This window comes from Meriones unguiculatus, chromosome 9 (assembly GCF_030254825.1).
Source record: "Meriones unguiculatus strain TT.TT164.6M chromosome 9, Bangor_MerUng_6.1, whole genome shotgun sequence".
Lineage (NCBI taxonomy): Eukaryota > Metazoa > Chordata > Mammalia > Rodentia > Muridae > Meriones > Meriones unguiculatus.
In genome coordinates this window covers 67,865,626-68,153,983 of record NC_083357.1, presented here as the reverse complement: position 1 = coordinate 68,153,983, position 288,358 = coordinate 67,865,626, and the positions used below count along the sequence as shown (strand labels likewise).

General features: G+C 41.9%; 1 long non-coding RNA gene across 1 annotated transcript; it reads right to left on the bottom strand.

Moving 5' to 3' along the window:
• Positions 1-63,166: 63,166 nt before the first annotated feature.
• On the bottom strand, positions 63,167-279,905 carry LOC132656631 (uncharacterized). Its single transcript, XR_009594348.1, has 3 exons — positions 279,709-279,905; positions 64,248-64,350; positions 63,167-63,382 (listed from the first exon to the last, which is right to left on the bottom strand). It is a non-coding gene; the product is annotated as an uncharacterized LOC132656631 (long non-coding RNA).
• Between the last annotated feature and the right edge of the window lie 8,453 nt (positions 279,906-288,358).

Sequence of the window (288,358 nt, the reverse complement as noted above, 5' to 3'; positions counted from 1 at the left end):
GGCACCTGCGTTCTTGCCTTTTCTATGTGCTCGTTTTGGAATTTGAATGCAGAGTTTATATGCACAGGCTGGGAAGCTGAATTTGCCTGGGCTCACCTTTAGGCTCCTCCCCTTTGCTAGGTGGCCTAGGCCCAGCCATCTTCTGGCGTCTGCTTATCTTCAGAAACATAAAAATAAAATAATATCAAATCTTAGGATTCAAAGAAGTGCTTTAATATGGCTCCTGACACAGAGCACATGCTAAATGGTTTGTAATTGTTGACAGGTTTTTGTCCATGTGTCCATAGGAATAGAGATAGGAATGAGGCAGAAGGAGAATTTCTGTGAGGCTAGCTTCCTTTCTAGAGGGTTTGATCTAGTGGCACACGAGAGAAGAGCAAATCAGATGTGGGATGGATTTCCCTCCGCAAATGAATCCACTGTCAAAAATAATGAAAAGGGGAACAAATTTACTTCCATGTCTAAGTCAGTGAGCTGCAAGTAGTTCAAGGCTAAGCTAGAGAAAGTGGAAGGATGTGAGTCAGGAAATGCAAGAGCCTGGGTTCTGGCACTAGACCTTTCACAGGGCTGGTGCCATCAATGTCACTGTGCTCTGTCCCTGTGTCTTGTCCCAGTGAATGATGCTCAGAGCAGTAACTGTATGGAGCAGCCATCAGCTATCACAGGTGTCTTCTGAAGTTCATCTCCACTGTCCAGCCAGAGGCTTCTCACAAACATATTGGGAGGGGGTCATGTGAGTACATGCATGTGATGTAGGGCATGTGTGTGCTTTTTTGCACGGCTGTGAGTCTGCCTGTGCAGCATAGACATGTGTGAAGACCAACAAGTGACATGAACTGCCTTCCTTGATCACTCTCTTATTTACTGTAACAGGGTCCCTCCCTGAACCCAGAGACAGTTGACCTACCCAGCTTGTCCTGGGATCTCCCATCTTGCCTCTAGTGTTTAAGTAGCTGCCGTGTCCACTCAGCTCTTGATATGGGCTCCAGAGGTCCAAATTCTAGTTCTTCTTCATGGTGGCTTGGCAAGTGCTTTATATACTGAACTGCTCCCCAGTGCCCATAGATAACATATAGATAGATAGATAGATAGATAGATAGATAGATAGATAGATAGATATAGATGTATGTATATATATATATTAAGTTCAGTACATATAACATATATTACAGTATATATATACATATATATATAATGTTTATCACAAAGAAACAGTAACAGTCATTGGCCAGCTGCACATAACTAGGTGTGCTATGACCTAAACAACTGAAGGTTCCTACCAGCATCATCATAAGCAGGTGAGTCATATACTACGCTATTTATTATAAGAGCTAGGTGAAAGGGATTTTCCCACCCAATGTCGTACCTGTGGTCCACAGCTGGCTGCTATCTCCTAAGGTAGCATGCCGTTGTCTTTTCGAAAGCCTCATCCAGCCTCATCTGCCTTTAACTTTTCAACTCTTTGATTCACATGGAACAATATTACCCAGGCTTGGTACATGCCACAGAGAAGTCTCAGATGTACCGTAGGGGTTCCCATATGCATGTAGCTGTGACAGTAACGCTTACGGGACAAGGACTCTGGGCATGTTCCAGGCACCTTTGCTGCATCCAGTTCTCACTTGAACTAAAGCAACTACATTCCCCTAGAATTATTCCTTCAAAGTTTCATCTCTTGCACACTGTCTTCAGGAACCAAAACTCTAGGGAAAAAATTCAGACCATTACAGTTCTGTCCAGCTATTTATTGAAGTAGTATTAAGTATAGTACTAAACCCCTTCAACTATAGTCGTTGAATTTTGTTTCATCTCTTAATTATGCCTCAGGTAAATGTGTCTGGAAGCTTTGTAAAAAGTGAGTGCTCATTTGATTTAATATCTACTGGGTACATTGGCCCTTTTTTCAGGATGGAAATTCCTTTTTCTGTAACAACATTTAAATTTTATTTTGACTAATAATGACATAGTTTCTCTAGCTTGCATGTAGTTACCACTGCCTGCTGTATCTCTTTCCATCCTGTTACTTTCAAGCTACTTATGTTTTAAACATGAAACATGCCTCTCGTGGGTACCATAAAGTTATATCTTGTTTTTAAAAATTCCAATATGCTGATTGTCTTAGTTACTGTTCTGTTGCTGCGAAGAGACACCACAACCAATGTATGAAAGGCACTGTATGAAAGGAAGCACTTAATTGGGGCCTGGTTTAAAGTTTCAGAGGTCTATTCCATGACAATCGTGGCAGGGAGAATGGTGACAGGCAGGCAGGCATAGCACTGGAGTAGCAGCTGAGAGTTTACATCATACGGGCAAAATAAAGTCAGAGAGTGAGCAGATCGGACCTGGTTTGAGTCTTTGAAATTTCAACTCCCACTCTCCATGACATGACTCCCCTCTACTAACAAGGTTACACCTGCTAATCCTTCCCAAACAGTTCACCATATGAGCCTGTGGGTTCCATTTTCCTTCAAAACACCAAGTTGATCTTTGCTTCTTTATTGGCTTAATGGCACGCCAAAATTTACACAGCGGCTATGCCTTTACTTTTTTATTTTTATTTTTACATTTTCTGTCTTGCCTTGTATTTCCTTTACATGAAAACATTTCTTTCTCTTTGACGTGCTTCTTTTGTCTTAAGCATTTTTCCTTACTTTTTCTATTACTTTGTATTTCTTTTCTTTAATCCTTCCTTTGAATCAACAACAATGGATTCATGAGCTATTTACTTGTTCCATGGATTGCAAAATGCATCTTTAACCATCACAACACTCTCGAAATTAAGTATGGTTAATACTAACTTAATTATAGGAAAATACAGCAATTAAACTACAGTTAATTCCATTGTTTCTTTCTTGCTTCTGCTGTTGTTCTTTTCATAGATATTGTATGTCTACATTAGAAACCTAACATGTAGCACTATAATTGTTGTTTATGAAACCTACCAACTGTTAGAAAAATTACCAGAAGAAGAAGCAGGGAAACGCGTTTACATGCTTTCATTTGCTTTCAGCCTCTTCATTATTTCTGAGGCTGTTTACTCAGTTTCTCCGTTGTTGACAGTGTTGTCACCGACAGTCTATGATCTCGCTACTATGAGGCCGTGACAGGAGGATCCTGGGGGCTTCCTAGCTAGGTGGTGTAGCCAACCAGTAAACTCTACTTCAATGAGAAAGCCTGTCTCAAAAAACAACGCAAACAACAGAAAAAGAAGACATCCAGCGTTAACCTCCGTCCTATACACACACACACACACACACACACACACACAGGGTAGGGGAGGGAGAGAGAGAAACACACATATACGCAGACTACCTCATGCTTCTACCTCCTGGCCTCTCTGGTTTCCATTTAGAACTCAGAAGCTGAACTTTCTACTGTTCCATTGTTTATGGTACGTCCCTTTCCTCTGTGTTCTTCCAAGATTTCTGTGGCAGTTGACTTTCAACTGTTTGACTCTAAGTTATTGGTAGGTTACAGTAGGCTAATGGATTTACTTATTTCCCGTTCATTGGATGTTTAGATACATGTTTTTTTGTTTTCTTTTTCCAAATTTGGGGCTGTGAAAAGTATTATTTCTTGAAATGGTGAGTTCTCTTATCACCGTCTTTTCTCCTTCTGCATTTTCTATTCCAAGAATTTCTCATTGACCTGTTTGAATCTGTCTCACAGGTGTGTTCAGCTCCTCTTAGTTTCCTTCTACTTTTTTTTCTATCTCCAATCTGGAGATTGGATGGTTTCTACTGACCTAGCCTCACCTCCCACTTATACTTCATTCTTTTACCTCAGATCTATTACTGAGCACAAGCAGTGTGATCTTCATCTCAGTTATACAGTTTAACTCCGTAATTCCATATGCTCTTTAAAAAATCCTTTTGTATTGAGACTTCTTATTTGCTTAATCATTCTCATTTTTTCCTCTTTTGTTTTCAGATATTTGTAAAAGTTATTTTGAAGTCTTTGTCACTTGAAAACTTCCATGAATCTACTAAGGTTTGCTTTGTATTGACAGGCTTGTTTTGTGTTCCTGAGTGTTGGTTCCACTTTCTGCTTAATGCTGGATATATTTTAGTCAATATATTGATGCAAATCCACCTGAGTGCTGATACTCCACTCTGAGCTACAAAAGCTTCTATGCCCTGTCACAGCATGTTTCCTTACTTGATTCAACTCTGCAAATGTTTGAAGATGATCAGTTCAGATGAAGGATGGAAGAGGAAGCTAAGAATGAGGAGGACATGGCAGAGATGGAGAAGAAAAATGTTGAAAAGATGGAGGAGGAGAAAGATAACAGAGATGGAGGGGGCAAAGGAGTATATGAATTACTTTTGGGGCTTCTGTTTCCCTTTGACAAAACTAATGTCAAAGGTAGTTGTAAGGATCACAGAAAATGGTTTAACTATTTAGTAACATTTTATAAACACAAAACTATTATACAAATAGGAGATACTATTTTCAATAACAACATTTTATTATGATTTTCTTCCTTTAGAAGCCAGATAATTAACTAACTCCAAATGTGATAGTCAGGGTTAAGAAAACAGAGACAGGGATCATGCGACCTACATCCTTGGTTAACCAAAAGATACAGAAAAGGAGAACAGCCTAAAATAAATGAGAAAGGGGAAACTTACAGAAAAGAGAAGAGGAAAGAACAGCCCTCAAGCTTCTTTCTTTATCTCTCCAGAACGGCATCCCAAAGGTCACGATTAGTGCTGTTAACCTTGCAGCAAAAGGTTTAAAGATCTTCAGAAAGACCTGCAATCAATTTACTCCAGCTCTGTAAATAAGACTCCCTAGGGAGACTAGAGTCATGTCGGTGGCAAAAGAGGAAAACCATTGACCTTCCTGCCAAGTAATGAGAGGTGGGGTCAGGTCCATCCAAAAAAGCCGAATTTACTCAGGGTCTCCACTCCCCTTCTGTGTGGCTCTGACTTCCTGCACCAATTCTGCCTTACTGGGGAATTTGTTTTTGCTTCATGCTAGCTGGATTCTGGTGGCTTCTGAGAGCAATAGTCTGACTAGAGATCCAAAAAATAAATACATAAAGAAAAAAATAAAAGGAAACAGAAATGGCAGTGCTTAGTTTGTTTGGATGTTGCCAAGAGGCAACAATGGCAAGGAAAGGCATCTCACATGAGTGAGGGCCACTGCTTTTAGCTTGCCATCTTGTCTCCAAAATGGCTTCTAGCAACCATTAACTCTTTTTAACTTTTGAAGAGCATATCCACATTCATTATCTCGGTGTTTGATCATGAGGAATATTCCCAGACACCCCCAGGTCCTCTCTTATAACTTCACTTTGAGTATTTGAGTTTTATCTTCATAATCTGAAATGAATAATAAAAATGTATTTCATACAATATAAGTACTTATAAATGAGTCTGTCAAATCAGTTTGATACCCAAGCTTAAATTTGAGCTAATAATCGCAAATCAGAAATATTGTGCTGGTTGTTTTGAACTAATGAGAAGAGAATAAATAATGCTTAGTTACCAAAGGCCAAATACTGTCACTCAAAACAACTGGCACTAAAGCATCCAGCAACATTGCGAAGGACAATTCTTGTAAAATCTTTTAAATCTGACTTCTGTTTATGTTTTATTGGCTTTGTGATTCTGTTTTTACTTGATTTATGAATATTACTTGTTTTCACATAATGATACAAGTGTGTCTAGTTTTAATATCTATAAATATATTAGTGATGACATTATAAGAATAGTTCATGTCAATAACATAGAGGAGAATAAGGAGGGAGAGATATATCTTAGAGGGAAAGGGGAAGGGATGGAGGAGGAAGGAAGGATGACAGTAATGAAGGAACAAAGGAATGAAAGAACAAAGGAAGGATGGATTACCCCAGTTGACTAAAACCACATCAGACAGGTTGAGTGACAAGTCCAAGGTGGCATAACAAAAATGAAATAATTAGTCAGAAAGTGGACCTCTAGGCCAAACCACACAGCTGTAATAAGCAGGCTTTTTTTCCAAACTAGGATGGAAAGAAGGATAGAATATAAGCATAAGAGAAACTGCAGAGGCGTCTTGCCCTGCACACACCAACGTACAATATTTTAACTGAGAGTATGTCAGCCTTAAGTTAAAAAGAAACAGAAACACTGCTCTAACCACCCCACCACGAAGCCTGGGCACACAGCACGTGGGAATTTTAATCACAGGTAGAGCTTTCGAGCCACAATTCTACCATAGCACAGATAGCACAGGTAGCATTTGTGGAGAACACTTTTTTAATTGGTTCCTCGTAATGCCTATTACATCTTTCTACTTCACTATAGCTTACTATCCAGCCCTCATGCATTCTCACCATCTTGTACAGAAGAAACACCTTCTGCAGATTAAATAATGTCACCTCTCCAATACACATGTCACAATCCCCAGAACCGGTAAATGTTACCTTCCACTGAGAAGGGAAATGTGCAAGTGTCAGAAAGTTAAGGATTATAAGTAGGGGGGTTATCCTTGATTATTCTGGTGTATTCTATGTAATAGTCCTTAGAAGAGGGTGACAGTAAGGGTCTAAGCTGGAGATAATACAGTGGAAGCAAAGACCCTAGCAATGTGGTTATTGGCTTTGAATATTAAAATAATCACTATTAAAAGCTTGGAAGTGACTAAGAAAGATCAAGGGCAAGGTTCCCTGGAGCCTTTACCTGCCTCACTTTATCTAACCAGAATCTTTTAAGGAGGAGTAGCCAGTTGCTAAAGATTTTACTACTGTTGAGCAGGGAAAACATATAGTGGGAACAAACATTGTACTGGGAAAGTTCAGGTGGAAGAAAAAAACATTGCAGCATTGGAAAGCATGAAAAGCTGACAAAGAGTAGAATTGCCTGGTTATTAATAAATTATATTAATGTCCTGAGAAGATATGAGACCAGGCAACTCATGGTTAAGTAAGCAAACTAACCAAAGAACCTTGCTATTGTAAATAAAAAAATGAGTGTTGGGCTATATAACGTTTATTATTAACCCTAAGATTATCATGGTGGTATTATTTAACCTATCACCAATAATAAGACACAGACACCTGTTAGATTTTATAATTGCCTTACTTACCTTGGGCCATGCAGGTATTTTACCTACACTGACTCAATAACCTCACCATCCATCTCCCAGATCCCATCCAATGCCATCTGCCTTAATCATCCTCACTTTCCATCCATAATCCCAAAATATTTCCTTGTATTCTTCATCTGGGTTGTTTCATGCCATTACTGGATTCTTCCCTCTTGGACCACAGGGTTCCTTCTCCACATTAACCCATTGTGCTCTCTTACTTCCTCCTCTCTTCCCATCTGTCTTCTGTGATTCTTCTACTCTATCCAAGCCCAAGAACCTTAGCCGTGCCTACCCCATTCTGCACTGCCCAGGTATAGGCCATTTAATCATCCAATCAGGTATGTCTTGGACAGGTTTACAAAACAAGGATAGGTATACCAGATCTTAAGGGCCAGTAACATGCATCAGACAAACCTCCAACAGTGGCCTTACATTTTCCATGGCTTGGAAACTTGCTGAGATGTAGCCTCTACCATGTAGTAGTATGTTTCATCATTTGAATACGCATATGGGGTGCATATGTGTCAATATCAAGGCTCTGGTGAGGAAAATTTGTGTTTTAGAAACATAAAATGGGAATATTTGAATAAACGACCTTTAGCATGTTAGTTCTGCCAGTTCTGCTTAGCCCTGAGAGCTTGTTGCGGACTCATGTTTCCCTAAAAAGAGCTACAATTTTTTCTATGATGATAAATATTATAAAAGATCAAGATGTTCTCCAAAAAGGCAGCAGGTGCTCCCCATAAGAGAAACCTTTACTTCTTTTCTTGGACACAAGGTTGATACCTAGAATTAATCTGGTTAATGAAGGAGGAAAATGACTAGTCTACAAGGATATTTAAGAATTCACAAATTTCTGTTAGAGGCAGGCAATCAGAAGTAGTACTGGATTATAAAAATGCTTGTTCAAGGGGCCCATAATATAAGGCTAGTTAAGGAACAAAGCACCTATTGAAGCTTCTTTATTGTAGAACATCCTAGGGAAACGGGGAAGCTTACTACTGGTCTGTGGAGTAAAAGAAACTCTTAGAAGCCTCCCATTCCGTTAAAGAAAGCCAACACTGGTGACATGGAAATGTGGAGTTATGCAAGAAAAAAAAAGATAGAAGGAATAAAGAAGTAAAGGAAAATGAACACATTAGAATAGAGCTGCTATGTAACCCCACAGCCAGAAGTTCCAGAAGATTGTAGCTTGTGGAAAGACCTGGGGGGGCAGGCAAGAAGGCTTGTCCTTGGAGGAATAGCAGAGTCAGTTTACAGAACAGGGTGTGAGAAAAGTGATAAGCCAAGGTGTGGCTTATCACCAATACTCTGTGCAACAGCAGAGAAGGATGAAGTAAGGGTGCTTACCCTATCAACTTGCTATCCCTTGTTCAGTACCACCAACTGTGCCCATATTCAGGTCTAATATACATTGGTTAGGAAGAAATGGCCATGAAGTGCTGTGGTATTTTAAACTATGCTGAATCCCTCAAAATTTCCCCAATTTGACTTGTGGCTTTATTAATGTGTCAGGATGTGGGTCTCCCCTTTCTCTGGGGACATTGGCCGCTGACCCTCAAGGACAAAGGAAGCAGAAGTATCATGCAGGATTTGGACAGAAGTTTTGTGCTCAAATGGGATGTAAAACCATATTCATTTATGGATTTTCTTCAAGACTATGTCACACCCTCTCCTAACAAGAGACATATCATGGACATTACTGCTAGCCAAGGTGTTCATTGGGCTATACTGATTAGACAGCATGAGCAAGAGCTCTTCTGGGCAACCACCATAATACATAAGTGTCCTAGAAGGTGATGGATAACTCTAACAAAGATTCTAGAATATGCCAGTCTGGAAATGATTTTCTGGTATCTAGCAATCATGGGTATGCCAGGAGACACCTGTAAAAGTAAAAGACAAACCACTGAAAGTTGAAAGGCAATAAAGGAAGGAATTCTACTGCCTGGTGCACTTGAGGGACACAGGAGGAAACATTGCACACACAGGAATATGTCCATCCCATATTCTGGGTAATGTACGTGTTTATCAGTTTTGAGTGGCAGGAGAAAGGAACTCTATGGCACTAACAGGTTACAGTGCAGTCCTTCTATTTGGCCCCTACAAGGAAGATGATGTGGTGCTGGAAATATCTATGCTTGTGAAAGACACAAGATGGAGTTTGGGAGAAGATTACCTATCTAATTTGATCTCAGTGCCCATAATGTTGCTTCTTGAAACTTCTTCTCCAGGAGCTCCACAAGATCAGCAGAGTCAACTAAAAAGAGCTCATGGGACCTTGCAGAGACAAAAGTACCGACCAAGGACCATGCATGCAGTGGACCTAAGCCCTCTACACAAATGTAGCCTATGGGCAGTTCAGTCTTGCCTTTGTTTCCCTAGTAAGTGGAGTAAGGGCTGACTCTGATATGGACTCTGTTGCCTGCTTTTTGATCACTTCCCCCTGACAGAGCTGCCTTGCCTGGCCACAGGAGAAGAGGAGGCATTTAGTCCTGATGTGACATGATGTGCTGGGCTGAGTGGGTAGGGGAGCTCCCCTTTCCGGAGGAACAGGGAAGGGAGATAGAGGAAAGAGGGAAGGAGGGTGGGACAAGAAGGAGAGGAGGGGGACTATGATCAGGATATAAAGGGAATAGATAGATAGATAGATAGATAGATAGATAGATAGATAGATAGATAGATAGATAAAGTTGTTTGTTTTCCAGTCTGGGGTGCTTGCTTGCCAAGGCATGTATGTGGGGTAGTGGAGCATAGACTTTTCTTTCTGAGCTATCTCACTGGCCTGTAATCTGAGTTCTTGATAAGGCCACTGAGTTGTAGAATTCACCAAATCTGGAGTCATGGTGCTCTGTGACACTCAAATGTAGGATTAAGAGTCCCTTCTTATATAACTGATCCCCTGCCCAAAGCTTGTCCTTTTTTTTTTTTTTTTCTTTTTCTGGAAATCAACACTTTCTCTGCTCTTTTGACCTTTCCAATGACTGCACTAAAAAATCCCTTCAGCTATCAGATTTGCATGTTGGTTTCTATGGCATAAAACTGGAACCTGAGAGGTTAATATCCAAAATATATAAACAATGGAGACCTTACCACAAGGACACTTGCTCAACTATGTTAATTGCAGCCTTAGTCATAATCATCAGAAATTGGAAACAACCTAGATGCCCCTCATCTGAAGAAGGAATAAAGAAAATGTGGTACCTTTATATAATGGAATACTAATCAGCTATTAAAAACAAGGAAATCATGAAATTTGCAGGCAAATGGATGGAAATAGAAAATATCATCCTGAGTGAGGTAACCCACACCCAGAAAGACACACTTGGTATGTACTCACTTATAAGTGGATATTAGCCATATAGTACATAATAATAATATAATCCACAGGCCCAAAGAAGCCAAGGAGAGCACAAGAGAAGATAATTGATTTTCACTCAGAATAGAAAATAAAATAGACATCTGAAGTAGATGGAGGGAGGGAGCTGAATGGAAGGTGGGATGGGGAGGATAACTGAGGTAGGAATCAGGACAGAGGATTAGGGGGTGAAGGGAAGAATAGAAATTGGTGGGGGGCATCCCCGGGACATTGGAGGCTCCTAGGAGTCTATGAGGATGACCATAACTGAGATTCCAAGCAACAGGTATTAAGGAACATAAAGTTAGCACCTCCTGTAGCCAGGTGGGATTCCCAGTGGAGGAAAGTTTGCAACAACGCACACATAAAACCTTCAACACCCACCCCACAGGAGAGGGCTGACCACTGTCACTAGTAATGGTACTCTGTTATGCTTGCAAACGGAAATCTAGCAAAACTGTCTTCTGAGAGGCTTTGTCCAGCAGCTGATAGAGAAAGATGCAGAGACCCAAGGCCAAGCAATGGGCTGAGCCCAGGGAGTGCTTTAGAAAACTGGCAGGAAGGATAGAGGGAGCCAGAGGGGTCAAGGACACCACAAAAAGACCTACAGAGTAATCTAACTGGAGACCATGGGGTGCACAGACACTGAAACACCAACCAAAGAGCTTGCATAGACTGAACCTAATCCCCCAACACATATGTAGCAATTGCGTAGTTTGGACTTCATGTGGGTCCCCTAACAATAAGAGTAGGAGCTGTCTCTGAATCTGTTACCTGCCACTGGGTCACTTTCCCCTAACTGTGCTGCCTTCTCTCTCCCTGGTGGGAGAGGATGTGCTTAGTCCTGCTGTGACTTGAGATACCAGGGTGGATTGGTAACACTTGGGGGGCTCTCCTTTTCTGGGAGGAAGGAGAAGGGGAAATGAGATAAGGGAGGTGTGGGGTGTGACTGGGAGGAGAAGAGGAAGAGGGCTGGTATCCGGATATAAAGTGATTAAATAAATAAATAAGTAAATGGAGGGGGGAGGAAGGAACCTGAATGAAGTCCCTCTTAGAGGCAAATGCATGAGAAGGAAGGGCTGCTGCATATGTGTCACTTAGACTAGAAACAAATGGTCACTTATGGATATGGAGGTACATTAATTGCCGAAATTGAACTAATGAAAGAGACATAATTAGCTTCTGAGAGCAGAAGAAACCAAGTTGATATCCTAATGAGGGCTGAATAGGCCTCTCATTAGCCACATGGCTGAGGACAGACATGGGGTGCTGGGCTCAGAGAAAACACGGAGGGGATGAACAAGCTGGAAGGCAGATGGGTTCAGGATGCCCTGAGTCCTGCATACTCCAAAGCACATTCTGTTGTAGGCATGGGAGAAGAGAGAAGTAGTCCAGTTATCTTAAGGAGACGGACATTTCCCCACTGCCCTTCCTCCAGTTCACAAGCCCACTTCTTTCTGTGATTTTTATCCTTTTCATGAAAGGGGCCATCAGTTTGTCTCTGGTATTCTTTGACTCTTCCATCCCTAGGTGTGTAGCATGGATGCACTAGCAGCCTGAGAAGGAGCTATGGTCATTTCCAGGCACCATCTAGGCTCACTGCATTGATCTCAGTGGGTCACAGGTTCCTGTGACTTACCACCTAAGAATCCATCAAAATATCATTAGCAAACTGTTGCAACCTCCCACTTAATTGGCACTTTTCCCAATCCCTTGGGAAAACGAAAATGCTTGACCCAAATTAATAAATCTCTAATTTTAACATCACAGGCATGATAGTTTCGGGATGTACGAATGCAGGCGTGAGAGAAGCAGTTGTTTCACACAGATAAAGCCCTTTTTTCATGCATGACAAGAGAAAAGAGCCTTTCTTCAGTTTGGAATGCCAAGTTTGGAATGCCGTCCACAGTTCTTCCAAACATCACTTCATTGGAATAGTTTGCCATCTCTTCCAGGTTAAGCCATGTGCTCAGGGCAAACACATCGATCCCAATCTGACTCCATCTCCAGAGAACAGCATAATTGCAGGGGCTCAGAGATGTCCAGCCAGCTCAGGGTGTCAGCAAACCCTTAATAATACTTACTTGTTCTCAGCATTCAGCTAGATGTCTAATACATGTTAACTTGACCCTTTCAATCAACCACTGACAGATAAATGAATCTCAGGAAAATTAAGCAACTTGTTTCAGGTCCTGCGGCTGATCTAGAATGAATCTACCTCAAGCCTACCCTTTGCATATTATTTAACTCTATGTCACCTCTAACTGCTAAGTCATGTTAACTTCATACACTTTACATACAGGATAAGCATGCTTCTGCTTCCTTCAAAAATGCTAAGCTGTACTACCTACAATACTACATACATGCTAAGGATCCTATCTTCCAGCATATTGCTTTCAGGTCACCATGCTACATGTGGTATCCTGGTTGGATTTTTCTCAACTTGACACAGCTAGAATTATCTGGGAAGAACCTCTGTTGAGAGAGTGCAGCCATCTAATAACCTATAAGCAACTCTGTTGGATATTTTTCTTTACTAATGATTGATGTGGGAGAGCTCAGCCTAAATTGAGGGCCATAGCGCCTCACCCCTGGGCAACTAGTCCTGAGTGCTATAAGGAAACAGACCAAGCAAGCCAGGGTCACCAGCCAGTAAATAGCGTTTATCCATGGCTTTCCAGTTCTTGCCTCCAGGTTTCTGCCTTGATTTCCTTCCTGGCTTCCTTCAGTGGTGGGCTGTGACATAGAACTGTAGGCCAAATAAACTCTCTCCTCTCCAACTTGCTTTTGGTCATTGTGTTTTATCACAGCAAAAGAAAGCAAAACTAGAACATATGGTAAGCATGGTACCTACATACTACTGTGTTGTCTTCATACATGCTGAGCCATATTAAGTTTATACTGCCACACTCCATACATAAAAGCCATGCTCCTACCAGTATGCTATCTTCATACATGCTTAATAAAAAACTTACTAGGGTGGAAAAAAGAATGTACTTCAGAGTTTTAACATAGTCATTGCTTTCTCCTTTCCACATTTTACTTTCTAATGAAAGGTTTCATACTTCAGACCTTTTCAGAAGATAAGGAATGAAAATCCAGGTATGCAAGTACTCTGGAGGAGACTTCACCATTTGCATGAGGGCTAAAGCTGTCCTACCTGTTTCCTTAGACTCATGCGTCTACATATGGCCACTTAAGTAAAACCAAAGAACATGTATACAAAGCAGGCTGGCACCAGGTTAGCAACAATAAATGTTAGTTATTCCTGTTACCAGAATGATAACAATGACAGAACCATGAGCCCTTCTAGTTCCAAAGAATTGTAGAGAGCATTCACGCTGTCATATAGGATTGTAGTAGCCTACTGGGATCCCTTAGTGTTCCTTCAGGCTGTCTGTGCTCATGATACAGTCACACCTGTGGGTGACCAGATGATGCTTGACATTTCAATAGCCAGGTGCTGACAACAGATGTAGATTATGGAAGTGACTTGCTGGTTTTCAATCTTTTGTGCTTACTGGCTTTCTTATACAAAGAATTTGTCTAAATTGCAAGGTAATATTAAAACACAATAAAATTAGTGTTTAAAGGTGAATGAAGAAATATAATTTATATTTTTGGTTGTGAGCCCAGCCTTTAACTGCTGCACCATCTCTCCAGCCCCCAAGAAGCAAAAAGACACACATGGTATAAACACACTTATAAGTGAATACTAGACCTATAAGATAGGATAAACATACTAAAATCTGTACATCTAAAGAAGATAAACAAGAAAGAGGACCCTGGGTAAGATGATCAATTCTCACTTAGAAAGACAAATGGGATGGACATTGGAATTAGGAGAAAACAAGTAACAGGACAGGAGCCTACCTCAGAGAGCCTCTGAAAGACTCTGCCTAGCAGTGTATCAAAGCAGATGCTGAGACTCATAACCAAACCTTCTGCAGAGTGCAGGGAATCATATGAAAGAAGGGGGAGGTAGTATGACCTGGAAAGGACAGGAGCTCCACAAGGATCAAATATATCAGGGCACAGCGGGCTTCTATGAGACTATTTCTCTAACCAAGGACCATGTATGGATATAACATAGAACCCCTGCTCGGATGTAGCCCATGGTAGCTCAGTATCCAACTGGGTTTCCCTAGTAAGGGGAACAAGGACTATTTCTGACATGAATTCAATGGCTGGCTCTTTGACCTACCCCCACCCCCAAGAGGGAGGAGCAGCCTTGCTAGGCCATAGAGGAGGACATTGCAGCAAGTCCTGAAGATACCTGATAAGCTACGGTCAGATAGAAGGGGAGGAGGACCTCCCCTATCAGTGGACTTGGAAAGGGGCAAGGAGGAGATGAGTGAGGGGGCTACAGCTGGGATACAAAGTAAATAACCTGTGATTAATACTAAAAAAATAAAAATTATAAAAAAGAAATATAATTTAATATTCATTTTCTCCAACTTCTCTTACTATCTCAGCATATTCACAACAGCTTTCATTTTATCACCAAATCTTAAATGAATTTACATAGTTTATTTTTTTTTAACAAATGGAGGACATGAACTGTAGACCCTAAAAATCTAAACATTTACTGAATTTAAGGATCTTACAAGATAGTGTGTGAAAGGCATGGGGAAGAAGGGGAATGAGAGAGGATAAGATCAGGATGAGATATGATGATATTACAATAATATATGTCTATATAACCTATTCTATATATAGTCATATATATGTATGTGTGTATATATATATATATATATATATATATATATTCATTCTTCTCCATGTTTTGCTTTCTGTGGTTTCAGTTACTCTCAGTGAACCAAAGCCTAAAAATATTCTGTGGAAAATTCCAGTATGAGCAATTTATAAATTTTAAATTGCATACTTTTCTAAATAGCATTGTAGAAATCTTACGTGTCCTCCTTTTAAATTTCTACACCATATTCATCCCTCCCTCAGTGAATTCATGTTTCATATCTTGTTATCATTGAGAAGTCATCTTGGTTACCAGCTCAACTGTCCTGGATTCAAGTGTTTGCATTCCAGTAACCTTTATTGTCTTAATAATGGCTTTAAAGCACAAGACTGCTGCACACCCCAATTTTGCTCAATGTGAGATGATGCCAGAGATGATCAGGCATTTTGACTTGTGGCTTCAGAGGGTTTACACCATGCTGGTGGGTTCCATTGCTTTAGAGCCTTTGGTAGGACAGTGCTTCATAGAGGGAGTGTATAGCAGAGGACTGATCATCTCATGGTGGCTAGGAAGTAAAAAGAGTGATAATTTTACTTCTTCCTTTCCAATTTGTATCCCCTTGACCTTCTTTGTCTCTCTTATTGCTGATGATATGATAGTATACGTGAGTGACCCCAAAAACTCTACCAGGGAACACCTACAGCTGATAAACACCTTCAGCAAAGTGGCCGGATACAAAATTAACTCACAAAAATCAGTAGCCGTCCTGTATACAAAGGACATTTGCTCAACCATGTTTATAGCAGCTTTATTTGTAATAACCAGAAGTTGGAAACAACCCAGATGCCCCTCAACTGAAGAATGGATGCAGAAATTGTGGTACACCTACACAATGGAATATTACTCAGCAATGAAAAATAAGGAAATCATGAAATTTGCAGGTAAATGGTGGGATCTGGAAAGGATCATCCTGAGTGAGTTGTCCCAGAAGCAAATAGACACACATAGTATATACTCATTCATATAGACATACAACATAGGACAAACCCACTAAAACCTGTGCATCTAAAGAAACTAAGCAAGAGAGAGGACCCTAACTAAAATGTCCAATCCCCATCCGGAAAGGCAAAGAGGATGGACATCAGAAGAAGAAGAAAACAGGAAACAACCTAGGAACCTACCACAGAGGGCCTCTGAAAGCCTCTGCCCTTCAGACTATCAAAGCAGATGCTGAGCCTGGTGGGCAACTGTTGGGCAGAGTGATAGAATTTTATGTAAGAAGTGGGAAATAGTAAGAGCTGGAGAGGACAGGGTCTCCACAAGGAGAGCAACAGAACAAGAAAATTTGAACACAGGGAACTTCCCAGAAACTCATACTCCAACCAAGGACTATTCATAGAGATAACCCAGAACCCCTGCACAGATGTAGCCCATGGCAGTGCAGTGTCCAAGTGGGTTCCATAGTAATGTGAAGAGGGACTGCCTCTGACATAATCTGATTGGCCTGCTCTTTGATCACCTCCCCCCGGGGGGGGGGGGGAGCAGCCTTACCAGGCCATAGTAGAGGATAATGCAGCCACTTTTGATGTGAACTGATAGACTAAGATCAGAAAGGAGAGGAGAACCTCCCCTATCAGTGGACTTGGGGAGTGGCATGCATGCAGAGGGAGGAGGGAGGGTGGGATTGGGAGGGGAGGAGGGAGGGGCTTATGGGGGGATGCAGAATGAATAAAGTGTAATTGATGAAAAATTTAAAAAAAAGAATTACATTAAAAAAAAAAGACAAAAGGGCTGAGAAAGAAATTAGGGAAACAACACCCTTCACAATAGCCACAAATGACATAAAGTACCTTGGTGTAACCCTAACCAAGCAAGTCAAAGACTTGTATGAAAAAAATTTCAAGTCTCTGAAGAAAGAATTAGAAGAAGATATCAGAAGATGGAAAGATCTCTTATGCTCATGGCTTGGCAGGATTAACATAGTAAAAATGGCCATCTTACCAAAAGCAATCTACAGATTCAATGCAATGCCCATCAAATTACCAACACAATACTTACAGACCTGGAAAGAAAAATTCTCAACTTCATATGGAATAACAAGAAACCCAGAATTGCTAAAACAATCCTCTATAATAAAAGATCTTCAGGAGGTATCTCCATCCCTGAACTTAAGCTGTTCTATAGAGCAACAGTTACAAAAACTGCATGGTACTGGCATAGAAACAGAATGGTGGATCAATGGAACTGAACAGAAGACCCAGAAATAAACCCACACACTTATAGACACCTGATCTTTGACAAAGACGCCAAAACTATACAATGGAAAAAAGACAGCATCTTCAACAAATGGTGCTGGTCTAACTGGATGTCTACATGTAGAAAAATAAAAATAAGTCCATACTTATCACCCTGCACAAAACTAAAGTCTAAGTGGATCAAAGACCTCAACATAAAAACAGACACATTAAATTGGTTAGAAGAAAAAGTGGGGGAAACCCTAGAACTCATTTGTACAGGAGACAACTTCCTGAACAGAACTCCAACAGCACAGGCTCTAAGAGCAACAATCAATAAATGGGTCCTCATGAAACTGAAAAGTTTCTGTAAAGCAAAGGACACCATCATCAAAACAAAATGACTGCCTACAGATTGGGAAAGAATCTTCACCAACCCTTTATCTGACAGAGGGCTAATATCCAGAATATATAAAGAACTAAAGAAGCTGAAAAGCAGCAAACCAAGTAATCCACTTAAAAAATGGGGAACAGAGCTAAACAGAGAACTCTCTGTAGAGGAATATCAAATGGCAGAGAAACACCTAAAGAAATCCTCAACGTCATTAGCCATTAGGGAAATGCAAATCAAAACAACCCTGAGATTTCACCTTACACCCATCAGAATGGCCAAGATCAAAAACTCAAGTGACAACACATGCTGGAGAGGCTGTGGAGAAAGGAGAACCCTCCTCCACTGCTGGTGGAAATGTTAACTTGTACAACCACTCTGGAAATCAATCTGGCCCTTTCTCAGACAACTAGGAATAGTGCTTCCTCAAGATCCAGCCATACCACTCGTAGGCATATATCCAAAAGAGGCTCAAGTACAAAATAAGGACATTTGCTCAACCATGTTTGTAGCAGCTTTATTTGTAATAACCAGAAGCTGGAAACAGCCCAGATGCCCCTCAACTGAAGAATGGATGCAGAAATTGTGGTACATCTACACAATGGAGTGTAAGGAAATCATGAAATTTGTAGGTAAATGGTGGGACCTGGAAAGGATCATTCTGAGTAAGATTTCCCAGAAGCAGAAAGATACACATGGTATATACTCACTCATATAGACATATAACATAAGATAAACCTACTAAAATCTGTACATCTAAAGAAACTAAATAAGAGAGAAGACCCTGAATAAAATGCTCAATCCGCATCCCGAAAGGCAAAGAGGATGGACATCAGAAGAAGAAGAAAACAGGAAACAACCTAGAAACTTGCCACTGAGGGCCTCTGAAAAGCTCTGCCCTGCAAACTATCAAAGCAGACGTTGAGACTTATGGCCAACTGTTGGGCAGAGTACATGGAATCTAATGTAAGAAGTGGGAAATAGTAAGATCTGGGTGTGACTGGGAATGGAGGAGGGAGGGCTTATGGGGGATACAAAGTGAATAAAGTGTAATTAATAAAATAAAATTTTTAAAAAAAGAGAGAGAGAAAAGAATGAGTTGGGGAGTTCAATACCTCCTTCAAGGGTGTATGCTCAGTAACCTCTGTTCTTCCAGTAGACTCCACCTTTCAGTAGCACCACCCAGGGAGATGACCAAGACTTTAACATAAAGAATGTTTCTTTTCTTTCCTTTTAATTTCTTTTCTTTTCTTCTTTAATAAAATGTCCTGACAACAACAATCTAGGAAGAAAATGTTTACCCTAGCTCATACTTCAAGGAGTAGTCTAACATAATTGGAAAGTCAAAGAGTAGCATCTTGAAGCAATTTGTCACAACATATCCACAGCCAGAAGGGGCAATGAAAAGAGGCCAGTCTCCATTTTGGGCAGCCCAGGATCATTTGCCCAGGGAATGGTCCATGACTCAGTTAAGATGGGCTTCCCCATAGAAAGTAACATAATAAAAGTCATCCTCCCACAGGCCCAGAGAACCATCTTCCAGGTCCCCGAACCAGTGTCAAATTGATGATCAGGATTAACCATTGCAAGTTGTAATTCAGGTTCAAGCCACAACAAGAAGTGGTTGAGACAAGACAGCAGGGAGTAAAACATGGAGAGATTGTTTAACTTTGGCACTGTGTGGCAATACTGCAGAGCATACAGGGAAAAAATGTTGATACAGTGTTCAATACCATCTGCTGTATCAGACATCCACTGGGTGTGCAGATAAGGCAGATTCTAAATGCTTTCTGCTTCACTCTAAGTTGTTTATTTATGATAACTCCTGCCATTAGCAAGTGACAGAAAGAACAATACAATGGCCACCATCCAAAACAAGTTGAAGAAGAGGTGACTACATCCCAGATCCTTTCCTGGCCATGCATATAGTAACAATAAAACCATGGCTGTGGTCCCAACCCATAAGTTCTTTTCAAGGTTCTAGATTCATCTTTATATCCAGCTAAACAAGGAATCACATGAGGGCTGTAAATTAGGAATCTGTTCTCATCCTCTCAGGAAAAGGGCTTGGATTTCATATAGAGATATGAATAAGGATGAAGTCCAGTCACTCAAGCTTTCCAGGACGTGTTCAGAAGGACATACAGCACTCCTTGTCCCATGCAGAAGAGTGGAACAAAATATTTGAGGACTCTCTACATACTAACTGAGCCCTCCTTGGCACTCCTTATGGTCTGTTCCAATTGTGCACAGCTGACACCACTGTTATTTTTAACCTCTTAAGAGTTTATTTTGAGCTAAGGTCTTACTATATAAACCAACCTATCCTTGAAGTGGTAATTCCCCTGTCTCATCTCCCATGAAAATATTTTAAGAAACTTATAGATTGGGTACTCAATAGACATGGAGCCAAGATTTCACAAGAAAAATTTCGTTTCAGGGAAATCTTACAGGACCTTCTAGATGCCAACGGGTCATGGTAAAAGGTTCATTCCAGAAGAAAAAAGCAGACTGAGGCAGTATTTTCCACATATCAAAAACTGCCAATTGGTTTTGCTCAGTTTTCTGACAGGATTTGTCCTCTGTCTGGCCCAGCAAAAGTTGACCTTCATTAAGGAGACAAACTTGTTGGCCCTTGTTGACATCTGCAGTCTTAAGTTCCCATCTTCCTCAATTAGTTGGCCCTGTTTAATTTCTCCCTCCATTTTGGCTCTCTCTCTAATTTCTGACTCCCTTTCTCTATTTCCTGGTCCATCTTCATCTTTTTTCTCTCTTTGAGCCTTCCCCCACTCTCACCTCACACAATCTAGATGATATTTCATGACTGATATTTTTTAATAAAAGAAGGAAATGAACAAGAGAGGAAAGTGATTCTCTAAGTAGATCTATCACTATTTGAAATGCACATAAACTGAAAAAATCTTTCCCAGCAAAAATATTTACCCCTAGCAATCAGCACCTTGCTTCGACCCCTAAAGTGATGAGGAGATAGGGAGAGGAATATATATGTATTTTTTTATTGCATCAAAACTTTATGACTATCCATATTTGCTATAAAACAGCACTGTACATGGTGAAGGAAACATTAAAAGTCATATTAGAAAGGATAAAATCCTCACTCATAATCTCACCTGTGACCTGCACATTCTCTTGTCAATCTAAAAAAGAAAGAAGGAAAGAAAGAAAGAAAGAAAGAAAGAAAGAAAGAAAGAAAGAAAGAAAGAAAAAGAAACTGTGTGTGATGTTTTGATTCCTTCTGAGGTTTCACTGGTATCCCCTGACTACACATAATTATAATCACTTGTAAATTTTTTTTCATGAGCAGCGTCTATTTTTCCAAGCAACATAAGATTGGCACATTTACTTGGTGACACCAATTCTAAGGTTGTTCTTTGAAATCAGAAGACAAGAAAAAAAAAAAAAAAGCAGCACCCTGTACTTGGATCCATCTCATCTGTACAGAACTTTTGGTGGCTCATGCTGGTTACTATTTAGGATAGAAAAATAAAGACTTAGGGAATTGTGCCTGAGTTAGCCCATTTTCTGTTGCTAGAAAATAACCCAAACCGAGCAACTTATAAATAAGAGTTTTGCTTCCCACCCCTCTCAAATTTTTGTAGACTGGGTGTCTAAAGTCAGGTCAATTGTTTGATCTTTGACTGCATGAAAAACTGGCAGATAGTATCATGGCAGGAGCCTGAGTGAGCATCATTACAGGAGCCTGCGTGGACATAAGGAGAGATCAGGAAAGGATGAAGGAAACTGGAAAACATAAAGAGGTCTTCATTTCTCTTTTAATCATAATCCATCTGAATGAGAAGTCACTTAATAAGACAAAATGTTTTTGGGGGGAGTAGGGAGTGCAGTGGCCTGACTACCTTCTACTGGGCCCACCACTCTAATAGTTCTACCACCCACAACACCATCATACTGGAGGAAAAGCCCCAACTCGAAACTCTTAGAGTGCATCTCCAAGCCACAAATCAGACCTATAGATGTGCACACTGGATGAGTCGATGGCTGATGAAATTGGAGTTCAGAGCCTGTGGGTGGAACTGGGCTTCGCATGGAAACAAAAAAATACCTCAACCCTGAGGCTGGCAAGGATTAAAGAGCCAGACTCTGACAGCTGTGGAGAGAAGAATTTCCTCTTCCCTGTCTGCTGCTGGTGAAACTGGGCCAGTCTCAACACTGTGACAACTTCAAAATGCTGCTCCTGGCCACAGAGATATAGAAAGTGTCTCTGGTGAGGAACCATCTGGAGAAGTCCCCAGATGCGCTAGATCTGATGCCCCAGACCTGTGCTGTAGTTATAAATTATTCCTCTTGTTGTCTTCCTCTCTACAACACCCCTCCAAACTCTCAGCATGGATTCTTACAGGTTGCAGCCTGGACTTGCTTATATGAATTAATGTCTTCTGGCTTCTGGAAGAAATGACCACAAACTCGGTTTAAAACAATATGAGCATATTCTCTTTGAATGCTGGAGGTCAAAAGGGCATGCTTAAAGTGGGGGAGAATTGTTCATCCATGAAACACTCACGGAAGAATACTTCCTCTCTTCACACATTCCAGCTTCCAATTTCTGGTTGGTTCTGGGTGTCTCTTGGAGAGGAGCTGATTTGCCTGTCTTCCTGAGCCCTTCTCCTCTGACCCTGTGATTTTTCTCTTCATCCTACTGTAAGAATACTTTTCACTGTTATTTAAGTTGATTGCATACCAAATTTCTTAAGCAAATTGTTCTGCAAAGATTTGTTCACAGTAAGATCACAAGATTTTTCTAAGGGGGACCATTGGGTCTGCTATCTTTTTGATTGGCATAATTAAGGAAGAAAATGTACTACTCTTAAGACAGAGTAAATAAATGAAGGGCAGTGTTTCCACTCCTGCAGCCAGAGTCATAGGAACAGTAACACCAATAAGGCACAGCTGTCTACCATGGGGGTCTCCAAGGGCACCAGGAATGACAGGAAAATCAGATGCTACACAAAGCCACAACAAAGACAGGCTCTCCATGTCTGAGGATGGTTATGATGGGCAGGGCAGTGGGGCAACCATTAAGAACACCAAAGATCTGTTGCTGATTCTGATCTGTTCTGAGTCACTAAACCTATAGGATAACTGTCCTTGCCCTAAGATAAAGCCAGCAGCAACTCTGGAGAAATGGGGCACATAGCTAGACCTGGCTGCAAAGACTAAATAGAAAAGGAATGATGGCATTTTGCCTCCCTTTTCCCACTGGCTTCTTGGGACAAAGCATGCCGACTGGGCTGTTCTACCTGGGAGGACTCAGCCACGAAGTGAGGGTAGCATAGAGAGGCTTTGTGTTGTGAGACCTCAAGAAAATAGCTGGCAGTAAGAGAAATGAGGCAGGCTCTTCTCCATACCCTGCTTTTCTACATACCCCCTAACTAAGTGTGCTTTAAAGGAAAAATCACTAGAAGAAAAAAGTCAATCATATAAAATTAATACAAACATCTTTAAAAACAAGCTCAAACAATTTTCTCATATAAAAATTAGTTTGTGCAAGCCAGAATAAATGTATATTATATATAATAACATATGTAAGCTATAATTATATATATATTATATATATTATTTTGAATTTACTGAACAATAAATCCAACAAGATGATAAAGTTAGTTCACATGAAAATTTTGGGAAGTGGGCTACATCCAGTCAATGGAAGAAAGATAGCTTGAGTTTGAGGGCTAAATCAGACACAAAATTGGCTGATATAATTAGAACTAATGAAAAATAAACTGAAGGTGTCCAAGACCACTTCCAGTAGGCAGAAATTATATTTATTGATTGTGTAGGAGTTAAGTCATAACTTACATAATGTAAACAGTAGGATCCCTAATTAAATAGAAGGACTACATTAACGTTCCTTCTCCCAAAATGTTAATGTCATCTTTGAGTGGAACCAGACTGTGTCCCATTAGAATGTGGAAAGAACTCACAATTGTCCTTTCTGAGAATTCCAGATTTTGTACACTTTTCCTTAAGAGAGAGGGATGATTTTAGCAATTTAAACAGTAATAAATTTTGCCAAAGGAAAAGTATAATTTGTTTGCTATAAAATAGATCAATGATGCTAAACAAAAAAAAAAAGAACCGAGTAACAGAAGGAGTTGAGCTAAACCAGGTTGAAGAAATCTGTAGAAATAAAAGTAAAAAGAAAACTTAATAATACATATTGCCATAAATTAACAGAAGTGGAGAATTAAGTGCTAAAAAACACTTTAAGAGAAATCTCCTTCAGGAAGAAGAAAACACATGTAGAAAGAAAAGCTTGTCCTACATAAAAGTTTCTATACAATTTGAACTTTTGAACATTCACTGATAGTCTTAGAACAATTCCCATGGATAAGGGTTGCTACTGTAGACAGACACATAAGAAGCATAAAAACTCACACTGAGTAAAAAACCTGTATCATCCAAAAAAGGAAGAAGTTGTCTTTCTCCATCTTATTTGATTAATTTTGTTTGAAAAATCTATTTTATTAGATATTAGTATGGCTACTCCAGCTTGCTTCTTGTGTCCATTTGCTGGAAAACCTTTTTCCAGCCCTTTACTATGAGGTAGTGTCTATCTTTGTTGCAGAGGTGTGTTTCTTGAATGCAGAAGAATTTTGGATCCTGTTTCTGTAACCAATCTGTGTCCTTTTACTGGAGAGTTGAGACCATTGATGTTAATAGATATTAATGACTAATGATTGCTTGTTCCTTTATTGTGGAGTCAGTGGTGATTGTGTGTTTGTCTTCTTTTCATTTTTTGATCTGATGATGTCTTTATCCTATGTTTTTTTTGGGGGGGGGTGTAGTTGATCTTGTTGGATTGGAATTTTCCTTCTAGTATCTTCTGTAGGGCTGGGTTGCTGTGTAGATACTGTTTAAATTAAATTACGTCATAGAATATTTTGTTTTCTCCATCTATGTTGATTGAAAGTTTTGCTCAATGTAGTAGTCTGGGTTGGCATCTGTGGTCTCTAACCTTCTGCATGATATCTGTCCAGGCCCAGGGAAGATGCTTAATCCATTCAGAAGGTCAAACAGGATAGACATTGGAAGTAGAAGAAGACAAGGAACAGGATAGGAGACTTCCAAAGAGGATCTCTGAAATACTCTACCAACCAGGGTATAGAAGGACATATAGCCTTCCATATAGAAGGACATAGCCAACTTTGGGCAAAGTGCCAGCATCCTTATGAAAGAAGAGCGAGATAGAAAGACCTGGAGGGGACAGGAACTCCACAAGAATAGCAGAGCCAAAATACCTGGGCTCAGGAGGCCTGCAGAGATTGATACTCCAACCAAGGACCATGTATAGAGAGGACCTAGGCCCCCTGTTCAAAGGAAGACCATTGACTGCTCAGTTTCTAAGTGGAATTCCCTAGTAAGGGGTACAGGGGCAGACTCTGACATGAACTCAGTGACCAGTTCCTTGATCACCTCCACCTGGGGGCATGCAGCCTTGCCAAGCCATATAGGAAGATGATGCAGCCAGCTTTAATGAGACCTGATAAGCTGAGGTCATGTAGAAGGGGAGAGGTCCTTTTCTATCAGGGAACTAGGGAAAGGGCATAGACAGAGAAGAGGGAGAGTGGGTGGGGCTATGAGGAGATGAGGGAGGGGGCTGCGACAGGGATTCAAACTGAATAAATTGAAATAAATAAATAAATAAATAAGGATTTGATTAATACAAGTTTTATAACAAAAACACCTGATTGTAAGAAGATAATGAAGTCATTTTAAAATATTCAGAAAAAGAAGCCAGAACTGAGAGTTACATGCACTCAAGTCTGAAAGTAGAACAATATCACAGATACACAAAGTCTCAAAGTTCCATAGAAAGGCTCATAAAAAATCTATGCAGAATAAGGTACTTGCGTGTAGAAAGCCAAGTCAATGACAAGTTACAAAAACTGTGGGTTGATCATCTTGCCCCGGGTCCTCCTTCTTGTTTAGCTTCTTTAGGTGTATAGATTTTAGTATGTTTATCCTATCTTATAATTCTAGCATCTCCTTATAAGTGATGTCTTTCTGCTTCTGGGATACCTCACTCAGGATGATCTTTGAAGGGGAACAGAGACTGTCTCTGACCTGAACTCAGTGGTTGGCTCTTTGATCTCCTCCCCACCCCTGAGGGAAGAGAAGCCTTGCTAGGCCACAGAGGAGGATATTGCAGCCAGTCGTGAAGATACCTGATAAGTTAGGGTCAGATGGAAAGGGAGGAGGACCTCCTCTATCAGTGGGCTTAGAGAGGGGCAGGGAGGAGATGAGGGAGGGTGGAATGGGGAGGGAATGACAGAGGGCGCTATAGCTGGGATACAAAGTAAATAAACTCTAATTAATATAAAAAATAAAAATGTAATTAAAAAATGTGTGGAATAAGGTGAGCAAAGTTTTCATAAACATAATAAAAGCTAAACAAATTAAATGTTATAGATAGGCACAAATATGGAAATTGTTAAGTTATCATTGGAATCATTATTTCACAAACATTAGCAGACTGGATATTTAAAATTCTGCCAGAATTCTAAGTAAAAAAAAAAAAAACACACAAAAAAAACTGATAATCAAAAGCATAATGAAAACATATCAGGTGATGTATAGCCAAAAAAAGATGATATAAGTATATTCATGTAACTTAGATTAGAATAATCAGAAAATGTGATTATGGAATAAGAACACCTCTTTATATTGATAAAAGTTTCAATTCACCAAAACTATTTGGTAAACTTTAAAACTACTAACCTAATAAAATAGCCTGAACATATTCAAAGGAAAAATTATAGAATGCCATTTTTTTAGTAAGTTACCATTGCAGTAGGACAGTAGTTCTCAACTTGCCAGTCCCAATTCTGAGAGTCTTTTATCAGATATCCTGTATATGAGATATCTACATCATTCTTTGTAACAGCAGCAAAAATACAATCATGAAGTAGCAATGAAATAATTTTATGGTTGAGGATCGCCATGATATGAGGAACTTCATTAAGTGTGACAGCACGAGAAGGTTAAGAAACACTGCAGTGGAAGATTCCAATACACTTCCTTTGTCAATAAGTATTAACAGGACCATGAGTTAATACAAACTTGAAAGTGTATTGTGGTTAGTTTGTAAGTTAAATTACTCACAATACTCTTTCTAGTTATAAGATCCAAAGTTTTTAGTTTGAATTATGAACGGCAAATTTTGTGCATTTGTGGTGTGTAAATTGATGTTTTGACTTATGCAAAGCTTATGAAATTTTTGAACTAAGTTCATTAACATACCCAGCACCTGATATGTCTATCTCAGCAATTTTGAAGTGTTCAAACAGACCATTACATATGTTTAAATAGATATCAAAATGTCACATAAAAAGGAGGAAACAACAAATTATTTTGATTATCATCCCTCTGTTGTTCTTACCCAACCTCTGGTAATCAGCATTCTCACTGTTCCATACAGTTAGATGACTTTATATTCCACATAAAGTAAGGATATACAATCACTGAGATTATGTGCCTGACTATATCACTTACTGTACTGTTTCCTACATTCTATGTCATAACAAATGATAAAGTTTTATTTCTCTATTATATGTGTGTGTGTGTGTGTGTAATTTAGTTATTCAGTTTATTTCCCAATCATAGCCCCCTTCCTCCTGTTTTCCCGGTCCCTCCTCTTCCTCTCTCCCCTTCCCCACATCCCTCTTCTTCTGCCCCTCAGACATGAGATTTTTAAAGAAAATAAAGTTTTTTTTTTAAGAATAAATAGTATTCCATGTGTACATAGAAGAATTTTGCTGTACCATTTTTTACTCAAACATTTAGATGATTTCATTATCTTTGTTACTGAGAATAGTATAACAATAAATGTACAGGTGTGAGTATCTCTTTGAGGGGCTGGGTTTAAGTCTTCGGAGCACCTCTAGATTCCACATTTATGTGAGTGCTCACACATGTGCTTGCATGTGCTTACACACACACACACACACACACACACACACACACACACACACACAAATTAATGTAATAAGAAACTTCTAAAAACTAGTTGTCCAGAGGCAGAACAATGAACAATGAAAATAGAACTTAACTCATGCCATAAGCTTCTTAGAAAATTGAAACTAGAACTGTGAGGATATAAAATTTCATTTTTACCTCTCTGAGTAACCCCTATGTAGTTTTCTAAGTGGCTGCAACACGGATTTCCACTGAAAAGGACTTACAAGGGCTCTTTTTTACTACATCTTCACCAGCATCTTCGTTTTGACTTCTTAGTCACTAGCAGGTAGAAGGCGACATCTGTTATGGTCTTAATTCTTCCTTCTTTAATTAGAAGTGGTATTGAGCTTTGTGTCATTTATTTGTTGGCGATTTGTTTATCTTCTTGTTTATTTTATCTTCTTGTTTATTTTCTATCTATAAAGTTGAACTTTTCACCTATGTTAGATTTTAAAGCTTTACCGTGTGTGTATGTATAAACATAATTTGAAAACACATATCCCAATTTGCTTTACTCTTTCCTTTGTTGGTGTATAGATGTACTTTATTTTGACACAATCCCATTGTCTGTTATTTATGGAGCTCTGGAAGCTGACTTTAAAAATTTATTTTCTTTCTGTTTTTTTTTTTCTAGAAGTTTATAGAGTGTTAGATTTCATATTTATAGTTAGTCTACTTTGTGTTGAGGTTTGAATAGGATATGAGATATGATCTAATTTTATTCTTCTGCCTATGAATAAACGTTTTTTTTATTTTTTCTTATTACATTTGTGTGTGTATGTCTGTGCATATACACATATGTGCACACACATGTGGAGGTCAGAGGGGTTACCTAAAGAGAATTGGTTCTCCCTTTCCACCATGTGGGTTCTGAAAATACAATTCAAGTTGCCAGTCATTGTTCAGGCCATTATGGTCATCTCACCAGCCTCTGGACATACAGTTTAGATAACACTAATTTTTGTCCTTTTCCCATTTTCTTGACTAGTTTCTCACAGTGTAATTCATCACACATGCATGAGCTCATTTCTGGACTCTGCATTCCAGTGACCAGCAAGTCTATTTTTCCGGCTGTGCTACGCTGGTTTAATTTATAGTATAGTCTGAAATCAGATAGTAGAATGTCTGCATCATTGCTCTAATTGCCTTAGCTTGGCATAGTTATTTTGTGGTTCCATGCAAACTTCAGGATTGTTGAAAATTATGAGAAATTTCATTGAAATTTTAATAGGAATTTCACTGAATCTATCAATTGCTTTGTGTGGTATGAATATTCTAATAAGAGTCTTCTAGATTTTGTGCATGGGTATTTTCCATTTATACACCTTCTTAGACATTTTCATTAACATTTTATAGTTTTCAGTATATGGGTGTCTAATACCTTTTGTTATATTTATTCCTAAGCATTGTGTATGGGTTTTCATGCCAACTGTAAATACTACTTTCAATTTCATTTTCAGAATATTAATTGTTAGCATAAAGTTGTGCCAACAAGTTTTATGTGCTTATTTTTTTCTGTTACTTTACTGTTATTTTTTTAGTTTGAACCTAATGTAAGCTATGGGTTTTTCATCTTAATGGACAAAAAAAAAAAAAAAAAAAAAAACTAAAATTACTAAATGAAGAGAAAAGGATGATGAAAATATAGGGGAACTCAACACAGAGCAAACAAAGATCAAAATCAAAAGATGACTTGTTCAAAATTAATTTATTCTTTTATTGAAAATAGATCTTTTCCTACATAATACATCCTTGTTATGGTTTCCACTCCCTTTATTCCTCCCAGTTCTTCCTCTCCTCCATTCTCATCCAAATCCACCTCCTTTCTGTCTCTCATTGGGAAACAGACAGACCTCTAATGAATAATAATGTAATATCATTAATATAATATAATAATACAAACTCTAGCACATTAGAATTGGACAAAACCAAACAACCAGAATGAAAAGGGCCCAAGAAACAAAGACCTACTTGTTTGCACACTCATGAATTCCACAATAACACTAAAGTGAAAATTTATGGACCCCATAATACACATACAAAGAATATGTAGGGTTAAAAAGAGAAAAGAAAACTAAAAGCAAAAATAAAAACAATATGCTGAAACCAAAAATTAAAAACAAAACAAAAACATTTAAAAGCTCTGACACTTTGATGTGTTCTTAACCAAGGACCATGTAAGGATATAACATAGAACCTCCACTCAGATGTAGCCTGTGGTAGCTCAGTAACCAATTGGTTTCCCAAAGTGAGGGGAACAGGGACTATTTCTAACAGGAACTCAATGACTGGCTCTTTGGTCTCCCCACCCCCGAAGGGAGGAGCAGTCCTGTTAGGCCACAGAGGAGGGCTTTGCAGCCATTCCTGAAGATACCTGATAAAACAGGATCAGGTGAATGGGGAGGAGGTCCCCCCATCAGTGGACTTGGAAAGGGGCAGGGTGGAGATGAGGGAGGGAGGGAGGGACTGGGAGGGAATGAGGGATCGGGACACGGCTGGGATACAGAGTTAATAAAATGTAACCGATAAAATAAATAAATAAATAAATAAATAAATAAATAAATAAATAAATGCTCTGACACAGCATTATAAAACCAACCAAGAACTTCCAAAAAAAAAAAAAAAAGAAAAAACATTGAGTTTGTTTTCTATTGACCATCTACTGATGGACACACAGCCTACATTTAAGAATAGTTTATTTTCTCAGGGAGGTTCTCTTAAAGGAAACTAAATTTTCATTTGTAAGTTTTATCAACTGGAGATTGTTTCTGGTTTAGGGATGAAATATGTGTCCACTTCTTATTTCAGCCCTGGGGCATCTATTGTAGATTCTTGCAGGTCCTTTGCCTGCTGCTTCAGTTTCTGTGATTTCATTTGTGCATCAGTCATGTCGATTTAGAAGGCCTTGATTTCCTACTGTCCTCCATTCACTCTTTTTCTTACACTTTCTGTCTCTTTTTCTGTTTTTTTTTTTTTTTTTGGAGCCCCAAGGGGATGGGTTTGATGGAGACATTTTGTATCTATCACTTTCTGCATAATATCAGTCTGTGGGTCTCTCTATTTGTTCCCATCTGCTGCAGGAGAAAGTTTCTTTGATGATGGCTGAGCCAGGCCCTTCTTGCTCAGAATGTCATTAGTTACAGCAGAATGTCACTAGGAGTCATTTTATTGCTATGTTTTTGTTTATAGAAGAGTAGAATTTGGTTTTATCCTACATTCATGGACTATGTTCTCAGGTTCTCAGGTTCCTGGTTACCCAAGCAGTGTCAGGTATGAGGTCCAACTTCTGGAGTGATCCTTAGCACAAGCTTTGTGCCACCATTGCCCCACCATATCCTGCAGACAGGACCTCATTTTATATCACAGGATTTGTGGCTGACTTGATGTTTATGTTTTTCTTTTGATAGCTCTCAGAATACCATCCTGTAACAAAGGTGCTAGAATATAGTGGCGAAAGGTATATATAGGACTTTTCATATTCAATGAGTTGTGTAGATGCTGGCTTCAGCAATGGGTCCTTGCTGTCAGTTTGTGGAGAAAAACCAATAGCCTTGGCAACAGCCTGGGTTCTTTGGGGATTCCTATGGGGCTGATTTGGCCAACAAACTCAATTAGATGTAACCCAGTCCTGGTACTTGCAGCTTCATTTGTTATTTGAGAAAGTTCTGAGCACTTAAAAGGATATAAGAAAGACACACGAAAAAAAAAAATTTTTTTGAGTAAAAAGAAGTCTACAGAAAGACTTCCGATAGAAAAAAAATCAAAGACTATACACTCATATTCATGGCTACATTACTAATATTAGCTAACAGAACACTACACTTGAACACTACACTTTAAAAGGACGGATAACTGGATGAGGAAATTGTGATAAATACAACCTAGTAGACTCCTGTTCACCTTAAAGAAAAAAAGAAACAATTTCTGACACACACTGCAGCATGAATTTTCCCTGGCCATACAGTAAAGAATGAAATAAGCAAATATTATCCAATTCCATTTGTATGTGTAGTTACAAGATTCAGAGTCATAGAAATAGTACAGTGATAGATGCTGATGGCTTAGAGAGGAGAGAGTTGGAAGTTGCTATTGAATACATATCATACTTCAGTTTATAAAAATCATAAAGAATGAAATGGGGATAAAAAAGAGTAATAAGGAAAGGGATATGACTGCAATATATTGTATACATACATCAAATCCTTCAAAAATAAAATACATTTAATTTCAAAATTCTGAGCAGTTTTTAAATTTTCCCAACTTTTATGTATTAGGTTTTTCTACTGTTATGCAAACACGTCCTAGAAATAGAAAAAGAATATATTTCACTGTTATTTTTTTTAATGAGGCCAGAATAGTTGTAACACTAAAACCACACATGGATGTTCTCAAGCCATTGCATTTTAAATACAGCTATAAATATGTAAATATTCTTTTAAATAGCAAAAAAAATTATAACTACTGAGAAACATATTCATAAAATAACACACCTGGAAAAACTGGCTTCATCCCAGGTTTGCAAAGATGAGTCAATCCTTTTAAAAATCAAAACATGTAAATCTCCCAATTAAGAAGTTAATAGAAGAAATCATTTTTTCAGTAAATATCAGGGGATATTTGATTAAACTCAACACTCATTCTTAATTAATTCTCATTAAGTTAATAATAAATAATAACTTCTTAATTTCATGAAAGTTATCTATATATTTTTAAATATCTGGAAATAAGACCCTGCATAATGTTTCTAATCATGGGGAAATCCCAATGAACACTTATATCCCATATCATACTACAAGGCCTAACTAGCAAAGTAAATTAAGACTCATAAGGATTTATAAATGACAAATCTATAAATAGACGAATTAGAAGAACTGATCAACAAACTGCACAGAGAAGAGAATTTAGCAGTGAAGCAAGTCATGAGAACAATCTGCAATGTGTCTGGAAACAGTAATATCTGACATCCTTTCAGAGAGATATCCACAAGACTATCAGATAATATTTGAGAATTAGCTTTATAAAATATATGCAGGACCACAAAGACAGATTTAATGCTTGACTTGATATGTTAAATAATGAAATAAATGGGGAGCTATAGACTATAATACAAAATAAAATATTCTGACAAAGTACTTTTCAACACGTCTCTAAGGAAACTAAAATATCAACAAATAAATATTGAGAGAATATATTTGTAATGTTCAGAGACAAACAATAATTATGTATAGAAAATAAAGAGATTTTTAAATCAATGGGAAAGGCACAAACAACCCATTAGAAAAATAGAAAAATGCACATATAGATATTTTACTGAATAAATATATGAATAAGAAGCACAAGAAGATGTCTTTAATTATAGGAATGAAAATGAAAGCTGAAGCAAGACATCATTTCATATTAACTGAGCAGTGAAACATGTAAAAATTTGACAAAATTGAGTATTGAAAATGACATAAATCTATAAGATCATATGGCTGCTGTGTGATGCAACAAATTAGTACAACTGCTTGAGTGATATTTCCTAAACTTAGCTATTTGTTTCTCTTACAACATAGCAATTCAACTCTTAGTTATATGCACAAAAATTTGAGCATGTAGAACCTGAAATACATATAAAGATATTTATTTTATAGTATCACTTTCATAATAGCATAGGAGTCAAGATGGCCCACTGTTTATGAGTGGGAGAATGGACTGAGTTTAGAATAGTCACATGACAGAATGTTATAAGCAGATTGAGTTTTTGTTAATTTGTAACATCTCGGACAGACAAATTCAATGCTAATTTGGAAATTGTGTGAGTCAGCTTTCCATTACTATGATAAAATACGTGAGATAAACAACTAAAGAGAGGAAGGTCTATTTTGGCCCATTCCCTCGTAGGCTTCAGTGTATTCAGTCATTCTTTGAAGCCTGTAGCAAGGCAAAAACATTAAGGTGGGTGAGCATGGTTGAGAAAAGCTGCTTGCCTTGTGGTGGCTAGTAAGCTATATATCTGCCTTTTTCAGTCATCATCAGAGAGGCTTCCTCTGGCAGCAAATGGAAACAGATACAGAGGCCCACAGCCAAACATGCCACATACAGAGAGCCTAAATGGGATGTCTCCATCAAATTCCTCCACTTAGACATCAGGGAATTCTTCAGAAAAGAAGACAGAAAAAAAAATAATAATAAGAGTCAGAGGGGATGGAGGACACCATGAGAATAAGGCCATCAAAGTATGGTACATATGAACTCACAGGGACTGAAGGAGCAAGCACAAGGCCTACATAGGTTTATAGCAGGTCCTCTACATATGTTATAGCTTTCAGCTTAGTATTTTTATAAGACTCTTGAGTATGAGAATGAGTGGATCTCTGATTCTTGTTCCTGCTCTTAAAACCCTTTTCCTTCTGTTGGGTTACCTTGTCCAGTCTTGATGTGATGGTTTTTGCTTCATTTTTTTTCATATTTTATCTTATTGTGTTTATTATCTCTTAGAAGTATGTTGTTTTCTAATAAACTGAAAGACCAAAAGGGAGTAGATTCAGAAAGGAAGGGAGATAGTGATGAACTGAAAGGAGTAGAGGGGAATAAACTATAATCAAGATATATTGTGTGGGAAAAGGATCTGTTTTCAATAAAAGGAAAAAGTGAAAAAAATAAATTTTCTTTAAAAAATGGGCAAACCCTCATTACATACAACTTCCAACCAGACCCTACTTTCTAAATATTTCACTACACCAAACTAAAGACATTTGATTATGACTCCATGAGTAAATTTTATAATGTCAATCAATTCTTAATATCACCACCAGTTAGGGACCAAGCCTGCAACACAACAGCCAGTAGGGATATATTCTTGATCCAAACTATGAGATTAAGCCTAGGAGGTACACACATTCTCGTGTTTGTTTTATAGAGTCTTACATAATTAATATAAAAGTAGGTTTTGGAGAACTACATAGAAAATAGCATTCAAAAGAAAGCAAGATCATACAAATTCATCACTTAAGATAAGGTTTATCTCAAGCAAGGAAAGCCAGAAATGTAAAGGAATGGGTAAACACCGGGATTATTTATCAGTAACTTAACTTTTATTTGACCTTTTTGGTTTTCTTTTTTGAGTGCTCATTATATTATTTGGTTAAAAAAAAAAAACGTGGTGAAAGTAAGCGATATGCTAATAGCTGGTTAGTCAGATACTATGTACATGAGGCTCACAGAAAATTCAAACACAGGGTGTGGTGGTTGAATTAAATGGTCTCTATGAGCCCCTAAGGGGAGTGGCATTATTAGGAGGTATGGCCTTGTTGGAGGAGGTGTGTCTTTGTTGAAGGAAGTGTGTTACTGTGAAAGAGGGCCTTGAGGCTTCAGAAGCTCACGTTAGCTCCCTTTCTGCTGCCTGCCCATCAAGATGAAGACCCCTCAGCTGCTTCTCCAGCACCATGTCTGCCTGCACTCCGCCATGTTTCCCACCATGATGATAACTGACTAAACCTCTGAAACTGTAAACGTTTTTCTTTATAAGAGTTGCAGGAGGCATGGTGTCTCTCTACAGCAATAAAAAAATCTAACTAAGACACAGCGATTTGTTTTATTTTATTAATTACACTTTATTCACTTTGTATCCCCCCATAAGCCCCTCCCCTCCTCTCCCAGTTCCACCCTCCTTCCCCCTTCTTCACGCATGCCCCTCCCCCAGTCCACTGATAGGGGAGGTCTTCCTCTCCTTCCTTCTGATCTTAGTCTATCAGATCACATCAGGAGTGGCTGCATTGTCATCTTCTGTGGCCTGGTAAGGATGCTCCCCCCTCAGGGGGAGGTGATCAAAGAGCAGGCCAATCAGATTATGTCAGAGGCAGTCCCTCTTCCCATTACTGTGGAACCCACTTGGACACTAAACTGCCATGTGCTACATCTGTGCAGGGGTTCTAGGTTATCTCCATGCCTGGTACATGGTTGGAGTTCAAGATGTAACCAATAGAGACAGTAGTTGGTGCGAAAGCCTATTTATTAAGACTAAGAGAAAAGTAGAAAATTAAATAGTGGAATGGAAATGTAAATAACTATCAAAGAAATAAATAGGAGCTGAGAAGAAATGTGACCAGCATTTTTTGAGTCACATGTACAGGATATCCACAAAGCCAATGAGCAATCCTCCATCGTTCATAATAAAGCTAAGCAGTAGGAACCCATTCTGTTCTATGGAGAGGAGTTATTGTTCTGTTGAACTCTCATTCTAGGGCAGCTTCCACAAGGAGCAATTGTTAAATATGTCTATAGGGAGCCAGTTGCGGGAGAACTATTAATTAGTCACAGTCATTATATGCAGAATAATTGGTTAACTCGATGGAGAAAACAGAGGTGTTGAAGTGATGTTCTCTTGATCTGGTAAGAAAAGCATACAAAGATTTCATTGTTCCCTGTGGACCAGAAAGAAGACTTTAGTAAGCTAAGAGTATCTCAAACTAAAGAGCTAAAATAGGATAGTTATTGATTTCAGAAAGACCAACAAGACTGTTTTTGAAGGATGGGGTGCCATCAGCCAAGATATGCTTACAAAGACTTTAGGTTCTTAAGCTCACTCATGTGATCCCAGAAAACAGTAAAAACTGAACAACCAAAACAAACTTGAGGTGAAGTTTTTTTGTTTTTTTTGTTTTTTCTGTAATCACTATCAGAATTACAGAGGGCATAGCTGTTATTTAGAATAATTACATAGTGGACTGGATAAAAATTTGATGTAAAGGTATCACATACTATGTTTTATTAAGAAGGACTAAACCATCTCAAACTTTTGCCTCACTAAAACTAAGAGAAGTGACTTTTAACCAAGCACTCCAAGAGTAGAACAATGCTCCTCTGCAAGTTTTTACTTGAAGATCAAATTTTAATAGTAGCTATTCTTAATTATTTTTGCATTCTACTGTGTTTATATGCAGATTTGTTTCAGTTGAGAACTACTCCAAGAGAGTCAGCTATTAAACAAGAGATAGACTGCTACAGTACACATAAGGTCTTAGAGTCCCTTATTAATTCATATAGAGTTTAAGAATTGTTGTAAATTATCATATATTGGCTGAAGTTTTGCCTGAGTTTTATTTTTTGCTAAAAATAAAAAATAAAAATTAAAAAAAAATGTGTATTTCTAGCCAGGCCTGATGACAAAGGCTGAAAGTCCTGGCATTTAGGAGGCTAAGAGAAGAAGGTTCAAATAAACCTGCCACCACATTAGCTGTACATTCTTAAGCATATAGCCAAAGAACTCTATGCTTTACTAGAGAGAAACATGCTCATTCATATTAATTGCTACTCTAGTCACAACATACAGGAGATGGAGACAGCCTAGATGCCCATCAATAGTTGAGTAGAAAATGAACATGTGGTAGGTATATTTACATGATGGGATCTTAGTCAGCTATTTTTGAAAATAGGAAAAGTACAGGTAAATTGATAGAGTTGGGAACAGTTACTCCAGGTGAGGTACCTCAGACACAGAATGACAATTGTTTCATGGTTTTCTCTCACTTGTGGCTCTTACCTTTGAATCTTCAGATATGTGTTCAATTTTGAATATCCACAGAGGTCAAGAAATGGCTAAAGGAGTCATGGGGATGGCAAGGGTTAAAAGGTAGTAAAGGAACTGAAGGTGGTAAATTGGGGAAGGAGGGAATGGCACAGTAAAGAAAGAAATATGGAGAGGGACAAATACCACTAAAGACCTCTCAAAATTTTATATACTGTAGAAAAGTCTATTACTATAGAAGATAGATGCATAAAAAGAGTTAAAATGAAGTTACCCTATAACAGGGCAGTAATGCCCCTACTAAGCACCAGATATTAACATAAAAATTCTCGTGCCGGGGAAAGGGTTACTTCTTTTGTTGTTGTTGGCTGGGAAGCCCTACTGACTCCCAAACAGTAGACTATTGTCAATGTGCTTTGTTGTTCTCCAGAGGTTGAAGTCAGAGCCTGTTGCAGAAGATAGCATATAGTTGAGTCATAGAAAATTGAGAAATCAAGCTATACCTATTGGCAGCTTCCATGGTGATATATCGGCTGATATACAGACTTCTGAAAAAATTCATAAATCTATCTGAAATATCTAGAGCTACAGTAATGAGTAGCCTGACAAGCCATGTCCAACTGACAAGCCTTACCTACTGGCACCATTGGGTGCCATGAACATCTTGGGAGGAACTAACCACTTTTTGGTCAGTACAATTCCACAAGATAAAATCCAAGCCTTAGACTATCATTAGGCACAGACTCTAGGGAAGAATCTATTACCATCATGCTGCTAAATAGTTATAGTATTAAACTGACTCCTAATGACTTATCATTATACTCATAGATTAATGCATCTCTCAACCCTCATCACAGGAGCCTCTGTTTTCAATAGATGGAAATTAATGACACAGAGACCCACAACTGGCCAAGAGGTAGATAATACAAGAATGCAGAATGCTCAGCTCTAGAGGGAACATATATACTGCAGTCCCTAATCAAGGCTCAGGAACAATCCAGGAATAGAAGGCAGAAAGCGTGAAAGAGCCAGCATTGGTAGATAATGACAGGAAAAATGTGCATTCTGGGAGCAACAGCAAAACTGTACATATGTTCTTGTAACAGCACTTGTAACACCATATATAAGACCTGACCAAGCCCAGGCCAGAAGAAATTCATGTATGGGGAGGTAAAATGGGCATGAAATCCCACCTTTGGCAATGGATCTCTTGACAACTGCTAAGTCCTGGGAGAGGGAGAGTCACTTTTCTCTAAGGAAGTTATCACTAGTAAGTCAATCACATTCTGGTTGAAGAGCACATATCCAAGATATTTGAACAGCACAATGTCTTAATGGGGAAAAAAATGACACAAAGTTGGGTGGTTGGTAAAAATGGTGGATCTAGGAAGAATTATGGGATGCACATAATCAAAATATATTGTACAAATAATTTATTAATTTGATTTTTATTAACTACAGTTTATTCATGCTGTATCCCAGCTGTAGCCCCCTCCCTCATCCCCTCCCAATCCTACTCTCCCTCCTTCTTCTCCTCTCATGCCCCTTCCCCAGTCCACTTAATATGACCTCCAACACACACACATACACTTGCACAAATACATATACACACTAGCTGTATGTGACAGCTCATCTTTGTAATTTTAGTCCTGGGGAGGTGGAGACTGGGACACACTTGCTGGCCAGCTGGACTAGCTCGTCAGCTAGTCTATCCTACTTAGCAAGCTCCAGTGACCCTGTCTCACAAAACAATGTATATGGTGTCTGCAGAAAGATCTGGAGGCAGGAACTGAAGGAAAAACGGTGAAGAAACTGGCCTGCTTATCTGGCGTTCTTATAGAATTTAAGACCATCTGCTTAGATGTGGTACCACCCAAAATGGGCTAGGCCCACTCACATTAAGAATTAATCAGGAAAATGTCTCACAGACATGTCCATAGGACAATCTGATGGAGGCAATTCCTCGGCTGAGATTCCCTCTTTCCAGGTGACTAGTCTGTGTCAGGTGATAGAAACTACCACATATATGTTCATATGCATATGCATCCCCCACCCTCCACACATCCTCATACACTCATATCTACATACATATGCACACATTCATATAAAAAACAGACTACATTTCCCCAGCTTCTTCTGTGGTTAGACGTATGCACTGAGCAACTTCTGCCCAGAGGAATAGTAATGTGTGAAGTTATGGTTCCACATCCAGTCTGACAAACACATTTTGGAGTGGTACCCATTCTCTGATGTCTCTTTGTTGCATGCTTTTTTTCATATCTGGACAACCTTGGAAGCCTGTGAAGACTAAAAGATGCTAATGGACTTAAGTCTATGAAAACTGCCTGGAAAACAACCCTAACCCTCTTCTCCAGGGTGAACTTTGCTTTCTATGATATAAAGGTAATTATACTGAGCCTGGCAGTCTATATATTAAAGGTTACGCATGTGTTAATTGTCCAGGGGTCCTAAATCCATTGTAAAGCATGGCAAGGTGTGAAATAATTCAAATAAATTAACAATTAACACCAAGAGTGGCGTGGAATGTACACCTCTGTCAGTTTAAGGCCACAGGCACCATACTGCCACCTCCTATCAATCTATGTCTTAAATGTACACACATGTACAGTTAGGGGGAAAGCAAAAAGGAAGAAAGAAAGGAAAGGAAGAAAGAAAGGAAAGGAGAGTGATGTAACTGGAGCTGGAAGATACTGATCAAATGAATTTTCGAAATCTGGTTTGGCTCTAAAGGGGCAAGAGTAAGGGGCTTTGGCCAGTTGAAGGACACAGCAGTTCACATTTGCTGTTTCATTCTTCCCATAACACCCTGACGATAGGTAGGTATTATTTACTCCATTTACAGCTGAGTATCTATGTTCCAGAAAGCAAGAGTGTATAGCTTGTAAGCAACAGAGTTAAGGTTCTCACCTGAGTTGCTCTGGTTCTAATGTTCTTGTCATTTTTGATGTAAGCATTTAAGCTCTGACCCTTTCAGAGTCTATGCTAAATTCGGGCCTAATCCTCTGCTTATAGGACAGTGTGCCTGTGACTAAATGGCCATTAGTGAAAGTTTTACGTACAACTAAAGCACTGAAAACATTTAAAATGACTCTTTGAAATGAAAGCTAGGCTCAGTCACAACCCAGTTTCGGGGGGGGGGGGGGGAGTTTAAATGGCCAAATGCTAGAGGAAAAGGCATTAATGGAAGGTACCTTTCTGCTGGGCTTGCAAAACCTAGGTTCATGAATTCAAGAGAAGATTGCAGAGGAGAAAAGAGGGTTGGAAACTGCGGCCTCAGGAGCTTCATGCATCTCAGAGGCCATGAGGTTGGCTTTTCCATTGTGCAATTAAGCTGTTCTAGCCAGACTCACTCCCAATTTCCAATTAATCTGAAGTAATGAATCCAACTGCCCAAAAGCATTTGCTAATTGAGATGCCTGCTGGCCACATCATCTCCCCCTCCCTTTTTTGACACCAAGCTCCCTCCAATGTGCCAAGTCAAATGTTCTAGTTTGCTCTCTATTTCTGAGATAAACACTATGACAAAAGCAACTTGGGAAGGAAAGAGTTTATATTCATCTTGTACATTATAGTCTGTCATTAAAAGTAGTCAGGGCAGGAACTCAAGGTAGGAACTGAAGCAGAGGCCATGGAGGAACCTGGCTTGTGGGCTTCTTCCTCAGGCTCATGATCAGCAACATTTTAACTCCCAGAACCACCTGCCCAGGAGTGGCACAGCCCAGAGTGGGCTGGACCCTACCATATCAATTATTAAACAATTAATCAATTATAATAAAATGCTTCCACAGCTTTGCACACAAGCTAATCCAATGGAGGCATCTTCTCAATTAAGTTTGCCTTTTCCCATATGACTCCAGCTTGAGTCAAGGTGACAAAAATCTAACCAACACAGTAAGATAGTAGAGGCTTCTGACCCCTGCAACCCTGCCTCTGTGCAAGGAAAAATGCCTAGTGTACACAAGAAGTAACTTTCTGGAACCAAAGTCACCAGAGGAAATTGCTACTCAGGTTTGAAAATTTACTGTAACTGAAAAATTCTTGACTGGCCCTGGTTTTATTATTTTACTGGCTGTTGGCAGCTGTTACATAGCAGTAATGACTTTAAAACTTGGAAGCTCTGGCTACAGAGCCTAGACTTTTGTTTTCAAATAGTTTGTCTTTGAGAAGTCATAAGCAACCCTCTTAGTTTGTTCATCTGTAAAATCAAACTATTAAAAATGACCCAGGAGTCATAGTGAAGATAAAATGGATACAATAGAAATGCATCATATTTTTTTTTTAATCAAGAGGGCATGATAAGTCTGGATACAAGGGCACGTATCCCCAAGGTAAGCACAAATTTGCCAATGGTTGGTTAAATACACAAAGTCTAAGAAGTGGAGGTTGAATGATTCAGGAGGAAAAAACTTATAGACCAGAAACAGAATGGAACTGAAGGGTCCGGAAGAAGTCCATGACTAAGAAGTAGAGATAACCATGAAAGGAAGCAAACATACAAGCTGCCAGTGGAGGTTTGGATGAGAATGTCTCCCATAGATTCACATATGTGAGCATTGGGTCCCTAGTTTCTGGTGCTGCTTGGGAAGGTTTGGCCTTAATAGAGAAAGTACATCACTGGGGGTGGGCTTTGAGAGTTCAAGGCCTTGCCCTACCTGAATTTTGTTCTCTCTACTCTGTGGTTAAGGTTTGAGAGGTGAGCTCTGCTGCTGTTGCCAGGCCTATTATCTCTGCTCTGGATTCTAACCCTTTGGAACCATAAGCCAAAATAAACTCATCTATAAGTTGCCCTAGCCATGGTGGTTTATCACAGCAACAGAAGAGTAACTAATACAGTTCCCATGAGAAATCAGATGAGAAAGAAAAATGAAAATAGAAACAGATCAGGAAAACAGAAATCCCAGGACTCATTGTTTATCTGTCTTTGGTTTCTCAGCCACCCACAAACCACAAAACACAGTGGCTATAGGTTCTGTCTATCTGGATGAACATCTCCAAAATTCATTGTATCCTTAACAATATTTCCTTTTCTTTGTTCTTGTAAAAAGTACCCCAGAAGAGCCACCACTCCTTACCATGCCAACCTTCAGTGCAAGGGGGTATGATAATCAATCCTTGGAAGGAGAAGCTGGCAGCATTAATCAGGTAGCCAACTCAAAAGACTAGTACTTCAGGGCCCCTGCCTTATCATAGTACTGTCCCCAAATATGAAAGTTGAAAAAGACATGCTGCTTTTCCAGAAAACAAAAGAGGACAGAACACAATGGAGGCAATGAGATCTAGTCACCAATCCTAACCCTCAGATTTCCTGCAGGCAGAGCCATGGACTGCCAAAGGTGAAAGTATGATAATATGTTTGACTTGAATTCTAAGCAGGATAGTGCTCCATACTGGGATATAGTTCAGGCCCAGTGAAGGCTGAATCCCTAAAGCTACCAATGGATGTGGCATAGCAGCATACACAGACAATGAAAGGACCATATTTTGCTGCCTTCATGGCTGTATGGCTGTGCCCTATTCTGGAAAGAGGGCTCTGCCTGGTGACAGCACATCCCAGGGATGCTCTACTTCCTACCAGGAAAGGATCTTCCACATAAGTTACCTTTCTCAAACCCACCGCCCTCGGGTTACTTGCATCTGTGTTTACAGAGTTTGAAATAAGAACTTAAGCCCCTTAAAATTCATCTGCACTAAGAAAGAGAGTTCAGATACTATAAAGCATAAGTAGTAGAGATGGAGATGTGGGGGGAGTTTTGCCTTTCCTGGTGGCCCCAGGGCTCAAGCCGACAGACAGATATCAAAGGATAGTGGCTGTTCACTCATTTATTTAATATGTATTGAGTGCCCCCTTCGTGATAATGTTTCTGTCATACTGCTGATATGAAAAGGAGGTAAATTCCTTTCTCTCTGAGACCCAAGAAAGAATATATTAAAGCAGGAATTATAAAAGACTGTGAGTGGCATGCTCTAGTGCATCAATGAGGAGAAACGAAGATATATCACTGTGGGCGAAACAAGAAAGTGATCCTAAAAATCACTTAATTCAAACCCCCACTTCACAAATGAGGAAAAGGAGCCCTCTAAAGGGTTTTTTAATGAGTTTAATTGAAGGCTGCTGATGTGAGTGGTTGAAGGTGTCTCCAGGAACAGGTGAGATCCCTTACTAAAATGTTTGGAATGGGGCCAAAAGTGGTTCTGATTTTGGAGTCTGAGGTATTAGAATATTTGCATAATGAGATATCTTGGGATTGGGGCTCAAGAAGAAACTGAAATTTTGTTTATGCCTCATATATTCCTTGTACGTGTGGGGCAGACTACTGCTTTACGCAATGTTTTCATTGTGCCCCCACCTTGGCTGTGACCTGTCAGTTGAAGTCAGGGATGGAATTTTCTACTCACAGGATCAAGAAGAGTCTCAAAATTTTTAAGATTTGGAAAACTCTGCATTTGATTTTCAGGCTCCGTACTCAGTCTCAGTGTTATGATCTGACTGCCAATCTCAGTCTTTGAGAACTCGAAAAGTTATAGAAGTGAACTGTGAAGACCACAAAGTAATAGTAGACTCAATAACCTTGGGGGTAACCTTTATTCTAGATGAACTCTCTAACCTTGAACAGTCTGCGTCTCTGAGATGGGCCCAGTTTCGATGTTTTAAAGCCATCCATACCTCATTCCCCATTCCTCAGGACTTGGTTTTACTCCATTCCTTTGACCATGCCCTCTCCTAGAACCAACGGGATAGATCTTCCATTAAACTCTTGCATCTTCACATGTGGCTGCCTGTTGCCTCTTGCCTACAGGTAGGCAGTGGTCCTCAATGGTCTTCAATGGTCCTTGATTGTCCTTCCCCAGAAATGACCATTACCAGCCAGGACATTTGCACCCGATTCATCTCTCTGAGTCTTGTTTGGCATGCCACAACCTCAATCACTTCTTTGATTTTTTGAAATATCTGACTCATTGTCCATCATTTTTCATCACCAATCAATCAATTTTAGAGGCAATTTTTGTCTGATTTCTCCCTTATTCAGTTCCTCCAGTTACAGAACTATCATTAACTCCAGCCCTTCCTCAGAATTCCAGCTGTAGGGTTGTATTGTCAGATATCCTTTGCTGTGGCAAAATACCTGAGAGAAATAAGACAGATGTTTTCAGTTTTGCTCATGATTTCAGAGACCTCAGACCCAAATCAATTAAACGTGTGGTGAGGCAGATGATGGCAGGCTTATGCCATCAGGATAGCATAGCATGTGGCAGAGGTGGGTGCTTACCTCATTGCAGCCAGAAAAGAGAGACAGAGGAAAGGACCAGGACTATGTAGAGCTTTCAAGGACATGACAAAGGAAAGGACCAGGACAATGTAAAGCTCTCAAGGACATGCTTCCAGTGACCTATTTTATCCTCATAGCCTCCACGCTCTGGTTTCCACTAGCTCCCAGTAATGCCATCAAATTATGAATTCTTCAATGAATTTACCTCTTGATCCAACTAAGTCCTAATGACCCAATCACTTCCCAAGTGACCCACCTAAAAAATCACACTGAGAACCAAGCCTTTATACGTGTGGTCTTTTTAGGGGAACATTTTATGCCTGAACCACAAGATTCATAACCACATGAGCCACTGGAACATGATAATGCTAGGGTCTTCTTTGCATTCTACCTTAGATCTCATATGTATAGTTTACGAGTGTGTCTTTGAATGGTGGGAAGGTACTGATATATGGGCGTAGTCACTATGTGTCACAGACAAGGGCCTCCTGAATGGCTTGAACAGTTCCAGCTACTATGAGGGTCTGAACATTGCACCTTCTCTGCCCGCCCAGCCTGCTCCTGTCTTCTAATTCTAAACCAAAGCTGGAATTTTCAAAACTGTCCTCATCTCAGTTGCTTGGAATTCACAGGGATGTAGTCAACACTCTAGGGAGATATAAATAAATAAATAAATAAATAAATAAATAAATAAATAAATGCCACTGCTCAGATTTAGCATTTCACCCAGGTCCCCACATGTCCCACACTCCTCTCCTCTTTGCCTTTTCCTCTCCTCCCTCTTCCACCCCACTACCTACAAAGAAAAATAATAACAAATAGGAAGGCTAATTCTAAGTTAGTCCAGTCCCAGCATGTATCCTGGCCTGCCTTTAGTCCTGTTATTTTCTCTCATGTCTGGCTTTGACAAGACTGATGACATTTACGTTTTCCAAAAGCTTCAATAAAAGGCACTTTAGCTGCAATCACCTCCATCTAATTTCCCCAGTCATTTTTTTTTCCTTAAATCACACAACAGAACTGAGGCCTGAGCTGTTCTGACAACTTGTCACTGAATAGGGATCAGCCCAAATGGGATGTCTTGAAAACCAAGGACAAAGAGGGGAGACGAGCAGACTAAGTGGTTTGAAAAATGAAGTGGGGTGCTAAAAAAGGAGAGGAGATTGGCAAGAGTCAGTGTGTTAAAGTTCTAGAACAGGTGTCTGAGGAAGGTCTGGAGCCAGAAATACCAGAAAACATGTTTCTTTCCCTGAAAAGGAAGCTAAAGGATGCTGGGTCTAGAAGGGCCGATTGTTCCATTGTACAAGGAATCTTCAAAGAGAGAAGGTATTTGGAGCACAAAAACAGCTTAGAAGACGGAGCCCAAGGGACCAAGATGGATACCATCCTTTTGTAACATGCTCTGGATAGCAAGGTAGCATCCTGGGGAAACCAAAGCCCAGATTTCCTGCTCATAGTTGCACAGTGACTCAACGTGGAGTAAACAAAGTAGATAAAACTTCCCACCCATTTTAAAAGCAGATTTATTTGTTGGTGTTTATACACACCCAAAATAAGTATAAGACATTCCTCAATCATTTTCACAGGGTAAAGCCATTCACAAAACCACCACTTGGGTCATGTAAAAGAACATATTACAAAATCTTACACAAAGTTACTGCAGCCACCAGTAGGCAGTTCGGTGACCAAGAGTATCAGCTTCATTTTAAAAACTGTGGGTTAGTTTTGTCCTTTTTTGAATTTACTATCGGTGGGTGTATGTGAATGTGCATGTGTGAGAGAGAGAGTGAGAAAGACAGAGACAAAGACAGAAACAGAAAGAAAAAGAACAAGCCATGTTGTTATAGATACTAATGGCATTCATTTGTTTCACTGTTTCATGACATTCATTCATGTTTTATATCACAAGTGTTTATTCTTCTTGTAGATATTTGGAGTTTCCAGGTTGGAGATCTTTTCTCCAGCTGAGTGTTTCTCAATCCTGTTGTTCTAGTTTGTTTCTCTGCTGCAGTGGTAAAACACTGACCAAAAGCTACTTGGGAAGAAAACAGATTTTTGTTGTCACCATTAGCTTTCAGATCACAGCCTATCAGCCACAAAACAGGACAAGAACCTAGAGGCAGAAACTGAAACAGAGGCCACGGTAGAACATTGCTTACCAGACCACTTTTTCAAAGGCTTGCTCAGCTAGATTTGTTATACTACCCAATAGCACCAACCGCAGGCAGCCATGCCCTAGTGGGCTTGGCCCACCCATATCAATCATTTATCAAGAAAATGACCCACAGACATATACAGAGGACAACCTGATGGAGGAAATTCTTCAATTAGGGTGCCCTCTTCCCTGGTGACTCTAGCTTATATAAAGTTGACCAAACTAACCAGCACACCTGGGGATCAAAGCCATGGCCTCCTGTATGCTATGCAAGCACTCAACCTCTGAGCTACACCCCAGCTTCAAGTTCAGAGCATGGGAAAACAATATGTCTACAAAGCAATCTTCCTCTCTCAGTGAACATAGATTCCTTTCTGTCTCAGTTCACATGCAGGAGTAAAATTGTGAATCCATGATTGCGGTTGAACAGCTGGCTTTGGTAGATAACAGCCAGCCACATCCCAAAGTAGTCACATGAATTCATTCTTCTCCATAACAGAGCAGGGGAGGTTCAGCTGCTGGACATTTTCAAGCACATCCAGTGCTTGAGTTCAGCCACTCTGGTGACTGAATATTGTTTGAATTCCTATTTCTCTAATTACTAAAGGTTTGTGCCCCTTTTCATACACTACTGACCATTTGGGTGTTTTGTCAAGGATTTGGCTTATTTTCTTTTTCTGTTGACTAGTAGGAATTCTTTAACTGTTCTGGAAGTAATTTCATTGATGTTTACATCCAGGCCAAGGATGCAATATGGTACGAACAGGACATCATGCCACCAACTTCGATTCTTCAGTCCTTCTTCTTTCCCATCTCGCAACTTTATTAGAGCCCTAGTGTCCCTCACCACCCTCCATGATCAGCCCCAGCTCTCCTTCCCAGCCTTACATATTTGCTTATTACTCTTAGCTCCAAACAGCTTTGATAGCTGGAGCCTAATATCCAGAGGGAAGCCAGCACCAGGGACAAGCAAACTTCTTCAGTCCTTGTGCTCTGGTCCTGGGCCTCTCTCTAACCCTAGTGCAAGGCCAATGCTTAGTCACATCTAGGAGCTCAAAAGCAGTTGAAGACCGATGCAGAGGTGAACTCTTCAGAATGCGTCAGAAAATACTGACAGCTCTGAGAACGAGAAGGTTATGGAGGACCAGATGCATCAGTGGGAGGACTCTTGTAGATCTCAGATGATAAACACTTAGAAGAAACTGATTTGGTAGGATATTTATTTCCAAGTTCAAAGGCTACTGGTCTAGATAAGATTTGGGCCAATATTTCACCTCATTGCTGCCTATAATGACTAGCCATTTGAGTTGCCAAAGATTGTCCTCGTTTTAAACTGTAAAGTTTTCCCTCAGAAGAACTTCTAAATGCTGAGGGACTGGTCACTCTACTGTCACCTCCTTAAGAGAAAACTGATTTTCTGACTGTCAGCTGCAAAACATTCCTTATGTCACTTGTCCCAACTGAGTTGGAAATGGGACGCAAGGTTTATACAGTTGCTTCCCTGTTTGCGTCTTTGGTTATGTGACTATCCTAGAATATTCTAGAAACTTAGAAGGAAAAAAAAACAACAAAAAACTCACGGTTCTGAAAGAGATAAGTACATAACCAGTTCTGTGTTAGTATTTCCAAGATAATTGTGACTACCAGGTACTGAGACCCACAACAGATCAGGCTTTTCATCAGGTGTTCTAACAATGCCTGCTAATATGTATGTCATCCCTGGTATAAGTACAGCTGTCACCATGTCACTTGCATATAAGGATACAGAGGCCCAGAGAGCTTGAGCACTTTGCTCAATATAATATAATGCACTTATTCAACAGAAGAGAAAGGCTCAACCTCTTTCCCCACCCCCACCCCCACCCCCACCTATTTCTAAAGGCTGTGGGTTTAACAACTGTGCTGAGCCAAATCCCATCTAATTAGTCTGTGCTATCGTGATTTGACAGGTAAATGATGCTCTCTCACCTACCCCTCTTATACCTGTCCTATGATAAGGTAATTTCATATGTATTAGCTCATCTGAAAACTAACTGACAGGATTGTCACAGAATCAGTCAGAGCCTTATTTTTTTTTAATTCTTCTAAACAAAGGGATTGTTATTAATAATGTCTAGGGGAAACCGGAACATATCCACAAAGACTGAATAAGTAGGCTTTGGCAGATCTGAGAAAATACCTCCTCTGAAATGACTTTTCTAAGTTTGCTGTTCCATGTGTCTAAAGATACCAGAATCTCAACTTGTAGAAGAAAAAAAAATGAGACTCAAAGGGAAAGCAAGAGGCCAGGTGCCCAACAGCTGAACTCCAGGACTCTGTTCTCATAAGCGTGAGGACTTCCTGGAAATGTAATGACTTGGACATTTAAACTGTGTTTACCAAGCTGTTCTCACACCTTCGGTGATATGAAAATTGAAACTAGACCTGTTTGGGTATAAAGAGTAGACTCTCCAGTGTTTTAAAGCCTAGGCAAACACTGATATATCTAGCCAGATAAAAGAAACAGCCAAAGCATGGTAATCATAGGACTGGGTAGACCACATGAAAAACCATGTAGAGGAGATGGAAGACGGCCTTGGATGGATGATGCCTGAACTGCAGAAGCTAGAGAGATTTGTAGATGTCAAAGGGGTTAGAAGAATACCTTCTCCCAGGGCCTCCTCTTGATCCCCTGATGGACAGTATAGACCTTTATGCAGGAAAGCTTCAGGGACTTCGAAGACCCAAAGCCCATCCCAGGACCTCTAGTCATTTTCAGATACTCATTTTTAAGAGAAGGAAACAAGATGCACAATGGTATGCAGATTTTCCCGAGATTAGTAAGACAGTCGTCTGTAGACCTGAGAAGGCTCTTCTGGATCCCTGTGTTGAGAACAGATATATTCCCGTAGAAGAAACTACACACTTCAAAGACTTAAGTCTGCATTTACTGTTCTCCTCAGGGATGCCTTATGCTTGTCCACCTTTTTACTATCTGTGAAGTAAGTTACACAGGTGTCACTGAACTGTCCACCACAAACATGAACAAGAGGTCCCTCTCTGAAGAATAGAAACTATCCAAGTTCCTAGATGGAGACATATAAGAGGTATAAACAAATGGTCCAAAATAATTTTTTTAAAGAATCCAGAAATAGGATGAAACTGCCTCTTCCAGAAAGACAAAGTACCCCCTCACTCTCAGTGATTACAAAGATGCATAGTGTGTGCCCTCTAACAGACTGTTAGGAAGGAAGAGGACTACTTTTCCTTTACCCAAAGGATATCCAAGAGCCCTTTTCACTAACTTCTTGAGGTCAAGGACAGTGATGAAAAACTCTCCCGCAATTCTCAAGGGCAGATGTGGAAGAAATTCCAGATGGTATCATCATGAGCTAAGTTCACAGACATGGCAAGACCCGGTGGGGGTGAGTACTAGAGGGAATTCTTCCATTTTCATACTGTGCCTGGCTTAGCAGGAGCTTCTAAAAGCCCTTCAACAGCTGGCTGAAGCCCAGAAGGTAATGAGCATGGATGGTGCCAAGTCTCAAGGTGATTCTTAATTTGATTAATACCAAGTATCTATTATAATTATTGAAACATTTTACTCTAATTTCACCCATCTTTGCCCCAACCTACTTGACTATCTGGCCCTCTGCTTCCCTCTTACTGTGTAAACTTACTGTGGAGTTTAATTCCTTCTCTCTCTCTCTCTCTCTCTCTCTCTCTCTCTCTCTCTCTCTCTCTCTCTCTCCAAGGAACTGCTCAATTAATTTACCTCCACAAACAAAATCCACTGTTGGGAGCTTTTGCTTTTCAAGACTGGAGGCTGATTCCCTGCTGTCTTAGAACCACTTTGCCGGCAGTGAATCAAGAGAAAGTCTTAAGAAGGAGAGCAGCTCACTCTGCCTGCTCCCTCATGGCCTGAGTGTACTTGCCTGCTTGCATGGCTACAGAGCAGTTGAAGGGATGTGAAGTTAAGGCAGAAAATCTAGAGGAGGGCTTGAGGGAGTTCTGTCCAAAGGAGCAGTGAGTTTGGGAATCAGAAGTTCCATAATTTGGTTCCAGTCCAGAATAAACAGTTCAACTCCTAGGAGCCCTCCATGTTTAAGTACACCCAGTTAACATAGGTACATGGCTGGCCTACTGGTTTTATGACAAGATTTTCCTATGAGCCTAAAAGGTCATAAAGAAACCAGCAATCTCTTGTCTCTGTGGCTTTCGTATTTCCACCTCTCCTTCACAAAATGTGACCCCAAAGAAACAAGTTCAAAGCTTAGTGTGCCCTCAATGAAGCAAAGACCTGGCTGTATATTTTATGGCTTCCTGCTGTGATGTTTTCAGGGAGGCAGCGGCCTGTGTGTCAGCCACTTTGCCAATCACTTCACCTCCATTGGTTCTGCAGGTCACCTATTGCCTGGATCAACCTCCCTGGAAGTATACTCACTCATCTCCAGATGAGAGAGTCTGTGGTTCTTTCTAATTATCCAGTAATCCAGAACCTGGGCCCCCAGCCCAAAATGCTCCTCACCTTCCCTCCCAAGCCACATTCAGTAAATTAACAGCACCCCTTTCCACCATTTCTACATAATGCTTAACAATCCCTTACATGAAACTCAGTTTTGTAAAAGTTAATATTCAGATCTCTTCTCAGCTTCCCCGTTTCCTCTGTATTATCCTACCATTAATGTGTTCCTTACGTTTCCATTAAAATTATATTGTCTTTTACTTAACAAGCCCTTACATAAAACTTAGCTTTGCATAAGTTAGTATCATCACTCCTTTGGAAATATGGACTCATTTTAATGCCAAGCCTACTTTATAGATAGGTAACTGAGGTAAAGAGCATTTGTGTGACTTGCCTCTTGTAGCCCAGCTAGCATGGCTGAGCCAGGAGTGTAACCCCGGCCAGTCTATTCCATGCTCCTCCACGACTTCACACAGCTAGGACTTTGCTTTTCGGTTCTTGTCTGAGCCTAGGATTGAGCTCTTCTCTCTGGCCTCCTCTCCAGTTGTTCGCCTATCCATGCCATCCTTGCTGCAAGAATGGTCTATGCCAAACTCCACTTCTACGTGACTCCTGTTAATTTTGCCTAGGTGTCATGGCTCTGAAGTAAACAAGGCAAAATAATCCAGCTCTATCTTGTCACAAATGATAACAGTTCTCCACAGATGGTGTACAAGGGCAGAAATTGTTATACCCGAGGCATTAATCAATACCTAGGGTTAGTGTGCAAGGCTTCCTGAAGGTCTCACTTTCCGTCCCATGTCAGGCGCTCTGTTCCTGCGGATCTGCCCACACTCAGCAGACCATACACTGGGCGTGCATATTTACGACGCCCTACATTCCAAATGTCGATCTCTCACTCAGCTCTCCAACCCCATCCCTGCTCTGAGCTGATGACAAAATCTGGCCAGCTCTCAGGTCCTCTCCAGACAGGGTAGCCACATCCTGATGGCTTCTTGCTTGGTACAGTTGCATTTAGAGTCTTCTCTTGCTCATGCTCCTTCAAGGGCCATGATCTCGAACAGAGCTTTGGCTGCCTTGCCCTCTCCCTCAGCCTAATTAAAAACACCCCATCTTGTAGCTTTTGCTGGGAAGAGCTACTGACTGTTTCTCTCCCAAATCTGCATCTCATTTCTTACCAGCACATTCTCCCTTTGGTTTTCTAGAGCCTATTAAAACAGCAGCGCCTGCCTTATTTACATGAAATGAGGGTACAGTAGATGCAGTTCCCTTCCTTTGGTGTCTTGAACAATTTACCCTCCCTCTTCCACATGCTACATGCTTCTTGTCTTTCTCCACTGCTCTTTTCCCTACGCTGGGATTCGTGTTTAAAATGTATGTTCTCAGCAGCCATCCTCTGTTACTCAGCTCTGGTGAGACTGGAGAAAAGGAGTTTCCTGTGCTTTTCACTTGGGGATTGGTCACATGACTAAGGGTGTGTAGCCCTCAACGCAGGAGAGGAAACAAATTCAAGTCAAGGGAACCAGATGCCTACTGTGGAGATGAAGGTGGACAGCCTAAAAATGGCTTTAGCTATAATGCATTGGATTTTGCATTTACCTCCAGAGTGCCCACATTAGACACTGACACTACTGGATTAATAAGTACTGTTGAATAAATGAGGAAAGGGGAGGAAGAGAAAAGGAAAAATGAATGACAATAACTTTTTTTTATTAATTACACTTTATTCATTTTGTATCTCCCCATAAGCCCTTCCCTCCTCCCCTCCCGATCCCATCCTCCCTCCCCTTTCTGCATGCATGCCACTCCCCAAGTCCACTGATAGGGGAGGTTCTCCTCTCCTTTCTGATCTTAGTCTATCAGTTCTCATCAAAAGTGGCTGCATTGTCCTCTACTGTGGCCTGGTAAGGCTGCTCCCCCCTCAAGGGGAGGTGATCAAAGAGCAGGCCAATCAGATTATGTCAAAGGCAGTCCCTCTTCCCATTACTATGTAACCCACTTGGACACTGAACTGCCATGGGCTACATTTGTGCAGGGGTTCTAGGTTATCTCCATGAATAGCCCTTGGTTGGAGTATGAGTCTCTGGGAAGTTCCTTGTGTTCAATAACCTTTATCGGTCGTTAAGAACACGTTTCTAATACCTGCTTAGATGCCCAAGGCATCAGTTAAGAGAAGTGTGCCCTGGCGTAGAGAGATACCTGTGTTTCCAGGTTATAAATCTCAGCAACTATATGTTTCAATCACGATCATTTGTAGACCTTTGATCTAGTACTCACTAATTTATTATTATTGTAGACTTTTATTAGTACTCACTAATCCAACCCTCAGGAGACTGAAAGACAGCACAGCTTTTTAACTTCAGACACTAATTACTCCACCTATACAAACCCAACACTAGGCCTTCCGGCATCAGAGGAGTCATGCTCAGAATGACAGTGCACTGTAATACCACATGGACCTTAGCCTTGGCTCAGCAGCATCATTTTGGGAGCAAGAAAGAACACCCCTGAAGCCAGATTCCCCAACTTCCTGGGCAATGCTTGAAGTGCCTTTAACACTATAAGACCCTTCTAATCCACTCCAGACCTCAGGGCCAAATGGCAAGCTTCTAACATGTAACAGATGCTGCCCCAATGACATGCTATGTGACAACACTGAGCCTATATTCTTTCTGGATCACTGATAAGAAAACCTAAGGAGTGAAACTGAAACAGTTAGTAACAGAAAAATATGAAGGCTCTGAGGCCAGACTCCCGGGGCTCTGATACTTCTATACCATGCCCCCCAATGCTAGGCCAAGTGAAGAAATTAGCTAATCTCTCTAGGGCTCTGTTTCCTCATCTGTTATATGGAAATAGTAGGAAACCCTAGTTGTGAGATTTCAACATATGTGAATAAGTATGTATGTTCTTGGCTCCCTGTAATATAATGCTGTATAAAGTTCATTCATTTGATTTTCGCTATCACAGAAAGGATGGACTTGTGCCCCAGAAGAAAAGGGAAATTGAGAGAATCACCTTGGACAAACAATAGCAAAAACATACCTATCCATATCAAAGACTTATTAAGGTACCTTACTAACTAGTTAGTGGGTAATAACAAAAGACTGGATGACTCTGTTTTTGTTTTTATTTTTATTTTTTCTTGAAAAACTGGAAGCCATGCTTTTTTTTTCTCTGACACCAGGAAGCTAGCTGCTATGAGGGGCACCTCTTCCTTCTTTGACCTACAGGCCATGTTCTGCTGCAGCTAACATACTGGCCCCCCTCATGTGTGCTCTTTCTGGGATTTTGCTTGGACATAGGGCAGCTTCTTAGGGATGACTACTCATAAGTAGAAATAAATAATTTTTATCAGGCTGGCTTCATAACTGGCACTTGGTCATCTCTACCCATAAACCTCCAGCAAAAGCTTTATGTGGGCATATTACCACAAAGCCACAATGTGGCATGATCTGGGGGGAGGGGCACATTGAATAGGGAATGGAAGATCTCAGAGCAGAAGGAGGCCACAGGGAAGGATGAAGGATTAAGACACAGACTGATAGTGGTACTTTTAGAGCTACCTGCCTCCTACTCCCCAATTTCCTCTGATTCTTTGCTCCATCAACCTCACATTCTCAGGCCTCCCTAGATCCCCAAGCATGTCTACAGACAGAGCTGATTCACAAGCCCCCAGGCACACAACGAGGTGCAGTCTTTTGAAATTTGTACACCTCTAAGGAACAGCACCACACTGTGGCCCTTGATAAAAGTACAGTCCCTAGGGTCCCTGCCTCCTGTGGGAAGAGATAACAGGGCTTGCAGTCTCCAGGGAACCTTTGCTGGATGTCCACATCAGGGGAGGCCAGGCATGAACAGGCAGACTATGTACCCTCATGCTTCCAGCTTAGACAGAAGTGGGAGAGAGCTTGCCACTCCAGAGCTGGGCATACCAAGCAGAAGCATTGACCCCCAAGTAAGGGCTCGGCCCCATTTTGAGGACAGTTAATAGCTTTGAAAATGCGCAGCTGGAATAAAAATTGTTACCAAAGTGGGTTCTTCAAATTTTAGATAAAAGCAATTGCTGTGAAAGCTTCAGTCAATCGAGTCGTACCGAATGTGGCCAGATGACTTAATGCAGCTATGATAGAGTCAGGCGCTGATGCCGGGAAAGGTCAGGGGACAGTTGGTGTCTGGAAGCCAACATCACCCTCTGTGTTTGCAGTCAGAAGACAAGGGGAGGGGGTCAGAGAGAAGATGTCCCCTCCTGCCTTGAGAGAGAGTCCATCTGCTGAAAAAAAAAAAAAAAGGTTGGCTAGCAAGCTCTGGACATGCCCCAACAGAGAGGTTATTTGCTCATTCTCCAGTGGCCATGCTGGCCTGCTCCAGGTGGACTGTGCCCTTTTGCACCTGCTTGAACTCTGGCATAGTACCTGTGTCACACTAACTTTCACTAAAGGGTGACCATTTTGCCTCAAGAAACAGACAGACAGGAAAGTCAACACTTCAACATGAGCTGGACAGTACTCTTATATAGACCCACTCCTGATGCCAAGGGAGTCTAGGAAGTCCGGAAGATGGTGACTGAGTACCCATACTGGCATGCAGAGCAGGAAGGAAAGACAATACACTCAAAGGAGGGAGCCTCTAAGACATTCTACACTTGTGCTTGAATATCCATTAGTGGAATGAAGGCTGTCAGTCACGGTGAAAAGGGTGAAGGAGCAGGCAATAGACACCCACAAAACTCAATTTCCATCACTGAAATAAAGTCAAATGAACGCAGTGCCAACAGGAAAAAAATAGGACTCAGGATGTGTCTGTCTCTCTCAACCTCTTGTTCCCAAGAAGGTAGGAACAAGAATATGTCTTTTTGCTTTCCCATGTAGTTTTCAGGTGTCTTATACCTTCTTAATGGGAAAAGCATTTCTGGGTTGTTGTGAATGACAGTCCAGAATGGGACTATCACCAAGTTCCAAGAGCTGTGTGACTCAGCAACAACTCTGCCCTGATCCTTGAACTGGAATAGATTTTGATAGACCAGTTTGTCCATTAGACTGTAAATGCCTTAATGATCTCCACCTCACAATAGCTTAGGCTATTGTCAGGAGTCAGATGTATAAAAGGGAGGGAAGAACTAATTAATGAAGGGGAAAAAATCAATTAGGTCAAATGCTCCAGGAGGTGAGAAAGCAGCCAATCACAACAGGAGTAGCAAATGTAAACTTCACCCAAAATGCCATTGGGTAAATAATGATGCTTTTGCTCACAAAGGTATAAAAATACTTCCTTACAAAATGTACCACAGGAAATCAACAAAGAGAAGCTTTATGGCAGTGGTTCTCAATCTTCTTAATGCTGTGGCCTTTTAATACAGTTCTGCATGTTGTGGTGGTCCCCAGCCATAATTTTGTTGTTGTTGTTGCTACTTCATCGTAATTTTGCTACTATTATAATTGTAATGTAAACATCTGTGCTTTCCGATGATCTTGGGCAACCCCTATGAAAGAGTTGTTTAACCCCCTAAGGATTGTGACCCTCAGGTTGAGAGGTTGAGAGTCACTGTCTTATGGGAAAGAGCCTTGCCAATGATACACTATGAAGAAAAAACTCATGTGTGTGTGTGATGCTTCCCTGGGGTGGAGAGACACAACGAAGCTAGTGAGTGGTTCTTTTATGTCAGAGATAAAGAGAAAGACTTTATAGGTACAGGGATTCCTGTCACCGGCATGATGTTTTTGCCTTTTTGCATATGAGGAAACTGAGACAAGGTGGAAGATGTAAATTAAACAAAGAAACACATGTCAGGAGGAGTTGGGTTATCAACGCAGCTGTCAGATGCTGGAGCCTGTGATGCTAGCAACACAGCTCTGCTGCTAAGGCTATGGATAGGTGAACACTCAAAGAAACAGTGTGGCCTGTCCCAGATGTTAGTTGTTTCCAAGACAGTGAATCTGGTTGGCATAGAGACAAAGCAAAGGCAGAGTACACGCAGGTGCCCCTCTTCCCTTTAGGGGATATGTCCCAAGACTCCTAGCAGGTGTCTACAAGCAGCACTTTCAAACCCCTACTTCTACATATACTATACTTTGTTGTACATATATACATATGATTAAGTTCAATTCATAAATTAAGCACAGCAAGAAACCATTATCAACAACCCATAGTAAAATACAGCAATAATAAAAATGCCACATAATGAAATTGCTCTTGTGGTTTAGGACCATTCTTTGTGTGTCTGAGGTAGGGGGAGGTGTGTATAAGTATAAGAAAACATGTAGAGGCTAGAGGTCAACCTTGAGTGTCATTCCTCTGGGGATGTCTACATATTTTCATTTGATGTTTTTAATATTTTAAATATTTTCAGACCTCAGATAACTGTAAGAAACTGAAAACATAGAAGGAGGATGAGGAGATAAAGGGAAGCCCGTAGAGATATAAGGGGACAAAAGTGGATGTTTAGATGGATCTTATGGAAGTAAGTGGTGAGGCCCCAACATCAAAGCCATCAGCTGTGTCCCATCAATGTAAATCCTCACTGTAAGTCCATGGGGACAGTTTACATATAAATCAAGCTCAGTAGAGTTCTAAGTGTCTGATGACCTCTATTACCGGAAGCTGGATCACATAAGCAGGTGCTCCAGCCTGGACCAAGGCAACCCTCATTCCTCACTTCTGTGATTTGAAGCTCTAGAAAGAGTAAGCCCTCCAGGGAAAGCAGCAAGAGCCAGGAGAATCTGCCTGCTGCCCAGACCTGCTCCACAGACATCAGGCACAGAGCAAGCTATGGGGGCCTCTGCTCGGGGCCAGCCCATGTAACCTTCTACTCAGCATCCTCACCAGTTGATTAGAGGCAGCTCCCATCATACCAGCCTGCTCCTGCATGCCACATTTTCTGAATCTAATTCTCACACATCTTTCAGGAAGTAACAGCACTCTGCTATGAGAATGTACAATTCAGGAATGGGAGCTTACCCTGGATACACATATCCCCTATCCCCTGGATCCTGTTCATTTGCAAATCATGTGACTATCACTTATGACAGTACCTGTGGCTCACACCCAGTAACATCACACAAGCTAAGCGTCATCTCACCATAACCTTTGTGTCTCCAAAGCCAACTGGAATGCCCCTTCAGAATTCAAGGTATTATTGTGGCACGTGGAGAAGTACTGTGCCACATTCAAGGTAATGCCACACTCTGATGCTGTGCTTCTTTTCTTTTTAATTTCTCCATCGCTTACTCATTCTTTCCTCTCTCACCTAACATTTTCCCTCTCCATTCTCTTTCTCTTTCTCCCTTCTTCTTGCTATATAAAACCCCATCTATGTTTAATGTATACAATTTGAAGATGAGTACACATTCATGATGCTATCATCTATGCCTTGAATGTTTTCTTCAACTCCAAAACCTTCTTCTTAGTGCCTTTGTTTATAATTAGTTTGTGTATGTTAAGAACACACAACAGAAACCTACCTTTTTTAAGTGTACAGTGCAGTATTGTTAACTGCAGGCACTGTGTTTTATGAACCACTAAAACTTTTTTAATTAAATTTTTATTTTTATATTAATTACAGTTTATTCACTTTGTATCATAGCTGCAGCCCCCTCCCATCTCCCCTCACTCCTTTATCTTTTCCTATGCCCCTCTCCAAGTCCACAGAGAGGGGAGTCCTCTTCCCCTTGCATCTGACCCTAGCTTATCAGGTCTCATTAGAACTGGCTGCATTGCCCTCCTCTGTGGCCTGGCAAGGCTGCTCCCCCATCTGGGGAAGGTGGTCAAAGAGCCAGCCACTGAGTTCATGTCAGAAACAGTCCCTGTTCCCCTTACTAGGAAACCCACTTAAATAAAAATTTTTCAGCCTTTGACTAATACTTCCTTGTTTCCTTATCTCTCAAAAGTAAAAACCACCCTTTCACTCCGCTTCTGTGAATTTTACTAATTTAGACATGTCTGGATTATAACAGTATAATATCCCCCTGGGTTCATCCCCATTATCTAAGTGCAGAATCTTCTTTTCAAGGCTGAGTAATATTTCAATATATACGTATATGTCACATGTTCTTTATAAATCCATCCCGTTATACACCTGGACTGTTTCTATATCTTGCCAACTGTAAGGAACGGTGCGCATGGTAGTGCAAACAGCTTGAGACAGATTTTATTTTGTTTCATTCTGCTCTATAGTGGGGTTTCTAGATTAAATGGTAATTCCATTCTTAATAGTTACAGAGATTCCACTTGTTTTTCAACATGGCTTTAGTTACTTACCCTCTTTTCAAGCCGCTGGTGTTCTGTGCTACTTATGATAACTTTCTGTTATATTAATTACATGCTATTTATATGTAAAAGGGTTTGTACCCATAAACAGTGCCCACAGGAAAGGACTTAGGATTCCTGTATGAGCTGCCAGACATAAGATCTGGGACCACTTTTTTTTTTTTTTTAAGTGAAGATAGGAAGAAATGTGAGATAAGGTTACTTCATAGCTTCGGCACAAACATGTTTGAAATAAGCTACGTGTGAGCTGTATCTTAGAGAGGAACACGTGCAATGTAGTTTTTGATCTTCATTTTGTAGATATACATGAGTACTACAAGGCCTGTTTTGATTGTATGATTGAAAACAAATGTTATCCAAATTTGTAGTCCTCTGTGCCTAACAGGTTTGTAAGTAACAGCTCTCTTTAGTGTGTGATACACACTGAGCACTATAAGCTAACGGCTTTGGAGACCCGGAATGTCCTCATGTTTATTATGACTTTGGGCTGCTAGTAGCCTCTGTTCCTCTGTGGTCTCAGGATCTCTCCTAGGCGGTCATGCCGATGGTAACGCTGCAACACATCACGGGTCCTCAGGAAGAAGCCTAACCCATTTCTTTTTGCAGACACTTTTTCCTAGATGCTTTACTTACCAATTAGTAAGTGTTTTGAATAAGAGTATCGCTTAAGCATTCTAGTTGGAAGGGCTGAAGAATTGGTGCAGAGGTTAACAGTACTGGCTAACCTTCCAGAAGACCTGAGTTTGATTCCCAGTACTCAAGTAATGGCTCACAACCATCCATTACTCTGGTCCCAGGTAAGATGATGCCCTCTTCTGGCCTCCTTGGGCACAGATGTGGTACACAGATGTACATGTAGACAAAACACCCATACACATAAAATAAAAATTTTAAAAAGAAAAAAAAATGATCTGGGAACCAAACTCAAGTCCTCCTCAAGAGCAGCGAGTGCCCTTGATCACTAAGCCATTTCTCCAACTTTAGGACATTCTTTTTAAAATGGTAATGGAATCTTCCCAAATATTCCTATCAAGATGAAAAGAAGTTAGTATGGAAAAAAATTATCTCCTTTTGTCCCTCTTTACCACTCAGAGATGATATTCCGCCTAGTGTCTACACTAAGCTGAGATTATGTGAGCTGCCAATGAGACAGCAGGTAGATATCAACTATGTTACTTAAGAGGCTGGGGGATAGGCCAATGGGCAACACTGACTGCTCACTGAATAACCACATGGAACTGAGTTCAAATCCCCAAGTATGTATGGTGTGGCTGTGCCTTCCTGTAAAAACAACATTTTCTGAAAGATAGGAACAGGAGGATTTCTGAGGCTTGCTGGAATCCAGCCTAGCTCTAGGGTCAGTGAAAACCCTGTCTCAAGGGAATAAGGTGGGAAATAATAGAGAAGGACCCCCAACCTCCTCCTCTGACCTCTGAATGCATGAACAGGGATACAATCCCCCACACACACACATGTGCACAGAGAATACATACACATACATCAAACAAATAGAATCTTACCAGCTAGGCTTCATGAAAAATCTTTATACATTTGGTAGATGAGATTAAAATAATTAATAGCATGACTTACTAAGATCAGGCAAATGTGTATTTGGCATGAACATCTTTGTTAATAAAGCCAAAAAGTAAGATAAACTCCACCTAGAAATAGATTTGTAGATTTATCTGTCACAAAAGGACATTCTAAGACATAAGAAATGTCATGAAGTGAATTTAATTATTTATAATTTTGATCCATTAATAAAGAATGTTAGGCACCATTTCATCTTTAAATTAATGTTGTTTATTTCTTTCACATGCATTTTAATCATTAACATGTATATTATTACATACCATATGTTAACACTTGTGAAAGAAACCAACAGTACTGGTTTAAATGAACTAATACCTAAAATGTTATATGAACATATAAAGATAATATTAATACATTATTTATAATATAAATAAGCTGATAAATAATGCAATATAGACTCATATTAACTGCTTTTCTTGTTGCTTTGACAAAATGCCTGCTAAGAAGAAAGAATTCTTAAGCAAAGAATAGTTTTATTGCTTATGGCACACTCCACCATGGCCTAGAAGACATGGTGACAGATTGTGTCATAGTCAGGAAAGACAGAGTGGTAAACGGTCATACTCAATTCTCCTTCTCCTGTTTTACGCAGTCTAAGAATCCCAGTCCATGGGATGGAGGCACCAGCATTCAGTTAAATCTCTCTGGAAACACCCTCACAGACCTACCCAGAGGTGTGTTTCCCATGTGACTCAAAATCCTTCCAAGCTGACAATCAAGATTAACTATCACAATCATTTACGTAGTTTATTATATAGATATATAGATATATAAAGAGAGAGAGAGACTGTTCTTTTACAATGACCCATATGCCTGTCTTCACTCATTTCCTAGTGGTTCCTTCCTCTAAGATCCTTCCAGATCAGCACACAGCAATGAATCTGCCCCACTTCATCCAAGAGGATCCAAAAGTTACTTTTGGTAGCAATGGAGTGGTTTGGAGAAAGAAGAACAAAACACCAGCCATCAGGAAAACAAACTAAATTCTTCTACTCCATCACTGAGTACAGTGGTAACATGTCAGATTCAAATACAGGGCACTCTAGAATCCTGGGCCATGAAACTCATGTATGTATAATTAGTATAAAGTAAATACAGTCTAAACTACCTGTTGCTGAAGAGATGGCACTACAGAGAAGATGATCCTGCCACCTCCAAGATGGATGCAAAAAAAAAAAAAAAAATACTGTCAGGAAGATGCATCTAGAATATCCTCAGAGGCAAGGGAGGTCAAAGACAGACATTTAAAGAGATTCTTGGGAGAAAAAGGGAAGCAAGAAGCCTGGCTAGAAAAACAAACTCCCCCCTGGGTCTTGTATGCCATCCTGGAGTTGCAATAAGGAAGAAGGCTCCATGGCAGTGAGGAGATGGATGTATTTCCAAGAATGAGGCTATCTGGGAACTCTGCTTCTAGAAGCAGGTAACACTTGCTACTGCTGCTGTGGTGTACGTTTTGCTCATTCAGCTTCTGAATACAGCAATGTGGTAAGATATCTTTTCAGTATTTCAAATATCCCCAGGAGTGCTTGGAAAGGGGGGCAAAGATGTGCCAAATGGCAGTACTCCCTAAAACTAATTACCTGGGAAATTATGTGGAGAAAATACATTGGGATACAGGTGTTCTGTGTAGTGAATAAGCCGGGACGAGCCCTGCATTTATGAGCCATAAATGAAAATTTCAGACATACAGTGTCTATTGGCCTTAAAGTTCCACACTCTGAGCCCCTGGTTAAAAGCCTCCTCAACACCCCAGTGCCAACAGCCATGGTTATTAGGCTACCAGCCACACTCAGTTTCATCCCAGCAGTGAGCATTTAGGTCTGAGCTGTGAGCTCCTCCCCCACTCAGCTAAGACCTAAGTGTTTCCCCTGAATGCTCCAGCCTTGCTTCTGACAACTCTCAGACAAACCTCCAGACTGTCCGCTCCCTCATGTGGATCTGTGGTGCCAAGTCTGTGGGTTGTGCTTCCCCCTTCCACGAAGACAACAGCAGGCAAACAATAAAAGAAATGAGTTACAATAAATGTGTTACAATAAATAAATAATAAGGGATGAGCCATCTGATGAGAAATATGAACATACCATTAAACTTTGTCCTCCTCCCCATATGACTCTCGGCTGCTTGTCAACTGTGCCTATCTCACTGGTGTCGCTAAGAAAGAAAGACCGCAGAAGACCCCAACTCCGCCATGATACACACATGCAAGCTGACATGCAAGCTCTTCATCATCTTTCCTGTCGTTGTTCTTGGTCTTTCTGTGCCCCACAGTCAGCAGAATGTCTCTATGTATAGAATTCTACTTTCTCTTGCCTGTGATTGTCTTAACTTTTTTTCTCAATTATATCTTCTGTTTCCTCTATGCCAACTTTTACCCTATGAGAGAGAGAGAGGAGAGCGAGTGTGGAAGTGCACACGCCTGCATGTGCTTTAGATAGTATATATGATATACTCTCCAGTGATCCCAGTAAGTCATCTTGTATTCAAGCCGAATCTGTGTCTTCAATTCAATGACAAAGGTGACAGTGGCCAACTTCTTAAATTGAATTATTTCAGACAATTAACCTTTAACTTCAAAATCCAAACTCTGGAATGCTTTAAACGGCACCTTTTTTTTTTTTTTTTTTTTTTGAGGCTAACAGGACACCATAATGGAAAATTCCACACCTAACCTCAAATAAGCAATCACATCCAAATGCAGGTGCACTAAACTATTACACTGAATTACTGCCAGACTGTGTATATGAAGCATATATGAAACATAAATGAACTTTTAATTTCATTTAATGAGGAGTCACCAATTTCCTATGCTCAAAAGCAACTTCATATTTCTGTACTTCTCTGTCCTTCTCAGGTTCAACATGACTGAATTAAAGCTTCCGAATCTTGCTCACGATGCCTGGAACACTCCTTCATGTCTGTCAATGACAACTCTTCCCTTTTATTACTCAGTCCTGAAGCTTTGGAATCAGTTTCAAGTTATTCTTCATTTCACACACCACAGCCACTCTGTCAGACCCTTCTGCCTCCAGAACATACCCAAAATCTGATCATTTCGCACAGTCACTACTGCTAAAGCCTCTCTCCAGGCCAACAGAATGTCTTCTAAATGCTTGCAGTAGCTTTCTGGCCGGTATCTCAGTTTCTCCACATCCCCACTAGCCTCTTCTAAGCACACCAGACAGAGCCAACTATCAAAATATGATGTCATCTAGGAATGACTCTTCCAGTAGCCACTCACCATACTTCACATCCGTTCAGGATTCTTGCAGGGTCTGCTGTAGGCTCAGTTTAGACATGTGGGATTTCTACCGCTTTCTCTTGGCACTGGATTCTGTAGTCCCCTGAAATTGTTGACATTTTAGAGCAAGTCAGAAATATTTTAATCTTAGGGCATGGGAACAATCTGTTGTTAACTATATCTCTGATTTCTTTCTCATGGTCATACAAGGATGCCCTTTGTCAATTGTCAATTCACATCTTGATTCCTATCTCCCCTGCTTTCCAGTTAACCCTGTGACAGGTACTGTGCAGCATTCCTCTTGCTTTTCTCTTTCTAATTCATCAATATGTAATAGACTACATAGTTGGCCCTCTACACCCACTGAGGATTCCATGTGTGGGTTCACCCAATCACAAATCAAAAAATTTTGGTAAGTGGGCTGGAGAAATGGCTCATTGGGAACAGTACTTGTACAAGCAAAAAGACCTGAGTTTGAATCCTAGTGTCTCCATTAAACATGGTGGGCATGGCCACACATGTGTATAAACCCCAGCACCATGTGGGTAGCAGAGACAAGATCCCTGTGGCTTGTTGGCTGCTGGCCTAGCTTCCAGTTCAATGAGATACCCTGTCACAAAAGAATAAGGTGAAAGGTAACCCAATAATCTGCTCTGGCCTCCACATGTGCATAGGTACAAACACTACACATACACACGCACCTCACAAGAAGCAAGAAAAGAACATTGCCTGGTAAATATTGTACTAAATATGAACAAACATTGTTGTTGTCATTATTCGTGTACAATGAAATGTAAAAACTCTGCACGGAACATTGGCAATGTATTAAGTACACAGTGATCTAGACGTGACTTAAAGTACATGGAAGGTTTAGGTGGGTTAGATACAAGCACCACACCATTGAATGTAAGGATTGGAAACCTGTGGGTTTCAGAATCTCCCGGTATTCTTGGAATTGACTGTGCAAACACAAGGTAACACTTGTATGTTATCTGTTTGGTTTTGCGTAATGTAAGTTTCTGGGATTAGAAAATAAACCCAGCAAAAGCAGAGTTTTGCCCTTTTATTAATCTATATTCCCACAATGCCTAGAACCTATGGTACAGTCAAATATATTTATGAAGCAAATCACTGAGAGAGCATGTAGTCTTCAAACATAGTCTGCAGTGTAAAACAGCAAAGTAATGGAGTCTTGAATAGAAATGCATCTTCTAAAGAAGGCTCAGTGTAGGGAAAAGAAAAAATGAAAAAATATGTTTCATATGTGCACCAAAAACATGAGAGGCCTTTGGCAGTTTGGGATAAGACAAGCAAAAACTGCAAGAAGAACCACAACAGCTGAGCTGCGTGCCACATTTGATTGAGTACTGTAGAAAATGAATCAGTGTTTTAACGACTAAGCTAGATAACAATCTTTAAATAGAAAAGGGGAAAAAAATCAGATGTTAGGGAAGGATGCGACCCAATTATTTTATGCATAAAAACAATAGAAAATCAGATTTCACATATTCTCTGTTTGTAAAGTATATTTGCATTCTCTTCCTGAAAAAAAATTACTTAAAACATTCTCCAGGCCACTGGATTCAATAATAGGAAAATGGTAAAGAGACAGGGAACTCAAAAGCCCTATGATAAGCACCAAGAGCAAATAGAAACAGATCTGAATAATTTGTGTGATACAGGGTTGCAAAAATGATGAAACAAGACAAACAGAATAAAGAAACAGAAGAAAAACACAAGGAGTAAGAAATGCTGTTCAAAGAAGTTAAAGGCTTTATGTTAACTTGGTTCTTAAATAATAATAAATATAAAATGTTTTCTAAAGCTTGAAGGTATCTCATACTCTTAATTAAAAACAAGATATTAACTCTAAAAATAGGAGGTTATCAAATTTGAAAGGTATAGATGATCAAAGTAAACTATAAAACATGTGTTTCACAAAAGTGTGATTAAAAGGGCTGTGGGGCACAAAGTTTAATAACATCCATTAAAAACAAAATTATTTATGTGCTATTCAAACCTCTAGTGTTTGTATTTGTCATTTAATTTACTTGATCAAAGACTGAAAATGGTTTATTGAAATATGCCACCATGGTTGTGGCCTTATGACACAAAAATCATGCCGGCAATTTTTCTGATGTGTATTGCAGATCATTTTTATGAAGTAATTTTTGTTGAAGAGGAAAGAGCACTTGACCCACCTCTCACTTCTCAAGAAAGGTGAGTAGTGATGAAGGTGAAGAATGGAGCTTCAACAGAAAGAGCAAAAAAGGCTTCACCGGAGACAATAAGGTATTAGATGTCAAGGAGGGAAGACTGAGAAGGTACAGACATCCAAGGCTAAGGGTGTGGAAAATGTAGGGGAAAGATCAGTACTGGTCGGAGGTCAAAGAAAGGTGTCTTCACGATGCTCAAAGATGGGCTGTACAACCAGAGCTGAGAACAAAAAATAAGTCTAGACCTGATTGGGATATGAGGCACACCTTGCCTAGTGGAAGGCCTGAAGAAAATGACAGTGATGGTAACAGCAAACAAGCCTCCCTAAAGCAAGAGAGAATTCCAAAATAGTTGTCTTCAGACTCCATCTAAGCCATTAATTCTGGATCACAACCCGAAGTGTGTTGCTCCTATAGTACAAATGCTCATCAGCCTCCACAGTTGTTAATCTATTCCCTATATTAATATATGCATATTAATATATGCATATATATAGTGTGTGTGTGTGTATCTTAATTAGTGTTAGACTGCTTTGATAAAACCTCATGAACAAAAGCAACTTGGAGAACAAAGGGCTTATTTCACTTGCACTTCCACAACATAGGCCATCAGATGGACAATCAAAGCAGCAACCTGAAAATAAGACATAATGCAAATGCCATAAAGAAGAAACACTGTTTACTGGCTTGTTCCTCATGGCTTGCTCAGTCTGCTTTCTTATTGGACCCAGAACCATCATCCCCGGAGCCTCCCACATCAATTATCAATCAAGAAAATGACCTATAGACAAGCCAACCCTGCATTTTCTTAAATAAGATTATTTCTTCCCAGATAACTGTAGCTCATGTAGAGTTGACATAAAAATTAGCTAGTAATGTGTGTGTAAACTATACATTGTACCATAGGCCACTGAATTTGTAGCTGGGTGATATTGATGCCTCCTTTTTTTCTCCATTAGTTTGCAAATACCCATCAATATTCTGAATGCTGGTCTAGTCGGTAGAAGTGAAAGCCTAGTTGGTCTGATTTCAACATGTTCCATGATGTAAGTAAGCTGAGTCGTCAGCCTTCCTATCAAGTTATGGGAAGTAACCAGTAGATTTGACAATAATAGGTTGTGATGCTTGTGTGGTAAAGGGAAGTGTCTTCTATGGAACAGAGCACAGATAAGAGAATAAAGGTTCTGTACCTGAGTCCCAATCAAGTGTTGAGGGTATGGGTCCCTGGTAGAGGGTATTTCTCTGAATCAGTATGTCACAAAAGGATGGAGGTGAGCTAAAAGGAAAGGCAGAAAGGGAGGCCTTAAGAGACTATATCATGTAAATGTAGAGATGAAACTTAAGTTTCAGCAGAGATGTCAGGGTGTCTGAGATGCCAGGACCATGAGATGTCCACCAAGGAAAGATGCAGGCACAGACTTGAGTAGACACAGAGAAAATGTGTCCTATTTTTATATACAGAACTGGAGCAGCTGAGTTACCCAAGTTCTTTAGAGTCCAGATGATTTCATCATGAGCCCCAGATACCAGATAGGTATTTTATGTTTTCCATGATAAATTTTTTCTTGCTTTGGTTCAATTCTTTCTTGATATGCTCTCTCTCCTTCTTATTAAAATGGTTATACTGTAATTTTTAAATTTGTTTTATAATGATGTGGGGGCTTACAATAAAGAAATTACTTGGACTCTCAGAATAGACTTAGATGTTGGCATTTTAAGCAATGTTGGAACTGTTGAAGACTACAGGAACTTTTTAACTTGGATTGAATGCATTTGGCACTAAGACAATCACGAGCTTAAGAGAAAAGAGAAGAAATTATATGTTCTCATGTCAAGTTGACCATGAGTAGGGTTGCGACAGTTTTTATCAATTATCAGGTTACCAGGACCCAGAATCACCTTGAAGACAAATCTCTATGCATATATGTGAGGATTTTTCCAGACGAGGTTAACTGAGATGATTATGTGTATGGCATCATTCTATGGGCTGGGATCCGTGACTACATTAAAAGAGAAAACCCTAGCTGAACAGAAGCATTTATCTCTCCCCATTTTCTGGCTATGGATATGATATGACTACCTGCCCCATAGTCCAACTATCATGCCTTTCCTGTCACAGTGGACTGTACACTAGAACTGTGACTGAAAACAAACCCTGTCTCCTTAAGTTGCTTTTGTTACGGCAATGAAGAAAAATAACTAATACAAGGTGGAGATGGATAAAAGTTCCATGAGTTTTTCTGCCCCATTATTGCAGCTCCCTGTGAATCTACAATCATCAAAAAATATAAAATCAAAAACTAGCAAACAAAGTCATGGAGGATCACTACAGGTTGAAAGAACCTAGAGAGCCAGAAGAGCAAAATGTACCTGGAGTCCCAAACAGTCTCTTCTTGTTATAAAGAACGTCACTGGAACTATTAGCAAAGCTGGGTAAAAACTAGATGATGTAGGTTGTTAGTACTGTGTGGCCATGTTTTCCCAGAAGGTAAAAAGTATTTTAAAATGAAAAGTTAACAGATCCATTTATCAGGGACTTATCAGTGCAGATGTAGACTAGAAGCAGAAACCATTTTCAACAATGAACCAAATTTTACATATATATTTGATCTTGAGGACATGGAGCCAGCCAGCACGACATAAACATAAAAGATTTCAACCCACTTGCATCCTAATCTGAGCTTGTCACACTCAGCCCACACGGTGAATACTGCTAGTCCCAGCTCCAGCTGGCCTCCAGGGTGGAGGAGGTACTAAAAGCAGCCACCACCATCCAGCTCTCAACTCTTCTGTTTTGGCGCAGAAAGCAACCACAGAAAATGCTTGAGCAAACAAGAGTGCCCACATTTGGCCTAGAGTGGCCACAACCTATACTTTGTCAATTTTGGATAAGGGCTGTGAATTAGTTGCGGTATATTGCCTCTATTGTGTGTCCAGACAGGGCTTCTACTCTAGGGAGGGGAACACTAACCCACTCACAAAACAATTGGCCCAAGATTTACCCTGCCTACAAGATGTGCAAGAATGAAGATAGAGCAGAGATGGAGGGTATGTCCAACCAAACCCTGCCCCAATCTGAGACCCACCCCATGGGGAGAAAGCCAACTCCTGCCACTACCAATGACACTCTGCTATGCTTACAGATGGGATCCTAGCATAGCTGTCCTCTGAAAGGCTCCACCCAGCAGCAGATCTGAACAGATGTTGAAACTCACAGTGAGACATTAGGAAGAACAAGGGGAACCATGTGGAAATGGGGTGAGGAGAGGATAGAAGGACAAGGACTCAGAAGGGACGAGAACTCCACACAATGACCAATAGAGTCAAATAGCCTGGGCCTAGGGAGGCTTATGGAGACTGAAGAGCCAACCAAGGACTGTGCATGGACTGTATGTAGGCTCATATGTAGTCAATGGGAACTTTAGTCTTCATGTAGGTTTCATAGTAAAGGGAGCAGGGGCTGTCTCTAACATGGACTCTGTTGCCTGCCCTCTCATCATGACCACCTGGTGGGGCTGCATTGCCTGGTCTCAGTGGAAGAGGATGCATTTTAGTCCTGGTGTGGCTTGATGTGTTGGATAGGTTGACGGAGGGGGCTCCCCTTTTCTGAGGAGTAGGGGTGTGGGTATAGGAGGAAGATGAAAGGAAAGTGAGATCAGGAGGAGAGGAGTAAGGTGGATATTATCCAGGATGTAAAGTGAATTTTTAAAAGAATTTAATGTATTCCGGTTGGTTATGGTTCACGCTTTTAATTCCAGCACTTGGGAGGCAGAGGCGGGTGGATCTCTGAGTTCAAAGTCAGCCTTATTTATGTAATGAGTTCTGTGACAGCCAGGGTGACACAGAGAAACCCTGGCTTGCAAAGTCCAAAGAAGGAGGAGGAGGAAAAATAGAAGGAGGAGGAGGAGAATTCAAAGTATGCACCTGTAGGGGACCTTTCAGATTTAAACAGTAAGAGAATGTTTCTTTATTGCCTAATTAGTGCACCTCCAAACCTTCAATGATCCAGGCAGCTCTTTTTCCTTCTCAGGTTCAGGAATCTCTTCTGGTGTTTTGATCATCAAACATGCCGTTCCTGGCTAATTTTATAACTTCTGCCTGAAGAAACGGGTATCGGTGCTGTTATTTATTCACCCTGCTATTTCTCTGACACGTGTTTGTATTTAAACAGTGGAGGGTTTCTTGCCTCTGCAGTTCCCTGGGATATACTGCTGTATTTAATGCTGTTGACATCATCCCATATGATGGCCACATTGTTTACATGATGCCCTGAACACCAGCTTCCAATAACTCTCAGAGCTGCTACAAAGTGCTTCGCTGAGGATGATCATAAATGCAAATCTTCCCCGAGTATACAGGAAAATGTAAATGTTAGCTCATTTTCTGGCCATGTTAGATTTACAGTTGGAATTTTGTAACATAAACGGAAACCTGCATCTTCAAACTATATCTCCTCTTGAACTTTGGAGTCATAATTACTGAGTTCCCGGTATGTGATCTGCTCTTTTGGAGTGTTTCCTGTATGCCTGCCTTCCTATGCTGCTACCTGGGTAGAAGGCAGGCAAGGGGCCATGGTCGCGGTGAGAGAAGACTTTTTCTTAACAGCAGGAATGCCTACCACTCATTAGACAAGCTTTAGAAGCAAACAGCAGATTGCAGTGTCAGCACATAACACAGTCAGAAAACATCACCAGAGAGGCCTCTGGAAGAGGGGAGTGCAGTTTCTAAGAGCTACCCCCACCCCCTTTAGCCTTTCTGACTCATGGAAGAGGGGAGGTGGCTTGTGACCTGAGTGTAAAAGACATCTGCCACAATGCCTAATGTCTAAAGATACTGTGGGTTGGAGGCAGTCCCACAGGCAAAATATATCTGGACTGTAGTTTCCATGTGGCTGGACCCCACAAGATGGAAATGAACCACAGGTAAATGAGAACCCTAGACTTACCTTTTGTCTGACATGCACAGGAAACATCTAAAGATTGAATGTCAGCACCATTTCTCCAGTGGCTCAATCTCAGCCTTAAAAACACTATGCTGTGGGGAGGGGAAGGCATCCACTAGGGTGTTCTCGCTAGTATAGGGAGCCCTGTAAGAATGAGAGTCCTAAATAGTCTCGGTACCATACCAACCTTATATATGAGAAAAAGTGTTATATCACCCAAAGAAGAGATAAAACTTTTGGGTCTAGCTGGGCCCTGACCCAGGCTCACAGCAGCCAGCTTAGAATGTATTACCAGCCCAGGCAGATAGGAAGGGAACAGCTTTCCCAGCTTTCATATCAGTCATTGCCACATCCCAAGGAATAATCACGAAATATAGGACAAATTGAATCATAATAGACAGACCAACACCATGAGTTGCAGGGAGTGAGGTTATTAATTCCTGCCTAGAAAAATGAGATTAGCTGAGTGACTGTAAACTGAGCCTTTAAGCAGAGATGACATGTGAACAGCTGGATATAGTCAGCAGAGGACCTGCATGTCGGCGGAAACTGGCAATGAGTTCCCTTTGAGGAAAGGAAGGGTGAATAGTGAGCCTACATGGTCATTTGGGGTCAGAAGTGCATAAGCCCATGAATACTAGAAAATTCTAGGAAGGGTTAAGCATTACATTAAAAAGGTGGTTGAGAAACACTGAAGGGAGAAATTAATTTGAGGGCAAAGAGTTCATCAGAGAATGGCAGAGGCAAAATGAGATGTCAGTTATGTGTCATTTAACAAAGAAAACACATTCTGAGAAATGCATCATTGGGTGATTTTGTCATGGTGCAAACATCACAAACTGTATTTGTCTACATTATGTAGCCAACTGCACGTCTAGGCTATGTGCTGTGTGTGTGTGTAAATATATGTGTGTGTTTGCATAAACATACTTGTGTAAGTTTATAAATGTGTGTATCTCCTTTTATTTTCTTCATCATGGCTGTATCTCTTTTGGACCCACATTGCTAACATCACAGGTGTGGCAGTGAGCCCTCGAGGTACTGAATAGGTCAAAGAGCAGAATGGATCATCACTGAGCACACAGGGAATAGGCAATAAAGAAAAACATTGCTTGCATTGATCTTTCTTTATGCCATAATGTTTGCCATCATAAAAAGTGGCATTGAAGCAAAAGAAAGAGAGAAAGAGTGAGGGGGGGGGGGAAGAAAGAAAGGAAAGAAAAGAAAAGAAAAGAAAAGAAAAGAAAAGAAAAGAAAAGAAAAGAAAAGAAAGAATAAATGGTGGCGATGGTACACATTTTTAATCTCTGTGAGTTCAAGGCCAAAGACCAGCATGGTTTACAGAGCAAGTTCTAGGACAGCCAGAGCTACACAGAGAAACCCTGTCTCAAAAACCCAACCAAACCAACCAAACAAACAAAAATAGACATTTGAGGACCAGCCAGTTCTTAGAGACAGCCAAGATCTTAGTCTCTACCAAGGGGTATGTCACATATATTGAATCTGCAACTCACAGACACACATCCTTATTTTTATTGTAATTGTGACAAGACACCTGGCAGAAGCAATTCAGAGGAAAGACTTATTTGGGCTGATGATTTTTAGAAATTTCAGACCATGGCAGGAGGAAAGCCATGCCAGAATGTCTTAGTTCAAGGCAGTGTCCCGAATCATGCCTGTGTTTGTGGTGACACTGGTACAAAATGAGTGTATCCACTGTCAGCTGTATATGAGAATGGCACACAGAAGTGCCTCCATCCATAAGACACAAGAAAGCTCACATTGTAGCATCCTAAAAAGCACAGAGCACAAACAGGAACCAGGAACTGACAAAAACTTTCAAAGGTCCATGTGACCTATGTCTAACAGCCAGACCCCATTTTCAACCCAGGAGTATACTCTACAAGACTCTCCCAGAGGACACCACCACTATCCCCGCAACAGCAGCATTTTTTTTTTATTATTTTTTTACACTTTATTCACTTTGTATCCCACCATAAACCCCTCCCTCCTCCCCTCCCGATCCCGATCCCACCCTCCCTCCCCCTTCTTCATGCATGCCCCTCCCCAAGTCCACTGATAGGGGAGGTCCTCCTCTCCTTCCATCTGATCTTTTAAGCACACATTTTTCCAAGGTAAGTCAGGTGGTTTTTCATTCCCGCAGCTTGCAGCTTTCACTGAAAAGGGCCTCTCCTTCAGCACACCTTTCCTGCCCAGTGCACACTGCAAGGCTCACAGCTCACCTTTAATAACACTAATCTCTTAAACGATTATAGCCGATCGACCTGCACTTACATGTTTCCTACCTTCAAACACACTCAATGCTTCCCGAACTCTCCATTTTCCACATTTTTTCTATTCCACAGTTTGCTTCTGATTCTCAGAAAAAAAAAAAAAAAAACTGGAAGAAAAAAAAAAGCAGCAGGCAATAACCAGACTACAATCCGAATGCTCTGTTGTCTCCAAAACAAGCTATCCCACCACTTTTGGATCTGGCCTCACTCAAACACTAGGACAGGAACAGATTCTTAGCCAGTTTATGTGGCATGAAAAGACTCTTGTTGTCCATTTCCCAGATGCCCTTCTTCATCCACATCAGAGACCCCATGACATCAGTCTGCACTGTTTCTGGTCTTCCACAATACCAAAAAAAACCATCAGTTAAGAAAACCAAAATATTCTGAGCAAAGGGGTCTTTCCTGAGACTGATACTCCAACCAAGTACCATGAATAGAGATAGCTTACACAGATGTAGCCCATGGCAGTTCAGTGTCCAAGTAGGTTCCATAGTAATGGGAACAGGGACTGTCTCTGACATGAACTGATTGGCCTGCTCTTTGATCACCTCAGCCTGATGGGAGAGCAGCCTTACCAGGCCACAGAGGAAGACAATGCAGCCACTCCTGATGAGATCTAATAGACTAGGATCAGAAGGAAGGAAAAGAAGAAATCCCCTATCAGTGGACTTGGGGATGGGCATGCGTGGATAAGGGGGAGAAAGGAAGGGATTGCAAGGGAAGGAGGGAGGGAACTACAGGCAGGATACAAAGTTAATAAAGTGTAACTAATAAAAATTTTAAAAAAAGAAAAATGAGACCCTTAGCATTCTAGAACTCCTTAAATCACACCTACAAACTCTTTCATATTATTCCAACACACCAGTTTCAATTATTTTTTTGTACTGTTACCTTTCTCATTGCTGTAATGTGTGCCTGCCAGAAAAACCTAAGGGCAGGTTTGTTTGTTTGTTTGTTTGGACTCATGGACTGAGAAAGTTATGTGCAGCATAGCAGGTACATAACAGGCCTCGGTCCGTGGTGGTGGAAATGTGTAAAAGATAGGTCATATGGGTAACAGCCCAGGAATCTGAGCTCATTGGTCCTCAGAACTAGACAAAACCTTTAAAGAATGACCCCTAATGATCTACTTCTACCAGCAAGGTCCTACCTCCTAGACCTAAATTAGCCCCACAACCTTGAGACCAAGTATTCAAAACATGAGCCTGTATGAAACATGTCAGGGTCACACCCAGCCAACATTCTTCCTTTGTATGTTATCCCTGGATCGCATTACTAGAGACCATCCCTTGAATCCAGCCAAGCCCAGGGGAAATATTCAGATTAGCTCATCCTAAACAGTGCTCTCTCTTGTCCTGCTTTTCCTGTGGAAATCCCAGGTAGAGCTCCAGTCTATACTTCCTTCTGATCCTCCCTGGGTCACCCAGCCAAAGGCTGATACAACCTCTATGGCCTTACCTGGCATGTAGTGACTCCTCTAGGACCTAGGAATATAATAGATGTGTTTCTCCTAAGGCTATTCTTCCTTCCTGAGGCCACATCAACACTACCATGCCATACCCAACATATGAATTCCCAGAGCAACAACTATTCTAATTCATTACTAAATAAGCACCTAGTCCAATGCTTAATGAGCCCTTCCCTGCAGTGTTTAGACTGGCTCAGTGGAAATATGGAGTATCCTATCATTAAACTAGAAAATTAGCAAGAATGAAGTTGAAGGTCGAGGCAGGATGGCTGATGGGTGGGATGCTGAGCTTGGGGGCTGCTGGCAGGTGATGTATCTCTTTTCAAAAGAGAAATGGAGAGGAAGAGTGGCCTTTGGTGACTCTGTACACGTGTTTTCTGAGTGTGGGACTCATTCTCCCCTTTCAAGCTGCTTCTCTTGAAGCAGGGGAGTCTCTTTAAGCCTCAGTTTCCTTGCAGGTGAAAATGCTCTGATGATAGCATCTAAATCAAAAAGAGCACAAGCATTAAGCACGTCATTCCGCACAGAACTCAGTATTAACAACGGGTAAGCACTCACTCAGTAGTGGGCTTCATGCTTCTTGCAGATGAAAATTGCTAACAGTAGCACCCACACTAGAGAGAGCTAATTGCAGCAGTCTGAAAAACACTCAGTGTGGTGCCCTGTGATTACACAATGTAATCTCTGCTTCAGTGTTGACAGAAGTAGACATTTCTTCACACAACACAGAGCTCTATGTGTGGATCCCAAACAGCAATATCCATATGTGAGTGAGAGAGTGAGTGAGTGAGTGAGTGAGTGAGTGAGTGAGTGAGGAAAAGCTCACTGTCTATGGCCCTTACATAGCCTTAGCTCCAGGCATTTCCATTTAAGTTGTAGAAGTACTGAATGCTTCCAGTCCATCCTAGACTTTATGGAAAGTTGTCCTTCCCCATCAAAGTGACTGCAGCCAAACCACTGTTCTGTACCCTCCCCGTCGGATTTGATTCCATAGATTGCTTGCCCTAAAAGGTTGAAATTACAGTGTTCATATTGCGATAAAATTCCTTGCCTTAGTGCTCCTGTTATTTGTTAAAATGCGTAATAGCCTTCTCTAAGAACCTGGCATTAGAGATATAGGGGGACGCACCGGAACCAGCTGCCAGCAGTAATTGCTGCATCTCTGGGCTAGGAGACAGCTGGGTGACTGAGAAGAGGGGCTAGGAGCAAGGGGTATGAATCTGCACATTGTGGTAAACCACCGACCCAAAGAATACAAAGAGGGCCCTGCCAGACCTTAGCGTCAGCGGTGACATGATACAGGTGGGCATTTGACCAGAATGACACTCAGGGATGTTGTCACCAGAGTGATCTATCTCCCATCTCCCTCAGAATGGTTCCAGCTGGTTTGGTGTGTCCGTAGCTAGCTGCCTATTTGTAAAGTGATCTGATGAACTCAACTCCCCTTCAAACTTCTTAACCCAGTAATGTCTCAATAAAAGGTGTGGCCTACTAATGATGAAATTTCAGCCTAGATGCTCAAGAGTTCAGGAGATTTTTGTCCTTACCAGGGGAAGTCCTCAGATAGGTTATCCAGCCCCAAGTGGTCAGCCCTAAATGTGTATATATATATATATATATATATATATATATATATATATATATATATATATATAATGTGTGTGTGACTTAATTCACTCAGCAGGAGGTGTGTGATTGTGAATTCCTGTGTATGACCCCCCCCAACTCTGCCTGTGTCTGTGTGTGCATGCGCACATTGAAAGAGAGTGGGTTGATACTGGAGGAGTTGGAAAAGGGAGAAATCAGGTGGGAATAATGTAAATACCGTACTCATGTGTGAAATTATCAAGAAAATAATTAAGTGGAAAAAGGGCATTCAGGAGAGATTTGGGAGCAGAGTAACCATCCTGAACAGCTCAGACACCACAAGCAGAGAGTGCTCAATAGCCCACCCCCTTTGAACATTCATCCAGTTCTGCTCCCAGAAAGACCTGTGTAGAAGGAAGCATCAAGTCTACTTGGAGGAGGAAGGGTGATTCTGCTTGTAGAGTTCATTTCGCAATTCTTCACTTTCAGCCCACAGAGCTGCTAGCATGTCATTGGGCTGAAGGAGACCTTTTCAGGTGAAGGATCCCAGACAAGCTCACTGCTCACCTGAGATCAAGCAGTGCACAGAGTGAACTCCATGGCTTGGTGATCCTCCCAAGTGTTTAAGAGTAGAGAACTCTCATCTCCCTACAACATGGGACTGCTAGAAAACGGGAAGACACCCGCAATGCTTTGCCTGCCCCATCTTCTCCTTGAAACTCATTTAGTAGAAAAACAAATAGTCAACACTTCCTTCACCCCACTTTCCCTGCTAACTGCCATGACTTAAGAACTAATAGCCAGGTTAGGGGGCTGCTCAAAAGAAAATAAAAAGAATTCCAAAAGAGCCCTGGGCATGAAGGCAGCTTTAAAAGATGGCATTCGTGGCTCACCTTTTTTAGTAACTGGGTGAGTCACCCTGGTCCACAGAAAGCAAAGAACCTAACGTTACATCCTGCTTTGAAGAAGAGCTGCCTCCGTTGAGTTCAAAGAGAATAAAAAAGTAGGTCAGTTGCCCAGGGTTTTTAAAAAAGAAAAAGGGGAAAACACACACACACACACACACACACAAACACACACACACCAAATGTCTCCAGTAAAGCCACCATTGTCTTAGGTCCTAACCAAATAAAATAAACAAGTAGGTCTTGAATTTATATCAAAGTAGAAGCCTGAGTGCCGAAGGAACATGCTATTTAAGCTCTTTGTGCTGTAGCTCCCTCCCTGTTTCCCTCTGGCTCAGAATGTGGGAACATTTTTGGCCTAAGAAACAGGAAGAGGGTGGATCATTTCCTGGTGTGCTGCTGTGAGCCTCCATCATCCCTCAGGGCCAGTCCTGGTACAGGGTTACTTAAAGAAACAACAGTTAATCTCCTCTCTCTTTTTTTTCCCTTTCATCCATACATGTATTTGTTAAATGTTCATATTCTGGCTTATGAGGCAGATCTTTCATGTCTACTACCGTGGGACTCAGAGGAAGCACATTCCTGTCAATCATGACCGTGTTCTCACTGAAACACCTCAGAATGTCCTTATTTTTTTTTTGGTTCATTTTTTAATTAATTTGAGAACAAGGTATTTTCCCACATTGACCAAGGGTCCAAGAATAATTTAAAAACTGGGGGTCTAAGTTGATCTTCCCCATGCTCAAATCCCCTCTGTATGATTCTATGTCTAGTCCTGAAGTCACCTAGCCAGTGGCTTCCATATCCAGCTATGTGTATCACCCTTCTGGCATCTTTCTTTCATCCGCTGTCTCCAGTAGAATGTCCCCAAGGATCATCTCTCACTACACTGTGAGCTCCTTAGATGGGAGTGATAAAATCTTTCTAATGTTTTGAATGAAACTGTCTTTCTCGAACTAAAGACCAAAACACAAAATGAAGGTGACAGCGTAGGGCACTCTAAAAAGGAGGGGATAAAAAACATGCTCTTCTACCTCCCCCCAAATTCTCCACATCCACCAGGGAGTAAGTTCATTGAGACTGTGGATGTATAACTATTCCTCAGCATTTTGCAACGGTGCCAAAACTATTCGACCACGAGAGTCTTGGGCCTCACTAGCCTGCTTCTGTGACTCCTTGAGCTCTTGCATCAGACCAGGTTCCATCAGAACCCAGCATGTTCCATGAAGAAGTCAGCAAAGGGTCTACAATGGGACAACAACCAGGGATAGTAGCACTGAAAACTAGTATTGATAGGAAGTCAGAATTGCTAAGAGGCATGAGAAAGCTTAGTGGATAAATTAGTTCCTCTCAACCAGATGGGTTCATGGAAAGCCAGCCCCTCAGAGAAACCGTGTTGGGGGAAAAAAAGGTGGAATAGCCTTAGTCCCATCCCCACAGCATGCAGTCAGATAAATAACTCTACCCAGAGGAGATCAGTCTCTAGGGCAGAGGCATATAGCAAGTATAGCAAGAGTTCCCTTCCTGTTGAAGACCCTGAGATGTGCACAAATGATGTGCCAAGTTATCCTTCCAGAGAAGTAGAGGCATTCCCCTCCACAAGTTCCTGTTTGTGCCATCACCTGGAGCTTCCAAACTCAATTATTTTGCCACCATGTCACCACTGCCCTAAGGAATAGAAATGAGGCTTATGGATAACAATGACAGTTCTCATCTGAAATGACTCAAATCAATGCTATTTTATTGAATACTATGTGACACACATTTACATGCAGATAAATAAAATATCTTTTTCTTTTTAATTTATTTTTATATTAATTACAGTTTATTCACTTTGTATCCCAGCTGCAGCCCCCTCCCTCATTCCCTTCTATTCCCACCCACCTACTCTCATCTCCTCCCACGCCCCTCTCCAAGTCCACTGATAGAGGAGTTACTCCTCTCCTTCCATCTGACCCAAGCCTATCAGGTCTCATCAGAACTGGCTGCATTGTCCTCCTCTGTGGCTTGGTAAGCTGCTCCCCTATCAGGCTGAGGTAATCAAAGAGCCAGCCACTGAGTTCATGTCAGAGATAATTCCTGTTCTGCTTACTAGGACCCACTTGGACACTGAGCTGCCAAAGGCTACATCTGTGCAGGGGTTCTAGGTTATCTCCATGCATGGTCCTTGGTTGGAGTATCAAGCTTAGAAAAGACCCATGGGCCCAGATATTTTGATTCTGTGCTCTCCTTGTGGAGCTTCTGCCCCCTTCAGGAGCTCCCCCTTCTTTCATAAGATTCCATGCATTCTGTCCAAAGTTTGGCTGAGTCTCAGCATCTACTTTGATACCTTGCTGGGTAGAGTCTTTCAGGGGCCCTCTGTGGTAGACTCTTGTTCCCTGTTTTCTCCCTCTTCCAATGTCTGTCCAGTTTGCCTTTCTGAGTGAGGACTGATCATCTCACCCAGGGTCCTTCTTCTTGCTTAACTTCTTTAGGTGTACAGACTTTAGTATGTTTATTCTATATTATGTGTGTAATATGCATTTATAAGTGAGTATATACCATGTGTGTCTTTCTGCTTCTGGGATACCTTACTCAGGATGATCTTTTCTAGTTCCCACCATTTGCCTGCAAATTTCATGATTTCCTTCTTTTTAATTGCTAGTAGTATTCCATTGCGTATCCATTCTTCCTTTGAGGAACATCTGAATTGTTTCCAGATTCTGGCTATTATGAATAAAACTGCTATGAACATGGTTGAGCAAATGTCCTTGTTGTGTACTTGAGCATATTTTAGATATATGCCTAGGAGTGGTATAGCTGGATCTTGAGGAAGCACTATTCCTAATTGTCTAAGAAAGCACCAGATTGGTTTCCAAAGTGGTCGTACAAGTTTTCATTCCAACCAGCAATATTTCATGACACAAGATACAAATGAATAAATTGTAATAAATAAATTAATTAAATTAAATTTAAAAGATTTCCAAGCTCATGATTTGTTGGCAAAATAAGTGTGTGTGTGTGTGTGTGTGTGTGTGTGTGTGTGTGTGTTGAGAAGATAAGTAATAGTGTAAGTCCTGTGTTGGGAGCCCAGTCAGGTAGTTGAGTATAATATATATATATATATATATATATATATATATATATATATATATAATGCACTTGGATCAAGTTGTCTGGTATTGTTTAAATAAGTTATCCCCAAGACCCAAGTGTTAAAGGCTTACTCCACAGCTTTGTGAAACTGAAAAGAACCAGAAAGCTCTAACTGGTGAGACCTAAAGGGAGATTTTACACCATTGCTCTCCATAAAGATTATGTGATTCTACCTCTTCCTTCTTGCTTCCTGGACACCAAGAAGTGAACAGTTTCCTCCATTGTGTATCCCTACCATGTGGTGATGCTACATTACAGGCACAAAAAACTACAAAGTTAAATGATAATGGACTTAAGCCTCTAAATCTGTGCACCTAAACAAACCTTCCTTTTTCTTAAACTGACAATCTCAGGCATGTTGTTGTAGTAACAGAAAGCTGACTAGCGCACCACTGGGAATCTCTTCCCTTCCTGGCTCTCCTGGTCTATAACTTGACAGTGCATTTCTCCTCTGTACTCCAACTCCTTTAAAAGAAGAGGTAGGCCTCAGTGACTTCTAGAACTGGGCCCTCTGCTTTTGTGAGCCTCTAAATGGCAGAGAACCTGAGTGGTTCTGAGTTTCATAGAGCAATGTTGTTTGCTGTGGTCAGAGAGCTCCCAGTAAGGGGACATGTGTTGATCTGAGACCAAAAAAAGCACTGTATGGGAGATGTTGCAGGAAGATGGACTGGTACCAGCCAAGTCACAAAGGCCAGATAAATCTAGTCCAAGAGAAGGGGCAGCAGGCCACAGCTCCAAGAGGGGCACAAAACACAACTGCTGGTAACACAAGCACCTGTGGGGGCTGGCAGAAGGCGTGTAGCTGTCACAGGCGGAAGATGCCCTGCTCCACTGAAACACAAAACTTGTTTTCCCTCGGTGAGGTAAACTGGGAAAGAGAGACCCTCAGAAACCAGATAAGAACCAACTCCAGGTAGTTAACTCTGAAATCAAGTGCCCTAGAGCTGTGTTTTGAAAACACTTCACAGGTTAAGCTACTCTCTTGCTTGTAAGACTTCCAAGGTTCCCTCGGCCTGTGGAAACAAGTCTAAACCCTTTAGTGTGACACACAGTCCCATCCAATCTCTCTGAGTAAGGCTGGTCAGTGCTGCAATGGGCAAGCTGCTGACTGGTTACACTCCCTGTCCCCAGATGAGCTTCTGTCTATCCCACTACTGCTCATTCACCCAAACACTTGCAGAGCACTTATTGAGCACTGACTATATGTTATTTCTTGTGTCCCAGTTTGAATATGAAATGTCCCCTCACAGTCTTATATGTTAATGACTGCATCCCCAGCTGGGGATGTTATTTTGGGAAGTGGGGTTGATTTCTCGGAGTCTCACTTTTTCCAGTATAGCTGACTTGGGGAAAACAAGTTTAGGGCTTCAGTGGTAGGCAGGTTCTTAATTTGGCAGGTGCACACTTTTCTGCTTGTGACTCCCAGCCCCACTATGTCTAACTCCTATATCTAAAGGAAGTAAGACCTGGAAAAACAAGCCTTTGGAAGTAATTGCTAGTCTCCAGTCCCAGCCTTTCCCTTTGCTTTCTGTCTGCCATGAACTAAGCAATCTCTCACACGTGTACATGAGGATGCTCTGCCCAAGTGAATGAGGCCAGGGAACCAGTAACTGAATCCTCTGAGCCTTGAGCCAAATAAGTAATTCCTCCTGAAAGAGAAAGAAGAGAGATGGAGGTGATGGCTCACTCTATAAAGCTCTTGCTATGTAAATAAGGAGGACCTGAGTATGGCTTCCCAGCACCCACACAAGAGCTGGGCATAGTGGTAAGCATCTATAATCCTGTCTCTGAGGTGGTAGAAGCAAGAAGATCCCCGGAGCTTTTTAGCCAGCTAATCTTACCCAGTGAGTAATATCCAGGTTTAGTGAGAGACGTTTTCTCCAAAAGTAAGCCAGTGGGCATGGGCACTTCTAGTCAAACATGAGTTTGGTCCCAAGATCCACATGGCAAAGGTTGTCCTTTGATCTCCACATGAGCACTGTGCCACCCACACTCACACACATATCAGCAAATATGAGTAAATAAATTAATAAATAATAAAATAATGTAATTATAAAAAATAGAGAGAAGTGGAGGAAGATAGGTGGCATTAACCTCTATACACATGCTAACACATGTACACATGTGCACCTGTACACACTCACACATGCACACACTGAGGAACGGGCACACATGCATACACAAAGAAAAGGAGAAAGAACAACCCACAGTTGTTCTTTCAGGTACCTTGATCTGAGCTCCAGAAAAGTAACCAGTGTGGCCTGACTCAGAAGGTGATTAGAGCAGATACTAGCCCTGCCCCCAGTCACGATAAGTCTGAAGAAGTTGTCTAAGACTGTTTTGTATTGTTGCAACAGAACATCAGAACCTAGGTCATTTTGATAGGCTGAGAAGTTCCTGAGCATGGGTACAGCACCTGGCTGAGGCCTTCCTTCTGCATCCCAGCACGGAAGAGGTTGTCAGAGAGAGAGAGAGAGAGAGAGAGAGAGAGAGAGAGCAAATGTGCCAGCTTTGATCTGCTTTCCTCTAAAGCCACTAGTGCCCTCACAGGAATATTATCCTCATGACTTCACTTGCCTCTTATTATGTCTCAAAACCCTGCCTCCACAAGCCACTAACAAATCACATTATAGATTGTGCGTCCAACCTATTAACCTTTGGGAGACACTGAAACCAGGGCAGAAGGACCTCAGGGATGAATGAGAATTGCAGCTCTGTTCATTCTGTGCTAGGAAGAAAAAGTACAGGCTACTGTGTAGAGATGTGATGGAAGGCTTAGCCCACTGGGGCAAGCTAGAAATGCAGTCTCCTGACTCTGTCAGGCAATGGCAGAGGGAGCTGCGTACATAAGGAAGACTTTCTAGTCAGAACAGCAGATGGTTTCCCACTTTGAAGCTGAATCTCGGGAAAGTTACCACCCTTCTTAGGTCAAGCATCAGGGAAGATACAGCCATAGGAGTATCTTCTCGATAAAGAATGCTTTTGTTGTTTTGAGGACAGCGAAAAACACTGGAGTTGTAAGCATGAACCTGCTGGGATTGTATTTTGATCTGGTTTATTGAATAGAGAACGGAATGAGAGGGAGAGGTCTTTCTTTGGTACTGACTTCCAATCCCTCTCTCCTTGAATCAAGTAGTCTGTTTCACTTTCCAATGTATGTGTCTTGTGGCGCTTACTCTGACCACCCCATAGACTTCTTAACAGATGCTAATCAGGTTGTTATGAGCTCTCACTCTTGCCTCCTCGAGTCCACGACAACTTCTCCCAGGCAACCATTGCTCTAGGTTTTTGTGTGTATTTGCTTGGTTTGATTTGGTTTGCCCTTGTGCCCTAGAGACAAATTAAAGACCCTGGAACCCTGCAGATGGCCAGTAATGGTTTATTAGCAACCAAACATGTGAGTGAAATATTGAAATTGGAGACCTCATCTCCAGCTGGCCTCTACTTTTTCTTGTTGGTGGCTCTTCAGAATGAATGTACAATTTTGTGGGGGCTCAAGCTCCTACGGTAAGGAGGAATTGGACAAAACAATCCTGGCTCTGTTCAAGTCTCCTTCAAATATGCAAATCACACTTGATGTGCATTAGCCTTTAAGCTACGCAAGTCTTGATTTTACAGGCCATAAACCAAGGGCCTGCTACAAAGCAGAATCTATCAACTGTGGTGTGAACTGTCACAGAGATGAAACTTCAACCCTTATAGAAAACCTCCCTCGGATGGCAAGCTTCCCATCTGTGACTAATAAACCTGTGTCTTGTAACTTCATGTAACTTGTAAGCATGGGTATTCTGTCTCTTTGGGCTCAGATAAACAGTGACTGGGTTTCATGCAAAACTCTGAGGGTCCCCTCTTCCCTCTGGTAAGGGTCCTGCCTTTGGGACTGTATTCTCACACATGTAGAATAGTGTGTGAAATAAGCCAAGCACAGACAGACAAACACCAGCCATAGCACTTACCTCTGTAATCTTAAAATGTCAACCTAAGAAGCAGAGAGTAGGGCGTGGCCAGGGGCCTGGAAGTCTAGAAAACTCAGGAAATATAAGCCAACGGTGACACCATTTCACTTGTACAGGACAAATAAGATTTTAAAAATCTGTTATACAGTGTGGTGACTTACAGTTAATAACAATGCCATATTCATTAAATTTTGCTAATAAAGTAGAATTGTAATATTCCCACTGTTGAAAACAGTTAAGTAGCTGCTTCAATAGGGTATTCATTAGCTTAACTTAGCATTCCACAATATAGCCACAATACAAAACTTAAGTGACACACCACAAGTCCATACAATTTTTATTTGTCAATTTGAAGAAATGAAGAAAAAAAAAACAGCAGTTATTTTTCCTCGCAAAGACCAAGAGAGAGATGTTTTCATCCTTGCATTATTTCTCAAACAAGCCCAGTGACCCAGTAAGAAAGCCTGGTTTCCAAAGGAATGGAAGGCTCATGAAGAACTAGACAGTTTTTTCAGTTACTTTGTTTGGTTGTTTGCTTGTTTGTTTTTGCAACTCAAACACAAAGAAAATAATTTACAGTGTGTCTCAGATTCCTTGGTGAATCCATTTTTTGTTAAAAAGGAGAGGTGTAAGATTGGGGTTTCTTTCTAAGCACCTGTGACAAGAAAAAAAAACAAACAAACAACAGATTGCTACGGTGTTTTCTTTGGAGCCTAGATTCAAGGCCAGCATGATTTGACATTGAGGTCCTTTCTTCTCCATGCACAGGACCAAAACAAACAAACAAAGAAACAAAAACAACAAACAAACAGACAAATGGATAATATGAGTGTCCCAGGTTCACCTACACAGGCAAGGAGGAAATACCCACTGCATTTACATTCCTGGGTGCACACAGTGTTTTCCAGTCACAGGGTGTGATGTTGATGAAAGACAGTTAATTCAATTTCCACGAAGAAATTGATTAATGGACTGGATTAAAAGAAGTCCCTCGTGTCCGCAGCCTTTGCCAAGCATACCAATTCTGTGTTATCTGGACTGGTTTTTTTCCTTCCCTCCTCACTTGACACTCTGACAATACATACTCAGACACAGTGGGAAGAGGGAGGGAGAAGGAAGGAAAGATGAGAAGCCAAAGATTAAGGCTAGAATGCACATCTCATATTTAATTAGTTCTATTAATATTTAAAAATAATAATAAAAGGGCTCCTCATGGGAACATGCTGACCTTGGGGTTGTTCTAGGGATTGACAGCTGTTCTGGAAGGATTCTGACAGAGGCCCCCCAAGGAATCAATATTTCCTCCAGTGAGAAGAGGGGTCCTTTTCCATTTGTCAAAGGAATGAATGAAGGGTCACAGCCACTTTGAAATGCCACTTATAAGGTTAAGGGTTGGCTTCAGCTTCTCTGTCCTTGTCACACACAGGGCTCTTCCCCCAGAATGTCTTTTATGGTATTTACGTGGAGTTGGGAGTTCATCTGTGTTTAAGTGTGCAGGTGTATATGTATAATGTGTGCTGTGGAGGCCAGATAGAAACCTCAGGGGTCATTCCTCAAGAGTCATTCACCTTTTCTTTCTTTCTTTTTTTTTTGAGATAGGATCCCTCACTCACTGGGATACAGTCCAATATGCCTGGCTTTTGATGTAGGCACTGAGTATTGAACTTGGATCTCCATGCCTGCATAATAATCATTTCCCAACTTAGTTATCTTGTCTCTAAATTCCAGATAGCCCCATTTCTATATGTCTCTGCCAGGGACAGCATCACCTTGGTCCAGGTGACAGGATTCTTTGGTCTCATGTCACTTGCTCACCAACATAGTCATAGAGAGTCCATTCTGTCCTCAGTGTTGAAGGACATTAATGACACTAATGGCAGCCTTCATTCTTGGGCTAAGTCTTATGATCCCTACACTTTTTCAAATGCTTCAAACATCTGCAGTTAGCTTGCAATTTATGTTCTAAACTGGAGAGGAGAGGGTCCAAAGAAATGACACTTCTGCCCAGAACCATTAGCTAACATAATGTCCCATTTGCATTCAATTATATAAGCCTGATTTCATAACGCTCCTGACAAGTAAGGAAGAGTTCAGATTCTAGCAAGTAGCATGCACACTGCAGGGCCAGCTTCTGACTCCACCTCCCACATTTTAATAATGATGAGATCCATCAAGTGTCCCTATTAACAGACCAGCCTTTTGTGGATTTAGTTAAGAGCAACTTTCTCTGGCTTCCCATCCTTTCTCCTTATGCCAGCCCCATACTCTTGCACTTGGGTAGCAAGAAGGGAGCTTGCAGAACTCCAAACAGGCCTGCACTGGCTCCTCAATAAAACCAAGAAAATCCTGGTAAATATGTATTCAAATAAGCACAAGAATGTTGGGCAACATTTCATTACAAAATAAGTCAATTATGACTCTTTCAAAAGGAGAAAGAAATCCCAGTTCATTGAAAAACATTGCAAACACAGACGGTTTTTCCCTTTGTTAGATTAAAAAAAAAGTGAAATCTTATTTAAATAAGAATCAGTTACAATAGCTAAGTCACTTTGGTGACTGCTTAATAGCAAGCCACATCTGCCAGATGCCTAGGCTACTCTCCTCAATTAAAATTCTGCTCTTGTTGTTGGAAGGTTAACTTTGAACTCACAAGGCTATATATAACTCATTAAGGACACAGAACCGGTTGCTTATAAATATGCATAAATTCATATCATTTGCCCCATGTGCATTTTCTGGGGTGAATTATGAGTATCTCTGTGGGTGCTGGAATAGACTTTCTTCCTCCAGGACAAGTAACGGGGAACTTTCTAAGATGGCTCTCACCTCTGATTTCCATTCTCTCATCCTACGCTCTTTCTCTCCTCTCTCCCTACTCCTAATCCCCATCCCTGCTCCCCTCCCTATCCTCTCTCTTACCCAGTTCCCTCCATCTACAACACCTACTTTAGTTCCCCTTCTAAGTGAGATTCAAGCATCCTTTCTTGGGCTCTTCCTGTTACTTAGCTTTGCTGGGTCTGTGGATTATAGCATGGTCATTCTGTACTTTATGGCTAATCTCCACTTATAAGTGAGTACATACCATGCGTGTCTTTCTGGGTCTGGGTTACCTCACTCAGGATGATCTTTTCTAGTTCCAACCATTTGTATGCAATCAAGAAGCCCTTGTTTTTAATAGCTAAATAGTATTCTATTGTGTAAATGCACCACATCTTTTTGTCCATTCCTTGGTTGAGGGACATCTAGGCTATTTCTAGCTTCTGGCTATTATTAATAAAGTAGCAGGGAGTATGGAGCCTAAATTGGCCACCTCCTATAGTCAGAAAGGTCTTTTAATGGAGAGATAAGGACACCAACTCACCCACAAAACTTTCCACCTAAAATTTGTCTGGTTTGCAAGGGCAAAAATGAAACAAAGACTGAGGGAATGGCCAACCAAAGAATGTCCCTGCTTAAGATCCATCCTATGGGAGAGAACCAATCCCTGACACTATTAATGTTATTCTGCTATGCTTGTAGACAGAAACCTGGCATAGCTCCTCTGAGAGGCTTCACCAGCAGCTGATAGAAACAGATGCTGAGACTCACAGCCAAACATTAGACAGAGCCCTCAGGGAGTCCTAAGTAAGTTTGGGGGAACAATTGACAGGGCCAGGGGGATCAAAGACTTCACAAGAAGACTAACACAGTCATTTAACCTGAGACTGGGCTCGCAGAGACTGAACCACCAACCAAAGAGCATGCATTGATTGCCCCCTACATGTATGTAGCATATGTGTAGCGTGATCTTCATTTGGATCCCCCAGCAACTAGAGTGGGGGCTCTTTCTGACTCTGATGACTCCTTTTGCATCCTGTTTCTGGGCTTCCTTGTAGGGTCTTGGTAGGGGAGGATGCACCTAGTCCTACAGAGACTTAATGTGCTAGGGTGAGTTGGTACCCATAAGATGGGTCTGAGGAGAAGGAGAGGGGAGAATGGGGGGAGGAGTGTAGGAGGAGGGAAACTGGGAGAAGAGGGGATGCAATCAGGCTGAAAAGTAAATAAATAAATAAAATTTTATTAAAAGAAGTTGTTTATAAGCCAGGTCTATTGCTCTTGCTATAGTCCAAGCTACTTGGAAAACTATTGTGCTTGGTTTTAAAATCTATTTTATTTGGGGTATTTACACCCCTACGTCCCATCCAACGAACACTTTAATCCTAGGTAAGAGAGAGGAGGTTTGTGGGGATTGGTGGCAAAGACCCCTTTACTTCTCCAGGCTACTTAAGGTCAATGGGTTCTTTTGAGTCTATATCAATCTCCATCAACAGAAAATGCAGCTAGCAGTTTCCTCTTCCAAGCTGCTTTATTGAAACGTTTCTCTCTGTCTTTGTCCTTCAAGCTACCATACTGTCTGTCTTGGGTCTCTCCAAATTGCTACACCTTCTCTTTCTGTGCTTTCATATTTATATCCCTCAGAGTCCTAGACCATACCCCTCTCTGTGCTGCACCAGGCAGGTTGTTACCAGCTGGAAAAGACCATGCCCCACAGGAGGCAATTACCAGCTGTGGACAAACTAAAGCCCAAACTAAAATCCCACACTTGGGATTAAAGCAAAAACATATTTACATAACATAACTGAGTTTTTAAAGAAACTAAAACTTCTATTATAGAACACCGAGGCAGGAAGAGTTGAAACCAGCTTAGCAACATAGTAGGAGGTGTAGGAGCATCTCAGCAGGACACTATGACTTCAGCTCTGGAGAAAAACTTTGGTTAGAATATTCATATTGTAAGTGAACAAACAAATGCAGAGAGGAGAGAGGACAAGATCCCTGGTGTTGCATGCTATTTCAAGTTTGAGATCCACAAAAGTAAGAAACGTTCCTTTTAATTCCTCTTTGAATATCAGTGTTACTAGTCATAGAAAGAGGGTAAAATTATGGATATGCAGCCTTGCCACTCTCCTAGACAAGTGTCAAGTATAACTAAAATATCTTGAGATCATTGACTTCAAAGTGCACTGTTTTGGATGTTCTACTCCCAACTATCATCATGACTACCACCTGTCCTGACAAACTCTCATACCCACACCCACACCCACACTAATATGCACTAGTCCCTTTCATGCCTCTGCCTGCCAGCAAGCCCCATTTCTAACTGCTAAGCACAGCACAATTTCTCCAGAGTTTACATAGGACCTTCTGTTCCAGGTACTCTCTATCACTCCAGACAATTCTTTCTGGACTCAAAAAATTCCTTATTGTCCATAAAGACCCAGGTCAAAGGTTGCTTCTTTGAGAATTGTCTTTGATGAGTTTTTTGGTGTGTGTTCTGATAACCCTACTTGGCATTTGTTTCTGTAACCCTACTTATCACTCAGTTGATAAGGTTCGGAAACTCTTATTCATTCTTCTTTCCCATAGTAGATTGATGTTTGCTGAGCTGGAGCTACAGCATTCACCCCTGAATAAGCACAAAGTCAGAGGAGACAGGGTGGAAGGAAGGATGCTAAACACGAGAATCTGAGTGTGTGAGTGAGTGGGTGACTGAATGGATAGGTAGTTGATTAGGTGAGTGGGTGGATGAATCAATGCATCGATAGATAGATAGATAGACAGACAGACAGATAGATAGATAGATGGATGGATGGATGGATGGATGACATCAAGCATCAGTGTAGACTGGAGTGATTAACCAAAGATGTTTCACAATCTATGGCTAATGAAAAAAGACAAAACTGGTCATAAACAAGGTCTGTATTTGAATGCCTCTCATTTCCCTTTCACCACCCTATCACCTGGCCTTTCTCTGGAACCCTTCCCTCTTGGGCAAGAAATTTAAATAACCGGCATCTGCCATAGCAGTAGACTGGACATAGAAGTACAGCTTCTTAGCCATTGCTTGAAAACATGTCTAAGAGTCATAACTGGCTGAGGCTTCACTGAGACTCTATGCCTGGACTACCAAAGCTGTTAGTGTAGACTCCTTTAAGTAGGAAGCAAACATTTTCAGAATGAAGGGGATAAAAGAATGAATGAGAAATCAGGGACAAGACAAGGCTGCCCACTCTCTCCATATCTATTCAACATAGTACTTGAAGTCTTAGCCAGAGCAATAAGAAAACTAAAGGAGATCAAGGGGATACAAATCGGAAAGGAAGAGGTCAAAGTGTCACTATTCGCAGATGATATGATAGTATACATGAGTGACCCCAAAAATTCAACCAGAGAACTCCTTCAGCTGATAAACACCTTCAGCAAAGTGGCAGGATACAAAATCAACTCAAAAAAATCAGAAGCCCTCCTGTATACCAAAGACAAAAGGGCCAAGAAAGGAATTAGGGAAACAACACCCTTCACAATAGCCACTAATAACATAAAGTACCTTGGGGTGACACTAACCAAGCAAGTGAAAGACCTGTTTGAGAAAAACTTCAAGTCTCTGAAGAAAGAAATTGAAGAAGATCTCAGAAGATGGAAAGATCTCCCATGCTCATAGATTGGTAGGATTAACATTGTGAAAATGGCCATCCTGCCAAAAGCAATCTACAGATTCAATGCATTTCCCATCAAAATACCAACTCAATTCTTTTCAGACCTTGAAAAAAAGATTCTCAGCTTCATATGGAGAAACAAAAAACCTAGAATCTCCAAAACAACCCTATACAACAACAGATCATCTGGAGGTATCTCCATTCCCGATCTCATGCTGTACTACAGAGCAATAGTAATAAAAACTGCATGGTATTGGCATAGAAACAGAAAGGAGGATCAATGGAACCAAATTGAAGACCCAGAAATAAACCCACGTACCTATGAATACTCAATTTTTGACAAAGCAACCAAAACCATTCAATGGAAAAAAGATAGCATCTTCAACAGATGGTGCTGGTCTAATTGGATGTCTACATGCAGAAAAATGAAAATAGATCCACATTTATCACCCTGCACAAAACTAAAGTCCAAGAGGATCAAAGACCTCAACATAAAACCAGATACGCTAAATCTGTTAGAAGAAAAAGTAGGGAACAGCCTAGAACTCATTGGCACAGGAGACAACTTCCTGAACAGAACTCCAACAGCACAGGCTCTAAGAGCAACAATCAATAAATGGGACCTCATGAAACTGAAAAGCTTCTGTAAAGCAAAGGACACCGTCATCAAAACAAAACGACTGCCTACACATTGGGAAAGAATCTTCACCAACCCTCTATCTGACAGAGGGCTAATATCCAGTATATATAAAGAACTAAAGAAGCTGAAAAGCAGCAAAACAAGTAATCCACTTAAAAATTGGGGAACGGAGCTAAACAGAGAATTCTCTGTAGAGGAATATAGAATGGCAGAGAGACACTTAAAGAAATGCTCAACCTCATTAGCCATTAGGGAAATGCAAATCAAAACGACCCTAAGATTTCACCTTACACCCATCAGAATGGCCAAGATGAAAAACACAAATGACAATACATGTTGGAGAGGTTGTGGAGAAAGAGGAACCCTCCTCCATTGCTGGTGGGAATGTAATCTGGTACAACCACTTTGGAAGTCAATCTGGCGCTTTCTCAGACAATTAGGAATAGCGCTTCCTCAAGACCCAGCTATACCACTGCTAGTCATATACCCAAAATTTGCTCAAGTACACAATAAGGACATTTGCTCAACCATGTTTGTAGCAGCTTTATTTGTAATAGCCAGAACCTGGAAACAACCCAGATGTCCATCAACGGAGGAATGGATATAGAAATTGTGGTATTTCTACACAATGGAATACTACTCAGCAATCAAAAAGGAGGAAATCATGAAATTTGGAGGCAAATGGTGGGATCTAGAAAAGATCATTCTGAGTGAAATATCCCAGAAGGAGAAAGACAAACATGGAATATACTCGCTTATATAGACCTAAAAGATAGGATAAACAAAATGAAATCTATACACCTAAAGAAGATAATCAAGAAAGCAGACATGGGGTATGATGATCTATCCTCATTTAGAAAGACAAATGGGATATGCATTGAACGTATGACAGGAGTCTACCGCAGAAAGCATCTGAAAGACTCTACCTAGCAGTGCTCCAAAATAGATACTAAGACTTACAACCAAACTTTCGGCAGAGTGCAGGGAATCATATGAAAGAAGGGGAGTTTGATGTGGAAAGGATAGGAGCTCCACAAGGACCAAACGTATCTGGGCACAGGGTCTTTTCTGAGATGGACACTCAACCAAAGTCCATGAGAGGATAAAACCTAGAACCTCTGCTCGGATGTGACCCGTGATAGCTCAGTAATCAATTGGTTTCCCATAGTAAGGGGAACAAGGACTATTTCTAACATGAACTCAGTGACTGGCTCTTTGACCTCCCCACCTCCCAAGGGAGGAGCAGTACTGTTAGGCCACAGAGGAGGACTTTGCAGCCAGTCCGGAAAATACCTGACAAAAGCGAGTCATATGAAAGGGGAGGAGGTCCTCCCCTACTAGTGGACTTGGAAAGGGGCAGGGAGGAGATGAGGGAGGGAGGGTGGGATTGGGGAGGGAATGAGGGATACATCTGGGATACAGAATTGACAAAATGTAACTAATGAGAAAAATAAAATTATGGAAAAAAAAAGAATGAGTGAATTTATGAATTCTTTAGTGGCTCCACCCAGAAAGATGGGTTACTTTCTCTACAGATCTCTCCTGTGAAGGAGAGAATAAATATATTTGATGAGCACAATACCACACATGTCAACACACCTCATTAAGCTGTTCCCACAAACCTCTGTGAGGTAAGTGAAATCTGTGTCTTTTGGAGATCCAGAGGGCAGTACCCAGGCTCACAGCTCTAGAGTGACACCAAAATTCACACCTAGGACTGGCTCCAAAGTCTAAGGGAAATTGTGTTCATTGTTGCCAAAAGCCAGTCTTTGCCAACTGAGAGGCTGTAAAGAGACCCTCTTACTCAGATAAAACAGTGCCTCCCAAGGTTTAATCTCAGATACTACTTGAGAAAGCAAGCAGAAACAAGAGACTTTTGTGGCTTCCTTTACAGTTCCATTTCCCCCTGAGTTCTGGCATCTGCAGCCCATGTGTCTGCCTAACTGGCCCCAAAGGACTGTTCCCCAATCACTGCCCAAATATATATGTATGTCCAGCTTATGGCCGTGGCTCCAATTAAAACAACTGAGGCAGATAGCCTATCAGAGGAAATTCTACCAAATAGTATGAAAGAGTCAACAAACAAACAAACAAACAAAACAGAGGAAGGATGCAAAGATGGACATCTAACACCCAGGCTCCTGATCCTGCCAAAAGTGAGTCCACAGCCTAGCCTGTGAGTTCTGACCACAAAAGGGATTCCTAGGGTTCACCTATAGCAAATTCTATAAGCAAAGTTAGATTAGGGACATCTACCGAGAAAATCCTGGTGCATCCCAACCCATGGGAAACAGTATGAATATTCAGGTTCACCTGGGATCCAGGCACAGCACCGTATTCACCGTATTCAGCCAGTTCTGGCAGCCTGAACAATTGATATGGATTCTTCAGATCCAGTTCCATGATGTAATGAAATCAAAACACTGTGTTATCATTAAGCCCTCCCCTATCTTTCCATCACTCCGTACTTTAGTGTTCTAAAATAGCCTCTGCTACACTGGCCATTGATCTTCCATCAGAGACAACAGAATGAGTATACACACAGTCGGAAAGGTACAAAATAGTGAATGATTACCGAGGCCACCAGTCCCAAGAGCTGCAGGAAACAATATACAGATATCAGAAGATGGTGGTATGTTTGAACCATCAAACCATTCCCTATAAGCTCATACATTTGGACACCCCAGATCCTATTTGGTGGTGGTGTTTTGACAGGTGGTAGAGCTTCTAGGAAATAGAGGTTCCTTAAAGGACCTGAGTCTGTGAGAGTGGACCTTGGTTTTGATAGCCCAGCCTTACTTCCTGCCTGCTCTCTACTTCCTAATAGCAGGCACAATGTGACCACCTGTCCCCCATTCCTGCATCAATGCCTTCCCCATTGTATGGATTTTTAACATCTCAAGCCTTCCTCTTGTATTCTGCTTTCTGTTAGCTATGCTGTCACAGAAAGAAGAAAATTAACATATACAGTTCCCATCCCAGAGCCAGCAAGCTCCAGTCTCAGGAAGATGCCATATAAGTTTCATTTCAAATCCAAAGACAGGAAAAGATCCATGTACAGTTCAGCAGTCAGGCAGCATTTTCCTTTTGCTCAGCCTCATGCTCCTACCCAGACTTCAGCTGAGCTGGCAATCCCAAGCCATGGTGGGCTATCTGCTTTATCCAGTCCGGCAATCAAATGTCAATCTCATTCAAATACAGAAACCTGTGCAGACACACCCAAAAGAGCGCTTGCCATTCATGGAATTAACCATCCCACCCATTTGTCTTTGTATCTGTTCTTCTTCCTGCCTTCACAGTTACTCCTGTACAAGCCACACAGTCTCATGCTTGTGGCCTTTGAGTACATATTATCCTACTAGACTACTCTCACTCCTCTTTTCTCCTCCTCAAATTCTTTTCCAAACAAGACCCACGTTTCAATTCATCTCAAAGAGGCCTCAGAAATGTTAACTCTGCTATTCACTGTCCACTGAGACTCAAGTATAAGGTAAGGTCCCTGCTCCATCTGCTTCTATAACAGCAAGGGAAGCATGGTGAAAGACAACTGCTGAATTAAAGACAATAGATGAAGTTACTAGTTGGGGTGATCATCAGAGGAGGAGATGACAAAAGTCTCTCTAGAAGTGCAAGGTTGGCGTATGATGTCAGAAAGATGAAGGTATCTTATTCCTGGAAAGCATGAACCCAGAAGCAGAGCTTTCAGCTCCCTATCTACAGAGAACAGTGGTCAAAGCAGCAGAAAGGGCTGGGAGAAGATTCTCATGCTGTATGCAGGTCATGGAGACATTCATGAGGCTGGCTTTTTGCCCAGCATGGATAACAGCAAGACATCACGCACATTGCTGTTTTTACACATATCCCACAGAGCTCCAAGATCTGTTCATCAGTGTGGCTCCATCGTGCTAATCTGGTTCTGAAAGCAAGGACCTTGCCTTAGTCACTGGCTAGCTCTGACATCAACATAGTGTCCAGCAATAATGAGTGGTCAGCAGAGGTTTTTATTATAGATGAAAAAAAGGAGAAAAGCTACTTGGAAGGAGAGACAGAGAAAGAGGGAGAAAGGGAAGGAGGGAGGGAGGAAGGAAGGAGGGACGAGGGAGGAAGCGGGAAGAGGGGAGAAAGAAAGAAAATGGATGGATGAGGAGGGGGAGAAGAGGAAAGAGGGAAGGAGGAAAGAAAAGTGATAACAGAAATGGGAAAGAGATGAAGTTACAGCGAAGGGGAAAAGAAAGGGGGCAAGGGGTTCAAAGAAAGGAAAGAGAAGCATGGGGGAAGGGAGGGAGGAAAAGGAGAAAGAGAGAGGTAGGGAAGGAATAATATCTGCTGAGTTCTTATAGAAACATTGAAAGGTAAACACAGAGACATTAAAACTTCCATTACACAGCGTGGAAACTGAGGCACAGAGCATTCAATGCCTTACTCAGGCTTCCACTTTGCTTCTCTCCTTAGCACATAGGGTCCCTTATCTAGAGGTATTTATTCAACCTTGCAGAGAATTTGCGGGAGGACTGCAGAGAATTTGCGGGAGGACTGCAACTACCACAGGCTTTTCACCAGCATTCCATCTTGCCAGCTTGAGGCTGGTCCTAGCAGCTGACTCTTGCCTCTGAGGCTGCTGTGTCAACTGTAGCCTATTTTAGGAAATGGGCTCTTCAGCTCTGCCTTTGCTTTAACAGTTACATGTCAGGGCCAGGAATACTATTTTTTTTTTAAAACTAAGCACGTTTAAATTAATTTTCTCTGCCCCATACTTGGGTTCCCTTCCCAAAACTTGGGTTTTGTCCTTCTACTCAAGTCGGTTTTCCTGTTAGATGCTTCCTCATCCTCTTAACATTTCTGCTTTTCTTTCCTGTTTTTCACTCTATCCTTTCTGAAAGTCCACCCTCCTCTCCCTGTTTTTCCTCCAGTTTAGACACCTAACTTCTAAAGGCCATTCTTTAAACATGCTAGTTCTGCTAAAATTTCACCTGACCCTTAAGGAGCTGTCTGTTGTCAGTTTCTTCTCCAAACCTAGGTTGTGCTCAATCATTGCCCACATGGATCAACTCTGCTAGCTCACAGCTGAGCTGGGCCAGGACCAGGAAGGCATAGGCCATCAGCGAGCTGTGTCAGGGAAAGCTGTTTATGCACTGTGGCCTCTAGTCTCCTAATAGATGTGCCTGTCATTGCCATTAACTCTTCTAGGTAGAACCTACTGGTTTCTAAGTTTCCTTCATTTTCATGGTTTTATACTTCAAAGGTCTACCAGGACTCATGTCTGATCTAGCAGGATCTCTATTCTGGCACCTCCCAACAGGGAGAGGCTCCTGGGCCAGAGTCAAGCAGGCTGAACATACCCAGTCTTCCCATTCAGAATCTGAGCCTTCTCTTCCATTCTTACTCTAAGCCAGAACCCCAGGGAAAGAGCCACAGGCAGGCAGGTGTCATGACACATGCAGGAAGGATATCAACTCACACTGTCCTGTTTTTTACCCCCACCCCCTAAAACACAGAAAGAGAACCTCTGGGATCCTGTGTCTTCTCTCATGTGGAATTTTCAAAAGAAACAAATCTTTCACCTCGGTTTCTCTTTCTAGATCATGGGGCTTTTTTTCCCCTTCTCCTGCCCAGCCCTGGGGACTTGATATTGTCCATCTTCTAACAGAGAGCAAATTATCAAGCAAACGACATTAAGCAACGAAGACATTCACTCTGGACTTTATCCTCAGACTAAGTTAAAAGTCAGTCGTGTTGCTATATACATTTTTCCTGGTTTATCTGGGCTTCATGACCTTAGAGGAATAGACCACTCAGACACTCATTGGCAGAATCAGTGGAGAAAGCATCTGAGAATGGCATACTCAGCTCTTGGAAGGAACCACTGTATGGCTAACCACTGTGCTCCTTCCAGCCAGCAGGGAGCATACATCTTCCCACTCACAATAATACTGGAAGTTTTGTCATTTGTGACACCTGCTCAGGCTGCAAAGATGTTGTAGCAGGCTGCAGGCTACCTCCTGTCAGGGAAACAACTGTCCATGCCTTGTACTGCAGACCAGCTCTGGTTAACTTGTTCAGGATGTCATTTCTGGCACAGATGTGTAGAAGCACCTTTTCTCTACACTCTGCCACATCCCCAGACAATAAGAAACAGGATAATTGGTCATACGAGCCAGTCCACCTCCTTCCTGCTACTTGGAGTTTAGACTCTCTCCAAGGAACTCCATGGTTGTTTATTTTCCTCTTCTCTTCTCCAAAATTTTACAACATAGTAAATATTTCTAAGGCTAGGCAGTGCCTAAAAACAATCAAAGGGTGGATAACTGGGGAAAACCCCTCAGGGCACTGCATGCCACCTTTGACTGCCATCTGTCAAGTTTCTGAGCCCCAGGAAAAAAATCAGTAGTAGGGAGGCTCCCACAGCAGGCAGAACAAACATTTCCCCATCACAGTGCAGCAACAGCAGCATCCATCACACTGTCATTCTCAGCCCTTCAGTGGAAATGACTGGGACCAAAGCTTAGAAATCTACTGTCTTCACTCACAGATTCAACCCCAACCACCCAGGAAAAAGGACACAGAAGAGGATAATGGTGAATGACAAAGGCCTTCTCCCCATTCAGGATGGGGACAATGGATAATTAATTTACAGATAAAAAAATCAAAGATAATAGGGTGCTATGGATGTAGTTCATTTGGTAGCGTGTTTGCTTAGCTTGCACAACACCCTGGGTTCAATTCCTGGCACCACATAGACTAGGCTTATGCGGTGCCATCAGAGCACTTAGGAGTTCTAGGCAGGAGGATTAGAAAATCAACTGGTAAGTTAACATAATGTGTTCAAAGTATGAGACCATGTCTCAAAATAAATTGATGATGATGATGATCAAGATAGAAAAGTAGGTAGATAGATAGACAGACGAACAGAGAGACAGACAGAAAGAGAGAGAGAGAGAGAGAGAGAGAGAGAGAGAGAAAGAAAGAAAGAAAGAAAGAAAGAAAGAAAGAAAGAAAATAACACGGTTTACTCTAGTGATGAATTTACCTGGTAGTCTAACTAAACTAAATTTAGGTCCCTGGCTTCTAATTCAAATCCATGTAGCCCAGCCCCACTGTCTCCTCTCCCCTCAACACTTCTCTTTCCAGTATGTAGTTCTCTCTGGTTGACTTCTGTGTGGCTCGTAGAGAATTTTTGACATGGTTTGAGAATAACTAGAAAGACCCAGAGAACCAAGCATGGAAATGCCAAAGAGAAATGCAGAAAGCACAAATGGAGTCAGAGTTTGAAGACCACATACATATCTACTAAGCTATAAATAATGAATGCTGTGACCCCTTCCAGAGGAGCTGGCCGCAATCAGCCAGCAGAGTGGATAGGTCACTGTCATTACATGCCTACCGCATGTTGTGCATAGGGGTGGCTATTTGTGGAGATAATACAGATGCATGAGTTATATAAAATTATGATCTTGAAAAACCCTTCTAAGGATAAAAGGACAGTCTTTTTACAAAGCCCAGTAATTGCCCGCCACACAGTAACCAACCTACTCCAACAGGGTTGGTACTAGCAAAGTTCAAAGCTATGTTTCTGAGAGCCATCTGAAGCTCTGATCAAAAGCAAAAGGACAGTTTCTCAAAGAATTAAGTTTCTTGCAGCTGACTGGGCTGTGGATGTGAAGGCAGGAACTACAGCAATGACCTTACTCCTGAAGTTTCCTTTGGAATAGAACCTATACAGAGGAGAGCACAGAACAGAAACTACCATGCCCTGGATAAATGTAAGCCTTGAACCCACAGCCTGAGGATGTCTCATAGATAAGGAGAGGCCTACCTTGTGTAGGTTGCTCTGGTTTACAGTTTTCTGAATGCCACATTGTGTCTGGTCCTACTCGCAACACACCCAATAGATGTCAGGCTACAGTAAGAACTAGTGTTCTCGAGACAGCACTATCTAAGCAGGCTCAGAAAGCCTCACAGGCTTTTCACATCCCAGTTCCATTTGCCACATCTACAGTGCCTCAGGAAACACATGGAAGAGAGGGCAGAAAGACTGTAAGAGCCAGAGGACCAAGACATCTGCTGTGAGATAGAATCTTTTATTTAGGATAGGGGAACTGTACCCATAAGATCTTAGCAATATGGTTGCCTAATCAAGATATAAACAATGACAACATCAGGTGATATGCCAATGTGGCTAGGGAAAGTCTCACAAGCCCTCCTTTCCTAGATGAAGAGCTACAGGCAATTAATGACAGCTGAAAGAGGGGGAATCAAATTTCCTTAGGAAGGAGTCCCTAACTGGTTATCCAACATCAAATAATCAATCTTGAAAACATATACATACAAGCAACACTAAATGGACTCAGTAGGTGCTGTTTATATATGTATTCATTTACTTATGTACATGCAATAGTGATACTTACAGAAAAAGAGGGCATTAATTTAAGAGTAGGAAACACTAGAGACATTGGAGAGACGAAGGAGGACTTATGCAGAGACACACACACATATTTAAAATTGATACAAAAGTTATTTAATCTTTTTAAAAAATAAATAAAGAGCATCATAGAATTGTGTGAACGAGTTTCAAAACAAAGCAATTTAGGGTTGGCGGTCATGGAAATGGAAAAGCACAGGGTGCGTCAAGGAAGGAGAACGCATGCATACCATGCCATTGTAACAGCTCGATTCCTGAGAGCTTGCCACAGGGGGCCTTCCCCATGCCTATCCGCTCTCCTCATGAGGAGATACACCTCATGGGCACACCTGCCATCTCCAGACAGCATCCTATTACCCTCTAAGTGATGACATTCCCGAGCCTCCCTGATTTGCAGCTGTTCCTACTGGCTGTTCTCTCATACCTTCTCTTCCAAACCACGTGGAAATGGGCTGCTGGGAAGAGAGGGAGTGAGGATTGGACTGGACCTGCTAGATACCAGACAGGTTGAAAAAAAAATCATTTCTGTCTTCTACGGTAATTCCGGGCCTGTAAAGGAAATCGGTGCTTTCACGGTGAGTGAGGTCCTGAGTGGTCCAGCTGGAAAACAAGGGCCTTGCCTTGTATCTGTTAGTCATCCATGCTGCCTAACAAACTAGCCCAACATCTAATAGATTAAAGCAACAATGATATTTCTTGTAATTTGTATTCATTCTATCCCACCCCATTGTTCAGTCATATAGAAGCATAGGAGGTATAAAATAAAATCAAAGGAAAGGGACTTAGAACAAGAAAAGGAATTTTTAAGTATATTTCTTCCCAGATCTCCATATAGTCCTAGGAAAGGTAAAATGGCTAAACACTACAATTTTTCCAATGAACATATGGATAAGGAAGATGGTTTATGCAAAAGGGCCTTGAGGGTGCTTATGAATGTCAAGTGTTGAGAACTAAGATCCTAAATTCCAATCTGGAATTCAGCCTGTGGTTCACCCTGGTAACTCCATAGCTTCTTAACCAGGAAAGTCCTGTGAGGAAAGTAGAGCATTGAAAATGTCACATTTTCCTGGATACCTAAAGAATGTATTTAAGAGTAATCCAAAACATAACCAGCCATGGATTCAAGAAGTAACTTTATTTTCTCTTTTAAGAGTATGCCAGAGTTTCAGTCTTGGAGCTAGGCAGCTGCTCAAAGCTATTGTTAAGGATCTAAACTTCTTACTTCTGCCACCTTTAAACATGAAGCATTCATTCCCAAGCCTCATAGTTATAAAAGGCTGCTATATCTTCAGACATCATTTCTGTTTCACAAACAGGAAGAAAGAAGGTATGTTACGTGTATCAGAATCTCTCCATTTCAAAGGCTCATGGGGTTTGTTCAGGAATGGAAACTGTCTCTCTAGAATTCAACAACATCCACTTATCTAGAACGATCTCACATGGGCACCAAGGTAACAAACAAACTGAGAGATGGAGGTAATTTTTGCTTCCTAGCATCTTAAGGCAGAATGACAAGCAAGAAGGGAAGGAGGTATATCAGTGAGTCAGTGCTGTCAGTCATGAATCTTAGAAAAGACAACAAAGCAATTAGCCAGAGGGAAGAGCATCATTGTCAGCCTGATCCTCACCACCCTGGTTTCTGACTTTTGGTTCTCCTCCTTGGACTGGCCTGACTATTTGGATGAATCATTTGGCTTGCCTCCCATACCAGGTGCATGTGTATACGAGGGTCAGAAATGTCCAGAGGCACAAAAACCTGAGCAAGACCTCTGGGATGTACATACTAGCATCCTCATGGGTTTTTGAGTTCCCAAGTGTTATGTATATACCAGTGAATCATCATGGAGTAAACAAAAAGACTGTTAAATTTAGACAATGCTTCAAATTAACCTAAATTATAAATGCCTATTGGATGGACACTTCTGTGAAGCAAGGAAGAGTGTGTCTGGAGTAGTCAGCCCCCAGGTATGTGGGGAAGAAATTGGCTTAAGAGGAAGGCTCGATTGTTGGAGCCTTGTTCCTCAGATGGTTCCGACCAAACCCCTTTCAGTGTCCAGTGGCTTTAACGGAATATGATCCCTCCTTAGAGCCACTTAAGAGATGCTCAGAAACTTCTGTTCCTTGGCAGATGGCTAGCATTTTGAATATAGAGATGAAGTGTTACCAGAGGGACAGATAGAAGCTCAAGAAAGATCTACTATAAAAACAAAAAAGGGAAGGAGACAGCTGACGAGGGAGCCACCGATCATCATTGTGTAGTTAATGAGGCCAACAATGGAATTATATTCAGCTCTAGACGGAAGCTAGAAATTAGTCACCTTCTGGTCCAGAGAAATAGAATCCTGGAGCCGGTGCTGGGATTGGGAGGGTAGGGTCTGAGACCATGCAGGAAAGAACAAGTACCTCCTGATGGTTCGGTCTATTCTTCAGAGATGACAAGTCCCAAGCATTTAGAAGCTGGTTATGTAGACGCTGTCACCTCCAAATTGCAAATGTGAGCGTACTGAAACAGCAGGAGCCCTGCCTCTGAGGTCCCCAAGGTACTCATTTCCCAGGAAGCTGTCACAAACCAAGATTCACTGAACAGCATGGCTTCTTCTTGGTGACCCAAGCATGTGGCCAGCAGGAGTCTGCGGAGTGTTCCAGCCCTTGTCTTCCCTTCCAGGAGCCAGATGAAGCTGGGGCCACCAAACATGTAACTCACAAAGTTAATGAATTGTGAGCTGGTGGGAGAGATACTGCCCGGGTCAAGGGTGTCTACTTCTGACCTCAATTCTCCCATTAATTGGCCGTATAGCCCAGGAAGGGGTCAGGCCCCCCTACTCCCTGGAACTCTGTTTCATCGTTTATAAAATGAGATTGCTAAGTTAGAACTGGCAGTTTTGAAACCTTTAAAAGCCACACCAGCTTTCCCCAGCAGTGTATTTTCAAGGAAGCTGGCATACAAAGAGAAGAGAAGCCTACCTCACTGAAACAGCAGAGTGAACCCAAAGCCAGGACGTTGTGGCCAGGTCCTAAATACAACTGAGGAAGCAGCAAAATGGGATTCCTTTCTGTTGCAAAACCATGTGAAGACACACCACCCTTGCTCTAAAGCAAGTCTCACATGATGGGAGTGCAGTGAGGAGAACAGACTGAAGGTACACACAAAGCACTCAGAGACAGGCACCTGAGTAGAGCAAGTCAAGAGATTTAGAATGACACTAAAGAAAGCTGGGTGGAATGTTAATCACAAGTGCTCACCCTAAGTGCGGTGTGCAGCTTCCTCCAGATTCAGTGAGGAACCTGTGAGTGACTGGTTCTTCTAGAAGGCTCTCCTGATCCCAGGCTCTAGTCTGCTCTCAGGCCAAGTTCTCTCCCAGCAGGGCTGCACAATAGAGCTCTTCATGACCAGGTAAGTGTTCTGAGTCTATGCTGTTAACAACACTTTATCCAGGATTTGCTTTAAGTAACTACTGAGCCCTGAAAATGTGGCTATTTGAACTTAAGGACTGAATTTATCATGCTGTCTTATTTACATTTAAATAGCTATGTGGAGAGACTGGCTGCCATATTGGGCATGATGTCCCCAGTGTGTCTCCACTCCTTTTCAATCCTGTCAGTTGTTAACATAAACTGGATTATCCCTGAGAGGCCCTTGGAGTGCAGCAGCATGGCTCCCTCACCCCATGATCCTCTCAGTGTTGGCCTCAAGTCCACAGCCCAGTTATCTTCTTCAGAAACACAGAATCCCAGGCCTCCCCTCAACCCCTAATAGACCTATTTTGTTTGTGTGAGTTATATGCTTATATACATGCATGTGTGCTTATGTGTAAAGATGGGAGCCATTGGTAAATGTCAGGTCGTTTTCTTGATTGCTTTCCATCTTATATTTTGAGACAGGGCCTCTCACAGAGCCTACAGTTCATTTTTCCCAAGCTGGCTGGCCAGTGAACTCCAGGGATCCTCCTGTATCTACCTCAGCTGCTGTGGATATAGCAGACCCACAAAGGCAGCCAGTATGCAAGGCTTTTATGTAGTCGCTGGGGATCCAAAACAAGATGTGTATGCTTATGAAGGAAGCACTTTGCAAACTAAGTTATCTCCATAGCCCTATAACCTGTATTTTAACAACATCTTCAGGCAAAGCAGCTTTGTAACCCGGTGGGTTGAGCAGAGCACATGAGGAGCTCCAGAAAATATGAGTGACCAACAAAATTTCACACAACCTAAACGGGTCTAGAATTGTGACCTAAAACTTAGCATGGCTGTAGTTTGGCTGGACAGTTTTCAGCCTCCTTATTCTTATTTATCTACCCTTTGCTTCTGCCCAGGAACTATTACCAATTTTTTTTTTTTTTTAAGTAGGAGTCATTTAGTCTCCCAGACCACCAGCTTTCCCATTATTGCTAAAGTGTTAACACTTAAGACTGGCTGTTCACAAAGCTATTTAGCATAAACAGAAAGCAACATCCAGGCCTCCAACACAAAGTGAATATGACTAGACCAGCGATTTTCAACCTGGGAGGTACTCCAGGGCTTTTGCAAACATTTGATTTTTATTAGAAACATATATTTATAGTTTAAAACTACCATACAAAATAGTACAAACATGGAAATACATAGCACCATAAAATTTATCAAATATATAAATGAAATCAAATTTTAAAACACAGCATAATTTCTACCATTTGTGTCAAATATCTGAACTTGTGGCACATGTGTCACCAGTTAGTATATTGTTCTACAGTAAAGTATTTTGTTTGTCTTGTATTTTGTTTTTTAACATAACTCTATGTATCTCCTTGTGCATGACTGTTTGAGCAGACATAGCCATGCTATACATATGGACCACAACCTGTCCTCTATAGTAGACAAGGCTCAGGATCCATGCTAAGAGCATTTTGATGCCTCAAACAATCTTCAGGAAACATCCAGTGAAGAGTGAGATATAATGATAAGGTGACATCAGATGACAAAAATTTAAATACTTATAAAATTGTATTATTTTGTAATCACTTATATTGGGGTAGAAATTTGCATACAATGAAGTATAGAGATCATCATTGTATAACAGACGACTTTGACAAAAATATACACACCCAGGAAAACACTCAGGTCAAATATACAACATTTCTATCATCCCAGGAAGCAACACCATGCCTTCTTCTAGGCAACTTCTTGGGCCATTGGCAGAGTAAAGCTAGATTCACTGCCACAATATCACACAAGTTGCCTCCATTCTAGTTTCCAAGTCCCTGCTGGAACCTTAAGAGTCAGGTTTCCAGAGTTGGCTCTTTTGCTCAGCATTCTGGCCCTCTGAACTTCCAGGAATGGGATGGCGCTCTGACTTCTGACTTCTACTTCTAGTATTCTAGATCAAAGTTCTAAGCTCTTCCTGCAAACCAGTTCCAAAGACTGACTAAGTAACACGGTCAGGTTCATCAGAGCAACACCCTCTGGCCTGGGTACCAGTTTTCTTAGCTCATTATTTTTCTCATTTTGGTGAACAAAATACCGGACAGCAAACAAATTAAGGGGGGAAGGATTTGCTTTGGCTTATAGTGAGAAGATCCTGTTCATAACCACAGGAAATTCACACCAACAGGAAGATGAGGCAGCTGGTCATACTGTGTCTGCTGTCAGAAAACAAAGTTGAATGTTAGCGCTTAGCTCTCTTTCAAATGACCTAGATCTCAACCCTTGGAATGAGCCTATCCATACTAGGATGGGTCTTCTCTCTTCTTCTCTGTATTAGTCAGGGTTCTTTAGAAGAGAACTTATAAATAGAATATTTATTTATATAGGATGATTATACTTGGGAAAATGATATACATATACATACATATATACACACGGATATGTAGATTGATAGAGAATTTACTAGAATCGCATAGAGGGTGTGGTTCAGCTACTCCAATCATGGCTGTCATCCAGCAGAAGGTCCAAAAATCCAGTAGCTGTTCAGTCCACAAGGCTGGGTGTCTCAACATATGCTGGAATGAACATATGTTCTTCTCTGTGAAGAAAAGAAGGCTCTAATGCCAGTGAAGAAATGGACTTGCTAGCAAGAGCAAGAGTAAGAAAAGAGAGCAAGCTTCCCTCTTCCATGTTCTTATCCTGGCTGTCAGCAGAAGGTATAATCCAGATTAGAGGCAAATCATCCCATTCCGTAAGATGTGGATGAAAAGCGAGTCTTTTCACTTCAAATGATTTAGCTGAGAAAAAAAAAAATTCCTCACAGGTGTACCCAGATGCTTGGGTTTTAGTTAATTCCAGATGTAATAAAGTTAACAACAAAGAACAGCTATCACAATACCTTAGCTGTACTGCACGTTTTCTGGTAAACCATACTTTCATTTCAATTTCTTCCTCACTCATTGGTCATTTAATAAGTATCTTGTTCAGTCTCCATTTATCTGAGTAGTTTTTGTACTTTTTCATCCTATTGATTTCTGGCTTCATTACTGATAAGGCACCACAGATTATTTTGAGTCTTCTGTTTTGGGGAAGAGATCTTCCTGGTGAACTGGATTAGCCATGCTAGATTCCATCCTAGCCATCTTTTGCTCAGCAATTCTTATGAAACCTACCCTTTCCTGTGCTCTGGTGGTGGAGACCGCCTTTCCCCTGTGTGTACAGCATTGCTTTAAGCGTCCTCTGTAGGACTGCCTTAGTGGTTGTGACCTGCCTTTTTGTGCTTGTCATGAAATAGCGTTATTTCTTTGTCAATTTTAAAAGATTGCTTGGCTGCATACAGCACACTTAGTTGCCAAGTATTTACTTTCAGGACCTGAAGCACACCTTTCCATGCTATCTTGGCTTTAGGGTTGCCAAGGAGAGAGCTGATGTTATTGTGTTGTTTCTGCCTTTCTAGGTAAACTGTCAAATTTCTCTCACAGCTTTAATATCATCTCTCTGCTTCGTGTTTTCACATCTTGATTGTGCCACCCATGGTTATTTCTATTTGGGTCATAAACTTCTCTTGTGTTTTAATCTTTCTCTCTCTCTCTCTCTCTCTCTCTCTCTCTCTCTCTCTCTCTCTCGATTTGGGAGATTTCTACCATCATTTCTTTAAATATATTTCCATGTCTGTAGTATTTATCTTAGCTCTTCTACTCCATGGGTTCTTAGTTCTTATGATTGTATTCCAGAGTTCTTGGATATTTTTATATATTTTTCTGCAGATGATTGAATTTATTCTTTCACCAATCCTGTCATCCTTCCTTGATACTTTACTCTGCTTTGTCTATCAAGTAGTGATGTTTCATATAGATGTTTTGTTTTGGCTTTCTTTGTTTTTTGGTATTGATGAGTATTTTTCATTTCTATTTTTGTTGTTGCTGGTGGTTTTTTGCTTGCTTGTTTGTTTGTTTGTTTCAAAAATCTCAATATTCTTTCTGATTTTTCTTCCATGTTGTTCTTCCTTCTGTTTTTACACCACCAGGTCCTCACCTCAATTGAATTCATTTGCTTGTTTCTTTCTCTTTTAGTTTTACCAGAGAGCACTAGAAGTCTTCATCTGGCATTGTATCTTTTTCATTGTCTTTGGTTTTTACAGTTGAGGAAGTATGATCCTTTGCAGGAGTCTGATTCTCATTATCTTTAATGTTTCTTAAATTTTCATTATAATTTGTTTGATTGTCGGAGAGAGGCAATCCCTGGCCTTCTGTTTGTGAAATGGTGTCTTCCTTGTCACCTGCAATGAACTGGACACACTCAAAAAGGCCATGAGCAAAAACCATAGTCATAGTAGAAGCAAATAGCATGGTGTGATCCACATGAAGTTCAAAAACACAACACACAACAATACAGTATTTAGATATATGTCAAGAGGTAGGAAATTAATGAAGGAAAGCAAAATAATAATGTCATAAATGCCAGAGCAATAGTTCTTCAGGGGGGATGGAAAGAAAGTAACCAGTGGAAAGGGCAAACAAAGCTCTAAGGTCCAGACATTGATTGGTCTTTCTAATCTGAATTGAGGATCCATGGTTAGGCTCTTTTTTGTCCTCATTCTCTTCCATCGTTTTTTTTTTTTTTTCATTAGTTACAGTTTATTCACTTTGTATCCCCGCTGTAGCCCCCTCCCCTGTCCCCTCCCAACCTTACCCTCACTTGCCTCTTCTCCTCCCATGCCTCTCCCCACTGATAGGGAAGGTCCTCCTCCCCCTTCCATTTGACCTTAGCCGCCTATCAGGTCTCATCAGGACTGGCTGCATTGTCTTTCTCTGTGGCCTGATAAGGCTGTTCCCCCTCAGAGGGAGGTAATCAAAAAGCCAGCCACTGAATTAATGTCAGAGACAGCCCCTGTTCCCATTACTATGGAACCCACTTGAACACTGAGCTGCCATGGGCTACATCTGTGAAGGGGTTCTAGGTTATCTCCATGCATGGTCCTTGGTAGAGTATCAGTCTCAGAAAAGACCCCTGTGTCCAGATTTCTTGTTTTGTTGCTCTCCTTGTGGAGCTCCTGTCCCCCACCAGGTCTTTCAATCTCTCCATTCTTTCATAAGATTCCCTGCACTCTGCCCAAAGTTTGGTTATGAGTCTCAGCATCTACTTTGATACCGTGCTGGGTAGAGTCTTTCAGAGGCCGTCTGTGGTAGGCTCCTGTCCTGTTCCCTGTTTTCTCCCTCTTCCAATGTCTATCCCATTGCCTTTCTGAATGAGGATTGAGCATCTTACCTAGCGTCCTCCTTCTTGATTAGCTTCTTTAGGTGTACAGGTAAATTGCGCATAATTGTATGTTTTCTCTGTACAGTTTAACATTTACATATACATGTATAATATATGAAATGTATGCATCAATACATAGTATACCAACAGAGAGGATACCTCAGATTAGTCTTCCCTGAGCCCTACTTCTGGGATCTAACCCCTGCCTCAGCATTTCTGGAATATTCTCCTCCCATTCCTACCTAGTTTCCTCTCACACATCCTTCCCCACAGGTCATTTTCTCACCATCTCCAAGCTCCCATGATCTTTCTTATCCTGGAGGGAATATCTTCCTATTTTACTCATGCAATCTGATTTCTTTTCATTTATTGACAATTTTTTCAGAAAATACATTTTTCTTCTCAGACTTAATTCACTTTATTCTTCTTGTACAGAAACCTTTATGTGATAGCCACAGCTGGAGCCTGGGTCCTCTGAACAGACTCTGGAGTAGGTTTTCAAGTGATGATCAGTGAATTTTTAATAAGAACACTCGATGAACACAGTCTCTTTCCAGAGGCCAGGGGATCAGGTAGCTGTAAGTGTTGGAAATGGCATCAAAAGCGGCCTTAGCAAAGTGGCCCAGTGCAGCCCCTGGCTAATGTGTAGCAGTCATCAATACCGGCCATCATCAGTAGCTTCTTGGGCACAGGGGCAGAGATGATGCCAGTGCCTCTGATACAGACCAAAACAGCCACAGCGGCCTGTCCCCTTGCATGGTACAGTGTGGGGCTTGCCAGTCTTGTTCTCCAGTAGTCTCTCTGCATTGGGACAATGGAAAGCTTGGCCAAGATGATGGCCCTTTGGATGGCAGTGGCTATCTCCTTGGAGCATTTAACACCAAGACCAGCGTGATCATTGTAGTCCCCAATACCACAAAAACCTTGAACCTGGTCTGTCCAGCCTGAGTCTGCTTCTGCAATGGCATGATCTTTAGAACCTCATCCTTTAGGGATGTACTCAGAAAACAAACAAACAAACAAACAAAAAACCCCAATAATCTCAGATTCCTCACTTGGCAGGGAGAATAGGTAGATTTTTCTCTAAGGACTTGATGTTCATGCCCTTAAATAGGCAGCCCAGCTTGGTGACTCCTTGTCTTCAGCTTTACCTCCATGATCCCTGCAGCCTCGACCAAAGCCACAACAGCTACAACAGCAGCTCTTAAGACCACTACTGAATCCTCCACAGAACCCACAGGAGCCTCCTAATCCTGGGTCCCTGTGTCCTCCAGATTCTCCTGCTGCACCAGTGTCACCCACTAATTGGTGTTTTCCTGAAGAAGAAGCCAGAAAATATATCTTCATGATGTTTTCCCCTTCCCAAAATCTTTCCATATCTTCCCCACCTTTCTACCCATCCAATTTCTTTACCCTTCCTCTCTCTCTCTCTCTCTTTCAAAAATGAAAATAAAAACAAATTATCAGTAATAAAAATGACAAATAAATGAATAAATAAGAAAAACCAAAAAAGCCTAAAGAAAAAAGATGGAATTATTTTTGTTGGCCATCTACTCCTGACATAGGGCCTGCCTTGAAGTGTGATTGATATACTCAGGGAAGTTTTCGCTTTGCCAGCAAGGCATCATTCACAAATAGCTTCTTGGTTAAGGGTGGGATCCTCTGTCTACTTCCCTTCTCAGTGCTGGGACCCAGGACCTGTACAGGTTCAACACTCTTATTTCTTAACTCCATAAGGCTGTGTTAATCTTGTATGAAATGTTTACCAAGCTGAAAGGCAATTCTTTACCATCACGTGGAAAGGTTACTCTCTATATCCACCTAGGAGGATGCTGACATGCAAATGGGTTTTGTCACTTATTCTTGGCCAGAGCTAGTAGTAGGCAGAGGGACTCAAATTCAGAGGTGGCTGACTGTAAACCTCATGGTATTAGCCCACCTCTCTTTAATTATAGAGAAAGCTCTACCATGCCTCACACTACTGTCACCTGCCACTAACTGACCAAAGATGCTCTTTACTGAAAGAAGCACCAGGAGAGTGACTGACAATGGTGACCCCCAACACCAATGCATGTCAGGCTAACATTTGCCAGCCCTGGTATGAAGTGGTCTGCAGTTTGTCCTGAGTCTGCCAAACCTTGACAGTGTCTTTCTAAAGTAGACACGGTGTCTCTGGAAGCCTGTGTTTCATTTCTTGAAAGGAAAAGTGCACAGCCTTTAGCCTTTTTCTGATCTACTCAATCACCTCAATTTCTCCCACAGCTCTGGTCCTTTTCCTCCTGATATAGTGTCCAAAATAAATCCAATTTCTCTGCTGATCTGAAGCTCACATCAAACTCCTTACTTCCAGGCATGTGAATTACCACAAATACATCCCTTGAGTCTGTCCCAATTGAGCTACCTGACTCACAGAGCTAACAATTCCGTCTCTGAAAAAGAAAAGGATGTAAAATCAGAACTACTACTATTCCAGACTCAATTGTAACCAACAAGGAAGAACAAATTGATGGAGGAGAAGTGACGGGAACCTTGGGAGAAAGAGGCTGTATCATGCTGGAAGTTTTTATTGTGAATGAAAGAAACATTGGCTCTGGTCAGACATGTCGTTTTGAAAAGTGGGTCTCAAGCATTCATGTCAGCTCAGTGCCGGGGAGACTCTAAAAGAACAGTGGCTATGTCTCCAAACTAAAAGTCAGGGCATTTTATAGGACAAGCACAGATTTTATGCTGCAGCTGGTGCAAGGGGAACTCCGAAGAAAAGTCTAGATGCCACAACAATGCTTCTAGCACACATCTTAATAGTCTTTGGGACTAGCAGACTATCAGATATGGGTGTCTCAAATTTTATAACATTGGAATACTAAGGGAGATGTTGAGAGGCCCCAAAATGAGAATTTTTCAGGATGCAATATGCTCTCTACCCATTAAAATGGCATGGTGACATTGAATGAAACCAACTTTTTTTTTCATCATCACTGGCTTTAGTATAATGCATAGCAGTAGAAGGCTGGAGAGCAGAGAGCACCATCTCAAACTGACATAAAAGGAAGCACATTATACGACAGAGGTTCCTCAGTCTCTTAGAGAGAGAGCAGGCCCTGCTCTTCTGTGGCTGCTGTCATCCTGCCACCCCGTCTCTTGGTTTCACTCTTAGGTTGGAAAAATCTGACAATGTAATATCAATTATAAACTTCTATAACACAATGCCACAGACTGTTTTTTTATTTATTTGATTGTTTGTTTTTGTTTTTGTTTTTATTCAAAGCAAGCACTGATACTCTGTAGTTATAGAACCTGGGCAGTTCAAGATCAGGGTGCCAGCAGATTCAAGGAATGGCAAGCGCCATCAGAGTAGAGCCATAGCAAGAAGAGCTATTTCTGGAGGGTAATAATGAGCTAGTATGGCCCTGGGAAGGACAACACAGATGTTCTCCTACAGGGAATTGCATTAACAGAGTGAAGAACATTAGAGATTTTGTAGCAAACAATGGAGCATCAGTGAAAGGTAGAGAGCAGGCATGGGCAGGTGGTTGGCGACCTGTCAGGAAAGACACTGGTCAGCAGATAGGTACAGGATAGTCAAAGTGTCTCAGTATTATACAAAAGCTCTGGGCTTTTGACTCTGGCTAATCTCATGCTAAAGAATTTCATTGCTGGAAGGATAAGGCTTGTAATTTTGTGTTTAAAGACTCAAAGACAAGAGAGCAAAAAGGATCCAGTTATTTAAAAGAGTTTAGGAAAAGTTAAGTTCTAGAAACACACCAATGCACTCATCAACTTCACTCACACAGTCCATTCCCCTTTTCAGTCTGACTCCCTACACCATTGCATTTCTCCAGCAGCTCACAAAATGGTCCGAGACCACATAGTCTTCGAAAAGCATCATGGGGTCCCCTCACCCATCTCCTGCTACCATTCTTTTTCAAAGCTTTTCTTTAGGGACAAACTTCTTACTAGAATTTTCTACAGATCCTTGGGGGTTAAAAAAGGATACCTAATATCAATCCATACTGGTAATTGTCAAAATTGTAGAAGCAAGAGAACACTATGATCTCCTGCTTTTTACCCCAAAAGTGTGGTCAAGAAGAGACCTGTTTCTCCCCAGGGAACTTGTGTTTCCATTCAAAACCCAACAGCATGCAAGATAAGCCAGAATAATATCCTTTGGCCATACACACATACACACACACACACACACACACACACACACACACACACAGACACACTCACCTCACTCACACACAGACACAAATCTTTTTTTTTTTTTTAACTGGTCACATTTCTCCACAACTATCCTCTTTCTTTGGTTAGACTCTGGCTCTTTGGGTTATCATTTCCAAAGGCTTCCATGTCATGTAAATCTGGTTAAATACATCTGTCACATCTTCCTCTTGCTAACCTGTCTTTTGTGGAGAAAGCCCGTCAGCTGCAAGCCCGTAATGAGTGAGGCATGGGTAAAAATGTTTCTCCCTGATAGTGGACTACTCCTGTTTTTCCTTTGTTCAATTTCCACCCTTCCATCCCAGGAGAACAAGACTGTCAAAAAGCAACTGAGCAAATCTCACATGAACTCACAGAGACTGAAGCAGCAAGCTCATGCCCTACAGAGTTCTACACTGTGCCCTCTGCGTATATACTATAGTGTTCAGTTTATTACTTTCATAGGGCTCCTGAAGGTATAAACAATGGAGTCTCTGATTCTTCTGCCTTCTTTGGGGGATCTTTTATTTTTCTTTTGGCTTGGCTTGTCAGCTTCAATATGATGGTTTTTGTTTTTCTTTTTATTGTTGTTCTCTTGCTGTTCTTATCCATTAAAGGCTGGTTCTTTTCTAATGAGAAAGAGAACGAAGTGGATCCAGATGGGAGAGGAGGTGGGGAAAAACTAGAGGAGTAGTGGGAGGGAAACTGTATTCAGATTATATTATATGAGAAAAGAATTGATGTTCAATAAAAGGGGGAATTCCACCCTCCTACCTGGAGATGGGTCTGCTTCTCAGTGCTGGAGCTGCTGCTCTCACAAGATCATCTACACTTGCCAAATATGCTGGCCGCTTCTCTTTTAGCCTTATGTGTTCCATACGTTGTCAGCAGGATCTCCTGCCTAAACATTCGCCTCAGTTGACAGTGACAAGTTCCTTCTTTTCTCATGGAGCAGATCTCCTTTACCTATGCCCCCCCCTTTATTTCTCCTCTCTCTTCTTGGCTTTCTGTGCTGACACCTCCCCAGGGTTCAAGCACAGGTCTCCACACTCTCCTTAATCCACGGTTTTAAATACCATCCAAACAACATTCCAGCAGTTACAACTCCAGCCCTCACCCTTCTTTTGCCTTCCAGATATATACATCCAGCAGCCTGCTTAAACATCACCATCTGAATGTCTGGTAGATCATTCAAACACCACTTGCCTGAAGGGGACTGTATTAGTTACTTCTTTGTTGTTATAAAGCATAAGCTGATAGATCCAGAGGGGCAAGTCATAGTGGTGGGAGAGGTGTGGCAGCAGCCAGGCAGCACAGATAACTGAGGGATCACCATTTCCAAACACAGACATGAAACACAGAGAGCAAAGTGGAAGTAGGATGAAGCTATAAAGTCCTGCCCTACTGACATATGTCCTCCAGCAAGGCTCTACCACCTAAAGGTTCCACAATCTCTCCAACTAGCTCCATCGTCAGGGGATCAAGTGTTTGTTTCTGTGAGCATAGAGAAGACATCTTGCATTCAAACCACCAGAGGGACTTGCTCTTTTCTTCTTCTGAAATTAATTCTCCCTTCTCTCCACATATGTGACCCGAATCCCCATATCCTCCCATAGTACTCAGGTAGGCCGCCAACCCTGAGCTCCACACAGATGCCTGAGCTTCCAGATGTTATACGGATTCGATCAGGCAATGTCCCAGCTTCAGTGCGCTGGTGACTCATCATTCCCGCTTCCTAGCCCTCTGTGAAATCTACTGACTCTTCTCCATCTCACCGTGCCCAGTGTGGACTCACTTGCTCATTCACTTTATTTCATCTTGGCAAATTCAGCATCCTTCCAACTTGTCTGTCCCCCGCCTCAACTTGTGTCCTATTCAGTCATCAGTGTTAAGGCTTTAAATATCAGTCAGACTCCTTATCCAATTACTTGCTCAAGGCTTTTCAATGATCCCCCTTTATATCTTGAATGAAATCCAAGCCCTTTGTTGTGGCTGAGCCAACTCTGTCCTGTTCCCTGATGAGGGCTCTGTGGACTAATGGCAGGGCTTCTGCAGCTGTGCCACTTGACAATCCAGCCCTCTCAGCATCCTGGATTGTGCCCAAAAGATAGACACCACCCTAGGCTCTCAGTCGTCACAGGCTCTTGTAAAAGCAGGTCCTGTGGAAGCTTGGGCGCCAGGTGTTCCCAGGTGTACATCTGCCTGGAGAGCCAGCAGCTCAGTTTTAACTGCACCTGGAGTCCCTGTGGGAAGCTGAGGTCACGCAACGCCTAGCTGCTGAGGGGAACAGAGGCATCGATCCCATCTAGACAATTGACAGGAAACATAGGGAGAAGACTGCTCTTCACTCAGTTAACTTTCCTACCTCCAGGCACTGAAAGTTTTTTTAGAGTAGATTCCTTCAGATCTTCAAGGACAAAGGGACCACCACCAAATACACAACATGAATGCACACACTATCATCCTCCTCCTCCAGAGGGTCTCTGCAAGGAGTTCTGAGTGACTTCTGCACATTCCTTCTTGTGTAAACCAAAACGCCATTTTTTTTTGACAACCTTCTCCCAATTTCCTCTACTCTTCACTACGCTTACACACAGATTGCTTCCTTTACTATCCACTTAATGTTGATCCCTTTGTGTCCTTGTTTAACATCTGGCTCTTGCAAGAAAAGAAACTCTAGGATAGTAGGATCTGTGTTTTCGTTATATATTGATATATATTTATAAATATTCAATATATTTTATATATCTACTTCATTTTATGTATTTATATGTACATACTTATATAAGTCTAAGTTAGTATCTCTATTTTACAAAATCACTACTGAAAAAATATATCCATATTAGCCCTTTCTTATTATTTATTAAGACATATTATTTAATAATCCATTAAATAAAAACATTCTGGGAACCACGTGCTTAGACGGTAGTATATTTTGAATATTTATAATCGAATTGAAATACCATGTTAGTGGCAGTAGCCCTTGCCCACCAGGAAAGTCCCTTAGGTGGTGATCAGCGCATGGCTACTGAAGTCCTGTACTGAGACAGAAAAAAAAAAGTTTGCCCTACTCCTTTCCTGGTATTATAAAGTAAGCCAATTGATTAATAAACCTTTATGAAGGGCACCATGAGTTTATGCTCATGGGAAAATCATATTTATTACTGTATGCTCACTGGAACATGGGTTACCCAGAAAATATCAGATATTCAATAAATGTTTGTTGAATCAGTGGAAGTAACGAGGCATGCCTTGTATTGGCATGCCTCGAAAACCTGTTTCTATCCTTGCCCTCTTCTGCCTTTCTGTCTAATTAACCCAATCTTACTCGATACTTTCATCAATACATTGAATAAAGACATAGAGGATATGTCCATAAAATTTACAGGTGGCACAAAACTGGGAGAATAACACAGCGAATGAGAAATTATGATTCAAGACCTTTTCCAATTAGAATAATGGATTAAAAACCAACATGAAAGCATTGACAGCCTTTCTTTAGAGTCAGAAGAGCCAATACACAAATATAGTTGCTTCTATGTCTGACTAGTGTGAAGAGTTATATGAGCAAATGATGCTAACAGAAGGAGCCTTAGCTCTAAAAGATATAATATGGCTGTAGGGATGATAGAATAAGGTGACTATTTTGAGTGGCCGGTATTGAAGAGTTCCATTAAGAGGTTCGGTGCAAGAAAACATACTTCTTGGCAGCATTTAAGAAGCCCTAAGTGCTGAGGATGCTGTCAAGAAAGAGGAAGGAATTCTGGCAGTGGAAGCTTCCCTACCTTTGTGGTGCAGGAGGTGGGCACCACTAAAATGAACCAATACGTGATGGAGAGATGATAAAAATAGAAAAATGAAGTGTACATGTGATTGTGGAGATAGGTGGACTGGAGACCAGATGGGATATGATGGAGGTGAGGACCAGGTTATGCTAGAGGCCTAAACTGCCACCTAAGACCATGGTGGTATCTGGGCCCAGGCTGCCACCATGGCCCATATCTGGGTCCATAGTCCTACTGTAGCTGGAATCTGTGTTGATATCCATGACCTGTATTACCACAGAAGGCCATACAGATGCCCATGGTCTGAGCTTCTACCTGAAACCATGGTGATATCTATGGGCCGAGCTGCCACAGGGGTCATGTTGATGTGAGTAGCCTGCAATGCCACCTGAGGCCATGATGTTGTCCAGGTCCATGCTGCTGCCAAGGGCCTTGTGTAATCTGTGGTCCTACTGTAGCCAAGGCCTACATGCTCATGTTACCAGAAACTACATGAAGCCCCAGGATCCAGGCTCCAGCTGACTGTAAAAAACAAGGAAGCTACTTTTGCAGTGATATCCATTATTGCAGAGGTATAGTTAAGAAAAAGGGGCATTGAAGGCTTCTTTGACAACCGCTAACCCCATCCAAGTCTAACCTCAACCCCAAAAGTACCCTCTGACTCCAAAAGTAGCCTAACCAAGAAGCCATCGAAGAGAACACTTAAAACATGTGACAGATGGAAGGTCATCTTTTTGAATTTCACTTATGTTAAGGTGTCCAGGGCTACTTGCCCCCGGATAACTGGGTTCTGGAGATGCCATATTTCTTTGGCTTTTGTTGGTTGTGCTTTTATGCTGGACTCATAGCTAAACTTTGGGCAGAGTGCAGGGAATCTTATGAAAGAAGGGAGAGATAGAAAGACCTGGAGGGGACAGGAGCTCCACAAGGAGGGCAATAGAACCAAAATATATGGGCATGGGGATCTTTTCTGAGACTGATACTCTAACCAAGGACCATGAATAGAGGTAACCCAGAACCCCCACACAGATGCAGCTCAGTGTCCAAGAGGGTTCCCTAGTAAAGGGAACAGGGACTGTCTCTGACATGAACTCAAGTGGTTGTGTCTTTGAACACCTTTCCCTAATGGGGGAACAGCCTTACCAAGTCACAGAAGAAGACAAAGCAGCCAGTCCTGATAAGACCTGATAGGCTAGGGTCAGAGGGAAGGGGAGGAGGACCTCCTCTATCAGTGGACCTGGGAAGGGGCATGGGAGGAGATGAGGGAGGGAGGGTGTGATTGGGAAGACCTCCACTCTACGTTTCTATGAGTCAATGACGAAACATAATAGTAATATTTTCAGGGACTTGAGACCTCACTTTCATGATCCCCCCCCCCAAAGTTCTAAGGATATATTATTACATGTTATAATGTCTATGTTGTGAAAAAGTCCTCCACTTAGAGAAACATAAACAATGTCAACCCCCTCTTCTAAGATCCCAAAGATAAACTGAGGTATGATTCCTCCAAAGTTCACGCTGTAAAACCATTGAGTTTATTAGGCTTACAGAGCAATGGGTGAGTGAATGTGGGCAGGAACAGAGGGGAACCTAAAGTATCCGGAATGGAAGGTCTGTTCCCCACAGGGATGATGGTTTCCACATGACTTGTAATTGGAACTCTCTCCCCTCTTTTTTGTCTGCCTATATACTCTATCCCCCACCTCTCACCCCCAACCCCCTCCTCTCAAGCCCAGAGGCAATGGGAGCAAATTGTGTACAACTTTGGGAGTGTTGGCTGGATGTTCAAGTAAAAGTCAAATGACCCTCTCTACCCTCTCCTCCTATGGAAGAAGATAGTTAAATCCTCAACAGACCCAGCTGTGATGATCTTCCTGAGCAGGCCCACCAGAACTCAAACTGGTAACATATTGGCTGAATGGACAGTCCTGTCTAATAGTCCATAATGAAGGCAGAGCATTATATTTCAATGGTCTTTTCCAGTTCAAGTAAATGCATATTTGACCTATTTACAACTCGCACAATAGAAGCTTGCTGGCTTAGGGATACCCAGAGTAGAAAAAGCTTCTGCTGCCGGTTACAGCTCCAATGCCAGCCGCTTTTTTGAAGATCCAAGATCCAAGAGAAGCCAGAGCTGTAGAAAGCAAGAAACTCCTAACAGCCTAAAAACTCCTTTTTCATATCTAATATACTTGCTCCAGGAAGCATGAGTTTGAATGGACACTGTGTATTCCAACAGCTTCCCTCTTTCAGGCCATGCTACCTGCTCCATGGTTTCTGGAAATCCCAGTTGCTGAGAGGCTAGGGCTGTAAACTGCCTGAGGCGGTTACCCACTCATAACCACTGTTTGGCCTTTCTTCTCAATGTGGGACAGGTCCATGCGGGGTCTGGGGAGAGCAATTGCAAGCATATCACAGATGTGCACCCTCTTGACAGGTTCCAAACTTTCTTAGAGCAGTTGCCCTGAGTACAGAAACAGCCTTCTGCCAGTAGCTGTTCACCTCAAGCCTACTTAGAGATAACCCAGGTGATACAACATTGTAGACTACCCACTCTACACTCATAATTGGGCTGCTGCTTTTCCATTTGTCTTACCTGACCTCCTCAAAGTATCATATTTTCAGTTATTTTTATTCTATTTTTTTATGGCCTTTTGTAACTTTTGTCTCTTTGATATTTTTGTTTTCACCTTTATTTTCTTCAGGAGCTCCAGTAACTTCTGTGACATTTCTTTCTGTCATTTTTCCCTTTGAACCATCTATTTCCTCTTGAGCTCTTTTCTAGAAAGATTACACTGTATGTGATGTCTATAAGAATGTGGAAAACAATTCAGAAGGAACCAAGTAAAACTCTGTCTTTGTGGTCAAGTATTGATGGTTCAATCTAATATTTACTTAGCTGAAGTTTTCTTATAGTTTAAAGTTCATTGTTCTTCTTGTATGTGTTGTTCTTCTATCTTGGGTTATTCTTTTTATTTTCTATCCCCCCCATTTCATTTATTATTCCTTTGCAAAGATCATGTACTTATTTCCTTTTATAAAATAGAAAAATGTGTATGAGTCAAGTAATTATTTGCTAAAGAATATTAAGTAAAGAAAGAGTTGGGAGCCTCTTAGTCTACCTTTGAGAACTTTTTTAGGACTTCTCTCAAATCTAGCATCCCTTCTTAGCTGAAGTCATGCTCCCTTTTAGGTGCTTAGTACATATGTGGAGTCAATATACAATATTCCTCTTAACCTAAAGCAGAGCCTGGGAAGGGAGTTCTTGGGTCAGGAAGCTATAATGAAATTACATAAGATAGATGGAGTAGATCCAGAAGCCAAGCTTCAAAGGGGGCCCTGCCCAATTCTTCAGAGTGTGCTAAAGTATGGATGATGTTACTAATCAGACAGCACCAGTAGCCAATTAAGAAGTAGGCCCTTGCCCAAAGGTTGGATGTAACCTACCAGTTGTTCCTGCAAGCTGTTTCTCTCATGTTGAAGATGTTATCTGAAGAAGATATCTACAGAATTCAACGCTCCAACAGTTGAATGAGGATGCATTTGGTCTGGTGACTGAGGTCTGGGATTTCTGTTGCCTGCTCTTCCCTTTGCCACCCTCAGTCAGTCCCTGGGACACCTAGTCAATCATCATTGGTTTGAGGATAAGAATAACTTGCCTTCAAATTTATTTATCTATCCAAAGATATAAGAATATATTCTACAGGCACTCCCCCATCTTTCTGAATTCTAGACCATATCAATAACACAGTCTTTCACTATGAAAACATTTGTCTTGGGGAAGTCTGCATCCTGATCACAGCCCAAGGCTTGGAATGAGCATCATGTGCTTGGTCCAGTGTCCATTTTTTTAGATAAGAATCTTTATATTTTGTGGGTACAGATTTGGTGGTTTTCTTACTTCTTCTCATGGGGCCTGTGATGTTTTCTTCCTGTTTTAGTTTATTTGTTTTCAGACAATGTCTTGCATAGCTCAGGCTGGCTTCAAATAAAGCATGTAGTCAAGATCAGCCTGGACTTCTCCAGACCTGGGCTATTCGGGACATGCTAGGCAAACACTCTACCAACTTAGCCGAATTCCAGCCATGGTGTTATTTTTCTAGTCTCCTTTATGTGATGTTTTCAAAGATGCTTGAGAAAGGCCAAGGGCAACACTCACAGTCTGAAATAGAAAACTCTCCCTCCACAGAATTTTTTTTCTTATCCTTGTACACCAAGAAATATAACATACCCACAAAGTATGGTCTATAAAACATACATAAAATAATAAAAATTCTGGCAAAACACTGTTTCATTTTTCCTGGCTTTATATAAATGGCTTCTTCTGCCAACATTTTTTAGACTCAGTAGTATTTGATACTGCTGATCCTTACATGCTCAGACTCAGCTGCAATTCGTGCACAATCCCATCACTGTACAGAATTCCTTTGCATGACTCTAGCAAAAACAAGCTTCTCCATTTTACTAGGTGTGTATCTGATCGTGTTTTCCACCCTTCTGCTTTCAAAATAGTGCTACAGATGATGTTTTGGCTCATCCACCTAGTGAACTTTGCAAGGGTTTCTGTAGGATATGCATATGAATGGAATTTATGGATTGCTGGATTGAAGTACATTCATATTCTCAGCCTTACTAGGCATTTTAGTAGGGGTTCTCTAGAGGGACAGAACCAGTGGAATGTAATTATAATGGGATTTATCACATTGTCAGAGGCTAGATAATCCCACAAATGACTGTCTATAAGCCAGAGAGCCAAAGAAACTAATTTCTGCATTGCTCAAGAGTCTGGAAGCCTCAGAACAAGGGGGACGAGTTATGTAGCCCAAACTTAAGGCTGAAGACCTAGAAGGTCCCTGCAGAGCTTCTGGTTTGAATCGTTGCTCAAAGGTGGAGGAAGCTGGAGTCTGATGTCTATGGGCACTCATGGGCACAAAAATCACAAAGGTGCAAACTCAAAATGAAAAGTGCTTGCTGTAGGCTTCTTCCTTCTGCTTTCAGTTCCACCCACACCCCCAGCCTATTAGACACATCCGTCTACATTCAAGGTGAGTCTATCCCCTGCTCCCCAGGACATCAACCCACATGCCTGTTGGAAACACCCTTACACATCCCCAAAATTGCTCCTTTCTAATTTTCCCAGTGTTTCTCAAACCAGTCAAGTTTGCAAGCAAGATTAATGATCACACTAGCTAATGCCAAACCATTGCCCGTGCAAGTTTTCCTCTGTTTAACACCCTGTCCTGATTAACTTGGTATTTTCAAATATTTTAATTATTGCTTATCTAAGACAGAAACAAATTATACCATGATATGATTTTAATATACACTCCATGATTACTAGAGAGGCTAAGCATCTTTTTTTAAAGTATGTTTTGGATGTTCAAACTCTCTACTGTAAAATTTCAATTTATTTTTTTTATTCCATGGTTTTTGTTCTTTTTTGGACTGTTAGGTGTTTTCTGTTTATCATAGGAGTCCTTTATTGTGCTGTGGACACTGAAGTGGTGCCAGTTAAATGTTCTGCAAGTTTCAATTAGTGGCTTATCTTTTTATTCTCTGTGGGCTTCCCATAACTAGAAGTTATTAATTTTAATGTGCCCTGCTTTTACAATCTTTTTCTTTATCATTGGAATTTTTGTGTGTTGTGTTTAAGAAATAACTATCCTAACAGTCATAAAGTGATCCACATTTCATAAACTTTTATCTTTCACATTTAAGACTTTAAGCCATCTGGAATTAATTTTTGTATGTGGTCTGAAGTAGGAATGTGCTTTTCACTTTTTTTTCTGCATTTAAAGGACTAGTTTTTCATATTGAAGTCCTTAATTTTCCCCACTAATATACTCTGTGGCTTCTCAGTTCCCACGTGTGCCCAGAACACAAGAGCACTTACAAGCTCATTGTTGTGCCCTGTCAGGGTGTTTGTCTGTCCTTGTACCAGGACCACATTCTCTATTTCTTAGATTAATATTTTATATTGTTATCTGATCAGGCACATACATATCACTTCCTTGCCCATATGTTTCAGGAATGTACTGACTCTCTATGACCTTTTTATTATCCATATAAATTTTATGATTAGACGGTCAAGTTCCATCAAGAATTTGTTTAGGATTTTTATATAGAGCTGCATTGAACATAAAGATCAATCTGGGAAGGACTGGTGTCTTTATAATATTAAATCTTATCAACAAATTCAGTTTAGCTCTCTAGCTTTCAAAATAATTGTTTCCTTCACTAAAGCTTTGTATTTTTTTTCTCAAAAAAAAAGGAAATTATAGAATAACAGTTAGGAGGACATATTCTGGAAAACAGATGTTAGCTTTCGATTCCTACAAAGCAATTTCTTTTAATTTCTACTTGTGTATTCTGCAGCATGAACAATTTACAGAAGTCTAAGCTTTCTCCACTGTAAACGGTATGAACTGTTGTATCATGTAAGGTGGTTACAAAGATGCATAGATACTTAGATATATAGATGAAATATATGTAATATATGTATATGCATATAGACAAGCATGAAAATACTTAGAATAGTGTTGAGCCAAAAATAAATTTGTTTATTTTTATTGTTTCTAGATAAATTTATTTTCTTACCATAAGCAACATTGCTAGCTGCACTTGTACATTCAATATATTTTCTTATTTATGTATAGGCAGATACATGATTAAAATTTGTCAGTCAAACTCTGAAAACTAAGAAATTATTTTAATTCTCAATATTAATGTTATTTTAAGTTTTTAATCATAGTGTCTGATAATACTTCTTTTTTTTTCCTTTATAATTTTTCTATATTTGACTTCTTTTCTTGCTTAATTGCTTTGGCTAAGACTTTCAGTAGATTATTTTTTTAATTTTTTTACATTTTTTTACTATTAATTACACTTTATTCATTTTGTATTCCCCCATAAGCCCCCCTCCTCCCCTCCTGATCCCACCCTCCCTCCCCCTTCCTCATGCATGCCCCTCCCCAAGTCCACTGATAGGGGAGGTCCCCCTCTCCTTCCTTCTGATCTTAGTCTATCAGATCACCTCAGGAGTAGCTGCACTGTCATCTTCTGTGGCCTGGTAAGGCTGTTCCCCCTCAGGGGGAGGTGATCAAAGAGTAGGCCAATCAGATTATGTCAGAGGCAGTCCCTCTTCACTTTACTATGTAACCCACTTGGACACTGAGCTATCATGTGCTACATCTATGCAGGAGTTCTAGATTATCTCCATGAATAGTCCTTGATTGGAGTATGAGTCTCTGGGAAGTTCCCTGTGTTCAAGTTTTCTGGTTCTGTTGCTCTCCTTGTGTGGTTCCCGGCCTCTCCAGCTCTTACTATTTCCCACTTCTTACATAAAATTCCATGCACTCTGCCCAACAGTTGGCCATAAGTCTCAGCATCTGCTTTGATTATCTGCAGGGCAGAGGCTTTCAGAGGCCCTCTGTGGCAGGTTCCTAGGTTGTTTCCTGTTTTCTTCATCTTCTCATGTCCAGCCTCTTTGCCTTTCAGGATGGGGATTGAGCATTTTAGTTAGGGTCCTCTCTCTTGCTTAGTTTCTTTAGATGTACAGTTTTTATTAGGTGTATACTATGTTATGTCTATATGAGTGCGTATATACCGTGTGTGTCTTTCTGCTTCTGGGACAGCTTACTCAGGATGATCCTTTCTAGGTCCTACAATTTACCTACAAATTTCATGATTTCCTTATTTTTCATTGCTGAGTAATACTCCATTGTGTAGATGTACCACAATTTCTGCACCCATTCTTCAGTTGAGGGGCATCTGGGCTGTTTCCAGCTTCTGACTATTACAAATAAAGCTGCTACATAGAAGTCAATAGTATCAAAAATCCTGTCTTTTTCCTAAGTTTACAAAAGAAGATGTTTAACTTTTTACAGAATAAAATATCATTTAATGATTCTAGGTAAATAAAATGTATGAGGCTACAGAAAGTGTTTTATATTTTGAGTTTCCCAAGAAGTTTCACCATGAAAATGTTGCTGATTTTATTAAATGTTTTAATTTGTTCCAACAGTCAATCACATATGTAAGTTTTTAGTTTTGAACTAACCTAACATTTTCCTATAATAATAAAAGTTAGTGATCATGTATTACCAATAGTTAGATTTAATTGGATATTCTGTTTAAGAATCTTCCATCAATTATTCTAAGTTGGTTTATAACTTTCTTTTTCTAAGCCAGTATTCTCACATTTTCATATTGAGGATGTACCAGACTCTCACTCACTTACTGGAACACTTAAGTCAGGAATTACCTGTTCCATAGATAGATAGATAGATAGATAGATAGATAGATAGATAGATAGATAGATAGATAGATGTATATATAAAGAGTTTTCATTTAAAATAATTTTTCATACAATATATACTGACCACAGGTTTCCCTTCCCCAATTCCTCCCAGACCCCAACAACAACAACAACTGAACATAGTTTTTAAATCTCTCTTGTGCCTGATGTGAATCATTGTATCAGAATAGCTGCACCTTGGTGTTATAATTAATACCTTTCTTGGGACAGTTAAAGAGAAAATGTATTCTCCTTAGAATTTAGCATCTTCTGTGATTTTTACTTGCTGATCGTGTTTCATGCAATCCCAACTACACTGTCATCTCTGCTGCAATGGTCCATAGCTATGCATCCCTCAACCCTTATGTATCAATTCCTTTCTTCTTCCTTTTTCTCCTCGCTCAACCTTGCAGAAGTGTGCCAATCTCATTAGAATTTTTCAAAAAAGTACTATTTTCTAATACTTCGTGCTGCCGAACCCATTTTGCGTTTTTAATTTTTCCCTTGTCTTTATAATTTCCTTACTTCTTTGGGGTTTTAAAATTATTGTTATTATCCACTTTCAAAGTAGAGTACTTACTTGATTTGTTTTTAAACTCTCTACTATAAACTTTCAGGCTACAATCTTGTTCATAGGCATCAATTAACTGTCTCACTCCCCTAGAGGATTTGAAGGCAGCTAATTGTTGCTGGGGCAGGGGACTGAAGATCAGGCAGTTAATCACTGCTGAGGGGAAGGGAAAGACATTTTTGTCAGTAGTATAGACACTGGTAAGTCCATCATTTTCTTATAAATAATAAACACTCACGCATGCTACTGTGGGTAGACCTAACTAACCATTAGTTCACCATAGGAGGAGAAGGAGTAAAATTGGCGTGAAAATAGAAGGTGAAAAACTGGTGAGAGGAATGGAATCAGCTGGAGTGAGAGGGCTCAAGAAAGTTGGATGAATATACATATGTGTGTATGTATGTATGTATATATACACACATATAAAAAATCAAATGTATTATATAAATTAATGTTATCATGAACACACTATAGATAAATAATATTTAGGTAATGAAGAGATTTAAAGTTTTTTAGAATCCCACTCATTTCTAACGTAGTTTATATAATAATATTCACGTGCATGCAACTTCATTGTTTCTGAAGAAGGCTGTTTGTGAAATACGGTTTCACTGAAATGCGTAGAACCTCATATTTGATCAGTTTCATGAATGTACTACACATGCTTGAGAGTATGTACATTTTCCATTGCGGGCGTGTACTGCACATGCTTCTCACAGTGAACGGTTGAATGTGTTGCCAGGACGTTCACTGTAATTAATGATTTCTTCATCTCCTTGGCCCCTCAGTCGCTGATAGCAACTGATTAAACTCTCCAAGTTTCATGAAGAACCTATCAATTTGTTTATAGTTGGGTTTATATTTTTCTCTATGTATTTGAAACTGACTGTACAATGTATTCAAAGTTAGAATTGTTACTGATAGAAAATTAAACCCTTATTGGTATGTAGTGAGTTTTTCCTCTTCTCCAAACCCACTTAGGCCTTAAAGGACATTCTATCTGAGATATAATTTTATATATATATATATATATATATATATGTGTGTGTGTGTGTGTGTGTGTGTGTGTGTGTGTGTGTGTGTATGTGCCAGCTTTGTTTTACACTTGTTTGCTTATGTGTTTCCCTCTTCTTTTTTTCAACCTTTTTATATCCTTGTATTTTAATATATATCTTATAAATGGTATGTATCAGATCATTGCATTGTTTTGATAGTGTTTCAAACCTATTTTGGCATTCTTTATCTTTTAACTGAAACATTTAGTTTTTATGCTTCACTGTGATTTCTTATACATTTGGGATAGTTTCTATTTTTTTTTTAAACTTAAGAAAAAAAAGGTCTTTCAAACTGAGTTCTTTCTCTGTCTCATTTTTCTTATACTTGTTTTAGACATGATTCATTCCACACTCACAGCTGTTGAATGTTTTTCATTTAGTCTAACAGTCTTAGCATAAAGAGAAGGAATATTGGATATCAAGGTGGGATGCTGTTGATAGGAGCTTGAACTTGAGATACTCCTCTCCCATAACTACAGCAGGCATTGAGAAGGGAGACAGAGCCACCTATCTTTTCTCTCAGACCACAAGCATTTGGAGTGTTTTGAACTGTCCATCCACATCCGGATTTATAAGAGCCAATGCCAACTTCTGAAACCCCCACAGGACAGGCATAATGAACGTGGATTTTTACAGTTGATATTCACCTAGGTTTGACCATCTATTGCACTTTTGCTCACTAGTTCTTCTAGTGTGCTGGAACCTACTAGAAATTATAAGTTCTTTTTCCTAAATTAAGAATACCTAGATGTTCCGTTAATAAGGCATTTGTCAACAAACACATGCTGGTTTGATTACCCAGAAGTTTCTTTTCGTGGTCCTCATTCATAAAAGAAGTTTCTCAGCATCCTCTGCTGTCGACCGTGAGCCAAGAGAAAAGTACAAGCCTCATTTGCTGAGTTCCAAATCTGATCGTTAATGTTGAGAAACTACAATCGAGCTAGTTACCATCAATTTGGGGGAATGTGTCTTTCTCGATGCTTTTGTAACTCCATTGTCTTTGGAGTTTAGTCTTTTTCACTGGAGCAAAACTTGCCATGGGTTTAATGAAGTTTAACATTGTTTTATTCCACTAAATCTGAATTTTTTTCTGTATCTATAAAATCAAATTGCCTCTCCTCTCTTTTTTTAGTTTATTTTGCTATCTTTTTATATTCCAAGCTCTCTCAAACTCTTTCATACCTGTCTTGCAATTTATTTATCTTCTCTTTAATTAACCACTAAGTTACAGCCTTAGATAAAAACATATTTTTTTTGTTGTTTCTAGAAGTTTTATTTGGTTCCTATTTAAACTCTCTTCAATTACCATAATTTTGGGGGAAAGGCATTAACATATCTTATTGCTCTATTTTACTCTTTCAGTGGTATAAACATCCTTGTTTTGGCTTCTCAATCTGTCTATCCCAATAGCTGAGGTTCTAGTATATCTGATTCTGCCTCCAGTCATTGTTGCCAACTTTGGCTAACAGTACTTGGTACCCTCATGAATTTATAGATTCCTCACTATGAATTCATGTTCCCAGAACTATGAGCCACAGGTCCTAGCCACTTAGCCTCTGCTAGGACAGCAGAGGACACTGAGATGAATAAGGTCCTTGACCCTCAGGTGCTTACAGTTCACTAAGAGTATTCAGAGATGTGGATAAATAACTATGATCTTAGCAAGCACATGGGCAAGTGCCTTTGAAGATCATGAAAGTTGAAAATGTCATGACTTGACAGACTCTTCATGTCACACCTAGCAGATACCTAACATCATTTCCTGAACCCAGGAGGATGAAATCTTCACAGCCTGGATAGTCCCTGTCTGTTTGCTGCTGCTAAAATTTATGTAATTATCCCTATTTTCTTATCCTTATTTCACAACCCATTTTCTGGGAGATTTGGTTGGTTCTGACCTGAGCATGCATCCAGAACATAAATGCTCCTCTGCCTTCACTGCCTCTCAATGGTGAGTTACTCTTCTCCCACCTCTACCCTCACATCCTTGTCAGAATGTCCTAGCAGAAGCCTTCTCCTTCATTCTACCACACCTCAGGGTTTGTTGCACACTACAGGAGATGTAATCTCTTAGGAGCCCAAAGCAAGATCCCTGGGATATGCAAGGAAGAAGGAGAGAGTTGACTTCCAAATGTTGTTCTCTGGCCTCTAAATTCACATACCAAGAAAATAAAATAAAATAAGATAAAACAATAAAAGGAACCCAGAGCAGGTTATTTGTTCAGTGACCCTTTTGTTCAACCTAGTTCACCCAGTCCTGAAGGACTCCAAGTACCCTTCTGTTTCAACCCCTTGTTCTTGTTGCATAGGCGGATTTGCTTTTCCTTATGTTTTGGGCACCTTCCTGACTGCAACATGTGCCTGTCTCTCTCTCTCTGCTTGCGCCTTTCTTCAGGTGGTATGATGGTTTGAAAAGGAATGGCCTCTGTAGGCTCTTATATTTGAATACTTGATCACTAAGGAGTAGAACTGTTGGGAAGGATTAGGAGGTGTGGCTTTGTTAGAGGAGGGGTGTCACTGGGGGTGAGCTTCAAGCCAGACCCAGTGGCTTTCTCTCATCCTGCTGCCTTCAGATCCAGATGTGGAACTCTCGGCTACCATGTCTGCTTGCACGCCACCATGCTTTCTGCCGTGAGGACAAAGGACTAAATCTCTGAAACTGTAAGCCATTCTGAAAGAAATGTTGTCTTCTGCCATGATCATGTCTTTTCATGGTGATAGAACAGTAAGACAGGCAGATATAACCTCGCCATGTTCCTCCTCCACTCTTCCTTGAATGTCCTACAGATGCTTTTGACAACACCAAAGAAGGAGAATACCCATTTCTAATTATAATCCCCTTTTTTGTCAGTCCTTTACTCTGATTTATAATTTTCTCCAAGTCTTAATATAACACTAAGTAATCTACTTACCATTTGCCTCTGGCTTCTCTTTCCCACTAGAATCCAAGCCCACAAGATCAAACATATTTACTTATATTTTGTTCAGCCATTTGTTCCCTTGCACAGAACACAGTTCGTTCCTAGCACTTAGCTGGAATCCAAGCCCACAAAACCAAACATACTCACTTATATTTTATTCAGCCATTTTCCCCTTCACAGAAAACAGTTCCTAGCACTTAGCTCAAAAACTACTTATGCAATAAAAACAAGACACAGTTGGCTGAAGGTACCAGGTGTGGCTTCATAAAGAAGGTAAATGAATGCACTTAGAGCCTCCAGGATGATCTACAAACACAACAACTCAGCAGCCAAGTCTTAGCCTCCCTCCCTCAATTGGGCCTTCATTGCCCATACATTTCAGGCTGAGATTCCCAAGAGGGTCTTCAAGATCTGAAGAACAAAGGGTGCATGAGCTATGGAGGTGTCTAGTTCCACAAGAGTCAATGGGAGACATTCACCATCCTTATAAGGTTTCACTAGAAAGTATTGTATTGCCAACAATGAGAAGTTTCAACACCTTTGTTCTGAGTGGTTTGTTGATGGTGCCCCTTATTCAGTGCTGACCATTGCATCCAAGGCCTCTCAAATGCCAAGTAAGTGCTCTGGCTCTAAACCATATCTCTAAGCCCTCATCTTGGTGGTCCCTAAATCACCTGCCACTTAGCAGGCATCAGGAAACCACAGGCACAACCCAAGCAAGGAACCTGAGGGCCCATGGGCTTTCCAGGTGCATAAAAGCACCTGTTTAGCTCACTCTGCTCTGAAATGGAATAAGAAGATCCCAGCTTCTACAACAAGAAACCTGGGGTGGAATCCCAAATCTTGCTACAGCCAATGGCTGTCCTTAGCAGGCAGGTGTGAGAAGAGCTGTGAAACCACCACAGTCGCTGTAGTTTTAGTGGCTGAAGACTGAAGCTGACAGCCAGGCTTGGAAATTTTGGCAGGTGTCAAAATGCAGTTTGTTCAACTCCCTGGGTAAATTAAGAGTGGAGGATTCCAGCCTCACACTAATTAAATCATAAGAGAAAATGATGGAGTAAAGAAAGGAGACACCGGAGTAGTTGAAAGCTGCTCAAAGTCTGTGCTAATGATAGCTGATTTCGCATTAGCATGAATGCCTTCGGTTACCCGAGGAAATATGCTGAAGCAGGGACTTTTGTCAGGGCAAACGCATCTGTGAATAAACGAACAATATTCATGTAGAAGGAGTCAGCAATTTGTCACCATCTCGGCCTCTCCTTTCAGAGAGCGTGAATAACTTTTGGAGTGAGGAGATTAAAACCTTGTTTTGTACACACGCAACTCTTGTGACAGAAGAAAGTTCAGAATCCATAGATTCGTGTACGTGACACCCTGATACCTTCAGAATTTAATGTGTAAGGCATTCAGGATAGCTGAACACCCTCCTCCTCAAGGCTTACACCCCAGGGGAATCTTTTTGTTTGTTTGTTTGTTTGTTTGTTTGTTTGTTTTCGAAGACTCCTCTCAGCATCTCCATTCTATCACTCCACACACAGATGCCATGACACTGGCACGCATCTTCCCTATTTCCACCACAACGCAGACTACAGTGGTCACTGTTTAGATTCTGAAGGTTCTTCATGGAGTGTAGCACTCAAGTCATGGCTCAGGACACCCAACAGATAGTGAGACAGTTTGGATAAAAATGGCCCCCATAGACTAACGTGTTTGCCCGTAAGGAGTGGCACTATTAGGAGGTGTGGGCTTGTTGAAGGAAGTATATCGCTGTAGGTGTGGGCTTCGAGGTCTTATATGGTCAAGCTGTTCCCAGTGTGATTCACAGTCTCTTGCTGCTGCCCATGGATCAAGATGCAGAACTCTCCAGTACCATGTCTGCCTGCACGCTGTTATGCTTCTCACAGTGATAATAATGGACTACACCTTTGAAGGGTAAGCCAGCCCCAATTTAATGTTTTCCCTTATAAGAGCCCAGGGGTTCCTGTAGAGACTGATGCATTAACCAAGGACTATGCATAGAAGGGACCTAGACCCTTGCTCAGAAGTAACCAATAGGCACCTCAGTCTCCATATGGGTTCTCGAGTAAGGGGAGCAGGGACTGCTTCTGTCATGATTGCCTGTTCTTTGATCACCTGCCCCTGGCAATGTGTCCTTACCAGGCCACAAAGGAAGAGGATCCAGGCAGCCCTGATGAGACTTGATAAACTATGGGCAGATGGCAGAGCAGAACTTACCCTTTCACTGGACTAAGGGAAGAGGATAGAGGGGAAGAAGGAGGGAGGGTGGGACTGGGAGAAGTTGAGAGAGGGAGCTTCAAATAGGATATATAATGAATAAATTGTAAAAGAAAAAAAAGTTTTTTAATTAAAAAAAATAAAAGAATTGCCATAGTGATGGTGTCCCTTCACAGCAACAGAACCCTAAGCTTGGCTCTCAGGACACATAGCCAGTGCTACAGCAGCAGCTCTCAACTTGTGGGTAACGACCCCTTTGGGAAGTTCAAAAAAAGAACCCTTTCACTGAAGTCACATATCAGATATCTTGCATATCAGATATTTGCATTAAGATTGAGAACAGTGGCAAAATTACAGTTATGAAGAAGCAATGAAAATAATGTTACGGTTCGGGACTGCACAGCATGAGGACTGTAGTAAAGGGTCACAGCATTAGGAGGAAGGCTGAGAACCACTCTGATAGAGGGAAAGGTGTTTGTCACTGTGCTGACAGTATCAGTGACATAATCTGACATCCATCGTGCTTTGCCTCCACTTCTCTCTGTCTTGCCCTGCCTCGTGGCCTTTTGTACCCTAATTACCAAAGAAACCTGAAAAAATAAGATCTCCACTTTCTCCGGGCTGAAGACTGTAGCCTAGGACCCCTGAGGATAAAAAGCAGGAGGTGGCAAATGCAGTATATCAAAGAACACACATGCCTACACACACACACACACACACACACACACACACACACAATACTTATACACTAAAGAGCCAAAGAGCCATAGTGCATTCTAGGCCCAGGTCCACCTATCACAAAACCAACACCATTGTTAAACACTATTTGATCATTGTAATCAGTTCGTGTGTCCTGGTCTACAAGGAGCTGGATGCTGAGAATGTCAAAGTGAAGGCCTCGCTGCCTGACTTCTTCCTTCTGAGTCCCTCTCAGGCCTCCCCACTGCAACCAAGGACAACCACAGCAAGATCTTTCAAGGTCATTTACTGCCATAGAATGAGTAAATATGAACAAGCTAAAAGAAAAAAAATCTCAATTTTGCATCAGATGCTGCCTCACTGCCCAGGAGTCTCAATTTGTTTTCCTACCGAATATTATGGTTTGTAAATAACAGGAAATAAATATATGTTCTTGGTTTTTTTGCACATAGTACTATGACAGCTGAGAGAAGCTGGGGATGGCAGTCTGCATTAGGCAGACAGCTTGCATTTAGAAAGGGAAGAAAAAGGCAGAAAGCACACTCAACAAATTGATGGTAAGTTTAGAAAGAGGCCATTGTCAGCGAGCCTGTCTACCTTCTGTGTCCGCCCCCTCCCACTTTGACTCCGCTCCCCCACATAAAAGCACATTGGGCATAGTTGTGGGCTGCATCCTGGGCCCCTCCTCATGTCTCTCCAGGCCATCAAAAGAGTTCACATGCCCATAACTACACATGCATTGAGTGTGTCAGCTACCTTGCTCACTGCTGTGGAAAAAGAAGAAAAAAGGACCCTGCTCGGATGTAGCCCGTGGTATCTCAGGATCCAAGTGGGTTTCCTAGTAAAGGGAACAGGGACTGTTTCTGACATGAACTCAATGGCTGGCTCTTTGACCTCCCCTTCCCCTCTGAGGGAGGAGCAGCCCTGCTAGGCCACAGAAGAGGACTTTGCAGCCAGTCCTTAATTTACCTGATAGGGTCAGATGAAAGGGGAGGAGGTCCTCCCCTATCAGTGGACCAGGAAAGGGGCAGGGAGAAGATGAGGGAGCAAGGGTGGAATTGGGAGGGAATGAAGGAGGGGGATACAGCTGGGATACAGAGTTAATAAGCTGTAACTAATATTAAAAAAATAAAAATTTAATTAAAAAGAAAAGAAAAGATATCTGGCAGAAGAAATTTAAAGGGGGAGAAATCCATTTTGGCTGACAGTTTAGAAGGTGCATCCTATCATTCTGGGGAAGACTTGATCGTAGGTCCCTCTCATATCCATGGCAGCAGAAACTTGAGGCATTCCTGTGCCATATTTCAGTGGCTCAGGAAGCAAAGCCAAGTTATAACCCTCAAGTCTCACCTCTATAGCCCTATGTCTGCCAGGCAAGCTCCATATCAAAAAGGTCCTTCAACCTCCCCAAACAGCGTTACCACCGGGGAGCCAAGTGTTCAGAGCATTACATGATTTACAAGTACATATAGGCAAATACATACCCATATCTGTACATGATGTAGGTATATACATGTGCAAATATGTATACACATATGCACATGGACACATGTATACATGTTTAATCTTACACCTTTCTTTCCCTGAAACTCTATTTGGTATTTTTTTCATTGTTCCGTTTTTATGGTTTAAATGTGTACTGCCCTCCACGGGCTCCTATGTTTGGATATTTGGTTCATAGCTGGTAGAGCTATTTTAGAAGGCTGCAGAGGTGTTTTCAAAGGTGTTAAAGGTTCTTCATTGGAGGAAATGTCCATGGGATGGTTGGCCTTGAGGCTTTAAAGCCTGGCTGTATTTCCTGTCCATGTTCCATTTCCTGCATGCAGTCACAATGTGACCAGCCATCTCAGACACTCCTGTCATGTTTTCCATGTCTTGATGGACTGTATTCTTCAACTTCGAGGAAAAACAAGAAAACAAAACACAAACACAAAATAAAACAAAAAACTTTCATCCCTGAGTTGCTTATCTCAAGATTTTCTCAAGTATTTTGTCACAATAACAAGAAAAGTGGCTCTCTTAATTAGGGTTTCTATTGCTGTGATAAAACATCATGATCATGAGCTGGACTTAGAGCAGGTTAGTCAACGTATGAGTCCCCTAACAATGGCAATAGAGGCTGTCTCTGACTCTGCTGCATGCCTCTGGATATCCTTACCCTAGCTGAGCTGTCTTGTCTGACCTGAGTGGGAGAAGAAGTGCCTAGTCCTGTTGCAACATGATGTGTCAGGGTGGGTTGATACCCCTTGGGGGCAGTCCCGTCTCTGAGAAGAAGGAGAAGATGAAAAGGGGGAAGGGGGCATAAGGGTGCGACTGGGAAGAGAGAAGGGAAGGGATTGGGATTAGGTCATAAAGTGATTAAAGGTTATAAAGTGATTTTTTAAAAAAACATCAAAGTGAATACAAAAATACCATGATCAAAAGCACCTTGGGGAAATGGGTTTATTTTAGCTTACACCCCACACCACAAACCATTGACAAAGACAAAAATAAAAATATCGGGGCAGGAACTCAAAGCAAGAATCTGGAAGCAGGAACTAAAGGAGAGACCACTGAAGGGTGCTGCTTACTGGCTTGCTCCTTGTTGCTTGCTTGGCCAACTTTCCCCTGCTATGCTGAGCCTATCCTCCCCACACCAATAATTAACCAAGAAACTGCATCACAAGCTTGCCAATGGGCAAATGTGGTGAGGTCATTATCTCAGTTGAGGTCCCCTCTTTTCAAATTACTCCTGCTTGTGACAAGTTGAGAAAATTCTAACCAGCATAGTAGCTAAAATGTCACATGTGGCATGTCCCTTACCCTTTGCTATTTTGAATCCTGATCCTCCACGAAGAACCAAGTCTGGCTCCACTTTCCCCAGCTAACTTCCCAGGAGTGCTCATTTCCTGAGAAATCTCATCATGTCACACTTGCACCACCATGTCTACTCCCGATGCTCCCTCCGGGCTTACACAGTAGCTGATCGGAGGGCCTTCAAGAAACCTGTCTCTGTCATGTGGCAGTTTTTCACACAGTTACTTTCTCTGCCCAACAATGCACCCATTTTGTCATCGGTAAAGTGGAGAGGGTGACACTGGCACTGTCTGCTGATAGGCTATGAGAAGAATTCTAGAAGAGCCTTGGGTAGATAAGAGCTATTTCCACATTCTCAGCCAACCCTTCAAACATCCTAAAGACTAAGACTTTCATCTCTCTCTGCTCTGAGGAGCCTTGCAGACAGCACATGCACAGTCATGATTACTGAATGTACAATGAGCATCTCTCATATAAGAGGAATAATTCTGTAGAAAACATGGATGTGGGGTTCGACAAGCATCTTTTCTAGACAAGACCCTGGGTGATGCCAATATTTGCCTTAATGCCTGGCTAGTCTTCTTTTCTGGAGCATGTGCCTTCAATTCTGCCTGGTAGCTCCACAGCCTTTCAAAGCAGAATGGGTCGTCATGATGTTTTACATTAGCTGATCCTGCACAAAGGGAGCCAATGGCAGCTCAGTCTCCAAATGGGCTCCCTAATAAGGGGAGCAGGGGTTGTCCCTGATATGAACTCAGTGACTGGCTCTTTGATCACTTCCCCTTGAGGTGGGGAGCAGCCCAACCAGGCCAAGAGGAAGACTATGAAAGACAGCCCTGATGAGACCTGATAGGCTAGGGTCCGATGGAAGTGACCCTCCACTATCAGTCCTCCATTATCAGTGGACTGGGGAAGGGGCATGGGAGGAGATGAGAGAGGGAGGGAGGGCAGGATTGGGAGGGGATAAAGTTGGGGCTACAGCTGGGATACAAGTGAATAAATTGTAATAAATAGAAAATTATATTAAAAAATAAATACATTTTCACCAAGCCTAAAAAATAGCAAAGACACCTCTGAAAATGAGCAATTATCAACAGACAAAAGACCTAGGATATTCCAGTGATAAGGCAAGAGACAAATGATGAGACTGAAGATATTTATGGTAGAAGCCAGACAACATAGAGAGCCAAGGAGCAGTGTTCCTGGACTGAGCACTCATGGAAGCTGATGCCACAGACCTTTTGGCAAGGACATACGGCTTGTGCATAAGGAGTTGAAGACAAGCTGTACATCTGGATGGGACAATGTGTTAAGAGCAAAGGCAGAGTGGAACAGAAAAAAGAAATAAGTATTAATACCAGGGCAGAGAGAGATGTGTAGATGAGTGATTCCTCACTTCCCTTACAATTAGATCCTAGGGAAATGGAGTGCAAATATGACAGGGGCATGGAAGGAAGGGGATGGAAAGAAGACAAATATGGAAGCAATAACCTTAAAGATCCTGTATGATTCTTGAAAAACCGGAACTCATCAAGATGTTTCAAATGCCCAGTAAACACTGTCAATGTTATTTATTCATTTTTTTTCTCCTTCTTGCTGACATTCATACTTACTATTGACTAACCATTTGACATCCATGTACCAGAGGTATGGCATCCCTGTATGGTACTAGGGACTAGCATTGAGGATACACATGTGAGCTAAAAAGCCTAGACATTGATGCAAGACAGGTGAAGGAGAAGGTATAGAGGCAGGAGACCCCTTATTTTAAAGCCAATTGGCAGGTCAGGCTGCTGCTTCATCTATGTTGACCAAGGTCCCGCTGGTTGGCAGAGATGCCAGGCTAACCTGGCCCAAGGATGTTGTGCCTCTCAGACCTGCAGAGGACAGGCAGGGACAAGGTGCTCCAGCTGCACATGCTGGCTCTATCTGGCTCAAAGCCGACCTGACCGCCCCATTGGGTGGGGCTTCTACTTACCGAGGTCGCTTTGGAAACTCTGCTTTCAAATTGTTTCCCTGGTTCAATCAACTTTCACATTCATAATACAACAGAGATCTGCAGGCCACCAAGCTGAAAGCGTCTGTGGCTTTTCATTTCCTGGCATGATTAGGGGGATAATCACTGTGCTTGGAAAAATAATAAAGCCAGAGCCTGACGTGGGATCAAAGCTAAGAGTCCAGCCACACACAGGCCAGGAGCTGAGGCGCAATGACACAAGGGCTTAAGTCTTCCCTGGGGGGCAGGAGAGAAAGAGGAACAGTCCTGCAGCCTGTGCAGAAGGCTGCAAATCAAAACAGTTGTGGGCTTAGCATCCACACCAACTGAGCACAGCAGAAAGTGTCTCCCACCCTGGCCCTCTGGCCATCCAACTGGAAAGGCAGAGCACAGAGACAATACCTGAGGCTCTTCAACATTAGAGAAAAGAAAATGGAGATGGAAGGAGCCAGCAGCCATCTGCTCAGAGCTGGCTTTTGGCATCTAGCGCTAAGGAGTCCAGACAGCAAACAGCAGACAAAAGCCAGGATGTCACTCAGTGTGGCCACACTAAGCTGTCTCCCAAAAAGTAACAGGGAAGTGTGCTAGAGAGAGTCCCGGAATAGGAAAGAGAGGATATTAGCTTTGACCTCAGGCTGCGGGTCTGAGAAGTTAATCTGGTCCCTCACTCACATAATATTGAAGCAGTTCCAGCCCTTACTCTCTGACAGGACACAGCATGTGAGGGATGAGATCCTGAGATCCAAATACTGAGACATCTTAACCATCTCATAGGACCTGCAGAACACAAGACTCTACCCCAGTGGTTCTAAACCTGTAGGTCATGACCACTTTAGAGACTGAACAATCCTTTCACAGGGGATACCTAAGACCATTGAAAAACAGATATTTCCATTACAGTTCATAACAGTCACAACATTATAGCTACAAAGCAGTAACAAAAATGATTTTGTGGTTGGGCGTGTTACCACAACATAAGGAACTGTGTTAAAGGGTCCCAGCATAAGGAAGGTTGAGAACCACTGCTCTAGCAAGACTGGTGGGCTGGGTAGGTTGCATTCAGAGGGGCCTGAAGATGGGGATAAGAAGCAGGGATCCTTGCAAAAGATGGGAAGGAAGGAGTGTGAGAGCCAAAGGCTATGGACGTGTACCAGATAACACCCAGACAGATGCAAACATGAACTCACAGCATGCACAAATTCTATACAAGCCCAATCAGACCACATTCCAGCATGGAGAGCGGACACATAGCCTCACCCTTAGCCATGAAGTATTTGGCAATAGTTAACTTCTGGGAAAGAAAGGATCAGTTTTTCTCTATAGATGTAGTCACTGGTAGGGCAATCACACTCCAAAGGAAGACCACACATCCAGGATGGCTACAGGTGCCCTCTATAATCTCTAACCCTCAACTACACCATGATGTAGACTCCTTCTAAACATTTCTGCATGGACCACCCATGACGCTTCTTCTCAGATTGTTCAGGTCATCATACCAATGTACCACGGATGGCTATCTTAAACAAGATACATATATATTATCACAGTTCTGAAGACCGGGGTAGGGGATGGCCCATTCTATCTGATGCCTCTGTCCTTGGTTGAGAGATGGCTGTCTTCTCTGTGTGCCCTTATGTGTGGGTCTGTATCCCAATTTCTGGTTCACCAATCATATTGTGTAATGGCTCTTCCCAGAAGACAAAAGTTAACTTATCATATTTTTTTAAAACCATGCCCTAGGGCTCGAGAGATGGCACTTGCTGCCCTTGCAGAGAACCTAGATTCAGTTCCCAGCATCCACATACAGTTGCTCCACTTCTGCCTTTGCCTTTTGTCACAGTGCCTCTCACTGCTGAGACTGTATCTCTCGCTCGTAACTCTGAGTCTCTGTGGATAGGATCCTGACACTTCAGCCTTGCTTTCCCAGCATGCTACATAATGCCTGAGGTATAGCAAGTGCTCAGTAAATTACTGCTGCAAAATTCCTTCCTGGGAAGAGATGTAAGCAACATCCACCCTCCTCCTGAGGTCTCAAAGCAAAGCAGAGGCATAATTCCACCAACACTTAATCTGGGGAACCAATGAGTCCTTTGTGCTTCCTTAAGACATAGGCAAGTGGCTACTTACAGAAATTGGGTGCTCCCCCCACCTACAAAAGACTGTTCCCCAGAACATCTTTGCCCAGCAAGGATGATGACTTTCCTATACCCACTCCCTAACCCCTTCCAGGGCTACAAGCAGTTAAGGTGGACTTACACACAACTGGTGGTAAGGATGGCTAGATACTTGGGTGAGGGTCACCCCTCTGTGAAGGGAGGTAAATAGTCAACAAGCCCCAGATGAGATGATCTTTTGCCAGCAGGCATATCTAAACTCCCCAAGATGGCAGTTGTTTGGCTCAGAGGATGGAAGTGCACAATGATTGCCTTGATGTCTATTGAAGCACTGTTCACAGTGACTAAGTTATGAAACCAGCAACAATGCCCTACAATAGAGGAATGGTTTTTTTTAAATGTGGTATGTATACACAATGATATTTCCTCAACTATACAGGAAAATAAAGTTATATCATTGGGGGGGGCAGGATACAACTGCAGATCATCCTGTTAAGTGTGCAGTATCAAAAAGATACTTTTTTTTTCTATCATTTGTGGTTCCGAGATTTTAAATGGCCACATACAATCATATTTGCCTGTATTAAGTAAAAGTAAAAGGGGAGCAAAAGGGATTAAATGAAGGGAGAGGGCAAGAAACAGAAATGTAAAAGGAAATGTGAGGGGATCTTCCCAACATCCTGTGTGTACCTGTGAAAAACTGTGAAAGCTTTAAATAAGAAAAAATCCTGCCCCTTAAGAAAGCCTACCACCTTAAATAAGCTAATGAATACCTACATACACACATAAATAGGTGACTATACTGGCCATGCCCACAGCATCATACGAAAAAGCCCCTCTACAGGACATATAGCCCATCCCAACTCTAAGCATATTCTAGCCCCATAAAGGCCATGTTTAATTTCCTGCTGCCTTTTATTGTGTGATCAATAAATTTCTAAAGTCTTCCAAAATGTGCTTCAGGGCAAGGCTGAGGATCATCAAAGTGGAGAGGCGATGACACCAGCAGAGCCTGCCAGAAGCACGGTTCAACCAATGCAGGCATTACAAGGGTATCAATATTAATAGCACTACAACTGCCCCCAAAGCATTAGCCTCAGTATTTTGCAGTTCCTGCCAAACACCTTTAATGAGCGGTGACAGGTGAGGGAGTGATTTCTGGGTAGAATTGGAATATGCGGTTGCTAAGACTGAGAAAGGGGAACCAGGAAGCGTGTTTCTCCCAGGGAGAGCCAGCCTTACAGGCATTGTCTCCACCAGATGAAGGACGCTCATGTAGTTCCCTGGATGGAACGTCCCTAGCACCACAGTTTGAGACCCAGACCCTCTTCCTGAATGCTGACAAGCAGAAGGGAAGAAAATTTTTTGAAGTCTTCATATAAGTATCCATTGCAAATCTACGGGTGATATTCATGCCTGTGTCTCTTACAAAAGTCATGGGAATGAGGTCTGTCTGAAATTGTATCTCTTCCAAATACACCAGGGGACACACCTTCTCAAAGGATCCTTTGGCAAAAGAAATTATATAGCCAGGAATCCTTTTTTCAAAATGAATACAGTTGTGTTCTCCCTTAAAAGACCCTAACTGACAAATTCAGCTGGACTGAGCAATTGTTCACTGACTTTCCATATTTGTGGTTCGGTGCTAGGGCAGGTATTGCAATGCAATCCTTGCCCTTAGCAAACCCATATTTTTGGCCAGTGAGATGACTCCGCAGATAAAGGCACTGCCGACAAGACTAAGTACATGAGTTCAATCCCTGAATCCTCCTGGTAGAGAGACCTGATATCTGCAAGTTGTCCTCTGACCTTTACAGGCAGACCATTACATATACAAGTACACATACACACACAAACATACATGTCAATAAACAAATGCAATAAAACTTTAAATTAAAAAAAAGGGTCTGACTCTCTTCTGAATGTAGCAGAGCCAAGGGTGCTGAAGAGGCTGGATCCAAAATCCCTAGAGCTGCAGGGAGATTGCATCAAGGAACAGGAAGGACCTGGGGTCTACCCCCGTTGATAGAGTGCTTGCCTAGCTCTGGGTTTGATCCACAACACCTCATAAACCAGGACTAGAGGGGAACGAGAAATCTCATCCTTTCTCTCAGTGTTTCTCTCACCTGCACCAAAAGGTCACCTGCTGGGAAGATTCATCATTAGAGTCACACCTTCACAGGTTCCTCACCCACCCTGTGAGGAATAGCTGTCCACTGGCTGTTCTCTCCCACCCACTATTTTCACAGTTGTGCTGATAGTTCTTGCAGCAAAATCTTGGTCCTCATCGTCCTCATTGCCATCTCCACACATTGCTATGGAATAGTCTGAAATTGCATACATTGATCCTGGAATGGGCCCTGAGAGAAATGTAGGCTGTGATCTCTACATTCCAGAAGAGATTCTGGAGCTCAGAAAGGCCATTCAACTTGCCTGTGACATGACAGCTAATTGTCTGCCGAGATGAGCCTAAGCCTCGGTCTTCTGGTAACCTCCCAACACCCAGTTTTTGAGTCGAGTCACCAGAGCATAAAGCAGTAGCTTTCTACTTGGTGTGAACAGACAGACCTTAATGAGACCTTATGCTTCCTCCTCCATAACCAGTCACAAGACATGAAATTGCAAACTGACATTGGGGAAGATAATAGAAACATATTACTTTTCATTTACAAACCACTGTGAGGTCTGTAACTTTTCAGAAGACAATCTCCATGTTTTGTACAAAGTTCAACTTGGGAAGAAGCCTGGATTCCCTGAAGGGGATATATTGTTTACCCAAAGTTCAGTAGACACAGGTAGAAATGCTCGGTGCTACTCTGGAGAGTTGGGACAGCTTAGGGCAGTCAGAAAAGGTGCACAAAAAGCTCATGGACACCCCAAGATCTTTCTATTGTTCTGCTTTTCATCCATACTAAGATGGCTGTGCTCCTCTCAGCTACAGAATGCCTGCAAAGGGCAGATCTAGGTGTTTTCTCACACAGCAGCCATCATAAGGGACAAATGTGTCTTTCTTTTATACCACTGAAGGAAGTGGCTTCTGTTGCCTCTTAGTAAATTACCCCCTGGTTCTGATTTGCTGTAGCATGGCTCCATAGCAGTCTTAGCCAGTCCTGGGTAAAGAAGTAGTATCACCCCCAGAAAGTAAAAAAGCATCTCCATAGTAACTGGTCTCCAACAGGGCCCTTGGTCTCAGAAGGGAGACAGGCTTTTCAGCTCCTCCGAAGTCTCTCAAGCAGCTGACCTTCTCCACAGGTGCCACAGCAAAGCTGTCCTCAGCTCCATAAGGGAGTGGGAGGGACCTGAGGTTTACCGTGCAGCCAGCTATTAAGAGCTCTGCTCTCTTAATGCCCTCTGTCTGTTCTTCACCCTCCCCAGCATCTGATGAGCAAAGTCCTCCTGGGAGTTATCTCAGCACTTTCTCCTCCTGTCTCTAGTTGACCACAGAGTAAAGAAAGCACAAAGTTCTGGATTACAAGTGTCAGGGTTCTGAAAACGATACCCCCAACAGGACAGCCCCATGGTAAGATCAGAGCTTGGAACTGAAAGAGATGGCAGCCTGAGAGTTTACATCTTTCTGAGTCCTCCTATAGTTTGAATGCAAGTTCCCCAAAAGCCACTGTTGGAAGGTGGTGGGACCTTTAAGAGATGAGGCCTGTGAGAAGTCTTTGCATCACTGAGTTCATATCCTCTAAGGGGATCAAGTGACCCCATCTCCCCCAACTCTGTCTTCTTGGTTTATGGTGCAAGTGCCTTTTTCCACCATGAGCTTGGAAATGTCGCCCTCCCCAGAACCCTACAGAATAGGGCTATCTGATCTTGAACTCCAAGAAATCCCCTTGGAGCAGGAGCTGATCAAATCTTTCTCCTTGTTTGAGTGCTTTGAGTATTTCTCTAACAGCAATACAAAGTTAACTGACAGAGCTTCTCCTGCTTTCCCGTAACCTTCCCTCACCACCTCAGCCCACATGTAGAAACCAGAACTGTGTCCCTGTCTACTCACTCCCACATCAAGCAAAACATTCATTGACTTTTGTTATGGTTGGAATCAGGAATAGTCCTTTTAGGTTCCTAGCCTCTCGTAATATTTTGAAGGCTTTGGAAGGTGGAGTCATAGTGATAAAACTGTGTCACTGGGTATGGGTCTTTGAAGGTTATCCCCACTCGTGGTTCTGCCTCCAAGTGAACAAACCCCCATGCCCCACTCCAGCAGCCGCAGGCAGAGCTGTCCTGCATTGCTTTCCATGCTATGACAGAGGGCGTCCTCTGGAACAGGGAGCTTAAACAATCTTTCCTTCATAAGCTGATTTCCATCAGGTATTTGATCATGGCAACAGGAAACGGTAGGATATCTTGCTCTCCTTGTTCATCTATCTTTTGTAATGGGGGTCAGTTGTGATCCTAAGATCACCAATTTTCTATCCCTGTCATAAAGAGATAGGGCCACATCGAAAGAGAACTAGACATGAAGATTCAGAAAGACGATTTCGGTGTGAGATGTGAGACTGGTGCAGACAGAGCAGGAGGAAGGAGCCAGGGGTCAATTCAGCTCACTGGCATAAGTGTCCAGGTGGAGCATGAAGCTAAGAAGGACAGTTAAATGAGAAGACGTTGCCCAAGAATTCAGACCAAGTGATTTCAGATCTGAGTGCAGTCAGATCTGAGTCTAGTCCCAGGGGCCGAGGAGTGGTTGCTTTCAGTGGGAAATATTTCTACCAACAGCAGCAGTGTGCTTGCTCCCAGCCAGCCCTCCCCACCTCCTGCCTGACTCCCCTACCTTGTGTTTGCAATGGATGGCTACCTCGCCTTCACAGCAGCCTGCCCCCTAAGCCCAGCAGACACAAGATCAATACTGGAGAAAGGAAGCATCAGAATTCCTGGATATCTCCTGAGTGCCTCAAGTCATAAGTTGTTCTACTTTATGTGTGTGTGTTAAGCTAATAACAACAATGGACCGAGTCCACAAAGTACCCCAGGACTTGAATTCAATTCCCAGAACCCATATTGGGGGGGAAGCCTGGATTGATGGCATTTTCTTGTAATCCCAGGACCAGGGAGATGGAGACTGATGACTGATCCTGAGAGCTAGCCTAGTCTACTTGTGAGTTCCAGGCCAGTAAGGGGCCCTCTCTCAATATATTTATTGATATGTTTATTATATGATATGGAACTATTATTTTATTATATATTATTAATTTATTGTTTTGCACAGACTATATTAAAATTTATTGTTTGACAAATCAACATGCACCTGAGGAATAATATGGTGCCTCCATGTGAATGAGCACACATGTTAACCCACACCCACACACAGAAGCACACCCACAAACATGCCTACATACATGTGCACACACAATAAAAATAATAACGAGTACCTGTAATAATCAATTGCTCATTGCTTCTTATTCAAAATGTTATCAGGGAAGCTTTTTCTAAAATATGTAATAAGTGCAGAGTTTAATTTTATTACAAACCAAGAGAAATGATCTTTCCCAGACACAGACATTTGAGCACCAGAACCATTAAAGGAATTGGATATTCACAGAAAATACATGGCACATAAAATCACTTAAAAATTCAAAGATAGTAACACAATACCCAATGTTTGAAAGGCTATCATACTTAAAAACTGTTCTAAATACACAAAGCATTCGTTGTTCCCACTCAAAGTAAAAATGTTCTTGCTTTGCAAGGACAGTTGTCAAATTTGGTAAGTTTGTGTCCAAAATCAACTTGAAATTGCCATTATATAAGCTCACTTCCTTCCTTCCAGCAAACACATTTTCTCTGCCGGATCTGATTTGGGCTCAGTCTTTGAATTTGTAATTGCTTCTGCTAACTTGGATTTTTAAATCAATTTCAGTTTAATGTTCTAGTCTTCTCCCAACATTCACATCTCTTTGTATTTCTCCACTGAAGTTTTTGCAAACAGCTGCAATGTACAGAAAAAAAAATATTTTAGCCGTAATTGAAAATAACAATATCTGGATTTCTTTAAATGCCTGTTACAGAGCCACACAGATCCATGGGCCAAAATTGTCTTTCGAATAACTTATTTTGATTCCAGAGTTTATTATTTCCTGGGATACCATGCACAGAATTCACAGAAATATTCCCCATAGGTAAGCTCGATGATATTCATCTGCAGCTTGGACTCAACAGTAGCAGCAGATAGAACAGTGAGCACACTGAGCGTGCAGCAGGAATGACCAGCCCTGTCCAGGCTGACAGCTGCCCTCCTCCCTGCTCCTATCCTGGCCAGGGAACTTGTACCTTGACTTTCAGCTCTAGTGGCCCCTTCTTTTCTCGCACTCTATTTTGTGAGGGCAGAGTCTTTCAAAGCAGCAACATCTCTATTGTTGATTGTTAAAATATAATTCTCCCAGAAAAACAACAACACTCTTTTTTTTTTAAATCATTTCTCTGTTTCTCAGAGGATTTTTCTCCTGGGCATTAGATGAACATATACAGTTTCTGGGACAGTCCCATGAGGAAACCCTCCCACCGGTGAGCATCGCACATTGCAGTCTGCACCAGCCAGTCCGTAAATGGGGCCATCTTGAGATTCTCTCTCAGCCTTGGCTCCAAGTCAGAAAGCCTTCCACTGCTCCAGGTAAAAATGATACAGGACCATATATCACCCCACTTCTGCCTCTCTGCTCCATTGCCTCTCTTCCTTTCCACAATGCTCTGTCCCCATCTAATCAACTTACCCTAAGGCTCATCCCTGCCCAACTGCCCTGCTTCCTGGCTCTAATTTACCTTCTTGCTTCTCTCTGCCATCCCAGCCCCCACACAACCACCATATCTTGTATAATTTTCTGAGCAAAATCTATACCAGCCACAAGCATAGCCTAATCACCGCTATGACAATTTAATTAAAGCCATTCAGACTAAGCTATGAATCATCCATAAATTTCCACTTACTATCCACACGATATGGAAAATATTACTTCATTATACTGAATCTCAATTTTTTGGTCTATAAAATGGAGATAAAACTTCCCAGCCCATAGTATGTTTTGAAAAGATGAAATGATACAGGGAAAGCAAAGAGCAGTTAAGCACTGGAAAAGTGCTTCTTTTGCTCCTTCTCTAAAAATGGACTGTTTGAGTCTTAAAAGAAGAGCTTCCGAGTGTAAATGGATTGTGCCTGAGCCTGGAACAGCAGACACCGCAGAAGCAGAATGGCTGTACCTGTAAATCTAAACAGGAGACAGTATCAACAAGTGTCTTTCTTCTTACTCTATGCACAACTCCACACATGCTCAGTGAGTTGGCTCAGGGGGTAAAGGCACCTGCTGCCGAGCCTGAAAAGCTGAGTTCAATCCTATGGGTCCATAATAGTAAAGGGAAGAAGCACACCCAGAAAGGTTGCCTTCTGACCTCCACACACTCTTCGTGGAATGCATGCATTTTCATGGTTTCCTTCTGTTCCTCTCTCCCTTCCTCTTCACTCCCCCTCCCCTTTTCAATGAAAGGTGATGTTAAGATTTTTAAATTTATTTGTTTTATTTATTTTGTGTTTATGACTGTTTTGTTGGCATGTGTGTTTGTGTGCCACCTGTTTGTGTGCAGCATCTAAAAAAGCCAGAAGGTGTATATGAGCCATGATAACTGGAATTAAAGACAGTTGTGAGCTGCATTGTGGAGCTGGGAATTGAACTTGGGTCCTCCGGAAGAGCAGCCAGTGCTCTTTACTGCTGAGCCATCTGCTTTTCCTTTTACTTTTCTTTTCAAGTCTACACTTCAGATAGAAGTCTCCACCTTAGGTGGGAAGGAAGGTTCCATAGGCATCAAGATTGACATGAAAGAAATTAATAGTAGAGGAAAACAAGAAATTCTTCTCTGACCTACCCACCTACCTAGGACTGCATGTAATAAAACAGAATGTTCAAGGGACAAAAAAAAAAAAAATAAAAAGAAGAGTCTATGCTCTCCAAATGCCAGAGAATACAGGCACTATGTAAATGATCTATAAAAAAAATTTTAAGACTGGTGGCCCAGAGCCTTTGAGCCTCAGACATTTTCCAGCTCCCACCCCAGCTGCATTCCCAGATGTGCCTTTCTTCTTGATTAACTGTCTCTGTCTATCACTCTCTGTGTTTCCTTCTTTTAATTTTTCGCTCCTGGACACAAAAAATGTGAGAAAACTCAGTGGGTGACAGCTGGATTATGATTCAAGCATATAGCATGTCCACTGACCCTGTGTCAGTTCCAATAACTTCATATCCTGAATGTTTGTAAATAAGGCTTGCCCTGAGAGGGTTAAACCACCCATGCTGCCGCCAGTGCCTGGCCTGGAGTAAATGCTCAATAAATGTTTGCCCAATTCAATTTTCCTTCTCCATGGATTAATTGGTGGCAGACAAGGGGAGCTGGGCCCTCTGGGGTGGCTGTAGGGCTCACAGGCTTTGTGAGTCATGTCTTGAAAGGTTGGGCAGTAGCCACCCCGTTCTTTGCCTCTGACCTCTCCTGCTTCTTCAGCATGTTTATGGACATAATTACTGTGTGCTATTGATTTCCTGACAGCTGCCTGATGTAACTATTTTACAGAATCAAGCTAATTTCATACATTGAGGCTTTTATAGTCTTTGGCAGACTTGACCCAAGAAGTAATTCTCTCTCTTCCCTGGGTGCTTCTGCCCCTTTTCTGAACTTTGCTTCCCAAGCTCTTCCATCCCTAAACCCTGTGAAACCCACAGCCTCTGACTTCTTGTGGCCCATGCTGATGGTCTTCCCAGTGGTGATGTCATGGGCCAACAGGGAGGTGTTGGAGGACCAGGAGGCAGAAGAGCTCCAGGGAGGAGGAGTTCCTTGAACTCCTACAGTCTGCACTGTGATTGCCCGCCCATATAAGAGTTTCTGAAATGCTGCTTCCCTGCATGCATCTACTCTCTCACAGCTTACAGAGGACTCTAAGACACACATCGTATCATTTACTCAGCAGATCAATCCTGTGATTACACTGTTGTCCACTTGAAAAGTGTGGGAAATGAAGCTGGAACAGGAAGGCAGGCTTTAATACAAAGTAGTCACACCTGACCCATGCATTCCTCGTCTGAAAGCTTCCCCAGAGAACTCTTCTTACTTAAGACGAGGTACAGAGCCAAGATAAAAAACATGTCTGCTAAGCCATGCCTCATATTCTTTGTGTCTTTTATAATTCTGCCAGGTACTCAGTCTCTTTCATATTGCCCAGTTTACCATGCTGAGGCCGCATGCCCTACCTCCCTGTCTTTCAAGCCAGCCCTATCCCTGAAGAACTAGGTCTAGTCTTCCCTTCACCAGGAAGCTCTCCCTTGTAGGTCCAGCCACCAGTGACTTCTCTTTATTCTGAAGAGTAGACATATTGTTCATTCTGTGAGAACACAGATATACAAAAGCTGGCATTTAGGAAAGATGAGTCCCACCCCACTGTCTCTGCGAGTAGTGCTCCTGAATTTCATTGAATCCACATCATGTGCTTTCCAGGGCATATGAATGCCTCAGCTGCACAAGAGGCCCCATGCTCGCTGAGGAATGACAGGCTTCCAGGGAACCCAATTTCCTCCCTAGTCCACAGATGGAATCCGTGAAAGCCACGCTAATGAGTACATTCACGTGACCAAGATGGTCCAATCTGAGTGACCATAACTTCTCATAGGACAGGAAACAGGGAGGGAGGAGAGCTCAGAAATAAACAGAGAAAGTGGTTTAGGTCAACTGCTCTAAGATAGAAATCCAGCCTTGCCTGAAGCTAATGAAGCTCTCTTGTCAGACATTTCAGCTACAAGGGGCATTTGGTTTCTCTTCGTTTAAAGTACTGTGAGTCAGGATTTCTGCCCCTGAAGGGATTCCAGCACATCCACTTGAATGGTGGTGTTTGTTCTGATGCACATCAACACAGTAGCAGCCTGACCCTCTATTCAGACTTTGAATTTTTATAAGGGAGTGTACCAAAATACAATTAGCTCCATTGATTTTTTTATATGACTTATTGGATTTTTGTTTTATCTGATAACACAATAATACATGTCCATTAAAAACAATTTAGAAACTCTACCATGGAAGATTACTACTAACAAACAAGATATATTTACTTTTATTTAATTATGTATGGTATGTTATGAAATTGGAATGGATGTGTGTGTGCGTGCATGCACACACACACATAATTTTGTATCTTGCTTTAGTCACTTGTGCTATCAGGCTAGCACAGCGGAAAATAAAAAGGGGAAGTTCCTGTGTTGCCTGGGTTCAAACCATGCTTCTTTCATGAATATACATGTGACTTTCAAGACAAGGCTCTGTCTTGTATGTTTTGATGACTTTTACATATAAAAATAATATAATGAGGACTGGTGAGTTGGCTCAGCAGGAAAAGTCACTTGTCAAGACCTGAGCTTAATCCCAGGAAAGAATTGATTACACAAAGTTGTCCTTTGACCTCTACATACATGGGGTGCCACTAGCACCCACATACATATCGTAACACAAAGAGAGAAATGAATAACAATAGTAATTTATTTATAGAGGTTTCTGAGGAATAAAGCAGATTAAGTATTTAGTGTGAGAACTGTCATATCCTCTGATCTCAGTTTTGGACAAATTGAACTTGACATATGAGGGCTAATCAACAGATAGGTTTTTGTTGTTGTTGCATGAAAGATCCCTAGGATAAGTAAGCTCATCCCTAAGCACTGGATGCCACCCCACTCCACACCACCTTCCTCCCCCATGTCTATTTTCAAAATTAAAAGTATCCAGACACTAGCAAGTGACCCCTGGAAAACAAGTCACCCTACTGAAAGCTACACTAGCAGAATATTTCACTATGTCACTACACCATGGTGTATTTTTAACCCATTCTTTTTTTGTATAATCAGAATGCATCAAACCTCCTTAAATGACAGTCACATTGTATCTACAGATTGAATTGATAGACTTCCTACTATTGAAGTATTTATATTAGCATCATCTCTGCCTAACATGATAGGTTCCGCTTTCTCAAGCTGGAGACCCCCCCCCCCATAGAGTCATGTAACCGAATGTAAACTTACAAAATAAGTTGACAACAATAACTGGTTTCTGAACGCACATCAGTCAAACATTAAAAACTGAACACATGTTGAGCTGAGATGCTTCTGACAACACTCGTGTGTATAGCAACTTCTCTTCAGCCTTGGTTGTGAAAGAAACATACTACTGCCAAAGTATATGGCCTGAGACGCCTCAGATTTAGAGCTACAGTTCAGTCCGAGCTTCAATTTTTGTTGTACTTACAAAGTTTTGTGCTTTCATGCAAACCTTGCAGTTTCATTGTGGAAAGCAACAACTTTCAATATTTTCCTACCATTATTCCTTGGGATTTCAGTAGAAATTCACATATCTGTAGATTGTATTGTTCGGGTAGTTGATTTTAGGCATTGCTACTTGGGCTACTGATATAAGATTCAGGGAAAGACAAAATGATGATGGTGAATTTGGGTTTAGGATTGATTAGAACATGACTTCAAAAATTTTTGGAAAAATCTTCATCCATGCCTCTGCCATTTTGTATCATGTAACTAAGCAAAGTGACATCCTCAGCACCAACAACTGCAAAAATCAAAACATCGATCAACTCTGAAAAATGTGAAAGGTGTTCTCTATGGTTCAGTCCCAACTATTCAGACAGAAAATAACTTTTTATTTGAAAATAGGTAAACACATCCATCTCCTTTTAATGTAGTTTTGGTGTGGTCGTTAATAAATGATAAAATTGCACTTTCCAAAGAATTACTTAAAACAAATTATGAAAGGCTTGGTGAGGCAGCCTATGTCTTTAATCCTAGCACTAGGGAGGTAGAGGCAGGTGGATCCCTGTAACTTAAAGGATATTCTAGTCTATATGGTTCCAGGTCAGTCAGAGTTATAGATAGATAGATAGATAGATAGATAGATAGATAGATAGATAGATAGATAGAATTTATCTGATGAGGATTAAGCAATGTAGTGATTTATGCTTATAGCAATATATCATTAGGAGTCATTTTCTTGCTATGTTTATCTAGCAGAATAATAGTAGGGCATTTTTCTCAAGGGCCATGACTTATCTATTCTTGGCTTCATTAAAAGTATTAGTATGGCCTGAATGATCATGGCTGCATTACGCTGTTGTGAGACTCTAATCTTGCATATATACCACAGGCAAACCAAGGAGACCAACACCAGAAGGCCTGTTAACGCTCCCATGCCCGCCCATTCCTTCAGATGATTCATGGCTGCAGCAATCCATGTGGCTATTCATTGAAGCAGGACAGTCTCCCCAAGCATGGTTGGCTACCATAAAAAGCTAAAGTGTTACACTCAGGATGCGAGGCTAAGCACTGCACTCAGGGTCAGCCGCTTTCGACCCAGAGAAGAGCATGTCTGATTGCATGCGGGTTGATGCCCCAGGTCCTGCCTCTGAGAAAAAGGTATCTGACGGGTCTGATGCTCTTTGGGTGGATGATACCTAAATGAACACCAGTACAAAGTCCCAGTTTATTTCTAATATCAGAGATCAGACCTCTACTCTTGCCTGATGCGTCTAAAACAAAAAGGGGGAACTGTAGAGAGCTGCGGAATGCTATGCCTTAAAGATGGAGCTGGTTTCTGCCTTCCACCTTCCTGATGGTGAGTGCTCTCTGTCACGAACAATTCCACATTTGGATAAGGATCTGGCTTGCTTCCATGTATGTGGACCTATCTGCACTGCCCACGTGGCACGCCTGGGTTGGCTACCCAGAGGCTATTTAAGCTGTGGGCTGGCTTTCCCCAGGGTCAGATGATTGTTCAAGGTTCCTGAATAAACTTCATTGAAAAAAAAAAGTATTAGTATGGATTCCATCTCACGGAGGGGGTATTAAACTCAATTAAAATGTTATCCATTATTCTCATAATATTTGTGTCACTATTGCAATGGTGGTATATTACTTTTAGGCAGATTGCAATTGTTGCTTGAAGGGTCTATAGCTGGGTGAGACTGACAGTTACTTTTTTATTTTTATTTTATTACTATTTTTTTATCAGTTACATTTTATTAACTCTGTATCCCAGCGTGTCCGATCCCTCATTCCCTCCCAGTCCCTCCCTCCCTCCCTCATCTCCACCGTGCCCCTTTCCAAGTCCACTGATGGGGGGGACCTCTTCCCCATTCATCTGATCCTGTTTTATCAGGTATCTTCAGGACTGGCTGCAAAGCTCTCCTCTGTGGCCTAACAGGACTACTCCCCCCTTCGGGGGTGGGGAGACCAAAGAGCCAGTCATTGAGTTCCTGTTAGAAATAGTAAAGGCAATATACAGCAAGCCTATAGCCAACATCAAACTCAATGGAGAGAAACTTAAATCAATCCCACTGAAATCAGGGATAAGACAAGGCTGTCCATTGTCCCCATATCTCTTCAACATAGTACTTGAAGTCCTAGCCAGAGCAATAAGACAACTAAAGGAGATCAAGGGGATACAAATCGGAAAGGAAGAGGTCAAAGTGTCACTATTTGCAGATGATATGATAGTATACATGAGCGACCCCAAAAATTCAACCAGAGAACTCCTTCAGCTGATAAACACCTTCAGCAAAGTGGCAGGATACAAAATCAACTCAAAAAAATCAGAAGCCCTCCTATATACCAAAGACAAAAAGGCTGAGAAAGAAATTAGGGAAACAACACCCTTCACAATAGCCACTAATAACATAAAGTACCTTGGTGTGACTCTAACCAAGCAAGTGAAAGACCTGTTTGAGAAAAACTTCAAGTCTCTGAAGAAAAAAATCGAAGAAGATATGAGAAAATGGAAAGATCTCCCGTGCTCATGGATTGGTAGGATTAACATTGTGAAAATGGCCATACTGCCAAAAGCAATCTACAGATTCAATGCAATTCCCATCAAAATACCAACTCAATTCTTTACAGACCTTGAAAAAAAAGATTCTCAGCTTCATATGGAGAAACAAAAAACCCAGAATCTCCAAAACGATCCTGTACAACAACAGATCATCTGGAGGTATTTCCATCCCTGATCTCAAGCTGTACTACAGGGCAACAGTAATAAAAACTGCATGGTATTGGCATAGAAACAGAAAGGAGGATCAATGGAACCGCATAGAAGACCCAGAACTAAATCCACACACCTATGAATACTAGATATTTGACAAAGAAGCCAATTCCATTCAATGGAAAAAAGACAGCATCTTCAACAAATGGTGCTGGACCAACTGGATGTCTACGTGCAGAAAAATGAAAATAGATCCATATTTATCACCCTGCACAAAACTAAAGTCAAAGTGGATCAAGGACCTCAACATAAAACCAGATACTCTAAATCAATTGGAAAAAAAGTGGGGAACAGCCTAGAACTCATTGGCACAGGAGACAACTTCCTGAACAGAACACCAACAGCACAGGCTCTAAGAGCAACAATCAATAAATGGGACTTCATGAAACTGAAAAGTTTCTGTAAAGCAAAGGACACCGTCATCAAAACAAAATGACTGCCTACAGATTGGGAAAGACTCTTCACTAACCCTTTATCTGACAGAGGACTAATGCCCAGTATATACAAAGAACTAAAGAAGCTGAAAAGCAGCAAACCAAGACAGTTACTTTTTTTTCTCCACTACCTTGCATCATACCTTCCAGCAATATAAATGCTAGTCAATGGGAATGAAGCTCAATTTCTCCATGTTCAGTGACGTAAGTATGTGGTGTCTTCAGCAGTAGGGTCTTACCATCAGGTTGTGGAAGGTAACCAATGCATTGGAAATAGCCTACAATATTTAAGGGAGTCTACGGGACTTTGTTTGGATAGTTAAGAGCACACAATCTCATGGCAGTGAGTGGTTTGTATATGTATATATTTTAGGATGTTTCTACTGTAGTGGGGTTCCACATGGATCTTCATAAGGCTTCTGTTGTTATTTGTCCCTCCTATTTTCCTTCCTCTTCCTTGCCCTCCCACTCCCATCTATTTAACCTTTATCAGAGAAACTTATTGTAGTAAATGGCAATTAACAGAGACCCACAACTGGACAATGTGCGTAGAGTGAGAGGCTTGAGAGAACTCAGTTCTAAATGGGATGTCTTTATCAACCCCTTCTCCTTAAGCCTCAGGGATCTATACACAAAAGGAGGCTGGAAGATTCTAAGAGACAGAATTTGCCATACACAATAGCACTGACACACATATGAACTCACAGAGACTGCTACATGTATAAGACCTGCGTAAGTTCAAGCCTCATAAAGTCTTTCCAAGGAGAAGTTAACACTATGTCCCACCTCCAACCATGAAGCTATTTGTGATTTATAACTGATGTGAAATGGAAAATCAGTTTTTCTAACAGAGTTACACTGGTCTCTGTTGCACATTAACTGTATTCCAGATCAGACCACATGCTCAGGAGTAGTTGACCAACAGAAACTGGACTTGATATTATTTGTGTATGTGTCTGCCTGCCTGCCTGCCTGTCTATCTGTCTGTGTCTGTGTATATCGTGCATTATTGTTGTTTTGACTTGTTTTTGTTTGGTTTTCTTTTTTTCTTCTTTTTTTTAAATTCTTTATTACACTTTATTCACTTTGTATCCCTATGTGGTTCCCTCCCTCCTCCCATCCCAATCTCTCCCTTCCTCCACCCTCTGCATGCATGCCCCTCCCCAAGTCCACTGATAAGGGAGGTCTTCTTTTCCTTCCTTATGATCCTAGTCAATTAGGTCTCATCAGAGTGGCTGCACTGTCATCTTCTGTGGCCTGGTAATGCTGCTTCCCCCTCAGGGGGAGGTAATTAAAGAGCAGGCCAATCAGTTCATGTCAGAGATAGTCCCTGTTCTTATTACAATGGAACCCACTTGGATACTGAACTACCATGGGCTAAACCTATGCAGGGGTCTTAGGTTATCTCCATGCATAGTCCTTGGCTTGGCTGGTCTCAGGAAAGATCCCTGTGCTCAGATTTTTTGGTTCTGTTGCTCTCCTTGTGTAGTTCCTGTCCTCTCCAGATCTTACTGTTTCCCACTTCTTTCCTAAGATTCCCTGCACTCTGCCCAAAGGTTGCCCATAAGTCTCAGCATCTGCATTGATAGTCTGCAGGGCACAGCCTTTCAAAGGTCCTCTGTGTCAGGCTCCCCAGAATTGCTAAAACAATTCTCTACAGTAAAAGATCTTCAGGAGGTATCTTCATCCCTGATCTCAAGCTGTACTATAGAGCAACAATACTAAAAACTGCATGGTACTGGCATAGAAACAGACTGGTGGATCAATGGAATCGAACAGAAGACCCTGGCATAAATCCACACACTTATGGACACCTGATTTTTGACAAAGATGCCAAAACCATTCAATGGAAAAAAGACAGCATCTTCAACAAATGGTGCTGGTCTAACTGGAAGTCTACATGTAGAAAAATGCAAATAGATCCATACTTATCACCCTGCACAAAACTAAAGTCCAAGTGGATCAAAGACCTCAACATAAAAACAGACACACTAAACCGCTTAGAAAAAAAGTGGGGAAGAGCCTTGAATTCATTGGCACAGGAGACAACTTCCTGAACAGAACACCAACAGCACAGGCTATAAGAGCAACAATCAATAAATGGGACCTCATGAAACTGAAAAGCTTCTATAAAGCAAAGGACACTGTCCTCAGAACAAAACGACAGCCTACAGATTGAGAAAGGATCTTCACCAACCCTATATCTGGCAAAGGACTAATATCCAGTATATATAAAGAACTAAAGAAGTTCAACAGCAAAAAATCAAGTAATCCAATTAAAAAAAATGGAGTACAGAGCTAAAGAGAGAATTCTCACTAGAGGAATATCGAATGGCAGAAAAACACTTAAAGAAATATTCAAAGTCCTTAGTCATCAGGGAAATGCAAATCAAAACAACCCTAAGATTTCACCTTACACCCATCAGAATGGCTAAGATCAAAAATTCAAGAGACAACATATGCTGGAGAGGTTGTGGAGAAAGGGGAACCCTCCTCCACTGCTGGTGGGAATGTAAACTGGTACAACCACTCTGGAAAGCAATCTGGCGCTTCCTCAGACAACTAGGAATAGCGCTTCCTCAAGATCCAGCTATACCACTCCTAGGCATATATCCAAAAGAAGCTCAAGTACACAATAAGGACATTTACTCAACCATGTTTGTAGCAGCCTTATTTGTAATAGCTAGAAGCTGGAAACAGCCCAGATGCCTCTCAGTGGAGGAATGGATGCAGAAATTGTGGTACATCTACAAAATGGAATATTACTCAGCAATAAAAAACAAGGAAATCATGAAATTTGCAGGTAAATGGTCGGATCTGGAAAAGATCATCCTGAATGAGCTATCCCAGAAGCAGAAAGATACACACGGTAATATACTCACTCATATAGACTATAATATAGGATAAACCTACTAAAATCTGTACACCTAAAGAAACTAATCAAGAGGGAGGACTCTTGCTAAAATGTTCAATTCCTATCCAGAAAGGTAAAGAGGATGGACATCACAAGAAGGAGAAAAGAGGGAACAATTCAGGAGTTTGGTTTTATTTTTAATAGAGAAAGAGCATTGAGTTTGGTGGGAGAAATCTAGGAGGAGTTAGGGGAAGGGAAATATGATCAAAATGTATGAAAAAAATAACCAAATTAAAAATATGAATTAGGAGAGGGAGAGATGGCTCAGTAGTTAAGTGCACTGTCTGCTCTTCCAGAGGTCTTGTGTTCAATTCCCGGCAACCACATGGCGGCTCACAACCACCTATAATGTGATCTGATGCCTTCTTCTGGCATGCAGGTGTTCATGCATATAGAACACTCATATGCATAATAATAAATAACTATTTAGAAAAATAAAATTAAAAATTACTTTATTATTTGTTAGTACTATTTAATTCCTACACCTATTTCATAGACCAATGTGTCCAGCATGATATAATTATTTCTTACATGAAAGTTGCTCACAACTGAAAAAAACTTCATTTTCCATTTCACAAAGTACACTGAATATTATTTACAATGGCTTTGTTATTAGGATTATGCTACTTTCAAAAAATGATCTGCAAAGTTTTATAATTTTATATCATAGGAAACGATTAAGTTCTTATAAATTAATATTTCTTGAAAATTGATCAATTGAACTGCAAAAGTAAGGAAATTAACAGAAGGCATTTTTTCAACAATTTTTTCTTATAAGTTATTAAAAAATATAAGTTCTTTAATTTGTCAATTTGAGAAGATTTTTATCTTGAAACAGAACCATGTCTTATAATCCAAATATTAAAAACCTCATAGAATGTTATACTTGACACCATGCAGCATGTTTTATATCTAGTACCTGTAATTGTATCCATTTTTCCAGGATCTAATTTTGTATTTGTTTTCTCCCTTATTCTATTAAACATTTTAGGTCTTATACTAGCATTTTGATTCAATTTAATTTAATTTAACACAGCTCCTCTGTGTTGTGTTTGGTTTGGTTGTTTCTTTTTTCATTTTTTTTTCTTCCTTTGGTTATTTATCTTCTAATTCATTTTTTTCTTTGTTTCTTTGCTGGTTGATTGAGACAATCCTGCTAGTTCAATGTAGCCAAGCCATATGTTGGACTGGACCTTGAACTCATAATCTTCTTACCTCAGAATCCTGAATGCTAGGATTAGAGACACTCACTACAATAACTGGCTCTCTTTTCATGGTCTATATTTAGTCTCTTTTGCTGCTTTTTTAAAATATCTTGATTAAAGATTTCATTCTAAATTAAAACAGCACCATATATGAAAAACACAGTCCAATATGATCTATTCGAGGGCTTTCTTTCATGTTTTGATTAAACCAAGTTCATGTCATTCATGTAGTCTTCACCCTTGTTAATACCTTGATACATCATCTGCCATTTTCTGAGGAATATATTGTCATCTTTTTATGAATTAAAAACTAAATCTCCTTACATTTTCTAATGCTTTTGCTATAAACTTTTGATATTCAATTACTGGACATCATCTACTATTTGGTTTGTATGATATTTTTATTTTTGATTGTCTGTTTCATGAATATTGCATAATCCTTTTGTGCTTCAAATTTTATTGTAGTTAAGTTAATATTAGCATTATTGAATTTTGTATACTCTTTCTTTATATCTTTTGCCCAGCCTGTAATTCTTAATCTTTCCTTGTCAATCATTGCATGTTAGATTTAAATCTTATAGCAGCATGTAGTTGACACTTTTTTTCTGATCTTATTTGAAGCTCTACATGAGGAAGGCTGACCCTCTCAGTTATTGTTATAAATTTAATATCTGTACTTGTTACCACAATTTCATTTTATTATTTCTGCCCATGGGAATCCTTTACTTCTGATATTTTTTTTGGTGTTGTAGGTAGCTATTAATATTTACTATTTATTATTATTATTAATTACACTTTATTCACTTTGTATCTCCCAATAAGCCCCTCCCTCCTCCCCTACCGATCCTACCTTCCCTCCCCCTTCTTCATACATGTGCCTCCCCAAGTCCACTGATAGGGGAGGTCCTCCTCTCCTTCCTTCTGATCTTAGTCTATCAGATCACATCAGGGGTGGTTGCATTGTCATCGGCCTCTGACATGAACTGATTGGCCTGCTCTTTGATCACCTCCTCCTGAGCGGGGAGCAGCCTTACCAGGCCACAGAAGATGACAATACTTCTGATATTTTTAAGACACCATGTAATCCTGGCTGGCCTAGAACTCATGGAAATCTGCCTGTCTCTGCCTCCTGAGTTCTGAGATTAAAGGATCACGCCATCACACCCAGCCTTCTTCTGATATCTTTGTTACCTTTTTTTTTTTTGCCTTGTAGATTTCTTTACTTTTTCATTTTTAGTTACTAAATATATCATGAATTATTTTCCTTTATTTTTCTCTTATAATAGCTTAGATGATTAAAAAATATATTTTAAAATTTTTGATTAGGTTTCAGAAAATAACTTTTAAAGTCCATTTTCTTTCAATCAATCTAAAAAGCAAAGCATCATTTATCCTTTTTTCCGGGTGAAATGAAGAAACTAGGATGTTTTAAATTCTTTCTATTCATTCCTCTCTCGTTTTGCTTAGAATAAAGCATTATCAGAGCCATATTTTCTTGCTTTATTTTGTTTTCACTTTTCAGGATAACTTTCACTTTCACGCTACCTTAAGCAATATTAACAAGGATCATTTAGACTTTACTCCATGCTCTGTCAGCCTTAGTGCTCAACACCAAGCTCATTCTTAAACAAACTTAAACAAAAAAAGCTTACATTCTTATGTTGACACATCTCTCTTTCAGCAGGAGTATATTCTGAAGCACTTGTCTCTGAAAGAAAATAAGTGTTCAATGTTCTAAACTCTTATATATCTGAAACTATGTTTCTGTGTTTAGCTCTCAGTCTCCACTTGACTAAATTATAAAATAAACTAATTTGAATCACAGGTGCTTCTCTTAAAAGCTCTGACGTCCTTTATACGAAGCGGGTTCAAGATTATAACATCCCCAGAAACACAGAGGCTTAGTTGGAGACCCTTGCAGACTAGCCTTAGGACTATGGATCAGGATCTATTGCTGCTGACTGGGACTCTGGAATGTACCCAGAATCTGGCTGGCAATGGGAAGAGATAGAGGAGAAAGGGAAAAGAGATGAGAATGGGGAAAGGGAGAGTGGATAAAGGAAAAAGAGAGAGAGAAGAGGAGAGGAGAGGACAGAAGACTGGAAGATGGTAAGTGGCATGGCAGATCACAGGGGCCAGGCTGGAAGTGGCTTGTCACGTCTTTCTAGGACCATCTGACAGAACCATTCACATGGCCTACCCTATTAGTTAGATTTCCAATTAGTGTGAGCCAATATTTGAACATAACAATTCAAGAGAAAAGCAAAGTATTTTGGCCCACTGGTTCAAGAAATCCCAGTCCATCCAAAAAGTATGGTGGGGTAGTCACAGTAGTGTTTAGCTCTGTGTCTCTGAGTGCATGAGGTAGCTTTCACCTCAAGGTGACCAGCAAGGAAGAACCAAGAATAATAGAAAGTAGTCAGCAATAATATTTCCCCAAGGCTCCAACACCTGCGTCTACTTCCTCCAGCTAGGCTCACCTCCTACGAGTTCAACAGACACCCTCAAAAGAACCACGCCAGCTGAGCACCAAACATTCTAATGCTTGAGGCTGTGGGGAAACTCTGCACATATAATCGTAATAATAAACATAACTAAACATAACTACTATGGAAACCAAGCAGTTTGAGTAATGGGAGCCTTGCCTGTACAACAGATGCCCTGTTGCCTTTGGAATTTGCAGAGAAGTTTGAAGACGTTTTAATTAATTTAATTTTTTTGTGATGAGGTATTTGATCTTTCTCTTTCCCTTTCTCAGTGTTTATCATGCTTAATCTTTTAAGTCAAAAAATCTAGCCAGGCTTCCTATAGAAACAGAATAGGCAGTTTTACAGTACAGCTTCTTCGTATGTGACTTTGATCTTTTTTAATATGTGCATTGTCCTCGTGGTTTATTCTTCAGCAATACTAAGGATGACTTCTAGATTGCCTCTCCTTTCTCTCTTCTCCATATTTAGTAGCTCAACATCTCTCTCATATATTTATTATCTTCCCTCTGGATATAAGAAGAACCCATTTTTCTCATTGATTATTTGGGTCATAGCCATCTTATCCCCCATGTACACACTATATGATTGCCTGCACCCAGGTATCCCTCACTCGCTTTCATTTTGTCATCTTCTTGTCTTTCTGTTTTCACCTCTACTCGTTTCCCACCCTCCAGTTTTTTTCTCTTCCTCCTGCTCTTTTGCTTAGATAATTCATAGAATTTTTTTCCAATTTACCATTTATTTCAAACCTTACATAATTTGCCCAGCCCAGAGTGGCTGTGAGGACAAATGTGTGCTGTCCTTGACTTTATATATTATTGGGAGGAATACAGTAACAGACTCTCCTATGCAAGTGCCAAAAACTGAGATCCACATTGCCATTTTGGCAGAAACAAGCAGAAAAGCTTCAGTGCAGGCTTAGGGGACATCAGGGATCTTCCTTCAGAACTCATGGCATGACTGGTATCTGGGAGAGAAACACAAGCTCTCTGGTTATCAACAAGTTTTTAGACCCAAACAACACTTGAACATCTTCCTAAATACACAGCTGTAAGGCAAGAGTATGCCATCCACCTAAACTTCTGGGGCTTCCAGAGCAGGGAGCTGGAAGGGTCCCTGGGTCCAGGCACATAACCAAGGCAACAACATTCTCCTAAAACTTCAGCAGCGAGGAATGGAAGATGTCTCCTGATGACAGTATACACATCTTCAAAGTAAAGACAGCCTTCTCTCAATCTCATGGGGACTTCTCTGGCATCATAAGATTGCCATGCAACCTAATAAACAAATCTGTAGGTGCTAGTTTTTAAGCTCTACTTTATTTGGGGTTCCTTAAGCCTCTACCTCCCTTCCAACCCCCACAGCCCTAGGTAGGAGAAAATGTAGATTAGAAGGGAGAGGGGACATAGTCTTCTTAAACTTAGTTCCAGCTAGTTAGGGCCATTAGAAAATACCAATCTCAGTCATCAGGATGTCTAGCAGTCCTAAAATAGCAAAAGGCAAATGCAGCAGGACAAACAAGCATCCTTCTTCCTCCTTTGTTTGCTTCTTTGAAGTCCTCCCCTTCTTTCTCTGGGCTCTCATATTTATACCCTCTCAGAGTCCTCACAAGACAATTACCAGCTGTGCATAAACTAAGGTCCAATGTCCCACACTTGGGATTAAAACAAAAACATATTTACATAACATAACTGGGTTTTTTAAAGAAACCAAAAGTTTTACTACACAGACCTATTTCATGAATTTATGCTGTCAATTGTTTACTATCAAATTTATTTATTTATTTAGTAAATACATTTATTTCTCAAACTGTGAGTTCAAGTATCACAACAGGTTATTTCAATATTCATATTAACTATCCAAATAAAGACTAAATCATTTTTTTCTGATTTCTGGATGCCAACTTTGTACTTTATCCATTATTAGTCAGACAATCTTTGACGAATTAGTGAATATGAATGGAGTGAGTCACTGAGTATTAAAAAACAAACCAACAGCTAAAACAATGTCAGCTTGTCTTAATGTGACCATCAGAATTGGTTTCCTGTGCATCTTCCTTTTTCTAAGAGAAGGAATTCCCAACATTGTAATATGTAGACAGTAGACAAAGGAGACTTATCCCAAATCCCACTGGCGCGTGCTGTAGGAGTGGTACCAGCCTGTACTTGCTGCTCAGCTGATACCCTGCCAGTTCAAGCTTCATCTTCAGCCAGCTCTCAGGCCACACTTGATAAGAGCCCCTGTCATTGACACAGCTCTGTCCTGTCTTGCTCCCTGGGTATGAGGTTTCTTGACTTTCCCCCACTGTGTTGATAGCTAACACATCTTCCCTTTGCGGGTCATCCATCTCTTTCTCTTAGTGAGAAAAGATTGGAGCGTGGACTTGCTGCAGATGTAAACACTCCCAGGTGCAGAGACATGAAGAACAGAGCAAAGAATGAGGTCAGGATCAGAGACTCCCTGTGAAGAATCATGTGTTCTGTAAAAATGGCAGACTGTCAGCCCCTGCGTATGTGGATATGACAGCTAAATACATGATCAAGGTGCCAAAGTGACATGGTGACAGGTTCCCCTAACATAAATAGCAGTCAGAATGTAATGAGGATGTAGCCTAACCACAAGCAAAGTCCCAGACAGGATGCCTTACTCTCTACAAACTGAAGATCAGAGGTTCAGCCCTGGTTCTGATCAAGGTCGCCTCTGCACAGGATAGAGTAATGAATCCAGAGGCCTCAGGATGATGGAGGTTTCTGAGCTGATAGAGGAGGTTCTGATAAGGAAGCAGGGAAACTGACAAGTAGCCCCAGGCCCTGTACTAACTAGCTATGCAATCTCAGCCAGCCATTAACCTCTCTCAATCTTGATAGGTTTGCCTGCTGAAATGAGATGATGGTAGTGGTTTGTTTCTCTTTACTAATTCTTTCCGTGTAACTCACCTAACCAGCTTCTTCTGCACCCACCTCACATACCATGGCACAAGTTAACGAGCCACAAATGGAGTCCTTCCCAGGGCTGTCAGCCAACTGTATCTTTAGTTGATATGGAGCCCTACTTTTGTAATGCCTCTAACACCAGCTATGATGCCAGGCTCTGGTTTCATTTCTGTGTTTATAAAACAAGGTAATCCAGGCTGAGGTGATAGCTCAGTTGGGGAAGTGCCTGCCTTGCAAACATAAGGAAATGAGTCCAGTCTCTACAGTCCAGATGAAATAGCATGTAGTAGACATTTCAGCACTAGAAAGGCAGACAGGAGGTTCTGTGGGGCTCACCAGCCAGCAACCCTAACCAAATCATGAAGTCAGGGGCCGGTGAGAGGCACTGTCTTGAAAAAAGAAAATCCAAGGGGAAAAGTATGCTGAGGAACAACACCCAAGGTAGACCTGTGGCCTCTGTATGTATGTGCACACACATACATGCATATACATACACAAGAAAAAATAAAAATATTGTAATTCTCAAAACTCTCTGCAGAAATAGATACAATAACCTACCATAGAACAATGTTTTCCTCGGCAACGGATGGCATACACAGTGTGTTCCCATGAAATTACGGTGAAACTAAAATATCCACATCTCCCAGCAACGTGATGTCACAGCACGGCGCACTGCCCCTGTGTTTGTGGAAATGATGCTGGAAACAAATCCACTGAGCTACTAGCTGTCTGAAAGGTAGCACACATCCAATTATACATGTTATGCGATGCTTAATAAGAAGTGATTGCCGTTGATTCATGTGCTTGGTATAGCTTCGCTATTACTTTACAGTGTGCTTTTTGTACGCACTCTGAAACGTTTATTGTAAAACAAGATGTTTTGTTATGCCAGCAGCCGCTTCACACATCTGCTTAGGTCCCTTGGCAACGTGAAGCGGCTATGTTGGAAAGTTAACACTGTGTGTGTAAGCACGCTACGAGACTCACACAGTGGTACAGTCACCCACCTGCGCACCTCTCAGAACCTTCCACCACTCTGAAACGACTTACAATTGTGTCATTATTCCTGCCATCGCACCACACGGATCCAGGGCCACAGAGACTCAGATGACTGTGCTTTCTGATTACTCAGTTCTCACCTCATGGCCAAATAATAGTTTCTGCACCTCTGACTCTGCCTAAAACCAATGTCCTGCCTTCCAATCGATGGACAATTGTTGAGTCCCGTCTTTATTCCCTACAGTAGAAGCTCTAACATGGCCAGTAACTCGGTTTCTTTAAATTTATGGCTCTCTTCTGCCCTTTCTGGTTTTGAACCAAGGTCATATCAACCCCCAAGGTCTGTAATCCAAGCTGACTACAGTTTGCACCTGTGGCCATCCACCGTCATAGGTACAAGCTTCCAGCGAGGAGGATGCATGAGCCTATGGCAGAGCCAGCCTATCCATGTTCCCCTGCAGGCTGGTTCTGGGTCACTGGGGTCAACCACTCAGTCAAACCACTCAACTCACTTCTCCCCTTGAGTGCTCCTTCACCTGTAAACAGTTTAGTCCTGATGGTTTACCTGTATATAAGACATTTCTATTACCTCAGCAACTGCTCAGGCTCTACTCCAGTCAATTCCCACATCCCATAGTAAGCATAGTTCTGAACATCATCATTGCAGATCTGATCTGATTTTTAACTTCTTAGACACCTAGGAGAGAGAAAGTAGTCTTGTGTGTCAGCTTTCTTTCTTCAACATGCTGCTTCTGCCCTTTGTCACTGCTTTTCTTTGGTTTTATTACTGTCTTGTCTTCCTGTGTGTATGAGAAGAACAGACATAATTCCCTCTGAAACCTTAGTAAAGTTTTAAGGCTTCCCACTCAATCATTCATTCATTCATCTAACAAGAACTTACTCCCTGTCTCAGATTTATTTTCCATAAGATGTTGCTGCTGACACCTGCTGCTGCCTGAGTGTTTAATCAAGATTAGAGTGGCAATAGGTACAAGGGTGATGTCTGAAGTCACACGTCTTCATTCAAATTCCTGCTGTGTCCCTCACCAGCTGTTTGATCATTGAAAAAAGAATTCAGCCATTCTGTGATTTCACTCCCTTTTCTGCAAAAGGATTAAATGAGGGTTAAATGGGTATTTTGGAAAGTGCCTGGGACACTGGTTAGTACACAGTAAGTGCTCTATACATGCAGTCTGTTATTACCAAATGTGTACTGTGCCCTGGTGCTACATAAACACTCATTGAGTTAAAGCTGTTTTGTTTTGTTTTTTTAAATTGTGTTGGTTTCAGAGACAGGAGACAGTAGGCATACACTGGAAGTTATCTGGAGTATTGTCATGGGAAGCAAATCCAGTCTGCAAACCATCCCAATACATTAAGAGAACTGCATTTACTCTAAGGTGGCCAACTCCCAGTTATCGCTCAAAATCCTAGGAAGACTCCCTTCGTCCCAGGCCAACAGAGATAGTGGGCAGCTTGTTCTTCACTTCTGGTGAAGTAAGCATAATTCCCTATGCTTCTTTTCTCACAGGCTTACTAAAAAGGCCAAATGAAATGAAGTGTGTGAAAGAGCCATACAGGCAGCAGAGACCTTTTTTGTTTTCCTAGGTATCTTACTCTGCTTTCTGCTGATGTAACAGAATGTCTGAGGAAAGAGAGACTTAAAAGAAAAGAGGTTAATTTGGCTCAGAGTTCTATCTACAACGGGGTAGCTATATCCGGTTGGTTTTGTTCATCAATTCATGGTAGAGAAGTAGAAGGTACAAGTACGGCATGCAGGAGGAGCACCTAAGCAGCAGAGACGGGAGGGTGTAAAAGGCTTACACTCATCCCAAGAGAACTACACCCCGCCCCCAGCAAACCTAATCCCATGGAGAGAGCTAACCCAGTTTCTGCACAAGACATTAATCCATTTCTGAGAGTGGTGCTCTATGGTCTAATTATCTCCCACTAGACTCCTCCATATTTTTTTTAGTATTATAATCTTTATATTTTGACCATCATTGAATATTACGGTTCACTTTTTACCTACTATTAACATCTATGTAGAGTTTTTTTTTTTTTTGTATTTTTTTTTTATTTTTTTTTATCAGTTACATTTTATTAACTCTGTATCCCAGCCGTGTCCCGATCCCTCATTCCCTCCCAGTCCTTCCCTCCCTCCCTCATCTCCACCGTGCCCCTTTCCAAGTCCACTGATGGGGGGGACCTCCTCCCCATTCATCTGATCCTGTTTTATCAGGTATCTTCAGGACTGGCTGCAAAGCCCTCCTCTGTGGCCTAACAGGACTGCTCCTCCCTTCGGGGGTGGGGAGACCAAAGAGCCAGTCATCGAGTTCCTGTTAGAAATAGTCCCTGTTCCCCTCACTTTGGGAAACCAATTGGTTACTGAGCTACCACAGGCTACATCTGAGTGGAGGTTCTAGGTTATATCCATACATGGTCCTTGGTTGAATGTCAGTCTCAGAAAAGACCCTGTGCCCAGATATATTTGGTCCTTGTGGAGCTCCTATCCTTTCCCCATCAGACTAACTCCCCTTCTTTCTTATGATTCCCTGTACTCTGCCAAAGGTTTGGTCATGAGTCTTTGCTTTGAAAACACTGCTAGTTAGAGTCTTTCAGATGCGCTCAGTAGACTCCTGTCATACATTCAATGCATATCCCATCTGTCTTTCTAAACGAGGATTGATCATCTTACCCCATGTCCGCTCAATTGATTATCTTTTTTAGGTGTATAGATTTCATTATGTTTATCATATCTTATAGGTCTATATAAGTGAGTATATCCCATGTTTGTCTTTCTCCTTCTGGGATATTTCACTCAGAATGATCTTTTCTAGATCCCACCATTTGCCTGCAAATTTCATGATTTCCTCCTTTTTGATTGCTGAGTAGTATTCCATTGTATAAAAATACCACAATTTCTGTACCCATTCCACCGTTGATGGACATCTGGGTTGTTTCCAGGTTCTGGCTATTACAAATAGAGCTGCTATAAACATGGTTGAGCAAGTGTCCTTTTTGTGTACTTGAACAAACTTTGGGTATATACCTAGCAGTGGTATAGCTGGGTCTGGAGGAAGCACTATTCCTATTTGTCTTAGAAAGCGCCAGATAGCTTTCCAGAGTGGTTGTACCAGTTTACATTCCCACCAGCAGTGGAGCAGGGTTCCCCTTTCTCCACAACCTCTCCAGCATGTGTTATCGCTTGAGTTTTTCATCTTGGCCATTCTGATGGGTGTAAGGTGATATCTCAGGGTCGTTTTGATTTGCATTTCCCTGATGGCTAATGAGGATGAGCATTTCTTTAAGTGTTTTTCTGCCATTTGATATTCCTCTGTCGAGAATTCTCTGTTTAGCTCTGTTCCCCAATTTTAATTGGATTACTTGGATTGCTGCTTTTCAGCTTCTTTAGTTCTTTGTATATACTGGATATTAGTCCTCTGTCAGATAAAGGGTTAGTGAAGATTCTTTCCCAATCTGTAGGCAGTCGTTTTGTTTTGATGACGGTATCCTTTGCTTTACAGAAACTTTTCAGTTTCATGAGGTCCCATTTATTGATTGTTGCTCTTAGAGCCTGTGCTGTTGGTGTTCTGTTCAGGAAGTTGTCTCCTGTGCCAATGAGTTCTAGGCTGTTCCCCACTTTTTTTTCCAATTGATTTAGGGTATCTGGTTTTATGTTGAGGTCCTTGATCCACTTTGACTTTAGTTTTGTGCAGGGTGATAAATATGGATCTATTTTCATTTTTCTGCATGTAGACATCCAGTTGGTCCAGCACCATTTGTTGAAGATGCTGTCTTTTTTCCATTGAATGGAATTGGCTTCTTTGTCGAATATCAAGTATTCATAGGTGTGTGGATTTATTTCTGGGTCTTCTATGCGGTTCCATTGATCCTCCTTTCTGTTTCTATGCCAGTACCATGCAGTTTTTATTACTGTTGCCCTGTAGTACAGCTTGAGATCAGGAATGGAGATACCTCCAGATGATCTGTTGTTGTACAGGATCGTTTTGGAGATTCTGGGTTTTTTGTTTCTCCATATGAAGCTGAGAATCTTTTTTTCAAGGTCTGTAAAGAATTGAGTTGGTATTTTGATGGGAATTGCATTGAATCTGTAGATTGCTTTTGGCAGTATGGCCATTTTCACAATGTTAATCCTACCAATCCATGAGCACGGGAGATCTTTCCATCTTCTGATATCTTCTTCGATTTCTTTCTTCAGAGACTTGAAGTTTTTCTCAAACAGGTCTTTCACTTGCTTGGTTAGGGTCACACCAAGGTACTTTATGTTATTAGTGGCTATTGTGAAGGGTGTTGTTTCCCTAATTTCTTTCTCAGCCTTTTTGTCTTTGGTATATAGGAGGGCTTCTGATTTTTTTGAGTTGATTTTGTATCCTGCCACTTTGCTGAAGGTGTTTATCAGCTGAAGGAGTTCTCTGGTTGAATTTTTGGGGTCGCTCATGTATACTATCATATCATCTGCAAATAGTGACACTTTGACCTCTTCCTTTCCGATTTGTATCCCCTTGATCTCCTTTAGTTGTCTTATTGCTCTGGCTAGGACTTCAAGTACTATGTTGAAGAGATATGGGGACAATGGACAGCCTTGTCTTGTCCCTGATTTCAGTGGGATTGATTTAAGTTTCTCTCCATTGAGTTTGATGTTAGCTATAGGCTTGCTATATATTGCCTTTACTATGTTTAGGTATGTGCCTTGTATCCCTGATCTCTCCAAGACTTTAAACATGAATGGGTGTTGGACTTTGTCAAATGCTTTTTCGGCATCTAAGGAGATGATCATGTGGTTTTTCTCCTTCAGTTTGTTTATGTAGTGGATTACATTGATGGATTTCCGTATGTTGAACCACCCTTGCATGCCTGGGATGAAGCCTACTTGGTCATGGTGGATGATATCTTTGATGTGTTCTTGGATTCGGTTTGCAAGTATTTTATTGAGTATTTTTGCGTCAATGTTCATAAGAGAGATAGGCCTAAAGTTCTCTTTTTTTGTTGGGTCTTTGTGTGGTTTAGGTATTAAGGTGACTGTGGCTTCATAGAATGAGTTTGGTAGTGTTCCTTCTGTTTCTATTTTGTGGAATAGCTTGAGGAGAATTGGAGTTAGCACTTCTTTGAAGGTCTTGTAGAATTCTGCGCTGAAGCCATCTGGTCCAGGGCTTTTTTTGGAGGGGAGACTGTTAATGACTGCTTCGATTTCCTTGGGAGATATAGGGCTATTCAGTCTTTCTACCTGATCTTGACTTAGTTTTGGTAGATGGAATCTTTCAAGAAAATTATCCATTTCATTTAGATTCTCAAATTTTGTGGCATATAGGCTTTTGTAGTATGACCTAATAATTGTTTGGATTTCCTCAATGTCTGTGGTTATGTCCCCATTTTCATTTCTGATTTTGCTGATCTGGATAGTTTCTCTCTGCTTTTTAGTTAGTTTGGCTAAGGGTTTGTCTATCTTGTTGATTTTCTCAAAGAACCAGCTTTTTGTTTCATTGATTCTTTGGATAGTTTTATTTGTTTCTAGTTAATTGATTTCAGCCCTTAGTTTGATTATTTCCAGCCGTCTGCTCCTTTTGGGTGTATCTGCTTCTTTTTGTTCTAGGGTTTTCAGTTGGGCCATTAAGTTGTTTGTATGTGATGTTACGAATTTCTTCTTGCAGGCACTTAGTGCTATAAATTTTCCTCTGAGCACTGCTTTCAGTGTGTCCCATAAATTTGGGTATGTTGTGCCTTCCTTTTCATTGAATTCTAGGAAGTCTTTAATTTCTTTCTTTATTTCTTCCTTAACCCAGCTGTCATTGAGTAGTAAGTTGTTTAGTTTCCATGTGCGTGTCGGCTTTTTGTTGTTTCTGTTGTTGTTGAGGTCGAGCTTTAGTCCATGGTGGTCAGATAGTATACAAGGGATTATTTCAATCCTTTTGTATCTGTTGAGGCTTGCTTTGTGGCCCACTATATGGTCTATTTTGGAAAAGGTTCCATGGGGTGCTGAAAAGAAGGTGTACTCTTTTGAGTTTGGGTGAAATGATCTGTAGACGTCTATTAGGTCCATTTGATTTAGGGATTCTGTGAGTGCTTTTATTTCCCTATTTGGTGTCTGTCTAGTTGATCTGTCCCTTGGTGAGAGTGGAGTGTTGAAGTCTCCCACTATTAAGGTATTAGGATCAATGTATGATTTAAGCTTTAATAATGTTTCCTTTACGAATGTCGGTGCTCTTGTATTTGGGGCATAGATATTCAAGATTGTGATGTCCTCTTGGTGGGTTTTTCCTTTGATGAGAATATAGTGGCCCTCCTTATCTTTTTTGATTAACTTGGGTTGAAAGTCTATTTTATTAGATATTAGGATGGCTACTCCAGCTTGTTTTCTGGAACCGTTTGCTTGAAAAACAGTTTTCCAGCCCTTTACTCTGAGGTAGTGTTTGTCTTTGTTGCATAGGTGTGTTTCTTGGATGCAACAGAATGTTGGATCCTGTTTCCTTAACCATTCTGTTAGCCTGTGTCTTTTTATTGGTGAGTTGAGTCCATTGATATTGAGGGGCGGAGCCAAGATGGCGACTAGCACACACAGTTTCTGAGCAGTGGGATACCTGATCTTCTGAGTTGGAGAATGGAAGGACCCCCAACCCAGGAAAACCACAGCGAGGCTTTCTGAACACCAGAGAACATCGCAGGAGGTGAAAACTTTGGCCTCCGGTCACCCGGAGACTTGCTTGGGGAGGGAGAGAAAAGATCCTTTGTTCTTGCTGCACTCCCTTCCCCCAGACCTCCTTCCTCCTCGGCACAGCGGCACAGCGGACTCATCTTTCTCAGCGCAGACCTAACTGCCTGGGGTATACAACCGCTGAGACGGAGCCCCAAACACTTTAGCGGCAGACAAAAGCCAGCAGTACGTACCCCGGAGTCCCAGATTTGCGCAGCGGCTGCACCATCCTCCCAGGGCGCGAATCTGCTAGACACCATACTAGCTCCGCAGGATCGCCATCACTGACGGTACGACCCGCCCAATCCCACAGTGACAGAGAATACACTATATACTCACCGAAACCAGGCAGAAACGTCATACAACCTGGACACACCAGGCACTGGGCCTCCCAAGCTTGGAGAGCACAACGAAGAGATCCCAGGACTTCCCAGAAAGCATTGGGACTAGCAAGCCAGTCTCCAGTTACAGCAGGACGTGGCAGCAGAGCAGTACTGATCTGGCGGGGCACCACAGCCCTCCAGTTTAAGACTAACCAGGGCCAAACCAGAGAACAGAGAGCCTGATTACCCCATCCCTGCTGAAGTGACCACCCTGAAATCTCCAGCTGCAGCAAGACCTCAGAACCTGGCAGTGACAGCAGCACAGAACTGGCGGAACACATCAAAGAAGCAGGGCCAAACCAGAGAGCAGAGAGCCCCGGATACCACGATCTCGGCCAAGAGACCTGCCTGTAAGTGAGTGCACCCTTGAGAATCTGCAGTTCCCCAGATCCTGGGTCCTTCTAAATCAGAAGCCAGGCATCGAACCCCCCTCCCACCCACATACCCACTTTGGGAAACAGAGGGGCACTAGGGACATTGAAGTTCCTGCCCTGTGGGCCTGATTGAGGAGCTAAGACAGTTAATACCAGAAATTGCGCTGCGATCATCATTAGCGCCTGCGACATATACAGTACAGAGCCCCTCCCACACACTCAAGGGTTCAACATTAGCCATCACTCTGTCCCTCGAGAAACTCATACACGCACACTTACACACACAGACACACACGCGCGCGCGCACACACACACACACACACGCTTGCATTTGCCCCGTTTGCGCCTGCGTACTTTCCTCCCACAGGTACAGCTAGTCCTCAGCACACGCTGAGAGTGCTCAGCTTCCTGAAGAACTCTCCAGACACCAGAGAGAGACAGCACCAGTCTGATCTGCAGAATCCAAAAACAAACAGGGAAGGTTTCAGATAAGCCAATGGCCAGAGGTAGGCGAAAGAACACTTCCAACATAAATCAGGACATCATGACTTCACCAGCAAACCCCAAAATCGATGGATACACCAATTCAGCAGAAGCACAGGAAAATGATTTTAAAGCCATGCTTGCCCAATTATTTGAGGCTCATAAGGAGGAAATGAACAAGTCTTTCAAAGAGATGGCCAGTCAATTGGAGGCAAAGAAAGAAGAAATAGACAATATCCTTAAAGAAACACAGGCAAACATAGCCAAACAAATAGATACACAAGTAGAGGAAAAATTAGTGGCATATAAGAAGGAAATGAAAAAAGAAATAGAGGCCATCGTAGAGAGACAGGAATCCAAATTCAAACACATGAAAGAAATGGTGCAAGGCATGAAAACAGAATTAGAATCAATAAAGAAAACACAAAATGAGAAAACCCTTGAGCTGGAGAACTTGGAGAAAAGATCAGGAACCACAAAAGTAAGCATCACCAACAGAATACAAGAGATGGAAGAGAGAATCTCTGGAGCTGAAGACACACTTGCAGAAATGGATACTTCTCTCAAAGAAAAAGTAAAATCAGAAAAGTTCCAATCACAAAATATCCAAGAAATCAAGGATGCTATGAAAAGACAAAATCTAAGAATAATAGGAATTCACGAAAAAGAAGACTCCAGACTCCAAGGTCCAGAAAATATTTTCAAGAAAATCATAGAAGAAAATTTTCCCAACTTAAAGAAAGAGATGTCCATAAATATACAAGAGGCCTACAGAACTCCAAATAGACTAGACCAGAAAAGAAACACATCACGTCACATCATAGTCAAAACACTAAATCTACAGAACAAAGAAAAGATATTAAAAGCAGCAAGGGAAAAAGGCCAAGTAACATATGAAGGTAGACCTATCAGAATCACGCCGGACTTCTCATCAGAAACTATGAAAGCCAGAAGGGCCTGGGCAAGTATCATGGAGACTCTAAGAGATCACAAATGTCAACCCAGACTACTATACCCTGCAAAGCTTTCAATCAACATAGATGGAGAAAACAAAATATTCCATGACAAAACTAAATTTATACAATATCTACACAGCAAACCATCCCTACAGAAGATACTAGAAGGAAAACTCCAATCCAATGAAAACAAATTCACCCAAGAAAACAGGGCATACAGATAATGTCCCAACAAAAATGAAAAGAAAACAAGCAATGAATCAGGGTTAGATCATCGACTCCATTACAAAAGGAACTAACATGCATTGGTCACTATTATCTATGTAGAGTTTTTAAAAACATATATTAAAGCTTGTTTTTATTACTTTTAATTACAAACATCACATGATTTCTTGGTCTCTCATGGTCCTAGCAAACCTTACCCACGACTAAATGGATTCCCTACACTCAGCCTACCTTCCCACATGGTCCTGACTTCAGCCAAAAGCAGAGCCTGGAACCGCTGCCAGAATCAGGAGGCCTCAGTGGTAATCAGTGCACAGAGGCCTGAGGTGATAGAAGAAAGCTGATACAATTATATATTCATTGCAGGGATTGTAACTTTCTTGATTGCTTCTTATTGATACAAATACACCGGGCTGCCTATTTGGATAAAGCTGAGTACGAATTAGGACAGACAGGAAAAGAAATGGAAAGGAACTTAAGAAAGGAGCAGGTATCAGTGCAGAAGAACAGGCCACAGATCTGGGGAACAGTAGCAGCATGAGGGACTCCCAGCCTGGACCTCTCCCCAATACGATGACTCACATAGCAATGGGGCCTGGTATGTTCCGCTGTCAACTTGACACACTTGGAACTAGGGGCTCTCATTAAAGAATTGCCACCATCAGATGGACTTTCAGTGTGTCTGTAGGACATTTTCTTGGTTGATGATTAGCATAGGTGGATCCAGCCAGTGTGAGATGTACCACACCTAAGCAGGTGGTCCCGAGCTATCTCAGAGAGGTAGATGGATGTGAACCTGGAAGAAAGGCAGTAATCAGTATCTCCCTGTGGTGTCTACTTCAGTTTCGTGCCATGACCCTGCCTTGAGCTCCTACCCTGGACTCCCTTGATTATGGATTGTAATCAGGAAGCCAAATAAACCCTTTCATCTCCTAAGTTGTTGTTGGTCAGTATTCTATCACAGCAATAGAGTAGCAAGTAGAACACTAACTTAAAGAATCGACAACACAGCTACCATCTTTCAGGTCACCTCATTCCTTAGAACCCCCAGAGGCAGGAGCCACTCAGCAAAACCCCTCCCATGCAAGCACAAGGACCCACCCAGGGAGTCCGAGACAGGGAGATCTCTGGGCTTGCAGGCCAGCCAGCCTAGCCTTCTTGGTGAGTTCCATGACAGTGAGAGGCCCTGTCTCAAAAACAACATGGGCAGCACATGAAGAAAGACAGTTGTACACATCCTCCAGCCTCCACAAGCACATGTACTTTTTTGCATTCACACATGCACATACATGAACAATGCATGCACATACAGAGAGATGGTTCTCATGAAGAACTTCTGGAAGCTTCTTCTGCCTAACAAAGATATACTTTGCAGGGGCTGGAGAGGTGAAAAGCAATAGATAGCTACTTCCCTCCTACAGCTGTAGTGTGCTGTGAGCGATGCAAAAGCAAAAAGCCACCTGTAAAGGTCAAAGGGCAAGCGAGAGTCACAATATAAAGGGGTCAGAGGTCATGAAGTAAAGCTGCTTGAACCACAAAGTAAGAACAGGCCAGTTGTAGGATTGGACATGGACAAAAGCTGGTGTAGCGCCAAAGGAAAGGTACACCCCCTAAGGAGACCACAAGGCAGTTTTTCCCAGAGAAAAGAGGACCAGCTATTCTGATGGCAAGATAAATTATTGAGAACCTCAATTATGCATTTATGTTAACAAGATAAACCTGATTAGCAGAGCAGTGACATCATCTACCCAGAGCCTCTGGGTAGCTCCAGTCTGTGCTCATGAGAGAGTGAAAGAAAAGGGGCCAGATAACAGCTTGCATTTATGAAAATAATTTGAACATCATGGCTCAAGAAAAGTGGGTTTGGGGGGGTCAGAGCTCTTGCTCCTCATTTTGGGAACCACTGACCTGAAGGTCTAGCCATATCATCAACATGCATGGACTAAGGAAGCAAGTGTGGGAGCAAGCCTGACGCTGTGATCCTCCCCATCTACAGAATGTCATGCTCACACCACCTCATCTAGTCTGAACTAGCTCCTGCTGGTCCACAGTTAAGGGAGCAAGTTCCTTGCCCTCTCAGAGAAGCCAAAGTGTGTGCACTCATGCACACATACACACACACACAGAAATACACAGACACACATATATACACATACACACATATACAAAAACACATATACACATAAGTACCACACACACACACACACACACACACAGCATGAGCTGCTCCTTACGAATCACAGATGCTAAACTTACTCAAGTTGGTTCATAACCTCAGGATCAACACTCAGAGCACTTCTTGGACTTGTGCCCAGTGGTGGAAGTTTTGAGTTGCCACCATGCACAACCCAGGATGGGTGAGGTCCAACAGGGTAGCAAATACCCTGCCTTTTCCTGAAGCTCTCTTATGCCAACCAGCTGTCCTTGTTGGGGTCTGGGGCACCCTTAGTGGTGCTTCTACTGCTAAAATAAGATGCTCCCCGAATGTGGTGGAAGCATTGTCTGGTATTCCTAAGAGCAAGAAGGCCGGCATAACACCCGTAAAGATGATTCAGGAATTTATAAAGCTCTGCTCAAGCAAGATCTGTGGTGGCTGCTGGTCATTATTTCATTATTCATAAATAAAGTATACGTATCAAGCAAGGCTTTTAAAACAGAAGCACACATAGAATAAGGTTATATGTTGACTGGATAATGAAATGCCACCAGCAGAAGCTAGTGGGAGCCTAGCCACATATTTCTCCTCAGGACCATGGCTTAATATACATGTTCATTGACTCCACTGAACGTGACGTGACTGCTGTAAATAATGCAGACAAATCACAAACCCAGGCTTCCTGTCCAGTGCTGGGTCCCAAACTAAAGGCAGAGCGTTGGCCTTTGTAGGCCACTGATGCCTGAGCAAGAACATCTGTAGCCACAACTTTTCAGTCCTGGTAGGTGCTCTTGAGAAATCTGATACTCGTCTGAAACGATGGTTCTTTCCCTGAAAGGAGCGGACCGTCAACAGAAACTTTGCAGGTATTTGGCACATTTTTTTTTCTCTGAACAGTTACCATATTTGTATTGGATGAGCCAGCCCCTTGAAATTCTCTGCAAAAACTAGAATACTTTCATCTTCAAAAGCATCAAATGTTTCTGTTTCTGAGTCTTCTTATGTTCCTATGAGTTTGGAAGGGGGGGGGCAACATGCTGGGGAGCTCACACCATCATCACAAGTGACAATCTTGACATCAGTGATAGAACTTCAGTGCCTCTGACAGTGACAGTACAGGGAAGGCCCCAGGCTAGTATGGTGTTACTGTCAGCAGAACATCCTAAGCCATGGCTTGTGCACAGTAAGGCTTTCTCTACAAGAGGATGTCCTAGCTGGGATCTTTGATTTCGGCGAACAGAAACTAAACCAGTTACTAGGCATAGTGCCTCATATCTATAATTTCAGCATTTGGAGAGCTGAAGCAGAAGGATTGCCAAAAGTTTGAGGCTAACCTGGGCTACAAAGTGAGTTCCAGACCATCTGGAGCTTCATAGTAAGACCCTGTCTTAATAAAAACAAGGGAGGAACAGAGACATAAAGGGGGGGAAGAGAGAAAGAGACACTCAGCTAATTTAAAATCAAGTATCAGATTGTTACTTGTGAACTCACAGAGCTGGCACAGGCAATATTCAAGAACTGAAGCAAAAAGGCAAGGGATCCAGACCTCACTTAGAACAAGTTAATGCACACAAATGAGGGGTGCTTCATGCATTGCTAGTGGATAGTATATTGCATGTACCATGTCTGTCCCCTGACTTACTGACAAAGTAAGAATGCATCTCCTGGGGCCAGTTCAAATCACAAGAGTCAATTCCAAACTCTGTTTCCTTGTAACCCTTATTCCAAATTCCAACTTCCAAATGAAACACCCAGTGTCTCAGAAGTCAGTTACCAAAGAGCATCTATGTCTAGAGTCTTCAATGTCATTGTCAATGCAGATTCTGGGTCTTGCTTCCCACCACTCACATATTGACTTAGGTTACAATGTTGGCACTGTGAATGGATGAAAATGTACACATTGAAAAGAATTAAAAGAGAGCACTGACTTCTTGGAGATAATATCTGGGAATAGAGGTCAGCCTGGACTCTAGGGGGACCCCGAGATGGTCTTTCTTAACATCCAGATCAAGGATGGTGACAATTGCTGGTCAGAGAACACCAAGGAAAGGAAACACAAAGAAGTTGGCTCAGTTGGAAGAGGGCAATTTTGAGAAGCCTGTCGCTGTTGCATGGCAGTGTTGACATTCTATGGCTGTGTATGACTGACAGGACTCTTGCCAGACTGCGGATACTATAGTCATCATTCCCTTAAAAAGAAACAAACAAACAAGCGAGCAAGCGAGACACACAGAATTGCTCCAAAAACATGGACAAAGCATTGTCCCTGCCACCCTGATACAGTAATCACTGGAGTGCTTGGGAGAGAAGGGATGTCGATAGGTTGCTCATAGATGGGAAGTTCCGGAATAGTCACCATCCTAGACAAAATGGGATGATGAGGCAGGGGCCTATGTCAAATACCTGCCTTTGTTTGTTTAGGAAACGATACATCCAGAGTAGAACTTGTTTCATTATCTGAAGTTTTCGGGGATTTTTTTTTTTAATTTTCTTTTAATTCGGTAAGTATAGCCTGCAGCTTCATAATAAGCAGAGTGTGTCTTTAATGAAGCCAGTAAATAAGTTTAAAAGGAGAAGGGATAGAAAATAAGTGTTGCAATCTACTGGGAATGCCCAATGCTCTTCGTAGCCTCGTTGCTTTCAGCTCTCTTGCTGAAAGTCTTCCTGGAAATCAATTCACCACACCAGTTCTCTGTGATCGACAAGAGAGGTTGGGAGACTCCCCAACTCTTAACCCTATTAGGGCATTGTTGAATGACTACCCACCACATATAGCAGACACCCAGAATCACCTAAGCCCGTGTTTGTGAAAGGACGCAGCACACAGTAGGTAGTCAATCAGTGCTTTTCTTTTTCTTGGCTGTGGTTCCATGTCTTTCTAAAGTGAAGTCACAGCCACATGAGGAACCAGGCATTTCCTCTACATTTGTATACATCTCCTCCATGGGCTAAATACTGAACAAATCAGCTTTTTTATATATATTACTTCCATTTATTTTGCAAAAAAAAAATTGCTGACAGGACACCCAGTAGCATCTGAAATTTCATCTAAACAAAGAGGGCAGGGACCAGGGGAGCCAGAAACTGTTCCCCCCCCCCCCCCGTAAGCTTCCCACTGCCTCCTTTCTACCCTTGCAAATGCACCCACACCCCAGCACATATGCACCACGATGATAAGAGACTTTCAAAGCCCTGGCCCCAGCTGCAAGAAGGGGGTGGGTGCGAACCTGGGTCTGCCTGCTTGTGTGGCACACACTCACACACACGCACCTAGAGAGCCTTTGGAGCCTTTGGACAATGAAGCTGAGGCAAAGTGTTTACAAAAGGGGGGAGGGAGAGGCAGGGAAGCAAAGAAAGAAAGCTGCTTGGCTGCTTCCCTTCGGCTCTGGCTGCAAAATCTGAGCCAGCTAACCAGTTAACAGTGTGATAAAGGACAGCAGGGAAGGAGGAAAGCTGCCAGCCCGAGGGCCCTGATGTGGAATGAAGATAAACATTAATCACTGCAATGCCTTCTGGGAGCTGGGGTTGTTCCTTATGCATTTTGGTGGGGGATTTATGAAGTAGGTAAGTGTGGATGGTAAGGCAAATGCTTGCTTCTAGTGTCTTCTGGGACCTTCATGCTAACCCTTGGTTAGTCAGGTAATCTCACCCTGATCCCAGGATACACAGTTCAGTCATTCCTGCACGTGCACATACACAGAACAAACACACACACACACACACATACACACACACACACACACACACACACACACACGAAGAGAATGAGAGAAAGACAGAGAGAGAAGGAGAAAGAGACAGAGACAGAGAGCCCAGATCTTGAGAGGGTGTTGGAGATGGAGAGGCAGAGGTGGGTATTGGGGAAATGAAAGATAAACAAATATGCATTTATGGAGACCTAGTTTGTGTGCCAGGCACTTCCGAAGAATTTTTTTTCTGGTTTTTAGCCCATTTGTACAAATGAAGGAAACTAAAATGTAGATAAGTCATTTGAACTTTATTTTTATTTTCAGACCTACACAGCTGGTAAATAGTGAATAAGAACTCAAGCCTAGATTTTTTTCTCTCTTTCTCTCTCTTTTTTATGCCTAAACTAAGATGCGTAGCATAAAAAAAATGGCCAATTTTGGCAGATGTATACACTCATGAGATGCTCAACAAAATCAAGCTAATAAACATCCCAAATGTCCCCAAGGTTCCCCATGAGCTTTTGTGATCTCTCTCCTCCATTCTCCCTGTCCTCTTTCCACCGGGCCTCCACTAAACCACTTTTCTGTCATCAAAGAACACTTTATATTTTTTGCTTATTTGGACTCATGGACTGTATGCCTGTGTGTGTTTGTGTGTCTGTGCATGTGTGTGTCAGGCCTCTGGCATTCATCATGATTATGTTGCAATGAGTCTATGTTGCAAAGTGTATTATTGTCCCCTTGTTTCTAAGTAGACTCCGTCCTCAGATATGCTACAATTGGATTATAACAAATATGTACTAGTAAATGTTTGGGTTATTTTGGCTCTGAGGCATTGTATGCACACACACACACACACACACACACATCCACACTCCTCATATGCAAACTCTCCCAAGTGTCATCATCATCATCATCCTTTCCATGATGTGAGTGTGGGTACGCTATGGTACACATATGGAGGCCAGAGGACAACTTTGTAGTCAGTTCTCTCTTTGACTTTTATGTGGATTTGGGTATCTAACTCAGATCCTCAAGTTTGTGTGGGAAGTGTCTTTATCCACCAACCTATCTTTCTAACCCCTCCAATCTTAATTTGAAAAAGACAAAAACAATCCAATATAAAAATTGGATAAAGATTACAGCAATTTATCAGGAAGTTATCCAGATGGAAAATTACCTGAATGAGAAGGTACTCACCAACATTGGCCACTAGGGACATTCCAATGAAAGCCACAAGACACCATCACCTGAAGGCTGGAATGACTAGAATGGAAGAAACCAAGCGTTCTAAGTGTCAGGGATGGGTAGATGCTACAGCTCTGCTGGTAAGATGGTCAAAGGGTAGAGCTGTTTCAGGACACAGCTGGGCAGCCTCCACAGGGTAACTATGATTAGCCCAGGACCCCGCACACTCCAAGGCAGTTATCTGGGAGAGATGAGACACGCGCTCTTATAAGCACCTGCTCATCGGTGTTCACTGCAGCTCTCCTCATTAAAGGAAGCCATTGCGAGATCAGCACGGGTGATTCTGATGGTGACACACATTGGGAACCACCCTGCTGAGGGTCTCGGCTGTATCGATCGCAGAGAACATCTCCTGCTTCTCAACTGTGCACTCTACTAATGGGCCCTACACCTGCAGATTTAACCAAGCCAGGTTTGAGATTACTCAAAATAACTTATCTACACTGAACATTCACAGACATTTTTTCCTTGTCATTTCTCAACAAAACAAAACAAAACAACAACAACAAAAAAGGACAACTATTTATTCAGCATCTACCTGATATCATGTTTGAACATCATCTAGAGAGGATTTATAAGGGACTTGAGCATCCTGGGACTCTGGTACCCTTGAGAGTCCTGCCTGTAGAAATGACTCTTTAAGGAAAGGCTTAACCCATTAATGAAGGAATCAGACTCAATGAGTCTATGCGATGTTGGACAAGGTATTAACCTTTCTAGAATTCTGCTTTATACATTTGAACCATGGTTACAGTCTATAGGATTTTATACATTGTTGATATCAAAGAACTCTACCATAAACCTGATTCATAAAAAGGGAGACATGAGGACCTTAGCTTTCCTATCTATAGATACATACTTATCTCCTTTCTGGCAGAAGTTCAGTCACACAAGTAGGTACACACAGACACACGTACGCACATGTACTCACATAAGCCTACACACACATATACATACTCACATATACACACTCATACTTGCTCACACATTCAAACTCACACACAGACTCTCTCCTCCACCTCTCTCTCCCCTCTCTCTCACACACACACATACACACACATAAACACACATAAACACACACACACACTTTGAGATTTTGCAATGTTAATCTCTCCAACACTGAGGGCGTCACAGTTGCCATTCAGCTGCTCCCAGCACAAAGCTGTCCACTGCATTGTGGCCCACACAAAGCAGCTTTTCACTTGTCAGAATCTCTGTTGTCTACAACGATTTGCTCATTCTAAAAAAACCTGCAGAATGAAAACAGGAACAGAATCATCCACTCCCATCATTAGGAGATGGACTTGTCCTTTGTAGTCTCTATCTGTACCTGGAGAAGTTTGGGTCAAAAGCTTGTTTTCAAAACTTTTTTTCATTTATTATTGCTCTTTAAAGAATCCACTCTCTGATGGAAAGCTGAGGGGATTCCATGTTTTGCCCCCTCAAAAAGTACTCCCACCCCCCACGATCCCAGTGCTCTCTTTGAAAGCCTGTTTACTTCAGGAAATTCAGCAACTGCTCCCAAAATTCCTTTGATGTCTATTGAATTTAATGTGTTTCACTATATTATGGAAAAAGCTATTTCAGCTTGGGCACCAGAAGCTCCTTGACGTGCCAAGGGGGCTTTTTGCTGGATTTTGTGTGTGTGGTGGTTGATTTGCGTGGTTGAATTTTTTCCTTTTAAGAATGATTTGAAGATTTCTTTTTTTTTTTCCAGATACTAACCAAAGGGTAAGCAGGCAAAGAGATTGACAACTCCTAGAAGCTAGAATTCTCCACTGAGGGGGGAGATCACAGGAAGAAATTCATTTTCTCTCTTCCTTGATTTCCCTAATTCCATTGCCAGCAGTGGCTCCACAGTGAAGCAACACAGACCATCTTCCAGCAGCATTGTATCTATCAATGGACAATCAACGACCCACTGTGCTAAATGAAGTCTTGCACTGGGTATAAAAGTCAAATAGATTAAAGTGTAACTGAGCTGAGGGCCTTGTCTTTACAAGACTGAATAATGTGTCCCACATGTTAATATCTGCTCAGAACATCGTGGACATGCTGTGTCTGGGAATAGGGTCTTCAAAGGGGTAATCAAGTTAAAATGAGGTCATGCCCCATCCCTAACCTAGTGACTAGTATCTTTGTGAGAAAAGGAAAAAAATTAGACAGAGACAGACAGAGAAAAACAAACCAAGTAGAGACAGAGGAGTGCCAATGGTCACTAGGTATCTCCAGTAGCTGGAAAGGGAATTCGTTTTTAGGTAGAGCTTTGGGAGTGATGCAGCCCAGGCAACACCTTAATTTCTATCTGTGGCATCTAAAACAACTAGTAAGGAAATTCTTATTGCTTGAGATTCGATTTTTAAAAATCTCTGTGGCAGCCCTACACTGTCATTGTATCCAAGACACAATTAGTAACACATGGCTATTTCCTATCCATCAGTAATCTAAGTGATCTCACACCCTTAGTCATTACAGTCTTAGAAAGTAGGTCCTATTAATACCCCAGATAACCTCAGGGTTTATCATGCAAGTTGAAACACATATGAGAAGGAAAGGGAACACCATGAATAACTACACTGGGAAAATTGACACTAAACAACACTGCCAGGAAAGTATGTTCGTCCGTCCAATATTATTGATAAGGAGAATGAATTACAGGAAAGCTCGCCCGAGTGTACCTGGCTTGTAGGCGGTATACATAGGATCTTTGCCTAGGCAATCTAGATCCAGAGAATTTGCTTCTGCTCTTTAGACTGTGGCATATCAGATCTGCTCAGACTCTGGCCTCACGTGCATACAGATCTGAGTCACAAGCCTGACTTCACACTGGAAAAGACAGAAGAGGAAGCATGGAAACTCATCCCCATTCTGTTATGCAGAGTCCTAGGAAGAGAAGTCAGAGGCCGTGGCTATGTGAAATTCTGCCATCTAGTAACTGTGCCCTGTGGCCAGTCATTCCCTCCTTTTCACTCGTGATTCCTTCCAGTCATCTCTTAACATTTTTTAACATCAGTTCTATCCAGAATCTAACATCAGTGAGCCCAAGGATGACTCAGCTCAGAGTATCAGACAAAGGGTGATGGTTGCAAAGGCATTTGTAGAAGAGGGATCCTCCCAGCCTTCGATGGGTCCAGGAATCTCCTATAGTTCCCAAAATAGTAAATGAGATGCACCACACCAAACATAACCTTTGGGTCACCTGAGAAATAGCAGTTGGACAATCCTCCCCTTCCTGAAGAACAGAGACCAGGGATAGGAAGAACAAAGAGCATAGACTGAGCTCTGAAATAATTTTTAAGTCAAGCTTTGTACCCTAAATAAGCTGAAGTCCTAATGTCCCCACTCCCCATGTCCTTGCAAGTGACACCATGCATATTGCTAGAGTTTACTGTCTCTTCAGACTTGGTGATTGTAACCACTGTGGCCAGCCTCTCATGAGCCAGTGCTCCCCAGCTGTTCCATAGCTCCATTCTCTTTGTTTTTTTTTTTCTTTTTGTTTGTTTTTTTTTTTTTTTTCACTTCAAGGATTTACCCACCTCACCACTATGTGGACTCTTATGCTAGTGCATGCATTGATCAGCATCATGCCCAATGTGGTGATCTTCAATGTATTCTAGTAATATGCATCTCCAGTATGAAGATCATACTCCTGGGCATGAGCCCTTATGGCTGCTCCCTCACCCTGCATCCAGACTGCTTCTAACCACTCCTTTCTCTTTTCCAGGCACATTGCCCTCCTACTTCCTCTTCTCCTATTCTACTTGCCACCTAACACACCAGTCACCCAGTGCCTCTCCTTTCACACTGCCCAGAATGCCACAAGCCTTTTCCCTAACTCACTCACCTTCTCTCCTTTCACACTGCCCAGAATGCCACAAGCCTTTTCCCTAACTCACTCACCTTCTCTCCTTTAAGGCACATCTCTGGTACCAACACCTGATGCCAATCTTCCTTGCTTCTTCCTTTCCACACCCAGCCTCCCTTAGAACTACAGTACCTAGCAGCTCATAGATCCTACAATGCATTGATAAAGCCTCTCTGGCTGTTCTCCCCGCTGACTGACTGGGAGCAGAATCCCCACTGTGCTTCTCTGGTTCCTTGGAGCACATCCTCACCTTTGAATCCCTATGATGCTCAACCGTGCAGACAACACAAAGGGAGCTCAGAAAATCTTCTACAGCTAAGATCAAATTCCTCGTCAATCCGTCTCATTTCTGGATGGGTCCCGCTATGTACATGGCCCCATATGTGGAAATCAGTGGCTGCAGACATAGACTGTAGTGGGAAGACACACAAAAGCCTCCAAAGAAACCCACTGAGAGGAAAGCCCAGAATGTTATTATGCCCTTAGTCAGAGGAGGAAGAATAGGAAAGCTTGCGATTGTCTTCTCCAGGCACCCTCCTTTGAAGGTTTTTCCTGCCAGCCTTTTCCCGTCTGTGTTGCCAGTTCTTGCAGGGGGGTTCTGAGTTTTTTTTTTTCCTTCAGCTCCTCCTCTTCTCCAGTGCCCCAGCCCTCTGGTATTCATAGAGATTTGGTTGCCAAGCCCTTTTCAAATACACATCATTAATTCCACTATGCTGCACATGTGGGGCCATGTATTTGCAAAGGGAGAGAAACATGGAATTCAGAATCTAGGCTGCCACATGCAAAGACCATTGGGAAGGCAAACCAAAGACAGCCTTTATGTTTTTGTTTTTCAACAGACAGAAGGTCAAGGCAAGCAGCAGCCATTAGGCTAATTAGCCCCTCGGAATGAGAGAGGGGAAAGAACTCTCCAGTGTAGGAGAGGGAAGGGAGGGGACAAAGACAGTAATTGAAGCCAAATAATGAATATTAAACTCTTGTAAGTAATGTTTAATTAAGTTATCTTACGATGGAGGCTTTTTGCAAATATTTCCATGGGATTCAAAGTAGTACATTAAGTGCCTAGAAAAAATCACTAAGCAGGGAACACGGGCTGTCTGCTTTCCCTCCAGTCTAGGCAGCTGTTTCATCTGTAGCAGAGTTCCCTGGGTTGAAATCTAAGGAAACCACAGAAGGTTGAGGTCCTGAGCCCGATGCTTCCACCTGCTGCTTCCACCTGCTCTAAGCAGCTTCCCTACCACACCACGTGAGACAGGTTAGAGTTGAAAACTATTTGCACAGACTCTTGTGTAAGGTCCATAAAAGAGGACAAATGACTCAATGGACAGCCTAGGATTTATTCGGGAAAGATGCTGCAGAGGGGCTCTCTAGAAAAAAAGACCAGGGTCTGCCCTTTTGTTTCAGGATGAGTGGTCAAAGGGCAGAAAAGGGGAAGAGAGTAAAGGAGAATGAATGTTTTTTTTGTTTTATTTTTGGTTTTTTTTTTTTTTTTTTTTTTTTGGTCCTGGGTAGGCTGTTGCTAGGAGCAGGTAAGGAGTGTGCTGGACAAAAAAAAAAAAAAAATGTCAGGTGACTGTTAAACCTCTTTCCTGGCCAATTGTTCCTGGGGGATGTTAGAGGTGAGGATTAAGAATCAACAAGATACTTTGTTTCCAGACTTGTCATTCTTTAATCCAAATAGAGAGGCTTTGAAAATGGAGTGGGTATGGCTAGCATCTTGTACAAATAAAGATGAGCCAACACTCGAGAAAAAATGTTTTCAGTGCATAAAATGAGCTGAAGGTAACTATGCAAAGAGTATAAGTCTTCTTGCATAAGACATAAGAGCTCAATGGGAAAATGGGAAATGGATATGAACGGGTAACCCACAGAACAAAAAGTGATCTAGTGAGCATATAAGGAAACAAGACAGAAATACAAGAAATCAGAAAAAGATACTATCCAAAATGCTACGGTTGCCAGTGTTAGAGTCAATGCCTGCTTCCCTGGCACCTAGATTCAGGCACCTATCCCGCCTAGATAAGCCAATTAAAAGGAGTCAAAATAACAGTGCAAATAACATGGTTACATTGGGAAGATGGACAAAGAGATCTAGTAAATCCCCACCCCACCCCAAAGATCACCTCTAGCGTCAGGTTAAATTGCAAATAGAAGGCTCGAGTTATGCATATCTCAGCAATCCTGGTCAAAGTGTGGCCCTGCCTCTCAGTGGCCCATCACCGTCTCAGTTTTAGTCTCATTCTGCAAGATGGTCTGCCAAATTCTCAGCACTGTGAAATGTCTTTCTGAGATCATGTTCCTCCTCTGGCTGGCATCAAGCTTCAGCTTTTTCCTTCTCCCAGCATGAGACTCCTGGAGAAAATTCCAGTTCCCCGAGGTGCCTTATTTCACAGCCTGATAGCCAAAGGGAGAGAGAAAAGTGTCTCTTTAGAACAGTCTGATTCCTCCCAAGCAGTCAACTTAGACTACCATCTCATACACACTAGACAAACAATACAATGTTAATATCTGATTGTGTTGGTGAGGATAAGCTGGCCAGGAATGTGTCATCGATATAAACAGATATCATTAAAGAGCTATGCCCCCCTCACATACACACACACAAGGATCCAGAAAATACCCTGCCAATTATATATTCTACATTCTCAGAAATGTGGCAAGCACATGCAATGAGACATTTTCATGTAGCACAACTTGGCAGCAAACTCATGTTCATTAGCAGGACAATGGACTTATCAACCGGAGCGCATATAAAATGAAACTAGCAAAAAGGTTACATCACAATGCTAAACCTTTTAAACATAATTTTAAGAAAAATCAAAACAAAATGACCAAAGACATAGCATGGGAATTAAATCATGATTATGTGGTTTATGTCAGGGTTTTAGGTGCTATGTTCTGCACATAGCTATACTCTTCTGGGTAGTAGTCAGAATGTATTACCCGCTGCTCATTGGCCCACATGCACATTTGGAGACAAATTCATGTGTATTCTTAAAAAATGAACTGCATTAATAATACTGTTTGCCTGGCAGAGGCTACCTGGGGCAGAGAATTCCAGAAACAATAGGGATAGCGTCTGGGGCTCTAAATGGGTACCCATCACATTTATCTACAAAGCTGTTGCACATCACATTTTAAATGTTTCAGAAGATATTTAAAAGTAGCCATCAGTTTGTTGAACAGATATTGTTGAACGTTTTAGTAAGATTGCAAACACCGTGACTGGCAGCATTGCATTTCTATCATAAGTGCTTTGCGGTAAAATTAACAGTGTATATTTGGAAAGGGCTGATCACCCAAACCTCTATCAACTCCAGAGGACTGTGACAATGGGGAAAGGAGGGGGAGAAAAACCCTGAGCCTACCTGCAAGGACTGGCAGTAAAGACAGAAAGTGAGGCTGGCAGGAGACACTCTGATGGGAAGGGGCCTGCATAAGCCAATCGCGAGCTTTCACATTCTTTCCTCCTCTGTCTTGAGACATAAGGGCTTCCCTCTCAGTGGGTTTCCTTGGACACTTTTGCGAACCTACCCACGGTCCGCCTACAGTCTGTACCTTCAGCCTCTAGGGCTCCAGCCACCTGTGCAGGTCACTGCAATCAGGGAAGAGAGGAGGATCAGACATGAATACGGAGGGGCCCACGTGTAAAGTGTAGGTGAGACGCAGCAGAGAGGAGAAATTTGGGGGGTCCTGACTTGTTTTAACACTGAAACATTTGCACATACTGTATTTGGGGACCAGGTGAGCTGCTACCTGGCAGCACTGATCCATACAGAGCAATCACCATAACCATGAGTCTTGGTGAACGAAAGGACTTGAGGGTGGAGGATCTTTCCACAGGGAAACAAAATTCAACAGTTCTCACCAAAATGAATGAGGCTATATTGCACTCCTCCCCTTCACTGCATTACAGATATTATCATCTATATCTAACTAGAGCCACCCCTAAGCATTCACAGAAGCCCTTTTTATCTTGTCAGAGCTTGAGAATACTTGATCAGCAATAACAACGGGGACCCGGATCATGGATGAGAAAAGCAGCAACGGAAACCAAACACATCCACAGAAGTATCTGAACCTCTTTGAAAGGGGATTTAGGTTTGAAGAAGTCATTCTGAGGAAGTACATAAATGAATGCCTATTTTTGTGAAGGGCTGCTGTGATGAACGCCTCAACTGTCTTTTAAACATTCCTAGAGCAGTGTTTTATCCAAAGAGTGACACTGCTATGTTGACTATTTATTGAAAAGTGAATAGTCCAGGAAGGAAAATCCAAGATCCTAGCATTGGATTAGTGGGACCTCAGGGAGTCTAACCCCAATTCTGTAATTAGAGTGGTCTAGTTCAAGCCTCAGCCTACATTTGATCAGTAACTGATGGTTTGGACCTCAAGTGCTACAAAGAATGGAATAATGAGCACAGACCATACAGCCCACAGAGCCTAAAATATCTACTATCTGCCTCTACAGCTAATTTCTTCTAACCCCAAGTAGACAGAGAAAATGTCCATGAGGAATAATACAATGTAGGCCACACACGAAATACTAAAGCTACCCACAGTCACCTTGAGATGTCAGAAAATATGTACTGCATTTAACCTAATAAAATGCCAAACTGTGGTCAAGCTAAATTATTTTTTAACATTATATATTTTGAATTATTGTTCTCAAAGTTATGCAAATCTGATCTATTTTTAGCTCTTACAGCATATCTCCATGCACTTGGCTATAGCTGAAGTGTTATGTAGCTCTGTGTGGGTAATGTCCAGTAATGTGGAAAGGCCAAGGCCAGGCAATGTAAAATTTTTATAGGCTTCAGCACAGGCACACACATGCACACACACACACACACACAAAGAGAGAGAGCAAGAAATATGGAGGGAGGAAGAGCAGCAGGGAAGGAAGAAGGGAGATAAGGAGGAAAGGAGGAAGGGAAGAAAGGAAGAAGAGAAGGAGAGAGGGAGTGAGGGAAAGGAAAAACAACCAAATGTACTTGTAATTTTGTTAACTCTTCCCGATTCCTCCCATCTACCTCAACCTTAGCTGCTGGCATTCTGAGTAGGTAGCTCTCTGTGGATGCGCAGACATTTCATAGGGCTGAGCCCAGAGCCTTAGTTTCCCAACCTGCGCTGCAACTTGCTCATTCTCATTAAGCATTCTATTCCTTTTTTTTTTTTCTTTTTTTACCTCTATTCTTTTACCATGTATAGGCTACTCTATCTATCCCCTGTCCTTATCTCCCCTTGTGGGACCTTGACATGGAATTTTTCTCCTCCTCTCTTGCTCATGGATATCTTAGAAGTCCTTCAGAAAGCTAGCAACTGGCCTGTTCCCCACCACTGGTATCTCTTCAGAGAGGGGTCCTGTCAAGAAAGAGCTAGCTACAGAGATGAGGCTGTGTTGAGGGAAAAACACCCCTACTGAGTAGTTCAGCAAAATCAGAAGGATCCCTCAGTGCCTGAAAAGGTCCAAGAGAAACAGCAGACATCTGAGAGTTACCCAAGGAGAGCCATTGGGAGAATTGGGAATGGAGCCGGAAGCAAGAGGATTAAGTCTAGGGTCCAGACAAGATAACCTCAGCTCCTTTAGAGACTCAGCCCACAGCCATTGTCAGGAAACAGGCGAGTCACAGTGGAAGCCCAAGTCTCCAGGTTCAGGAAGAAAATAATACTTCAAGGTTTACTACTGAGAATGTTGGCAGTCTGTGCCACTCAGCCCCATCACCATCATAGAGAGGATTGTGGATTCTATCTATACCTCTATCTCCTCCTCCACCCAACCCTGTGCTGCCCCTGGGGACACCATTCAAGCAAAGCCTGACCCTTAGCTGTACCACAAGGAAAAAAAGAAAGATATCAAGCCCAGATACCATAAACCAAAGTTTGTGAGTTTATGTAGACAGAAGAGGTAGTATACAGGGGGGCTAGTAAGAGATATGCCTAAAGAGAGGATGCTACATGCCCAAGTGTGAGCTGAGAGAGGGGTACAGCATGCACTGAGAGAAAGACAGACAGACAGACAGATGCCCTTAGGTGTCCTCACATTGGCTACAAGTACTACCCTGTGGTTAAGTTATGTTGCTGAAAAGATGTAATTTACAACAATGTTTAAAGGTTAAACAATGTTTAACAATTAATTGACTTTTTGTTAACTTGGTAAAGTATGAGAGCTGGTTCACCTGTTTCCCTTAAAGAAGTTCCTTTTTACAAATAAAACTGTGACGCGTTCTGCTGAGGGTTCTTTGTTTAGGTTTAGGGAGGAGAGATCTAATAGAGTTAAACTACCATTTAAACATTTTGGCACTGAGTAAAGTCAATTACTTGTCATTTTAACGTCCTTATTGGAGAGATCTTTAAGAAAAGCTAGCACTGTCTCCATAGGCTGTTTGGCTTTCTCTCTTGTGCTAAGGTTTCTTACTCTTGGCTGGCAGGAAAATCGAACGAGATCTCAGCTTAAGGAGTTTCTTCCCTTCCCATGCTCCCTTAATTTTTTATTGTCTTTTTACCCCGTCTCAAAAATACAGTCCAGCTAGCTGGGCTTGATACAGCATACAGTAATCCTGGTTACAGAGCAGGGGCAACATGGCCTGTGCTACACAGATAACAAGACTCTGCCTCAATATAAAAATGGCCAGGATCATAAATCTTTAGTAGGCCATTTATCCAGCATATGCAAGACCCTGAATTAAATCCTAGTGTCACACATAAACACATGCACACATGCACACACACACACCTAAAATATCTCCAACTGCTCTGTTCATGGAGGGAGCCTGTGAAAGCACTTGTATGCATGGATAGAGAGAGGGGAAGTATTCTTAAGTAATTTTAAGTATTTTAAGTAATTACACGATGACTATAAGATAATAGTTCTTTATAACGTTTTTTTCAAACTATATATAAAATACAAGCCAGTAATATTTTAACCAAATACTCAAGTTCCAGAGTGTTTTATATTTCAGAGGGTGTTTAGGGCTTGAAATATTTGCATAGACAATAAAGCATCCCAGATTCAAAAATTACATCTCAGCTAAGCAAGATAGGAGAATCCAGTCAATATTCAAAAATGTTTGGATCTTATAGCAGTTTTTATTTTAGATTCAGCAGATTTGATTTTAGATTTTGGATTTGGGAAGCATAACCTATATAAGAAAAATAAATAAATAAACAAAAGTTAATTAATTAGTGCAGTTGCCTAACCCTGAAGTAATTTCATATGATTACGTACCACTACAATATTTAGCAATCATAGAAAGTCATATTGCCACTCAAATAGTGGTGTGTGTGTGTGCGTGTGTCTGTCTGTCTGTCTGTCTGTCTGTCTGCTGAGGATTCCTTGTTTAGGTTTAGAGATGAGAGATCTAATAGAGTTAAACTCACCACTTAAAACATTCCAGCACTGAGTAAACACAATTACTTGTCATTTTAACGTCCTTATTGGAGAGATCTTTAAGAAAAGCTAGCATTGTCTCCATAGGCTGTTTGGCTTTCTCTCTTGTGCTAAGGTTTCTTACTGTTGGCTGGCAGGAAAAGCAAAGGAGGATCTCAGCTTAAGGAGTTTCTTCCCTTCCCATGTGTGTTGTATTGGTTCAGCATTCTTTTGATTTTAGGAGATCTACTCTAACCATTTTGCCCTCTGCACCATATACGTATATAGGGAAAGTTGTAATTATTTTACACAAATGATCATTTTACACACTTACGTCCACTCTAGTCATCACATATTTTGTCTAAATTCCTCCAAGTTAATGAGCTTAGAATTAACTTGCTTTTCTAATATTTTTTTATTTATTCCAATTTATTACTTTGTATCCCAGCTATAGCCCCACCTTCATCCCTTCCCAATCCCACCCTCTCTCCTTCCTCTCTTCCCATGTCCCTTCCCCAGTCCACTGATAAGGGAGGTTCTCCTCCTCTTCCCTCTGACCCTAGCCTATCAGGTCTCATCAGGATTGTTTGCACTGTCTGCCTCTGTGGCCTGGTAAGGCTGCCCCCCAACCCCAGTCAGGGAAAGGTGATCAATGAGCCAGCCACTAAGTTGATGTCAGAGACAGCCCCATGTTCCCATTACTAGGGAGCCCATTTGGAGACTGAGCTGCCACAGGCTATATCTGCACAGGGATGCTAGGTTATCTCCATGAATGGTCCTTAGTTGGAGTATCAGTCTCAGAAAAGACCCCTGGGCCCAGAATTTTTTCCTGAGTGAGGTATCCCAGAAGTAGAAAGACATGCACGGTATATACTCACTTATAAGTGGATATTAGATATATAATATAGGATAATCATACTAAAATCTATACACCTAAAGAAGCTAAGCAAGAAGGAGGACCCTGGGTAAGATACTCAATCCTCATTCAGAAAGGCAAATGGGATAGACATCAGAAGAAGGTGAAAACAAGGAACAAGACAGGAGCCTACCACAGAGGGCCTCTGAAAGACTCTACCCAGCAGGACATTAAAGCAGATGCTGAGACTCATAGCCAAACTTTGGGCAGAGTGCAGAGAATCTTAGGCAAGAAAGACCTGGGGGGGACAGGAGCTCCACAAGGAGAACAACAGAACCAAAACTAACTTGATTTTAATACCTGCATAATATGAGCGGTATGTATAATCTACAATTTATCCAGTCTGACGGGCCCTCCCTTTGAAACAATTTTGCTTATGTGTCCTTACTTACTGCTGTTGTGATTTCCTTGGGAGAAATTCCCAGCAGTGGGGCTGCTGGGTGGGAGAGATGCCTTAACAGATCTTAGCAACTATTGTCACGTTGTTGTCCACAATGACTGGACCAGCTTATATCTGTTTCCCAGCAGGGTGGCCAAGCCCCTTTGTCATGCATCTATCCCCAGCAGTAGAGACCATGATCTTCCTGTACACTTCTGGCTGTAAAGAGATAACTCACTTTTACTTTATCTCGAAGTTTCCCAACTTCCAGTTGTTAGAACATGAGCCTGTGTTTTTGGTTTTGTTGTTGTTATGTTATTGTTGTTGTTGTTGTTGCTATATTTTCATTTTTACTTAGTTTCATGACTTTTTATTTATTACAATTTATTCACTTTGTATCCAGCTGCAGTCCCCTCCTTCACCCCCTCCCAACCCTACCCTCCCTCTCTTTTCTCTACCCACGCCCCTCTCCAAGTCCACTGATAAGAGAGGACCTCCTCCCCTTCCATCTGACCCTAGCCTATCAGGTCTCATCAGGACTGGCTCCATTGTCTTCTTCTGTGGCCTGGTAAGGCTGCAACCCTCAGGAGGAGGTGATCAAAAAGCCAGCCACTGAGTTCATGTCAGAGACAGCCCCTGATCTCTTCACCGTTAGGGCATCCACTTGGAAACTGAGCTGCCATGGGCTACATCTGTGCAGGGGTTCTAGGTTATCTCTATGCATGGTCCTTGGTTAGAGTATCAGCCTCAAAAAAGACCCCTGTGCCCAAAGTTTTGGTTCTGTTGGTCTCCTTGTGGAGCTCCTATCCCCTCCAGATCTTTCTATCTCTCCCTTTTTTCATAAGATTCCCTGCATTTCTGCCCAAAGTTTGGCTATGAGTTTCAGCATCTACTTTGATAACCTCCTGGGTAGAGTCTTTCAGAGACTCTCTGTGGTAGGCTCCTGTCCTGTTTCCTCTTCTGATGTCTATCCCGTTTGCCTTTCTGAATGAGGATTGATCATTTTACCCAGGGTCCTCCTTCTTGTTTAGCTTCTTTAGCTGTACAGATTTTAATATGTTTATCCTATACTATATGTCTAATATCCACTTATAAGTGAATATATTGTGTATCTAACACATATCTAGCAGCAAAAAACAGTGTATGCCTTTCCTATGGTGTTCTCTGTGACAGAGCATTAAGAAGCAGCCTGGGATGTGACTTGTTCCCTGGCTTGGTACACAGTTTAGGGTACCTGGATCCCTCATGCTCCTTATCACCTATGCTGATCTAAATCATATGATGTAAAACTTTCTACCTGCCCTAATGAGGCTATAAAAGTCAGCCTTTCCTCTAACCAGTCAATATCTGCCTCTCCTTCATCCACCACTAGGTCAGGGCAGCAAATGTAACTTATATTGCCCACCACACCTAGAGGGCCATATGGGTCTTTGATATATTAAGAAATATATTTTGAGCCTGACCAGTTTCTTGTTTTCTGGCACATGGCTTCTAAAATCCTTAGAATCTCTGCAGTGCTGCTTCATTGTATGCTAATGAGAAAATTGGAGGCTGAGGCTTCTCGCAGCCTCAGAATGAGGACTCTGGTTGCTAGGGAGGCCAACTATGGGTCTAGGAGGTTGGAAATGCCAGATCCAACCCCTGGCTCTGAGGGCAGAGAGGCCAAAGGTTAAAGTGGTCACCAGTGTTTTACTGAATCACAATTGAGCAATGAAACCACAGTAATAAGACAAAAGAAAAAAGTTCAAGGCATCCAGGTTGGTGAGCAAGGACACATCCATAAGCAGACAGGCAAGCAGATGGACTCCGGTCCCAAAAGGGACAAAAGTTCCTATGCTCACACCTCATCCTCTGTATTCCTGAGTCAGCCTATTTGAAGTATTGTTTGGAATAAATTGCTATTGTTAACTAAATTATTTTTCTGGGTTCTTTGAGCTACCCTAAGACATTACTAAACTTGAGGAGGAGATCATCAAAGTTTAGCATTGGCTACTTGAGGAGTTTCCTTCTTCCTCTTTGATCTCACAGCTGACTGTGCCACTGGAAAAAAAGAACATGAAGATGAGCCGGGGAAAGCAAAGTTAGTGATTTTATTAAGATAAGAAAGAGGATACATAGAGAGAGAGGGGGAAAAGGAGAGCCAGATAGACAGGCAGACATAAGAAATCACAGCATGCATCAAAGAAATGGATGCAAGTTTCCTAAAAGAGGCACACTTAGATATCTTATAATGGACATATACATGCCTGATTTTGTGTCTTTCTAAGTTATATTGTTTAACTTAGAATATTTATACTGAGTTTCAAAGATTAAGGTTAAAATTCTAAATAAAGTTTAAGAAGTAAGTGAAAATACATGCCCTGGTTTATTTGTTTGTGCTACCTTAAAATTTTCCTTTTGTAGGGGCTGGAGTGGTTAAGAGCATTTACTGTTCTTGCAGAGGACCTGAGTTCAATTTTCAGCACCCATGACCATCTGTACTTCTAGCTCTAGAGGATCTGATGCTGTCTTCTGACTTCCTCAGTTTCTTATACTCAGGTGACCCCAACAGTAACTAATACAAGTGGAGCCAACTTGGTCCAACTTGAGACAACAATGGAGATCCTTTGAGCTAGACAGGGTTCTGTGGGGAGTCAGTGAATACTACTTGTCTAGCTCCATTCCAGCCCCTGCCCTTCCATAATGGTGAATTGGAAAAAAAAAACTTTCCAATAGCAGATCTTATCTTTGGGTCTGTGTCCCTGAGACCCTTCCCTATGACAGTTCCTCATTGTATGGTTGGGTATGTACATCTGACATACTCAGCACTTAGCAAGGATGGCTTAGCAGAATTCCATCCAAATGCTTGAAATAAAACAAGCCCTGGACTGCATAAGGATGGTCTTGATGTGAGATGAAGGCACAGGATTCCTGGAGTGCTGACAGCTCTTCTATCACATGTGGAACTCAGCTTCCTACCTGAGAACTCACCTTGGCGAGTCATTTTCATCGCCTTATCACACATCTCTTCTCAAAACCCACATTTAGAGATGACTTTAATGGAAAATGAAGGCCCTAGCTCTTTGGCCAAATCTTTCATGAAAGAATGCATAGCAAATTTCTTTCCTGGACTTACTTAACACAGCCCTCCAATTTATTCCCCATTATGGTACTTGCTCTAATTTAGTTATTTGGGGCTTTCAAACAAAGATGGCGAGGACTCCCAATTTTGAGAGCAGCTCTCCACATCAAGACCACAGTGCCCAAGTACTTCCCAGGGCACAAGAACCAACACATTGCCATGATGAGGACTTTCTCACAAATCCAGCAGAAGCTGATACCATTGGCCACACACAAAATAAACACTAACCTGCTTGCTATAAGCACAAACCCAAGTCCTGAGAAGTGCATTCTAGAGTTTCCAGGATTTTGTGTCCCAGAATATAGAATTACACCAGGGATACCAGGCAAGATAATAGAAATAGAGATAATTTATTATTTAAAAAAAAAGAATTCTGAGAATGGAAATGAGCTGGTGAGCAGGGGGAAAACATGGACTCAAATGCACTGAGCTACTCATGACCCTTCTTTGATTTGTTAAACTTTTTAAATGTTTCAAATCATATTATATATCTATTTACTTATGTACTATTTATTTTGCATTTGCATATGCTGGGCTGTGTGTGTGTGTGTGTGTGTGTGTGTGTGTGTGTGTGTGTGTGTGTGTTTTGGTGTGGACATGTGTGCTGTGTTAGACATGTGGAGGTCAGTGGACAACTTGTGAGAGAGTTTCTCTCCTTCTGTCTTGTGGGTCCAGGAGATCAAACTCAGATTTTCAGGTTCAGTGGCAAGTGCCCTTTCCAGCTGAGCCATGTTTCTGGCCCCTCATATGCTAATCATGATGCTATTTCCTCCATTTCTTAGTCTCCCTGCAGCATGGCAAGTCCTCTGGATATCTACTAGCAACACAAAGAAGGACAAGTTACAAGGTCCTGGTTCCTCCTGTGGCCAAATGATCCTGTGTAATTTCTTACTACCTCACTACCTCTAGGACCCAGTCTCCGCTCTCATCTCCAGGAGGACAAAGTAAACTTCAAACTTTGATTGGGCTGGGAATCCTTGATTTCATTGTCCCAAAGCATTTTTTTTTTCAGATACTCTTTTATTTTCTTAGAATTGACACAATGGACTCCTGGCCCTCTCAGGTCCTTGGAGAGAGCTGAGAATGGCTGGCTCCCATTTCTATTGGGTCAGATTCAACAGTGAGATTCCTTCAGACTTTCATTTCCTGGGGTTCTACTTCTAAACATTTCAAATTGTGAGTGTTCCTTAGACGTGGGTTCCAAGTTGCACATCTGGAGCTGATTTCTCCTAATCATCTGCCCTCGGTCTGGGAAACTTATCATTTCTCTCGGAGATGTTCCACCATTCCATAAGCATTGGATATGGTTGTCACACTTTAAAACCCTTTTTGTCTTTGGACAAATAAGAGCCAGAAAAACCAGCTACATTTTCTTTGTGCCTGGCTTAGAGTTAGGGCTGAGCCTATTTGTGAAATGCAGTCCATTTTATGTTGGGGTACAAATGATACAAGCCACGTTCTCTGTGAGAGCCAGCGTCAAGAGCGCAGTTATCCCAAATGGGTGAAAGAGTGCTCACACTCCTACAGACACTCCCATGAACACATACCTTTACACACCTACTACATACAAGGAAATGACAGTAGTCACAGAACTAACTGGAGCAATTTTCTTTGTTTGTTTTTTGTTTGTTCGTTTGTTTTGGCTAGTGTCAAAAAGAGAAATACAGAGAAAGAATAAGATATTGCCACACACATGGCACCAAGAGACTGAACATGAGCCCTCTATGCCCCTGCATAACAAGACATTTACATACACATGATGTCATCTGGTCTTTCCCACGCTCTGGGTATGTGCTACTCCTTCTCTTGGACCATCATTTTTAGCCCAGCTGCCTGCCACTCACCTCAGCACAGCCAAGTTCTTCTCCTTCCTGATCACCTGTCAACCTGATCTAAATAAGGAGCCTCCCTGCCATCATTCTCCATTTTATCAGTCTTTTTTTTTATAGTACCTAATTATGATTTTGTGTGTGTGATCACATCCCTCTTCACTATCTGTCTCTATCTCTTTGAAATACAAATTTCTTAAAAGGTAAGGATCCACTTCATCTGGCTCATTTTGGATGATCAGAATCTGAGGGATTGCTCTGTCAAGGAAGCGTTGCTGAGTAAGTCGAACTGGGTGTGCCAGGCAATCCTACACTCGGGGTCTACACTTGCAAGATTCCTTCCTTTGGCTGTTTCTGCCACATTACACCACGATGACCCATTCCCTTGATTGCTTTGCCCATCTCATGGACCTACCTCATGTCGGCATGAGGAAAGACTGTTTTTGTGAGTCCTTGTACCTGTAACACAGGGCCCAGTGTCAGGTGCTTAAGGCATCCTCCACAAACAGCAAGAACCTAGCTCTCACTCACTGCTTCCTGGCTGCCATGATGTAAATAGCCTCTCTGTCTGCTGCAGTGTTCTGCCTCTCCTCAGAAGCGGTGCAATGGAGTCTGCTAAATGTGAGTTGAGACCCCGAAAGTGTGAGCTAAAATGAATCTCTCTTCTTCCTAAGCTGTTTTTCTCTGGTATTTGTTACAGTGGTAAAAACTGACTAATGTATGGCCATTAGGCCATTAGGACTGCATTGTTGCTCCTGGGGAGATATAACTCAGTTCATTACAGGGCATCCTCAGAGCTGGCAGGTCCCACTCATCAGGTGCCCTTTAACCACCTCTGCCTCATTTTCCTGTAGTAACATCGTGGGGAAGAATTGTCAGCTCAGATTGTGGATTCACCGAAATTGATGTCTGATGGCCTTTCTTCCATCATCTCTTCCCCCCATTTTGTTGATTCCTCTTACGTCTACTTCAGAGTCTCCTGGGAGCTTACATGGAATCTGCCTCTGTGTGTGAGTGAAGGTGAAGCAGAGTTCAGGCTCCAAGGGTATTTCTCCACACTAATAGTGTTTCGGACACAACAGTGGAGGAGGTCTGAAGTAGAGGCACCGGAGAAACATTGCCATTACAACTGGTTCTCTTCCCTATTGGGATCACCACATAGTCAAATGGGAGCTCCCATCATGGGATAGTAAGGGCTCCAGAGGAAGATAACGTGGGCTGGCACCTGAAACAGAGAAACTGCTCCCTGGGGTGTGCCCGGACTGCACAACCATATGCTGGGTGGGTTAATAAAACCCACAGCCAAGCATTAGCTTGGTGCCTGGCCATGAGCGAGGATGCTAGCCTGTAGTCTGGACACCGCCTCTGACCCAGCACCATCACACTAACATCCTGGGTGAAAGTAACCCAGGCACTTTCCGTCTGTCCACTTCCAACAGGTACACTGTGCAGAGAGGGTTTGGGCGAGAAGGGAGCGAAATGTCTAGCCCCTTCACACTCACAGATCCTCTGAGCATCTGCAATGACCCTCCTTGAAAAATAACAAAAGAATCAACACAACAGCAAACAGGGAGAAAGGGCAATGAGCGCGAGGCAAGCCTTCATGTGCTCAGTCACTCTAAACAGAAATCACTTACCCTAAGCGGCAATCAGTCCCCGATGGCCTCCTTTCCAAATGCCTTGTATGACAATGAGTGATTTGTAACAACATCCAATCAGGCGCACCTAACCTTCCCGTAATTGCCTGTCCTTTTCGGCGTTCTTAAAAGCTTTCCAGTGGAAGAGAACATACGCTCCTTGCCAGAAACGGGCTATTACACAGAGGAGGGAAACACCCCCACCCACCCCCTGCCTTCCTTCAAGCCCATCTCTATACCCACTCACTTGGGCTCTGTGCCCCTGCAGAAGGAACCTCCCTCTAGACTCTCCCACCCAATCTCCTGCCCTTTCCCGACTTCTAGAAGCTAGACCTGAAGAGCTCACAGCATCCCTGCACACTCCTGCATTTCCTTCCGGGCCAGAAGAAGGGACAATGACAGTATTGTCATTCAGGACAAATGATGATGTCATGAAAACATGAAGAACCAGATACCACAGAGGTCTGGAAATGTATCCTGGGTCACAGGGTTTGTACTGAGTTTTCATGTGGGCATGCAGAAAAGACAAGTCACACACCTGAGTTCTGTGTTCTGACCAGAATAAGAGTATGACTCTGCTGGCCACAGAGGGCTAGGGATGCTACTTTGTGCCACAGTCCTCCCTCCATATAGCAGGGGTAAGACCTAGATTGGAAAGCCTATTGTAAGTGTAAGACCTAGATTGGGAAGCCTATTGCATCATGATCACAAAGTGAGATAACATGAGCCACGAGCAAGAAGAGTATCATAGGGGCTTTAAAAAATGGAGATTCTATGAAAAAGAAATTCCTAGGGATCATACATGCAAAAATCCATGGCTATACCATTTTTACTTTGAAAAGTCTAGAATGATCTCTCACTCCCTCAAACATATCATACTCACTTCAAATCTGTTGGTGTTCCCTCAACTCTATGGATTCATTCCACAGGCATATCGTAGCACCATAAAAACAAAAACAAACAAACAAACAACAAAAAAGAAAACAGGGAAGGAGCCGAGAGGATAGCTCAGTCAGTGTTGTCATGTTAGCATGAGAACCTGAGTTCAGATTCACAGAGGCCATGTAACAAACCAGGTGTTCTGCAGATGCATGTCATCCCAGTGCAAGGGAGGTTAGGGACAGGAGGGTCCCTGGGGCCAGCTGGATAGCTAGTTCGAATGAAGAAGCTCAGAGTTCAGGAAGAGACTATCTCAAAAACTAAAATAGAAAGTGATGGAAGAGGACCTGGCATTGACCCCTGGTGTCGATACACATTTTTACATACACGCATGTGAACACCTAAAAACACAGAACCAATAGGATGAATGCACACACACACACACACACACACACACGCACAGTTTACATTAAAACAGCAACAGCAGCTGAATCACACTGAGTACTGAGAACTCGGTAACTGCTTAGTCCATCTTAAGGCTGAGAGCCTCAGCAGCTGGATTAATCCTATCTTGGCTCCCTCTCACTGGGGAGACTGACAACCTGGAAGCTGCTCAATTCACAAGGCTGGGTGTCTAGGTGGTCCCAATCTGGTTCTGAAAAACTGGAAAGTTCCCAGAGAGTGGCTGGCTCTTTAATCTAGGATTAGAGCTAGGAAATCTTGGTTCGGCTGTCAGGAAAGGAATCATTTTCATCATCATCATCATCATCATCATCATCATCATCATCATCATAAACCAACTGAGCAGCAAGAGGGAAGCCCAGGCAAACAAAGGTAAAACATCTTCCTTCAGCCACACCCTTTTTATCTGAGCATACCAGAAGGTGCCCTCCACAGTCGAGGTGAGTCTTCCCAAATCGACTAAGGTAGTCATAATAGGTCTTCGGCTGAGGTTTCCTATTCAAGTGTTTCTAAAGCGTGTCAAGTTGATATTGAAACCAACCATAATAACACACACACACACAGCGCACACACACAAGGAGCCATTCAAGAGGGTGGCTCAGCCCACTCTGGGACTGATAGGTGGGTGGGATGATAGGTGGGTGGGAAGATGTCATCAGATCGATAGTGACTAGTCTAGGATAATGTGTGTGTGTGTGTGTGTGTGTGTGTGTGTGTGTGTGTGTGTTTGTAATTCCAAGGAATTAGAGAATGAGGTGGGAAGGTCACTAAGGTATACCCAAGCAAGCCTGTGCAGGGTGATGAGAAGTGAGGAGGAACAGAGCAACAGATAGAGTAAGAGGGCATAGGTAGCTGTTTCCACACCAGGGCCAGCAAGTGGTCTTCTCTCAGACTTGTGACCTCACAAGGGTAACCTGTCCTCTGAAATCCTGCAAACTAGTAAATACTCCCTTTCTGAGCCTACACCCTAATCCTTCATTCCCAACTCTGTCGCACCACACTGGAGCTGGGTTCTCCCTGGAACTCCCTACTGGATCCAGAAGAGACAAGCCCTGGAACATCTTCTCTTCCCCTTTGCCCATTACCGAGAGAGCACTCAATCCAAATCATCGTCTCCATGTTGAGCTGTATCCTGTTGCTCTTTCAAGGTACCATTACCTCCAAGAAGCCTGCCCTTCTTGTCTGCCACACCAGCTCAGCCTATGTCCATCTTCCACCCTGATGCAACTGTATACTTCTCACTGTGCATTTGGTACCCAGCAGTACTGAAGCTGCCTGCCTGGTAATGCCTAGGTTCTTCCTTGTTCTTCCTTGTTCCCAGACACACTTTGGGGCTCTGTGGAAAAGGCTGCTATTCTAGCTCTCTGTCCTCTTCGCTGGTATTTAAACAGTGGCTTAGTTTTGCGGAGAGCTTAAGAAACATTTGTAAATTAATCGACTGTTAAAAGGCACGGAAATTTGCAAGCAAAGCTGTCTTTCAGTCATAACCCTGGGAAATCCAGATGGAATTCTGTTTCTTTCCTAACCTTCCTTCTCATGAAAAGTTGATGGTTTCAGTCCAGCTTCTCTTGAAGAACCTCGTCTTCAACTTCACCTATGAGCAATACCCCCACCAGTGGAAATCCAAGGCTCAACTCCTCCAAGGTGGCAGATATTTGAGGACTTTGTACAGAGATTCACAGAGGGACCCTGAGGAGTCCACCAAGGTACAGGATGAGCTCAGTGACAATGCTACTGAACTTTTGATATTGTCCTATCCCTGTCTCTTGTAGTCATTCTCTGGTCATCCATTTGATGCAGGTACACCACATACCACTCTACTGTAATGCTCACTCTTTCCTAGAGTGATCACATTTCTACCAACGTTCACATCCTGCTTCTCTCATTTACAGACTTTCAACCACTCAATAGCTGAGGCTATGGTTTTTCTCAATTCCATATCTTCAAAACCATGTATGCTTATTGGAAATAGCAGAAACTCACGGAATGTAGAATGAAAAGGAAAAGAGAACAGGAAGGAAGTGAGAGAAGTGGAAAGGGAATCAGAGACCTCAGGAGTCACCTTTAGATCAAGCTCCAAGTAGAGTTTAGTCAGACTACAAAACACAGGGCAGAATTTGGCCACCTGCACAAAAGCATCAGACTCTCAATTTATCCACCTGTTATTTCTCAGTTTTCATGGCTTTTAGAAACAGGGAGGATACCAGTACCTACCCCAGGGTACTTGTAAAGCTTAAATAAATTATTACATGCATAATTCTTCTCATGCTGCCTGTCAAAGAAAAAGCAATCAATCACGTTAGCCATTGTCTTTACCATTCTCATTATAGCAGGAATGGGTCCTTTGGGCCATCAAGTCTACACCTGCTTGCAAGATGCACTCTTCTTGTTCTGGGTAGAATCTCCCTCCAGCTAAGGGGAAGGTCTAAGTCTTTACTATGTGTTAAACTGCCTCCTATTGTGTATTCTTGAATATGTGATTTATTGAATACGGCTACATGTGCTTTATAGCTCCGTCTTGGGGACAACCTGTAACTGATTGCAAACACAAGGTGCAGAATGCCTCATTTATTTCTTTTTGTCTGAAATCAAGGAAATGTTCAGGCAGAGTAAAATTTCCAGATAACTGAGCTTTATTCTTCGAAACATGCACTTTTCTTACTTTGGCCATCGTTGATGAAAGGTATTTTCCATGCATGGTAACCCATGAGTAACTATGAGCTCTGGTTTTGCCAGGTATGGTGTCATAGAAAGGGAACCAAAAACCCTTATCATTTGCATGTCTGTACATCTCTCTCTGAACATGACTATATGCAAAACCAAATGGTCCCCATTTCTACTCACTATAGTTGTCAGGATTCAAGGGCACATGCCTGTGACAGTACTGAAAAAGCTATAGAGGGCCATATGAAAGTACAGTGTCACCACAGAGAACCTTGTGGGTTACTCAGGCTACAAAGCCATTTGCCCCTCCTCAAACTACTTTGTGCTGAGTGGTAGCTTCTTCTAGCTCTTCACTGTTGTTAGCTCTTTAAAAAAAAAAAAGCATCCTCAACTCTTAACCCTCTTGATCTTACAGGACTCTTTGACCCCATCACCACCGTTTTGGACCATGGCACACTATCAACTGCCACACCAAATGAATTTGCTTCGTAATTCATTAAATAGTAACCAGCATGCCATTCCTGCATAGGCAGAGAAATCAGACATTCCTAGGGGCAAGCTGGATCCTGAGAAGCATCTAATCTATAAGATGAGGATTCTAAGCTCCGGGAAGAAGGAGCAAGTTCTCTATAATCCAACATATTATTAGCAGCAGAGTTCGGGCTAGAATCAGATTGTCAATCTGAGCAGACCTTGTTTGGTCTGAAGAAGCTGAACCTACTCAGCTGCCTGATGTAAGGGATAAACATTGTAGTTTTGTTGTTTTCTGTTTACATCTAAGTTAGTAGTAAGAGCCACATGGGTATACCAGGCAGGACCAGAAGGACTGAGACCAGACTGAGCTGTGAGCAATAGGATGAACTTGTGGAGTTCAGGATGCCCTGACCAAGCACAGACCTGGAGCTTACTCACATCTGATCTCTGTCTCCAACTCCTCTCTTGTGTTAAAATGCCAATGGTATCCCAAGTGCCATTTCTTCCATTTGGGTCTGTGGACCAACAGTATCCTCTGAAAACCTACTGAAAATGACAAGTATGGATTCAACCCCAGATTTGTTGTATCAAGCTCTGAACAAAGGGCACAAGTGACATAGGCACACAACAGCCTAGTGGCTCTGAATTTTCCACTTCTGTCCTCTTCTTGTCCCATCCTGGGTACAGCCACACGAGGATCCTGATGGGAATTGGGAACAGCCTGGGCTTCCCCTACTTTACAAGGTGGTCTCTGTCTGTTATCAGAAACCTTTCCCTTGCTCTCCTGATGGGCTGAGGTCACTGCTCACAGGAAATTTTCAGGATGAGAAAAGGAAATTGTGCCATTCTACCATGAAGAAAGCCATTACCAGACTTCTCAGTGAGGAAGGAAGAGTTCAGCCGCTCACGGACCCGGATAAGCATCTTTTGACTTCCCGGGCTGTTCCGCTCCTTACACAACTCTTCATCTGGGGAAATGACTTGGCTGTCGCATGAGTTTAATCATTTCCCTGGGCCTCATGGGCAAGTGCCAGGGGAGAAGCAGGCAGTGAGTGAGAGCTGCTCCCCATGGCTGTAGCTTATTTGCTATCCAAAGGACATCTTTCTTTAAATGGATGTGAGCAGCATAGTCTGGAAATGGGATCTGGAAAGACAGGAAATTCTCCAGGATTTCTGTCTTCAGAGGGCTGGGAGCTCAGGATTCCTGGGACTCCAATGGCTTCTCTCTGCTGGGTACGTGGCCTGATGTGGTGAGACCACAGCAAGGAGAGAAGGCTTCATGTCCACCAACAGGTCGATAATTTCATATGAGAGATTATCCAGGCAACTGAGGCTCATCCTGGGAAGCCCCAATTCCTCCCCTCCCACACTGTTTAACTTGGCCTGTTTCTAAACTAAGATAGCACCCCTCTGTTGTCTGAAAAGGAATATACAGTACTAAATAGTGTGGGTTGTTTGTGCATATTATTAGGACAAAAGCAGTATGAGGGCAGTGTCTTTTCCTCTCCTGCACCCCCCACACACATGCCCACAGTGCTGAGAACAATTCCTGGCCTTCAGGATGTTCAGTAGACCTAGGTAAAGCACTTGGTAAATGAAACTGAGGATCCTCCCTCAGCCAAGCATGGCAGAGTGCTCTGTGGAGAGAGTGACAAAGTGACAATATTTCTTTATTCCCAGATAGCAGTCATGGGTTAGTCAGGGAACATTTCAAAAGTTGAACAGGTTCTACCACCTGCTGAGTTTGAGCAATACTAGCTTTACAGCACAGGCCATCCCCACACGGAATTGGTATTGTAAAATTAGTCTTCCTTTTTCTCTATGCTAAGCTGTCACTTGTCACCTAAAGTGGTATGGAACTGTCAGCAAGAAAGGAAGTTAGAAACTGCTCTGCAGAAGAGCAGGGATGAGGCACAGACACCCCCCCCACACACACACACACACCACAATCTCTGTCACAGGGAGAGCTGGGGGGAGAGAGGACAGCCCTTCTCAGTGTCAGCGTGTCGTTTCCTGTGCCCACCACCCTGTCTCTGTTCCAGGTCATCATCCCAGCTGGAGAATGGTGGCCAGAGAAACATGTCACGGCCTTGATCCTGTACAAATGTCACAACATAGAGGTGAGAAAGATGAGCTCCAAACGCAAGGTGACTTTCAAAGGTCATTGAACACTGGACAACAGAGACATGGGAGCACTTGAGTCCTCTAAACTCTGGCCTCGGGCCCTGTGAGCCTACCAGCTGTGCCCCTGCTTCCTTAATCCCTGCCACACATGCACTTCTGATTTCCTCTTGGCTGGAAAGGTGAAATAAAACTAAATACAAGAGCTTTCAAAGACTATTTGTAAAATGAAAATATACAGACACTATTCTTTTTAATTTTTTCTTTTCTTTTCTTTTTAATTAATTCAATTTACATCTCTGTCATAGGCTCCTCCCTCCTCTTCTCCCAGTCCCACCCTCCCTCCTGCTCAACCATGTTCATAGAAGCCTTAGTCATAATAGGTAGAAGTTGGAAACAACCTAGATGTCCCTCAACTGAAGAATGAAATAAATAAACTGTGGTACATTTACACAATGAAATACCACTCAGCCATTAAGAGCAGGGAAATCATGAAGTTTGCAGGCAAACGGATGGAACTAGAAAATATCATCCTGAGTGAAGTGACCCAGACCCAGAAAGACACACATGGTATGTACTCACTTATAAGCAGATTTTAGTCATATAATACAAGATAGACATACTACATACTACAATGAACAGATCCAAGAAGATAATTCCAATGGGTATCTTAGGCTTCATGTTGGCCCACCACTTAGGGGAATGGGGCATATTTCTGACATGGACTATGTTGCCTGCTTTTTAATCACTTCCGGACTACCCTACAATGCCAGAGGGGAGGAAGACAAACTCAGTCGTCATGTGAATAGGTGAGCTTGGGTGTCTGGGTAGGGGGATAGGTAGAGAGGATGGACACTCTTCTTATTTGCTCCACATCCTATGTCATTAGGAAAATACAAATTAAAAACTGGATTCAACTACACAGCTTTCAGAACAGCTAACTCCGGAGCACTGCCACTCATCAAACCCTAGCACAGGGCAACTGGCTCTCATTTACTATGGGAATGAATAGATAATGAGACGGCCACCTCTTTATGAAAGACAATCTGGCAGTTTCTTGCAATGTTAAGCAGAATCTTGCCACAGAATTCAACAGTCACACCCCACAATTTCCACCAAGTTGAGTTACAAACTGAAGCCCACACCAGAATGTTTATAACAGCTTTATTCACAATTACCCAAACTGGGAAACAATCAAGATGTTCCTGTATCAATAAACAGTCTCTGGGACTCAGATACAAGGAATTGCTATACAGTAATAAAACAGAAACGAGCTATCAAGCCTGACAAAGGATGCGAAGAAACCTTAAATACATATTACTAAGTGAAAGATGCCAATCAAAAAGCGCTACACACAGCACAAATCCAATAATGTGGTAGTCTAGAAAGACAGACGGGTTCTCTACAGAGGCACTGAACCTATCAGTGGTTACCAAGAGTCTGGGGTGGGGGCCTCTTGAAACAACAGAGGCTTTCAAGAGGTCGTGGGTACGTGATATTTTGTATTCCCAAATTATGCAAAACTACACAATGTCAAGTGTTACTCCAAGCAAAATGGCAGAGTTTAATGGTTGGTAGGTAACATATCAGTATTGGCTTCTCTGTTACCACACCAACGCAAGGTGATAAAAGTGGGAACTATGTTAGAGGAGAGATTATATGGAAACACACTATGTTTTCTCTTCAATATTTTTTTTAATTTGAACCTGCTTTAAAAATAGATCTTCAAAAAGACTAAAAGTAAATATAAACTGCACCTAGCATGGAAGTACATAGGCACTGCTGTGTTTGTGTCACTGAGGAGCAAGGAGACAGGCTGACATGGCTGCTCTTCTTGTCCCAGCACCCCATGGCTAGTTGAGGATCTGAGTTGAGGCCTGAGGCCTGTCTCATTACTCTCACACCTGTAAAACTAGTCCTCGCCCACCTTGCCACTAAATACAGAAGTTGCCATTTGAACTCATTCCGGGCTGGCTGCTGCCTCCAGTTCATGCTGTAGGTGTCCTTCCCAGGGTCCCCTGCTAAAAGCACTTACTACCTAAGCAGGAAGACTGGAGCACCCATGTAAGTGTCAGGTGCCTGTGGTAGCCAGCCTGAAATGGTAGAACTGGGGAGGCAGAGACAGGGAATCCCTGAAGAAAGCCTGCTAACTCTCTAACCGAGTTGGCAAAGTCCGAGTGCCATTGAGGCACTCACTCTGCTTCAATATCTAAGATGAGATGCAACCAAGCACCCAAAGTCATCCTCTGATTTCTGCATAATGTGCATTCCACACATACACACACAGGCAAACACACATTTCACTCTCTCTCTCTCTCTCTCTCACACACACACACACACACACACACAAAACAAAACAATGAGTAAAAATAAATAATGCTCCATCTGCTCCATCAGTTGGCAGGGGACATGTCATGATCTCCTTAGGAATTTCTCAATGCCTTCTATTTTCCGGAAAAAAAAAATTCTTCACACCCTAGCTCCATCCCTCCCCAAGGAGACTGACCGGCCCCTGCTCTCCTAGAGAAACTTTGGTAAATAGCCACACACTGTCATACACCCAAAGGAGACCTGTGGAGGAGGATGGGAAGAAGGATTTCCACAGCAGAAGCCATTCTGGGACACAGTTTCTGGGCTGACAGATAAACGACAAATCACGAATCAGATGCAGGCAGTAAAAGGCTCATCATCTCACCAAAGCCATCTTTATTCACCCTGTATTTTTCCACACATTTCATTTCCCATCATGGCTGACTGCCTAAAGCATTCATGTGAAAATAGCAGATTTTTGCCTGTGTGTGTTACTCTCTGTCTCCTCCCAATAATGCAGTTTATTGGAGTCTCGGAAATGACATAAACACTTGGCATATCCAAGCAGAAGAAACAAAGAGGAAAAAGATAAAATATCCATTGATACCATCATGGAGAGAAGAAGTGATCCTGTAATCATTTGACCATAATGGAGTCAAAGGTGTCATGCTATGTTGGAAAGGCCCTTTCATGTCAATGTAATTTTATAGATAGGGAAACTGAGTCCTAGAGAAGCCAATTTCCTCAACATCTACGTGCATATCAGGATGTCTTTTGTATGTTCTTCATGGATTTCTTCCTCATCAAGATACAGAACCATGGAGAATTGTGAGTGGAGCCTATGAGAATAACAGATTGGATTCGAGACAGCACAGTAGCAGCTCAGAAAAAGTGTCTTCATAAAGGTCCTTTGTGTTTCCTCTCTTGGCACCCACAGGGTCCAGAAGGATTAGAGGAAGAACCTAAATGAATACATAAAAAATGCATAACTTGAACACCTACTGCATGCACGGTATGGAACTAGAGATTTGGCATAAGTCAACTCAAGTTTTCAGAATCATCATATGAAAGTCTTTCTAATAAGGACTCTGAGATCCCAAAGCATACCACCACAGAGAAGAGGTATACTTATAGACCCTATTAATTCCTGACTTACCATTTGTTAGGCAAACATAAGCACCTAAATGTGTGTGATGTTAGCAGCTTAACAGAATCTAGAGTCACCCAGGAAGCAAATGTCTATGTGTGTGTTGCGGAGAGTCTCTTTAGAGAGAGCGACTTTAATTGTGTGTGGCACTGTCCCACGGGATGGGATCTTGGATTGAATAAAAAAATGAGAAGGCAAGCTGCACACCAGCATTCATCTCTCCCTGCTTCCTGACTGTGGGTGCCATTCACCAGCTGTCTCATAGTCCTACAGCAATGACTTCTCTGCCAAAAGGGACTGTACCTTCAAACTGCCAGGCAAAATAATCCCCCCTTCCATAAGGTGCTTTTTGTCAGAGAAGTGGGAAAGGTGATACAAGGTGTTAACACACCAAAGTCTCGGGAGAAACCTACACAGCTGGTTGGTCATTCTCTCTGACAGTGGTCAAGAAACCAAAGAACACTGATGGATGTAGAACTGTTCTCTGAACTTGCACAGCTTGACTACGGTGGGGCTGGATTTCAACCCTAAGACTCATTCCAGACCTAAAGGCACATGCCACTTTCTCCTCTGAAATGCCCATTACCTGGGTCAAAGGCAAAGCCATGCTGCTATGTAAGTAATTTCCAGGAGTTTTCCATACATCACCTAGCCAGATCTCCAAACATTCCTACAAAACGACGAGGACAAAGATCACTCACCCATTTAACAAAGTAAGAACCCGAGCTTAGAAAGTAAGCGCTCCATGTCACAAACAGAGAGGGGGCAGTGCACAAGCACCTGTGCCTGTGGCTCATCAGTACGACAGCCTCATCTCCCTGCCTGCCCTTTATCCCCACTGAACATGGAAAATGTTCCCAGAAGAAAGCCCCTCTGTCTGCCTTCACTGCTGCTAAGACAGGCAGAGTGCCCATTCTTACATCTGGAAGGGTTAAAAGAAGGGTTTACAACTAAGAGTCGATCCTTAATTTCATCTTCCAGAGTCCTCCATGACATCATTCCTGGGTTGGCTTCCTTTGTGCTGGTGTTGGGTGACAGACAGGAAAGGAAGGCTGATAAACTTGTCCCGGAATCAACCTTCCTTTCCTCTTTTCTTCTTTTTCTTTTCATTTTCAAAGACTTGCTTCCTTGTTCCTGTTTGTCGCAGGCATCCTTTCCCCAGCCCCCACAACCCTTCTCTGTGCTCTTTATGAATTGTACATCAGGGGTGACATTTAGAGGCAGAGGCCTGGAAGAATCGTATGGACCTGGATCTGTCACAACACTAAATTTAACCAACCCAGAAGGCCCTGAGGAAGTCAGGAGAGAGGAACAAGGGAAAGAGTGATTTCATCCTGGGATTGTGCCGGCAAAACACAGGGCCACCCTGGGCTGCCCTCCTTTCCTGCTCATCAGAAGGGGGAACATAACCTCAATCAGCAGCATTCACCTGACACCACTGTTAGGTGGTGGCTTGGAGAAGCCCTAATCATGTCTCCTATTGTCTGGTCCCTCACAAAGCTGAGCATAGCAGTGTCAAAGCTGCACCTCCCTCTGCAGAAAACCCTGAAGTGTGTCTAGACATGAGTCTACACAGACCCTCCCATTCTCTTATTTGTATACACATACGTTGGTCTCACACAGAAGTGTATTAATCAGGTGAAGATCAAAGCATCCTGTCCAGTCTCAACCTGTCTCATAGAAAGACAGCAGTGACAAAATGCCTCCCAAATCCTTTCTTGGGAGAGCCATTAAAAACCCATGTGTTGATAATAGAAGTCCAGTGTTCCTTCAAGATAATCTGGGAATATGTATGTTCAAAGCTTACTAAAATGAGGCAGAAGCATCAGGAATTTTCCCATTGCCTCAGTTTCTCATCTGAGCCAAGAGACCTGAAGTGCTGGCAAAGGAACTCTAGCTGTCCCTCCTGCCCTTCTTACGCTGTGTTCAGGAAAGAAGCAGAACTGTTTTAAAATAGAGGTTAGCCCTTCCCGTGGAAAGTAAATAAATGATCTACAAAGATTTCCCTTTCACAAGGAAATGCTTAAGCCCTTATAAAATGTCAGACCCTAGGCAATTTTGTTGTTCAATAAGATGCAAAGCAGGAACCAGATGTAATAGAGTGAAGCAAATTATTGTCTTAACAGCTGGAAACTGGATGCCTTTTAGGGGGAGAACGGTGTTTGCTGAGGATAATGCCTCATAAGAGACACAGTATGATGGATGGATTGCTCTAACAGCATGGCTCGTTCTCCTTGGCTGGATCCTGTCCTTTGTCCTCCCAGTGTACTCCAGTCTGGGCACTGTCAATGTTACTGAGAATACCTACTGCATGGGCATAAGACACACCTGGAAGAAAAGCCATGGTAGACCAGACATTCCTGATGTCAGCCTATGCATGACTAAGCACAGCCCAGAACAGCTGAGTGCATACATGACCAGAAGAATCTGTGATGGTTTAGATGTGGTTTAAGCTTGTCCTTCACAAACACATGTGTTGAAGTTTTATCTGTCTTGTGACTATTGAGACCTTGAAAACCAAACCCGACCATTCTGTTTAGAAGTAGAGGATATTAAGGTGCTACAATATCATCAGGATATCCTTGTAACCAAACACTGGTCACTTTAAGAGGAAAGAGACAAACCATATGAAAAGTGCAGATGTGTATTCTTCGGTTCTTGCCATTTGATGCTCTGTGTCATGATGGGATTCCGTCAGAAGGAAAGCTACCCCTAGACATAGGAACATAAGCCTCTGGATGTGAGCTAAATAAACTGCTTTTCTCGGTAAACATATAGGGCTTCGGGTATTTCATGATAGCAGTACAAAACTAATACACTGTTCAGTTGAACACACCCAGGGCATATGCCTGGGGCTCCTCTTTGTGAACTCTGTAATCTGGAGCAAGACTCTGAAGGTACCAGGCTTGACTAAGTTTCCACTCTGCTGAGTTTATCCTCACAAATGTGTTCTGGAAGCCAACAGTGCTTATGTGAATGCACACACACATGCATGCACACAGACACATGCACACACATGGGCACACGTAGACACATGTACATAACTCTTTTTCTTTTCTGGAAGTCTCCCAAACAAGGCAACTTTTTATCATGAAGCTAGTGGAACTTAAGTTTCAAAGATCCATGCTACCCATCCAAAGTTCTCTATTCATTATTACATGCACATTTCTATGTTGTTTTCCTTTAAAGATCATACATGCTTCAAGTCTCACAAAGCTTGGGTCCACCCTACTCTAACATCGCCAATCAAACATCTGCCTCTCAAGCCAAAGACCTGTCATTTAGCCACATGGGTCTGTGTTCAGGAGAAGCCCCCCAGTCCAGCCATCCAGAGCAAAGAACTCACTACGTTGTCTTCTGCCTCACATATCTGCCAGCACCCGGAGTCATCCTCCTTTCCCATCTACAGTTAAGACAGTTTAAAAATGCACATGCTCAGGTAAGCAGAAACAGATGGAGTCCTAGCCTCCCATCCACACCCCAAGTAACAGTTTCTTCCTCCCATTCTCTCTCTTCTTCATCTTTTTAGCACTCAATATATCACTCTACTGAGGAGGTTCCAAGTGCATCTGCTAGGTAACAGATACCCAAATCCCAGCACACCCATGCCTGAGATATGTCTCCCAGGTGGCTCTCCAACCAGCCCACAGGCTTTGCTTTAATTTCGTCCTCTGACCCTATCTCATTCTATCATCACACTTTTCCATTTTCCATTCCAAACATGCCTCCAGGATGTTCCATCCCATATGTGTATGTGCGTGTGTGTGTGTAATATATATGTGTGTAATATATAATATTAATACATAAGATTATATAAGATATTGTATGTAATAGTATATATTATACATAATATATATGCTATATATGATATATTCAGGCCTATATTATGTCTCCCTCAATTGATTCCTCTAATTCCAGGCTCATTTACCCTCTTATTCAGCCTCTACAGTGAGCATTATCCTGATGCCCCTGTGAGCAAACCTCTACAGTGGTTCTCCTCCATTCACTGAGTCCTAACACCTACATTTAATGCCAGAGGTCTCCCATGGATCACAGCATGACCTACTTGGTCATGACCAGCATATCCATTCTACTCTACCCCACATATTCTCATATGTCCTAGAACACCTGGCCTCATGGATCACTGTCACCTGCAGAGCTCTGTTGTTTTTTTTAATTCACTTTACATCCCAATCACAGCCCCTTCTCTCCTCTCCTCCTAGTCTCACCCTCCCTCTCTTTTTCCCCTATTCTCCCTTCCCTGACTTCTTAGAAAAGAGGAGTACCCTGTATCAACCCACCCCATCACATCCTGTAGCATCAGGATAGAGGGCATTATCTTTCAATGAGGCCGGGCCAGGCAGGCCCACCATAGGGAAGTGATCAAAAAGCAAGCAACAGAGCCCATGTTCAGGGACAGCCACTGCTCCCCTCACTAGGAGGCCTACATGAAGACCAATCTGCCCATCGGCTACATGTATGTAGAAGGCCTAGCTCGAGTCCACACATGCTTGTTGGTTGGTTGGTGCTTCAGTCTCTGTATGACCCTGTGGGCCCAGGTAACTTGACTCTGTTGGTCTTTTTGTAGAGTTCTTGTCCTTTCCAGTTTCTTCAACACCCCACCCACACCCACACCCACACCCACACCCCAGCTTTTCCAAAAGGCTCCCTGAACTCTGCATACTGTTTTGCTGTGAGTCTCGGCATCTGCTTCTTTCTGCTGCCGGGTGGAGCCTCTCAGAGGACAACTACACTAAGCTCCCATCTGCAAGCATAGCAGAGTATCCTTAATACTGTAAGGGGTTGGCTCTCTCCCATGGGGTGGGTTTCAGGTCGGGCCAAGCATTGGTTGGACATTCCCTCAATATCCGCTCTAATTTTATCCCTGGAGATCTTGTAGGCAGGGAAAATTTGAGGTCTGTTTTTGCGGGTTGTTTGTTGATCCCCTCCCTCCACTAGAAGTTCTGTCTAGCTAGAAGGTGGCCCCTTCAGTCTCCATAACCCCTGCTACTAGGAGTCTCAGATAGAGTTGCTCCGTATCCTCCCAGGAGCCCCCCTGTCTTTAGGTCTCCAGCTTGTCTCAGAGATGCACCTCTCCTCTTCTCTCTTCAAGTCTTAGGTCCACTTCTGATCCCCTCTCATTTTCCTCCTCGCTCCCTCTCTGATCCTGTTCCCTCTCTTCAGTCACTTCTGCTATCTATTCTACTTCACTTTCTGAGTGAGATTCAAACATCCTCCCTAGGGTCTTCCTTGTTACTTAGCTTCTTTGGGTCTATGAATTGTAGTGTGGTTATCCTGTACTACAAGAGCTAATATTTGCTTGTAAGTGTGTACATACCATCTGTCTTTCTGGATCTGGATTACCCGATTTAGGATATTTTCCAGATCCACCCATTTGTCTGAAAATTTCATGATTTCCCTGTTTTTAATAGCTGAGTAGTATTCCATTGTGCAAATGTACCACAGTTTCTTTATCCATTCTTTGGTTGAGGGACATGTGGGTTGTTTCCAATTTTGGGTTATTACAAATAAAGCTGCTATGAATATAGTTGAGCAAATGTCCTTCTATGTCCTTGTATGGTCAAGCATCTTTGGGTATATACCCAGAAATGGTACAGCTGAGTTTTGACGTAGAGCTTTTCCTAATTTTCTGAAAAAGTATCCGATTGATTTCCAAAGTGTTTGTACAAGTTTGCACTCCCACAGCAATGAAGAAATGTCCCCCTTTCTCCACAACCTTGCCACCATTTGTTGTCACTTAAGTTTTTGCTGTTAGCCATTCTGATAGGTGTAAGATAGAATCTCATTAAGTCCTTTGATTTGCATTTTCCTGATGACTAAGGATGTTGATCATTTCTTTAAGTGCTTCTCGCCATTCTACATTCCTCTGTTGAGAATTCTCTGTTTAGCTTTGTATCCCATTTTTAATTGGATTATTTGTTTTGCTGGTGTTTAATTTCTTGAGTTCTTTATATATTTTGGATATCAGCCCTTTGTCAGATGAAGGGGTGATGATATCTTTTCCCAGTCTGTGGGCTACTGTTTTGTTCTAAAGACAGTGTCTTTTGCCTTAAAGAAGCTTTTCAGTTTTATGAGGTACCACTTATTAATTGTTAATCTTAGAGCCTGAGCTGTTTGTGTTCTGTTAAGGAAGTTGTCTGTTTTGCCAATGAGTTCAAAAGTCTTCCCTACTTTCTCTTTGACTAGATTTAGTGTTTCTGGTTTTATGTTCAGGTCTTTGAACTACTTGGATCTGAGTTTTGTGCAGGATGTGAGTTTTGTGTGATCTACTTGCATTCTTCTATGTGCAGACAGCCAGTTAAACCAACACCATTTGTTGGAGGTGCTTCCTCTTTTTCCCCCCACAGTATGGCTTGGGATTCTTTGTAAAAAATCAAGTGTCCATAGGTGTATGGATTTATTTCTGGGTCTTCAATTTGATTCCATTGATCAACCTGTAAAGCCCAATTTCAGAATTTCACCAACTCCAAGAAAGATGAGCTCTCCTGGGTCACAAGTTACTCTGTATTACTGTCTTTATTTCCCTTAATTAATTTTGAATATAAATGTAGACTCTTCTCTTTGTATACATTAGATGGTATAGGAGCTGTTCCAGGGATAGAAGCTGGGACATGTTAGACTAGCACTATACTACTAAATTAACTATCCAGCTGCTATAGATTATTCCTTATAGAATCCTTAGATTCTTAGGCCATCTTAGGCCATTCTTAGGCCACCAGAAAATTCTATTGTATCATCTTCACCTCAGGAAGCAATGGATGAGCACCTATTATTGGCTCTTCTTCACATCCCCTCCTCCTGCCTCCCCTCTCCTTTTCCATGCCCTCTACCTACACCACTTTCCCAATCAGATTATTTTCCTTTCATTACTCACAACCCTCATTCTTCTGGGCATGACAGAAAAACACTGTAGTAGTCACAATAACAAGGTAAAACCCACATGAATTCCACACACCTTGACTCACCATCCTAGACTTCTACCCTCTGATTGGACTGTCTTCCCACAATCCAAAGAACCAGAGAGTGAAGTGGAAGCTGAGCTACTGAGTGGTGTCCATTTATTAAGGCAAACAACACCTCTTGCATGCCCTCCATGGATCCTGTGTTAAGCATGAGCAACAGAAAGAAGAATGTGACCCTTTTCTGCTCTCAGGATATACAGTTGATGGTGGCAATGCAAATTTGGGGGGAGTGGTTTTTTTAACAGCCATCACTGTGGTCTAGAAAAGAGATGGAGGAGCTTAGTGGATTTTGTCTTGTTACTGTAGCACTACAGAAGTGTTGACTGTCATGCCCAGAAGGAGGAAGGGTTCTGTGTAACGAAGGGAAAAGAATTTGGTGGAAAAGTGATATAGACAGAGGAGAGGGAGTTGACAAGTCCCTCTTCTTCCTCTGATTTCATGAACCATGGTCCTGCCACTGAAGACGGGCCTTTCTCCCTTTCTCAGCCACCTTCAGTGGCTGTTCAGCATGTTTCTGTGTGAACTAAATGTTATTTTCTAGATGTCCAGATTCCATTGGTCTTCCTGTCAGTGAAAATCAAAGTGAGAGAAGTGAGTATATGATGCAAAGTGACTTCTTCCTTACACCAGGCAGAAAAGAAAAAAAAATGCTACCTCCAGAAAAGAGAGGAAGAAAAAGAGGAGAGAAAGGGAGAGGGAATAGGAGAGGGAGAGGGAGACGGAGAGGGAGAGGGAAGGAAAACTAACTTCCTCATTTAATCAAGTTGAAACACAGATTATATGAGGTTGAAAAACAGTTACCTTGTTCTTACACCAGCCTCTCACTCTGTCTGGGGCTATAAAACCCAGTGTGATTTTATCTTTTCATAAACTTTTATTGAATCTGATGTTCAAGGGGCCATGGAGGCTCATCCAATTAAACTCCCCCTTCTAATCCTACTCTTAAACCCCAGTACTAAATGGATGGAAGATTAAAAGCCAATAAATATGACAAATGAGAGTTGATCTGCAAGTTGATAAAGAAAATGGAGTTGGGTAAGGATTTGGCGAAGAAAACCAAGGCCTGATGCTGGACAGCAAAGGCTTATGGGACCTTTGTCACGGTAGCAATTTCAGACTTCTAAAACACTAAAAATGTCTAGGACAACACTAGCAGATGTCTAGGACAAAGTCCTGCTCAACAGTGCTGTGACAGGCTTTCTACCCTGAGCAAGGTGGTGCAGAGGGAAGGGGCTGGACTTGATACAGATACACAAGGGATGAAACACCAGCACTAATCAGGAAGTTAGGCAGGTGATGTCACTGTGCCCCATACATTATCCGAAGGACAGCTGTATTCATAGCTGTTCTTCCTGGAGCCCTAGCTACCTTCCAGGGCTCTCGCCCCATCTGCTGTGCTTTCTTTTTCCTATGGATACAAGTCATGTAGGAAAGGGGCAATAACCACCACCCCCACCACCACCCCTCGCCATGTATATATTAGCAAAGCAAAGTTCAGAACAAGCCAACATTTTTCCCACGGCCCTTCATTAAGTAGCAGGGATGATATGAACCTGTCTTTCTTCGAAAATAGTCTCTGCTTCCTGGAGTTGTGTTAAGGATTTAATGAGAAACAAAGGCCATGCACACTTTACAGTAGCCACCCAAGAAGCTCGTCTTCTTTCCTCCCTTAGGTTCACATCCCATATTTTAAGTAAAAGGATCTGTGCATTGTCTACCATCACCACCACCCACCCCCAAATGCAATCTTGAAATAGAAGGGGCCTCATCATATCAATTCATTTCATCACATTTTTGATATCCATGAACATATTCTTTGCCAGGCTCTTTCATAAATATGTATCAAACTAATCCTCATATCAGCCTTAAGAAATAGGAATTATTTTCTCATTTTAATTAATGCATAAATAGAAGCTTACAGAATCTAAATGATTCTCCAAGATTCACAATGCTAGTGACTGACAGGGATGAATTCCAGACTTAAGTGTGCCTTCAGGTCCAGGTCTATGCTCCCTCCAACTCTACCCTACCCACATGAACATCCAGGCCATCAGGTGATAATACAAAACAAGATCACATGAAAAATTTAGATCATGGGGTTTGTGCCATGTAGGACACACTGTCGTCAACATTTCTGTGAAGAAAGGTATGCCAAGGAAAAATGAGTGCCAAGGGAACATTGGTGCTCTGGGCTCTCACAAGTGGTAAATAGACGACATGAGAAACCGTTCAAAGAAATCAAAGTGCTAGAGAATTATAGTTTGATTGTACTGTGTGTTTTTCAAGCAGGAAAATCTGATGCATTAAAAGGGCTGAGGAGATGAGCCAGTTAAGTAGAAAGACCTGAGTTCAATCCCTAGAACACACGTTTTAAAAAGCTGAATAGGGTGGCATGCACTTGTAATTCCATTGCCAGGCAGGTGAAGACAAGAGGATCCTTGGGTCTTTCTGACCAGACAGCCTAGCTGAATGAAAGGCTTGGTCCCAGAAAAACAGAGGAAACAGTGTCCTCGTGTTAACCTCTGGCTTCCATATAAGCGTGTGTGGTCAGACATCAACACAAACCACACACAGGAAGACAGGATGAAACCTGGAGAATATGGATTATCAAAATAAGGAGTAGCAAGAACCCAAATTCAGGGCCCCATATCCCACCATCATCAATGTTCCCTACTTCTCAGACCAGCATCTCTGCCAACAAACCACAAAACAAGTGCCCTCGTGAAAAACAAAGTATGTCAAGTCTGGCCCAGTGTGACAAAGAAAGTAAGCCCTTCCAGAGTAGGTAGCCTGAGGTGCTGTACCCACAACAAACCAATTTGGCTGTGGCTCTCCGGCTACTCACACTGAGACCCAGCCCTACCCCACTTACTGATTCACAAGAACATTTGCTCCTGTGGAGGATGGGCAGGCTGAAGGGATACCACGTTCTCATCACTGCCAGTCCCTCCTGTGTGGAGACACCCCCATGGGCTTTGCTTTCATTCTCTATGAATGCAATCAAAATGGGAGTCTCAGGGAAATGAAATCCCCCTGGATGCCAACTGGGTATGTTGAAAACAAGTTCACTAAGTGTCTACCGTGTACTAACCACAACCAATTGCAGAGGTAATATTTTTTTTTCCAGAAAGCCAAGGCTCTAATCTTGGTGCGAACATTTAGTGAGGAACATTGGAGGAAACTGCCGGCTTGCTCGGCCCCTTAGTTTGCTATTATACAGTATTGAAGGCCTCCATTTATGGGTAAGGACTTGGCCAGTGCTCAGGGAAGAGCCGACTTCCGGCTTCCCTGGCCACTCCCTGCAGTCTTCCCTGCTCTTCTGGCTGTCTGGCATCTCAGGAAGGAGGAGAGACGAAGTCTCTTTACATACCCACTGAACACCATACTCCTCTCAACACAGGATCTCCCTCTATCATGCAGGCACATCATCTCTCTGATTAACCTCATTTTAACAGGAAAAAAAAATAATCAGAAGTAACTCAAAGACACACATCTGGTTTGGAGTTTCAGTTACCTGACTCTAAGGACATAAATTCTTTATTACCTCAGTGGAGCTTTGTCTGGCTCGTCAGGAGACTAACCCAGTGAGGTGCCAAAACAGGTACAGCAGCAGTAGTAAATGTGCATTTATTTCTTTTTTAAATTAATCAATTTATTTATTCACTCTACATCCCGATCATAGACTCCTCCCTCCTCTTCTCTTGTCCCCACTCTTCCCTTATCCTCCCTCCCCTATTTCTAAGAAAATGGGAGCATGCCCCTCCCAACAACAACCCAGCTCAACAAGTCACATCAAGACTGAGCATGGCCTCTTCCCCTGTGGTCTGGGAAGGCAGCCCTGCCAGGGGGAAGTGGTCAAAATGCAGGCAATAAACTCCATATTGGAGACAGCCCCAGCTCCCAACTAACAAGAGCCCAGACAGGCATGCACAAACTGAAGCATCCGAGCAAGGACCATGTATGGACTGGACCTAAGTCCCCAACACAGATGTAGCTGATGGGCAGCTCAGGATTCATGTAGGTGCCTGTTTTCTGGAGAGTTGGGACCCTCTCTGCTGGTGTTCACTTTTCCCTAAGGAGCAAACCCTTGATAGACTGGCCCTAATCCACCTGAGATAGGACCATCCCTTGTCCCTAGGCTCCGTATTACCCAGTCAAGGTTTCTGACTCTTTATACAAGTAAATATTCATTTCATCACATTTAATTAACACACAGAGACTAGAGATATCTCAGCATGGCACCCAGCAAGCAGGAGCCTGTGCCTCCCTTGGATTCAATCACAGCACTGTCTTCCACAATTAGCTTCTTTTTCCCTGATCTGAAGGGTCTGTGCCCATAAATATCAACCAATTTTATTGATATTTGTAATTAAAACCACCCAACGGGTCACGCTCGGTTGAGCAACTTTGCAACACATACATCCATAATAGGAACATGAGCATATTTGTATGTGACATTTGATAGATAATAATCCAGGGCATTTCTCATTTTCAGAACATCCTGTGGGTACCAGCTAATTAATCCTAGCATGTCTCTGGGGATGGAGGGCTTACTTCAGACATACCCCTTTGATTGTCTTTGTTCCTGAAGTTTTAAAGAAGCCAAGGACCAAGGAAGTAGGTGGCTGGGCTGGTGAGAAGCCTCACTGTTTAAGAACACGGTTGCTCTCTCAGAGGACCAGGGTTCAAACTCCTAGCATCAATTAATGGCTCACAACAATCTGTAGCCCAGATTCAAGGGATTCAAATGCCTTCTTCTGACCTTCATGAATACCAGGTACACATGAGGTGCACATACATACACGCAGGCAAAACACCCATACTAATAAAATAACTATTTTTTAAAGAAAGTAGATAGCAGCTTAAAAATACATGGAAGCACATGAATTGGAGAGTTGACCTTATCACCTTCTTAAGTTTCTCCTCACTGTTTAGCTCTGATTCATGGGGGGGGGGGGTAAATAAATGACATTGAAAATTAGCTTTAGCCAGGCATGTTGCTTACACCTATAATCCCAGCCTTAAGGAGATTAAGAAGAAGGAATTGTTGAGAATTCAAGGGCATTCTGGGCTTGAGGATGAGTTTCAAGCCTATCTGGATAACAGAGTAAGACAATGTCTCAACACACATGGAGAGTGATGCTCCAAGCCTCCCACAGAGTCATCTAGGGTTTTCTCTGATGATATAATAGACTCTTCCAGACCAAACAAAAATGTGTGGACAAAGAAATAAAGTCTGGCTTGATCCTTAGTTCACACCTCACAGAGGAGGAATGATAGATGCCATCACTCAGAAGTACTGTGGTTCCCCTGCCCTATTGGTCCAGCCATGGCATGATGTCTTGTCTGAGTTGTCCACTTAACCGGACTCAGAGATAGTTAGGACTGATGAGACACACCTGTGTGTCTTCGTCGGCATTAACAGAGAGGATTAGAGAGTGGGGCACTGACTGGAGGGAAAATAGTCCCCTAAGTGGAAACAGCATCTTTCACCAGGCAGATTCCCTGACAGGAAGAAAGGAAATCAGAGAATAATATAATGTAAGCCTTCAAGACACCATTTTGTCCTGAGCAAGCACATCTGTTGCTGCTGTCATCAGACTCCAGCCTCTAGCTCCTTCTCTAGCTCAACATCGGTAACTATCCAGGGAATTATTCAGGTTTTCAGTGCTGAAGTATCTATCTTCCTAGATGATGAACATGAACCCCTGCCTCTTTAACATGTATGGTCAGGGCTGGATTGACTAGTCTCTGTTATGTAAGCCAAACTGGGGGTGGGAGAGGGGACCTCTTATAAACATACACATAAATTTTATTGGTTCTGATTCTTTAGAGAACTCAGCCTAACTTAGGTAGCTACATCCACATGGTGCTTGGGTCACTGGTTGTTGGTTCCCTGAGCATTGTTCTTATGCTTATCCCTGAGACACATGAAGAGACAGAGCAGAATGATCAGAGTGCATTGGTAAAGCAGAGTTGGTCACCGCAAATGGGTCCAGCATAAGCTCAGGTTATCATATCTGTCCGTGTCTCATTTTCCCCCTTGAAGTCTCATAGCTACAATATACTCAGTGAGATTTAAGATCTTTCTCCCCAAATCCCCTAACAGCATTCTTAGTAGAAACAATCAGCCTGAAAGTGAGTTAAAAGGAAGCAGTTTTATCCCAAAGAGTAACCTTTCAAGTGTCTGGGCAGCAAGCTTATTCCTCTCATGACCTGGAGTTATCTCATCATTGCCAAACCCCTCAAGGACAGAAGGGAATTCCAGGTGGGGAGCAGACAGGAGAACAGGCAAAGAGAGAGAATTCAGAGACAGATGAAATGTACTACTGGGAAACACAGGCGGGAGGACATTTTTTTTATAGTGTTAAGACTCATGCCACACCTGCTCCCAAAAATGATTTAAGACTGTTACTGTAATAAGCACATATCCAATAAAGCTATTAAAACAGAAACAAGGAGTGCAAATGTCTGCAGAGGGTGACACTGAAGAAGTCGTGATTCTCATTATCCCAAGAGCTCAAGTGGTAACAGTGGGTTTAGAGTGAGTGTGGGGAGATTCATTGATCATTGGGACAACTAACTCAATTATTCAGGGACTAACGATCCAATTTGTATTTAATCTGAGCCTCTGGCATCCCTTCTCTCTCCTCCACTGCCTAACTAGGAATAATTTTTACAGTCCAGCATGTAGCCATCCAAACATAACCATGAAAGGGATGGAACCAGCGGCTCATGCAGCTGAAGATGAGGTTATCTATCATCCAGGATGACTTCCTGCCAAGTCCAAGAACTCTTTACAGAGCTGCTGGGAAAGAGTTGTGTGACGTCAGCTTGGATACTCATGAGACAAGGCATATACCACCTGGTGGAATATTCCTTAAGCAATCTCAGTCATTAGAAACTTCTTTCTCATAGAAGATCAAAAATCCACCCTCTTTGAGAAATCAAGCCATGGTCCCAAACTTGGTTCAACTTCAGAACTACCTGAGATGCTCTGGAAAAGGAGATTTTTGCAGAAGTATAAATTAATACACCACTGGGGTTGGGGAACAGTTTAGATAGTTTACCAAAACTGAGTATATACAGAACCAGGTGGACCAGTGAACTAGTTAAAAACATTCTCAGTGACCCCAAACTGCAAACTGTCCAAATGTCTATCATTGCTAACAGCCTGTATGAGGCTGAATGATGTATTTTAAAGAGAGGTTTATTTGTTTCATGATTCTGGTGGCTGGGAAGTCTAAATATCATGACGCCTATGTGTGGCTGCATCAAAATGTGATGGAGAATCAGAAAGGGAGATGGTCACATGGATAAGGGACTGAACACATGAGTGCCCTCAGCTTAGAACGAAGAGGTCTCAAGAGATCCATCCTGTTTCATGAAAACTACGTTAATCCTTTTGTAAGGTCATGGTGACCCTATGACCTAATAAATACCACTAGGCTCCACTTCTTAAAGACTCCACTATGTTTCAGTTCCAGTACAACGACTCTATGTGAGGTGCTGGTGCCTGTATAAGGTAGGGCCTAGTAAAAGTAAGATAGGACAATGGGTCCATGCTCTTCAGGAGAATAACGGATAACAGACTCGCCATGCTATCCTCCTCCATGCTCTTGACTATCTACTGGTGAGCAGCTTTCCCTTGCTTTGTCTGTGGTGCACTGTCTTAACACAACTGGCCCAAAAGATGTTAGCCTAAAGGTTCTGGATTCATGAGGTAAAAGAAACATTTCCAATTTTAGGTTGACTTCTCTTGGTTTTACTCTATCACAGCAATGAAAAGATGACATTTTCTATCAAGTTCAATAACTGGTAAAAATTAAACCAAATGTTTGGATGATGAAAGATCAAAGTCCAAGTGGTGGATATATGTTACCTGGTGTGACTGCCAGTGGGAGCGGAGCATGAAACCACTGGCTCTGCTCCTGAATGGCTCAAGTGTTCACTCTGATAAATCACTGAGCTGTCCAGTTGTGTGCATGCTATCCTTCATGGTTTAAAATGGATTTAAATTACAAGTTGTTTCGTGGGTTTTCTGCAAATCTGAAACTACTAAATGTTTACTGTTTTTTTTTTTTTTTTTAATGAAAGAGTAAGGCCCGGACTTGTTGAAGCAGTGTTCCTGATACTGGGTCTCTGTGAACCTTTTTTTTTTTTTTTCTCTAATGCTCAGAAACAATTTTGTAGTATGTCTGTGGGAGAGCCATGGGGAAATTCTTCACCAAGTCTGACCATGCACAGAGTATTCTCCCATGCCAAGAAAACTGCAACTTCCTGTCCTAAATGCCACAATGAGTCCCCTCTGGACTTGTTGCAGCAGATAAGAGCTCTCTTAACTGATTTTTCTGAGTTTAGTCCAGTTGCACAAGTCATGGCAAGCCCAGAGTTTCACTGCTCATGATGGCTACAGAAGAGTGGAGAAGGGAAAGCCCTAAGAGTTACTGAGGAATGAGTTGAAAAGTCCTGGCTGGAATGAGTATCAAGAATGTTATTTGTCCTTACTTCCCAGCATCTTGGTTAACTACAAAGCATGCTTTGTGGCAAGATTACAACCTCTAGCTGACCCATGGAGTAGAAAGATGTGCTCATTCTTCCCGATGTCTGCTCAAATCTCTCAGTGGTGGCTTGAATTAAAAGTGACCCCCTTAGGCTCATGGCCCCCAACAGGTGGAATCATTTAGGAAGTTATGGAACTTCTAGTCAGTGCAGCCTTATTGGAGGAAGTACATCATTAGAAGTAGGCTTTGAGAGTTTATAGTATCATATCACTTCCAGTTTGCTGTCTCTGTTCCTTATATGTAGTTCAAGGTGTGATCCCAGCCTCCTGCTCCTAACTCCATGCCTGATGACTGCTGCTATGCCTCCCCTTTCTATGAATGACTCTTCCCTTCTGGAATCACAAGCTATACTGAATAAGTTTTTGCCTGTAAGTTGCTTTTGTCTGTAAGGTGTTTTATCACAGCAAAGGGGAAGTAGCCAACACATTCTCCATCCTGGATTAAAATGCCCTTTTGTGCCTAGTGAGCTGCCTCCTCCTCCCCAACTCTTCCATGTGTGAGCTTTCCTCAGACATGAACCACAGTTACACACACAAGCTCTGAAGATTGCTCTGCTCCTTCTTTTCTCTTTAGAACTTCAGGTATTAGGGGTTGCAGAGGGCAATGTTTATCAACCAAAGAGGATGAATGATCTGATCAGAAATGGAGATGATGGGTTACACCCAGGATCAGGCTGAACAGAGGACACATCTTAGGAAAATCAGCAGAACTGAGGAACAAAAACCAGTAAACAATCATTTAGCTTGTGATTCCCCCCTACTCCAGGGGCTCTGTCTCCTCAGGATCCTTACATTGTTCAGCACCCAGTCTGTGACAACTCAATAAGTCGAGCAGATTTTCTTATACCCATTTTTAGAGGAAGAAATTGAGAACCAGGGAAGCCCTAAGATTCTGCTTTGGCTATAAAGACAGCTGCTCCAGTAGTCTCTGCCAACAGCCCTATCCTTTGAGCAAGAAAAACAAAAACAAAAATCCCTAAAGACATACTGTGCAATAAGGCAGATAGTTGCTTTCTCCATATAGGAAGAAACCCAATAACATAAAGGGGTCAGACCTTCAGCTGTCTTGTGGCCTCCATGCATGGCTTCTAACATCATAGCTGGGTTTTGATTGAAAAAGAGTTCATGGACCACATGTGCAAGAAAGCCGCTCTCTACCTGCATGAAGTGCATACATTGAAGGAGCATGTTATAATTAAGCCTCATTGTATAAGCCTTGCCATGCTTTCTAGTGAGAGGAAGGCCAAGGTTGCACATTCCCATGATCCCTGCTGCCTGAATACCCCACCTGAAGGTCACTATCATTAACATTGCCCAAAGCAGCTCTCTTTTTCTACATGTACTTGTTCCAAGACCAATGAGAACTTTACCTGCTTCTCAGGCACAGCAGACCAAAGGGTGCATGCAGGGCTGTGTATCTGCATGTCTGAGTGTATGCACATGGCACATACTGGTGCAGGATGTACATGCCTCCTAACCGGATGCATTTTGCTCTCTCCTAGTGCTTAATGTCCTTCCACAGTCAAAACTAATGGAATCAGGTTGTGATTCAGATGACATCACATTGGTGACTCACATCTTTCTAGATGGATAGATTTCTCCCCCCTTTGCTTTCTTTTCAAGGTAACCTTGACTTGTCACACAGCCAACCGAGAATGCCGGGAAGCAGATTTTTTTCTCTCAGAGACATTGACTTGGCCATGACAGTTAACAATGGTGGCTGCTGCAGAGAAGAGATAAATAGAGGACAGGAGCCAAAGGCTGAAACTAAGGTGTGAGCTGATGAATAGAGTTGCCCTCTATCCATCCTTCCTTTAGGGATAGGGCTAAAGGGCTATGTTGGTGTGGACTGCATAACTCTGTTCCCTGGCAATGACCTTTCTCAGCAACCTTGTTATTAAACACCCTCTCCTCTTGGGAAGCAAGCAGGTCCTCAGGGGGAAATAAATAGTCAGTGCAGCTGGAAAACATTGCGACACCAGAGTAGGGTTGCAATTATGCCATCATTTCCGCCACTAGAATTTCTTTAAGGAAATTTTTCATTGGGAAAATTAAAAGGAGAGAGGGTGACTCATACTCTTTTAAGATGCTGCAGGCCCCAGAGTGTACGCATCCAGAGGTCAGACTGACACAGCTAAATGTGTTCTGATTCTTGGGTCCAAAGGCGAACACACTCTTTGCATCTGCCCATCTCTATACCAGCTCTTTCATCTCTATGCCCTGGATTTGGGGGAAATGTTTCTTCTCAAAACCTTCAACTGCAGATGTGGGGCCAAGCAACATCAAGTAATCTAGGTGGTTGTAAGCAAGCTGCTCAATTGTTTTTTATAGCCTTGCTTTAGTTACTTATCTTGTCTCCACAGCAAAATAACAGACAAAGGCAACTGAAATGAGGAAGGGTTTCTTTTAACTCACACTTTAAGGAGATAGTCCATGGGACAGGGGTAGCCATGGTGACTGGAACTTGAGGTAGCTGGTCACATGTCACTTTGCTTGCACAGTCAGGAGGTAGACAGAAATAGATGGGTGCTGACGCTTACCTCCTCCCTTTCATACATTCAGGAACCTAGCCCATGGGATGGTGCTGTCTACACTTGGGATTGTCTTTCCCACTTCAATTAACCTAATTTAGACATGTTCAATGGGTTGTTTTCCTTGTTGCTTCTAAATCCTGAATAGCTGGCGACCAGATTGGCTAGCAAATGTCTCATTCTAGCTACAAAACCCCATCTGGAGGCTGGTGAGACCATTTGGGAGATAAAAGCAGCTACTGTTGAGCCTGAAGACTGAGCTCTGTTCCCATAAACCCTCATAGGGGATGGAGAGAACTGACTCCTGCAAGTTGTCCTCTGACCTCCATATGCATACCGTGGAATATGCATGAATTCACAGATGTGTGCATGCATGAGTCACTAAATCAACAAATCACAGTCACCAAATCACAAACACAGTCACTAAATAAACAAATAAGAAAGCACAGTTTTTTAAGGCTCTGTTTGAGTCTTCAGGAAGGGATAATTGAGTAAGTTTTGTCTCCAGGTAAGCAAGACACAGCTACTTCAGCTTCCAGAACTGGGGTGCCTGTCACTTGCCCAATCCAACCTCCTTTCTTGCAAGGGAAGTATAATACTGACACAAGCAGTAAGTGACATCAACCAGCTTAGTCCTGGGTTCCTAGAGCCACCCTTGCTCAAGACTCTAAGCTTTCTTCCATCTGCTTAGAGGAAAGAATAACACAGGTTGACCATGTCTCCCATGAAATGAGAAATGCAAAATGTTTCAAATACTAAGGCATGTTGAATGTCAACATAACAACACAAACTGAAAGAATGCGGGTCAGCAACACATGCTTTGCCTCATGCATAAAATCATTATGAGTACTATATAAGTGACCCTTAGGTCATATGTAGAAAATATTTGTGAAATGTGAATGAATTTCATGTTGAAACTTGTATTTCATTCCCAAGATATCTCATTATGTACATGCAAATATTTTAAAAGGAGAAAAAAATATGAACCATGAAGCACTCCTGGTTGTAAGCATTTTGAATAAGGGCGAACTCGTACTTAGGGTTTTCATTTAAAGAGCTTCCTATGATAACTCCAGAAAACGCCAGCTTTGTTTTCCAAGCAGAGCAGAAAATGCATGGAAAAATGAGCTCAAGGAGGTAAGGATAAGAAGACAAATAAAGGACATGTTTGGGTCATCTAAGACCTCTGAGCAAGTCAGGCACGGATTTCTGTGGCCAGAGTCCCAGTTCAGTAAGTCCTGCATTTATAGATGAATCCCACTACTCAGCCCCTGTTCTGCTCCAATAGAACCATCCATAGGTGGTCTCCCCAAACCCTCCCATTCCTTGCTCCCAGGCTTTGTCACTGCTCCATTACCCCACCTGGCCTGAGTCACTGTCTCTTTACTGCTCAAGATAGACTCAAATATCTTACCTCTCTCTATCAACAATCTGTTATAATAACTGAATACCACAGCCTGAGTATTTGTAAAGACAAATGTTTACTATGTTGACACTTTGGGGGCCTGGGAAGTTCTAGGATGAAAGGTCACAGCTGACAGAGCCCTTCTTGCTGGTGGGGATGTTCAGTACCAAAGTGGTACATGGCTGAAAGGTTACTTCCCATAGTGACTGAACAGCAGGACAACAGTGATTGCAGAGTGACCGACAGGCCTGGCTGTGGATGCCAAAATGCCAGCATCTATGTTTCCTAGGTGAGAGGAGAGCCCAAGATGAGGGAAACGAGTGGGTCCAGCCTCAGTTCACCTAGCTAATCTCGGGGAAATTTCCTGGGTTCTCTCTAGCACAAGATCTCAGCCTCTGGCCACCTGCCTGCTCTTACCATCCTGTGAATGCCTTCTGGATACCAGGCACAACTCCAACCGCAGATATCCTGATATCCAGGATTCAGAAAAACAGCCCCAGCCATAGATGTTGCTCCAAAGCTCAACAATCTCCCTAAAGAAATGGGTAAGACCTCTGGGCTCCTGGGTTCTCCAATATGCCTGCTCCCAGAGAGCACATTGTCTGAGCAACCAGAGCTCATTAACCTAGGAGGAAAAAGGAGTGCCATGGGCAAATTCCTGAGAACCACCCACCAGTCTGATACCATATCCACCAATCAGAAAACGGCTCCTACAGGAATATCCAGTTTTCTGCCCAGGGCTCTTCCAGCACTGCAGAACTCCAGCAGACAACAGGAACTACTAGCCAATGCCAGAGACAACGTGGTGACTAAAGACAAGTATAAAAACACAAGCAAGAGCAACATGGCATCCGCAGAACCCAGTTATCCAACAGCAAGCAGCCCTGGATACCCTGACACAACTGAAACAAAAGATCTTAAAACTATGCATATGAAATAATAATGGAGGAAGCTAAGAAAATAGTTAAAGAAATAATGGAAGATACAGTCAAACAGACTGAGGCCTTCTGAGAGGCCTTTAGAGAGGAAATGAACAAACCACTCAAAGAAATATAGGAAAATGCAAACAAATCGGTGAAGGAATTTAACAAATCATTTAAAGAAATGCAGGAAAATACAAACAAACAGGTGAAAGAAATCAACAAAATGCGTTAAGACCTGAAGATAGAAATAGAAAAAAATAAAAAAGTACAAACTGAGGAAATCCTGGAGATGGAGAACTTAGAAAAGAAAAACAGGAACTACAGAGGTAAATATCACCATCAGAATACAAAAGATGGAAGAACAAATTTCAGGTGGAGAAGATACAATTGAAAAAAATCAATACATTTGTCAATGCATCTGTTGAAGAAAATGTTAAATCTAAAATATTTCTGACACAAAACATCCAAGAATTCAGGGACACCATGACAAGAGGAAACCTGAAAATAATGGAAATAGAGGAAAGAAAAGATTCCCAGTTCCAAGGCCCAGAAAATATTTTCAACAAAATAGTAAAAGAAACTTTCCCCAATCTAAGGAAAGAGATGTCTGTAAGCATATAAAAGGACTACAGAACACCAAATAGACTAGACCAGAAAAGAAAATCCCCCCCCCACTACATAATAATTAAAACACTAAATGTGCAGAACAAAGAAAAATATTAAAAGCTGCAAGGGAAAAGGGCCAAATAACATATTATGGCAAACCTATCAGAATCTCACCTAATTTTCAGCAGAGACCATAAAAGGGCCTGGGTAGACATCTTGAAAACCCTAAGAGAATAGACATGCCAGTCCAAACTACTATATCCAGAAAAATTTTCAATCACCATAGATTGAGAAAACAAGATGTTCCAAGACAGAGCCAAATTTAAACAATACCTATACACTAGAAGATACTAGAAGAGGATGACTACACCTCCAAAAATACAGGATATAAATGACTTCACTACCAAAAGTAGACAAGCACACAAACACAGTACTATAACCAACATCAAAATGCAAGAAACTAACAGTCACTGGTCATTAATAACTCTCAACATCAATGGACTCAACTCTCCAGTTAAAAGACATAGACTAAGAGAATGTGTGCACAAACAAGACACATCATTCTGCTGCATACAAGAAACACTCCTCAGCCACAAAGATAGGCATTACCTAAGAGTAAAGGGCTATAAAGAGGTTTTCCAAGCAAACATACCCAAGAAGCAAGCTAGAGTAGCCACTCTAATATCTAATAAAATAAACTTTCAACTAAAATTAATCAAAAGAGATGAGGAAGACACTTCATACTCATTAAGGGAATATTCCACCAAGATGACATCTCAATTCTGAACATCTACACCCCAAATACAAGGGCACCCACATCTGTAAAAGAAACATTACTAAAGCTTAAGCCACACATTGATCCCTACACATTAATAGTGGGAGACTTCAACACCTCACTCTTACTTAAAGACAGGTCAATGAAACAGAAACTAAACAGAGAAATAGTAACACTAACAAAGGTCATGAATCAAATGGACCTGGCAGACATCTACAGAACTTTTCATCTGAACACAAAAGAATATACCTTCTTCTCAGTACCTCACAGAACCTTCTCCAAAATTGACCATATAGTTGGTCGCAAAACAAGCCTCAACTGATACAATAAGAATGAAATAATCTCTCATATTCTACCTCAACATAAAACCAGATACAGTAAGTCGGTTAGAAGAAAAAGTGGGGAAGAACCTAGAACTCATTGGCACAGGAGACAACTTCTGGAACAGAACACCAACAGCACAAGCTCTAAGATCAGCAATCAATAAATGGGACCTCATGAAACTGAAAAGCTTCTGTAAAGCAAAAGACACTGTTGCCAGAACAAAACAACAATCTATAGACTGGAAAAGGATCTCCACCAACCCTATATCTGACAGAGGTCTGATATCCAGAATATATAAAGAACTCGAGAAGTTAAAAAGCAATAAATCAAGTAATCCAATTTAAAAATGGGGTACAGAGCTAAACAGAGAATTCTCTGTAGAGGAATATAGAATGGCAGAGAAACACTTAAAGAGATGCTCAAAATCCTTAGCCATCAGAGAGATGCAAATCAAAACGACCCTGAAATTTCACCTTACACCAATCAGAATGGCTAAGATAAAAAACTCAAGTGACACACATGCTGGAGAAGTTGTGGAAAAAGGGGAACCCTCCTCCACTGCTGGTGGGAATGTAAACTTGCACAACCACTTTGGAAATCAGTCTGGTGCTTTCTCGGACAATTAGGAATATCTCTTCCTCAAAATCCAGCTAAACCAATCCTAAGCACATATCCAAAAGATGCTCAAGTACACAATGAGGACATTTGCTCAACCATGTTTGTAGCAGCTTTATTCGTAATAGCCAGAACCTGGAAACAACCCAGATGTCCATCAACGGAGGAATGGATACAGAAACTGTGGTACTTTTACACAATGGAATACTACTCAGCAATTAAAAACAAGGAAATTTGCAGGCAAATGGTGGGATCTAGAAAATATTCTGAGTGAGGTATCCCAGAAAGAGAAAGACACACACAGTATATACTCACTTATAAATGGGTGCTAGACCTTTAAAATAGGATAAACATACTGAAATCTGTACACCTAAAGAAGATAAACAAGAAAGAGGACCCTGGGTAAGATGATCAATCCTCACTTAGAAAAACAAATGGGATGGACATTGGATGTAGGAGAAAACAAGTAACAGGACAGGAGGCTACCATAGAGGGCCTCTGAAAGTCTCTACCTAGAAGTGTATCAAAGCAGATACTGAGACTTATAACCAAACCTTCGGCAAAGTACAGGGAGTCATATGAAAGAAGGGGGAGTTAGTAAGACCTGGAGAGGCCAGGAGCTCCACAAGGACCAAATATATTTGGGTACAGGGTCTTTTGTGAGACTGTATCTCCAACCAAGGACCATGTATGGATATAACCTAGAACACCTGCTCAGATGTAGCCCATGGTAGCTCAGTAACCAAGTGGGTTTCCCTAGTAAGGGGAACAGAGACTATTTCTGACATGAACTCAATGTCAGGCTCTTTGACCTCCCTCCCCACCACAACGAGATAGAAGCAGCCCTGCTGGGCCACAGAGGAAGACTTTGCAGCCAGGCCTGAAGACACCTGATAAGCTAGTGTCAGATGTAAGGGGACGAGGTCCTCCCCTATCAGTGGACTTGGAAAGGGGCAGGGAGGAGATGAGGGAGGGAGGGTGGGATTGGGAGGGAATGAGAGAGCAGGATATAGCCTGGGATATAAAGTTAATAAATTGTACTAATATTAAAAAAAATTTAAAAATTTACTTAAAAATATCTCCCATATTCTGTTAGAGTACCATAGACTAAAGCTGGACCTCAACAACAGAAATAGCAAAATGCCTATACACTCATGGAAACTGAAAAACTCTCTACTCAACTATAGCTGGGTTAGGAAAGAAATAAAGAAATAAATTTAAAACTTCCTAAAATTCAATCAAAATGAAGGCACAACATACCCTGACTTATGGGACACAAGGAAAGCAGTGCTAAGAAGAAAGTTCATAGCACTAAGTACCTTCATAAAGAGATTGGAAATATCTTAACAAGCGACTTAACAACACACCAGAAAGCCCTACAAAAAAAAAAAAAAGGAGGAGGAGGAGGAGGAGGAGGAGGAGGAGGAGGAGGAGGAAGAGGAGGAGGAGGAGAAGACACACTCGAGAGAGTAGACCACTGGAAATAATCAAACTCAGGGCTGAAATCAATAAATTAGAAATAATGAGAACAATTCAAAGAGTCAATGAAACCAAGAGCTGGTTCTTTAAGAAAAATCAACAAGATAGACAAAACTTTAGCCAAAATGACTAAAAGGCAGAAAGACACTCTCCAAATCAACAAAATCAGAAATGAAAAGGGGGATATAACAACAGACACTGAGAAATAAAAAAAAAAAATCATTATGTCTTACTTTGAAAGCCTATATGCCACAAAATTTGAAAATCTAAATGAAATGGACAATTTTCTTGATAGACTCCATTTACCAAAGTTGAATCAAGCTCAGGTAAGCAAATTAAATAGTCCTATATCCCCTAAGGAAATAGAAACAGTCATCAAAATCTCCCAACCAAAAAATCCCAGGGCCAGATGGTTTCAGCATATTATTCTACCAGACCTTTAAAGAAGAGCTAATTCCAATTGTCTTCAAACTATTCCACAAAATAGAAACAGAAGGAATATCACCAAACTCATTCTATGAGGCCACAGTCACCTTGATACCTAAACCACACAAAGACCAACAAAGAAAGAGAATTTCAGACCAATTTCCATTATGAACATTGATGCAAAAATACTCAATAAAATTCTCACAAACTGAATCCAAGAACACATGAAATATATGACCCACTATAACCAAATAGGCTTCATACCAGGCATGCAGAGGTGGTTCAATATATGGAAATTCATCAATGTAATCCACCATATAAACAAAATGAAAGAAAAAAAAATCACATGATCATCTTCTTAGATGCGAAAAGAGCATTTGAGAAAATCTAGCACCCATTCATGTTCAAAGTTTGGGAGAGATCAGGAATACAAGACACATACCTAAACATAGTAAAGGCAATATACAGCAAGACCATAGCCACATCAAAATAAACGAAGAGAAGTTTAAATCAATCTCACTGAAATCAGAGATAAGACAGGGTTGCCCACAACACAGTACTTGAAGTTTTAGCAAGAAAAATAAAACAACAAAGCATATCAAGGGGATACAAATTGGAAAGGAAGAAGTCAGTATTCGTTGATGATATGATAGTATACATTAGTTATCCCAAAAATTCTACCAGGGAACTCCTAGAACTGATAAACACTTTCAGCAAAGTGCTAGATACAAAATTTACTCAAAAAAGCAATAACCCTCCTGTATACAAAAGACAAAAGGGCTGAGAAATAAATTAGGGAGACAACACCTTTCAAAATAGCCACAAAAAAAGCATAAAATAACTTGGTGTAACTCTAACCAAACACATGAAAGACTGATATGAAAAAAAAAAAAAAACTTCAAGTCTCAGAAAAAAAGAAATTGAAGATATTCAAAGATGGAAAGATCTCTCATGCTCATGGATTGATAGGATCAACATAGTAAACGAGGCTATCCTCCCAAAAGCAATTTACAGATTCAGTGCAGTTCCCATCAAAATGCCAACACAATTCTTTACAGACCTTGAAAGAACAATTCCCAACTTTATATGGAATAACAACCTACAGACTGAGAAAGTATCTTCACCAAACCTATATCTGACAGAGAGCTGATATCCGGGAATATATAAAGAACTTGAGAAGTTAAAAAGCAACAAAGCAAGTAATCCAATTAAAAAATGGGGTACAGAGCTAAACAGAGAATTCTCAATAGAGGAATATCAAATGGCAGAGAACACTTAAAGAAATGCTCAACGTCCTTAGTCATCAGGGAAACCCTGAGATTTCACCTTACACACATCATGCTGGAGGGGTTGTAGAGAAAGGGGAACCCTCCTCCATTGCTGCTGGGAATGTAAATTTGTACAACCACTTTGGAAATCAATCTGGTGCTTTCTCAGACCATTAGGAATAGTGCTACCTCAAGATCCAGCTATACCACTCCTAGGCATATATCCAAAGTATGCTCAAGTATACAACAACGACATTTGTTCAACCATGTTTGTAGCAGCTTTATTTGTAATAGCCAGAATCTGGAAACAATACAGATGTCCCTCAACTGAGGAATGGATACAGGAATTGTGGTACATTTACACAATGGAATGCTACTAAGCAATTAAAAACAAGGAAATTATGAAATTTGCAGGCACATGGTAGAAACTAGAAAAGATTATCATGAGTGAGGTATCCCAGAAGCAGAAAGACACACAGGGTATTTACTCACTTATAAGTGGATATTAGACATACAACATAGGATAAACATATTAAAATCTGTACACCTAGAGAAACTAAGCAAGAAGGAGGACCCTGGGTAAGATGATCAATCCTCATTCAGAAAGGAAAATGGGATGGATCGGAAAAGGAAGAGGGAGAGAACAGGCAACAGGACAAGAGCCTACCACAGAGGGCTTCTGAAAGACTCTACCCAGCAGGGCATTAAAGCAGATGCTGAGACTCATAGCCAAACTTTGGGCAGAGTGCAGGGAATCTTAGGCAAGAAAGACACACACTTACCTGGGTTACAGAGTAAGTCTACTTAGTTTCAAAGAAAGCACCTCCACTCCACTCCAGTAGGCTGCAGCAGAGTGTTTCACTGGTAATGAATGAGAGGGAAACACTCCTCCATTGCTGGTGGGAGTATAAACTTGTACAGTCACTTTGGAAATTAATCTGGCACTTTCTCAGAAAATTGGGAACAGCTCTACCCCAAGACCTAGCTATACCTCTCCTGGGCATAAACCCAAAGATGCTTAATGTTGTACCATACAACAAGGACATTTGTTCAACTATGTTCACAGAAGCTTTTTTCATAATAGGCAGAAACTAGATACAATCCAGATGTTTCTAACCCAAGACTGGATAAAGAAACTGTGGTACTTCTACACAATGGAATACTATTCAACTATTAAAAACAAGAACATCATGAAATTTGCATGCAAATGGATGGATCTGAAAAAGATCATCCTGAGTGAGGTAACCCAGACCCAGAAAGACACACATGGTATATACTCACTTATAAGCAAAGATTAGCCATATAATACAAGAAAACCATACCACAATCCATAGACCTAAAGAAGCTAAGTAACAAGGAAGACCCTAGGGGAGATGCTTAATTCTCACTCAAAAGGGCAAATAGAACACTGGAAGCTGTTAAAGACAGGTAACAGCATCGGATCCTACCATAGATGTTCTCTGAAAGACTCCACCCAGCAAGGGATGATGGAAGCAGATGCGGAAATTCACAGCCAAACTTTGGGCAGAGTGCAGGGAGTCTGAAGACCAACGGAGCCAAAAAATATCTGGACGCAGGGTGGCCGATAGATGCATCAAACAAGGACCATGCATTGAGAGGATCTAGATCCCCTTGCTCAGATGTAGCTGATAACCAGCCCAGTCTCCAGGGGCTACCTCTGACATGGACTCTTTTGCCTGCTTTTTGAACACTTGCCCCTGGTAGGGTGGCCTTGCTAGGCCACAGAGAAAGAGCATGCAGGCAGTACTCCTGATAAGACTTAATAGGCTAGGGTCAGTTTGTAGGAGAAGAGGCCTCCCCCCTTCTAAGAACTAGGGGAGAGGAAGGGGAGAAGAGGGAAGGAGGATGGCTCTGGGAGGAGACAAGGGAGGAGGCTATGATGAAGACGTAAAGTGAATAATTTTTTTAAAGGGAGTGTACTTCTAAGAGTTACTACCCAACCAGCTTTTATAATAGATTTTCTCCAAATATAACCCCACTAAGACATTCATCTATCAGCCTATGAATGGATTAGCCCACTCATGAGACAGGAGGACCGAATTCCCTCATAAGAATTCCTTTTTTAAAAGCTCCACCAGTTTGGCCTTTTGATGAACCTCATGATGAAGATTACATTTCTACATGGACTCAGTAGGGACATTCAAACCACAGCACTATGACTTTCTGTTTCCCATCTCAATTGTCATACTGCACAAAACCTTCATTAGCTTTTCAACTGGAATTGCTATACATTTTTTCGTGTGTTTCTAGCCCTTTGTGACTCAATAATCATGTGTGGAATGGCCACCCATCTATGACAGCATTCTTTAAGGGAAGCTCCTTCCTTGGCCTAGCCCTCACTAGTGCAACCAGAGTCTTGAATCTAAGTACCAAGTCAAGTTTCCATTGAAAATACCTTTGCTGTTCCATCACTTACAATTTTATGAGTGGCAAATAGATTGCCAAAAAGTGAATGTGTGCACACTGAGAGAATTGCACACGGCACACTCAGAATGTGTGCATTCTGAGAGAATACTGAACTTATAGACAATGCCCAGCACACACTGAGGATCATGTAGAAGTTCTCCTCTCAGTCTGCATGGTCTCCTTCATAAGTGGCAAGAAGCCCCAGGCATGGCAAGTGGAGACAAAGTCTTGTCTGCTTAGATTCTAGTCTGCTCATGAAAAGGGCCATGAGCCTTCACCCAGAGCCAAGGGATTCATTTGTTTTCTGTAAAGGACATTCAAGGATCCATTTCATGACCCAGGTTGGTGCTGGCCTTCATGCTTGCCAGTATCTTCATAAAAGTGTGGAAGTATCATCATCTGAGCTCCTCCCCTTTCTGGGTACCTTCTTCATTTTTCTGGGACCAATCATTTGATGGTGGAGTCTCATCTTTATAGAGAAAGGTCTGTCTGAGCTAGGGAAGACAACCTTCTTCTTTGTCTACATCCACAAAATGTGGGGATAGGGGAGGTAGCTTGGTGTTTGTAAGGAACTCTTGCTCTTTGTCAGATATCAGGCTAAAAGAGAATCTCATTTTGTAGTAAATTAATATTTCCCATGTGACCCATAAACAAGATGCAAGGACTACACAGCCTATTGTCTCTCATTACCAGGCAAACATAAAATCAGTTGTCAAAGCCCTGAGTGTGTTCTGCTTTAAGTGAAAACACTAATAAGTTAATAATGACTAGCGCTTTCCCTTTTATTTTTTGAAACAGTCTTTTGTAGTCCAGACTGGCCTCTAACTCCCTATGTGGTTGAAGATATTATTGAATTCGTGATAGCCCTCCCTCCACCTCCTTGCAGTGCCATGTTTACAGGTTTGAACACAAATCCTGTTGTGAAAAAAAAAAAGTACTAAAGGTCAAACTCAGACCATCCTGAATGCTAGGCAAGCGCTCTACCAAAAAGCTACAACCCTACAACCCCAGTCCTTCCTCTCCTCATTGACAAAGCACCTGTGCAGTCATTATATCTGCATATTATAGCAGCTGTCCTGTACAATGTCACAGCATCAATATCCCATTTTATAGCACATAAGAGCAAGGTTCAGAGAAGTAGATCCACGGAGCCTGCATAACATCAGCTAGCTGCTCAATGGCAGAATTAGGACACAACTTCAGATCTTTCTGTCTTCATACCCGTAATACTACACTGTCTTTTCTTTGTGGATCCTTAGATCTCTCTTTTGTCCAAATTATAAAACCTCTGAGTTACATTCATACCCTGATTCTCTCCTTCCTCCATCCTCTCCCTCATAGCATGACAGGTCTTCAGCCCTTTAATCCACCTGAGATTCATTCATAGGAACCTGGTAAGGAATTTGCATTGGCCAGCCACTGCAAGACTTACAAGTTAGTCATAAAGTCCTACAGTTCTTGAACCAATCAAGAAATCTATGCCCAAATATTATCTTTAGTAAGAGTTAAGATGTGACCTTGTCATACACTTTCAGGGATGTTTTCATTTCAGTAGGGAAGTCTTGACACCAGCAAGTTTCAATCCAAAAGAAAGGATTGGCAGGCATGGAAAGTCATTCTAGAGGATCCGTTTGGGGTACGAGTTTTCTTTTACACACACCCTCACTTTTTCTATCATCTCCAGTGGGTCTCTAGCATATGAATTCCAGACCCTTCCTACCCTAACATTCCTTATTCCTGCCCAGATCCTGGGGCTCTAGTTTCATTAAGCCTCATCTTCTAAACTCCTGAAGGATTCTTGGGGACTGAGCTCCAAAAGAGCTCCTTCCAAGGAAGCACTCCCTCCAAGGGCAAAACGGGCATTGCCTTGCACCTCCCCTTCTCTGCAGCCCCTGCCAAAGGCCTGTCTTCTGATTGCAGGAAGGGCTTGCTTCCTTCTGTTTTCTAAGCAGAGCCTCCTCTGCCCCTAATAACAGGGCTGTTAAAATCAGCAGTTCCATTTTATATAGCCAGAACCACACCAACTCACATCAGCAGGTCAACCACAGAGCCGCATTTAGCAAGGGCAGGTAAGATTTAAGGAGAGAAATGTCACAGAATGGGAAGTGGGCAGGCAGACAGCCACAAACTTGACTTGGTAATGTTGTCCAAAGCCAATGCTTATTATCAGTATACAGCTCCTTAGCAATAATAGCTATTCTAACATTTTTAAAGCTGGCCTCATCCACCCCCTTGTAAGGAGTCTTTTCTTTCCCAGGCTTATAATTTGCAAACACTGTGGCCCACCCCAACTTACTTAATTTTGAAATATAGATATCATTAATGTTTTCAGAGAAATATGGTAGAAATATAGAAAGAATATACAGACATTTAGAGTAACAGCCTTGGTTCCAATGCTAGTGCTCTCCACTATGCCACAATGATTGTAAAAACTCACATTTAATATTACCTGGAGAAGCTTAGCTGACATTTTTATAGGCAATAATAAAGAGATGAATCTTGGCAGAGATCATTACAGACGTCCACAACTAAAACAGGGAGAGCAACTGAGCATAGGGTGTGCATCCCCATCGGATCCCCCTATACTTAAGACTAGGGGTACACTGAGACAGAAGAGGTAGACATATTGTAGAAGTCAGAGGGACAGGTTGTCTCTGTAATCTAGCATCTTCTATATATGACAAGGATGCTGCACTCACAAAATCCCAACAATATGATACCCTAAACAACATTGCCCAAGGATAGCATCAGTTGACATATCAATGCAAAGAAGCAAAATCTTGAAAGGCCTCACTGAGGAGTTACAGGCAAATATTGGCTACCGACAGAAGGAAAATAAGTCTTCTCCAGGGACCAGCCCCCTGATAGGTTATCCAACCAAGCATTCATTCCTAAACACATACACATAGAAGGGACACCAAACAGACACAACAACCTGCATTCACATATATACATCTGTGTACACACACACACACATATACATCTATATGTACATGTATACAAGTAAATTAAAAAAGAGGTCATGAATTTGAGAGGCATGGAAAACAGGAAAAGTTAGAGGTTAAGAAGCATAAATTATGGAAATATAGTATTCAGATATGAAATTTTCAAAAAACATTACAGAGATGCCCCTTGGGCCTGTCTGTCCTGGTATTGTCTTAGAAGCACTGGCAGCAGGCAGGTGACAGAGGAAGACTATTGAGAGACTTGTGTCCTTCTCTAATAATGATAGCTGTTCATTATCTAAGGAGGTGTAGTTGCAACAGACAATCTGTCTGGCAGCCCATTCAATCAGAAAGAATGGCTTTGGATCAGCCACTCTAAAACCAAACTCATCTGTGCAGGGAGACATCCTTCATGTTGTTACCCCAACAATTCTACACCACAGTTTGACTTGTTATCAAGGGATAGAGTGTTTAAATAATTCACCTTGGTGGTTTTTACCAGGAAGCTACATAACTCAAAATCTCAAATTCTAGTGGCCAGCACATTCTCAAAACGTGTTCCAAGGATTCTATTAAAAAACAAGAATGTCTCTTAGGAGCTAGGGAGATGGCTCCGTGGTTAAGCAGTTCCTGAATAAGTAGGAAGACTTTGGATCTCTAGAGCCCACATCGATGCCAAGCGGGCATGATGCCCACCTGTAATTTCAACCTCAGGATGTGAAGACAGAGGATCCCCAGAGCAAGCCGGCTAGCAGAACTAGCGGTGTCAGTGAGGTCCAGGGTGTGACTGAAAGAAGCTGCTTCCTTTGAATAGGGTGAAAAGAGATGAAGGGTGATTCTTAATATCAACCTAAGGCCACCAGATGCTGACATTAACACACATGTGTACCTACACACATGCAAAAACATACAGGCATACATTGCACACACACACACACACACACACACACACACACACAGGGTTTCTCAGCATCCTTCAACCTGAAGACTGTGGAGATACTTGAGATGGCCCATTACAGATTAGCTAAAACAGGAGTTCAGTAAGCAAACTGAGGAGATAAAGTTCTGTATATCATTGGTATGTCCATGGCCACATCAAGGACCTCATATTCATGGGAGCAGCAAGGGCTTCCTCTGGTCCCAGTATAGATGGTGACAGTGTGTGAAGTAAGCACCAACCACAGCTTCCTCCTCCAAGATGACTGCAACCTGAGGCTGCACCCCCCCCCCCCCAAGGAAGCCCCTGCTGAGATAAGCTAACCTGCCTTCTAGCTCATGCTGTGAGTGTGGTAAATGTGTTGATTTTCCAAGCTGCTGCTGGTGCATCTCTGTCAGAATGCATGAGGCACCTATCCCACCTTTTCTTGTCGTTTTGGTTGTGTATGTGTGTCTGAAGTTAGTTTATTCCCAATCACTTGGTCAGTCAGACCAATCCCAAAGCCATACAAGCCACAGCCGCCAACACCAATTAAATGTTTCACTTTTTTTAATTTTTATTTATTGTTACTGTGTGCATATGTGCGAGTGTGTATTCATGTGGTGGACAGAGGACAATTTTGTGGAGTTGGTTCTCTCCTTCCACCTCCATATGGTGTCTTCCTTAGAGTTTCTATTACTGTGATAAAACACCATAATCAAAAGCAATTGGGGAGGAAAGGGTTTATTTCAACTCATAGCTTAATCCTTGACTGGGGGAAGCCAGGACAGAAACTCAGGGAAAGAACCTGGAAGCAAGAACTAATACAGAGGCCATAAGGGTGTGCTGCTTACTGGCTTCCTCCTCATGGCCTTCTCACAGCACCCAGGATCACCAGCCCCGGAGTGGCACCATCCATAAGGTTAGGGAGTTCTCTCTGTCCTGCAGGGTTGCGGTTTGTATGTGTCTCTCATAAATTCATGTTGAAACTTGATCAGTTAAATTGCAGTTAAATTAGGAGGTGAACACTCTCAACAGGCATGGAGGCTTCTCACTGACAACAGAACCACCATGTAATCCAGCTGTGCTACTCCAAAGGCCAGCACACTGTGGGGTTCATTGCACACCAGTGTGTTACCACAATATTCACAGTGGTCAAGGTGTAGAATCAACTTCCTATCCATTAACAGATGAACGGATAAAGAAAATGTGTTATGTATGCACAGAGGAGTTTTATTCAAGCATAAAGAGTGAAATATTTACTGGAAGATGGATGGGACAGAGAATCACGCTGCTAAATAAAAATAAGCCAGACTCAGAAAGATAAATGTTGTATATGTCTGATTATGTCTGTGTCTGTTTGTGTGTGTTTGTCTGTCTCTGTGTGTGTGTTTGTGATGAAAACAGAAGAGGCGTAGTTAAAGAAAGAGAGAGGAGGAACAAGAGAGGGTGATGAGAGTGAAGATAAGCACATGTGGATAGAGTTGGGGTGGTCCAGCTCTTTGTCCCAAAAATGGAGTCGCCTATGGCACCAAGATGGGCGATCCTATGTGGGACCCAGCCCCTTGGAAGCAACGGAAACCAAATATTGTGCACGTATTAGAAATCTACTAACTGCTTGTCTCAGAAGAACACCTTGACCACACTCTCTTGCTATCTAAGGGAGAGAGCACCCACCTCATAAAATTTTGCCTACTGCAATCCTTTTGTCCTTCCTCCAGCCCAATTTAAATCACCTTATAAAACCCAGACTCCCCATTGAGATGGGTTTGCTCTTCCCTCTCTTGGGTACTGCCTGGCACTTCCTACATTAGGGCTCCCCCTCCAGAGTACGATTAGTGTGTTTATATAAACACTGTGAGCTGTTTAGCCTTCTTTGCCCTTTCTCCTTGAGGCACAGCAGGAAAAGGCCAATTTTACAGTAGTAAATAAACTCACACAGGCTACCAATAAATTGGTGCCACTACCGTTCACATTGAAGCCTTCAACAAATTTCTATCATCCCTAAGTTATCCAGGATGTAGGACATTTTGTTACAGCAGCCAGGATGAACTGAAACATGGACATGGGTTGCAGTCATCCTGGGTCACCTGTCACCAGGCGGAATCCCTACTTTATCCTCATCCTTGTGGCTACCCCAGCATCGTGCATACCTCCTGGTATTTTCAAGAGATAAAACTCTCTTATTTGATTTGATACTGTTTCCGACAGTGTTTAGCTGTATGGCCCAGACTGGCCTTGAACTCACATTGCTTCTGCCTCAGCCTCTCTAGTGCTGGGATAACAGGTGAGAGTCATCAAAATCATGATACATTCTTCCTATGATCGATGATAATGGCCTCTCGTGGGAATCACAAGCGTGTAACCTTCATGGCTACATTCTACCCACCAGCCTGTGGAAGCTCTGTCTAATTAGCCCTAACAGTCGGGTTCCCCATTTCACCTTCTAGAAACTCTATATCCTGCACTCTTCAGCACCTTCACTTCCATTCCCATCCCCAACATTCTTTTTCTTTCAAATGAGAGTCTTGCTTACACAGTTTAAAGTTCCATTTTTAATGCCAGATGAGATCTAACATAAATCATAAACTAAGGAGGTCACAGAAGCACTCTCAAGATAAGAAACATCTATTAATGCTTCTACATGCTTTCCACATCTCGAAATGCCAGTCTCAACTCCATCTTCATTGTTTTCCTAATTGAATGCAGACATCTTAATTTTTTCTGAATTTCATGTATACAAATGCATGCACATGTATGCATATGGGTATGTATGTTTAAGAAAAGAGAGAGACTGAATTAAACTTCTTGTAGATTAACATGAGATGTGGATAATAACATGTAACATGATTTAGGAGAGGGCTCCTACGTTGTGGCTAGTATAATGTTTATTAATAATGGATGCTTATGAAATAGTGTTATTTCATTACTTTCATTTCCACAGCTGAGAAAATGACGGATCCAAAAGTTGAGGTCACTTTCTCACTATGACTTGTCTGCAGTGTGAGGGATGAGTCTCAAAAATTAGACTTCATCTGCTTCTAAGCCCTGCATCCTTTCCACAGTAACACATTTGTCCTCTTGAATATTCCCTCAAGTGCTTTTACATTCAAACATCCAGTGGATTCATCACACTTTGCTTCCAGGGTGTTAGGAAGGATCTTCAGGTGATGGTTCTAAAGAACTTTGAATTTCCCAGGTGAAAATTCTCATTGAAAACAGCTGTATTGTCAGCTCTTAATTATCAGTGACAGTGCCAGACAGGGAGAGACCCATTGGACAAGATTCATAATTAATCCCCTCATCTGAGTCAAGAGTCTCTGCCTGTTTCTTCCACTGTAGCTCCTGTCAGAGCTGCCCACAGGGAGAACACCATTTCCTGAGGGGCTCAGCTCCCAAGATCTAAGTTGCACAGAACTGCCCTAAATCAGGTATCTGCATTAATGTGGCCTTGAAATGCAAAAGGCAGAATAAAGGAGAGCAAAATAACCCACAGAGAGTGGACTGATCTGGGGAAGAAATCTCAAGTCATGGTTTTGTTTTATTTAAACACAAGAAAGAAGCTCAAATATATGTGAGGGGGTCTGGTCAAAGCCTGAACTATCACTATCATTCCCCCATATCTCTCTCTCTCTCTCTCTCTCTCTCTCTCTCTCTCTCTCTCTCTCTCTCTCTCCCTCTCCCTCTCCCCCCTCTCTCTCTCTCCCCCCCCCTCTCTCATTGTGTGTGTGTGTGTGTTTTAGGAATCTACATTGCCTTTGTGGAGAAGGAGAAGGGACCTCCCCTTTCTCTACCAGAAAAATCAAAAAGAAAATTGTAATACAAAGCTCCCACAAAACACTTGCTTTTGATCTGGCTTGGCTGTTTGTCCACTTGTCTGTGTTTATTTGGAAAATGACTGAAATGGAAGTTTCTGGTTTCTTTGGAGACTCAGTTGTGTCATGTGATGTTTTGCTGCAAGCTGAGCTGTCTCATGCTAGGGGTGAGACTTTGGCCAGCTGAAAACATCCATGGGTGGACTTTGAGGAGAGGAGATATACAGAAGCCCAGGGACACTACATCCTTCAACACTTCACTTTACAGAAAGAAACATTTCAGAGGACTTCTGGGGGGCAATCCAACAGAGTCTTGTGGCTTTTCCTGGCCTGTCCCAATCTACTGAATTGTTCTGGTTCGTGTTGCTGTTTGGTGTTGACATCTGAACTGGACTGCGGGTATCTGAACAGTGAAAAGTGGACGCATCCCAAGGAACTATTTCTAAAATGTCTACCACCCCCTTTTCCTAATAACCTTCTTTCTCCCCTACCTCCGGTCAGTGCGTTGGAAGGGAGGTAGAAGCATTTAAAAACCCTAAATAAAGTAGGCTTGTTGAGAAATCTAAGGCTAAAAACAGCCTTCATTTTGAGCACAGATCTTCACTGTGGTTTGAATGTGAAGTGTCTTCCAATGAAGGAAGGAGGTTTGTTTCCCAGCAGGTGGCACTATTTTAGAAGGTGTCAGAAATTTTAGGAGGTGTGGGAGGAAGTGGATTGCTGGAGGACTGACCTCCCAAGGATCCCACACAGCCTCAGCCTGTCAGACCCCAGACAGTCCAAGGCAGAGCTGCCTTCACAGTTCTGCTCTAGGTAGGGGTTAGTGTCTCATGAGTTAATTCTCTCCTATGTCATGGCTTTACCTTGTCAGACTCCACATTTGGTCATGAAAACCAGCCAACAGTTAAGGCCCTAGGCTCTCTCTGAGTTGGCATTGAATGTTCAAAAGTATTTTCCCATGTCAGCCATAGTCCCTGCCTCAAGACTGCAAACTGTAACCTCGGAAGAGCTGGCTTTTGTCCCTGTACTTGTCATCTGCAAGGATTGAATTTGATATGTGATTATAAAGTAATGAGACTGGCTTTTAAACAAAACCACAGACCCTATGAATCCAGATGAGTGCTGGCCTTCAAAGATGTCTCCATGCTCTGCTGGCCACATACCTACTCCAAAGAGGCTGCCATCCTAACCCTTAGGGATAATATTTCCCTATGAAAATTGCCTCAGGGACAATTAGCTAATTACAAGAAGAAAATAAGATCATTCTCACTATGCAGGAGTTCCTGTCACTCTATACTGTGTTTCATTGTCAATGTGTCAGATTTACCTGCAGGCTTGTCTTTCTTCAGAGTATGTGTCTTCTGCAACTATGCATTTCTCAGACAGTTCATACAGTCTTGGCATACAGAAAGCTCTTCATAAATACACGGCATGCCCCCCACCCCCACAACAAGAACTAACAGGTTTCTCATTGGTTCAGTACTATTTTCCTCTTAGTCCTATTTTTTTCCATGCAACAATCAGCTTTTTTTTTTTTTTTTTTTGCTTTGCTTCTTTCCTTCCTGATTCTTAAATCACAATAAAAATTTCTCGGGAAGGAGCAAAAATTTCTCATGCCTAAGGAGGCAGAGAATCTGTGTCCATTAAACTAAGCAGAGTTGTGTAGTGGCAACCAACAAACCCAGAGTCTCCATGTCTTAAAGCTGTACAGATCCATTGCTCCCTCTTTATATGAGTGTAGAGTATAGAAAGTGGGGGTACCAGGGTGCTTCATGTTACCATCACATGGATCACTAGCCAGCCAAAGGAAGCTATAACACGTTCCATCACCCTGAGGGTTTGCACAAAAGAGGAACAATAGACTAGCAGTGCTCATGCTTGCAACTATACTCCATCTGAAACTAATGCAAGCTCTTCCTCTACAACCTGCTGGCCTGGTGATCCCATTATGAAGAGGGACAAGGACATAACTGTGATGCTCCCATGCATGTGTTAGAATGGAGGGATAAGTTAAGACAGGAGTAAGTAGAAACCAAAATTTCCTAAAACAGAGCCTGGAAGCCAGTGGGAGCACATCAAAGCCTGTGGAACTGTTCAATGGATGGTTCCCAATGAATCCTGCCCACTCCCCCCCCCCAAGAATTAGTTCCCTTTGCTACATCTACCTTGAGTTCACCCCATGTCACTTTCTTTTGGTCAAGGAGACATCAGCAAATGTGATACAAGCTGGATTTAGAAGTGCTTGCACACTGAGGCTCTTGGAATGTCACCACCACCACATAGAAAGCACAGACTTTCTGATAAAGAGGCCACATGGATGAGAAGCGAGACACCTCTGCTAGGATCTCTAGCCAGCTGGAAGGAGTATGAGTGAGGCCATCTTGATCAGCCAGCTTGCAGATGAACTGACAGACTGACCGCCAGTGTGTGATTGAGCCCAGCCAACATAGTGTGGAACAGAGATAAGCCGTCCAAACTAAGCCGGTCCAAACTACTGAACCACAGAAGAGTGAGGAAATAAATGGTTCTTGTTTGAAGCCACAGAAATTTGGAGTGATTTGTTGCCAGCAGTAGATAGCTGCTAAAGCAGTTCCAATCTAGAAGAGAAGGTAACAAAACTCTAAAACGTGGGACATTGGCTTTGAGATTCCGCAAAGGGTAAGAGCTGGGGAATAGGTTGGTAGCAGAAGATGGGTAAAATAGTATACAATCTTTTAGTGCATGCTAGAGAAAGAGCTCCATGCTATGGAGTGGCGAAATAATTGAAACTAATTGTTCCCTACAGAAACTAGAGAGAGAAACAATACTTAATGAGCTTGTCGATTAAGTAGAGAGACTCTTCCAACTCCATGTTGAAAGCATCCATTGGATGCTTCCAGCTGTGTGTGATAAGGAACTGCCAGAACTAAGCAGGAAGCCGCTCAGTTTTCAATCAGATTTTAAAAGAAATACAGAGGGCTCCAAATGTGCTGGTTTAGAAGCATCAAACTGCTCCTCACATCTAGCTTTTCTAGGCAGTAAGAGTCTCAGCATAAAGATCAAATAAGATGGGTATGTTTATGAAAGCCCATTGTTATGCTTCTAAAAGGCAGGAACTAGATCCTTTCAGAGGGATACGGAGACATCATCAGTACACCTGTGTCAGTCAGGTTTCTATTGCTGCAACAAGTAACTGAGATAAGCAACTTTTAAAAAAGAAAGGTTTGGTTTAGGTTCAGATTCAGAGTGCAGGGTCAGTAGAAACTGTGGCAAGGCAGCCCATTGTACTGGCAGGACATAAGGCAGCGCAGAGGAAGTTTATTAGCTCATGATCAGGAAGGAAAAAGAGAAAGAACAGGCCGAACCCCATGCTTCTAACTTCAAAGGCTGCTCCAGGTACTAAACAAGCCCCTACAGACCTACGGGTTATATCATTTCCTAAGGGCTCTATCCTTTCCCAGTAGTGCAAGGCTGGGGACTAAGTCTTTCAGAGATATATCAGATCATAGCAATAGCAATTCCCAAAGAGACACGTCTGTCTCAAAAGAAACAGGCATTCCGTGAGCATTTGGGGATATGGAGTGAACTCCTGTGAGGTTCAAAGACAGACCACAAGTTTCTAGCAAGTGTTATCTGTGATAGCTATACAATGTTGTACAAAAAAAAAAAAAAAAAAAATTCAAAATGGATTGAGTCCTCCAAATCCCCACCTTCTTACAAGCAGGAAACAGGCTAATAAGCCTACTTAACTACAGACATGGGCAATTTCCTATGGTAAAGAAAGTACATCTCAGAGGGTCAAACCAAGATCCTAAGAGAAGGCTCTAAGATCCATGAGAGACAGACAATGAACGAGATAACCCCTTCAGGATGAAAAACTAGGCCCAAATTAAGGACATTCTCTGACCCACATGGATAAACACAACCTGTGTGCAGGTGGACTTCATAACTGCTGTATAGTTTTGTGAGTCCTGTCCTCTCTGTTTTAAGTGGGAATGTTTATTAGCTATATCAAATGCCTTTCTCAAGACTCTTCCTTAAGGTGGTAGAGAGAAACATCCTGTCTCTTAAGTGTCTTTTTTTTTTGAGATTTTAAAAACCTTTCATTGATTCTTTGTGAGTTTCACATCGTGCACCCCAGTCTTGCTCATCTCCCCACTAACTCATATTTGCCCTTTGCCCTTGCAATTCCCCCCACAAATAAAAAACAAACAAGCAAAGCATAGAAGAAAATCAAGGTTAAGCACCTATAAGAGGAGCAATGTATTTAAGAAACCACATGGAGAGGCCTTGCCTACATCTAAACTTGAGGCAGACACATAGACTTCAAGCTTGATACCACGATCATAAAAGGTGCTGGGGGTCATAAAAGGTGTGAAGGGATGGTGACGGGCTCCTTTACTGAGGCTAACAGACAGACGTGGTATGCTGCTTCCAAATGCAGCTTCTCACTTCCATTCATATTGAACACTCTTAGGAGGCATAACTTTATGACTCCTACTAAAAGATGAAGCCCATCCTGACTCTTACATATTAGATGACTTCATGACTTGCTTTACCAATCAAATGGGGCAAGAGACACATTGTATGACTTCTGAGCAGGGGCCCCCAAAATCTTAAGAGCTATCTTATAAAATGGCTGATTATCTTACTAAGAAGGAAGAACTTGTGTGGTAGGAAACAAGGCAAACCGAGCCAAAGCCTTAGCTGAGGATGTCTGAATGCAAATCTTGACATATGCTTGGTGCCATCTTGGATCATGTGCACCAGATAAATGACTATATCACAGATACAAGACTGATCCCTCCAAGAAGAGCCACCCAGTCAAGCCCAGCCCATTTTTTCAGAACCATGATTAAATTAAGAATATTGTTCAAGCCATTCATTCTTGACATGCTTTATTATGTATACACAATAAGTACTAAGAAACAGAAAAATGGACCAGTTAATATATCTTGCTCTATGAAAGACGGCCATGCAGAAACAAATACATTCTATTTGACTTCCTCCCTGGTCTTTGTTATGGATGCAGCTAGTATCTTCAAGCCAGTATGGGATAAAACTTCTGTTAGACTGCTAGGTAACATGAACATTGGCTGGGAATATGAGCCGCTGGGACTTGAAGATGCTGTGAATAAGTAGCTTCCCTGTGTACAGGTTGGCAAGCCCAGGGATGGTCATGAGAACACCAGGCATTCCAACGCCTCAAGCTTTTGGGGATTTTATTTCCCATGCATGGATCCCTCAAGCCATCATCCACATTCTTTAAATCCCTATACTATCTTGTCTACAAGCCATTCACGGTCTGTCCTACCCTAACCCATACACAGGTTTGTTCTCTACCTGCTTAGCTTCACACCTTATCTCTTACCGCTACTGACATGACAAGTTATTTGTTCTACTGATTTATCTGTTACTTGTCTGCCCCACCCCAACACATACACTCCATAAGGACAGGGATCCTCTTTGTTAAAGGTTCTGGAACCTTCTTCATGCCAAGTAATTATTGTAAGCAGCCACTCTTTCATTTAGCAACAACCCAAGTGACAAGGATTTTCATCCACCTTGTCTAGCAATGCATCCCTGATACCTAGAGCAGTTCCTGAGGATGGCAGTTGCCCAGTAAATGTGGCCAGGAGGAAGAAATGAATAAGCAGAACTGGGTTTCCCCAGCATGTGTCCCAGACATCACTGAATTTTCTTGTGTTGTCTAAATACCGACATTCTCTTGTGATCTGCATGCTTGTATATGTGTGTGTACATACATGCACACACACACACACACACACACACACACACACACATATACATATATATATATTCAAGGCAACCTCCCCCTACCCTCTTTCTTCTGAAGGAAGCTACTGGTCGTCTTTAGGTCTTTAAAAAGAGAGTCACTTTGGTTTCCTCAGTCTCCTGAGCTCCAAACCAGGATCTCACATCAACCATTTTTCCAACCTACCCTATTGTTCTTTCCTGTACATTTCCCATGAACTCCCATCTAGCCTTGGCCTCTGGCTCAGCTCTTGTTGAACATGAGCACCTGGCTAAACATAAAAAGATGCAGATGAAAAAAAAGTTGATCAGCAGGAAAGGGGCAGAGTTTCCTCATAGTTTACAAATCAGGAAGGCAGAGAAATGAGGAACTCCAGCTGCTTTCTTCCATTAAACAAGAACATCTCAGAAAAGAGATGAGGCCTTTTTTTCTCTCCTCCCTTCCCTCCTCCCAACTCTTCCCCCAATTCCTCTTTTTCCTCCTTTCTATTTTCCTTTCCCCCAAGAAAAAGGGAGCCCCCCCGTATTAACCTTCTCCAGCATATCAAATCACATCAGGACTGAGCATATTTTCATCCCCTGAGGGAAGGCAAGGGGAAGTGATCTAAAAGCAGGCAATAGAGTCCATGTTAGAAACAGTACCCCCCTCCACTCACCAAGCATCTGCTATGAAGACCAGGTAGCCGGTCAGCAATATGTGTGCAGGGGCCTTAGGTCCAGATCATGCATGCTCCTTAGCTGATTTCTCAGTCTCTGAAAGCCCCCATGGGACTGGGTTAGTAGTCTCTGTTGGTCTTCCTGTGAGGCTTCTGTCCCCTCCATGTCCTTCCATCTTTCTCCCAAGACTTCCACAGGACCCCCAGAGTTCTTCCCCATGCTTGACTGCAAGTCCCAGCATCTGTCTCTATTGGCTGCTGGCTGGAGCCTCCCAGAGGACAGTCAAGTTAGGTTCCTGTCTGAAAGCACAGCAGAGCATCATTAGTAGTGTCAGGGGCTGGCTCTCTACCATGGGGTGGGTCTCAGGTTGGGCCAATTATTGTTTGTACTTTCCCTCAATCTTTGTTCCCTCTTTATCCCTGCACTTCTTGTAGGCAGGGTAATTTTTGGATCACAAGTTTTGTCGGTGGGTTGTTGTTCCCCTCCTTCCACTAGCACTGCCTGGCTAAGAGGTGGTCACTTCAGTCTTCATGTCCTTCCCCGTTAGGAGTGGGTATAATAGGGATGGGAGGTGAGAGGGCTGGGAACAAGAAGGGAAATGGGGAGGGGACATATCTCTTAGTCAGACTAGAGGCTGGGACAGGGTAGGCTCCTGGGAGGATATGGGTGTGACTCTAGCTGATATGTGGTCTCTTGGACAGACCATATCACAAATAACTTATTTCTGTTCCAATGCCTTCACTTGATAAAATATGATGCACACACACATACACACACACACACACACACACACACACCTGCTTGCACTGGTGGTTGTGCTTTCTGCTCCTGTTTGAATATACCACCAAATGCACTCTTTCTACACTACCACAGGATTGCCTGACATGATAACCTGGCAGGTCTGACAGAGTCCAGTTCATTAATTTGAAGCTTCAAGGTTCATGGTCATTTGTTTCCCATGGCCAAATGTTCTGTCTCTTCCAGGATCCAATACTATGCCAAGAGCCATTCCTCAAAGGACATACATGTCCTAGGCAGGTGCCATAATGCTGCTCGAGAGCCCCAGAGATCCCTGAGGCAATCCTGCCACTGAAACGTGCAGAAGCCGAAATCCTCCCACCCCTTTCTCTTCTGCCAATAAATAAAATGACCCCTTTCATTTTATTTTTTTTAATCTCCAGATTCTATTCATAATATTACATATATGATTTTATAAATACAATACTAGGTTCACTTCACAGAAATTCCACAAAGCAGCCATTCTGGATGGCTTCACCCACAGAAAAGCACCATCACCTAACTCCCAGCCCTGGGGTCAGGAAATCAGGTGTAAAAAGGGTGCTCCCTGCTGAGAGACGTCTGGGAAGATTCTGCTCCCCAGACATCTCTCTTCTGTTCTGACAGGCTGCCGGCAGCCTTCGAATTCTCTGGCTTCAAAGAATTCACCTCTGCAGTCTCTTCCCCCATTTTCGAGTCTCTGTATCTAAAGTTCCCCTTTCCGTGAGGGTTCCTGTGAGACTGGAGCCAACATCACCCTCAACCACGTGCCCTCATCTCAGCTGGCTGCCTTCACAGTGATCTTCCTTCCAAATGAGCTCACCTTTTGAAGCAGTGCAGGTGAGAATATCATCACAGGAGTTTGAGAAAACATAGATATATTTGTTTGTGGCATCTTTGAACTCCTTTCATTTCTATTTCCTTTTCCTGGAATGGGTACAGTTACTGTCTAGGTTCAATGTCTCCCATGGCTCTTAAAGTGGAAGTTCATGGTTGGAATGATTAGCAAGAGGCCCAAAAGTACCTCCACTGAACTTTGAGCTCATTCAGGGACCCTTAATCACCCATTTAAAAGGCCTTGCTCTAGCTAGACTCTCTCCATATCAGGATATCAAGGTATCTTTAAGGCAGCCACCATTTTGGCCTTTAGCATGACTATTCCTATGGAGGTCCCCCTTGTAACTTGACAATCAACATATTTTCTCGTTACAAACTGTAAGTTTCTAAAAACACATTTATTGAACCCCTGTGCATGATTCAAGTGTTGACACTTTTGGAAAGTGGTTAAGGCCTGAAGATAGACCTTCTATCATAGGATTAGTGCCCATAAGAGAGGAAAAGTGAAAGCAATCAGCATGATCTAATGAGAGCACTGAGCTAGGAGTCAAGGGACCTGAGATCTGACCCAAGCTCTGTCACTCAGCACCTGGGAAACCCTGAACAATTCACTTCACCTGGTCCTCATTTTTCTCTCTTCTCTGTCTTTTATCAACCATAAAAATATTAATAACAAAATATAATTAATCACTACAAACCAAAAAGCTAGCCCTCACCAGACACCAGATCATCTTGTTAATCCCACACAGGCAAGAAAAAAAAAGCAACCAATGCAAGTAATCATGGACAAATTAACTAAAACAAACTCTATGTCTCTCTCTAAAAGTGGGGTTCAAGAGATCAGCATTGGACATGAGTAAGAAAAGGGTTTTTATAGTTCAGGAGTAGGCAGTTTCCAAATGGGGAATTTGTCAGGCAAATAGGCAGCTGTACAGATGCAGAACATAAGCATAACAAGTTGGTCATAACAACCTCTTGAAACAAAGATATGGTTACAAGATGGTCAAAACAACGTAGTCAAAATAACCTTTTGAAACAAAGGCATGGTTGACATTTCCTGGAACACACAGTACAAAGCCATTTTGTAGTTAAGGTTACAGGTGGGGTAAAGTCCAATCCTTGAGGAACAAATTTAATCATAAACAGGAATGAATCTAGCTTGTTTTTAAGATCCATGCCTTCAATGGAGGAAGGCTGGTTTATTAGTCCAGCACCTTGGCTTGGGTTTCTAGCACGAAGAACAATGAGAAATGTCTGTTACAGATACCTATGTGTGACAGTTAATACTGATTAATGCCTAATCAGTGCCTAGGATCTAAAATCACCTAGAAGAAGAACCTCTGGGCATGTTTCTAGAAACTCATGGGAGTTTCCAGATTGAGATGACTAAAGTAGGAAGTCTCACCCTAAATCTGGGCAGCACCGTTCTCCAAACTGGGCTCTTTGGGTGACTATGAAGGAGGAAAAGGCTGAGTACCAGCATTCCTCACTCTCTGCTTCCCGGCTGCAGGTGCTCTGTGACCAGCTGTCTTATGCTCTTGCATTTAGAACTTTCCTACCATGATGGACTCTGCCCTCGAATTGGGAGCCAAAATAACCCTTCCTATCTTAAGTTGCTTTGATTGTGTATTTTTTTCCAGCAATTGGGAAAGTAACTAATACTCTGTGGTAATTTGTTATAGTGGTTGACTAAACAAGAAGCACCGCCCCCAAATTCAAGACTGAACAGGATTTAAGCCAGGATTACACTGTGTCCTCACATTATGATTTCAAAACTGCAAAGTAACATGCACCCAATCATAATAGAACTTTCAAACAGCCCACATGCCTCTCGGACCCCGTATCTTTTCCTCATTCTCATTAGGCCTTTGGAAACATGCATTTGAGTGACTTTCCTGTCCCTAAGCATCATTAGAAGCAAGCAGCATGATCTAATGAGAGCACTGAGATAGGGGTCAAGAGATCCAAGGTCTGACCCAGGCTCTTGTCATTCAGCACCTGGGAGGCCCTGGGAAATTCATGTCACCTCCCTGATCCTCATAAGTAAAGCAACTGGGATGACTGATCTCTAAGTTCCTTTCAAAACTGAGCAGCCTATTGCCCAAACCTGGCTGACCCTTATCTTGTCTGAATGGACGTGAACATATGGGAGTCATCAGAGAAGCTTTCAAACTTCCCTTGTCTTTTGAAAGCAATTATGAGAGATCAGTCAGAAACTCCTTTAGTTCATGTTTAAAATTCAGGATCTTGAGGAGGTTTTTTTTTAAGCATTAGTACATCACTAGCCTGCTCGCAATGAGGTGTATTTTATGAGTTCTGTATTTGGATCTGGAGAGTTCCTCAACTCATAGGTTTATGAGTTGGTCCTCAGATGATAGAGTTATTGGGAGGTTGTGAAACTGCAGGAAGTAAGGGCTAGTTAAAAGCATGTTCTTCAATGGTATAGCTTACCCCCAAGCCTGCCTTCACCCACTTTCTCTGCCTCCTACTGCAGCTGCCCTCCCCGACATTCTTCCATCATTGTGTTTCTTCCTTGCCACATAGGCCCACCCAAAAGAAATGGAACCAGAAAATGATGGAAAGAAACATCTGAAATCCTGAACCAGAACAAATCTTTCCTCCTCTCAGTCATTTGTCTCTGGCATTTTGTCACAGCAACAGAATACTAACACAAAGACCTTTTGTAACTCCATAGATTGACTGGGATCTGCTGCGTGGCTCCCACTGGGGTCTCATGTCCATACAGGCTGATCAAAGCTGGGGTCACAGCATGTAAAGGTGAAGTATCCAAAATGTCTACTCATACCAGTTGACAATTGAATCTTGCTTTATTTATTTTTTATTGCTGTGATAAAATATCTAACAAATGCAACTTAACAAATGCAGAGTTTGTTCTAGCTCATGGTTCAAGGGTAGATAGAGCCCATCATGATATGGAAGGCATGGTGTCAGCAGGGTGAAGCAGCCGGTCACATGACATCAGCCATTGAGAAGAAGAGAGCAATGAATGCTGGATCTCAGCTTTTGCTCTCCTTGCTCTCCAGACCAGGAACCTTGGTCATGGCAAGGTTGGGCTTCCCATTCCAGGTAACTCGGTCTGGAACTTCTTTGTAGACATGCCCAGAAGTTTGTTTTCTTGGCAATTCTAATTCTTGACAAGATGACAATCAATACAGTGAGCTGTGAAGCTCTGTTTGGTTTCCACATGCTTTGGGCTCTTCTAGCATGGAAAGTCCTCTAAAAACCAGTACTCCAGAGAATGGGAGAAGAGAACACAAGACTCTAAATATAATCGAAGAATACTACTTGTGCTAAATGTTTAGTTCTGTTTTCCAGGACAGTTTAGATCCAAGGACTTGCAAGCATGAGGACCCACAATTGATCCCCAGAACCCACAAAAAAACAATACATGACAAATACCTGTAATCTCAGTGATTGGAGGTAGACAGAGGATGTCTGGGCTCACTGCCCAGCCAGACTCACCTACTTGATGAACTCCAAACATCAGAGGACAAACATATCTCAAAAACAGGGTGGAAGGTGCCTGGGGATCTCCCCTCAAAGTTGACCTCTGGATTCTACACACAAGCATACTCACATATTCAGACATATACACCTCTATAGATCAAACATGAACACACACACACACACACACACACACACACACACACACACGCTTACTGTGGAAGTCACCTTGGCATTTTCAAAATGGTGATGATGTTTGCATTAAGGAGAAACCAAAGCAAAGAGTGCTGTGAAACTCATGAAGCTCAGTGACTCCCATAACCCTGACCTGACCAGATATACGAAGACCGTCTCCAGTGCCCCCATGCTGTCGGCAGTGTCACCTACCCTTACCGTGGGAAACACTTTCACAGAATAAGTACTCTAAATACCACACAGAACATACTTGTACTGACAAAGGTTTTGCTTTGCATCTGAAATCCACATGCAACTGAGAACTGTGTGTTTGAATCTGTCAAGTTCCCAACCAGAGCGGCAAGTCTATAGGATAAGGAGCACTGAAATCTCCGGCTACAGAGGGGAAGGGTAAAAGGTAAGAGGTAAGGATGGGGGGATCACGTCAAAGAATTCAACCACTTGTTTTTCCTCCTTAGAGGCAGCCAGGGAGGAAAACCTTGCAGTTAGGAGTACATCTGGAAGAGGTTGCTCTGTGCTTGAGTCTGAATAGCTAACACTGAGTAGAGGAAGAAAATGAGGTTAGGGAAAAAAAATTCTACGGATACTACTCTTCATCATTCTTTTGTTGTTGGATATCTAGGTTGGTTCTATAATTTAGCTATTGTGAGTTTTTCAACCATAGAGAAAAACCAAATTATGTCATTTGCAGGAAAATGGATGCAACTGGAGATAATCATATAGGAAGACAATTGAGTCTGTCTCAGAAAAACAAATATCATCTGCTGTCTCTCATGTGTGTCCTAGATTTATACAGATACACAAAATAAGGTAAATATATATAACATGAAAGTAGAAGTGAAACGGTGAAACGGGGGACAAAAGAGGCTAGACAGGGATCGGAAAAGGAAGGGACAGGAAATAGGGGGACTATGCCTGACATGGGTGACAAGAAAAAACAGTGAAGTGTAGAGAGAGCGGGTAGCTGCAGCACCTTCCTTCTTTCGGTGACTTCTAGCAGCCTGCTGTTGCTCATTTTCTCATCTGTGATGTACCCTCCTCCTTATGGGGGTGCTGGTTGCTGGCCTTTGCCCCAACTGAAACCAGACTGAAAACAGGAAGGGGTGATTGAAAGGGCTCAAAACTCAGCTTGGGAACTCATTAAATCAAGGGAGGCGTTTTCTGCATTCTTTGAGCTCAAAGTCTGGAGTAGATCACAAATTCCATACGACAGCATGTATCTCTGTAGGCACTTATCAGCCAATGGGCCTTTAAAGAGACCTATTTCTTTATTTAAGTCAGGGAGGGGACATGCTGCTGGAGTCCCATTCCTTGGCAAGGCAGTCCATATCAAGGACAGGAGCTCTAGATGTGAATCTCTATACTGAAAATACCTCAAAGAATCCTAGGTCTCAAGAAACCATTTAACATGCTTTCATCCCCTTCGTATGACAGGTTGAAAACCCGAGGCACAGAGAAGTTAAGGAAGTTGCTGAACACCACATAGCTAATTTGTGTGACGCTAATTGACCATGTACTTTGAACATGTACTCTGACCCCTCTGAGGATCAAGCTTCCCCTTTTCATAACAACATGCATTTGAAAATTAGAATCTATCTTCTTTTCACTTTTTATTCCCCTTAAAATTATACGTCGACTCCCTCAGTTCTCCCAACAGAGCTACATTGTCTTACCTGCATTTTGTACTACACACCCCATGCCTTTTGAGTCTCTGTCTTTGTCCAGTTAAAGTCTTCGTCCAGTGCCCCTTAACCTTAGAATGGCATCACTCCTACAAGGTCTTAGTGCTGAGGTAAGTGAGCAGATGGCTAGATGTGAGGGTATGAAGGACACCTGTGGTGGTGACAGTCCTCCAAGAAAGCTGCATGGCAACTGGTGCTAGATCAAGAACAGAACCTACAAAAGAAAAGTTCATGTTCTGTGAGCATTCACAGGACAAGAACGAAAAAGCAGGGAGCTAGGGGCAGTGAAGAAAGCCAGAGTTGATGAATTCCAGCAATTTAGTATCCACAAGACCCTATGTCTAAGAGAAACCATAATATCTCCCTTTCCCTCTCCCTCTGTATATGTGCGTAGTAATACATTCAAAACTCCAAAAGCCCTCAATATTTCCATATGGATCTAAGACACCACGTGGGACCAGGGACTAAGCCCTGAAACATAATACAGAGCTTTCTAATATTTGTCTTCCTAAATAGCCATAGACTATTTAATCCTGTTCCCAGGGTGAGCTCCCAGAGCTTAGGAGAGATCTTATTATATCCTAATGTTAGTAAAGTGGCCTGGTAAGAGTGCTACCATCCTGCTAGCAATGTTGGGAACAATCCCAGCATCATCCCATCTCCAGCATCATTTCATAAAGAGGCCAGCCCCAGAGAACACTCATTATCTAATCATCTTAACTTGCATAATTATTTCCCTCAAAGTACAATTAGCAGATATGCCTCTGGGGTTTAAAATATATAGATAGCACTGCCTGATGGACAAAAAATAAACCTCCATCACGAAAGGGAGAAGAGACTAAGAAACAGAAGAAAGTAAGTGTGAAAGAATCAGAAAACCATAGATGCAGATGTGAGGAAAGAGAAATGGCAAGAGTGGGGGCAATGGATGTAAAGAAGGGCAAAAAGAGCAAGAAGAAACAGGGGGAAAAGGAAGAAGGGGAGAGAGACAGAGAAAGGGATGCCTGAAGAAAATGTGATAAAGCCTATGGCACTGAGTCTTCCATCTAGGACATACATACATGGGAGCCCAAGAGCCCAATACTAACTCACTACAGGAAGAGTGCCCAACTTATGAATGGCTCTGGCCTCATGTCTTTCTCAGCTCAGTGCCATTTCCTTATAGTCTGTTACAGTAGAAGAAAAGGGACCTAATATGATATCAGTGCCTAAAGGAGACAGACATGATGTCGGTAGCTTGAGATCCCTGGCCATGACGCTGTGCTGGATGTCATAACGAAATTAAATCTTACCACTGTGCTCTCCACAAAGACTGCAAGAAGCTGTGGTCAAAGACACAAACTTCATTTCTCCCTGTGAAGTCCCAAGAGAAAGAAAAACTTTAAGTCTAATTGGTTTTCTGGGAGCCTTTTGCAACCTTAATAGTTGGCCGTAAGGTTTTCATTCATCATAGTATAGAGGCTTGTCTTAGTCACTTTCTCATTGTTGTGATGCAATGCCCTGATAAAAGCAACTTAAGGAAGAGTTTATTTTTGGCTTGTAATTCTGGACAGATGTCGTCAATAGTGGTGGGGAAAGCCTAACAGGAAACAAGAGCAGGAGGTCAACTGGCTACATTGTATCCATACTTAGGAAGTGGAGAGTAATGATGCTCAGTTCCCTCTGTTCATGTCCAGATCCCAACTAGGAAATGGTGGCATCCACAGGGGAGCAGCCTTCCCATCACAGTGAAAGTACGACAAACCCTAACATTCACCGCCCCCCCCCCCCACCGGCTCTTCTCCTAGGTGATTCCAAATTCTGTCAAGTTGGCAGTTAACACTAACCATACCAATGTTCCTCCCAGTAAGGCTTTCAGGCACCTGAAGGGATTTGGTGAGCCAGTCCACAGTAGTTGAGAATATTAGAGCCTAAAGCAAGGATCAGTGACTGAGAATTTGAGATGTTCTGCTCCTTCCTACAATTCTTCTCACTGTGTAGCCCCCTAACGTCAGAAACTGAGTAAAGAGATAAAAAGCTCCAAAGTATTCCACCCACCCCTCAGCAACTGGGATCTAAGAAGGGCTAGTAAATGAGCAATTTTATACTGTCTTAGTTACAACTTCTTTGCTGTGACAAAGCATTCGAGTAGAACAAGTCAAAGGAGGTCAGACTGGAGCTCACAGTTTCAGAGAGTTCAGTCCATGGCCAAATGACCCAACGTCATTGAACCAGAGTATCATGGTGGAGTGTGTGCAGTGGTGCAGAGATGACCTTTGTGCTCTAACCAGACCCCACTTCCTAATAGAGCATTCGGCTATGAACTAGCACTCCCAGAATCCAACTCCTTCTATAACGTCACCAGCTGGAGACCAAGCTTTAAGCACATGAACATTTGGGGGACATACTTCATATCTAAAACAAAGCACCTGTTTATAGGAGCCTACTTTCAGGCTTCCTCTCCTCACTCGATGAGGGATTATCTGTCTTTTATGCCCCATCAGGCTCGGCCTATACATTCAGTAGCACAGAGCAGTAGATACATTCTTTTGTTATTGTTTTGTTTTGATTTTTCAAGACTGGGTTTCTCTGTGTAGCCTTGGCTGTCCTGGAACACATCCTGCACACCCGACTGGCCTCAAACTCAGAGATCCACCTGCCTCTGCCTCCCAAGTGCTGAGATTAAAGGTGTGTGCCACCACTACCCTGCTGTAGATATGTTCCTATAAGCCAAACACTAAGGCAGAGTGAGACCTTCATGAGACACTTGCTGTGCCAGGCATCGCTGAACTATGACATCTTGCATACTAGCAATATTTTTTTCACACAAAAATATACACTAGGCTTCTGATTAAACATTTGTGAATCCCCTTGTTGTGGGTAAATAAGTGTTAAATGTTAGTAGGGGGATAAAGACAGGAATCACTGAAGAGAAGCAATTTTTTTTTAATTTCAAAACAGAACTTTTGCTATATTTTTTTTAAAAAAAAAAAGTGTGAATAGGCAAACAGAGAGGAGTTCAGGAGGTCAGGAGGAGTTAGACCCTGCAGAGGAGTCCAGGCACTCTGAGTTGGCTCACCCAGAAAGCCGAAGAAGGTGCCATGTGAGTCAAAAGCAGTGGATGTGGCAGCCCTGAGAAAAGGAAGTTAGCTTGAAACAGACGCTGAGACTCACAGACAAACATTAGGCTGCGAAGCAGGGTAGCCTCATGGAAGAGTTGCGGGAAGGATGGAAAGACTCAGAGGGGATGGGCACACCACAAGAAGACAAACTAACCCGGGCCCGGGGGCTGGGGGGAGATTGTGGAGACTGAAGCATTGACCAAGGACCTTGTATGGATTAGACCTAGGCCCCCTATACATATGTTTCTGATGGGTAACTTGGCCTTCTTGTGGGTGCCCTAGTAAGGGAAGCAAGGGGTGCCATCTCTGACATGGACTCTGTTGCCTGCTTTTTGCTCACTTCCCTCTGACCGGCTGCCTGGCCACCCCACTGTGGAAGAGGATGTGCTCAGTCCTGCTACAACTTGATGTGCTGGGGTGGGTTGTCCGGGGAGCTCCCCTTTTCTGAGGAGGAGGGGAGGGGAGGAGGAAGATGGAGGGAGGGTGGAAATAGGAAGAGAGGAGGGAGAGGGCTACAATTGGGATGTAAAGTAAATAAATAAACAATTTTTAACTCAGTGCAGAAAACCTGGTGATTGGACTCTTTCTCACCCTGGAAGGTCAGGGATGCGGCCACTCAGGTCTAGAGCAGAAGTGGGGTCTCTAGTAAGGTTGAAATAAATACACCAAGGTATAGGTGTGTGGTCTCCTAAAGGCAGATACACTGCTGAATCTTAGGAAGCCAGTAAAATTGTGGCTTGCACAAGGGACACAGAAAGGGACACTCTTTTAGCTTCCAATTTTCACCAGCTCCAAAAGTCAGAAGAGCTAGATACAGAAGTAGCAATAATAGTAGGAGAGAAAGTTTTTTGTTTTCTGGAAAAATTGAATTCCCATGTCTCCTTACCCACAAGAGAAAAACTAACTTACATTCTTTTTGCTGTTTTACCACTGTATATTGAAGCCAGGTAATAAATGTTCCTCCCTCAAAATACACACACTCAAAAACATGAAAATGCTCATACAAACATACACACATACAACTTTTGAACATTTTTTTAAAACTTACTCTTTTCTGAATCTTTTAGTTATTGTATATTTATTGTACATATTTATTGTAATGGGTTTTGTGTGACATTTTCAGATTCTCTCTCTTACTAACCTCCCTTGTCCCCCTTCCCTGCCCCTTCTTCCTTCTCTCTTACTCTCAAATTTGAGTAATAGCTTTGCAATACATAGAACAGGACTGATCACAGAAGAAAGGAGTAGGAAGAAAATGTCCGGAGCAGAACAAACTTCAACAACAAAAGACCCTTTCAAATTCCTTCAGATGAGGATACATGGCATACATGCAACACAAATTAAGGGGCAACTATTTAAAAAGTGGAAAGCACTCTTTTCAGGATGGGAGCTGAAATTAGGGTTTTAATAAAATCACTGAAAAACCAAATCCAAGAGATCTCCCCAAATGAAGACAAAGAAGAAAAGTAGACAGTATACTTACAAGACAACTTAAGAGGTCCAACAGTTATATAGCACACGTTGGAGGAGGGATGTAAAGCAGAAAGAGGTCATCCAATACATACTACAAAAACATCTTCCATGAATTGAAATTGAAACATAGGAGCCTTTTGATTGAAACGGCTCAGATTGCCCAACAAAATAAATGAATAAAGCCCTCCCATCAAGGCTTCTTGAGAAATCTTAAAACCACAGGACTAAAGATAATCTCTTAAATGCTTCCAGAAAAGGAAAAAGAGTGACATCAAAAGACACAAAATCAGAAAAACAATTGACTTCTCAATAACCACATCTGACATCAGAAGACAAGATTCTAAAAGAAATTTATTTTCTACTCAGAATTAAATTCCCAACTGAACTATAATTCCAGTGTGAGGACAAAATAAGGCTATTTTTAGGTCTATAAGGCACATTTCGATTCCTGGGATGCTTTTGGCTATGTGGCAGGAAAAAAGAGAAAGAAAATTATAAAAACAGGAAAACATAGGAAGCAGGAGTGCAGAAGGGAGAACACTTTAGTGAGTACTAGGAGGAAAAAGTATAAAAGAAGAGTCCTAAATGACAGCTTCACAGTGGGCCTTAGAGCAATTGCTTCTGGTGAACAGAAACGTTCTTGGCCCTGTGGAAGGGCTACGTGGATTAAATTCATCTGTTATAAATCCTGGGGTGTAGTGTGAAGAAAGAATATCTTATTCTAGAGCCCTCATGGACCCTCAACAACATTCAGACATCATATACATATTCATCTAAACACCAGCTCAGATAAACTTGTACAGGTTAACTTTTTGGTGCTATGTCAAAATACCCCACAAAGCCAACTTAGGAAAGAAGGATTGACTTTGGCTCATAGTTTGAGAATACAGTCAGTCATGACAAGGAAGGCATAGCAACAGAAGTACAAAACATCTGGTCACATCGTGTCCTCACAGGAAGCAGAGTCAGATGCTAGAGCTCCACTTACTTCTTTATTTTTTTTTTCAGTCCAGAAACTCAGCTCATGTCATGGTACAACTCACATTCAGGCTAGATATTTTACTATCAATTAAACCTCTTTGGGGACAATACACTTAGATATTTTCTCCCATGTGATTATGAATCTTATCAAGATGACAGTCAAGATTAAGCATGACAGAGTGTTTTTAAAGTGCAGTTCAAGATGAAAGCCTCTTCCCTAATGATTAGATTGCATGGTACCAGAGGTAACCACAGCCCTATTCAGCTATGACATCTATGAACTATAACAATGTAGTAGTGGCACTCATACCTTAACAATAACCAACATCTTTCTACTTGAACTTAAGACTCACTCAACAAGAGGGAAATCACCCCTGGTACTGGAGACCAAGCCAACCACCTGAGGCTAAAAGGTCATAGATCTTGGACAAGAAGCAGCAACGTCCACTTTACTAAACCAGCACAATCCCTAACTACATTCTAAACATTTGTCCTCATACCCATAGATAAATGGAGTCCTCACCCCACATCAAGGAAACTTCTGTTTGCAACAGGACAAGACCATTATAGAAAACCACAACCAATCCAATTGCAGAGCTGAGGAGTCCAGTCCTAACTAAAATATCTACAATATCACTATTGGACCTAATACTCAGGGATCCTTGAGGAAGAGGGGGTAGACAGATTATAAGAGCCAGAAAGTCAGAAAGTTTTCTGCGAAATTGTGTCTCCTAGGATTTTCTTAAGCTCTACCCATAAAGCCTCACCAACATGACTCCCTAAACATGAACTAAATAAGGATGACCCCCGATAGGCATGCACAAAAAACTATGGGTGACTAAGAAATGTGGCTAGTGAGAATAATAGTCTTCCCTATACCAAATGGTCAACCCTGAAAACATATACTCACAAGTAGCATTACATGTACTGAGCAGGTTGTATTTATACATTTAGAAATATGTATAAATATTTCTTTATATATAGAATTTCCATATATTTATATATATACAAATACTATAAATTATAAACATGTGTTGTATATATGTGATATATTTATATAGTTTAAAAGCGGCAATGAGAGCAAGAAAGGGTATGTGGGAGGGAGGTTTTGGAGAGTAGGAAGAAATGATACATCATAATTCTAAAAAAAAATAAATGAAAAAAAATACGGGGTTAAGGCATTACAGAGTCTCCTCCCATATTAAGAGCATGTACCATACATCAGAACAAAAGTCCAAACATGACTCTTCAGAGCCCTGAGTGGCCAGGCATCCTGTAGAGCTAGCATTTCCTGGAATACCAATACAAGACAAAGTAGAATTGCCCCAAGCCAGAAGTTTTGCATTGTTATGAAAAGTCCTAGTATAAAAGGACCTGTTAAATAGCCATGCAGAGCAGGTCAGCTTTGTATGTCAAAATGAGTTCATCTCAGAGAGCAAAAGCTCTGCTGGAGCAGGGAGTCTTCGTGTAGATCAGGAGAAAGAAACAGTGATGCCAGATGATCATAACTGAAAACAGTTTAGAGCACCCAGGACAGGGTGTGATAGAAGTTCTCTCTCCAGGGAAGGACAGTTATTGTGTGTGGAGGTGAGAAGAACGGGTGGGCTTTGCGATGACTTGAGGAAGATAAAGAAGAACTGGATGAGCAGGTGATGTGCAGGCCATGGTAAGCTCTCCAGAAGATCTTGCTAAGCTCCTCAGCTCATGTTCTCCACCATCCTCCCCTCCTCTCTCAAACAATGATTCAGTGTGGTCCGCTTCCCTCTACCCACATCCTTCTCTTCGCTTGTGATGTCACCTTCTCTCCTATCTGGAGCTTCCTGGGAAAAGAGAGAAAGGCCCCTATGTTGGGTCTCCAGTTTCTTAGCTCCTAGCCATTCTTTCACGTAAATTTGGCAGAGAGTTTCTACTCCCACCCTGCCAGGAAGCTTATTCTTGCCAAGGACCTCTCCCAAATGCCAAATGAGACGTCACAGCTCTTATCTAACATTATTCTTCTGTGTGTTTAGTGTTCTTCACTGAAAATTCCCTATTTCTCCTAATCCCCTCCTTCCTTTCCTGGTTCCCTCTCCTCGTCCTTTCCCTCCTCTTTTTCTCTTTTCCTTTTGATGCTTCACTCACTCATCCAGAGCACCTGCTCCATAAAAGGCTGGACTCCAGAGCCCACAGCATGACCGAAGAAGGTCCCCATGGAAAACGAGAACATTCTACAAAGTGCTTTAACTGTGGTGCTGGAAGTTGAAGTGGTTCAGAAGAAGCACAAAGGGAGCTGTAATTCTCACTTAGGAGAGAACGCCATAGAAGAGATAATGGCAGATGTGCAGTCCTGGCAGAGGGACTGACAGGGCCAGGGCTGGAGAACCCAGTGCCATGCTCAGGATAGTAAGAAGGTAGTGTGAAGTGTCTTCTCATCATGTTCTTCTCAGCAGCGAGCTTGCTGAGGTCTCACTGTCATACACAGTTGTTCCCTGTCACTCTCTTCTTCTCAACCGAGACCTTTCTCCCTGAGCAGCCTCATGTTCACACCATCCAGATGTGCAAAACTGAACATCAGTTCATCCTATCATTTTCCTTCCCAGCAACATTCAAGTCCACCAGTCATTCATTTCCCCAAGTCAGGTTCCCAGCATCTCCAGGAAAATTGTGTGAGTTTTGTAAATGGTCTCCCTGCCTCATATCTTCCTCCCCTCACTTAACACAAGCTATTGGGAGACCCCTATATCAAACAAATAGCATAGTAACATCTTCCTTCGTTTTCTGTCACCACAGAAGGCTTCCTCGAAACCTGGAACACTCCAAGCTCTCCCATGAGCCACTGAGTTTGTTTCATTAAAACAGTAGTATTTTCCATTTTCTAACTATAGCTTCTCAACCATTGTAGAGTAACTAAAGCTCTTCTCCAAGGATTTTCAAGTAAAATTGAACATTGTACCCATTCCCCTCCCTGAGGGACTAAGAAATGCCACCCCCTTCAACTAGCCCACAAGAACCTCATGTCTGGTTCATACGTGGTCCTCAGTTCCACTTGTCATGCTTGCCAGATCATGCTGTGTTCAAGAAATATTTTTCTCTGAGTTCTCTAACTCTAGAACAAGGCCCAATTTTTAGAGTCAGCTAATTACACCCTGATTCAGAAATTATCTCCACCTGAAAAGCCCTCCTCACATTAAAGTATGAACTCATAAAGATTTTACCATCTTATAGACTGATTTTTATTAAGGTAACAGTTTGTTATTTGTTTATGCCAGTACTGGAGATTGAACCTACGGCCTCATGTGTATGCTTGGCCAAGCAGTCTACACCCAAATTTCCAATTTCTTGTTTTTTTATAATGCTACCTGCTGATTATAGTTTAAGGAAACAGCAAGTCAGACAGAAAAAAATAAAGTAAGTATTATTCAAAGCACCCCATTCTATGTCTGAAATCACCAACAGTAATGTTTTAGCATGGTTTCAAACTTTCCATCATGAATCCACCTCTGACTTGGCAGCAAATTCCTGTAGGATGTGGTCTTATTCATACATCCATTATCTAAGAAGCGTGCAGTAAATATATCAAGGAATCGGAACCTTGCAATCCTCACATCCCTCGGTCACGAGAGACCATTCTTCCTACAGAAGCCTCCTCTTTTTGCTGCCCTCAAGTTTGTCACAAAATCCTGTTGTCTTTCTGCCCCCAGGTTTATCTTCCTTCGTCACCCACCTGCCCTTCCTGCTCCATAAGTTCTACTCTGAGGTAGAGCCTTGGCAGGGAAGACTCTGTCGGCCTTTCTAATTACAGGGGAATTGACAGGATGGGGTGGAGAGATGTGTATTTTTAGCTGTGGTGGAGAGAAAAGAGATCAAATAAGAAAATGTTCTTTCCTTAGCTCCTGCCCCTGAGTTCAGCAGGCTCCTGGGGTCTTGAACTGGAAAAGTTTGGGAACGAAAGAATGGAAGCAAGACAGAGCTATGGGTGGAGTGACGGGAGGGGAGAAAAATGGTTAACACAGCTGTCAGAATATTTGTTTAGGAGGGGTTTGCAAAGCAGGGAAATGTGTTTACTGTTCAATGTAGGAGAGGTAACAAGAAATAGATACACAGACAATGTGATGCTAACTGCCTTTGACACTGGTGATAGCCCTTTGGTTAGAACAAATTCACCCCATGCCGAAATGGATTATTGCATGCGTCTGTTGTCTTGAGAGCCACCCTTTTCAAATATTCTAATACTCGATTTAGCTCATCTGTCCACTTACTGATTTATTTGAAGGCAGATTGGTGTGGGGGAGCACCAGGCAGGAAGGACCCTTTGAGGATGCAGGTCTGGAGGGCTGAGAAGGAGAAATGCTGTTGAGTCACAAATTCAGCTATAGATCCTTGGAGCAGGTGCAGAATTGTCCTCAAGAGTCAACCTGGACTGACTGTTCATATCTGCCTTTACCACTTGTTTCATTTTTTCTTTGTTTGGTGTGTGTGTGTGTGTGTGTGTGTGTGTGTGTGTGTGTGTGTGTGGTGTGTGTGTGTTTGTAGGAAAACAGAACTGGTGGAATATTGTACAAGAAGATTTGCTAAAACTGTTGACCCAGTGGTGACTAAATTGCCCAACAATGGCTATCTGCATGCTAGAGGTGCTAAGAACCTGGTAACTGTTTAGTTCATGAAGCTAGATATGCTATCAGTCCTAAACTGACTCTGACATTGAGGATCAAAGTTAAAAGACTGAAAAAACTGGGGTGTGATATCAGTGAAGCATTGTAGGAAAAGGAGAGAAAGAGGTGGGGGAGGAGGATGAAGGGGGGAAGGGAGGAGCAAGAGGAGATGGATATACAAATAAGGGAAGACAGCCAGGCAAGGAATGCTTTATAACACTTCACAAACAACTCTTTACACCTGGGCCACCAAGTCTTGGGAGGGATCCTCTCCCTCAGCCAGCCATTCCTGGAAATGCTCTCACAAGCCCATGCAGGGGTACTTCTCATAGTTGATTGTATATTCCCTCAAGCTGACAATCAAAATTAACTCTCTCAATACCGGCATTCCATGACAACTTTCACAGGCTGTTTGCTGCCTGGGATCAACTGAGTTGGATGGGTTCTGAGGTCAGTTCCATGTCCTATGGGGAAGTAGGCTGGGGTTAATGTGTAGCATCTTCTGGAGGCATGCAATAGTTGAGAGCTAGCTTGAGGCTGCCTGCAGTGGAATCACATCATAAGTCTTTTTTATGCACTCAAACGCAATCATTCCAGTCCTACAAAAATTAAGAGAGACAGGGCAATTTAAAATTGAATCTCCTCACCCTTCTAGTTGGCAGCAACATCCTCCTGAGTGAGGGGTGGCAGGCTCTCTATTCTTATACATTTTCTGCTACAAGTGCCTTCCTGTAATAAATGCAATTCTGGTAGTTTAAGAAAATAGAAAGCACTCACATCAAGTGAAAGCTGAATATGACATCCCTAAAACCAGGATCTTCCAACTCTTTTTAAATGCTTGAGACGCATGGCATTGTCCTAAGGAATTTTCTAGGCTGATTTTGCTTATGTGCCTTCCACAAGGATGCTACCCTTTGGGATGCACCATTTATATCACATATATGGTTCTTCTATGGTTCTTGACATCCTGGTGAGAGGGGTGGACTCTACTCTATCTGTAATTGAAATTCCCAAATAATAAAGCTTGACATCCCTGAATGCTCTACGCAGGGAGCTTTATACCGTTCCTGGTAGAAATAAGACAAATTACGCCTGGTTCTTCGGGGCTTTGACGGTGCTCATTCTGCTCTTTGAGGCTCAATCTTTCTTCAGGGCCAACAGTCTCCTCCTTCACATATGTCAATGGCACTCAACTGCTCTTAAAGGACCCACGAAAAAAAACTTAAGAGTTTCCCCTGTGCTCTCTACTCCTTTCTTTCCTGTTCCTCTACCCTCCCGCCTCTACTTTCTTCCCCGCTCCTCCCCTCCTTCACTCCCTCTTCTCCCTCTCCTCTCTTCTCTCTTCTCTGGGATAAAGATGAAATCACTTCTTTCCCACATCTTGAAGTCCATTGTCCTTTGTTGCCCTGACATCCATTCTCAAAAACTGCAGTTTCTGGGGGTAGAGAGATGCCTCAGGGGATAAAGGTACCTGCTGCTAAGCCTGAGGCTGTGTCCCCAGTGGACCCACATGGCAGAAGGAGAGACCAGCTTCCTTGAGCTGTCCTCTGACTGCTCCATGCATACCACGATGAGCATGTACTCATACACCTACACACATGGACAAACCAATGAAACAAAACATTTTAAACTGGAGTTTTATGTACATGTACAGTGTGTATGTAGCATCCTTAATTCATATATATGTATCCACAGATACGTGTGAGTATAGATTTTTTTTTTACTTTGTTTCAGCTAAAAGGGTAAATAAGGACCTAAGCAGATGTCCTATTATAATTTTTTTTTCTGCAAGAGACATAAGCACTTTAGACATTATTCTAAAGGACTTTGGGGAAGAGAAATTTTACAAAGATAAAAGCAGAAAAAAGAGATTCTGGTTGAAAAAAAAATATGTTTCTGAGTATACAAATTAAATATTTAACATGTTAAATATCATAATTAAAAACATCTATAAAGACCATGAAGAAGCCAGTATCATAAAATGAGAGCTCATAAAATGGAGCAAGAGACGGAACCAAGAAAGTAATTTTTAAAGATAGCTCCACTGTGCCGTGTGGTCACCGCGGGCCACATGTAGCAACTGAAAATTTGCACTGTAACTGACCCAAACTGCAGGATGGTAGAAACACAAAGTACACACAGCCGTGGAAGGACTGGTGAAAAGCTCATTGATTGCATGTTGATGCAATCTGGGGTTAGTGGGTTAAATGGAATAGATTAATTTTTCAAATTTGGGAAAATAATTTTACTTAAAAAAAAAACTTTTGATTACCTACTCCTGGGAGTTAGGAGGCGGGGGAGGGCAGCCTTACCAGGCCACAGAGGAAGACAATGCAGCCAGTCCTGATGAGACCTGATAGGCTAGGGTCAGATGGAAGGGAAGGAGCCCTTCCATAAGCCCCCTTTATAATGTTGCTAGTTGCTTTTCTCATCACTTTGACAGAATGCTGACAGAAAGTTACTTAGGGAGTGTTGTGGGGGGCTCAGCTTCATGTCAGGGAAGCCATGGTAGCTAAAGGAGCTTGTTCATAGTGACACAGAGAGAAATACAGAGCGCTCAGGTGAAACCAGTGTCGGATGTCATCTTCAAGGCCCACCCCTCGTGACCTGTGTACATCACCCATGCACATGTTCAAAGGATTCCACAACCTTCCCCAACAGCATCACTAGCTGGGGACCACACAAGCTTGGAGGGGAAGGGACATTCCCCACTCAAACCCCCACAATAGTAGAACATTTTAACCTGTGTGAAGTTGGCATCACATTTCTAAAGCCAAGTCCTGAACATACAAAAAACAAAAACAAACAAACAAAAAACTGTTTTAAAGTTTAACAAGGAAAAGGCAGCAGTCTCAACGGAAAGATGACAGGCACTATACGCAGACAATTTGCAGAGAGAATAATCCAAAGCAAGCTTATGAATATCTGCTCACAATAATTAAGGACCAGATGGACGCAAAGTGAAAAGGCAATGAGAAATATTTTACAGCTGGGCAAAATCAGAAAACTGGATAACTGCAAGAGTTGCTGGGGATTTAGGGAAGCAGGAACCCCCTGTCCTGTGAGTGAATGCAGCCGGTCCAGGGAACAATCTGCCCGTGCCTAGTTGAATTAAATACACATGTGTGCTATGGTCCAGAAGTTCCACTCCTAGGCTTGTCTCTGTGGCAAGTAGCTGTCCGGCTACAAAGAGGCATCTGCCTACGGATGTTCATTTCAACTGTGTTTGTAGTGTGACGTCAAGTGTCAGAGGCAACCTGGGTGTTCAGCACAGTGCTGGGAGTGGGGTCACATGCGCTGTAGGTGATGGTTAATAAACACAGAGTTCGCTGTGGTTGAAGGTTGCCGTTTATGTGAACCCATGCTGATGCTGATGTGTCTGACCATAGTGGGTAACAAATTGTACGTGTGTGGGTATGTCTCCATGTTGGGATAGGGGTGTCTGTGAGTGTGGAGGTGGCAGAAGGTTGCAAAACAATATAATATGCTCACTAAGCACGTCCTAATATAAGTTATACACCAAGTCCAGTATTAATACGGTAGAGAAAACAGTGGGTAGTAGTAAGTTGAGCTATTGGATAAAGGAGAATAAATATATTTTCATGAAATCACATGCTTTGTCTGAACTAGTGATGCCCTTGAAATGAGAAATACGACAAACTTACCTCTTACACCTTTGATGGAAAAAAAAACTAAGGCAGCTATTTTGGTCTATAGAGAAATAATAAACATGAAATAGTATATTGTTAGTACCCAATGTGTGCAAATTTCTTCTCATCCAAGGCAAGAAGCAAAGCACAATGAACTGCTATAAATCTGGGTAATATAAAAATGAACATTAGCCATTTATCTGATGAGATAAATTTTGTGCTAGCCCTAAATTCTCAGAGCCCCCCACCCCCGGTGCCTTAGACTTGAACCAGTGATTTTGGTACTCTGCTCATGGGAGATTACTCACAAAGGATCATGGTGAAGAACTGGGGGCAGGGAGGTGAGAAGCCAAGTTAAGAAGGACGAGATAAAATTCAGGACAAAGGGATGATAAGGTTCAGGATCCTCCAGTTTCTATTTCAGCCACATTGATCTACTTTAGGCATTAAGATTCCATATAACCTTTTATTTATAGAAAGGATTCTGTGATTTAAAAAAGACAAGAAAGGGACACCATTCTCATAGGCCTATATGTAAGATATGGAACAATACAATGAAGAGTGTCTTGAATGGTGGTTATACAAAGCTTGCAGAGTATCACTCACACCGCCATTTTTTAGCAACAGAGATGGAAACTGTAGGTATCATATTAGATCGATGTTTTCTGAAAAGATGTTTCTGGGAAGCTGGGGTAATGTGGTATGCCCTGTCTCTCTGGTAATAGACTACACCAGAAGAGCAAGCTTACAGAATCTAGTAGGACTGATGGCTGTTGTTCTTTGAACTAATTATCCATTCTCCTTCTGTGGGCTGCTTCCAGGAGATTTAAGCAGCAGCTGTGTCCACACGGTACAGAACTGTTCAACTGTTGACCAAAAAGATATATATGTGTATATATATATATGTGTGTGTGTGTGTGTATGTGTACACATATATGTGTGTATATACACATACATACATATATTTGACATTCTTTTTCAATTTATTCACTTTACATCCCAAGGGTACTCTCTCCCTCCTCTCCTCCATTCTTCCTCCTTCCTCTCTCCCTTTTCCCTCAGAAAAGGGGAGCCCTCCTTCCCCCTGGTATCAACCATCCCCAGCACATCAAGTCACATCACGACTAAGCATATCCTCATCCCCTGAGGCCATGCAAGGTAGGCTGCTAGGGGGAAGAGATCCAAAAGCAGGAAACAGAGTCCATGTTAGAAACAGCCCCCTCCCCTCCTTGGCTCCACTTGCTAGGCGCCCATACAAAGACCAAGCCACCCATGGCCACATACGTGCAGGGGACCTAGCTCTAGATCATTCATTCTCCTAATTTGATGTCTCAATCTCTATAAGCCCCCATGGGTCTGGATTAGTTGTCTCTGTTGGTCTTGTTGTGAATCCTGCCCCCTCCAGGTCCTTCCATCTTTCCCCCAACACTTCCACAGGATCCCCAGAGTTCTGCCCCATGCTTGGTTGCAAGTCCTAGCATCTGTCTTGACCTCTGCTGGCCTCCCAGGTGACAGTCAAGTTAGACGCCTGTCTGGAAACAGAGCAGAACATCATTAATAGTATCAGGGGCTGGCTTTCTACCATGGGATGGGTTTCACATCGGGACAATTATTGGTTGGACATTCCCTCAATCTTTGTTTCCTCTTCATCCCCGTACTTCTTGTAGGCAATGTTATTTTTGATCAAAGGTCTTGTTGGTGGGTTGTTGCTCCCTTCCTTCCACTTGTCTTGCCTGGCTAGGAGATGGTCACTTCAGTCTTCCCCCATTAGGAGTCTCAGCTAGAGTCACATCCACATCCTCCCAGGGGCCTACCCTGTCACAGGCCTCTGGCTTGACGAACAGATGTCCCCACTTCAGTTTCCCCTCTTATTCCCAACCCTCTCACCTCCCACCCCATTCTCTCCACATTTTATCTCCATCCATGTCTCCCTCCCCATTCTATCTCCTTCCCAGTTCGCTCTCTTCATCCACTTCTGCTGTCTATTCTATTTCCCCTTTTGACTGACATTCTGGCACCCTCCCTTGGGCCCTCCTTGTTACTTAGCTTCCTTGGGTCTGTGGATTGTATTGATTACCCTGTACTATTCCCAAATTCCTGAGAAAGCTCCAGATTGAATTCCAGAGAGTTTGTACAAGTTCACACTCCCGCCAGCAATGGAGTGGTGCTACCATTTCCCAAATCCTGGCCAACATGTGCTGTCACTTGAGTTTTTGATTTTAGCCATTTTGACTGGTATAAATGAATCACAGTGTTGTTTTGATTTGCATTTCTCTGATGGTTAAGTGCGCTGATCATTTCTTTAAGTGCTTCTCAGCCATTCAATATTCTTCTGCTGTGAATTCCATTTTAATAGGATCATTTGATTTGTTGATGTTTAATTTCTTAAGTTCTTTGTATATTTTAGATATCAGCCCTCTGTCATATGTAGAGTTGGTGAAGAGCTTTTTCCAGTCTGTAGGCCACCATTTTGCTCTGTTGATATTTTCCTTTGACTTACAGAAGATTTTTAGCTCCCCTAAAATCAGGGACAAGACAAGGCTGCCCACTCTCCTCACATCTCTTCAGTGTAGTGCCTGAAGTTCTAGCTAGAGCAATAAGACATGTAAAGCAGATCAAGGGAATACAGATTAGAAGAAAAGGAGTCAGAGGATTGCTTTCACAGATGATATAATAGTATACATAAGTGCCCCCCTCCCAAAAAAAAAAAAAAAAAAAACAAAAAAAAAGAAAAACAAATTCTACCAAAGAACTCCTACCTCCTACGGCTAATAAATACCTTCAGCAAAGTCAGAATCAAACAAGTCAGTAGCCCTCCTTTATACAACCAACAAAAGAGCTGAAAAGCTTCTGTAAGCTGTAGGGTGACAACTTTAAGGAAAATTGAAATGTCATTAAACACAAAGTGCCTGACTTGTATTCTTACCTTGCATTAAGTGAATAATAAACGTATGTTTGCATGTATCCATGAACACACCTTCATGAAAGTGGGCTGCAGAAGCTCATGAAGGTAGGCCATGCTGTAATTTGAATAGCAATTGTCCTCTACAGGCTCCTGTGGTGGGGGTCTAGGTTGCCAAATGCTGGGAAGTGATTGGATTCTGAGAACTTTGACCCAAGAAATGGAGGGATCCCTAGGCATCTCTATCATGATAACCAGGAAGCCCCAAAGATCTACCTGTCGCTGCCTCCCTCACACTAGGATTATAAATGTGCACCACCATGCCTGGATATTTTATACAGGTTCTGGAGCTCAGGTCCTCATACTTTGGGGGCAGGTACAAATTAGGCAAAGATTGTCCTTACTCCCCAGCCCTACAAACGTGTTTTATGAAGGAGTTTAAAAGGCTGGGAATGACCAAGCAGAGGTGAAAAATTATGTGAAATTCTAAAGGGAGTGCTAATGTTTTTATATAAAATTTATTCCAGGGGCTTACGTATTAGGGGTTTGGTCCTTACTCTATAGTGATATTAGAAAGTAGCATTGCCTTTAGAAAATGGCAGCTTTGGGTCATTGTAGGTATGTCCTTGAAGGAGACTATGAAACTTTTTTCTTTCCTTTTCTCATCTGATTGCCTGATATAAAATGAGCAGCTATGCTTAACCACATGCTCCCTGACAGAGTACACTACCTTCCTTCCAAGACCCCAAATAACAGAACCTCTCAACCATGGACTGACATCTCCAGTGCTATTTGCCAAAGCAAACCTTTCGTCTTGATAAGTTGATTGCCTGCTATATATCTGTTATAGTGACAGAAAGCTGACTAACACACAAATTATATTGGTTTGCTGAAGCATCTGTAACAAAGCCCTAGTGAGCATAGAGGGGAAATCAATAATTCTTGTCCTTCCTGTCTTTTATTTTATGTATTTGAGTTCTTTGCTTACCCTTTTACTGCTGAACTATTGGCTGTTGGTAGATTCTGGGACAGGAAGAAGCATTATCTCTGATTGTATACCCACTGCTGAGCTCATCAAGACTCCAATACATAGCTCTAAGCCCTTAGCCACCCATATGGTCCTAATTAAACCTAGAGGGACAAAAAAAAAAAAAGAATAGCATGAATGTGTGTGTGATATCAGTGGAGAGGAATAGATGAGGACGGCAGGGGGGTAGGGAGAGGGTAGGGGAAGTAAATATTTATGTATGTGAAATTGTAACAACAAATTTACCTATTTTTTTTTAAGTTCAGGAATTAACTACTGTAGAGAAAAGAATTTTCCATTCTTCAGTGTAAAAAAAAAATTCATTCTAGAGCTTTTAGATTATATTACTCATAGAAATATAAAAAAAAGTACTGATTAAGGAGTAAAACAGCCAATAGATACAGAACCATAGACAAAATGACAAAAATATCTTTTAAGTAATGGTAAGAAATATCTGGAGTTAAAAGGTATTTAAGAACTTAGGTACAAAATTTAAGGAAGGGGCAAAAAATGACACACAAAATTCTGCAATAATGCAGCATTTTAACAAGTTAAAATTAAGGCTCATAATTTTAAACAGTGGTGAGAATAACAAATAAAAATAACATACCAAATCTTGAATTTGAAGATAAAAGAGAAATAAATAATATTCATCATTTTTACTTTATGTGTAAGTGTTTTGTTTACATGTATGTGTGTGTGTACTATGTGTTTGTAGTGCTGGGGGGGGAGCAGGAAAAAAGTATCAGATTCCCTTGGAAGAAGAGTCACGGAGACTCATAAGGCACCATGTGGACACCAGGAACTGAACCTAGGCCTTCTTCCTGAGCCTCAAGTGCTCTTCAGTTCTGAGCCATCTCTCCAGCTCCTTATCTTGGTTTCATTTCTTTTTTCCCATGGGACAAAATAAGAAAATACCAGACAAAGTTTTTCCAAATTTGAATAACAGAACCATGGATCCTCAGGTGGTCAGCAAACCTACGTGGACAAAACTCAAAGAAAATCTCACCAAAATGTAAGGCTGATGAAAACATAGCTTAGAAGAAGCCAGTGGGGGAGACCATCTGGCATGTGGCTGAAGAACAACAAAAGTAATTCTTATCAAGAGCAACAGAAGATAAGGAACAGCAGAGAGATGCCTTTAACTTTAAAGAGGAAAATCATCTTCAACCTAAATTCCATAGCCAGTAAAATAATAATAATAACAGCAACAACAACAACCAGTAGCAGAGGTCATAGAGAATGAAGAGGACACCCTCTAATTAAACTAGTCTCCTGGCAGAGGGAGGGCAACACCAACACACCCACCAAAACTTCAACCCAAAATTTACCATGCCTACAAGGTATGCAAGGATCAAGATAGAGCAGAGATGGAGGGAATGCCCAACCAATTCCTGGCCCAACCAAAAACCCACCTTATGGGAGAGTGCCAACCCTTAACACTATGAAGGATACTCTGCTAAGCTTGCAGACAGGAGCCTGACAGAGTTGTCCTCTGAGAGGCTCTACCCAGCAGTGCCCCAAAACAGATGCTAGACTCACAGCCACACATTGGGCAATGCGTAAGAAGTCTTGTGGGAAAGTGGGAGGAAAGAGAAAAAGACCTGGAGGTGACAGGAGCTCCACAAAGAACATTTCCCCCAAACAGGACTGCCTTGCAAGACCACAGGGGAAGAGGACAGCTCAGTCCTGATACAATTTGATGAAATGGGGTGAATGGGAAAGGGAGATCCCCTTTTCTGAGAAAAAGGGAGGGGAGACAGAGGGAGAGAAGGAGAGAAAGAAGGAGGGAGGGAGGGACTGGGAGAAGAAGAGGCATGGAGCTGCAACAAGGATGTAAAGTGAATTTAAAAATAAAAAATAAATAATAACCATAAAAAGAAAATAAAATATTTATGAACCATTAAAAATCAGAAATGGGGGGGGAGCCAAGATGGCGGCGCCGGGAAAACAGCGCATCTGAGAAGCAGGACAGCACTTTCCGTGCAGAGACCAGGAGACTGAACCCAGAGCCCTGAAACTACATCGATCCTGTTTCCCAGGGGAGGGGAGGCTCCCACGGCGTGGGAATCAGTCGGGTCCACTCACGGCTACCCAGCCAGAACCCGGAAGAAATCCTGGGTAATGCAGGCTTTGGGTCTCCGGGCTGGAGCCGCAAGCGGGCGTGTCCCAGCCACTTTCCCAGGCTGATCCATGGGCACAAGGGTACCTGAGACTGGGAGTCCCAGTCGCGGGGGGACCCCACGGGGAAGCAGGGTTGCGAGTCTGATCACAGGTCACCCAGTCTTTCCCCGGAAGGTCTCTGCCTCCATCACAGCCTAGCTCCTGCCCCCTGCAGAGAGCTTTGCGCCCAGCTCAGCAGTACAGACAAGCTGCGCGCCCCAGTACAACAGGGACTGGGAACCCCTGTCCGGAGAGGACCCCCACAGAGAAGGAAGAAACCGTGCTGCTGGGGTCACCTAGGGAAAGTCTAGCAGACTGCAGATTGCAAACAGACAGAACTGAGTGCCCCAAGACACCAGAGCAGTACTCACCCGCCACAGATTACCACAGCTGATCACTAAATTTACAGCAAGAAACCCAGAAGGAGGGCAGCTGTCTCCAGGACTTCTCCCAGTGAGAGGAGAGACCTCTTGACTAATCAGGACCACAGTTACCACCCAGGTCTCTATGCCTGAGGTGAGCTGTAGCAACTCCTGAAAAACACCAGACATCCAGGGACTATACCCAAAAAGCAGGGAAGGCTTCCTTGAGGAAAAACCATCTTCCTGCTAAAGGGATTCTCTCCACTACAACAGTCCAGGAACAACCAGAAACTAAATTCAAACAACTAAGATAGCCCAATGGGTAGAGGACAGCGTAGAAGTTCAACCAACAAAAGTCAGAGCATTATGGCATCTCCAGAACCCAGTTATCCAGGGGCAAATAGCCCTAGACACCCCAGAATAAATGACATTCAAGGAGACGACCTAACATCTATGCTCAAGAAGATGATAACAGAGGAAACAAATAAAATACGAAAAGAAATAAAAGAAGCTGAAGCCAAACGGTATGTGGCCTTTAAAGAGGAAATGCTTAAATCACTGAATTAAATAAAAGAAACAGTGGATTGTTCAAACAAACAGCTGAAGGAATTGACGGAAAAACATGAAAATACAGTCAGACAAGGGAAGGAAACCAACAAAATAGTACAAGACATGAAGGTAGAATTGGAAAAATTAAAAAGAACACAAATGGAAGAAATTGTGGAGAGAACGAACTTAGGGAAGAAAGCAGGAACTACAGAGGTTAGCATAACCAATAGGCTACAAGAAATGGAAGAAAGAATCTCAGGTGTGGAAGATACAATGGAAGAAATAGATGTATCTGTCAAAGAAAATGTTAAATCTAAAAAATTCCTGACACAGACCGACCAAGAAATTCAAGACAACATAAAAAGACAAAACCTAAGAATAATAGGAATAGAGGAAAAAGAAGATTCCCTGCACCAAGGCCCAGAAAATATTTTCAACAAAATCATTGAAGAAAATTTCCCCAATTTAAAGGAGAGGCCAATAAGAATACAAGAGGCCTATAGAACACCCAATAAATTAGACCAGAAAAGAAAATCCTCCTGCCACATAATAATCAAAACTGTAAGTATACAGAACAAAGAAAAAATACTAAAAGCTGCAAGAGAAAAAGGCCAAGTAACATATAATGGCAAACCCATTAGAATCACACCTGACTTTCAACAGAGACTATGAAAGCCAGAAGGGCCTGGACAGATATCATGCAGACCCTAAGAACACAGATGTCAGCCCAGGCTACTATACCCTGCAAAACTCTCAGTCCTCATAGACGGAGAAAACAAGATATTCAATGACAAAAACAAATTTCAACAATACCTACAAACAAATCCAGCATTACAGAAGACACTGGAAGGGAAAATATAACCCAAGAAAGCTAGCTACATTCAAGAAAACACAGGAAATAAATAACCCCACTACAGTAAAACAAAAAGCAACCAAGCACACAACCGTATGACCACAGCCAACATCAAATTCAAAGGATCTAACAGCCACTGGTCATTACTCTCTCTCAATATCAATGGACTTAATTCTCCAATAAAAAGACATAGACTAACAAAATGGATGTGTAAACAAAACCTAGCAATCTGTTGTATACAAGAAACACACCTAAGTCACAAAGATAGACATTACCTGAGGGTAAAGGGATGGAAGACGGCTTTTCAAGCAAATGGACGCAAGAAGCAAGCAGGAGTAGCCATTCTAATATCTGATAAAATAGTCTTTCAACCAAAATTAATCAAAAGAGATGGGGAAGGACACTTCATACTCATCAAGGGAAAATTACACCAAGAAGACATCACAATCCTGAACATCTATGCCCCAAATACAAGGGCACCCACATTTGTGAAAGAAACATTGATAAAACTTAAACCACATATAGATCCCCACACACTAATAGTGGGAGACTTCAACACCCCACTCTCAACAAAGGACAGGTCAACAAAACAGAAATTAAACAAAGAAACAATATCTCTAACAGAGGTCATGAATCAAATGGACCTAACAAACATTTACAGAACCTTACACCCAAACACAAAAGAATTTACCTTCTTCTCAGCACCTCATGGAACCTTCTCCAAAATAGACCACATAGTTGGTCACAAAGCAAGCCTCAACAAATACAGGAAGATTGAAATAATCCCTTGTATCCTGTCTGATCACCATGGAATAAAGCTGGACCTCAGTAACAACAGAAATAGCAAAAAGCCTACACATACATGGAAACTGAACAACTTGCTACTAAAAGACAGCTGGGTCAGGGAAGAAATAAAGAAAGAAATTAAAATCTTCCTAGAACTCAATGAAAATGAAGACACAACATACCCAAATTTGTGGGACACAATGAAAGCAGTGCTAAGAGGAAAGTTCATAGCACTAAGTGCCTTCAAGAAGAAATTTGAGACAGCGCATGCAAGCAACTTAATGGCTCACTTAAAAACCCTAGAAAAAGAAGAAGCAGACACACCAAGAAGGAGCAGATGGCTGGAAATAATCAAACTCAGGGCTGAAATCAATCAATTAGAAACAAATAAAACAATTCAAAGAATCAATGAAACCAAGAGCTGGTTCTTTGAGAAAATCAACAAGATAGACAAACCCTTAGCCAAGCTAACTAAAAGGCAGCGAGACACCATCCAAATCAACAAAATCAGAAATGAAAAGGGGGACATAACTACAGACACTGAGGAAATCCAAGCAATCATTAGGACTTACTTCAAAAGTCTATACGGAACAAAATTTGAAAATTTGAATGAAATGGACAATTTTCTTGATCCATTCCACTTACCAAAGCTAAATCAGAACCAGGTAAATCAATTAAATAGTCCTATATCCCCCAAGGAAATAGAAGCATTCATCAAAAGTCTCCCATCCAAAAAAAGCCCAGGACCTGATGGTTTCAGCACAGAATTCTACCAGACATTCAAAAAGCAGGAGCAGTATAACTGGATCTTGAAGAAGCGCTATTCCTAGTTATCTGAGAAAGTGCCAGATTGATTTCCAGAGTGGTTGTACCAGTTTACATTCCCACCAGCAGTGGAGGAGGGTTCCCCTTTCTCCACATCCTCTCCAGCATGTGCTGTCACTTGAGTTATTCATCTTGGCCATTCTGATAGGTGTAAGGTGAAATCTCAGGGTCGTTTTGATTTGCATTTCCCTGATGATTAAGGACGTTGAACATTTCTTTAAGTGTTTTTCGGCCACTCAGTATTCCTCTATTGAGAATTCTCTGTTTACCACTGTACCCTATTTTTTAATTGGATTACTTGATTTTTTGCTGTTTAACTTCTTGAGTTCTTTATATATACTGGATATTAGCCCTCTGTCAGACATGGGGTTGGTGAAGATTCTTTCCCAATCTGTAGGCAGTCATTTTGTTTTGAGGACAGTGTCCTTCTGAGTTGTTTTATGTTAAAAATGCAAACAGAATTTTCTCCACTGTTAGGTAAAACCATGCTACTGTGTGATTCATATTTTCTTTAATTTCTTAATATATATTCTGACAGTTCTTTACAAGTTGAACCAACTTTTTGTCTATAGAATAAACATATCTTTCTCATGGTATTTTTAAATATATTGCTAAACCCATGTGCCAAATTTCATAAAGTTGGATCTATATTCTCAAGAGGTATTGGTCTATAATTTCCTTTTTTATTGGCTTTGACTAGCCTAATGATTGATAACATGACATAGAAACTGTTCCCTCAGTTCAAACGATCTAAAGACAACGTATGGCATTGATGTTAACGCTGTTTCGATTTTTCAACAAACACATCTGGATCCAAAAATTTCTTTGTAGAGAGGTTTTAAGCCTAAGAATTCAAACTAAATAAAAAAATAGCCATTAGGCTATTCAAATTTTCTATTTAATACTGAGTCAACTACTGTGGTTTAGTGTCATCTGATTTCATCTGACTTCCTGGTCTCATGGGTGTGAAGTCCCCAGGTTTACTCCCTCACTAGCCTCACAGAACCTATAGGTTTTCTAATGCTGTCCTCAATGTCAGTCTCCACTTTGACAAGTTCTACCTTCTTTTTCCCTTTAAGATATGCCAATGTCTCTGTGGTATTTTTTTTAAGAAATTCAATCATTTCATCAATTTTTAATGTTTTTTAAAATTTTTATTGTATTGCCTCATCATTTTAGAATTTTCTTTTTCTACTTTTTTTGTCCTATTTCCTCCTTTTTATACACTCTTGAGATGGAAATCTAAATTATATGAGGTCTTTCCTCTTTTTTTAATGTATAAATATAGCACTATAAATTCCCCTCTCATAGCTGCTTGTCATCACATCCCAAGGATTTTGATATGTGGTATTTTCATTCTGCTCAATGTAGGAATTGCATTATGCCTCCACGGCCTGCTCAGCCTCTTGTGTTGACATTTTACTAGCTTAGAGTATAGAAATCTGACTTCGTTTTACAGTTGCTTGTCCTCTTTTGTTTATAATTGTCTTGAACACATGCTGCATACATATTAAAACCACATCATGCTGTTATAATTTCTGCTTCTCTCACCAAACATAATATAGAAAATCAAGAGTAGAGAGTAAACGTGGTATATTCATCATGCCTTTTCTTAGTATTCCAGGGTTGCTTATTTTATCACACCTCCTCCCTGTTTAGAGAATTTCTTTGAGTTAGTCTCTTGGAGCAGGTGTGCTGGTTACAAATTGCTTTGGTTTACCTTCATCTGAGAATGCCTTATTCATCCTTATGTCCTGCAGGGTATTTTTATTGGGACCTGGAAAATGATTGTGTGTGTGTCTGTGTGTGTGTGTGTGTCTGTGTGTGTGTCTGTGTGCATGTGTGAGTGTGTTGCTACTATCTGACGTGTGTGTGTGTGTGTGTGTGTGTGTGTGTGGTGCTGTTTCCCGCCAACCATTAAGGTTGTCACTCAAATTCCTCTCCTACCACTTATATGAGAGGCGTCATTTTTTCTGTTGCTGCTGTCAGAGTGTCTTTCTCTCCATCTTTTGGGATTTTAGCTGTACGCTACGTACCTTTGGGCAAATGTTTTTGAGTTTATCCTATTGCAGATTCACTCCGTTTCTTGAATTGATAGAATTGAAAATTTTACCAAATTTGGTAGTTTTCAGTCCTGATTTATTTAATTACTCCTCGGCTTCTTGGTTTTACTTTTATCTTACTGGGAGTGTAATGACACAAATATTAGCTCTCTTGTTGGAATCCCCCAGGGCCCTGAGATCACTCACATTCTCCGGTCTATTTCCTACCTGCTGTTCAGGCAGGAGTGACATGCCTTGGACATCATGGCTGCAAGAATGCCTGTCTACTTCATCTGCCTTGAAGTAGCATCCAATGACATTACGCTGGCTTTCTGATCTCTTGGCAGTGACAGAAGTCCTTACCAGAAGGATAGGGAGAGACTAAGAACCCTCTTAGTTTATAGTGGAAATCTAGGCTCCTCATTGGTCTGTGGTGGTGAAGAAAAGCCATTATTATCTAAGACTAACCTGTGTTTTTATTGGAACTGTTGAGTTTTTGTTTATCTGGCTTGTTCATATTTGAGTCATTTTTTTTTACCATCATGTCTTTTCTTGGGTCCTGAGACATCTAGACTCTGTGCCTTCCTTTCTCAACATTTTACCCCATCTCTGTGTTCACTTTTATATAAATATCCAGAATATCTCATCCTATTTTGCACAAAAAAAAAATTGAAAATGCATTTGGCTCTCCCTTCCCAGCATTATCAAGTTATACTCCGTTTTTATACAGATTTCTAAATCACTGGAATGGTTCTGAGAGCAAGAAGTGAGCCTCGTTTGCTTTTATTTCCCTAGCACCTAGCAATGATCTTGTGTCCAGTATATGCCTGTCACTTGAATGTATAGCATGCCTAAGTGCTCGTGCATCATGCTTTGCGGTGACCATTTCTCTCCACTCTCTGGTACAGCCTCTCCAGCACTGAGCCTGCACCTGTAGTGAGCTTGCCCGTCTGCACACAGCTGGGGTCTAGTGAATGCCTCACTCTGAACCAAGGGCTTGTCCTCTAGCTTGAGTGTATGTCCTCAACCCAGAAGCAGGCCAGAGACAAAGCAGAGAAGAGGCTGCAGTTTTGAAGCATAAGAAGGGCACATCCTTGGCATTTGCTATTGAGGAGCAGGGTCACCAGTGCAGAAAGACTGCAGAGGGACTGTGCCTGGCTGCTTCCATTTTATCTGCACATTTGCTGCTGCTTCCAAAGATGCTAGGCTACAATTGGAGAAAACAAAACAGGAAAGCTTTGGGGATTACCTAAATTGAAACAAAATTGCATCTCATTAAAATGTACGTACACACACACACACACACACACACACACACACACACATACACACACACTATTCTGTTATGGGTTACAAAAATTCCCAGATCACTGGGTAATTTATTCTGCTCCTATTCCCACACTGTTGAGAGGCACAGAAGTACAAAGTAGCAAACATAACTAATGAACAGCTTTAGTGCCTTTATCAATCATAAACACTGTGCTAAGTCCCCTAGGAGAGGCCTGTAATAAATCCTCCATTCATGGTTGTGGTACCCTGTCCCTGTCTGGGGAACTGGGGAGCCAGCTTTTCTCCCTCTTTCCTTCCTTCCTTGGCATATTTAAGGGAGCAGATGCTGAATCTGTCAACTCATGGCTTCTTGTCCTTTAGAGGAATCTAGCTTTGGACAATAGGAACACAATGTCAACCACACAGGACGATTTAAGTTTACTAGCAACCACACTTCTAGTGAGTAAGAGAAGACAGATGTAAGTACCTTCTATTCATCTTTAAAGAGTAAGGCGCATAGGTGCTGAGAGCCTGCCTGGTGGTTAAGATCTGAGTTTGGTTCATGGGACCTGCATTATGCAGCTCAAAAGCTTCTAACTCCAGCTCCAGGGAACCTAATGCCTTTGTCTGGTTTCTTCAGCCATCTGAACTGATGGAGTGGGCACACACATATACACACACAGACACACACAGAGACTTTCAAAAAATAACTAAGAGGTATAGAAACACTTTATGTGTTATCTTACCCTCAAATGTCCCAAATGCTGTAATTTCTATATGTAATCTGTAGTTTTGAGAAATTATTCAGAAGAATTTTACATTTTTGCGTTAAGTCCTAGGAATCCAGGGTTCATTTCACATTTATGATTTATCTAATTTTGGACTAGCACATTTCAAGAAGTCAGTGACTAGCAGCTGTCATCAGTTGATGCAGATCAAAACCAAGAGCAAATGAAGATGTGTAGAATCCATGAATCAGTGTGTGATGAGTAGAAGTGAATGAATCAGTCAATGAGTGAGAGGTGATGAATGGATGAGAGAATTGCTACGAGTAAGTGAAGGAATGAATTAATGAGATGGAGTGAATATGTCTGTGAACGAAAAAAAATGAATGAATCAATGTGAATAAGGATACATGAATGAATGAATAAGAGAGTGAAAGAATGAATGATGAATGAGTGAATGAATGGAAATGATTGAATATGTGCTTGAGTAAATGAATGAGAAAGTTGGCAAGTGACACGGAGGTGCCCACCTGATCCTTCATCATGAGTACATGAGCTTGCTGCAGACTGACAGGTAAGAACTGGAAAATTCTGAGCCATCTCTCCAGCCTAGTATAGGATAAACCTACTAAAATCTGTATATCTAAATAAACTAATCAAGAGGGAAGACCCTGACTAAAATGCTCAATCCCCATCCCGAAAGGGAAAGAGGATGGACATCAGAAGAAGAAAACAAGAAACAAGTTAGGAACCTGCCACAGAGGGCCTCTGAAAGGCTCTGCTCTGCAGACTATCAAAGCAGATGCTGAGACTTATGGCCAACTGTTGGGCAGAGTGCATGGAATCTTATGAAAGAAGTGGGAAATAGTAAGATCTGGTGAGGACAGGAACCCCAGAAGGAGAGAAACAGAACTAGAAAATTTGAACACAGGGGTCTTCCCAGAGACTCATACTCCAACCAAGTACCATACATGAAGATAACCCAGAAGCCCTGCACAGATGTAGCCCATGGCAGTTCAGTGTCCAAGTGGGTTACATAGTAATAGGAAGAGGGACTGCCTCTAACGTAAACTGATTGGCCTGTTCTTTGATCACCTCCCCCTGAGGGGGGAGCAGCCTTACCAGGCCACAGAATAAGACAATGCAACCACTCCTGATGAGATCTGATAGACTAAGATCAGAAGGAAGGAGAGGGGGACCTCCCCTATCAGTGACTTGTGGAAGGGCATTCATGAAGAAGGGAGAAGGAAGGTGGGATTAGGAGAGGAGGGCGATTATGGGGGGGATACAAAGTGAATAAAGTGTAATTAATAAAAGTTAAAAAATTAAAATTAAAATTAAGAAGCAAACAAACAAACAAAAGAACTGGCAAATTCTCAGTAATGAGGAGTGTGAACTATCTACACTTCTACCTGGGCAGAGATTTCAGAGTTCTTGAGTCTCAGCTCCCATCCTCATGGCAGCTCTTGAAACCAGGATGCCTGAAGGCCTGGGATCCAGACAGTCCCATCCCACTCCACTACCCTCTCATCTGGACAGACAGTCAGGTCCCACTACCATGAAAAACTTGTTGCTGACCTCCTGAGTTTCACAGAAGAAGGCTCTGGCTC